We start from the raw sequence: 261063 nt of genomic DNA, 5'->3' as shown, positions 1-261063 counted from the left end.
CAAGTGGAGGAATTTTAAGTGGAATGCAAAACTGGTGATGTCCCCCGGGGGGGGGGGGGTACTGCCATATATGGGCTATATAGGTATGTGCCGCTGTGAAGGGTATGGTTTTCAGGCAGTATACTCTAGGATAGGGTATGTAAATAAGAGCGTTTGGGTCTACAATAGGGTATCATTTTTTAGGAAACTGATCAGTTGGTTGAAGATTTTATCTAGACAAGGAAAACAGCTACTCTGGGATAGGTGGGGACTTGGGGAGTTTACTCTAGTATTCAGCTGACCTAGCTCTGGTAAAGGTTAAGGGTTCCAGGGTCCCAGCGGCACATCCCCACCCAGAAATTCCTAAGGTACCCCCCCCCCCAGGGATGTCCCTGACTCAAGCCTCCCCCTTTCGCTGATTGGATTCTTGATTGCCCCGAGTTGAAATCCACTCGACCAATCTTGCAAATATCCAACTGGATTAACCAACGCCAGTTGCAATTTTCAAAAAATGTTATGTTTTATTTGGATTTAAAACATTTTGACGATAATGAAGGGCCACAAGACTTTGGGCTATAAACAGTGTTTAAAATATAAAGTATTGGTTACCATATATTAGCCCCAAGGCCAAAAGTGTCTAAAATCAATTTTGTAACTGAATACTCTTTTGAAAGCACTCGTTATCACGGAAATTTCCGCTGTATTTCCGTTGAGGTATTTATCCTATTTATCGACACAGTTGCCACACGTGAAAGTCCGACACCCTGTATATTTTCAGTTGTGTGATCTCACTAACCATACTCGACAAGTTCCTGATCGCGATATGCCTCCCTCTAGAGTCCCTCGCGCCCTCTTATCTTGGAATATTTTGGGACATTGGCTGGCAGACAATGGATCAAAATTTCTACTAAATTTCATCGAAATAAGATCTAAAGGTAATTAATGTATCAACTGATGGCTGCTTGGGGTCATTCGGCGTCCCTTCCCTCACCGCTAGATATGATCTACCTCCCTCCACACCAGCCCAGAATTTTTAACCACGGACGTCGCTGTGATTGCGCGTACGTAATTTTTCATGCGTCAGCTATGCGTCCTACTGACACAGTGACGACTAAAATGTTATAATATCTGAAAAGGAGCAACACGATCGAACGTTCCACTCTCGCCGCTGCCTAACCGCTTTTCCGGACACTTTGCTTTATAATTTTACTGATTTTTTAGGAAAGGAGATGAAAAGACGAGGGTGAAAGAGAAGGAGAGTCACTTTCAACTGCCAAAACACGATTGACGGTTGTGGGGCGTACCTTGAAATACTGCTTGTAAGAGCTTCAAGTAGTTATACGAGAACTTTAGCGACCACGACGGCGACGAATGTCAAAAAAGCAAAACATCTCTGCACGTGCCGCATTTCTTTTTTCTGTGTACATTTCTTTGCAGTCAATGCAAGACTACAACGAGAAATTCTGTAATCCAAGGGTTTGCATGGGACGTTTCTTTCTCTATCTGAGTCGAGGTTGACCCTAGAGATCAGCTGCAGAAACTTATCTACTATAAAAAAAATTGTGTGATTTGAAATAATCCTGATAAAATATGAAAGGTTATGCATCTTTGCCTGTATTTTGCCGTCGTCGTCGTTATTAGAGACTAAAAAGAGAGTTTAACCATCACGTTTGCGTCAAACGGCAAATTTGTACCCCGTGACCAAGTTTCTCCTTTGCTTGTCGCCTACTGTTCATTATTTCTGCACATAATTTTGGTAGTTTCATGCAATTTTGTATCCATAATAATTTTCTGAGCTGTTTTTATATGCTCATTTTCTATTTTGAGATGAATTCTCAACTTGAACCTGACGTTTGCGGTTTGCTGCCGTCACGTCCTCAGATCTTAAAGTCCCTATTTCCTGTAGAAAGCGTATTTCCATTCTTTGATGTCAAATAAAACCATCAAGACGTGTATAGTCTTACAGGAAATACACATATCACTTTATTTTAATAACTAGAACACAAACTGATCGGTATATGGACATCCGACATAGGAAGTTATGTTTACCTGAGATTAAATAAATAGCTGTAGAATTAGAAAAGGACGGCCTTTGCCACTCACTTTGACACGTAACCTGCTGTATTTCCGTTGAGGTATTTATCCTATTTTATAATATCGACACAGCTGCCGCCATGCCACACGTGAAAGTCCGAAAGCCTGTTTATTGTAAGTTGTGTGATCTCGTAACCTCCCTCTAGAGTCCCTCGCGCCCTCTTATCTTGGAATATTTTGGGACATTGGCTGGCAGAGAATGGTTCAAAATTTCTACCAAATTTCATCGAAATAAGATCTAAAGGTAATTAATGTATCAACTGATGGCTGATTGGGGTCATCCGGCGTCCCTTCCTTCACCGCTAGATATGATCTACCTCCCTCCACACCTGCCCAGAATTTTTAACCACGGACGTCGCTGTGATTGCGCGTTCGCTTTTCATGCGTCTGCTGACACAGTGGCGACTAAAATTTTATAACAGCTGAAAAGGAGCAACACAATCGAACTTTTCGCTCCCGCCGCTGTCCAACCGCTTTTTCGGAAGCTTTGCTTTACAATTTTATTGATGTTTCAGGAAGGGAGATGAAAAGACGAGGGTGAAAGAGAAGGAGAGTCACTTTCAGCTGCCAAACACGATTGACAGTTGTGGGGCGTACCTTGTAAGAGCTTCAAGTAGTCATAAGAGTACTTTAGCATCCACGACGGCGACGAATGTCAAAAAAGCAAAACAATTAACTCTGCACCTGCCGCACTTCTTTTAGTGTGTACATTTTTTGAAGTCAATGCAAGACTACAACGAGAAGTTCTCTAATCCGACGTTTTGCATGGGACGTTTCTTTGTCTACTTTACCCTAAAGATCAGCTGCAGAAACTTATCTACTATAGGTCGGTACACACTAGGCAACAAGTTGCAGCAACATGTTGCGGCGACACGTTGCAGCGACAAGTCGCTTCGTGTGTACAGGAGAATTTTTGTGAAAATCTTTGTCGCTGCAACAGAATTTGTCGCCGCAACAAGTCGCACAGATTCAGTCTGATTTGATTTTTTGCGACTTGTTGCAGCGACAAAATTCTGTTGCGGAGACAAAGATTTTCACAAAAATTCTCCAGTACACACGAAGCGATTTGTCGCCGCGACGTGTCGCCTCACCTTGTTGCTGCAATTAGTCGCCCGACCTGTGCACACGGAGTGATCTGTCGCCGCGACGTGTTGCAGCAACTTGTCGCCTAGTGTGTACCGGCCTCTATAGAAAAATTGCGTGATTTGAAGTAAAAAGAGCATGCATCTTTGTGTGTTTTCTCAGCCGTCATCGTCGCGGTTATTAGGGACTTAAAAGAGAGGTTAAGCATCTCAGTCACGTTTACGTCGAACGGCAAACCCGATATATACCACGTGACCAAGTTTCCCCTCTGCTTGTCGCCTACTGTTCATTATGTCTGCACTTAAATTAGTAGTTTCACGCAATTTTTGATCCATAAGAATTCTCTGAGCTGTTTTTATCTGCTCATTTTCTATTTTGAGAAATTCTCAACTTGAACCTGACGTTTGGCGTATACGTGAAGCTTAAACTCTCGAAAGATCGGTGACGAGAACGTCAAAAAAAAAGCAATAGGTTTAATACGCAAAACAACAACTTTGCACGTGCATCACGCTTTTTTGTCCATTTCGTTGCCGTTTTTGCACGGCTTCGGCGTGAAAATGCCTAATTTAAAGTTTCATAGAGGACGTAAACAAGCGACGACGAAGTTTTATCTCTCTTGTTCAACTTGGACATTTTTCTTAGGAATTTAACTCCTGGGGGGTTTACCTACATTTGACAAAGTAAGTGGGTAGCAGGGTATATAGGAATAGTCGCGATAAAGATTGAAAGAACGCAAGTTCACTTTTTAAGCGACGTTTTCGCTGCCGTCACGTCCTCAGATCTTAAAGTCCCTATTTCCTGTAGAAAGCGTATTTCCACTCCTTGAGGTCAAAGATGTAAAAAGATTAAAACCATCCACACGTGCATAGTCTTAAGCAAATACACATATCACGTTATTTTTATAACTAGAACACAAACTGATCGGTATGTGGACATCCGACATAGGATGTTATGTTTATCTGAGATTTAATAAATAGCTGTAGAATTAGAAAAGGACGGCCTTTGCCACTCACTTTGACACGTAACCGCACCTGAGGAATTGACTGATTCCCAACGATGTATTGAGTTAGAGAAAGTATAAAGAAATCTTAATTAAAACTAATAAAAATACAGTATTATACTTTTTCTTTGATTCCAATGTAATTCTAGGGTTTTACAACTATACCCACATTTTTTGAAACACCCCTTCTTCGTTTAAATTCCCATTAATGTAAGTTAAAGAGGCTACAAATTATTTGACTTTTTTGGCGCAAGATTACGTGGACGAGTATGACGAGAACAATTATTTAACTAAGGTCGTATTTTCCCTACAAATACCTTGTGTTTGTCTCAAATGGGGATTTTCACTGTCACGCAATCAAAAATGAAATTGCAAACCATTCAATACAGAAAGTCCAGAATCTAGGAAATAAAAGAAGATAAATTTGCAAAAGGCCTCGCCAAGAATCAGGTCTCTGCGATATTTCATATGCGAGATATTTATAAAGCTTTGTATGGTGACGAAGGGACACAACTTATGGCCGCCGGAAACCAACAGAAACATCTGTTTTTGAGTTTTCCTACTAATGCGCGAATTCATCGCTTGAAAAACTCGTAAAGGATTAAAGTGATATTTATTCTGAGACAAGGAATGTTTAAATAGCAAACTCTCCCAAAATTGGTCATGTTTTTAACCCACATATGAGCCTTGCCGGCCGCCAGCTAAATCCCGCGTCACGCAAAAGCGTAGAAATTCAAAAGTCCTCTATCGCAAAACGAAGAACCCTTTCGAACCAAAACTTTGTTTTAATAAAGGTGTCTAGGTGCTGTAATACCTCATGCAACTCAGAAACTCAAAAGAATCGATAGTTTCTTAGGGTGTGTTCGATTGGGAAATCTGGATTTAGATTTTAAAATCCGGATTTCGGATTTGCAATCGAACGTTAAATCCGAAAACGGATTTCAACGCTGAAATATTTGTTTTTGGATTTTCCTTTTTACCGTTCGATTGGGAAATCCGAAAAAGGATTTGAAAAACTGTCCTTAGGAACAGCGGTCTTGCATGCGCTCGCATAATTAGTGAAAAGAAGACCGCTGTTCACGAGAACAGTTTAGCAAATCCTTTTTCGGATTTCCAAATCGAACGACAAAAGAGAAATCCAAAAAATCCGACTTTGGATTTCTTAATTGAAATCCACCTCCGTTTTCGGATTTCGCGTTCGATTGGGAAATCCAGATTTAGATTTTGAAAATCTAAATGCGGATTTCCCAATGGAACGCACCCTTAGTTTGAATTTTGGTGAAGTCTTGTGAAAACCGAGAATTTCCTGTAGACGGCGTACTTCCTTTCCTTGACGTCAGAGTAAAAAGATTAAAACCATCCACACGTGTATGGTCTTACAGGAAATACACATATCACTTTATTTTTATAACTAGAACAAATTATTATTACCCAGCTTACAAAACTTTCGGAAACCTTCCTACCTGATCGGTATGTGTCTCGTTATCTGTCAAAGAACCTTTTTCAAGTTCAATTTTAAGTTTCGTGCATCTACTTCTAGTCTACATCTGGGAAAACATCGCTAAATTTGGTCTGTAAAACAGGTTACCCTTTTTCCCTAATCAGAGGCCAACAGTTGAATGATCGACAGGGTATTATACGGTATCACTTTCGTGTATAAGAGTCGAAAGTATTCTTAAAACCTCAGAGTTTACATACCAAAGTTAAGGGTGTTCTGAGCGCACATTCGTCTGATCACGTTCACGAAGAAGGCATCAGTTTCTCAAAAAGAGGTGGACTAAATTCAAAAACAGAATGCAGCATTCGGGTAACACATACGAAAATCCAGGATTTCAATTGACTACCGTTGACGGAAGTCAGCTGTATATGGACATCGCAGGTTTTGAAGGCAAGGCGGCTAGGTTGACTACACCGAAACCTAAAGGTAGAAGTGTGAGCGCTGAACAGGCTCATCGGGAAAACATCGTCGAAATTCGGCAGCTCGTCATGAATAACGATGGCGGTGTGAACGCTCAAGAAAATCCACTGTACGAAGTAACTCCGATCACTGGACGTCGCCTGAACGTCAACACAGGAAATGATAGTAAAACATCCAGAAGATTAGCCTCGCCACCAAAGACCTCACCGAAACCCAAATCAAGGAGCGCGACCACAGGAGAAATCGAAAAGGAGAAAGTTACACCTGAAAAACTCGTACAGCTTGACACGAATTACGATGTGGGTGTCTATGAAGTTGTAAAAAGCAACAACAATGATATGCCAACGCAACAGATCAAGCAAGTATCAGGGGGAGGGCAACCGGATAAAGTGTACGACTCCATAACGCAGACAACGCAACAGCAAATAGATTCGTTACGTCGCACGTTGCGTCTAATGTCTTTGCTTCTTGTGATAGTTTGTCTGACGGCAGTGGTGAGCTTGGTGTTGATACTGGTCGAGATAAGGAATTCAACATCATCAGGTAGGGTGGGCTTAGATGCAGTACGAAAGGGATTGAAGGGGTGGGGGACGGGTGCTAAAGCAAAATAACTCCACCAGGACTGTCCCGTATTCGAATGCGATGTAGAGAAGCTTAAATCTTTATTTCCAGTGTCAGCCAGCAAAAATTGTCTGAGGTATAAATACCGCCCGTAACCTCACGTTAACTAAATTTATTGTTATATTTTGTCTCAAATTGTTTTGTTGCCTTTAAAAATCCTTCGATTCTACTGCCATGCCAATATCCCCGTCTAACACACATTCACTCTCTTTGCCTATGCTACAAAGCCCGGGAAAGGAAGATCTGGTAAAGTTTGATTTCGAGCATGCTCAGTAGCAGTGAGGCCCGATATACGGGCCTTACTATAACTGCGCATGCTCGTCCTTACTGTTGTGGGGAAACAGACATACTTTGGAAAGGTAAGAAGCGGTGGCGCTGGAGCGAAATAATTTTGACGAACATGAAAAAATTTTCATGTTGAACTTTTTCTTTCATCTAGGTCCATCAGATGGTGGCAAAACCGGTCGCATACAAACTGTGCACTTTCAAGAAATAAAAGAACTGAAAGAAGCGTTGAACTTCACTCGTCGTCAGCTTGACATCGTAAGAAGTGAACTCAAAAGGCAGAACGCGACAATAACCAACATAACGTCGAAGGTATCAGGAACATTCTGAACATGTGGGGTGTCTTGGTCACATCTTAGTGATGATTCACTTGATTCAGCCCAGTAAAAATTCTAAGCAGGGGTCTTTCAGCCCATTCTGGATAAGAGTGAACAGGAGGAATTGCTCTTCTTATTTAGGGGAATCTCGGAAAATTAACACTTGTCAAAAAAAAAAAAACATCTAGAGAAATACTGGAAAGAAATAGACATGGCACCAAGTGGATGATAACCAGTATTATTTCGAATAGCATCTTGTAAAAACAAATAGCATTTTATATTATTTTGTTTATAATATGTATTGTGAATTGACTTCCAACGGTTTACACAGAGCCAGTGCGCCAGTGCCTAGTCTCGATTGTTTTAAGTAAACGGGAGTGTACGTGTACGGGAGCGTTGTATGGAGGGTATTACATGGCCGCGCGAGATACGAAATTTTTCTTCGAGTGTTGAAATGTTTCACGAGTGAGCGTAGTAATGTTCTATTTATTACATAAACACCATTTCGCTTTGATATTTTTTGGCTGCGAAAAGCGCGATTTATCATTTAGCCATAGCAACGGTGATCTTTTCCATGTGAAGATGACATGTTATTTTCACGTGTAAAGATATCATGTTTTCGCGCGCGAAAGCTCACCTGTTATTTAATTGGTGGTTATATAATAAAGCTCATTTCCCACATTTGTTTCACAGGGTTCCGATTGCAGTCGTTGCCTTGGACCACAAGGACCACAAGGGCTTCCAGGCCGCCAAGGACAGAAAGGGCCGCCAGGACACAAAGGGTCGCAGGGTCCTCCAGGGCCCAGGGGACCAATGGGCGTCAACGGGTCTCAAGGCCCACCGGGAGCCCCTGGACGACAAGGACCAATGGGCCCTCCTGGGTACAATGGGACACTAGCAGCTGGGCAACCTGGCCCACCAGGGCCCCTAGGACTTCCAGGTCCACCGGGAAGGCCTGGTGCTGGTAATCTGACTCTTTGTCAGTACCGGAAACAGAAGGGTACATCACATACAGCAGGACTCGGGGTGAAGTCGGAAGTTTCGCTTCGGGAAGATAAACATCCAGTACGTGATAAATCCGTTTTGCAATATTACATTCAGGCAATGTTCACAATTTAACGGATAGCTTTTCTTGCCGACACAAAGAGTTATCCGAACGTTTATACTCATCATAATGAGAGATAACAGCAGTATGGTTTATTCTTTACTGAAGGAAACTTCCAAGTTAGTCTTTTGAGGAAGTACAAAAACATGGTACGTTTTTGCATCAAAAAAATAATCCGATGCTTGGGCCCGGATTTTTTTGTCCGAGTTTTCATTTAATGCAAAAACGTACCATGTTGTTGAAGTAAATTTCTCAAATATAAGCTCTCAGGTACTTAAATAAAAGCTTAAAATGGGAAGTTTTTTGCGTCTTTTGGGGCCTTTGTACGAGTACAAAGCGCACACCGGCCTACCCACGGGAATAAAGGCAAAGGTAGTAGCGAGCCTAATGTTTTGCACTTCAAGGGTATAACACCTTTGACAGGGCCCTAAGCCATATTCGACAACAACTTTGCTCTACCTCTGACGCGAAACAAAGCATTCGCCATTTTGATATTTCTTATCCATAGCAGCTCGAACGCAATTTAATTAGTGAAACTATGGTTGTTTGTACTTTAAACGGCGGTCGTTTATTCGTTCAACATAAGCCTTATTACTGTTGGCCATACCTTTTAAGTTTACAGGCGTTAATTTTGAAGCTACTCTCTGTTCCTCCACTAACTATGATGCATCTTGCCTTTTTAGGGATGGAAAATTATCGCCGCCACGTGTTCAACAGAGGGTGATGCAGAGTACGTTTTCAAAGACCGACAATTTGTGCCAGCAACAAATATACCGGTATACAGATGCGAATGTAAAGGACACAAGACTCATGCTTCAGGGATTATTAAGTGTGTTATACACTACTGGATATGCCCCATTGTCAGCTAAAGACAGCTAGAGCAATTAGCAGTTAATCCGGAAGTACCTTCTGTTTAGGATAGTAACTAAAATAAAAAAAGTACAGGTACCTTCATTGTACATCAACCGAACACAATAATAGGATTCGGGCCTTAAAGTATTCTTTCGCGTTTGAGGCCTCAATTTTTCATTCACTTTCCAATTATTTGGGACAAAAATTATGCGGTTCACAAGTACGAACGCTCTGCCAAATTTTCCCCTCAGGACAAAATTTAAAAAAAAATAGTAGCAATTGACTCGGGTTTCGATAATGTTCGCTTTTATAGCCAGCCAGATTGGGTTTGAGATAACTAATTCTTGATGATAATGCTGGAAACACTGGAAATAATGCTCTCCCCTATTCAACCTATTTCCCAGAATCCTCCTCTTTCTTCTACTCGTGCGAGAAAGAGAGAGGAGCCTGGAAACAGACTGTTTTCTACTTTGTTTGAAGTTCCCTATTTGTCACCAGAAACGGCAGCTGCTGCTTTCTTTCAGGTTCGCACGTGTTTTCCATTTTATTCTGCTGCCGAAAAGCCCTTTAAGTGAAGTTCTGCTACATAAAAAAACAAACCCTTTTGTAATAAAGTTTTTTTCAAGATTAAACTTATTAAATCAGTATTTTGAAGCACTCTTTCGCATAGGTCAAACGTCGACCTTCACATGTGACGAAACTAACTTTAATAAGCGAAATCTCTTCTCTGAGCTGTTTTTATTTGCTCATTTTCTATTTTGAGAAATTCTCAACTTGAACCTGACGCTTGGCGTATACGTGAAGCTTAAACTCTCGAAAGATTGGTGACGAGAACGTCAAAAAAAAGCAATAGGTTTAATACACAAAACAACAACTTTGCACGTGCATCACGTTTTTTGTACATTTCGTTGCCGTTTTTGCACGACTTCGGTCTGAAAATGCCTAATTTAAAGTTTCATAGAGGACGTAAACAAGCGACGACGAAGTTTTATTTCTCTTGCTGAACTTGGACATTTTTCTTAGGAATTTAACTCCTGGGGGTTCACCTACATTTGACAAAGTAAGTGGGTAGGGTAGGAATACTAGTTGCGATAAAGATTGAATGAACGCAAGTTCACTTTTTAAGCGACGTTTTCGCTGCAGTCGCGTCCTCGGATCTTAAAGTCTCTATTGGGGATTTTCACTGTCACACAATTAAAAATGAAATTGCAAACCATTCAATACAGAAAGTCCAGAATCTAGGAAATAAAAGAAGATAAATATGCAAAAGGCTTCGCCAAGAATCAGGTCTGTGCGATATTTCATATGCGAGATATTTATAAAGCTTTGTATGGAGACGAAGGGACACAGACATGGCCGCCGGAAACCAATATGATGATGATGATGATGATGATGATGATGATGAACTTTATTCACGTGTCGATGTATTTAGCTGACGCTAATTGGGGACACAACATAAAGATAAAATAAATAATAAATACTATGATAAATAATAGATAATAAATAATAAATAACATGATAAATATTCTATAATAATATGTACATTAATAAAAAGCTATAGTATAATCCTATTTTGTTATATTCCTAGACTTTCACTCAACTAAACAGGGACTTCCATTGGCTGATTCTTGGTCACGTGGCCTTGACTAAAATCAAATGTATCCCGATCGTGATACATTAAGCAATATACCCCGCTCGGGCTACATTTCAGCACGTGATCAAAGCATGGTGGAAAGTGGCGTGACAAAAGGCGGGAAAAATACTGCCAGGTCCTGCCAGTTTTCTTTTTCGTGAATGAACACAACAACACAAGCACGAAGCCTCAAGGTAAAAAGCAACAATTTTTAAAGTTATCCAAGAAGTTCCCAGAAAAAATCCGCAGCTAGGGGAGGAAAATGATGCAGACAATATAAGGAAGGTACTTTGTAAATCATTCATTCAGTGGTTTTAAGAATTAAATTTGTGTTGTTATAAGTACCGAGTGGACTATTTTGGTTCGCTCCGGTTATTCTTTTGTTGCTGTTCAAGTGAAAGTCTAGAAATATAACAAAACGCTTAATGTCAGGTCCCTCGGGAAACCAGTTAGTTTTGTTTTCCCTCGAGTCCTGATGTTTCCCTCGACTTCGTCTCGGGAAACATCAAGACTCTCGGGAAAACAAAACTAACTGTTTCCCTCGGGATCTGACATTAAGGGTATAATATATTATATATACATTTGCAATATGCTGAAATAAACATCTGTTTTTGAGTTTTCCTACTAATGCACGAATTCATCGCTTGAAAAACTCGTAAAGGATTAAAGTGATATTTATTCTGAGACAAGGAATGTTTGAATAGCAAACTCTCCCAAAATTGGTCATGTTTTTAACCCACATAAGAGCCTTCCCGGCCGCCAGCTAAATGCCGCGTAACGCAAAAGCCCAGAAATTCAAAAGTCCTCTATCGCAAAACGAAGAACCCTTTCGAACCAAAACTTTGTTTCAATAAAGGTGTCTAGGTGCTGTAATACCTCATGAAACTCAGAAACTCAGAAGAATCGATAGTTTCTTGGTTTGAATTTTTGGTGACGTCACGTGAAAACCGAGAATTTCCAGTAGACGGCGTATTTCAGAGAAGAAAGATTAAAACCATCCACACGTGTATAGTCTTACAGGAAATACACATATCACTTTATTTTTATAACTAGAACAAATTGTTATTACCCAGCTTCCAAAACTTTCGGAACCTTCCTACCTGATCGGTATGTGTCTCGTTATCTCTTCGAACCCGTTTCAATTTCAATTTTAAGTTTCGTGCATCTACTTCTAGTCTACATCTGGAAAAAACATCGCTAAATTTGGTCTGTAAAACAGGTTACCCTTTTTCCCTAATCAGAGGCCAACAGTTGAATGACCGACAGGGTATTATACGGTATCACTTTCGTGTATAAGTGTCGAAAGTATTCTTAAAACCTCAGAGTTTACATACCAAAGTTAAGGGTGTTCTGAGCGCACATTCGTCTGATCACGTTCACGAAGAAGGCATCAGTTTCTCAAAAAGAGGTGGACTAAATTCAAAAACAGAATGCAGCATTCGGGTAACACATACGAAAATCCAGGATTTCAATTGACTACCGTTGACGGAAGTCAGCTGTATATGGACATCGCAGGTTTTGAAGGCAAGGCGGCTAGGTTAACTACACCGAAACCTAAAGGTAGAAGTGTTAGCGCTGGACAGGCTCATCGGGAAAACATCGTCGAAATTCGGCAGCTCGTCATGAATAACGATGGCGGTGTGAACGGTCAAGGAACTTTAAATCCACTGTACGAAATAACTCCGATCACTGAACGTCTGAACGTCAACACAGGAAATGATAGTAAAGCATCCAGAAGATTAGCCTCACCACCAAAGACCTCACCGAAACCCAAATCAAGGAGCGCGACCACAGGAGAAATCGAAAAGGAGAAAGTTCCACCTGAAAAACCCGTACAGTTTGACACGAATTACGATGTGGGTGTCTATGAAGTTTTAAAAAGCAACAACAACGATATGCCAGCGCAACAGGTCAAGCAAGTATCAGGGGGAGGGCAACCGGATAAAGTGTACGACTCCATAACGCAGACAACGCAACAGCAAATAGATTCGTTACGTCGCACGTTGCGTCTAATGTCTTTGCTTCTGGTGATAGTTTGTCTGACGGCAGTGGCGAGCTTGGTGTTGATACTGGTCGAGATAAGGAAGCCTAAGCAGCACACGAGTCTCAATCAGCCTACATCATCAGGTAGGGTGGGCTTAGATGCAGTACGAAAGGGTTTAAAGGGGAGGGGGACGGGAGCTAAAGCAAAATAACTCCACCAGAACTGACCCGTATTCGAATGTGATGTAGAGAAGCTTAAATCTTTATTTCCAGTGTCAGCCAGCAAAAATTGTGTGGTATAAATACCGTAACGTAACCTCAACTAAGCTAAATTTATTGCTATATTTTGTCTAAAATTGTTTTGTTGCCTTAACAATCTTTCGATTCTACTGCCATGCCAACATCCCCGTCTAACACACATTCACTCTCTCCGCCTATGCTACAAAGCCCGGGATTGAATTTTCATTAGCCATGCATTTATAAAGCCGTCTGACTAAAAGAAAAGAATGCTCGAGTCTAACTATACTGCTACAGGAGTTACGAAAACAACGCCTACGTGATTTGGTAGTATTTTTTTCATTACTTGAATGATAATTTTATATTTATAATGAAAAACCTAGTAAGCTGTAAACACTTAAAACCATGGAAAAAAATTCTGCATCGCATATCCTTAACCCTTTAACCTCTGAGAGAGATAAACATTCAATTTCTCTTTAAGGTGACACTGCTTAATGAAAGGTAAAAGTCATGAGAAAGAAAGGAATAATCAACAAGTGAAAAAGGTTTTGATTGCTAAACGAATTCTCCTCATAAAACGCATAGGAAATAAAGGAATAATAGTATGGATAATATTTATGACGATATCAAGTTCTAAAGGGTTAGCAGCATAGCTTTTCCTCGGTGCTGAATTTTTGTTGCGAATAGTTTATTTCATGACCCAAATTTTACTGAGATCCTACAAAGGACAGAGATACGAATTTCCCTCTTCTAATTCGGTTCCTTTGAACCCTATGCAAAAACAAAACCCTTCTAAGTCTTAAGACTTAAGTCAGTTAAGTATCCATTTGAAAAGATTTTGTGTGTTTTCTTTTACTTTCTGATTGACTGATTTGTCCCAATGACATTGGATTCCTATTCACCTTTTCAACTAGGACAAACAATAGTGAGCCTCTATGGTTGCCTGCAGACGTTGATTTCGTCGCGCGTTTTCCATCCAATCGTCGGTTTTCAGGAGAAATCGTCGCATTTCAAGAGCAGCTTTGCGTGGCATCGCTATTAGCGAGCTCAGGGTAACCACAACGGAAACGAGAAGATAAGCAAAACAAAAACTCTTTTTGGCAGGTTTCCTTGCCGTCATTGAGCAACTAATGTTGTTGAATTTGATTGAAATGGCGATGCGATCGTCGTGACTTCGACTTCGTCGGAAATATCCACACAGAGGCTCAATAGTGGGATTTAACTGCTTGCTTCAGGCGATAATGCTCTTAACTTAGCAGCATCAACAACAACAGTAACATGACTATAAAGCTTTACAGTTTTGCAAAAGAATTAAGATCAGTCTATGACTGAAATACTCATAATGAAACCAATGAGATGAAACCAACAAATCTTGATAAAAGAAAAAAGTAAAACCATCGGGCAACAATCAAGTGTGATAACAATTGTTAAATAAACGTAGAAACAAATCTTCTGAGAATTCATGCTTTCATCTAGTAGCGATGTACACAAATGTTAATATCACGCCAGCTTCTTCATGACGGAGGGGGATATATTGCTCACATCAGAGAGAGAAGCAAGGTATTCCGACAAGAAAAAAAAAGAAAGTAAAAAAAGAAAATGAAGCCCGCAAAAATGAAAAACAACAGGTAACAATTTTTGTACTTGAGGAAAGTCACCAATGGGTTCATATTCGTACATACAGGGCTACAAGAACAAAAAACGCAGAATTATATAACAAAATATCGAGATCGCCTGGATCACGCGCACAACCACCAAGACTTTCTATCAAGGGAAGGAGCGCTCGCTGTGAGCTGAAAAAGAATACTTTCCGGTGCTGTTGTTTTGTTTTGTCTATGTGGTAAGAAAAACGGAAACAAAAAATGGAACCGGAAGGTGGAGGGAAAGTGAGTTATGGGTCGCTTCATCCATGGTGATACAAATTCGGGAATTTGAAATCTGGGCTTTGAAATCCGGAACTCAGCTCAAGGAATCCGGAATCCCAAAAACAATTAGATTCCGGAATCTAAAGTTATACAAGCCTGTTCTGGGAGTTCAGATTGTGGGACGGGGCAAACTGAACGCCTGGGCTGAACAGGCTAAAATTCCACTCGCAAGGAATCCGGAATCCACGGCGTGGAATCCAGAATCCAACAGTGTCTTGGATTTCCTTCACGGCATGGGGCGATAAGGAGGGCGGTGTAGGCCCGTCATGATAGAAAATATGTAAAATGCAAGAATAGGTTTTTTTCTAGCAGATTACACTTCTCGTCCACAGATCCGCGGTCCCTTTCGCCAGTGCTGCTGGCCAAAAGGATCGCGGCCCTGGAGATGAGAATGAATGTAACGTCACATTTCAGCTTAATCTCATACCCAGATCTCCCACGGCCAAGGGAAAGGAAAATCTGGTAAAGTTCGATTTCGAGCATGCTCAGTAGCAGTGAGGCTCGATGTACGGGCCTTACTATAACTGCGCATGCTCGTCCTTACTGTTGTCGGGAAACAGACATAATACTTTGGAAAGGTAAGAAGCGGTAGCGCTGGAGCGAAATAATTTTGACGAACATGAAAAAATTTTCATGTTGAACTTTTTCTTTCATCTAGGTCCATCAGATGGTGGCAAAACCGGTTGCATACAAACTGTGCACTTTCAAGAAATAAAAGAACTGAAAGAAGCGTTGAACTTCACTCGTCGTCAGCTTGACATCGTCAGAAGTGAAATCAAAAGGCACAACGCGACAATAACCAACATAACGTCAAAGGTATAAGATTAATTAAAATCACAGTCTACTTTTAATGCCGTCCACAATTCTTTAGCGCCCAAAAGCATACAAGACCTGATAGTTCATAGGAAGAACGTTAGCTACAATTTAAGAGGTGACTATATCCTCTCGTTACCCAAGCCAAAGTCTACTACATATGGCTTGAACTCAGTCCCTTATATTGGTCCGAAACTCTGGAATTCAATTCCGAACATGTTTAGAAATATAACGAATTTTAAGTCTTTTTAGAGATCCATTAGCCAAGTTGACCTAATGCAATTTTTATAATTTCGACGCTTTTTTATGAATTTAGCATTTATTTAGATATTAGATATACTTATTAAGATTTTATTGTTATAATTTTAATTATAGAATATTCCATATCTAGTTTTTTAACTCTTAATTTTATTGTGTTTGTGGAATACCTGTAAATTAGCTGGCGTGCTTTCACAGACCCCGATTTCGGCTCCGTCTGTGAAAGCACACCTTTATTGTAGCTAAGTGTATTTTCACAATAAACTCTTCACAAGAAACATCTAGAGAAATACTGAACAGAAATAGACACGGCACCAAGTGGATGATAACCAGTATTATTTCGAATAGCATCTTGTAAAAACAAATAGCGTCATTTTTATATTATTTTGTTTATTGTATGTATAATGAATTGACTTCCAACGGTTTACACAGAGCCAGGGCGCCAGTGCCTAGTCTCGATTGTTTTAAGTAAACGGGAGTGTACGTGTACGGGAGTGTTGTGTAGAGGGTATTACATGGCCGCGCGAGATACAAAATTTTTCTTCGAGTGTTGAAATGTTTCACGAGTGAGCGCAGTAATGTTCTATTTATTACATAAACACCATTTCGCTTTAATATTTTTTGGCTGCGAAAGGCGCGATTTATCATTTAGCCATAGCAACGGTGGTCTTTTCCATGTGAAGATGACATGTTTAATTTCACGTGTAAAGATATCATGTTTTCGTGCGCGAAAGGTCACCTGGTATTTAATTGGTGGTTATATAATAAAGCTCATTTACCACATTTGCTTCACAGGGATCCGATTGCAGTCGTTGCCATGGACCACAAGGACCACGAGGGCTTCCAGGCAGACAAGGACAGAAAGGGCCGCCAGGACACAAAGGACCGCAGGGTCCTCAAGGGCCCAGGGGACCAATGGGCGTCAACGGGTCTCAAGGCCCACCGGGTGCTTCTGGACAACAAGGACCAATGGGCCCTCCTGGGTACAATGGGACACAAGCAGCTGGGCAACTTGGCCCACCAGGGCCCCGAGGATTTCCAGGTCCACCGGGAAGGCCTGGTGCTGGTAATCTGACTCTTTGTCAGTACCGGAAAAAGAAGGGTCCATCACAAACAGCAGGAGACTCGGCGGATTCGGTAGTTACGCTTCGGGAAGATGAACTCAGTCAGGTACGTGATAAATCCGTTTTGCAATATTAGATTTAGGCAATGTTCACAATATAACGGACAGCTTTTCGAGCCGACACAAAAAGTTATCCGAACGTTTATACTCATTATAATGAGAGATAACAGCAGTATGGTTTATTCTTTACTGAAGGAAACTTCCGAGTTAGTCTTTTGAGGAAGTACAAAAACATGGTACGTTTTTGCATCACAAAAAAAAATCCGACGCTTGGGCCCGGATTTTTTCGCCGAGTTTTCATTTAATGTAAAAACGTACCATGTTGTCGAAGGAAATTTCTCAAATATAAGCTCTCAGGTACTTAAATAAAAGCTTAAAATGGGAAGTTTTTTGCGTCTTTTGGGGCCTTTGTACGAGTACAAAGCGCACACCAGTATAGGAGCAACTACTTCTTTGCTTCAATGGTTGTTTAATTAGTGAAACTATGGTTGTTTCTACTTTAAACGGCGGTCATTTATTCGTTCAACATAAGCCTTATTACTGTTGGCGATGCCTTTAAAGTTTACAGGCGTTACTTTTGAAGCTACTTTCTGCTCCTCCACTAACTATGATGCATCTTGCCTTCTTAGGGATGGAAAATTATCGCCGCCACGTGTTCAACAGAGGGTGGTGCAGAGTACGTTTTTAACGACGCGGTGCTTGCGCCAGGAACAAATATACGGGTATACAGTTGCCATTGTAAAGGAGGGACGAAATTATTTGTTACTCAAGGTTCAAGTTCTATGAAGTGTGTTATACACTACTGGATATGCCCCACTGTCAGCTAAAGACAGCTAGAGCAATTAGCAGTTAATCCGGAAGTACCTCCTGTTTAGGATAGTAGGGAGTGGTGTTCTAAGCACCAAATATTGGAGGTATTATATCGTTAGATTCAAGTACCAACACAGACACAGTCAGATTCATCGATAACTGCAATTAGGACTCAACAATACTGAAGATATATTATATATACGGTACATATCTAGGCACATAGTGTTTCTGTGAAAAGCTCCACGGTTTATGAAGTTAAGCAAGAGCTCCAAATAATATTAACAAGTTAAGAATCCTAACTAAAATGAAAAAAGGTACAGGTAGTTTCATTGTTCATCAACCGAACACAATAATAGGATTGGGGCCTTAAAGTATTCTTACGCGTTTGAGGCCTCAATTTTTCATTCACTTTCCAATTATTTGGGACAAAAATTATGGGGTTCACAAGTTCTAACGCTCTGCCAAATTTTCCCGTCACGACAAAATTAAAAAAAAAATAGTAGCAATTGACTCGGGTTTCGATAATGTTCGCTTTTATAGCCAGCCACACTTGGGTTTGAGATTACTAATTCTTGATGATAATGGTAGAAACACTGGAAATAATAGACCTTGCCACGGTTTTCGACGCCATCTTCACGAGTAGGCAAACGTGTGAGAAATAACAGTGTTTTTATGAGAATCTAATGTAGAATAATTCCGTAAAACGGCTGTTCTGAAAAAAATATCAATTGTACACTAAAGCTACAAAGCAAAGGATTGTCCTAAAAAATTTTGGAGGCGTACCTATGCTTAAATTTCTCCAGAGGCTTGCTTTAGATTTTCCATATGATTGTCTGTAATTTTCCCGGGACTTTCCTAGAGACAAATGTATAGGAAATTTAAAAAGTGGTTCTAGGTCTTCTAGTGCATGTAACGCCCTCAAATGTTTTCAGTACAATCCTTAGGAGTGAAGCTTTAGTTTACAAATCATATTGTTTGTAGAACAGCTGTTCTACGGAAATTATTCGAAATTAGATTCTCATACAAACACTGTAATTTCTCACGCATTTGCCTACTCGTCAAGATGGCGTCGAAAACCGTGACAAGAGCTATGCTCTCCCCTATTCAACCTATTTCCCAGAATCCTCCTCTTTCTTCTACTCGTGGTAGAAAGAGAGAGGAGCCTGGAAACAAGGCTGTTTTCTACTTTGTTTGAAGTTCGCTATTTGTGACCCAGAGACGGCAGTTGCTGTTTTTTTTTCAGGTTCGCACGTTAAAATACATAATTAATTTCCTTACTTCATTGTTAGTTTTATTCATAAGCTGTTACTTTCAGACCGTCTTTACCTTGACGAGTACCTAGCTCGGGTATAGAAGTCTAGATTTCTCATGTTATTGTAAATTGCTAACACTTCCAAAATCTACTTTGTGATTAATCGACGTCGCTATACACCATCGATATGGCGCAAATTAATATTTTGCTATAAAGAACGATACTGATAATAGGTATTTTTAACAATTAGTTGACTGAGGGTGAATAAGCAAAATCTATTGTTTTCGCTCGAGTTCGTCCCATGAAAAATTCGACGTTTGTTTTGGCATAGGAGTTAAAATACATAATTAATTTCCTTACTTAATTGTTAGTTTTATTCATAAGCTGTTACTTTCAGACCGTCTTTCCCTTGACGAGTACCTAGCTCGGGTATAGAAGTCTAGATTTCTCATGTTATTGTAAATTGCTAACACTTCCAAAATCTACTTTGTGATTAATCGACGTCGCTATACACCATCGATATGGCGCAAATTAATATTTTGCTATAAAGAACGATACTGATAATGGGTATTTTTAACAATTAGTTGACTGAGGGTGAATAAGCAAAATCTATTGTTTTCGCTCAAGTTCGTCCCATGAAAAATTCGACGTTTGTTTTGGCATAAGAGTTAAAATACATAATTAATTTCCTTACTTAATTGTTAGTTTTATTCATAAGCTGTTAGTTTCAGATCGTCTTTCCCTTTGACAAGTACCTAGCTCGGGTATAGAAGTCTAGATTTCTCATGTTATTGTAAATTGCTAACACTTCCAAAATCTACTTTGTGATTAATCGACGTCGCTATACACCATCGATATGGCGCAAATTAATATTTTGCTATGAAGAACGATACTGATAAGAGGTATTTTTAACAATAAGTTGACTGAAGCTGAGTGTGATGTGAAACAATATGCAGATCGAGGGGATCTGCTGATAATTCTTCCCATCATACGAAAGCCGAATTCAATAATTGTTTTATTATTCAACTTAAATGTGATTAATCGACGTCGCTATACACCATTGTTATGGCGCAAATTAATATTTTGCTATAAAGAACGATACTGATACTAGGCATATTTAACAATTAGTTGACTGAGGCTGAGTATGTTCTGAAGAATTATGCAGATCGCGGGGAGCTGCCGATAATTCTTCACATCATACGAAAGCCGAATTCAGTCATTGATTTATTATTCAATCAAAATATTTTTATGTTCTTAACAAGCTTACCTCCTCGTAGACATTCTTCAAAACTTTGACAGATCTTTTTCTTGCAGATATTGCTCAAAAAGTAGATAACATTTATCGATGTTTAGTTCACCCGCGAAGAAACAGCTAGGCTGCAGCGCCTGAAAACGAGGTTGATCCTTCGTTATTTTTACCTAGAAACGAGGCTTCTTGGGAAAAATACCACTGGATCGATGTTATATTACTAGCATCTTCCTAATGTGATCAACGGTGAGTAGGTTATCAAGAATTAGCCGAGGGATTTAAGCCAGTCAGAAAGGGCAAAATATTTTGAATGAATAATAAAACCTTTTTATTTATAAATGAATATAGAAAAACGATTAAACTTTATTAGTTATTTTCCTTTTAATTTAATTCATAAGCTCACTGTTACTCGCGGTAGATTTTAACTTAGACAAGTACCTACGTTAGGTATGAAAAAATATTCAACTGTCTTTTTTTCATTTCAAAGATGCACTCGTCTTTCAAGTTTCCCTTTATTTTTCGACGTCGCTATAACTTTTGTTTTAGCGCGAATTAATGTAATTCTTCAAAGATAGACTCTCTTTATTAAAGAGTTTGGTCAGTTAATTTCTGTTAGATTCAGACTGTTAGAATTTTCAATTAGACATAATTATGATGATTATAGGAATTTGATCAAAACTTCCTTCCATGTTCACTCTGCGAGAGGAGGTTTCTCTCCTGCATTGCTTTTAGCATTTACGAAGTCGTTTGCTTCGCTTGTCACTAACAATGGAAAAGGTGTCAAACGAGTGCGTAATACATGATTTGTACGTGATCGCTATTTCACAAGGAAGCAAAATCGATTGTTTTATGGTCTAAGGCGATTTTTAGTCTAGATCAAGTCGTAATTAAACGAGAAATATCCAATGAAATCTTACTGTTTTGACGAACAGATATTAAGTTGAAAAAATCATTTAGGAAAGCTGGCTGTAACAGGCTGGTTTACAACTCGCCAAAGAAAACTCAATCTCAAGTTGTTTGGGTTTTTGGAATGTCTAAAATCAGATAACGCACTGTTCAAGAAGCATCGAAGCCTACTAGGGATGAATAAAGGCACCATCTGCAACTGTCAAAGTTGCAGTTTTCCTGCTGCGAGTAGGTCGTGTCAACTATTCTATACGCCGTTTGAAATTGATAAAATGTTCTTCTTTACAACGAAAATCTGATTCAAACGAAAATGTTGCAAGATGTTTTGTAAGATATAATTTTGTTAGGGGAACGACGGTTGCACATGTACACTAAAATAAACACTCAAAATTATCACTACGCCAGGTCATGTTCTAAAGGAGTATGAAATAATTATAACATGCGCTTATCAACTGCTACCTGTCTTGCAATGAGAATCGGTACTTGCTTGATAAAAGCTTAGTTTGAATTTTATGAAAAGGAACACCCCATTACAAGTAAACTGTGCAATTTTGGGGGGTTTTAGCAATGTCTACAAACAAGTAACGTACCATTCAAGAAGCATCAAGACCTACTTCGAATGATTAACGGCACCTTAATTCACGCTTATCACTACCTGTCTTGCAAAGAGCCACAGGGAACCCAGATGTTGATAAAAGCTTATTTTGAATTTCAAAGATTTTTCAAATTCTTTTTCTAGAAAATCATTATGATTGTTTGCAATGAAAAGGAACGTCCATTACAAATCAACTGTGCAAATTTTTTGGGTCTTAGATATGTCTAAAATTTAAAAAACGTACTGTTCAAGAAGCATCAAAGCTTACTACGAATGATTATCGGCACCACTTAAAACTGTCAAAGTTTTCTTTTTCTGCTGCGAGCAGGTCGTGTCATTTAACTGTTCTTACTGTTCGCTGGCCGAAGGTGATAAAATGATGTTCTTTACAACGGCAATCATTCAAACTGAAATGTTGCAAGATTTTTTTTCTAACAACTAATGCTGTTAGGGGATCGACGGTTGTAAATGTACTGTTTTTAAATACTTTATTACAAATATGTAACAAAACAAAAATATTTAACAAACAGGGTAACAACTAACATCAAACAAAATACAATTTATCACAGAAATACAATAAATGTCCTACTATTTATAATAAAACACTCACGAAAAAGAAAAAGGAATTAACGCATATTGTCTACCCTAACATAACAAGGCTGATTATTGCTTGGGTTGCCAGAGAGAGCATTTGCTACTTTACGAATTAAAATAAACTTAGTGTCAAAAAGCAAAAATAAAGAAAAACAAAGCACACATACCGAACAAACAATGATTAACAGTTGATTTGAAATTAAGAGCTGTGTCTTTCTATGTAAAGTCGGCTTTTAAGGAAAACGAGAAAGTCAGACAACGTACTGTTCAAGAAGCATCGAAGCCTACTAGGAATGAATAAAGACACCATCTACAACTGTCAAAGTTGTTTTCCTGCTGCGAGCAGCTCGTGTCATTCAACTATTCTATTGGCTATCTAAAGTTGATAAACTGTTCGTCTTTACAAAGAAAATTATCCAACTGATTGTTGTAAGATGTTTTATAACAACTAATCTTGTTAGGGGAAAGTTGGTTGTACATGTCCACTAAAACAAACATTCAAACTAGGCCAAGTCATGGTCTAAAGGAGTATAAAATAATTATAACATGTGCACATCACTACCTGTCCTCATGAAAGCGAATTGGTACTTACTTGATGAAAGCTTATTCTGAATTTCACCTTTTCGAAGACTTTATAATTTTCTAGGAAATCATTGTAATTGTTTGCAATGAACAGGAACACCACATTACAAATCAACTGTGCAAGTTTGTTGGGTTTTAGGAATGTCTAAGATCAGACATCGTACTGTTAACAAGCATTAAAGCCTACTACGAATGAATAAGGGCACCATCTAAAACTATCAAAGTTGCAGTTTTCCTGCTGCGAGTAGGTTGTGTCATTTAACTCTTCTATTTGCTATCTGAAATTTATAAAATGTTTTCCTTTATAAAGGAAATCATTCAAAGTGAAATGGTGCAAGATGTTTTCAAACAAATAATTTTATTATGGGATCGACGATTGTACATGTACACTAAAACAAACACTCAAAATTATCTCTTGGCCAGGTCATGGTCTATAGGAGTATGAATTAATTATAACATGCGCTAATCACTACCTGTCTTGCAAAGCGAATTGTATAACTTGCTTGACAAAAGCTTATTTTGAATATCTCCTTTTCAAAAAGTTTGAAAGTTGCAGTTTTCCTGCTGCGAGTAGGTTGTGCCATTCAACTCTTCTTTTTGCTATCTGAAATTTATAAAATGTTTTCCTTTACAAAGGAAATCATTCAAAGTAAAATGGTGCAAGATGTTTTCAAACAAATAATTTTATTATGGGATCGACGGTTGTACATGTACACTAAAACAAACACTCAAAATTATCACTTGACCAGGTCATGGTCAAAAGGAGTATGAAATAATTATAACATGCGCTTATCACTACCTGTCTTGCAAAGCGAATTGTAACTTGCTTGACAAAAGCTTATTTTGAATATCTCCTTTTCAAAAACTTTTTTACCTCTTTTTCGGGAAAATCATATATGATGTTTGCAAGGAAAAGAGACACTCTATTACAAAACAATTGTGCAATCAAAGTCCAGGCCCGGGCATGAGATCAATAATTAATTGATTACACAATTAACCTTATATAACGAGCGAGATGCGGATTGCCCAAAGGAATGATCCAGTCGCTTTATCAAGAAGGCAGGGAAGGCAGCATTATGAGTTTCTCGAATGTTCCTGCTCTCTTCTTCTTGCTCTTGTTCATTCTCCGTTCTCCAATTGTCGAAGGCTCCGAGAAAAGCAACTCGGCCGTCTCGTATACCCTTTGCGAAAACTTTACCTGCGGGGAGGACACAGGGCTTTTCATTTTAGAAGTGAGATCAAATTCGACTCCTGACCAAAAGTACACAGTTATTTTTGGACAAGATGGTAACCGTACTAAATTCCTTACTGGAAAGATAGAGCAAAATGATGTCAAGTTTTTGAAATACGAGTCCCGTCATGAAATCTGCTTTCAGTCCCTGGTTGTTGACACGACCATTATCATTGATCAGCCCACCTTCTTGAATGAATCCTGCGATGGTGATGACAACCGACCGTGTAAAGAATGGGCGTCTGAAATCCATCCCGTGCCTGTTTGTCCAGAGGCGCTCACCAAATTGCTGAAAGACAAAGGTGACCTGAGATCCCCGCCAAGTCAAATTCATGGACCAAATGAATTCGAGCCCCCAGTGTATGACACTACTAACGATATGTTCCAAGCCTCTTTTGACATCGCCGAAGGTACCTCCGAATTATTTCGTAAAGTTGTAAAGCACAAATGGAAAGCATTAGACGAAGCCAAGAAGGTCAAGTTCTCGGACATCGGCAAAAAACTTGGCAGTTTCAATAGTTTTATAGGAGCATTTGGACCGATGTTTAGCATTTTTAGCGGTATTACCTCCATCATTACAACATTTTTAACACCAAACCCTTTCGATGAAATGGCCAAGTATTTGCAAATGGAGTTCAAGGAGATCCATCGACGACTTTCGCACATTCAGAATGACATTGCAGATTTGAAACGTGTTGTTGAATCTCAGGGTGTGATGGCTGGAATGGCTGGCAAGCTCGAAGCAATTCGATATTCTCTTCGAGGGTACGAGAGAATGGTGAATAAACTTTCAGAGGACAAAGTGTGTGGGGCGGACAGCCTCTTCAATCGGACCGAAGTAAGACATTTTATGGAACAGTATAAACAAGATAGAGTGGACAACAGTCTCCTAGATCTTTTTGGTGTGGAGTTCGGTGAAGTTCTGGAATCGCCATCACTGCTCAAAGCGTTGATGCGAGCCTACTGTAATACTAACCGGGGAAAAGTTGAACAATTCATGGAAGGGGTCATAGACTACGCAGTTGCTGGTTCTCTGGCTCATTTTGCATACCAAAGTCTCGAGTGTAGCAAGGAAGGAGGACAAGACTGCGATGGCGATGAAAAGGAAAATGAAGAATGGAAACGTAAGCTCTACAGATTCTTGAAGAAGGCAAATGCCCTAAAAGAAGCCGTCAAAGACCCCGGCTATGGCTTCCAGCTGGATATCCAAGAAGACGTAGACAAGTTGATTTACGATGAGGTAGCTAAAAATCCAGTCCAATTAGATCAGTTGTTTGATAAAGTATTTGATTTTATCATGAAGAAGTTGAATGATATAAATGATTGGCCCGAAGCTTGCATTTACAATCTCAATGATAAGGTAGTTATTGTTGATTTGGCCGAATTGAAACACAACGCAACAACATACAAGTCTACCATGAAGCCATGGTACTTAGATTTTTGGGGAACTGGGAATGCGTTGAGGAAATACAGATTTAAAGTTAAACTGGCAAATGACGAATTACATACCAAACAAAAACTGTCAGGAGGAGAGAAGTACTATTGTCTCCGTCCTTATGCGATAAAAAAGGATCCGAGATCTAGAACGACGCATTGGGAAGCTGATTGTGAAGTCCAATTTTATGATAAGCCAGCCTCACATGACTGGATAATCTCTATCCTGTTCAACCCCAATAGTTATAAGATCAAAGCTAAAGACAAAGAGAATGACCAAGTGACTCCGACAGTTTTTGTGAAAAGGCTACCGTTGTATGTTTATTATACAACTGACGAAGTTATTAGAGAAAAACTACGACATAGGGCGTATCTTGAAATAACTAAAGCTAAGTTTTGGAGCCAGTCAGCCGACGCTGCTTTTATTGAACCTAGAATTTTTAAACAACGGAATACCTATGAACCAGCGGGTTAGACCACAAATAATAGCAGAATTTAAGCAATACATTAGTTATCACATCAAAACACAACACACTGAAGAAGTGATTAACCAAGTGCAGTGTTTGAAAACTTGTAGTGCTTTTGTAAGCTAAAGTACGATTTCAGGCAGAGACCATATAGTTTATAGTCTCCAAAAACGTACCTGCCAGTTGAAATATGTTACTTCAAAGAATTCAATAAAAAATGAAAAGGAAAACCTTGTCAATCTTTTTCTTTTGTGTGTGAGCTGTAATAAATATCAAAAATGAAGTTCGCCGGGTAAAACAACCATAAAATTTATTGTTCAAACATTTTCCTTGGTTATAAATTTTTTTTTTCAGGAGCCATTGGACTTTTTGCATAGTGGCCTTGCCATAAGACATGGTTTTCAAAATTTCCGATGTCGTCATTTAGTTTTTATCAGGGCACCATTCAAACAAGCCTCGCTGAACTGGGCACCCCTGAATAAATATTGTTCAAAATAAAATACAATAAATAAATAAATAAATAAATAATTTCCTTCGTAAATTTGTAACTTGAATAAGAATAATAGTAGTGGCTGAGGTACTGTTCATTTCATTCTCTCGTATCAGTATTATTTTTAAAATAGCATGATAAACAGGAAGAATTTAGGCTCCAACGCCGTTCGGAGCACAGCATGGGCAAGAAGATACGAAATCTCTTCATATGGTAAGTTTTCGGTCGTCCCGTAGCAGTCTGTCTTCGGACGTACGGTCCTGCCATCCCCATCGATTCGTTTGCATGTATGTGCGTCAGCACCACAAATATGGATGAACTCTAAATTGTTATTGTCATTTGTTTACCCACGTAGCACTTAGGAATTCTTAAGAACTCTTTTAAATGTGTCCGTGCGTTGCAGATCGAATTGAATTTTGAAGTATTGGGAAAACCGGAGTACCAAAAACAACTGGAAGAACTATAAAGGGAGAGAACCAACAACAAACTCAACCCTCATATGGCGTCGATGCCGGGTCTCGAACCCGGGCCACACTGGTCATAACTGGTGGGAGGCGGCGAGTGCTCACACCACTGCACCAGCCTTGCTCTAAAGCAGAAAAGCTGATATTGAAATGAGAGATCGAAGCTTTCGACCTTTTATACCAATAATATTGGTTAAAAATTGGTCAGGGAACAACTTGAAACAATACCAGACCCAAATGAATCGTATACCTGAGCCCGCGATATGGTAATGTTACTGTTAAGTGGGTCCCCATCTGAAAGCTGACATACTTTTATCATTTAGCAATTTAACTGAGCTCGATATTCTCTATTTTTGAACCACCTATAATACTCTCTGTTTGCCCCTGATTTTGCATAAACTTGTTATCAAATTCTCCTGGCAGGACTGCATATCCTCTAGAGCGTTTGAAAACAATAACTTCTGCAAAGCTGAGGTAAATAGAGTGCCGTTAAAAAGGATTCGAAAATAGTCAATGGAAGATGTATATCATTCTTTATCCTAGCCATGCCATAAAAATACAGCCCGGCCACGCTGCCTCCCTTCAACAACCAATCCGGGTCTGTATGGGTATGGGACTAGCTGCGCTCACGATGGCCTTTCACACTCCCTCTAGAGTCGCCCACTGGAATATTGAAGATGGGAAGGAACAAAAAAGTGTTGTCAAGTGAAAAAAGGAAAGGAAAAATTTACTAAAAAGAGAATTATAGGAAAGAGCTAACGAACAAGCCAGTTTGACAGAAAAAAGGCTTAGGACAAGCTACTCCATAAACGAAAAATATAGAGGAGGAGATAAAACGCTTTGCGATTTTTTTTTCATAGTTAGTTCATTTTTGTTGGCATTTCCAGTAATCTTCAATATCGTAATCCGTTAAATTCTGCTAATTTTCCGCTAAGCGCAACCTCGGATTTGTGTAATTAAGGGTCAGTCGGTCACGAGATATGGAAATACCCCAATACTGTTTATACAACTTTGCATTATCCAGTTTTCACAACAGGAAAACTATAAGACTGAAGTACTTTAAAAAAAGTAATGTCACGAGATTGTGGTTCGCGATGAAAGGAGAGAAAGAAGGAGAGTACAAATTTACAACCTGAAAAATTTGTGTCATCTTGTTTGTTAAATTGTTAATTTTCCTTTCCTTGCTCTTTCCTTCGCTCAGTTGAAAAACATTTCCTCAGGAGTCGCGAGTACCCCTTTTACAACGGAGCACCCGTTCATAACTCATGAAAAGAATTTGTGCCTGTCACCGAGAGCATAGGCATAACTTGACTATTTGCGGTTTTTAACAAGCAAGTCTGGCGACTTTTCCTTAGAGCGGGCTTGCGCTGACATTGATCAATTTCTAAAGCCTTGAGACGAACACCATTTCAACGTTTAAAACCTTAGTTTCAAGTGAAACAGTATCCTTAAAAAAACGGCTAAACAAAAATGAAAATTAAACGTTGTTACAGTGAAACATATGCGATATTATTTTTTTTTAAATTGAACGCATGTTTTTACGGAAATGTCTCTATTTCCGTTGAGGTATCTATTTTCAGAAGCCACCAAGCGAGAGGATGGAAACAGTATCGGTAGTGTAACAGCATTTAACCCTTTAAGCCTTAAGAGTGATCAGTATCAAAATTCACCTAGTGATATCAATGCTTTATAAAACAGATTGTTGATGAGAATTAAGGGCATGATCACACAAGATACAATGAGTTGATACTTCAACAACTTCTCACTACTACTTTTATCGGAAACGTATGGGGCAGTAAATGGGAATTTCAATTTTGATATTAGGGCTTAAAGGGTTAAAACAGATGGCCTAATGGGATCCCAAATTTGGACTGTCGTTTCACCACCTGTAGTAGAATTATGATTTGTTTTCATTCAATAAATGGCGAAATTGCGCAACAATAAAGAAATTGGTCGCACAGGAAGGTAACAACAACAACCACACCTAACATTATAACTTCATTCTTCATTGAAGCAAAAGGGAAAATCATTTTTGTAAAAACTTATGTTTCAAGCAGTTGAAAGCCTCATCTGCATCCACTGTTTATTAGTATGAGCTGAATCGGACTGAGCGCCGCGCTGGATAATAAAACTTGTCATAGTACACGCTATTATTGGTGGTGAATTCGCTACAGTGCAAGCGAAAATGCACGATAGAAAATTGAACGGTTGTTGTGAGAAGCTATTTTTTGGTTACGCAAGACCATATCGTCAAAAAGTAGCCTCTTCTCGCCGAATACAGGTAGTATTGAGTGACAAGCCAAAAAGCGTCCGCAAATGAGGCTAATGTTGCATAGTTCTTTGGAGTTGCGGTCTTCCAAGTGCTGTAATACCTCCGAAGGGCTTTACCATTTTCATTAGTCCCGGTAAGGCCGAGTCAGCTGTTACACTACAAGAACTGCCGTATTTTTGCGTTGGTCGAGAACACGAGCACTCGTCGCTGTTTTCAGCTGTTTTTTATGGCTGCAACTGTCCAACTGGATGCAACTGGATAAAATGGTTATACGCATGTGTATTTCGCGTACGTGTGTCACGTGTTCAGATCAAAAAGCTTTATTCATATATTTACTAATTGGTGTATCTACTTAATTTAATTGACGCGTGCTTGCGCATTTAAGAATCAAATAGGACAATGAAATAAAAAAATAATAATAAATAAATAAATAAATAAATAAATAAATGAATAAAAGAAAAAGAAGACAAGGGAGAAAAAAGTAGGAGTCCCCACCACAGGATATTCGCAACTGGTTAACCAACTAGCGCGATCGACAGGGCTTAAGATGAGTGCAACAACGAGTTTCGTATTTCCAGTGTATTTGATTAAAGTATATATTTCATTCGCAATTTTACGTATTGCATTTACTTTGAGACGTTTTTCTTACTAATATGTAGTGTTAGTAACTCTGTAGACTTGCCCACAAGTTGACCTTTTTCAAGAGACCAAGTCTAACCAAAAGGAGCATTAAGACATTTCTAGGCATTCTACTTTTTTTTTCTTTTTACAGGTATAGTACAAACAACATACAGATCGAAACATACAAACACTACAAAATTTACAACAACTACCTTAATTACAAAAAACAAAAAAAGAAAATAGAATAAATAAATAAAAAGCTACGCTGCACTACACTACAAGGCTTACATAACTTATTCGACTTGAACTTAAAATACAGAGTAATACAGGGAGTATTAGAAAAACGAAGTTTGGATAACAGCTACTGTTGTATTAATGGGAGTAACGGCTTCCATTTTTTATCATGGAAATGGATTTTGTTGTTTCTTTTCGCGATAAAACGTTCGGTTTGAAAAGTTTTTTTAAATTTATCGACTAGCAGACTTACACATAAACAGCCCTTATTTAACTTACAGCGGTAAATAAAATATTTGCTTTCAAGAATGATGTAATTGACTAGAATGCTTATATTATCTGTATCTAAGATCCCAAAAAGGACATTCATGATATCAAACCTAATAGTTATATTAAAAGAATCAAGTACAGACTTTAAATCATTCCAAAACATGCTTACTTTTGTACAATGGAAAAAGAGATGTTCTATGGTCTCCAACTCCTTTTCACAAAAATCGCACAAGGGAGAATCTACTTTTTTGAACTTAAACAGCATCTTGTTCGTGTATAAGATCCTGTTTAATATCTTATATTGGAATTCTCTTAATTTAGTATCCAATGTTGTTTTGAAGGGCAGTAGATATATCTTTTCCCAGTCCAACTGAAATGTGTGTGTGCTGAAAGCTTCGTTATATTTCTTTTGCGCTGTTGGTATACTGGATATCTTAGAAACAAAACTGTCATATAATGACTTTGATTTAAGATTTTGGAAATTGACTTTTTTCCCTTCAATACGTAACTTGAAATCAGTTTGGATTAGATCATGAGTTTTTGAAGAGATAGAGTTTTTATTTGTTTTTAATATTTTGCGCCATTCTTCAGGAAAAGCATTGAAGAGACTGAAAAGTAGAAAATGTTCAACTGGTGAGAGAGTTGAATATAATGGTTCCTTGTTCGACTTGAAACCTCCCCACGTGTCGTAGAGGTCTCCAATTTTTACAATTCCAAGATCAATCAGCCTACTGTTATAGACTGACTTTGATTCAATGCAAATGAACTGGTTGTTCCATATGACCTGATTTGCTATTTCAGAGGATGAGGAGGGGTTGTCTTCATTTAAAAGGGTCCACGCCACAATGCATTCTTTGTAAAATTCTGGAAGAGTTACCGGTAGTTTAGTGTAGTTAAAATTGCAATGAAACAAGAATTTTCCCCCTACTTTCTTAAGATAAAAATCCAGAAAAAACTTCCAGCCAGCGGGGTCAATGGAGAGATATCTCTTAATACAAATTATTCTTTGGGCAGAGATCATTGACTCAATGTTGGGCATTTTCAAGCCTCCTTTATCAATAGGGTTAATAAAAGCTCTGCGCTTTACTTTATCTTTTCCCTTCCAAACAAAGGAATATAGCAAAGTATTTATTTTTTTGATAAACTCTTCTTTATTTGAAATGAGAACAACCCTGTATAAAATCTTTGGTATGGCGAAAGACTTGATCACTTGAATTTTTCCAAGTAGTGTAAGACCTCTCCAGCTCCAGCCCTTCAGCAATCCCCTCAGAGATTTCTCGATTGATTCAAAGTTAAGCTTATAAAACAGTGCGTGATTAAAGGTGAAATGAACCCCTAGGATCTTTATGGCCTTACTTATTTCATTAACACCTAGTTCTGAGCTGTTTACTTCCATATTTCCTAGTAGAAGAATTTCCGTTTTGTCGTGATTGACCTTCAATCCGGAGTATGTACTAAACAGATCGATAGTATCAAGAAGGGTGCGATGCGAAAATTTGTCCCTAACAAATGATGTCATATCATCAGCGAATGTAACTAATTTGATTTCGGAACCACCCACCTCAATACCCTTAATTTGATCGTTATTACGTATGGATAATGCCAATAATTCAAGTACTATTATGAAAAGAGATGGCGAGAGTGGGTCGCCCTGGCGAACACCCCGTTTAACATTGAAAGAGGGGGTGGAAAAACCATTATTAAAAACACAACTTGATATATTATTATAAAACGTCTTGATCCACCCCAAGAAGGATTCTCCAAAGCCAAAGAACTCTAGCGATTTGTGGAGGAAGTTCCAATTTAGAGAATCGAAGGCTTTCTCAAAATCAATTGCGGTCATTATACCTTGGTAGTCTCGCATTTTAGTAAATTCCAACACATCGGTTATCGTACGAGTTGCATCAAAAATTGTTCGTCCTTTTACAAAGGCATTCTGGTCATAATGGATAATATGTGGTAGGACATTTTCTAGCCTTTTAGCGATAGCTTTTGAGCCAATTTTAACATCAACATTTACCAGAGAAATCGGTCTCCAGTTTTTTATCCATCTTCTATCTTTGTCCTTTTTCTCAATTAAAGTTATTACGGCTTGCTTTTGCGAATGCGATAATTCACCATGAAAATACGCATAATTTAATGAGTCCACTAGAAATATTCCGATTTCTGACCAGAAGAACTTGTAAAATTCTATAGTGAGCCCATCGTTTCCAGGAGTTTTATCGTTACTAAAGGTAGACAGAACCTTGAAACATTCGGAATATGTTAATTGACCCTCGCACGTTTCCCGCATTGAGTCGGTTAACTTAGGAGATGAGAGGGTATCTTCCAGAAAAGGACAAATCGAATAGTCAGTTTGTATTCCCGACTTTTCGTCATAAAGCTCAGAATAAAAACTGTGAATTTCGGTCATAATAGTGTCCGGAACAGTAGTCTCTTCTCCATTTGCTCGAATAAGTTTCCGTATGCAGCTTTTTTTCTTATTTCTGTTTTCCAGATTTAGAAAATACTTGTTGTTTCTTTCCCCTTGTTCAAACCATGTAGCGCGGGAACGAATGATTGAGCCTCTTACAATGTAATCATACTCTTGTTCGTATTCTGTTTTGACCGATTCGAGGTTGGCAAGGTTTTCTTGCGTCGGTGATTCTGCTATTTTTTCCTCACATATTTTAAGCCTGTTTTCAATTGTTTGAATTCTATTTCTCCTTTCTTTAGCTTTCAGTTTGCTATACGATATACTTTCCCCGCGAATTTTGTATTTCATCCAGTCCCATTTAATTCTCGAATCATCGCAAAAATTAATTTCGTCTATCCACTTAGGAAAGTTCTCGCGTAAACGCTCAACGAAAAAAGCGTCATCCAAGAGACTGTTATTGAACTTCCAAAAAGATGGGCCACGCTGCTGATCATTTAGACTGTCAATTTCTAAAGTTATTGCATGGTGATCCGTTCTTATAGCTGTCACTATGTCGACTTTAGCTACGTCATCTTGTAATAGGTCACTAATGAGCCAATAATCAAGGCGTCTTTGAATAATTGGGCTTTTTTGTCTCCAAGAAAATTTCTTGCTATTAGGATTACGGATTCTCCAGATGTCAACTAAATCATAATTCAGCATAATGTCCTCCACACACTTAACTGAGTCTTTTAACACAGGGTTTCCACCCGAACAATCTAGGTCTGGGTCCATAGTTACGTTCCAATCCCCTCCTAATATAATTTTGTAGTCAAAATCATTGTATCCCTCATCATAGATAAGCTCAGACAATGTTTGGAAGAACAACGATTGCTTAGTGGTGGTATTGGGAGCGTAAATATTTATCAGAAGGAATGGAACATCTTGAATAGTTGTCTCTAAAATGAGGTACCTCCCATCCTCATCCGATCGAATTGATTTCAATTTGAAGTCAAAGGATTTACGTATAAGGATTGCGACCCCACGACTATGGTTAGAGCCATGAGCAAAGTAAATGTCCCCGGACCACTGCTTTTTCCATTGATTTTCAATCTCTTCAGTGCTGTAAGTTTCCTGCAGAAAGCAGATGTCTGAATTTTGCTTGTATAGCCAGTTGAAAATGGACTTACGTTTTTCAAAAGAACGGATACCCCGAACGTTCAGCGAAAGAGTTTTAAACTTTAAGTTGTTGAAATCCATTGAAATTTGCATACGTGTAGTGAAAAAAAGACAACAACAGTAGCTGTTATTCCCAGAAGGGTCACTGTTACTCGAACAATTAACGCATTCCTGATTTTGTCAAGTGCAAACTGAATAAATATAGAATAACATACATAACAAAACAAAAGAAACGAGATGAAAAACGTAGCCAGTGTAAAGAATTAAACTGTTGAAGCTACGCCTGGACGAGATCAAGTGTTATACTTTTGTTTAAATCGAACTTCAGAAGAGAACTAAGGAATATGCTAATCGATAGCTCCTAATAGAAACGAAAAAAATAAGAAGTGAACTACTTCCTGCGAATTCTAAAAATAAATAACCTGGAACCTATTTATTTATGATTTTACCTCCACACCGTCAATAAAGAGTTTATAGGGTTCCGTTCTACTGAAGGCTGCCCGTTTTCCATCTTTTCTTGCTTGTACCATCTTCGGAATAAGCCTCTTCCTCATATCAATCACCTGCTTAGGTAGATCTGGGCCAATACCGAAATTCGACTGGCTATCGATGTTGCGTCGGCAAGAAAAGAGGTTTTCTCGATCTTTAAAGCGAAGACAGCGTGCTATGATGGCCCTGGGTTTTCTTGTGTTTCGGTCCTTTTTACCGACGCGGTGGACTCTTTGGAACTCAATAGATTGGGCGTTTTCCACATTTAACTCTTTCTCCAAGAAAGCTTTCAAAACGGGTTCAGTATTCTCTTCCCCTTCGATTTCTGGAATGCCGTAGAAACGAAGATTTTCGCGGCGGCTGTACACTTCATAATTTAAGAGTTGGAGACGCAAGTGATCCAACTCCTGTCGTGACTTCTCTTCGTCATCTCGGAGTTTTCTCTTACTGGTTTCCACTTCATCATTCAGGAATTTTACGCTTGTTTTAAGCGTATTTGTTTCTTCGACTGTATTTCGTACGTCTTCCTTTAAGCGGTGGAATTCGCTTTGAAGGTTTGCGACCGTTTGATTTATTCGATCCACAGAGTCCTGTAAAACATTTATTTGTGTGCCGATATTTTCCAGTTGACTTAACTTTGATAATATTAGGTCCACTTTGGAGGCGAAATCTTGTGCCATATTGAGGGCAGATAGAACTACGTCTTCAGAATCGTTCTTCGACTTTGGTGGCGATACAATGGCGGGTGGAGCGTTCGCTTGGTCTTCTTTCACACTCTCTTTCAACCGCTTCGTTTCGGGGGAAATGGTCTCGCTGGTCGGTGAATTACTCCCTCTCGTTTTCCGTTTAAACAGAGATGAAAGTGGCGATGAAAATTCCATAAAAAATATCAGAACGCATGGAAGAGTGCAACAAAAGTTACGGAGCTAACAATCACACGTCCTTACTCAGTCATGCTCAGTCTCAGTCTCCAGTCTTCTACTGATGAACAGTTATGACATTTAAATATTTCTGGCAACAAAAACTATTTGCAATCCAGCTTATCTGGAGATATATGCCTTTGGGTTCCTATAAAAACAAACTACTAGGATCACTCTTTGGTTAGCTTGAAACCTGCCTGGAGATATATATGTTTGTGGAGACCTCATGAAACCGTGCAGCCATTCAGGGAAAGTGTAATTATTGCTTTGTTCTCTAGTTTTAGTCTGCAATAGTTAACGGCAGCGTGATGTTCAGTACTAAAAAAGGATGATTACTTTTTCCTGTCATAAGAACTACAAGAAGTTTAGAGGGCAAATTTAACGAATATAGGGTATCGTTTTCCTTGCTAGGATTTAAAGGGATTTTTAAAACCCGCGAGTATGTATACGATTAATGTTCTTGTCCTGAGCGCACGCACACAGTAAAGTAGACATTCAAGTTCATAAAAGACAAAGTTGTTCACACAATATTTCATTACAAAATGCAACGTCAGGTGAAAACACAAGAACAACCTCGATTCGAGCTGACCACCGCAGATGGAACTCATCTGTATATGAACGCAGGTTCTGAAGGCAATGAGTCCAGTTTAGCTACGCAAAAACCTAAACTTAGGAGCGCGACCGCTGGGGAAGCTCATGGAGAAAAGATTGTTGAGATTCGACAACTCGTAATGAATAGCGATGTTGTGAAGATGCAAGAAAATCCGCAATATGAAAAAACTCCTATTACTGAACATGTGAGCAAGATGAAAGGAAACGGTAGCACTGAATGGTTAACCACAGTAAAGGCCTCAACGAAACCCAAATCAAGGAGAAAGAGCAGTGGGAAAGCCGAGAAAGAAAAGAACCCCAGAGAACTGCCAGAGCAGAAGATTAGTCAGCTCTACGATGGGAGCATCTATGAAGTTATAGCAAATAACAACAATGAGATGCCTGTGAAACAAGCAGCAGGGGGAGACGAACAACCAGACACAGTGTATGACACACTAAACGTCTTAGCGCAGACAATGCAACAGCAAATGGATTTGTTTCGACGTACGATGTGTCAAATGACTTTGCTTCTGGTGATAATTCTTCTCACGGCGGCAGTGAGCCTGTCCTTAATAATTCAGGCAACGACGTCTGAGAAATGGGCGCATCAGACTCCCTCTCCTGCAGGTAGAGTGTTCCCCCTCCCCTCCTCAGTAACAAAACGAGTAATGTGTGAAGGGGGGAAGGGAGGAGTGTTTTGATAATTCTTCTGCAGCGGCAGTGAGCCTGTCCTTGATAATTCAGGCAACGATGTCTGAGAAATGGGCCCATCAGACTCCCTCTCCTGCAGGTAGGGTGTCCCCCCCCTCCTCGGTAAGGAAAGGATGAGTGTGGAGGGAGGGGGAGGGAGGAGTGTTCTGATGAAATCAAGAAACCTCATTTCTTCGTGGTTTAATCTTGTCCGGATTATACAGGTAAATTGCGGAAACGTTGCGTCACAAAATGGGTAAAATTTTCCAAAACATAATTCAGCATCACCAAAATTGCTATAAACTTTCCAAATCACAGCTGAATAGGTCGATATTCTACTTAGATTAAAAGAACTTGCCCCTGTCTTTCATCCAACAAAGACAATCGTCGATGATGTTCTAACTAATGCTCCCATTTTTTCGTTGTTTTTTATGTTTTATTGCCCCGACCTAGCCTCTTCCATTAATCCCACTTCCCGACACACATTCACTCTCTTCTTTCTGGATGTGGTATTGATACACTTGAGAGAAAATTGATGTTGTTCAATATTGGGGCATGAAGGGTTAACGTCGGTCGTTAGATCAAAGAGTTTGACTGGGGTGCGCTTCAGAAGTTAGCAGTTGCGTTCAAGTTTGAGTTGCTGAGTAACGATATAACCTTAAATGTGCCCACTCACAAGTCGGAATTATGACACTGGTTTTGTACACTTGGATGCAATCCTAAGCTATAACCACTCAAAGCCGTAGAAGAAAAAACTCTGCCCAAGCATTCACCCTTCCTCATATCTGTTACAAACTGTCAAAATTCTAACTGTGGCCCTATCAATAACAACAGAAGAAGAATATAATAAGCTTCTGTTTCCTCTTAATGGATTCGGCTCCTTTAAGCACGGGTCTGACGCAAAAAATCCATTGGTAAAAAAAAAAAGGTTAAACGCTTAAGACTTCAATGTTTATTGTTTTGAATGAGCGAAAAGTAGTTAATTAGGCGTCTACGCTTTTAGGCGTGAATAGATGTAAACATTAGTTAAGGCTGGTACATAGAATTGGAGTGATTAAAAGGGCATACGAAAATCTTAACAACGAGAAGTGTAATTTTTTCCCATTTCGTCCAGGACCTTCAGATGGAGGATTGACTAGGTGCCTGGAAACTGTGTACATCCACAAGATAAAAGAACTGACAGACTCGCTCAACATCACTCGTCGTCAACTTGACGACGTCAGAAGTGAAGTCGCTAGGCAGAAAAGTACAATAGCTGAGGTAACGTCACACGTACATCGTAAATCCCCACTAAGCCCCATCATTTTTTGCTAAATTAAACAAGCTTTCCCTCTCAAATGAGCCCCCCCCCCCCCACTCTCCCAAATGTGTTCGAAAGAAATATACCCCCCGATTTACGATATACTGACAAAAAGGTTTGGCAGTTCCAGAGAGGCACCTTAGTGATCGGCAGGCAGCTTATTCAGGGTGAAATGGGTAAAACCGACTTAAAATTAGTGAGGATAAACTAAAACATCATAACTTATCAAAACGCCAGAATGCCTATAGAAGAAAACGAACAGCAATCAACAGAATTGAGATCATATTTTGTGTACTCCACGTTGTTTTAAAATTTCAGTCCATTTTCAAAGAACTTGTTTATTATTTTCAATGACCGTTATAAACTATAGAAATGTTGACAAGTCTATATTTGACTTCTTCGGTTAGAAAATTCTAAAATTCTACAATATCCGTAAGTCAGGATATCCAACGCAATGTTCTCACCCGCTCAACGTATGTAAATCACAGGGATTCAATTGCAGCCGATGTATGGGACCACCCGGGCCTGCTGGCCAACAGGGACCTACAGGACCTCCGGGAGCTGCTGGACTGCAGGGTCGTCGAGGACCAAGGGGCTTCAATGGGTCTCAAGGATCTCAGGGAGCCCCTGGTCCACAAGGACTAATGGGCCCACCTGGATGGAATGGGTCAGAGCTAGCACCACAAGGCCCTCCTGGTCCGCCAGGAAAGCCTGGGGCTGGGAATCTGACTCTTTGTCAGTACAGGTTCAAAAAGGAAACTGCACAAACAGCAGGAGACGCAGCAGATTCTTTGGTTCAGCTCCGAGAAGATGAACATCCGGTACGTAATTCATCCGTTATCCTTTTATTGGAATTATTTTAAGGCTATCCTGGAATTTGATTGAGTCCAGGTAACTAATTAAATAAGTTCGAAGGGAACAAGTACAACAAAGAGAAACCATTAATCGGAATGCATAGGTAACGATCAAAGGGTATAAAGACGCTATTGGTGAAGTAATTAGAACACGTCATTGCCCATGTGTAGCAAAAACTTCACAACATACATCCATAATTCAAAAACATACAATGGCTATCAGGGCAGACAAAGATCTCTGTTATATTTAGATAATTTTGGCTAAAGATTTCGGGCTTGACCGTACGCAACGAATAACATTCAAGCCATCTAGGAACTTCATACCAAAAGAAACGCTTGACAAGCTTTTCAAATCATTCGAAGTTTGCGCACGTAAAACGTAAGACTGCGCCTCAGGGTCAGTTAACAAACCTCTTCCTGGTTACAATGTTTGCCTTACACGTTCATCAGTTTTCGATTGTAGCCAGATGTATGCTCTAACAGCGGATGCGTCATATCTTTTTAGGGATGGAAAATTCTCGCGGCCATATGCTCAACAGAGAGAGGGGCCGAGTACGTTTTTAAGGATGGAATGCTTGTACCGAACACAACCGTACTTATATACAGCTGCCATTGTAAAGGGCAAGCGAGATTCTTTGCTACTGGTCCAAGAAATATGGTGTGCGTTATTCACTACTGGATGTGTCCAATTATAAGCTGAGCCAACGAAGGCAATTTTTAGAGCAAGTTTCTGCTTATATCCCGTTGTTAAACTGAAACTCCCTTTGTCAAACTCTTAGCGATTGGTATTAAATTAAAGGGTTTGACAAACGTCACACGTTAGCGGTTACGTCCGATGTTAAGATTAAAGTAATGATCCGGGAGGGATTCATTCTTATGGTTTTTACAACTGGGATTTTTATACTTTTTATAATGTTTAATGTTTACATAGTTAGTATTTGTGTATTTTCCGTAAGGGCACACTTAATTTGGAGCCTCGCTCTGTTGTGTGTCCCGCACCTTCGTCCTTCGTTTTTGTGTCTTGTTCAAATGTATTTTTTCCTTAGTCTTTTTTAGTATTGTGATCATGGTGAAAGCGATTAAATAAATAAATAGATAGCAATTTCTTTTGTTATGCGGCAACGGTGCTTTCGCCACATAGGAATGTTCTCATTTTTACACTGAGAATGCATAAACCTACATGAAGGCCGTTTACGCAATCAAATGCATTTACACTCCACTTTGAACGGGTGTTTTTTTGTGTTAAAAGATTTTGACCAATCACAAGAGTTGAAAACAATAGCCAAGAAAAGTTTACAATTTTACATGTTCCCCACATAGGATTTCTTTGTTATTCAAACTGAGACCAGATTTTGTTATATGGAAGATAGTTGGAAAGTAAGGATGAATATATGTACCGCTTTATGAAGTTTTGTTAACTTTTGCTGTTTAAGCCAATCAGAAGTAAGTACAGACAATAGAAAAGTTGGCACCTTTTTTGCATTCCAACATGTTCGTTGCCGTTGTTGCTATCGTTCTTATCTGGACCGTTTTTTAACAACAAAGCTTTATTTGCATAAACTATAGAGCATTTTTACATGACGTCACGTCCGCCATATTAGTGTCCAAAAACAATGAAACGGCGGCGATATTGTTGTCCCAAAGCGGTCTTGTGGGAGTTAAAACCTTCTTCTTATGTAAAAACTTTCTCTTGTTCGAATAAATTTGCACAGCTCTTGGCAACGTTTGTTAAAGCGCTCCACAGAGCGTTTTCACATGACGTCACGGCGGCCATATTGATGTTCCAAAACAATGAGACGGCAGCCATGTTGGTGTTCCAAGCCAGTCCTGTGGGAGTTGAATTCTTTTCTTGTGTAAACAATTTCGTTTGCTCTCATAAATTTGCATGGATGCTGGCCACCTGAGTGAAAACGCTCTATAACAAAGTGTTACAGTATTGCAAAAACCAATCTGAATCTTGATTCGTTAATTTATTGCAATAGTGTTAAAGAGAGAGAGAGAGAGAGAGAGAGAGAGAGAGAGAAGCAGTGATATAAAATAAAATTAATCACTGTTTATTTTCGATTATTAATGCACTAGGAGTAATTATTCCAAATACAAGTTTGTTTTTCTCAATTCGAACCATGATAAAATGATTGAAATTAATTGAATGTTTATAAAATAGTCAGGAGAATTCATCAGATGTGATTTTAAAGTTTCACGTGACCTTGGTCGTAGAAACGGGAATGTAGGTTTCACTTTTGTAAAAAAACACACTTCCCATAGATAATAGCATTGGCAATTTAGTAAAAAGTTAGTTTCAACTTCATTTTTGTTACAGTTGAAAAGACTGCATAGGTTTTCATCACGGGGTATATAGTTGTATCTTCCTGTTTCAACCCTAAGTTTGTGACTGTATTTTTTTAGTTTCACAAATGCTTGAGGGGTTCTTTCCTGTAAGATCTAAAAGGTGAGCAGGGGGAATATAATTCTTTATAATGGTAAAATAAAAGTTAAGGCTTTGTGAGTGTTGAACGGTTTGTGGTTCCAATAAGAGATGAACTTTTCTTCTACCTTGCGGCGAAGTGCCAACCATCTGAGCAAGGTAGTAAAGAAAAGATGCTTTCGTCTTTTTTCCTCGTTACACAACTGTCTGACTGGCGAAAATAACTATTTTACTTTTTCTTTTCCCTGGGGCACTCGATACAACTGAGGCATAGTCCATGAACTGAACTTTCCATTCCCATGATTTTACCATCAATGGAAATTTTGACGGTACACCAACAATAGGTGGCTGACTCCAAGGGCAGACAATCTTGCCTTTGGATTGGCTTAATTCCAGGGTGGCCAAAATGGCCGATTGAGATTGTCCACTCTCTTCCCGCAAAGTCTTTTGGCCATAAAACAAATCCCTCTTTGACCAAACTTGTTCGGTTAATTAACCAGCTTGCCCTCAAGCTCGGTGAATAACTGCGCATTGTATCTGGCAACGTTATAGTGACTACGTTTTGCTATGCCTTCAATTTTGATATCCCAGTTAAGCTTACTCCCACCAGACCCTCTGAGGCTGCAGCCAAATATAAGTGCAGCAAGAATCAGCAACTCAAGAGGGGTCTCAAAATAAAGTGGCCCGGGAAAGTGAAAATCACCCCGATGGGGACGTGAAAACAGTGAACCACAGAGAAAGATAATGACAACTGAGTGATTCACGACTTTGGGGAGGGTAGTATGGGAGGCGTAATGGATGTCATGCACTACAAGACGAAAAGAGTAATAAAAAAGCGTTGCAGGAAAAAAAAGGAAGCAGAGCCTTTCTTGTATTGGCAGCTGAAAAACAAGTTCTTTTACCAAGTCGTAAGATGTATCTCACGAACTTGGTGCTGATAATTGTATTTTCAAAGGCTGCAGTGAGCCTTGTTTTGGCCCTAGTAACATTAACTGTGAAAGCACCGATTGTGGGCAGAAGATAATGCTCCTGCTATGGGTAAACCCACCTGGGCGCCAAGTATGTGAAAACATAAAAACACTAATAAATAGACGCTCAGTTTGTTTGAAATGGGCTATATATTGGAAACATAACTTCCGCACAAGTTAAAAGCCACTTATCGTTTCATCGCTGCCAAGCTGCTTAGTTTGCATAAATCGTTATGGTGACGAATTACAAATCCCTCTAAGGAACATTCTCTCTCTTCAACGAAATTCTGGCTAATTCCAAGTTCTGTAAATAAAGTAAATCAAATAACAGATAACAGATTGAAACATGCATTGTTTCCCAGAGAATAAAATAACAAATTTAAGCTACTTTGTCCTTAATTTTTAAGAAGCAATGTCATTTATGGCTGGTTTGCAAGTGACGTCATGGCGCCCATGTTGATGATCAGGAACAAAAGTGTTTCTCTCCTCTGGGAACTAAATTCCGTTTTTATGTAAATTCTTTAAAACAAATTGTTTATTGTACTGGCCACCTCCATGGCCGACTTGTCACGTGGCTGCAAACCGAGAGTTATTAAGGGTGTACTCTCGAATATCAGCTACACAGGTATATGACGCTGTTAAGAGCATGTTATAGCACAGGATAACATAAGTCAACGTATCGTAAACACTAATAGATGCTTGTCCCAAACGCGTTTATTAACAACGGCTAACAAGATCGTCTTTTCGTACCTGGAACAATTATTATCCACTTCGAGGGAGTGGAATCATCACACTCCTGGCCAGCTGTTCTGTGTTGATGATCCCCGGAGGAGCTCTGTTTGAAGATGATCATATGCCCGATAGAGCCACACAACTTTGTTGAACACGCGTGGCTTAGAAGATCTGGATAACAAACCCTTAAGCGATTCACCGTCACGCAAGCACCTCCGTGATCTGAAATTCAACATGTGCAGAAACTAAACAAAGGGCCTGTTTACATGGAGGTGGGGGACCCCAGGTAGGATGGATAACCCGCCTGCATGTCCATATAATCTCTCATGTTAATTTGATTACAATTTACATGATAAGTGGGGTCACCCGCTGCGGGTTACCTCACCCTACCCGGGACTTTTCCTTCGTGAGTCTGTGGGCGAAATGCAAAGTTGTTGCTGGGATTGGGCTGCACGAGTCACAGGAGAGAGGGACTAAAACGTCTGCGTACGACGGCCGGTTGGCGCAAACAAAAGGTTACAAATTTAATTCACAATTGTGGGTTTTGGACTTTATTTTGGGTTAGTCTTAATGGGTCTCTGAGAAAAGGCTCAAGAATGTTTCATTAACTGTAGATGCGTGCTCTCAGGGAAGATTTGATAAAATTGTCTCTTAACCATGTGTCAACGTTCACCATCTTTAGAGAATACGCGTCCTGGTGACGTACCTGACTGAAAGCAAATTCGTATTCTTTCTCCACAGCCTGTCTTGTTCAGTCTAATGATGTTTAATTGCGGTTCAAACGGATTTCCGGATATGATACATCTAAAGGAACAGGAAGTAAACAGTAAATTATGATTAGAAAATAATCAGAAAAATCTACTCGATCCGCACAATCTTCATTTACCCGGACTACTAAATGAGAGGAAACTTACTCACGTTCTGGTTTAGCCTGAGAAAACAGCGACATTTCATGACGCTACCAGCGGTTTCCCCGCGAGATGACGTCTGAGGAACGAGCGCCGAAATTCCATACTGATGACGTGTCTCTACCCAGAAATGGCTAGTGCTTCTGATTGGTCGCGCCGCGTGGGAAATTTTATTCAGCCAATCAGAAGTACTACCCAAACACGTCATCAATATGTAACGTCGCAGCTAAGCAAATTTTTAAAGCGTCTACACGTCTGCGAAGTCCGCTAATGTAAATACGGCCAACGTAGCAGAAACTAGTAGTGCTGTTCTTACTTACCTCTGGAACTCACTTTCACTATCACAGAGAACTTCATCTTTAAAACACAGCATTTTCATGGTCTCTAAACACCAAATTCTAATCCCACCATCTTTTGTGAGAAGCGCCATGTATATATCTGAGCAGAACGAAGAAAATATCAAGGTCACTGAAGCGTTCGTATTTGGAAGCAATTGCTGTAACCGATGAAAAGGGCTGGAAAACAATTGCCGGCAAGTGACGAGTGGTGTTAGACTTACTTCTGATTGGTGGAGAAACGGGTGCAGACTATTTCAGCCAATCACAAGGCGTCAGAATACAGAGCAAAAGAGCACACATTTACTCTCGCCACCTCATTTTAAACATTCAAGATATGAAGAGCTAAACGCAACACTTACCGTTGGAAATACAGCAGCACTTGACTGCCCGCGAAAACAGCAGTGTTCTCCATTCTTCACTTGTCCGATGATACACGTACGCCAGCAGCGGCAAGACAGCTACTACAATGTAGTTTGTGGAATTTAATAATTGAGTACTACTGTCCAATAAAAAGGAGGGGTCGTTTAAACAAGACGCTTGAAATAACTTTGGGTTGATGAACGGTGCTTGTAAGTAACTAAATTCATACTCCTCATTGGCTCTAAAGTGACATTTATTTGCAGGAGATCCTTCAGACGACGGAAATGCTTCCTCGTTTTCACCCTCATCAGCAACTTCCTTTGTCAACAAAGACATGTCTTCTTGAGGGATATTTGAAGCAATGTCACCAACAAGGACGTCCAAAGACATTTCACACAAGGAATCCCCTGTATCGTTTAAACGACTATGTTTGATTTCTCTGAAATCAAATCTCACAAGAGCCTCAGCAGAGTTAAGTTCTATAGTTTTGCAACTGTCGTCGCCCGTTTTTGCGTGCGAGTTAATCTCATCACCATCCTGAGTTTTCATGATGCCATCTCCACTATGACTTAAATTTCGTAACCCAAATTTATCTTGTTTGATCTCACTGTCGAATCCACTATAGTGTATTGGTGGACATAGCTGAGCATTGGATGATTGATCAGCACCAGTATTATTCAACTGTCTTTTGCTAATATCCCTCAGTAAAGAAAGGATATTTCGAGAGGTACGCCTCCACTTCAGTGTGACTCCCCCATCAGCTGAGCGCTCTACAGCTATGGAGCCCTCCAATGACTCTTCTTCTTGTAATAGCTTTCTAGGTTGTTTGGAAGCAGAACCGATCTTTTGAACTGGACCTGGTAGAAAATATAAAAAAACAAACAGATGGTCCGCTCATTAAGAAAAATGTCTTATTTCATGGTAATACCATCCCAAAGTAACAAACTGAAAAAAGACTATTAATGTGTAGTTAGGATCACTGTGTGACCTTTACGGACTAGTTAGTAAAGAGCCTTTTCACATGAAGTTAAGCCTGCCATATTGGTGTCCCAAAGCAAAACAACAGTGGCCATGTTGGTCTTCCAAACAAATCCTGTGGGAATATGTAAACGCTTTCTTTCGTTTCAAATTTGCATAGCTTCTTCTCTCATGTGGAGATTTACAGAGTAATAATAACCAGCACCACGGTAGCTTTTACTTAAATGAAGTCGATAGTAATAAAAACTTACCATTTTCGTCTATCGGCCATGGTACGGCAAAACACTTTTTCGATCTTAGGAAACACAGACTGTAATCACATGAACGTCCCCTGTAATGATGAGATATCATATGTTTCCCGCTTAGCCAAGCCTAAAAGCGGAGTTCCGGTGAAATACTAACTATTAATTTTACTAGAAACAATAACTTTTAATACTTTTAATACTTGAGCACGCGATCCAATGAAAATTGTTAACTCGTCAAAGGAAGTCTAAAAGCCATGATCACAATAGCGTCGAACACCTGATCAAACATACAGACACGTGACACTGGTATGTGGTAATTTTGACCTTGATTAACTTTGAAAAACGGCAGTGTCTTCTTATCTAACACAGTATCACATCTGTGGTGCGAAAGAAAAGAGGGACAGTCATGTTACAACCGAATTTTGTAGAGAGATAGAGACCAGATATTCTTGCCAATGGTCCTGCTACCAATTTTATAAAGGGCCGAGTTGTTCAAAGCAGGGTTAAGATAACACAGGGTTAGTACTAATTTGAATTCAGATTTGAAAGCATAAAAAACATTTCAGTTTCAATTCTTTTTGTCTACAAGTTGATGATTGGAAGCTCTTAAAATAACAGAGAAAATTGACCTAGAAAATACTTTTTGAACACAAGAAAAAGAAATCCGGGTTAAATTTAACCCCGGGTTAAGCGCTAATCGACCTTCGAACAACTTGGCCCTGGATGATACTCAATGTCAACAACAAAATGATAGTAAATTACCTAAAACTTGCCATTCCTTTCACTATACCATCTAGTGGGGTCACGGTGGTAACAGACGTTTGAGTATCAAATGTTGACAAACAAGATTTATCACCCTTACATAGTGTTATTCTGAAAAAGAAAAAGAAAAAATACTTTTGAGGCAAAAGTCGCTTCTCTGGTGCCCAAAGTATGCCAACCTTTTATTAGTTAGTGTTTCTGGTTTATCTAAAAATAAAGTGAGACATTCATTTCCATAAAACATTATTTACACTCTGTTTTCTCCAAAATTGATTATGTCAAAATAAACTGTTAATGGTGTTATCAAGACATTCGTCGACTCTGTTTTCAGAACATGTGAATATGTAAGAAGCAAACATTACCTGATAAACCTGTTATCAGAGGACCAACTCAACAACGATCCTGGCAAATTCCCAGAAACCCTGTCAGACGTTTTGCTATGGTGAAATTCTTCCCATAACAGTCTTTCGCTTTTAAATTTCTGAAATAGGAATGACAAAAAAAAAAAGACATTCGATAATAAGTTTGGCTGATGACCCAACTGGGTTCTCGGCACTTTGAACTAAACTCTGTCCTTGTTAGGTTTAGAGTGGTTTTCGTTTGAGTGTCGTAAAACCAAAACCAAAGTAATTACTCTGGCCAATCACATAGGACACAGACAATACATTGAACCAATCAAAACTCGAAGTAATTACATGTAGTTGACGCAAAGCGCGGGAAAATGCATGCGAGCGCGTCACAATTGGCTTTGGTTTTACTTCTGATTGGATGAAAAGGTGGCGCGAATCTTTTAAGCCAATCGCATCGTGTAGAAAGGGCAAAACCAATTACTTTTCGACACTCATATGAAAACCGCTCTAAACCGGAAAAAGGGCAAAGCTTGATTTGATGTTTCTTATGTTTATTTGGGATGGGAAATACAAAATCACGGGAGTTTTCTCCCGCTAAGACCGCTTTAAAATTAATTACTGTAGGAAATAACTTCTTTAAACTACCCTTAGTTTAAAATGCACGTCCATCTGTGAATAGCCATTGATAAATTAAAAAGTTGAAAAGACCATGATCTCAGCTCCATCATCCGTACCTTTCTGTATGAATGCCACGAACCTTCCCAGCCAGCAACTGCAACCATGCTACTGTCGGGTGAAAACTCCATACTAGTAATACGAACTGTTTTAAGGTGGACATACCAGAACTCTGTTTAGGTCGTAAAAACAAAATGGCCGGTGTCACTTAAAGAAGGTAACATGATTCTCTCACACAAAACAATAAAATTTATATCACCACTGCTTAAGGCTGGTTTTCACTAGCGACGGAGTCGGAGTCGTAATCAGAAGCAACTTTACGATCTTGTGAAAACAGCGTTCTGATTCCACTTACGATCGGTCGTTTACGATCAAGTGAAAACTGGGTCGTCGGAGTCGCAAGCAGAAGCGGAAGAACTAAACCAATCACAAAGCGTGGGAATGTGCATTGTGATTGGTTTATCCTTCCGCTTCTGCTATAGACTCCAACAATCTCGTTTTCACCAGATCATAAGCGGACCTAAGCGACGGAGTCATAAGCGGAGTCGGAAGAAAATGGAAACGTTCTGATTCTTCTGACTCCGATTCCGTCGCACTTATGACTCCACCTACGACTCCGATTTTGAATTTTCACTAGGTCATAAGCGCTCTTGCGACTCCGTTTACGACTTCGACTCCGTCGCTAGTGAAAACCAGCCTTCTGAGAAGAAGAGTGACCTTTCTGATCGGTGTCCAAGCTTGAAACAGTCCAGATACCAAAATGCCCATCCAGTGCGGCCTGCAATTTATAAACAAATAATAAGCAGCTGCAATGAAAAGGGGATCTTAACCATTTAAGTGCCAAGAGTGACAAACATCTATTTTCTCCTAAAATTTTCAATACGCAATCAAGAGAAGAGGTTATGAGAACTGATAAAATGATCAGCACAGGAAAATGCTCTCGTTTTTCAAATTCTCCAAACTAATTCGGTAAGGAAATGTATAGAGATCAGTTGGGAGAATTTCCATGTGAATATTAGGGCTCAAAGGGTCATAACCCACTCAAATCCTTGCTTATTCGGAGATAAACTAATAATAATAATAACAATAATAATAATAAATGTCTTAATCTCGCCCGTTAAAATACATAACAAACGTTACAGAGAGTAAAAGTATACAAATCATGAAAATCGCACAGATCATTCACAATTATTATATAAAACCTGATAAAACATTGGATACCTATATTGTTAAATTGCCAAGCTGTATTGAAACCTTATTCTATTAAAATAGCAGTTCTTAAAACGTTCTGTATTAATCCGTGGTAATTGACTTGTTTGTGATCTTTATTTCTTGGATGACTCTTTGACTATCGGCAAAAGGGCATATAATGGATGGTTAACATTGTTCATAATTTTGGTGAACAACCTGCGGTCACACTTCTCTAAAAGGTCACAGATATTAATTAACTCAGAAGTGCAACGTCGCTTATTGCATCTTTTTAAAAAACATTGTATGGTGTTTAAAATCCGCTACCTGGCTGACTCCATATACTGGAAGTGCGTATGTGATCTGAGAAAGTACTTCTACTGTACTTATGCTCGAGCTCTTTTAAGCTCCTGAAAAAGCGTCAAGGGAGTTGGGGTTAGATGTAAAATGAAACCTACATACCACGGCCAAGTACTGTTCATCGGGGGAAAACTGCACCAATGCAATGGCCAGATCAGAATGCAGCGATGAAGACTCTTCCTGGAAATGAAAGCAAGTTTAAGTTTATGCGACAGAAAAAGAAAGGAATGGGTAAACTACTGAGAAATAGAAATATTTCATACATTCATACATACCACGCTTAGTGGGTCTCCTGTCTTCATTTGATACAGCTCGACTCCGTTTGGCCCTGCCACAGCTAGACTGTACAACTATAAAGTAGATATCCTATATCTTAGGGTCTGTTTACATGGAAGTGGAAGTGGGGGGGGGGGGGGGGGGTGATTGGACCCCAGATAGGTGAGGTAACATGTGGTGGGTCACTCCACCTAACATGTAAATAAACGTGATCAAATTAAAATGAGAGATTTCATGGACAAGCGGGTTACCCCACCTACCTGGGGTCCCACACCTTCATGTAAACAGGCCCTTAGTCCGCGCTTACGGTAGGTATATAACAAGCGTGGTTATTTCACGGATTTTGTGGGTAGCCGCCATCGTGAAAACGGGCAAGGCAATGCCAGTAATGAGCAAATATTATCGACCAAAAGATCTATTAAGAGATTTATTTTTGCTTCTGATAAAATTACGTCAAATTTTGTTCCACCAAGTCCAGCCGCTGTTTCTTTCGCCGGTCATCCATAGGCCAAAAAAACCTGTCAAACCCGGATTACAATACATAAACTTACTGTGTAATAGATAACATGGCATGTTTTTGCTTGTTCTCCTTTTCCTTTACCCCCTTTCTTTATCTTTTTAACTTATCAATAGCCCTGCAATAGGGCTCTCAATTACGTGTTTACAATAGTCTTCTACCGCATGATTAACCAGAGAAGCTGTTTGTGTATACCTGACAAATTGCCCGGTTTGCCGTTAGGAAAGCGTGCTGTTAAGAAAGGGGAGTTACCTTGTTGACGGAGGAGGAATTCTGATACATTATTAAGGAAATATCTTTCGGCATGTAGTACAACGGAATGACGCGAAGGCTGGAAAAGTCCTTTAAAACCTAAAAAAGACAAAAAGAATGAAACTTACAGTTACAAGCGGTAGCAGATGTCCTGTACGGCCCCGGCCTGCATAATGGTGGGGAATCTATGTCATATCTTCCGCCCATCAAGTACAAAGATCCTCAATTTGTTCCTTTAGAGGACCTCGTAATGTAACGTTTAACGAATTAAAATAAAACTGCCAAAAGGTGCGTCTGTTCGACATATTGTAATTTAAGACCCTGTAATACCTAAATGACAGATTTCCCCACCCAATGATATACTTTAACAAGTAAAATTCCTACCCTTTATCAAGCCTGACAAAGGTACCCCTCTATGGCTTTTGGGCGGAACCTCACCTTATAGGTCATCATAGGCAGTAACTTCCCAACGGGGGTAGTAATAGTAAATGATTACATAAGCTTGTACAATTATGCTGAAACAACGAAAAAACAAGCTATGCATATGACTCTGTAGCTGTAAAACCGTTGAAGATGAAACTCAAATTTTACTTAAATGCGCAAGCTTATCTTCTATAAGAGATATGTTCCTCACTTAAAAAAATAGAACCTGGTACATGTACCATTTCCACGACTGTTACCAAAAGAAACTTTATTATCGCATCTAATGAACTTAACTGATCATTTTATGAATACTCTTTTTTTTTAAATTGTTTCATCATTCTTCGAACTGAGAGATAAAAAACTCAGCTACGGAATGACAATCCCTAAAGTATGACTGAATAGTTTAAAATAAGCAAGGATTTACTTCATTTTAATTTTGATTTTAAGTTATCAATAATAAGTTATGAAATCGCTTTTGCAATACTGTATTTGCAATAGTCATGCAAATAAAGCCTCAAAAGCCTGTTGTTGTTGTTGTCGTTGTTGTTGCCTGTACAATAGGCCAAGGCTCTGTCCACACTAATGCGCTTTCATTGGTATGCGTTTTCGTTGTCATCGAAAACGCACCGACCGATTCGCGTCCACGCTACCTTCGACCGTCCACACTAAAACGTTCAAAAATGATAGAGCTGTAAGTTGTGACGTAAGTTGAACTCTATGCGCATGCTACAAACACACGCGCCTGCGATATTTTCGATCATAGTTTCTATTTTGACGCGTTTTCGACCGTTTTCGACCGTCCACACAAAAACGATATGTACGCCTTTCCGTTTTCAAATCGTTGCGTTTTCGATAAAAACGCTCAGCGATTTAGTGAGGACGGGAAGCCTAACCGCATCGAAATGTATGCGAAAACGCAAAACGTCAACGAAATGTAAACGAAAACGCATTAGCGTGGACGGACCTAAATGGACTTAAATGGATTGTACTTCAATTAGTAGGATCGAGTTACGAACATTTTCAATTTGTATAAATTATAACCAATCAAAGCGTTCAATCGCCTAGCTTCTTTTGTTTAATTACAGCAGGACCTACAATACCCCCCGCCCCTCCCCCAAAAAATCTTGGAAACTTTGTTTTTGCTTTCTCTTGGGACGACTGTAATGCCCAGGAGAAGTTGAGAAAAATCGCTTTGCAAAATTTGGGGGATTAACAACGTGCACTTTGAAACTGTTACATTACTTATTTCTTTGTTATTTTTTTACTGAACGCATTAGGAATTTCCGGTGTTTGTGTGGAAGTTCAACTTTGTTGTGATTGGCTAGTCCACAATTGACTTGTCGAAATCAATTTAAAGTGTTCTGTTTTGACTCGAACAAAACGTTTGAACCCTTCACCACTCTACAAGACGAGGAAAGTCATGAAGAAGCTGTGGCTACTTATACCTTTAACGCTGCTCTGCCTGACTTCTTATGTTGCTGCTGAAAAACCTGCCACTAGACCTGTAAACATTGGTCATCGAGGGAGTTCCGGTCGGCTCCCAGAACACACCCTAGAAGCCTACAGGTGAGACTAACAACAAACTCGTCGGCTGGAAGTACAGTAACAACCGAACAACCTTGACGACTGGCGATATCTATAGAAAGCAAAGCGCTTAGGAATTGCAAATTCACCCTGTTGTAGCTTCATTCTAATGAGAAAACGCGTGCTAAAAGATCGCCAGGTTAACTTTAGCCGTTGCTATTTAAAGCGAAAGATTTGATTAGCATGCGCTTGATTATACATGTATTATGTAACGGCTGATATTGGCATTTTTCTCAATATTGTTGTGGCATCAATCATGCGAATAATTTGGAAAATGCTCGATGCATTTAAAGTATAACATTCTAAGGTCATTGAAAAGTTGTAAGGCAATAAAATTAAGACTCCAAATGTTCTGTTTACATGTAAGTGAACAACAGTAACTAACAATACATGTGAAGTATACTGGAATATTTTAAAACTATTGTTCTTTATACAAATATAAAACTTGTTTGTGGAACTTTTGAGAATGAGTAACAACCCAACTCCTTCGAAAGTGATCTACTGTATTTCCAAAAGGATCATGCCAGTTGATTACCTCTGAATATATCGCTCGACCATGTTAACCTATACACATCATGAACATTCGTTCTTTGTTTTTGTTCCAGATTAGAACTGACAGTGTTGATTGATTTGATACAGCGTTCATTTTCCTATAATGACATATTGATCTATTTTTTAAAGTTTAGAAGAGTAAAAACGATTTATCTTTAAACCACATAATTATGATATAAGAAACAGCTAATTCTATGTGATAGCCCTGAGAAACACATCCATAAGGCAAAACAAAAAACAAAAACAAACATTTCAATTTCAGAAAACTATGGACAGGAGGTGTCTCCTGGAATAAGGGGTCCCAAAGAAGAGGTTTCACTTTATCACATCTGCATAAACAGGGTTCATACAAAAAATTGCAACCAATTTTCAAGGACTTTTCAAGGATCAAATTAGATTTTCAAGGACCACCTACTAGGAATATAATTTCACAGATTTGTACAAAAATACACATTCCCAGTCTATTCTAATAAGACTTTAAGGCTTAAACTGTTTGCTTTACCAACTTCTCTACATTGTCAGTTCACTAGTTAATTATTGCATAAAGCATAGAGCACTTTATGTAAATAACCTTTAAATTCTCTGAGCTATGATTTATATTTTGTCTTGGACAACCAAAAAGCATCAAAAAACTCTTTCCAGGCCACTACATTCAAAGTTGAAGAAAATTCAAGGGCTTTTCAAGGACTTGCACAGAAATTTAAGGACTTTTCAGGGAAAAATGGAATTCAAGGACTTTTTAAGACTGTGTGAACCCTGTTAAATGCCCCAGGCCTGAGGCCGAGGAGCAGGGCATTATATGATTTAATGAACTATTCCATTGTTTTACAACCAAAAGGTCAAAATTATTGTGGCCACTGAATTGAACAATAGGCTATTATTCGCAATAATGGTCAACCTCCTGTTGCACCTCAGTGAGTGACCTACTCTTCCATTTCATTGAAAATATTAAACAACCTGTTCAAAACCCATGGAAAGGTGCATTAAATTAAGCTAATGTATGTGGGAATATCTCTCTAAAGGTTTTTTTGCTTTTCCTTTTTTTTCCTAAAGGCTAGCTATCAAGGAAGGGGCCGACTTCATTGAATGTGACGTCTCCATCACCAAGGACCTAAAACTTGTTTGTCGCCATGAGAGCTGGTTGAATGAAACAACGAATATATGGCAAAATCAAACCCTCCGATCAAGAGTGAAGACTTATAATATACCAGCATCTGGTGACATGCCAAACAAGACTGTCACAGATATATTTACAGTTGATCTCACCCTTGAAGAGCTTAAGACAATCCGTGTTAGACAAAAGTACCCTTTCAGAGATCATAGTTTTGATGACATGTACCAGATACCTACACTTGAAGAATACATTCGAGTTGCCAAATCTGCAGACAGAAAGGTTGGAATTTACCCTGAGCTCAAGAGTCCAGAGTGGGTCAATTCTTTGGATATTATCCGCGACGCTAACACCACCTTTGAAGATCTCTTTCTTGAGGTACTGCATAATAATGGATATCGTGAGAAAGATGCCCTGTGTTTTGTCCAGTCATTCAGTGAAGAAAGCATCAGGTCTTTGTCAACAAAAACAAGGTTACCTTTGGTGATGTTATATGATTACAGACCACCAAATGAGCAGGATAAAATGAAAAATCTTTCAAGTATTTGTTCTGGTATTGGTGTATGGAAGAATAATATTATTCCAGTCGATCAAAACAATCTACAAAGTACCACGGATTTTGTCACTAATGCACACAACAACAACTTGAAGGTCCACGCATTCACATTCAGAAATGAAAACAAGTATTTGGCCTGGAATTACAGTCAGGATCCTTACAATGAATATCAAACCTTCTTGAATACCCAGATTGATGGCTATTTCACTGATTTCCCAGGAAGCTTTAAGAGGTTCCTGGATATGACATATACTGAACCTGCTTCTAAGCCTTGTGTTGGTGGAGTTCCTAGTGCCCACAGCTCTGGCAGATTTTATAAGCTTATCCTGTCAATTGCTGCCTTTTTGTTGTGTGTCATGTCCTTTGCATAGACTACACCAGTCTTAGTGTCCAGAGTTCAGGTCTTTAAAGGTTTTTTTTTTTTATTTTTATTTTTTTTATTTCTTTCATCTCCTTAGAGGTGAAAAGTAATTGGTCACTTTCACGCTAGCCAAACAGCATATGCAAAAAGCACTATTCACTTTGCAGTATATAATAGTCAAATTAGTAAAAACTGTGTTGCATTATGCTTTTCTCTGACTTTGCATTTTTTTCACAATCCACAAATAAAAGCTTCTGCACGAAATAGTTACATAATTTTTAGATTTGTAAATATTTTCTTGAAATATGTTGATTCAGTGGAGTGTAAAAAAACACACACACACAGTACACACACAAAAGTACTAGAATTATTCTACAGCACATCACCATTTTAACTTCAGAAAGCAGAAGAACTACCTTAACCCTTTAAGCCCTAAGAGTGATCAGCGTCAAATTTCTCCATGTAATATCACTGCTTTATAAAACAGAGTGGTCATGAGAATTAAGGACATGATCACACAAGATGAATCTAATTGATACTTCAACAAATTCTCCTTACTACTTCTATTAAAAATGTAGAGGGATAACAAATGAGAATTTCAATTTTGATGTTAGGGTTTAAAGGGTTAAGTGCAACTTCATTTAAGTATCTAGCGGGAACATTAAAATAATGCAAATTTGGCAGCCAAAGAATCTACATTCTTGCAACAAGGGCAAATGCTTTACCAGCTTTCGAATGATAAGCTTGTCAAGATAGCTTAGATGAGTTATGATTGTTTTTGGAAGATTCAAAACTAGGAACTTAATGCTTACATGTACAGGAGAACGGAGTTTATATACATGGTTATAAAAAGATGAATCTCTCAAATCAGGGCTTCTGATATTTCGCGGAAAAAAAAGCAAAATTTCGCGGGATTTTCAGGGGCAAATTCGCGGAAAAATCGGCCGATTTCGCGGGATTTTCGCGGGAAAAAAGTCAAAATTCGCAGAAAAATTGGCCCATTTCGCGGGATTTTAGCGGAAAAAGTCAATTTTCGAAGGATTTTCAGGGGCAAATTCTTAGGAAAATCGGCCGATTTCACGGGAAATTTCGGGGGGAAACTTCGCCAAGAAACAATCAGTAAAAAACAGCCGATTTCGCTGGGGTTTTTTTTGGCAAATTTCGCTAAAATCGATCAATTTTGCGTCGATATCACCAGCGTTGGTGAACGTTTTTTTTTAACAGGGATAATCATTTGCTCTTTCAACAACAGTTAGCTCGAGAAATGAGCGAATGTTAAAGCTTTTAACATTATGGTTAGTGCCCAGTTTTTCGCAACGTTCATCTAAAAACGCCTGGTAGTTTTGGGACGTTGTTTACTCGTTGAAGTGACGAAGTTTCAAGCTAAATTTGGACGTTTGGGGTGAATAAAACCGGTCTAATAGCCAAGATAAGTATTAAATACGTTTTGCCGACATGTATTTGGAAATATTTCTGGCGGATTTCGCGGTATTTCGCGTTTTTTGGGGAATTTCGCGGGATTTCGCGGAAATACCTGAATTTCGCGGGTCTGCGACCGCGCGAAATATCAGAAGCCCTGTCAAATAAAAGTAGAAAGTGCAGAGGCATTTTAGGGTAATCTAGCTCATTAACCATAAAGTATACACTACAGCTGTAGGTCTACCTTATTTCCCACCAGCAAGAAACTTTGTCATTGTCACTTAACCTTAGTATTAATCAGGTTCTCTAGCGAGGATTAGGGTGAAGAGAAAGGAAGAAAGCATGAGCAGACAGGAAGGGAGAAACGTAGATCACTTGTTCTTTTTTTGCTCATACTCTTTTTGCCTGTTCACAGGCTAATGGTAATTTTAGAGGAGGACCCCTGATAAAGTTTCCATTAATAAAAAAATATATTAATGGAAACTTTCACACCCGGTGTATAAACAAAATGACCTTTACAGTCACCCATCTCAGGAGCTAATATCAAATATATTTAACTGTTCCAGTGGACTTACTTCAAACAGATAGATCTTGTGTCCAACCACAGCAAAAATTTCATCATCGCTGGACCAGGTATGGCTTTCAAGGTGTTCACCTTTGTCAAACGTGAGCCTTTTTACTGGAGTAACCATGAAATTATTGTCAATGTCTAGGATGTAAAAGCAGAAAGTTTTCTTCATTTCATGTCAACTTTTTAAACAAAACAAACGTAATTTCCCACCCACCACTACATGGTAGCAATGCCAAGCTGGCCAGCCAGCCCAACGTAAATTACCCATAACCCAACTGTATAACAAAATCCTCTGATTTCTATGCTCTATCCCAGACTAATTTGCATGACAAAACTACAAAGACATCTGTGCATTTGGTGGCAGTGGCAAGTCACGATAGGATGAAGAATGTAAACAATGCACCAATTAGGCAATTCACGCCTTTACTACCAGGTAATCAAATGAGGTCATTAGGTGTTTTCTTTGGATTGAGTTTACTATATCCATGTATCTTACTTGGACACATATACCCTATAGCTGCTCCAAAAGTTTATTGGAGTGTGACTTTTCGAGAAAGAGTGAGAAATCAATATTGTCAACTCATGAGAGTGTGAGATAGGTCATCAAATTGTAAAAAAAATGTAAAATTATTTGTTTACCCACGGTGCACTTAGGAGTTCTTAGTTGTTCTCAACTTGTTGAAACGTGTCTGTGCATTCCAGATCAAATTGGATTTTTGAAAGTGTTGGTTTTTAAAGAGAGGTGAAAACTGGAGAACCCAGACAAAAACCTCTCAGAGAAAGAGAGAGAGAGAACCAGCAACAAACTCAACCCACATGGCATCGATGCCAGGATTCGAACCCAAGCCACATTGGTGGGTGGTGAGTGATCTCCCCTGCCCCCTAAGTAGTTTTGACACTCATACAAGATGGCACAGGGTTATCATTAAGAGCCGGAGGCCGGGGATTTTCCCCGGCTACTAAGAGAGTGGCTCCCTGCTACTTTTATTGGAAAATAGAAGAAAAATAGAACCAAAAGAAATCCCTAGCTGTTTGATTCCCCGCCTACTTGTTGTGTTTACCCGGCAACTTGAAATCTTAGAGACAACCCTGATTGCAGCCCATAACGCAAAGCGCGCAATCTCAACGATCCCTACGGAAAACAGGGGACTGTGAACAGTTTATCTGACCACCGCACCACCATTGCTCCTGAAGCTCACAACAAAGTCACAAGACTGTTACTTGTAAGTTTAACATTTTGGGAGAAGGGACAGCTATGAAGTGTATAAAAATCATCTGGAAGGACTAAAAAGAATATATAGAAATTGCATCACCTCAAATGCAACTTCCTTGAGGGAAGCAATGTTACTATTTTTTGTCAAAGGGGGAGGGATTATTCGAGGAAGGCCATTAATCAAGCGATGGCTTTTATTGGAGAAAATATGGTACATTTCAGTGGCGGATCTGGACCTTTAGATAAGGGGAGGGGGCAGTCATCCAGACCCTGAGATGAAAGGGGGGCCGGTTGCAAAAAATGTATTTTTTCGGACCTTCAAGCCAAGCCTTACGTTGATCTTAAAATAAGGGGCGGCCCCGGCAAAGCAAATCCCAGATCAAAAATCTCAGTTGGTGGTTTACAGCTGATATCATGGTGGTCATATTTATTAACAAGAAAAACATTTCTCCGATGGAAATTTTAAAACTCTGCGAAAAGTTTGTACTGTTTTGTCAGCCAAAATGGTCGCCTTATCACGTGTGGTTGCAAACGCGACAATGATGGCCGGACTGCAATCTAAAGGCCTGTGCTTCACTACCCCACAAACATAGAAAACAAATAGCTAATTTATATAATATTCAACTAAACTGCAGTTTAGCGAAAGGACTGTGTCAAGAAACTGCTAACATAACAAACACTTCTTTCTACGATTTTTCTGTTTATCGGCCACCTGAAACTCAATTGCCTCGACCAATCCTCCCAATTTTACCTTTCAGTTGACAAACTTGGACAGCTCCGAAATCGCACAGTGCACTGAAGTATCTTCCACTGTATGAAAATTTGATGCTGTTTTGTAAAGACGGGCTAGGTGACTGTAACATTCTAACGCAGGAGATAGGAAAAACCTCTCCCGCCGCCATTTTGAAAATCCTCCTCTGAGTAGTCTGGGAACGAGCTGTAGACTTGTGCGTAGGAGGGGAGGGCAAGAAAGGGAAGCAGGGGAAGGGTGGGTGAGTAACACTTGAGTTTACTTGATCAATGATTTAGCAGAGACCATCACTTGGAATATGGCTTTTATGTATAGTGAACCTTCACAGAATTTTTCTATTGAGAGTCCTCATTTTTGGGATTGCCACAAAAGCACCTCCTAGTCACTTAAGTGCACTAAATAAATCTCAATTTTTTGAAAAATGATTAAATGACTCTGACACTTTGCCAAAAGAAACCATCAAAACAGTTTAAGACATTTTCACCTTTTTTACCTTTACTGTTTGAAAAAAATTACTAAACAAAACTTTATTTTGTTGTTTTGTTCTGTTTCTTGTTAACACCTATAGATGTATGATTTGACAACAGTCAGCATGAGATGACAAATGACTAGCCTACGAGCAACCTCTCCTATTTGGGCAAGCGATGTGAGCCTTGCAAGAATGCATGAGCGGGGGGCCAAGGCTCCTTTCCTCTGCCCCTCGCCGCTTGGCCGCTCGCTCGTGCGTTTTCTCGAGACTCGCTTCACTTGCCCAAATAGGAGAGCTTGCTCGCAGGCTAACAAATGACCAAATAGCAACAAGACTAGTTACAAATTAGAATTCAGCATCTGTAGTAAACACAAAGTTCTCCCATTTCTCATTCATCACACCATTTCTTTGATACTCTGCAACCCTTCTCTCAAAGAAATTAGCCTTGCCTTCTAAAGATATATTTTCCATAAAAGGAAAGGGATTGTCGGCATTGTAACTCTTTTCAAATCCTAACTCGACTAGAAGGTGGTCAGCCACAAACTCAATGTATTTGCCCATTAGATTGCAGTTGATGCCAAGCAAATGGCAAGGTAGAGCACCTGTCCAGAAATCTTTCTCTATAGCAACGGCTTCGCATATAATCTCATTCACACGGTCTCTGCTTGGCTTTTGTCTCAAATGTGAAAACAGTAGGCAAGCAAAGTCGCAATGAAGGCCTTCATCTCTTGAGATGAGCTCATTAGAAAATGTAAGCCCTGGCAACAAACCCCTTTTCTTAAGCCAAAAAATTGACGCAAATGCTCCTGAGAAGAAAATCCCCTCCACGGCCGCGAAAGCAACAAGTCTTTCTCCAAAAGAGGCATTTCCATTTTTATCCATCCATTTAAAAGCCCACTGCGCTTTTTGCTTGACACAGGGAAAAGTTTCAATGGCATTAAAAAGCTTCTGTTTTTCCTCGGGTTCTCGTATGAAAGTGTCAATCAAAAGACAATACATCTCGGAGTGAATGTTCTCCATTGCAATTTGAAAGCCATAAAAACATCTCGCTTCAGGGATTTGCACTTCTTGATAAAATCTTTCTACTAAGTTTTCGCCAACTATTCCGTCACTGGCAGCAAAGAAAGCCAAAACATGAGAAATAAACTGCTTTTCACGAGAGTTAAGTTTTTCCCAGTCCAACAAGTCATTCTCCAAATCGACTTCTTCCACGGTCCAGAAGGAGGCAACTGATTTCTTGTAAAATTCCCATATGTCGGGAAACTTTAACGGAAAAAGAACGAATCTATTGGGGTTTTCTTGTAGAAGAGGCTCGGTAATTTCTTGTCCTTCTAAGCTTTCATGTGACTCCTTTCCGGACATATTGTTACTCGCTGTAGATTGTAGTGTCTACGAGAGTTACGTAAGCTGAAAGTTGTATGCGAATGCTTGAAGACTCTACATCATTATCTTTGTAATATTTGTAAAATACCAAAGCATCGTGAAAACAAAAACATGTTCATATTAAAATTAACGTTTGATGTCCAATTTAAAATACCGTACACATGTACATCTACGACCGTACGAGGGTTTTCCCAAAAAAAGACATACCAGCAACGTAACCTGGCTTTTTAGTCAGCCGGTCAAAAGGCCAGGCTGTATGGCAAGGCCAGGCCACATAGGAGGGAAACATGGCCGACGAAGCCTATCGAAGAGGCACAATTTGCAAGCTTTCACGCAAGGATTGCAACACTTTACGATCCTCTAATCTCCTGTTCACTGAAGGCATAATCTCTACAAGTGATAGCGACTCCACTTTTGTTAACTCTCCAGGGGAAAGATTTGCGGTAGCGGTAAAAACGTCTTTGGAAGGTTTCGACCCACAGGGAGATCTAATATTGAACGTCCGGTCATCAGATAAAGAAGTTCAACAATCTGGAGGAAATCTAAAGGTCTTCCTTTCGGAGAACGTGCTTAAAAGTCGTGATTTATATGTTGGTAAAACTGTCTGGGTAAAAAAAGTGAATCCAATTCCGTTGCAAAGGGTTGTAGTCGGGGTTTCTTCAGAGGAGACATATTTGAGGGCGCAGTCGTCCGTAGCATCGTTTCTACTTAAAAGTTTGTCATCAGGTCCTATAACAGTAAGGGAAAAGGATATCCTCTATCTTCATAATGAGCAAGTAACTGGCGACAAGGAAGAAGGTTCTGAAGTATTAATACTACAGAATGACCCAGTGTTACAGGGCTGCGTCACATCAGAAACATGTCTCGTCATCACAAAGCTGGAAAAGACTAAAATTCAACCTGCCTCTAAAATCAGCGAAAAAGAGTCTTTGGTATTATTCTCTGATTCTCTTGAAACCTTTCTTGTCTCTGACTTCACTCGCAACCTTATAACCCAAGGTCAACTGTGTGATCATGATCAGCGTAATCAGAAAACAAGTCAGGACGAAACACATCAGTTCAGAGTGAGCGTCTTTAATAGTGATAAAATAAATTATTTAGATTTGTGTCAAGGTGTACCCAGTAGGGTCTATGTGTCAGTGGAAACTTTGATTGACTTGTGTTGGTTCAATGGCAGTTGGGTCAAAATTTACAGGGATTCGACAGATTTACATGTACATGTGAATGATAAGCAAGAGGGACAAGTCTCAGAATCAACGACTATCAGCGGGCAAAAATATTGTGATGAAAGATTTTACACAAAGATCAAGTATCATCTTGTTCAACTTGTGGCTGTTGATGATAAGTCCACTGCAAACATTTCCTCGTTAATAGACAGTGATGAAGTTAAAGATGGAGTTTTGTATATAGCACCATTACTGTACTTTAATTTGTTTGGTAAAATCACACCAAATGTGAGTGATCATCGCCCTGTTTACATTTCTCCAAACTTCAATGCAACAGCTCTTGCCAATGGAGAATCAAATACTGAAAGCACAAGTGGAAAACCACCATTTGCCACAGAAGCTCACATTGCCCTGATACACTCACCTTATTACAAAGTTGGAGAGTCATTTGATGGTGCACTGATGTCATATTTCAAAGTGCCAAGGATCCGAACTGTAGGAGATGTGTTCTTTGTTTATCATGATTGGCAAAGAAACACTGATGCTCAGAAGATGGCTAGTACAGGTGATGATCAGTGGCAGAGGGATCTTGTTGTTTACTTTAAAGTGACACGCCTTGTCTGTGGGAGCAGTGAAGCCAATTCCTGTTTTGTTGATGTTGAGCACACGTCTTTGTATCAAGTAAGTAAATGCATATCATCAATAATTCAACCTTTACAAACAAGAAAGATCATTGCAGGTGCCAAGGAAAGAATTGTTTTGAATTAGGATACTCTGCTTTGTGTATTACTTTCAATTACCACTGCGAGAAGTTTGTATTCATGTTTTTATTTTCCACCTTATTTTTTTGACAGAGAGGTTCTGTGCACAGTTATGTACCATCCTCCTTGACATCATCAATTGGCCAGGGAAAGCTTTCTTATGATTTAAGACCAAGTTACTGGGAGCAAATAGGCCCTGCAGGATTAAGAACTTATACAGATATATTAGAGCATCTTGTGAAGCCCTACTTGCATTCAAGGTAAACAATTTTGTGTACAAAAATATTATCAATGTCTATTGTATATGTTGTGGTTCAATTTTATCCTTGGTTCAAATTTTACTTCCCTTTGTTTTGGGGTATGGTAATGTATGATAATGAGACTGTTTAAAACAAAGGAAAATAAAATTTGAACCAAGGATAAAATTGAACCACATCATATACACTGTATTACAAAACCAACAGCATTACACTCATTATGGATTAAGTCTGAGACATTGGGGAGCTTATGCAACGGTGCTTTTGAGCGGTGCGCGTCAACCGGAAGTGGACTTTTTTTTATTCTTGGGCAATGTTTTTGTCAAAATTTTGGGGCAAATTGTCTGTATTAGAGTAAAGAAACATGGCAAAACAAAATTAATATGGTAACATCAAGGCATATTAAACGACAAAAGGCCTTACTTCCGGTTAAAGTTCTTCACTCAAGAACATCACTGCTTAAGCTCCTTATTATTTCGTAAATGTACCATAATGTTCAAATTACTAGTATGAATCAAAGAGCTAAGTGATTTGTATGAGCTTCACTATTTTTCCATTCATCTGTGGTAAAGAAAAACTACAGCTGTAGTCATTACCTCTTTGTTTTATGACAATGCTATGCATGTCCTTAGATCAAGTAATGTTATCTGTTAATCAAACATGATGAATTAACAAAACGTTTCTTGTTTTGTTATATTTTTCAGTGACAAAAAACCTCTTTTTCCATTTGGGATTCTTCTGTCTGGTCCCCCTGGAGCGGGTAAAAGGACAGTTGCTAGAGCAACAAGCAGAAAGTTAAACATGCATTTCTTGGGAGTCAGTTGCTATGAACTGATTGGAGAGTCAGTAGCTGCCACAGAGGCAAGGTTGAAGAACCTCTTCCAGAAAGGTCTCTATGCTGCCTTTTTTTCCCTTGTTTTGTTTTCTTCTTATTAAAGTCTCCATAATTAGTGCAGTCGTAATGCCAGGGTCACTTGAGCAGGCCATGCAGAAGCCGTGTTATACTACAGTGTACATGTACAGTCTTGTTTGCAGTCTCTAGAAAAGAAAAAACAAAAAGAAAATGAACATGCTTTTATGGGAAAGAACAGGTATAACCATTGGGAATTTTTATAGAATGACAATGTAGTTTTGTAGGTTTAGGATTTTGTTGTTATTTATTTTATTTTATTTTTTTTTTTATGTAAAGCGCTTTTGGACCATTGGGAATTAGCGCTCTATAAACCCTGTATATTATTATTATTATTATTATTATTATTAACACATTCAATAATTAATAATTTTTAGTGATAATAAACTTTGTATAAATTGAGGCTGATCTTTTTTTCCTCCTTCTGTAGCCATTCTAAGTTCTCCCTGTATCATGCTGTTACAAAACATCCATGCTCTTGGAAAAGACAGAGAGGGAAATGAGGATGAACCAAGGATAGCTGCCACTTTGATGAACTGCGTCAACAACCTTAAGGACAACACTGATTGGCCAGTAGTTGTCATAGCAACTTCATCTTTGCCAAATGACATCACTTCTGACATGTATTCTTGTTTCCTTCATGAAGTGAAACTTGAGGCACCCACTGAGAGTGAACGATATGACATGCTGTGTGGATTGGGGGGCATGGCTTGTGTTGGGAATGATGTGTCATTTGAGCAGCTGGCCAAAAGAACAGCAGGATTAGTGCTGGCAGATTTCGTTGCACTCTTTAGTTATGCCTCAAGAGCTGCTACGCAGCGCTTGTTGAATGGGTACAGTACAGCAGAAAACTGTGGCCAGACTTGGTTTCCATGGCAACAGGAGCAAGAGCTTAGTTCAATGGGCATCAAACTTTGCAATCAGGATTTTGAGGATTCGCTGGAAGTTCTCCAGTCTTCAATGTCAGATGCCATTGGAGCTCCCAAGATTCCAAGTGTTAAATGGGAGGATGTTGGAGGCTTAGCTGAAGTGAAGGCTGCAATTTTGGACACAGTCCAGCTACCTCTGCAGCATCCTGAACTGTTTGCTGCTGGGCTAAGGAGATCAGGTAGATATTTTTTTTATTCTTTATTCAAAATATTTTGTGCTTTAAAATCAAGCTAAAAGATGCCTATCTGGATTGATGTTAAGCTCCCCTCTTCATTTGCTTGTTTCTCAGAAAGTTCAGAAAATAAGGGATGTTTAGCGTGGCAGATATTCTCTAAGAAAGTCATCTGTCGAGTTGCATTCTTGTTGCTCTTGCTATGTTTACAGGCAGTAGTTCCGCCTTTTCTTCTCGCAAAATGTGTGAAATGTTCTGCCATTTTGTACACTCTACCAAAACAACTCAACCCTGTCTTAAGGATTCTCAGGTGTCATCTATTTTTTGTGGCATTTATGCTGCCCTATTGACATCATTTTCCACATCTCATGAACGTCTTCCAAATTTGGTCAACACAAGCTGTTTATGAAGAATTTGCCATGGAATTTAAGCCAATCAGAAGTAGAGAAATATTTTGAATGAATAATAATTGGTTTCCTGCGAATATTTAAGGTTGTTGTAGATTTCAGTTGTCTGAGATGACCAAGGAACAGGACTGTCATAGTCTGATCTATTTTTTCACGACTCTGAAAATAGATTGGCTGCTTTACTTGACAAGTGAATTGTTTTTACAGGTGTTTTGTTGTATGGACCACCTGGAACTGGGAAAACTTTGCTGGCCAAAGCAGTTGCTACAGAATGTTCATTGAACTTTCTCAGGTATCCACTCGTTAAAAATTATAGGTCTGCAATGTGTACATTTCCTTGTGTTTTTTTGTTTTGTTTGTTTGTTTGTTTCTTCCTGTGATCGATAGATTATACAGCTGGTAAAGAAAGTTGTACTTATTTCGGGACCCACATATACACTAGGAATTCTGTTTATCTACTGTTTTTTTTTTTTACGCAGCATTTTTCACAAGTGCAGATGCTATTTTGAATTCCTTCAAAATTTTGTCAGAGATTTGCTAATCTTCAAAAGCAACATAGTCCTGCTTGGCTAAGCAAAATGAAGGAGCTTCATTTTGATTAACGTGCATACTCTGTAAGAAATTTATGAAATTGTTTTTTTACGCACGCTTTCCAATTTAAAAGAAGGCGGTAAATGCATTTTTACCTTAACTCCTCATGGTGATTGGTAACTAAAGATTTTTATTACGACACAACGACACTGTTTCATCAAAGATCAAACATAGCAGATATAAGATCAGGAAGTGAAAAAGGATCTTGATTGATAAATAAATTCTGCCCATCAGGTTTATAAGAAATGTACAGTGTATGCAGAAGATTGTGGAGAGTACGCATGCGTATAAGGGTTGAAAGACGTCTTATTCTGTTGTCAGATTTCTGACTGTGATCCTGTGAAGTAAATCTTAAAATAAGATAATGCGGTGCACTATGACTAAATAAAACTTTTAACTAGCACGTTTTGTCGTGTACTGAAGCGTAAAACGCAGTTTTTTTTAATTTTATGTCAGTGTAAAGGGACCAGAGCTTATCAACATGTACGTGGGTCAGAGTGAACAAAACGTCCGTGAAGTGTTCACGCGCGCGCAGAGTGCTCGACCATGTGTGATCTTCTTTGATGAGCTGGACTCGCTAGCCCCTAACAGGGGGAGGAGTGGGGATTCCGGTGGTGTCATGGACAGGTAGAATAAGGAACCCATAACCCGGCCCAAGCGAGTAACTGTCATTTTCTCGTGTAACGCCGTTTTCACCGACCATTTCACATGTATTTTTAAAATGGTTTTGGCGCTAGTCTAGAATATCTTTTATTCCTACAATTCAGTCAGCAAAACGGAGCTCTAAACGTGCTCTTCAAAATAGACCGGTTCGTGAAAACGCAATGACATAGGCCTAGTGAGTGAGTCACCCTCTCCTGGTGACGGGCTCCCGTCAAAACACATTTCTCCAGTTACTTTTTTGATCAGTGATTAAAAGACAGCGGGGTGCGATGTTTTAGTGTGGTATTGAATTCTGCAGTTAAGCCAAGATTGGATACCCAGCCGTGTCTAAATGTTGTGCCCCCTCTTTGTTTGTCCCTTAGAGTTGTGTCCCAGTTGTTAGCGGAGCTGGACGGGCTTCACAAGGCTTGTGACGTGTTTGTCATTGGGGCCACAAACCGACCTGACCTTCTGGACCCAGCACTGTTGAGGCCTGGAAGGTTTGATAAACTCCTTTACCTTGGAGTCAGCGAAGACCGTGAATCACAACTGAACATTCTTAGAGCTCTGACCAGAAAGTAAGTACTTGCTAACGCACCCTGACTTATTTTTGAGGAAAGTGGTGGAGGACTTGGGAAGGCACTCTCTGACAGCAAGAAGAGGCGTTCCCCCCCCCCCCCCCCCCCCCGCTCCGATTTCCCCTAGAAGTGCCACTGTTAGTTAGCTCTTAGCTGTTATTAAAGTACATGCAGGGCGGGTCAATCAGTACAGAAAAACTAGCAAACCTTGGACCCCCTTCGGATTGTTTCCATTAATTTTGTACATAATATATTCATGGGGTTTATTCGTAGAAAAAATACGTTATACCACGCTTAAAAAAGCGAACTTGTTCATTAAATAATCGAAAAGCAATCGATGTGGTAAACATAACAGTAGATCTGATGATACTTCAGATACTTAGACATTCCAACTTCGTGTCAATTTAATCCTGTGCACAATTCAAATTCTCTTGGGTAAACTTGAGGTAAAGGGGAAAGGTTAAATGAGATCCCTCTTGAACCTGCTATCTTTTTCCCGGACAACAGAGCGAGATGTCAATGTATCTGTTGAGAATGTAAAGTTCCCTCGATCTTTTCTGACAGGTTTTGTTTAGATCCTGATTTGCGATTAGAAAAGGTGGCCTCTCTTTGTCCTGCGAACTTGACCGGGGCAGACTTTTATGCCCTGTGTTCAGATGCAATGTTACAGTCTGTCAAAAGAAAGATTGAGATCCTTGAACAAGGTATGATAATAGTATCGATAATTATTAGAATTGTAAACAGCCGTTTACATCTGAGTTTAATCTCCATGTGCGACCGCCTCGCGTAAGCAACCACCTCCCATAAACGACCAACCGTCCAAAACGCTAAACTTTTCCGAGTCAAGGCCTTATCATTGGAACCTCGCGTTAACTGTTACTTCCTGTAAGCGCGCGGGGCCACTTTTCGGGGCTGACGGTTTCATAATTTTTCATTGTTTTTAACCTTTTTTAACGGACCACTTCACGCATGGCGGTCTGATGTTTTGTTTGCTCTGCATACTGTGCTCCTAAGAGTGTACGAAGACCTTAATGAAAACATGTCACTACACATGCAATAAATTATCTACCATCAGGGAGATTTGACCGATATGTACGGATCTCTTCTTGGAAGAGACCCCTGTGGTTCGATTCTTGTAAGCGACCGTCCCCCATAAGCCACTACTAAGTCTTCGTTTTTTGGCTGGTCGCTAACGGGAGGTGAGACTGTATTCTTTACTCGCCTAGGTACCTACCAGAAGGGGTTGACAAACTACTACTTCTCTACAAACCCTGGAGTTATTTTTGAACTGTAATGTCACCCTGAAAAGGGGGCGTTGTTCTGCAGTAGTGTTCACACTGCCGAGGCAATTCAAATTTTACCCTAGACTGATGCGTTGCTGTACCTGTACAGTGTAGCGTGATTCTCAACAGATCGTCGCCGAATGACTTTCGTTGTTTGCCGGATGACTTTCGTTGTTTGCCGAATGACTTTCGTTGTTTGTCGAATGACTTTCGTTGTTTGCCGACTGACTTTCGTTGTTCGCCGAATGACTTTCGTTGTTTGCCGAATGACTGTCGTTGTTTACCGAATGACTGTCGTTGTTTGCCGAAAGTAAACCCAATTTAAGGTGGCTCGACTGGATTTTTTGGGGTTGATACCTCCCAAGTTTGAGCATTAAGTACGTCGGCATGGGTAAAGATATGGAAAAAAGGTTACCACAACTGTATTATATGAAGATGAAAATTTCTTATGATCTGGGTTTTATTGCAATCGGAGTCGCCATGGCAACGTAATGACGCCATTACGTTTTTCATTTATCTTTGTGTTTCTCTGTACCAGGAGTTTTTTGAAGAAATCGCTTAAGGGAGTATGTACCTGCCATAATTGCCTCCATTACGGCAAAGTTTGAAGAAATTCTATGAGAGCGTTTTCGAGATATTTCGAAATGCAGTTTTAAGAATCATCAAAGCAGTGAAATAGCATGCTAGCCGCACAATTCGCTAATATTTTAAGAAAATGATAAGCTTTGGGAACGCGGCTTCATCTCATAGTGGATTGATTCCATTGAAAACTGCATGCAAAAAAGGAGGGGAATTGCTCTGGGCGATCGCGAGTAAGAAGAGTTTTATTAACTTGCATTCAGGTGTTTTTGATACAGTTTTTGGAGGTAATTTGGTCCATGCCTACAAATTTCGCATTTTTCCAAAAACCGCTCGGTAAATTTTTTTATAAATTCGACAATCCCGAGATCAATCGTCAAGAAATGTTCCCTGCAAGTTTCAAGAACATTGAAAACAGGGAAGGCTTTTAAATAGGGACTCAAACATAACCAATTTTCCCCCTCAGATTTTGTGTTTACAAGTGAGCGTCCTCATTATTCACTGGCATTGTTTTCAAGTTTCATATGCACGTGCACAACTAGCAGAAGATATAAATTTGCATACAAAAGAACTCTCGATTACTTTCCGAAGAAATATCCGGTATATGCTAATAATTGGCTTGTCGTCACAGATAGCAGTGAGAGCCGAAACGGTGAACGTCACGGCTCATCGTGTAGGATGCAATACTTAATTATCTTACTCGGGTTATAACATCCTCCAAAAACTGTATCAAAAGCATCTGAATGCAAGAGAAACACAAAGATAAATGAAAAACGTAATGGCGTCATTACGTTGCCATGGCGACTCCGATTGCAATAAAACCCAGATCATAAGAAATTTTCATCTTTATGTAATACAGTTGTGGTAACCTTTTTTCCATATCTTTACTCATGCCGACGTAGTTAAGTCTCAAACTTGGGAGATATCCCCCTAAAAAAATCCAGTCGAGCCACCTTAAGGCTACGTTCACACTATACCGGACAACTCGAGGTAGCGGGGTTGGGGGTTTTCCCTTATATAAGCCATATAGGTATGTGCCACCCTAAGGGGCGTGGTTTTTGCCCCGGGTTCCCCCGGGTATAGACTTCGCCCATTATGGCCTGGAATCTGGTATGGTTTTCGAGAAAATTACGGGAGGGTATGAAAGTATTTATCATCTTTTTTCAGTTTCAAATGAATAAGAAGGAAACAGAGATATGCGAATTCGTAGTGGATTTTAAGAATTCGTTTTTGTTGGCGTCCTACTCTAAGTAATGATGACATAATTTCCTAAAGGACAGGTCTGAAAACGGGTCAGGGTAAGGATTTGGAGAACCAGGCGGCACACCCCCACCAAGAATTCCCAGAAGTGCCCCCCCGCCCCCCCCCCCTCCCCCGGGCCGGATAGTCACGAGTGACTGCTTAAACCAACAATTTGAAATGTTTTTCTGTCCGCTCTTTCATCGCAAAAAACCTAATGTTTACGTTACTTTTTTTTACTGTTTTAACTGTGTCTCACAGTGTTGCTAAAGACTGTCCTTTTTCTGTGTAGGAAATTCGTCTCCCCACGATTGCGGCGAAATACAAGTGACTGAAGCAGATTTTCAGAAAGCGTTAGATGCTCTTGTTCCTTCCGTTTCCCTTCAGGAGCTTAAAAGATACAAAGATCTGCAGAATCAGTTCACAATGGATAATAGTCACAATACCAAGAAATAATCGGAGGTTAGTCATTTTAGCGAGTCCAAACATACGAGACAACACTTCATACATACAAGGGAGCAGTCACAGTCATTGAAAGACTGGGCATCAATTCTTAATACCCTGATCAGTCGAAAAAAAAAACTGACAAAATCGTTTACGCGGGGAATTTTATTGTGGCGCGACAAGAGCAGTGGTTCAAACTCGACTTGTCCATCGCCAAACGTGCAATTAGACTCGATAAGCGCGAACGTTTTCTGTTACGACATCTTTGTTACAATTCATTCTTGATGATGATGTTAGAAACATCGAAACGTCGAATAACGCGTTACTTTTAATTTTTCTTGTTTAATGCTTTAACAAGGAACTGACGATTCGACTTGTCCATCATTTCATGAAAGTGTGATTTAGCTGTTGCAAACGCACGTTGCTTGTAGAATTGAATAGTAAATCGACCATTGCTTTTACCTCTTATTTTAATGAGATGCCTCGCCCTCTGATTGGTCGGACGGTTAACAGCCACTATAACTATTGTCACCTGTCGTCACCTATCTACTATGACTTCCCTCTCCGGAGGTGATTTTGGTTAAACCTTTTGATGCATATCACTGCCAAAAGCAGTTAAAATTAAAATGTAAGAAAAACACCAGATTTAGTTTGTCACACGTTCACTGGTCACAAAACCTGGAAGAAAAGGAAAAATGTTTGCCAGCTGTGTCAATAATGAAAAATATACAAAATGGAGAAGAATTTTGACGCAAAATCTTGTGTAAAATTTTCATATAAAGATACGTTTCGTCTTAAGAACGCTTTTGACTGAAGAAACGTATTGTGTTGGTAAATTTCTTAGCCTCTGGTAGTTTAAGTGAGGATCTCGTGTACAGAATTCAAAGCTAGAATCCATTTGTACAGCATAATAAGCATGCAGTATCACAGCCGAGGTAAAACTGCTCAGTAGCCTGCATTTGAATGGTTATACTTGAAGATTTTTACCACTAAGTTCAAAAAGCTAGAACCGTGATCAAAAGCATGACAGTCGAATACCGCTCAGAGGCGCTCAGTAGCTTTTATGTGAAATGATCTAAACTCCAAGGTTTGCAAACGATGACATGAGCCAAATACAGCTAGGGACTCACATGTTCCTCAAATTCCTCGTGTTTTTCCTAGTTCCCTGCATCTTCTTCTTTTTGTATGACTCAGTGAATGGCCTGTCATATCCTGTCATCTAAGGTTGTTTTTAAATGAACTGTTTTTGCGCTGGGCGGAGAACGGTCAACAGTGCCCACAAGGAGTTTTGAGTGTAGCCCTACATCGCGGTATTTGTGAAAGGTTTTTTGGTCAGACTTTATTGAATCAGGTAACACATTTTACCGGAATAAAAGCTGTACGGAGGACAACGTTTGCGAGCGGTATGAACGGAAATGTTAAACATTTTTCATGGAGGAATAGGCAGGCTATCGCCGCAACTGAAACAAACGTGAGGTTATTAGCCTTTTATCAAAGTGGAGGGTTTGTTTCCTAAACTCATTAAAGTTTGGCGTCAGCTCATGTCCATTTTCAAAGGCAAATTTTAAAATAAGCGGAAATGTGTGTTATCAAGAGAACGTTGATAACAGTTTTTTTTGTGATAAACAAAGGGGCCATTTTTCCCTGAATATTTAACATCACCGTAGTTGTTTTCACAAAACCCAGTCACGGCATAGAGACACATTTGTTGCCAAATCATTGCAGTCGTCAATCTGTCGTTATTCCGTAAATAAAATAAAATAAAACAGGTCCTGGCTGACTTGGCTGTTCGGCACAAACGTCGACTTCGGGTCTTCTATTAATTATTAATCGTTTTCCAGACTATCAGTATTAACTTTAGTTTACGCATACAAATACAATTAGCTTAAAAACCATTTGCTGGTTGATCAATTAACGTAGTAGAAATTGATTATTCATGAAAAGTGTTTGCAGATTCGCATTGTCTGATAAGAACTACAATGTTAAGTAAACACCCTGCATATTAGGAAATGAAAATGGCTTTTTGTATTCAGTACATCACGTAGCCCAGTTTATCTTTTGAATCATAAGCTGGTCGCATTGCTTGTACAGTCAAATCTCGATACTGCGTGGAGCACCCTCGGGGCCCTGTTAATCCGTGATAGAGGGATGTTACTCAAATGGGGGGGGGGGGGGGGGGGGGAGGGAGGGAACGGGGAAAGATCTTCGCCAGAGACGGGAAAATGAAAGATGGGAACAAAATCGAACTTGAAGTTGAACCCTGGCCCAATTAGTAACTTCATTTCCAATTCTCTGCGTTGTTCTAATTTTTTCATTGTCCCGTTCTCCACTCCCCGCTCCCCGTTCCCCGTTCCCCGTTCCTCGTTCCCCTTTCCCCGTCCATTGTTCCCCGTTCTAGTAACATCTGTAATAGAGCGGGGAACGAGATGAATTTCCTTTAGAAAACATTATGTTAGAGAGCTTCATGAATTTATATTTACAACAATTCTGATTGATGCGCAATGGAAGAATCTCAATTCAGGAAAGAGAAAGACATAATATGACCAACAAAGTATAGAATATTTTATACTGTTCAGTGCCTATCGTAACGAGAGTTAGAAGAACAAAAATGTGCTCCAGACCGAAAGAAGTGTCCATAAATTCGCCGGACAGTTGGAAATAACGGGATTTTGTTTCAGTTAAACGCCTGTAAGATTTACAAGGGATTTAACTTGTCCATATTATTGCCATTTGGGTTGTGAACTGTGTGAATTTGGTGCTTGAAAAAAAACCCGTTGTAACCACCTCTTGCGATTACTGAATCCATGAAACGTGCGAGATTTAGCGCACAGAATCATGTCATATAATTTTGAAAAAGTAGGTTTACGTCGGGCATCCTTTGATTAAACTCACGGAACCAAGGAAACGTTTTCAAAATTACAAGCTGCACTGTAAATTTTCTGAGTAAAAGAATATTTTCTATTAATTGTTCCAAAAATTAATGAAGAATTAATTCGGACGTCATTGCAAGTCGAATCACGTAATCACGAGTACTATCATTAAAATAATCTTCAGTTTGTGAGACAACCACTTGAGGTCCTTTTTTCAAAAAAACATCTGAAACAATGAAATGACAAATAGACCGACTTAATTTTGTTAACTACCGTTTGTTTTTTTTGTATTTGAATATCAAATAATACCGTTTTTTAAAAATGAGTAAGCAAAGTTCATCCTTGCCTCTCTCATCCAAACCTTATGTACGTTATTTCCCCATTTAACTTCTTTAAACCCCCGTAGCAAATAGTTTTTGTTTAAAATCCCACTCCTTACGTTAGTGCAGTCTGTTGTTTGTTTAGCGGCAGAAGTTATTAAAATTGTGGTAAAAGCTTTGGTGTGAGGTAGATTATATTTGCTTAAGATCTCGACATTAACATTTAAATTTTCATTTAAAAATGCAGCTCTCATTGTCAGTTAGACATTCAATAACTGACAACGCCCTTGAACTTGAACGAAAAAAGGTTGAATTTTCCTGAGAACGATAATCCTTGACACAAGGGAACTTTCTGATGATGGAAAGTGCGACCAATTCTTCCCTAACGGATCTTGAGGAAGACAGTTTTGAGGTGACAGTCGCAAAAACTGTAATTTGCATGCTCGTTCTCGTTGTGTCTTTAATCGAAAACATTCTGGTACTTGTGGTTTTGAAGAAGGACTTTCGCAAACGTCTAAGGACCGCTAACAGTTATTTTATAGCGAACTTGTCCACGGCAGACGTCCTGTTTGCTGTGCAGAATTTGCCACTCGCGTACAACAATTTTGTCATGGAAGGTCACTGGGTTCTTCAGGGAAACTTGGGCACCATTTTATGCAAGATAGACATGTTCTTTTCTCTAATTTCTATGGTTACAAGCAATCTTACCATCCTCGCAATTGCCCTAGCTCGGTTTTTGGCTGTTTATTCACCTTACAAAAAAATTGTGACTCGAAAAGTTTGCTTTTTCATAATTTTCTTAACGTGGTTTATTTCAACCGTCTTTGCCTCACCCATGATGTATTACGCCACGTTGCATGAATTGCCTGATCATCTAACCCGATGCACGTTGGACTTAGAGGTTCTTAAGCTATGGTACATCATTTTGGCGGGAATTCTCACCACAACGCTAATCACGATGCTTGTATTTTACATCGCTATTGGTTTGAAGCTGTGGCGGCATAGAGCCCTTCCCGGTCAACCAATCCAGGCAACTAAAACAAGAAGAGAAAAGCGAAATCGCGACATTTTTAAAATGTTGGTGACACTAGTGGTTGTGTTCTACGTCTGCTCGGTGCCAGTTATCTTGTTGAGTCTGTCACATTATTTCGGCTTTTACACCGCGTTCAGAAGAAAGCACGTTCTTTTCATTGCAGTGGTTATGCTTTTTATGAATGGAGTCATAAATCCAATAATCTATTACGTTTTTAACGAGAGCTTTCGTGATGGTGTCAAAGTTGTCTTAGCCAAATGCGGTTGTTGTCAAGGTGCTCTATACGCTTTAGAAGTGCCAATGCCCGTGAAAAAGGAAGATGGTGTCGTCTGCGGAACTAGCAGGAGAGCCACAAGAACTTCTACCCAACTGTAAATTGAGCTCTATCGCAATGATGAGTTTGGTTATAATTTTGCGATGGATGAAGTTATTTTGAAGTTAAAGAAAACGGAACATGGTGCAATAAAAGAACATTATAGAAGTATTTATAAAAATTTTGTAATAGGATTAAGAATGGATTAGTATTAGAAAACAAACATGAACGACGAACGACAAACTTGAAGGGCTTAAATTCTCAGAGTACAAGAACTGCGACGCATCCTTTTAAGACCAAGAAAAAAGCGCATCGTTTTCCTTTTTATAACAATAGTAATTCAATGTTTTGCTTTAGTCAGGGGCACCCAACGACTGTTTTTTGGGAAATATCTGTTCGGAGCTCTGTAGAATGCCTACAATTCTCGATACCCCCAAAACAGCTGAAAATCTAGTAGCATCGATTGACTACAAGGTAGGCACTGTAGAGGAAAAACGATGACGAGTTTAGAAACCAATAACAACTTGTGATATTACAAGAGTATAAACAGCCTCCGCTCTGCAATCCGCCTACAAAGTTCCTTTTACTTTCTTTGAAAGAGGATTTTTGCAAGTAGAAAAATCTTGTATGTAAACTAACGAAACTTTGCCCTATTTTGCTCACAGTCTTTCCCGAAAAGATCAATGGCCAATTTTCCAGCATTGTAATATCGTTAGAGAACAGAGCGCGCTTATGCAAAGCAGGAAAAATTACCTTTAATTTAAGGTGACTTGTACAAATTCACTGACACATGAGTGACGTTTTATGAATTTGTTATAATGCGCCCTTTGTCTAACTAATGTTTGTGGACGTTCTATTTTTTTCTCTATTTGTAAATAAAGGTATAGTTAGTCTACTGATTACCTTCGTTGCTGCCCTTATTCATGCCAGCGGGCATAGCGGGCTGCAAGTAAGTAATTACTGAATTAGCCATCATATTGTCATATTATTATCATATTGTGATGTCGCGGTGGCCTCTCCTTTCAACCTGGTGGTTTCTCGAGGTCTCCTCGCCTAACAACATGCTGTATTTTGTAAAATTCATTTTAATATCAAGGCTAATAAATGATGATGATGAATAAGGACGCATTTTTGGCATTTGTTAACAAAAATACCGTAAAATTCCGAAAATAAGCCCCGGGGCTTATATTTTTCAAAGGCCCTTTTTGAGGGGCTTATTTTTGGAGGGGTTTATATTCGTAGGGGCTTATCTACGGAGGGAAATTTTCGTTTCAAAATCGATTGGGCTAGCCGTATAGTTGGAAGTAAATTTACCGTTTTTGCTTTGTTTTACTTTGTATTTGAGAGCAATTTTCCAAATACAAGCCCCCGGGGACTTATATTTAGAGGGGCGATTTAACGGAGGGTTTTTTACGTTACAGGTTTGGGGGGCCTATATTTGGAGGGGCTTATACGTGGAGGGGCTTATTTTCGGAATTTTACGGTACCTAGATGACCGTGACCACTACCCCCGCCGCCCCCCCGCCGCCCCCCCCCCCCCCCACCTTACTAACTATGCCGTGACCACGCAGCACCAAAAGACATAAAAAAAAAGAAATGGAATGTACCCGACACCTCCTGCGAAGAGCCGTATTCACCATAGATATATTAACCATATATGGTTTGGAATTGTTGTTGTTTGTAATTTTAGTTATTTGGAATAGTTGATATACTATTTGTTGTATAAGACTCCAAATAAAAGACATGTATGTATGTATTCTTTCTTTCTCTCGACACCCCCCTCCCCCCCCCCCCCCCCCCCCAATCACCCTCTCTTCTCAAAGAAAAAATGAACAACGCCTGATCGTAGCTTAGGTAGAATCCTGACTATAACCCAATTGTTCGCGTCATGTGTAATTTTTCTGAGAAACGGCGAGCGAGACTCGTGAGTGTGCAGATATTGATTCCTTCCAGTTCCTTGGTGTCTTCCCACTACTTTTTGACTGCATAGTGAATTATCCGATTCAGTGGATAACTAAGGCTATCGACCTTTGAACAACTGGGACCTGAAGTTTTGCAGTCACGAAACTCGATGCCTTTTGATTTGTAAGGCACGTTTCGAAGTGATCGTGATCTTCGTCAAAATATTCCTCTCTAACGACAATTTTATTACTGAACTGTATGCAGCTGAATCCCTTCCAATTAAGCGGCATTTTTAGATTCTCATTACTGTCATACTCAACTATAATTAAGCATAAGGATATTGGGCATAATTGAGGTAAGAGGGGCTATTTTCTACCCACATTACGTGACATTAAAGTTTATTGTCTGATGATTTCGATTTTTAAAGGAAATATTCAGTCCTGACAGAAGCACATATATGCTTCTTGTCCTGATAAAGTCACATATTGCACAACAGTTTCGCGAAAATAATTATAATACTGGACAGAAGAATAATTTCTGATTAGGCTCAATTTTAGCAACTCTCACTCGCAAAAAAGAGCCCGCTTACCGCAAGTTGTTAAACAGAATTGTTTATTTGCATGTATGCTTGCAATACAGCAATACAGGTTTTGTTGTTAGACAAAATATAGACGACTAATAACAACATACCAAAGAGAAAAGCTACTTGAGGTCTCCCAATATTTGCTGTTAGAGCTGAGTTTGCAGTCAGAATTTCGATGCCTGGATACCTCGATACTACGGGTGGCTATGGTTTATACTTTAGAAACAAGAAGGAAATTGAGCCGTCTTAAGGTGGCTCGACTGGATTTTTTAGCGGGGGGGGGGGGGGGGGTTTGTTCAAACTTTGCAAGAATTGAGGCAATTATGGCAGGCACATACTCCCTTAACCGATTTCTTCAAAAAAAACTCTTAGTACAGAGAAACACAAAGATAAATAAAAAACGTAATGGCGTCATAACGTTGCCATAGCGACTCCGATTGTAATAAAACCCAGATCATAAGAAATTTTCATCTTTATATAATATAGTTGTTGTAACCTTTTTTCCATATCTTTACTTTTTTTGATGTAGTTAATGCTCAAACTTGGGAGGTATCCCCGGCCCCAAAAAAAAATCCAGTCGAGCCACCTTATATAGGAACAGGGGAAGAAATGGCCAATGTAGCTGCTGACCGGCGCGTCCCAGTCACGATCCCAGAAACACTTGCGAGACACATTTCGTCTCCAGTTACGCTCGGTGAATAACTGATTTCTGGAATAATCTACCGTCTCTACACTCGAGTTAACAGATGATATAACTGACAGTAGTTATCAGCACGTGTGCTATGTTGTTTATACATTTGTTTAAGTAGTTAATAGGCCTCATTTTCTATTGAATGACAAAAAAGACATATTTGCATGCCAAAGAATGGAAACCAAAAAATTGGTCTGATGGCGTAAAAAGAGTTTCTTCGATATTAGCCGCTGTTGCTCCTAAACTGTCTATAGTAGTTGGCTACCTGTTAAGACGATTTAAAGTGGATCATAAGAGGGTAAAATTAGGCTCTTTTTGTCACATTCCTCACTGCTTACGGTTCTTTAAATGATTTTGAACTCTCTCGGAATAAACAAACTTTTGAGGTGGAATGTTTAACCTTGTTTATTTTACAGGTCAAGAGTCTAATGGATAATTGATTGGTTTTGAAGAATCACTCAATTTCATGCAATAGATGGTATTTTTTACTTCATATACTCACTTTCCCCGTAAAAGGTGTAGAGTTTTAGCTAGTTTCCAATCGAAAGATCCTCGAATCTTCCTCGGAAAACTTTGTACACCTTCCAAAAATCTCCTACTGTCGTCCCAGGAATTTTCAGTTAAGCTCGTATATATTTCTTTTATGTTTTCTAGAAAACACATTTTTTTAGTTGCGTCATTTGCTGTGTTAGGATTAGAAAATCACTTGTAATCGTCACTCTGGTACTCTAAGACTTCTAAAAGCATTGAAATTAGTGGAGGAAACTAGTTTTCATTTTAGCACGTTTTAATTAGGCGGTAAAGAGAGGCGGAGAATGCTTAATTGTCGGGTGTTTCTGATAAAAAAAACGCCTGCCGTGGTTGATTTGGTAATAAAATCGTGGTAAAATCAATTCTCTTTGCATGACCACTCACGATACTATCAAAGATCCCAGTTTCTCAGTAGATCACGTTTTTCCGTTAGTAGATCACGTTTTTCGGTGGCTAAAAAACTCGTGCGAACTACCCAAGAACAGAGAAAGTTAATGAACGTCGGCCGGAAAATTTTCCTTGTTACGTTGCCTGGAGTCAGTGGAAGTGGGTCAGAGCCTTGATTTCTATTCATTTTACAGATGTTAATATTGTTCTTGAACGATCTCTCTTATATTTTCTGTTTCCGAGGGTCAAATACCGTACAAATACTTCTAAACTCACTAAGCTGTTTAAAGCTAAAGTATTTGATGAAATATCCGTAAAGAAAATAAAGCGGTGAGATCGGTATTTCTTTTTATAATGTTTTATGTAATGATTGCGGTTATAGTATAAAACAATAGTGGTTAAATGTGTCCATAAACGTGATCATTTGCTCGTACAAGTTGGAGACATTGGATCAATCGTAGCTGCGTTTAGTTTGAAGTGTGCTCTGTCCAAGGCCAAATTTTTCCCTGGACTTCTAACTTTAATTTGCTGCATTTAGGTGGAATCTAGCACGTGAATAATTCTAACGTAATATCTTTCCCCAAAATAATTCATACTTATCTGTTGATAGAACATGTCGTATTCTCAAATTAGCAATTTATGGTAATTTTTATTAGAGTATTTGTAAATTTTGATAACTGATCTTTAATTCAGGAACCTTCTTTAAACCGCCGCGCGATTTAGGCCTCCTCATAAAAAATTAATTTTATTAAGTAAACTGCTTCGCCTCCAAGCTTTGTCTTTTGAGGCAGCGAAACACTCAAATTTAGTTTTGTCGAATGAGTTGGTAACTAAATTTGTCACCGTAGAGAGATTTAAAGCTGACTAGAACTCTAGCCTTTCGAGAGATCGAATATTTAAGCTGTTGCAAGGCAAGACATTGGGCCCATGGTTAAGAAGCTCTTGTAGGCTTGCCGTATTCATGGGCATTTGATCTTGTTAAGCCACACAAGTGTTTGCGCTCGTATAGGTTAAAACTTCATAAAAGGCCTTGTTGACAGTAATAAATACACTCAAACTATAGGACTGTTCTGGAAAAAGGATTTTAGACAAGCTGTTTCCCGTAAATTTGTTTTCCTTCCTTTCCCTGTGTAAAAAAGGAACATTTGTTTTCCTGCCCAGTTTTAAAAACTTCGTTCCGTGCTTCTGCTGATACTAAGCCATAATTAAGGGAGAATCGAAAAAGGCACTTAGGGCCTTTCAGAGGATCAAGCAGAAATTGAGTGGTTTTTGTCCCAAATGTGGAAGTAAAAATTTTACAGCAAACAAGAAAGGGAAATCTCTGAAACCTTCGTCTCAATGTTTATGAGTTGTTCATACAAAACAAATGTCGTGATCACGCGCTCACATCTTCTCATAAATATAACTCGCGTTTTTTTTTTCTGTAGGAAAGAACTGCAGCCGGTTATTAACCAGAAAGTCCCTTTATCGGATGAGGTTCTTCGACCTTTATTTTCTTCTGGAAACTTCGTTCAACTTATAACAAGCAATAATGATTGACAGTTCACTCTGGGTTTGTGCAAATTTTGCTATCTGAACGGTGAATTTGCCTTTAAAAGTGACAGATTACCATTGTCTGAATTCTAATTTGGGCGCTTGTCGGAATAAATCATAGTAGTTTGCAAAATAAGTGATAGAGGACTTTTTAGGTTTTCGTGTTTTCTTCTTTGCTTTAAAAATAATACAAACATTTATCATGGAAGTTCTCTTGAAACTCAATGCCCTTGATATGATATTAGCCCCAGTCGTATTTTGTGCTAATTAACAAGTTCCCCCCAAAGGGCCAAAAGGAAACATATGGCTTTCTAGAACTTTCTTTCATCGATATTTTCTTTGGGATCAACGTGAATTGAACTGCATCCTCTTGAAAGCCTCTGGTGGTTTTGGTCATGTCTCGTTAAGCGTCTTTAGTGTTCCAACAGCACGTTCGCACTGATATTCCGTCCGGAGTTAAATCCGCAGATTCGCGACATGGCTGAATGTCAAGAACCAAAAAATGGGGTCAAAATCCCTCAAAGTCTATCAGGTTTGCTCTTTATAATTTTATCCATCATCATCATCATCATTTGCAAGTGCCATTTTCAACGCATTTTCAGTTTCGGCCCCTTTTTTTCCGCGCGTTGGTTAAGAAGTGTGTATTTTTTAGAAGTAGTTTTGGTCACTAAAAAATTTTCAAGACTTCTAGTGGTTACCTCCACTCACAAGTATCAAATATACACGAGAAACCACCAACGCAGTCATTCTCGCCCACTCAAGACACGTTTGTTTGTTTTCATTATTTCTTAAACATTTGAGTTGTTGTAAGTTTATCCAGTGCGTGAAAATAGTTTTGAAAAACTGAGCAGCCGACCGCTTATACCCGCTGCAGAAGTTAGGAGAAGTAACGTCTCTAATGTTACAACCTAACTAGCACATAGTCTCTTGCGAAGGCTTTTTCGCGAGATTCAGCTGGATTGGACTTTTGGATATGACCTCCCCGGTGTCTTGTTTCATCTTTAATGGATAAATTTATTTTGATGCAGACTTGGGAAAACGACAAATCTTCGTTTTGCGTCGTCATAATTCCGATAAGGTTAATTTTGTGGTGATTTATTCAGACTGATTGATTCCTCGATATAAAAGCTATCGGTGTTATTTGCCAAACGCGGTCTGATGACAACAAAACGCATTGTTCCTTCTGCAGCGTGAATATACAAAGACAGCATTCCATGAAATATTTTTAGTTAATGAGAACATTAATAGACACACGGTATTAGAACCAGCTTACTTCTATAGGAACCCCTATAAAGTGTTGCGCAGTTTTATTCGAACGGTTACACTCTGAGATTTCATCCTCAAACTGCGAAGTTAGAAGTAAAAGAACAATTTCTAAGGATTGCTCGACAGTTTTTCTTTAAAGAAGAAACATTTCGGAGTGTTTTTACCGGCTAAATAAGAACAATCGCCTTGTAAAACATGTTCCCGAGGCGCAAAATCTCGTGATTCTTACATTTGAATGGTCAGCCTTGATAAATACCAAAGGGCCATGCTTTGAAACATCTTTTTTTGCCGAGACTGCATATTAAGCTGAATTTTTGGATTTTTTTAGTCCATAGCCTCTAGTTAACGCGTTTTTATGTAGCAAAACAGGCTGCTCCACGGGAAAAAAGAGTTTGAATGCAGGAAGAAACTTCAGGATTTCGTCCGCTACAGACTAAAAATACTTGTACCCAACCTGACAACGCCTTTAGAAATACAACTCAAATTTATTTCAATTGTCAACGCGCTAACCTGCAGCGCGGCTTAAATTTTTCACTGTAAATTTGCTATTATTGTTCATGTTTTGTCTATACAGATATGCTGGGCAGCTTCGACGAAGACAGGTAGGCGCCAATTAGAGAAGTTTAGACAGGTTCATAAAGGGTAATTTTCTTCTTGGGAGGTTTTCATTTGTTTTGAAGAGAACTTTCTAGGCCATCACCATTAATAATGCAAGCTTTTTCATACACCTGCTCAAAAGAATTCCACCTTGCGTTTAAGCTCAATACAGTGAAAACTATCATTTTATTGGGCCCATATTACAGCGGGCGTCTTGTATTAAGCATATCCATTTCTCGCTTAGTCGCAAACTTTCTTCCGTATTTTCTGATAAACAAACCTAGTTTCAAGGGACACCTCTATTATGCGGACACCAGCGAAGGTCTTGAAGAAAGAACTAATTAAGGAGAAAGCTTTTTCTGTTTTTCGAATACTGGAACACACGCCTTAAAGTAAATTTTATCTGAGTCAGATAAAGTTTCAAAGGTGCCGTAGAAAAACTTTAAAAAAAGCGTTTAACTATGCTGACATTTTGAGACTCGGTATTTACAGAGTGAATGAGCTTTGCTTTGGTTGCGTAATTTCGAACTACGTAAAGACATTTCAACAATGAATACCCGCACACTGAGAATTCTGTTTAAACCATGTCAAAAGTTAACACGTACTTTACAAATGCCGTCAACGCTTAGAAATATATCTTGGCTGTCTCTTGCCACGATTGTTAACGAACCAACCATTTCATATTTTCCCCTCGTGGGGGGCTGGGGAGGTACGTAGATAGAAGAAGTAAGATAAGAAGCCCTTTTCTAATTCTGGGTTTGAAATTAGCGATGGGAGGACGCTTTGAGATTAGAACACAGTGGTTTTCTTTGACTTTTCATACTCAGTCTTTCAGTTAGTGCAGACTCGTTTTGTTTTTTTCGGAAAATAATTGTCTTCTTTTTATATCAAACAATATGTATCAGTGTCTTTTAGCTTCTTTTACTGACGTAAACCTCGCGGATACGACTCAGAAACTTCCTGTTCTTAAAAGCTCCCCGGTTAAGAATTCGCAATAATTCGCTCAGTGTAAAATGACCTCCAAATCTCATTAAAAATTGCACGAAAAGTCGCCTTCCGTGAGTAAACGGGCCATTACATGGGCCAGAATGACTCGTTCCGCACCCATCAAAGTAGAATGTGTTCCTGTCTACAGTGGAAATAGATTATGACGTTCGGTTTGTAAAGTATGACGGCACAGTTTTCACGTGGAAAATGTCGATGTCTTCAGTGGGCCTCATCAGGTCTACATAAGAACTAAAAGTAGAACTGCTTCAGTGTCATTAATATCATCTCTACTTAGGTTTGTTCCTTTTTCGTTTCATGAAAATTAAAAACTAAGAAGACAATATGGCGGTTCACTACTTTGCGATTGGCGGTACGAAAAAAAAGCCGGCGGTCAAACCGGAAAAACGCTTTAATTATCACGACCATTTTGCTGTGGACGATTCTTAATAACGCAAAGCACTTTAATTAATGTTAAAGGAAATTATAGAAGAAGATATATAGGACACAGCAGTAACCCGCCTTGCAATTCATATTATAGTATTTTGTTTGTTTGTTACATTGCCTCTTTGTTTTAAATATTGACTACAATTGTGCCATGTAATTAAAAGTCTCTAGAAAATTCCTTCTCTTGACACATTTGCATCGGACCAATCATTCCTTTGTCGCAGCTGCAATCTAAAAATTATTCCCATCCACAGCAATTTAAGAATGTGGTTTACACCTTCTATTTCTGCGAGGAATTACATGTACGCCTTTCCAAGGGTTGTGAAGTTTACACCCGTACAAAATAGAAATGTTAAAATGTTGCATTATAACTGATAACATTGAAATAATTGTATTGAATTATTGTGTCGTTTTATGTACTGATTTTCCACGAGTGGGCGGGTGCTTGTAGAATGTTCTACTTATTTTATAAGTTATTTAAAGTAAGGAGAGATTAATTAAGTGTCTGTATAACCAGACTGAAACTTCGCTTATCGTATTGTTTCATCTTTTGTGGCTTTCTGTTGGTTTGTTTTTGTCTCAAAACTCTCCAAGATATTTGTATAAACTTTGCTTTTGTAAAACGTTTGTTTTGGATGACTGTGGCAAACTCTTTCCAAAACTGTGAAATTTCGGCTGGAACGGCCTTTATCCAAAGGTGTTCGGTCCTCATCTGTTCACGAGTGAAAAGGACAATATATGGTAATTAATTTGTTTTAAGCCGGTATTGAGCGGGTTTTTACCTGCAGCTTAAGGAAACGACGCTTATCTGTGATGAATTCAAAAGGATGTTAGCTTGACCCTTGAATGGTAATTGACCCAAGCTATTGTAAATCCTCCCAGAATGATCCTTCAAATTTATAATTATTCTGTAGTCAAGTTTAAGTTTTTGAATATCTCGAGAAAAAGTTTTCGCGTGTTTCAGTTACAATGTTACTTTAATTTATGAAACTCTTTTGATCTTTGTTTTCTCTGAACCTACCGGAAATATTGAACTTTTGTTTGTTCGAGAAGAATCTGCTTATCGGTTGTTTCCAACTATTTAAATCGAAGTTGTGAATATAAATTAACACCGGTCACGGTGTATTCCGTCAAAAGTATCTTCAAAATGTGTCGCTAATTACACTGAGTCATTTTTCCAGAAAGGTCCGGTACAATACCTTAAAAGCTTTGACGTTCGCTGCTTGTAAAAAACTTTCGAGTCACGTGATTGACTGCTTTAAAAGAGCACTTCGAATATAGTCGAATGCTTTTCTGAGGCAATTCACTCGTCGCTTGACTTGCTCTTCGAGTCTGCAGTCTTTCTTGCTCCGATTCACTTCGTTAATATGGCAGGGATTCGATTTTTCATGGATCAACTGGGTCGCAGGTTTGTGACTTTTTTCTCCCTTTCTTGAAATTTTCCTGTAATAATTTGTACCTTCGGATACTAAAACATATAAAATTGAGCGAAATTTAGGAATACGCTTTTCCCATTGTGAATTCACGCCAACAGCATGATGATCGTGCACTGCATGACATGTCAAGTTAATAAATACTGAATAATTTTAATGGGGTTTCGAAACGTTAACATCTTTTTTTAAAAAAAATCTTTAACTAAAGACGATTGTCACAAGAAGAATAATATGCTCGTTTGCCAAGAGTCTCGTCATTAGCCACCTTTCATTGAGGTTCTTTTGTTCACTTTGCCCGCTTTAGTCGAGGTTTCTTCCATTTCGTTTTCCTTCTTCTGCATATGTTTGTACATCTCTCTTGTATTGCTGTTATTCTAGTGTTAATCAACAGTTTAATTTATACACTGTGAAAAGCCATTAAGCCGATGAACTCGAATTTTTTTTCCTTTTTTACCAGCTAATCGCAAAAGTAGCTTCGTAGTCGCTTTGTTGTATTACACCATAGTATATTGCCTCAATAAAAAAATCAAATGAAAGAAATGTGCGATTTGTCTGATAACAAACTCAGAGCTACACCTATACAGTAACACAGTGCAAGGCCAGGTATAGTATTCTGTCGTTTGGGGGCGACATTTCTTTGTTAGAGAATTTTCTCTTGGTTCATTCTGAGTGGATGCTAGATCGCTCCAGAGAATTCATTGGTATACATTTCATCCGGAACAAGCAAACCTGAACGGAAAGAGTCCATTCGTGTCCGTTCGCTTTTCGTCTTTTTCCATTTTTCGGTGTCGATGGGTTCAAACCTCATTTCGTGGTGTATCGTTGAACCGCGGAAGCGAGTCAGGGCGCAAGGTCAATTATATTATCATGTCAGCGGTAAGTAGGGGCACAGACTGACAGAGATAATCCGTTGCTCTTTTAGAAGCAGGCGTTTTGGAATTACATGAAGCAATTGATATCTCGCAATTCTACCTTTTAAAATAAGGTGTCTCTTCTGTGTATTATGTATATTATGTGCGGTTTAATGGGCCTTGTGACATTTCTTCCAATTTATCATCTTTGAGTGTGGAAAGTAGTTCAAGATCAATTGTACCAGGTTTTCTTTTTCTTCTTCTTCTTCAGTGGCCTTATTTCTTCCACGGGTTCCTCTATTATAGAGAAACTAACGCGCCATTTGACCCTCTTCTACGCGCGATTGAGTTAAAAGTGTTTTCTAAGTGTTGCGCGGTTGGGGTACTGGCGGCATTGTTGGTTTGCCTTTATTTATTCTCATGAATCACTATTGTTTGGTAAAAAATCAGATTCCGCCCGTCCACATTTGAATTCGATAAAGCTATCCAGTCAAAACAACACTTAACATTTGACACTGAATCAAACCGCTGCTTTCATAGAGTAACATTTCATGTAATTCTTAAATGTGCATGTATGCCCGAGTATGTATATATGTTATATGTAGAACATTGTCGAGTTTAATGACATTATTTGCATAATTTCGGTGCTTGAAAAGTAGGCTGCAATTAGTGTTGTTCGAAATGAAAGTCCTCTTTATAAGGTCTACAAATATGGGCTTCCTTAAATTGAACTAGTATATTCTTAAGCTATTTTGACCTCAAGAAGGAATTTATAGATTAGTTAAGAATAAGTGAATATAATTTGAGGTGTGTACATTAATTTTTGTGACTTGTAATTTCGTAACAAAGTCGAACAGATAAGACGTCTATTTTTCATTATTGCGCCAATCCGCCCTCCGGCATTTTTCAAAAATCTTGAAAAACAAATGGTAATAGGTTACAACGAATGCTTTTATCGGATTAGACAAATTTATCTGATAGTACAGCAATGTGCGGTTGCTTAACGTAGGATATATTCAGAAGAAAAGTTGTGCAATTTGAGTTGTACAATAGCTTTCAATGGTGGTCGCGTGGGCGGGAGTGGTAATTGAAAGAAAGTATTTTATTATACTCTTCGTGTAACGTAAATTTCTTTCATTCGTTTAACAGTGTGAAAAAGCATCCAAGCTAATCCGGCTTACTACGAGTATTGGATGCCCATCTAAAATAATCAATGACTTTCGAGCAAGTCAAGTTTTTTTGCTGAATCTGTTATCTGAAATATCGAGATTGAAAAAGATGAAAAACTGTAGTGAAAGAAAAACTGCAATAAAATGTAAGAATCATGTTATATAAACACAAAAAGTCGTCTTGTTTGACGGAGAATGATTGATTTTGGGTCAGGTACCCGCGAACTGTGTTCATTCAGCCGCACGAAAAAAAGATTGTCTCCCTTTGTTGTCAGTTCTGGAACATTCGCTATCTCTAGTGTTTGCTGAAATAGAAAACTCGTTTTATTTCTTATGCAAACAGCCTTCAAGCGTCATGTCGAAAACGAGATAACATATTCAGTGAAACCTCATTTTATGAGTCTTTGTTTAGGCGTAGAACTTTCTGGAACACTTCGCGGAGCAGAACATGATCGCCAACGTGGACATCGTTTCTTTGCGGTTCTAAGGTAGACCGGGTGTTTTTTTCTATTGTTGTAGACAGGATAAAGTGAAGTTTATTTAAAAATCTACGAACATTCGTACCAGGATAAATATAAATTATAGCCGGCGTCATTAACCCCACGTTCGCTCGAAGGTAAATTGGTTGAGAAAGATATTGCGTCGTCATTTTGATTTAAGACAAAAGTAATTCTCTTTTACTTCAGTGGAAATACTAGTGATCACGATAGTAAAATTTCAGTTTCTTAGCATTGTGTCAAATTTTCGAAAAATATATTTCGGTTTTATAACTTTGTGATGTCCGCAAATATAGGTCCTGAATGGAGCTCTTGCAGTGACCAGTAATACTATCCGGCTTCCCACGTTAATTTTCGGAGCTATTCGCGATTCGGCGCGCGGTTCACGAGGAACACACCATTATGGAGCAGGACTTAATGGCGAAGCACTTCGACGAACTGAGGAAAAGGTTTGCTTTATTTTTTGGCTTTCATCAAGCAACGTTTACAAGGGATAATAGCATTCACCTCTTTCATTTGCAATCTTATTATTGAAATGATAACTTATTTAGGGTTTTATATCTGTAATCCCCCGTATCATTGTCACACATGCTGACGACAAGAACGGATTCAGTCCAGTTTTACATTTTTAAGTCGAAGCGTTTCATCGCCGACTAGTTTTAAGTAGGTAAATGCATGAAATATACATTGCACTACTTGAAAATCCTATGTATGGTCTTTTGCACTCCGAATTTTGAAAACAAATGATGTATTTAAAATAGTTCTTAAACGTAATAATTTTCGGTTTTTTGTTATCGTGGAGGCGTCATAGCTCGTCATCCAATATTATTTTCTATTTTGATTCTATTTGCTGGAACTGTCAAACACTGAATTGAAGTCTATCTTTACAGTACGATGAAGAAAACTGGCTCTGGGAAGTCGTCCCACGGAAGAGCATTTACATCACAATAACGCCGTATTGGTATAATCTGCATCTTGAATACAGTGTCTTTAATTTAGTTTTTTCTTCCGTTTTATGTTCTTCAGTGAAAGAAAAATATGTTCAGAGATTTATATCAAGAGCAGAGAATACTTTATTGATGATAGTCTTTTTTTTATTGTGAAAACACGGCGTAACGCTATGAGGAAACAAAGTCTGTGACCCGTATCAAATGTTGGACATGATTTTTCTAGCAAACGAGATATTTCAAAATTAATTAAATTGCTCGAATTTTAGGAGAATTTAAAATAGCCCTGTCCGCGCTTTGTTTGCACTTTTGGTAAAGTTCGTACAACAAAACAAACACAAAACCGAAAAGGGCAGCTGGGAAGGCAGATAAGTTCTTTCTAGTTTTCTGCCAATTTCGATAAAAGCGTTGTCTGGCTAGTGCCTAGGCGTCGAATTTCCCGCGCGCGGCCGACGAATTTCAAGCTTGTCTGCGCCATGTAATTCCATACGGGGACTTGACTAAGTTTTCTAGATCATACCCTGTAGATATCTTTTTCTACTTTTATAAACCTAGCGATCAATATCACGTTTTCTCAAGGTTAAGGTTTTCCCCTCGTTTTAAGGTGCAGGTTTTGAGAGCGTTCGTATTTACGCGATTTTCGAGTCTGTTCACTTGTCTAATTTAAATCGGTTTGTGTTGTCACCACCTTTTTGAAGTGAAGCAATGTTTTTTGTTCATCGTCAGGCTAAGTTTTCACTAACAGCTAACAGCTATCATTATGTAGTCAGTCGAGTGTGACTTCTACAAACTTTATGATATAGTTCTTATGGCTCGGCTGTTGTTAAGTTGAAAGCGAATTGTTGACTGTAATGAAGAACGAAGACGATTCCGTGTTGTGAAAAGTGTGAAACAGTACCGCTTAGGTCAGTGTTAAAAGGGAAAAATCAAGTTTAGAATTGTGGCGGAAACATTTAGCCAAGAAAATGTTTTTAATAGTGACAGCTAAGGATTAAAGTGATTTTCATTCTCCCCCAAAAATATAGATTATTGTTCCTTTTAAGGTTTTTAAAAAATTTCTAACGATCGTTCTCCTCGTCATTTCACATGTAATACCCCAGTGGGTAAGTGTTGTTTTTGTCATTGGCCACTCAGCTGGCTCTGTCTGAGTTCTATTCATCCAGTTCAATTTGGCTGAGGTAAAATTGTTTGCTAGAGTAAAGAATCCTGCGTTAGTAATTTGGCCTAAAATAGGTAACATAGTTTCCTGCACAGAGTAAGCACGTATAAGTTTGTTTGAACGAAGCCGGAATTCTCTGCACCATTAAACACAGCAGTCGTTTGACATTTTAACTTTTAAATTGGCTTAACGTTTGGTCATGAAAAGATCCGGTCACTTTTAACTCACCGAGGTAGAGGCCAAAAATTTGGCAAATTATCATAAACAGTATTTCATTTCGAAAAAAATTGAACATCCGAAGAAGCCGACGGGGCTAATGTCGTGCTAGTTTTATGGTAATGGCGAAATGACAATATTTATGCGTTTATTGAGGGAAAAAAGTTCCAGATGTTTCGATTTTTCTTTATTAAAATTTTAGCTGCATCACGCGCTCTGTAGAAACAAGTTGATTTTCCCAAAAAATCGTCTTTTTTCGCCGCCAGACGCGGTTAGCAGAAATGCCGGAAAGTAGTAAGTTTATACATCGAGAATATTTTTTTCTGCTTTTTGCGCTAAGCTTTCATCTTACCGCAGCACAGTCTAAACAGAAGCTGCAATCACGTGTATGAAACTGTAGAAAACGTGTAAATCATGCGTTCTTATGAAATTAAGGACAGCGAAGACGCGCTAAGAGGATAAAAACTAATATCGGTTGTTATAACGTGTATGCAGAAAACGTCTTTTTACTCCGAAAATACCAACTGATTGATATCGGTTTTGCGGTAGATGTCAAGGGATGTTTTAATCTGGAAAAGACTGTGGTATTACAAATTTAAAAATCTTAATGTACAAATTAGTTATCAAAGTGCATAAGTTATTCTTTTGTAGTCATGTGATTAAGGTGCATCTTCGGACGAGTGGGGGGGGGGGGGGGCAGGGAATCTGGCAGAGCCAACCCATGCTAATGTGTACATGGTCGGAAACTCTCAACTGCTTTAATCATGCAGCAGACAAAAACAAGGGATATAAAAAACAGCGTACTGTTTACAGTAGCAAAAAGGGGAACAACACTAGCGTGCAAAAAAATATTAGATAAAACACAAACTACCAACTCTCCCAACTCGGTGTGGCCTGTACCCTACGCATGCGCACAGCCATATCATCCACAGTGATAGCCATGGATAGCTGTTTCGCCCTTATTAGGACTTATCGGCATGGCATAGCCGTCAGACTCCCGTGTTCACGGGTGTGTTTTCGCCCTGAATTTGGTGTTGTTAGAAAATATTACCCATCTTAAACTGAGCATGGGCTAGGCGTTAACTTCGTGGTATGACACTCGCGGGTATAAATTATTTGCCTTTTTGAAGGATAGAAACGTTGTGTAACTATCTTGCCTTCCTTCAAGTCTGCTATATAAACATTCTTGGATGAAATGAGCCACGTATAAGGTTTAGAAAAGTAACCTTAACCGACGGCGGCGACAGCGGAGAAATCGCCGCTTTAAAAGTTAATTCGCGGTCTTTCAATCTTCATCGCGATTATTACAAATCACTTACTTTGTCAAATTTTGGCGATCTCTCCAAGAGTTGAATTTCTAGAACTATATTCAGTTTTAGTAAGAGAAAGAAAGTTTCCTCCAGGCTTGTTTACGTCCTCCATTAAACGTGAAATTAGGCATTTTCACGTCGTATTCGTACAGCGACGACAAAGAAATGTTCAAAAATTGTGCTGCACGTGCGAAGTTGTTGTTTCGCTAGTTAAACCTCTTACTTTTTTGACGGTCTGCTGTTGTAAGGTGTAATGTGTTTTAATTTTCCCTTCCATTTACAGCCTTTCCAGTGACAGCGAACGGATATTAACCAATCTACTCAGCTCGCCGGCGTACTCTTCAGATTTCTTTAAGATGGATGAGGAGAGATCTAGCCAGCCTGTGAGGAGAGTAGGGGAAACAGTGCGTATAGCGTGCTTAGACATCGGCTCTTACCGCCCACAGGACATGGTATGGCAGGTTGAAGACGAGCACGTATTGGTACAAGGAAAGCGCGCCCAGAGGGTTGATAAAGGCGTCGAAGGAGCAAAATTTTCAAGAGCTATTCCTATCCCAGATGGAGTGGACCCGAAGCGAATATCAACAAGATTTAACGACATAGACGGACAATATATCATTGAGGGAGTGAAATTTGAAAAGGAACAACGTACGCCGAAAAGGAAGACTAGTTGTGAGGTTTTTAATGAGGCGAAAATGACGTTGACAATCGATTTAGGAAACTCCAGGGCACAGAAACTGGTTCATAACGATTTGAGTATGAACCACTTGACAGGAAACAGGCGCGTCTTTGACCCTGAAACGGATAAAATTGTAATTTAGGGTTAGTGTTTTAAAGACTGGTTTGCTCATGCCTAAATGGAGGCTAATTGAAATTTTGAGCGCAAAACGCGCCTACACGCTCGTGGTTTGGCGTCTTGCAACTTTTTGTGAGTGAGGGGAAATTCCAGAAGAAAGATAATGGTTTGCCCGAATAGTTAAGGAGAATGATTTTTTTTAGGGGCTTGAACAGCTGAAAATGCGTTAAAGTTTTAAGATGAATTTGATTATCTAATTGTTTGCTAAAGCAAGACTGTTACGTGGGTTGAAAATGTGTCGAAATTAATTTTGTCAGTCTTGAGCTGAAATAGAAAGTATAATGAATTTTGAGCTATGATAGGTCAGGCAATTTCTGAATCGACCCATCAAATCGAATCTGGCAACATTTTGGGTGCAAAAGCAAAGTTTCGATACGAAAGTTAACATATTTTAATTGAAAACAAAACGTGCTTTACCCCGTTTGCATGTTTTTGCGATAAATTTTATTGGTTAATTCAGTTTTTTAGAATTTGTTGGTGACGTGTGACTGATTCCCGATTACATATTTGTATTTGAATGGCTAATTTATTGTATGATTTTATAGAAATTTTGAGGTCAGAACTACACCACTATTTAATTGATATAACGATCATTGCATCTCTTGTTTCAATCGACTATTTTGAGGAGGCGAGTGGACTGAGTCCATGTCGCGTCGAAATGCACTGTGGGACTGTTTGGGGGACGAATTTTGACCCAGCTTCCATTGCAGCCTCGTGAAAGTAAATTACCAAAGCGACAGTATCCATACAATTGTCCCATAATGCAGTTCGGTACAACAGCGACCTAGTCAAGCACAAACTCCAACTGGCCGGTCCAGGGACCAGTTTCTTGAACGTCCCGATAACCAACGGGCCCGCAAAGTTGTTGTTGTTTACGTGCAAGATAGGGGTTTCAATAGTTTGGCATCTAACGTGATAAAACTATCAGTTAGTGAAACAAAATGGAGTAGTTTGCTAACCAGGACCCGCGCTGTTATTCTTTATATTTCGATTTGAATATTTGATTTCGGGCCCGAAAAGTTACCGGGACTTTCGAGAAACATACCCCAAGCTCCTAGAGGAAAAAACGCGCGTACTCCTCTTAGAGGGTTCTCATTAGGATCCTTCAATCCCGTAATCTCGGTGGCCCCCAACAACGACAACAACAACAACGATAACTTTATTTATCAACGGTTAAAAAATCATCAGGCTAAGTGAACTACTACAAAATTGTAACTTATTTAACTAATTGAAATTTTAACTAATTAACGGTAATAAGATTCTTAATCAAAAAAATTGTACCTGCTTTACATGATTGCAGTGATCACTGCAGTCGTGTTTAAAAGCGGAAAGAGTTTGCGCTTGCGGCAGCTCAATGGGTAGAATATTCCACAGCACCGAACCTCTGTAGCTGAAACTGTTTTTAGCATAATTTGTGCGGGGCAGTGGAATAGCTAGCTTGCCCTTAGAATCCCTGACGGAGTAACTAGAGACTTCAAGGAAAACAACGAATTCAAATATTGCAGGGCGAAGCCATTTGGAGACTTATAAACCATAGCTGCAGTTTGAATTTTCTGTTGAGCCTCTAGCTTTTTCCAGGCTAAGGATGTAAAAAGATTGTCAACACTGGCATCATAAGGAGAGAAGGTCATGATACGGGCGGCGCGATTTTGAAGTTTCCGCAGTTTAGTTGCAAGGGATTTGTTGCAATTCCCCCAAACAACGCTACAATATTCAAAATATTGCATGTTGTTCAAAAGGTAGATAACGTTATCTACCGGATAAATCTCTATCCACTGGATAGCGCAAATGGTTTCCCAAATACTTATCCGCTGGACAAATATTTTATGGTTTTTTCGTACCTCCTTCCTATCTTAATAGTTTCTTTGTTTCATAGTTTTATGGTTTTTGTGGTTAACACAACGGACATACTTGCCCACGTATAAATCGACCAAATGAATAGATCTATTATTGCCTGCTTTTAGCTAACACTTTTTGTAAACGCTTTTAGAAAATTAAGCTCAGTGTAGTCAACGTTTTCAACGTATTAAGGTCACTTCCAACGTCTGAACGCTTCGCTTGAATAAACTTTTTTTAAACTCCTAGCGTGGTGAACATTGTTGTGTCAAACAGTTTAAGCGCGTACCGAGTTCTGTTTTAACGTGGGAAGAACGCAAAGTTTTCTGCATGTCCTGTGAGCAATGTTCCGCGCTCACAGCCCCCACCCCCCACCTATCGTGAAAAGTAACGCGCGAGGGGCACGCGAGAGAAGACGCGAAAGCGGGGGTCGGGGGAACCGGCACCTCGCCGTTCTCTCGCGTGTTCTTGTGCGGCTCGCTTCGGCCGCCCAAATAGGAGAGCTTGCTCGCAGGCTAATCTCCCGCTACCGCTTTGAAAAACCGGTTTTTTGAGAAAAAGAAAACGACCGTTCTGCAGTCTTTGGTCAGAAATATTTAACGGTGAACGACCCTTTCAGTAAAAAAAAAAAAAAATTTTGAAACATGAACTGAAAACAAGAAAAAATTAGTCGAATGAAAGGCGTTCATTGATTCCGTGGGGATTTTGGGTGGATTTTCCGGCTGTCTATGCTTCCTTGGTGAGGAGGGATAGCACAGAGAACGAAGAAGAACAATCAAACGATTTGGTAATGTGTAATGAAATGTGCAGACACCCTTCAAGCTTTGGTTTCAACTGAATATATTTGAACACCTTTTTACAGAGAAAGTTCTGTGTACTTGGATAAATGTAACATGAACAATAAACAGACAATAGTTAATGCAGCCTATTAAAGTACTCAATACAATAACGGTCCTGGTACTTATAAATTGTCAATCTTGCACTTTGGTGATTGAAAACTGCTTCTCAAGATAGTGTTAAAACACGTTAACAGAGTAGTTAAACATTCATTAAATACTCTTCAAACAAACTTTTCTTGCATAAAATTATGTTGGCTGAAAGGAAGCTTTGATGCTCTCACCACAATCATTCACTGATCATTGAATGAAGTTTTTTGTTTTATAGGTTTGTAGCCCCAATCTGCAGGTTTTTTTAGTTCCTTTTTTGTTTTGTTTTGTTTTTATTTTGTACCTCAAGGATACTCTTGTAAACTTTTGCAATAGTTGCTTGCCATGTAAAAATGGAACTGAATCCAAAACACTAACATTTTTGTCTTTAGCCAATAAAGTTACAAATTGCTTTGAAATCCCATATCAATAAGTCCTTCAGCTGCAGCCCAGTCAAAAAAGTTTCTCAAAAGTACTGTCAGTAGGAGAACCAGAGTAGCTCACCAAGAATCTCACTTCTTTCCTCAACTTACATGTTGTTCAACTTAGAAAACCCCAGTGAGATTCAAGCTTGTAAAACAAATTTACAGTCTCTTCTATGACTAGTGATTAAACATACTCCTCAACAAACTTGGTCTTCTCAGTAAATTCCTCATGTTGCCCGAAAAACTGCCAGTTAGCCACTTTATCATACAGAAAACTGTAAGTGGCCTAGCTTTTGTACTTATTTTATTAAATGTCTCACTGACGGCGAAATGGTGAATTTTCTGATATCATCAGAGACCAGCCTTGGAATGGTTGCACAGACACATCATCAGTATTTGAACTCTGGTGCAGGGTAAATCCCAGCATTCCAGCCACAAGTGCCGCACTATCTGTGACCAGACCGGTGGAATCTTTGAGGGTGATAGGTACGCTGACTAGTCCCTTAGTCATATCACTGATCCTCAAATTAAACCTTACTTTCATTGGCCCCTCCAAAAATTCTGTTATCCATCCTCTGTAAATGTAACTGCCCTGTATAATCATGCCCGAGCCATTTTCATTCTCATAAGTGACAATGTGGCTCCACCATTTCCTATCTGGTCTTCCTTGATAAGTGTCCAGCAATTTGCTGAACACTGTCTCAACCACATTCCACCACTCTGACCTCAGGCCAAGGTCGTCCTCAATGGGCTCCAGAAGCGTTCGGAGCACCTTTATATTGGATGACAACTTCTTCCAATCGTCTTCACTTCCAAGCATCTCCACCGCCGGAATTCCACAACCAGCTCTCAAGCTGTAATAAAAGTACTCTTTTAGAGAGTACATCAATGTAATCTGAGAAACAATCTTTTGCACTGGAGTTGTGGTGCTGAAATCGGCTGTCATGCCATCTATGAACTCGGGAACCCTGACATTATCTTCAATTTTCTTTGCTATCTCATCAAAGAACCAGCTGTAATCGACTGTGTAAATAGTGGGATCGCTCACTTGCACCTCAATCTCTTTTTTGCCTTCATGATTGACAAACATTTTCCGCACGGACGTTTTCTCTGCGTTGGTCTCTATGGCGCAGGCAACACGTTTGATCACGCTGAACCACCAGTCATCTGGCGAAGTTCTCAGCTTCCAGTGATTATTGTAGGCGGTGAAGACGGCCCCAAAAAGCCCACAGTTTCCAATGGAATAAATTTTCTCTTCTGATCCAACTGCGGCGATTATTTTCGAGGAAGGGCTCCCTTCTTTGGCACGAACAATCTCTTCTTCGCCGAATATCAAGGACGTAAGGTTTGGCGCATTCTCTTTGATCAACTCCTTGGCTTCGTGTTGTTCAAGCCCAGCATCTTCGATCTTCGATGGCACAAGGTTGATTGCAAGCATTACACTATTGACATCCGGTTTACTCAGTTGATCCGTCGGGCTGTGAGACGTTTTGGAGGTTTTCTTCACCTTCTTCTCCATCGCTGCACAACAATTTGCACAACAACCTTTAGCAAAGCGCGGGAAAAGTGCTGGCAATCGTCAAAGTCAAAGAATGCGCCAATCACAATGAAGGGCTTCCCGCGACTTGTAATTACGTCACTTACACCACCGTATTTCAGTTGTTTTTTTTTCTTGTTGTTGTTGTTTTCCCACTTTCTTATCAACTTAGTGTCATGGACTTGTACGTGAGCTTACAAAAAGTTTCCCTCAGTTAAGTTTTTTTCCCACAAAACGATAGTGACTCCAAGCTAGAAGTTGCGTGACAAGATTGTGGCGCGAAATTTCCGCTTGAGCCGATGTTGGCCGATGATATCACTTGGCGCAGCGGTCATCGTTTACTAATACAATTTCGCCAAATACTTTTTCCTCTTTCAATGATTCAAGAGAAAAATAGACTTTTGGGGCTTCTACTTGAACTTCATTGCTATAAAGCATCACCACTGTCTACTAAAAAGATGAACGAAGTCAAAGAAAGAGAAAAAATGTAGCTACGCGTCGACAAGAACCAGTGCACGAGTTTCTTTGCTTTGCTTGCCGTTGCTAGCCATGAAGGCAGCTGGCTGTGAATGGGCTCTTTTGAGCCCGGAAGGGACTTATCATAAGCTTTCCGAACCAAATTTTTTTGTAGGGCGAGAAGATGAGATGGACTTAACACTAAAGGTAGGGTTAAGATGGATTTCTTCTGCAACAATTGACCTAGAATTTTATGTGATAAAGTCGCTGCTGACGCGATGCCTGCAGCGTTGTACAATCGAATCTCGAAGCAATATTGAGCTTATAGTTTTGTGATATGTTTGTGAAATTTCCTTTTTCTTCCTACTTGGAAATACACTGTAGCCAATTTTTGCCCTAACATGGAAAATTCTTCTGGGCGTGCTCCACCCAAAACAGCTGATTTTAATACGTAGCTCCTGCTAAAACTCAGGCAAACCATTTCATCGTCAATGAACAGAATTTCAAATCCCTTTAGAAATCACAACGATGTTGTTAGAGAAGAAAAGTTTCCGCAATATCACAGTCAAGTGTTGGGAATTTTTATCCTCACCCTAAAATAGACAAGATATGGATAGTGTAATTCTGAAAGGCCTTTCTTTTTTGCCCCCTATGGAAATATGGAAAACATGATTCTGGCAGTTCGTTTTTTACACAATAGTTCTCTTCCGAGTTACTCTACGCTTTGTTTCTTTCTACTGTATTAAAAAATCAGTAAGATATACAAATCCTAATGCATTCATTTTATCTGTATATACAGTCAAGGAGTGTGGATAAACAACATGCAGTGATCTCAGTCAATTTGGAGAATGCTGAATACAAATTGCATGATCTTGGAACCTTGAATGGTGTAAGTATGTCAATTCCATGGAATGCTACAGATCCAATAAAATTAGAGGTTCTAGAGAGCTGCGTACTATCCGATTCCCTACCATGTGCAATTCTATTACTAAAGCCGCAGATTGGTATCAATTTGCAAGATGCACAGGGCACCCAGACAGCTTCTGTGTGTAGCAGTTCGTCACCAAAACATTTCCATAACAACACCATGTTCTCCCCTCCCACTCCCCCACCTCCAAATGTTGCCAGGGTGCAAAGAAAGTCGGTTTACGGCTTGCCATTCAGGCAAGTTGTTGCTAGTGCAGCCTATATTCAACGTAGCCCCCCAAAAATTTTGATGAGCAGCATTGATTACAGTTCTTCTGTAATTTGAATTTCCCAAAAAACATCACTTGCCCTTTGGGCAAGTCAAGACCAGGATTCACTGGCCCGATTGCAAAATCCACCAGCCCTGGGCTATCGGACACAACTTTCTTTGCACGCTGTTTGCATAACCTTTGTTTCCAATTTTGTCTTGGGCATTGCATGCACAGCCATCCCTAGAAAAATTGTAGCCATAAAGCTTTAAGCTTATGCAGAATTTGAAGTAAACAAGGTATGTTCTGGATGATACAAATGTGATGATAAAATGCTTCATTTTTTCCCCGCATAGTGTAATGTGGAGGACTAAGTTACAATATCATGCTTGGGATTTTAATAGAAATTTTCTTTGGTTTTCTATTCGTTGTTGCTGTAGTATCATTGTGTTTTTTTTTTTCAGACATTTGTGAACGAAATGAGAATTAGCCAGCAGCCAGTGGACTTAAAACTTAAGGACAATATCCGATTTGGATATGATATCCTTTAAAAAATTGCAGTTAATTTAGATCTTTTATCTCTTTTAATAGCAAGGTAAAACCATAATTAAATGTCTCCAGACTGATTGAATGACAACCCTGTATTCAAGCAAATTCTTGTATATTCTCTATTTTCTTCTCATACATTGAAACCTTCCCATCCCTGGCCCACACCAGACCTTAGTAATTACCATATAAGTTGCTAAGGTTTATGGAATGATAGTGAGTCAGTGATATTGTTACTACAATCATGTGGCAAGAGATACAATTCACTGTGACTTTGAAGATGACTACATGTACTATACAAGGTGTCGAAACGTCAGTCACTGTCAATATCAGTTCATTCAGGACTACACCAAACCAGACAATCACATTCCACGTACTTATGACATGTCTTCTGGGCTCAAACCATTCACTGAATTATGTAGATTTTATTATAAAATTTTAATCATTGCGCCAGGCAATCTTCTGACAGGACCACAAAAATTTGCCTTTCATTATATAATATATTTTATTTTTTACTTTGGGATGTCTACTGACTGCAGTATATCCATGATTCTCAATTGAAATTGTAATGTTTAATAATTTTAAAGAAAATGCTGATTATATAATTTTCCCCCTTAAAATTGAATGCTTCAAGGCATTATATAAATCTCTTCCACTAACATTGTAATTACAAATGCCATCATTTAAATATGTAGGAGAAAAGATGGGAGAAAAATATATTTGCTCCTCAGTGAATACTTTACCTTGAATCTGGCTATTTTCAGTAGTGTTAATGTGAAATGCTGAAAGGACTGCCTTAGAAAAAGAGAACTTTTGGACTGAAATGTATGTTTTCCAATGTTGCTGTGACAAACAAAATATTAAAATGGCTGTCACTTTTGGTTAAAGCATAAAATAAATATTAGCAGGTGGAGTATGTGATTGGTTTTTGTGGGTGTCTGGAATAATAGCAAAATTAGACCCAACAAAAAATTATATGCAAATTTCAATCTTGAGTTCTGGCTGTATTTGTTGCTTTAATGGAGCTTTGTGAATAGATGAATCCTTTGAATTTCCGTCTAGAAAATAATCAAGACATTTTTATGTTGAAGTATGAAGACTGCAAATAATGCAGCAGACATTTGAAGAGGGAAAAATCTACTATGTGTGTTTCTCAGACACCATTTCCAGAAATACTTTTAATTATGATCACAACATGTACATCTGCCCTCAGTCTTGTGGGCCCGTGTTATGCCCAGGCTGTTTCCAGCCAGAGCTTCATCTTCAACGCCAGGTACAAATTTTTTCTCATTTGTATAGCTGATAGTATCATTTTCACTTTCACCTACATGCATACTCCTGTTCTGTAGTTTTTGTGAAGGAACGATATATGTATATATAAAGTTTGACATTTCTTTTCATTGAAAAGATTTTTGTCAAAATGAATAAACATGTGTTAAGCAGTTGAAGAAAAAATTATTTCTGGGTTTTTGCTTACAACATTTTTTCAAGTCCAAAGTTGGTTCAACTTGTCCTTAGTAAGATTTTTTGTTCTTAAAAAAGTAATGTTTTTATTTTGATTTTTAACTGAACTTAATATTTTTATGGTAATTTTTTATTAGTAAAGTACTACATGTGTCAGGTTATCATTTACACATTTAAATGTGCTTAGCAAATGACTGTTTGCAACATTGATTTAAAAGCAAATATCAAAATTTATCTTTCTCTACACAAATTAAACTGAATATATAAAATAATCTTTTTTTTTTCCCTTACTCAAAAGATTTGAATCATGTCCTCGGCACAAAGCCTGAGTTTTGGAAATGGTTGAAAAACTACACTTGTACATGCACATTTTCTGGTACTAACAAAATATATTTAAGCCATAGAAGTAAAATAAAAATGGAACAAATTAACAATGTTTGCTTTAGTTTGCTAATACCAGTACTTCTTGAGTCAGTTATAGTGTAGAATAATTATTTGTTGGAAATCCATATGCATATTGACCAAGCATTACATGTATGTCAAGGTGATTGGATATTCATTAGGTTTCATAAAAATGCAAAAAGGATAAGGCCAATATTCATGATCTCTTCTATATCAGTACTAAAATCTTATTTAAAAATGTCAGTAGTATTACAAAATATTATTTTTGAATTTTTAGTAGAGTTCATTGATAATTTTTATTATTATTGCATTGAAATATACAGCAAGTGATAAAATTACGCCAACGTCCTTTTTTAAATTATTTTTGGGTTTCTATTTTTTACATTGTTTTTTTAAAAAATGAATTTTTGGTTTTGAAACAGCTGCAAAGCATTGTGGGATTTGTTGACACATGTGTTAGGCCCAGGCCCCCCCAGACAGGTGGTATTTTGATTACATAGCAGGTGCCTCCAGTGTAATAACAGCATGCATTACTGGTGACAGAATCAAAGTAAAGCCACAGTATTTAAATTCAGACTAAAACAAGAAGTTAACTCCTTTATGATCATCTATAAGGCCAAGAATTCATGTGACATAATCTATTATGATGTCTAGAATAATGTTCATTGTACAGTAGAAGCCTATAACCCTGGTTGGGCCAGTGATCAAAGTTTATGAGTCAGAAATTGTTAATTAACATAAGAAAAGATTAAATCTCTTTGTTTGCTCCTCAAGCAGTGGATGTCATCTGCTCATGTGGTTTTGTCACAGTTCTAGGATTTTAGCCATGGTGTTACTTTTTCTCTTTAAAATAAGGTTTGGGGATTGGTAGACATTTTACTTTGGCTTTCATTTTGTTGAAGTTTTTTCCAAACAAAGCAGTCATTTCTATATCCTGTTAAATTTCCTTTCAACTTATATTCAAATTTATTTTAAGGGATCAGCTGACATGTAAATTTCATGTATTTGACACTTGATTTTTTTTGTCTTAAAAATCTCTCAAAAATTGCCTTTCTTTTTTAATCCAAAGTTTTAAAAAACGATTTCTATTTCATTGGAACTGGGGTGTTTATTTTTATTTGGTTTGACCATAAGCTTTTTCCTTTCTGATCACAGTTCCCTAAATTGTATTAAATTATAATGAGTCAACTACCAGACTGCACTTGTCATGTAGCTTAAGACTGATCATCACAAAAGAATCGATACTTTGAAATTGAAAGCAGGAATTTTTCCTTGGTGCAATCAGTTGCCAAGGGAAATTTGAAACCCATGAGTTGAGTTTTGGATGTGATGTTGTTTTTCTGTGTGAGAGTATCATGTGAAGAGAAGATCCTCTATGGCCCTAAATGGATTTCAATTGAAGAATCAAGCACACTCTGTGATGTCCTGCGCTGTGCTACAGGAAACAAATACTTGTCAAGAAAACTTAAAGTTGTTGTGGCAAGTGAGAAGTCTTTGAAGGATTTGTCCTTTGTCAAACTCTGCCTTCCAGTGCTAATTTTGGATAGAAGTGACAAGAAGATTGTCAGCTTCCTGTTGAAGCCCAAAGATGCTGTCATCACAGTAAGATTATTTTTTTTGTGTGATGCTTGTATAGATTTGCAATGTATGGCATAACTAACACCTCATCCATACAAGGATTCATCAAACCTATAGTCTTTACAGTTCTATGGATCAATAGAGTTTTTTCAACAATACATCCTGTACATTGCTCAAGTGGCAACTGCCCGATATAGAAGTACTTGCACAGTGATTCTTATGGCCCTCTAAGTCTTATTAGTAAAGCAAGAAATATATATAATATTCTTTGTCAAGAGATATAAAAAAGTAGCTTGTTTGCTTGTGTATTCACGAAATGGAAGATTTGATGTTCAATGCCATCTTGAATTTACATGTTTCATTTACTCTAACACAATAAATTATATACAAATACACATATTAGTTAGGTTTAAAATTCAAAGTAGACTGTATATATTTTTTGTGTTTTCTTTGTATTGGTAATCCATCTAGCCTCATGTAGCAGCCAACCTGGAAAATTATTGTGGTTTATTGTTGTTATATTGACATAACTTTTCAAGAATTTTATTTTACTTGTGCGCTTTTGTAAAAGGATTGTTTTATTTACAGCAGTTCATTCATGATATGAGCTCACTGAAGTGGTACAGCTGTGTTAAAGATCAATGGACCATGTAATCTAATAGTCAAATAGCTTCCATTTTAGATTATAAGATCACAAAATGGTTTAAACTAAAAATAAAACAAGTTTCCTAGTGATAAGGTGCACTTAAATAAATTTGTTTACAGACTATTCACGGCAGTGCACCTTTACATGCATTTTGATCACTATTTTTCATTTTCTTGAACAGTTTTTGGCCAAGAAAATCGAATGCTGTGAAGCGGCTATATAAAATGTGTTTCATGCTTCATAAAATTTAGGATTTCAAGATTACTCTTTGGTAGTTTATAATCTTTTTTTTTTCCAAGCCCTGTAATGTTCTGACAGATCTAAACAATACATTTTTTTATTTTTGTTTGTGTCTGTCTATATAGTTATGTGTGTACAGGGGAGATAATTATAGAAATATTTATGTGCAATTATAGACTCAGCTCTCAGTAAACTTTGTGAAATCAGGTAAACTACTGCAACCTTCCTTCTTGAAGGTATCATGCAGAATGCTTTTTTGTAACAGACTTATTGCATGCCATTTAGTTTCAAGGGTTGGTAGTTAAAACTAACAATAGACAAGAATTTCATATTTTGATGTACATAGTATTGCTGTTTTGGAATTTTTCTTTTATTAAATTTTGTTGTGAGCAGCTTTGAATCTAAAATTCCGTTATCTTCCTTAACTGTCCAAACACTTAAATACTTTTCGAGTGGAGCTTTTGCCTCAGAGAAAAAGGCAATTGGTGTTTGATGATAATAATAACCCAGAAAGACAACAATTTAATGGAGACAATGATCATTCATTGGGAACTGTTTGGGAGTCTTCTTACAGAAGCCAGGTTTACTGTTGCATTGTTATTTTGTTCCTTCATTCAATCTATAGTCCTATCACAAATAAGGTTTGCTTGCTTTCATTCGTAAGCTGGGCTTCTATCCTTTAAAGTGCAATTTGGTATTTTTGTGTTAGGGGAAAAGGATCATATATGTTTCTGGGAAACTGCCCACCTACCCTTCCCCTAAGACAACATTAACACTTACTTCTCACTTAGGGCAAAATGTTGGCTTAAGGGAGGAGTTGGTGGGTGGGTGGTTTCCCAGAAACACATAATGATCCGAGACTACCATGTGGAAGGGGTGGGATAATCTTAAAAAAAAATTGGAGTTAAAATTGAGCTCATGTTAAGGGGACTCTTCTAGATCTGGTTGTGGCTAAAGTTAAAAACAACCTTTCAAAGCTAGAGTTACCATTCTAAAACAGACAGCAAGTGCTGTATGAACTGTCATGAATTAAGATTTACAACTGCAACAAAGACATTGACATTGTATGTCATATCTGATTGGTCCATACCACTAATTTGCACACTGTCCCATTGCATTTTTAATTCTTTCACATACAGCCCTCAGCAATGCCTGCATTGATTCTATACTGAGCACTCGAAATGATACCAAATTTTCAGTTTTTCTCATGTCATAGTCTACCTCCAAGGCACATTGCCTTACAAACTTTGGGTGATCAGGAGAGACGGCTTGCTAGGGGATCTAGAACTACACTAAGAAACAAAATGTTTCATATTGAAAATTTAGAGGAATTGTGTTTAGTTCTAAAGGTGTTATTGGTAGTTGATTATAATATTGCTTTCCTCCTCTCATTTCTCCTATTTCAGCCAGCTGCACCTGAAAGAAAACTTTCCATCCAGTCATCTACTCACTTAACCAATTCAGATGAAGATGACAGCCGAACAGGATCTCCTGATCAGGGAATGCATAACATGTACCATGTGAGTCAGGCAAATACAGTGTTCTATATTGTTCACTGTGCAGTTCTCTTCCCTGCCTGGAGAGACGAACATAATGAAAGATATTTGATTTGTTTGTTTGTTTGTTTATTTTGAAAACAACACAGCGTGTTTTACCAGCTATTCAAAGATGTTCCAATAGAGTTACAGGTTCTAAAAAGTAGAAGCATCAGAAAGGACATCAGAAGTAAAGGCCGCTCTTCCTTTCGTTTTGCTTCTCCTTTTGATTTCACACCCAATTTCTACTCTCTCCTCTCTATCTCACTTTCTTTCCCCCTCCCCCACCTACCTGTTTCCCTCTAAGACACTGGTTGGTGGTCCCTCTGGGTTGAAAAAAAGCTATTACCTGCCACAAGCAACACCCATCTATTGGTGGGTTTTCAAAGACGATGCATATCCCTTTTAATTGAGTTTCAATAGAGTACTAAAGTGATGACGTCATAAAAATGAAATTTCAGAAATTATGAGATTTGTCAGGATATTCTGAAAGAACAATGTCCAAGAGGCGTACTTACCAAAAATGAGCATTTCAGGACAAATTGTCTCTGCAATGTTAGCCGGTTATACTCAGAAAACTCCATACAAACCCTTCTAATTTTTTGGGGGGTCGACCCAAAAAAATTTAGAAGGGTTTGTATATGGAGTTTTCTAAGCATAACTGGGCCACGATCTCAGAGACAATTCGCCCCGAAATGCTCATTTTTGGCAAGTAGGCCTCTTGGACATTGTTCTTTCAGAATATCCTGACAAATCTCATAATTTCTGAAATTTCATTTTTATGACGTCATCACTTTAGTACTCTATAATGAACCCCATAAACAAGTCGGTTTACAACACAGACCTAAGATTAGTTTACATTCAAACCCTGCTTTACCGACACCCACTTCATTTGGACACCTCATTATTTATGGACAGTATTCCTTGTCCTAAGGGAAAGTAAGCCCTCACATTTTCTCTAAATTGAACCAGCTTGATACAGACACTTTCAATGGCCCCCTCAGTGTTTGTATTAATGGGGTGTGACAGTACTTATTCTTACATTATTTTTCCAAAGACTTCACCACTTACATGAACAGAGAAAGCCTCTAATTTCCCATTTTCTTTCTTTCTTACTACATGACAATGTGTCTTATAGTAAACTAGTCTTTGAATATGCATTGACTAAGGCTTAGTAAACGGTTTCCTTGGTTCAACTTGAGGACCTCCCATTCTGTGATTTGGTACTGGTAGAATTGTATTGTTTTTAATATCTTTTTGCTTTTTTCCTAGGGGGTACACTCACCGCACACTCAGTTCCACCCCTACCCCCATTACCCCTACATGACACCAATGTACCACCACCATCCCCCTGTGATGTGTCATTGTCCCTCCTGCACTGGACACAGATCACCTGTCCACTCACCCCACGGGGGAACACCTGGTAACTTTGTTCATCATCAGATGGCACCTCATCCAAGCTGGAGTCATGCTTCACCGACAGCATTTCAAGTCAGGTTAGTTACACTAGTGACACCCTCTAGTTACCCTAATGAAACTCCCCAGTTACCCTAGTGACAAACCCAGTTACCCCACTGACACTCCCCAGTTACACTAGCAACAACCCCAGTTACACTAGTGACACCCCCAAGTTACTCTAGCAAAACCCCCTAGTTACACTAGTGACACCCTCTAGTTATCGCTCGCTCTACTATGGGAACTTCTCGTAGTCTAGATCATAGATGACCTACTGAATGATTATTTTTCTTTTAGATCAAGGCTTCAAAGGCCCATGTCTGGTAAGTCGCTTAGTACAGCTGTACTTGATATACAACGTGGAGGGTTTTTCAACTACGGTCATTCCTCTGACCAGCTGATAATCCAATGAACCATTCAGAAACGGAGGCGAAAAAATGTAGCCGCCGCCAAAAAGCGCGGGAAAACGTCTGCGGTGAGGAACGCTTAAGGAGCGCTAAGGAACGCTCTGATTGGTGGAGCGAAAGTACGTCACACGCAAAAAAACCTGAACCTTTTACAAAGGGGGCCAAAAAATTTAACTCCTGTGATTTAGTTGTGATTGGATTTGCTTACTAAGCGCCTGATATTTTTTCACAGAGTATTCTTCCTTATTTCTTAACGTGCAATAAATTTTATCGGTCGGTAATAATTTTTTTTCTTTCTTTGTACACAGTTCCCGGCGAGAAATTCGAAATGATAGTGAAAGGAAGTCCCCTTTACGGTCAACCACCATGGTGGGGTTGGGGCTCATCCGACGACGAGATTTACAATTATCCCAACACTGCTTCCATTCTCGAGGCCGATACTCAGGCAGGACAAAAAGTTGTGGCGTTGAAGAAGAAAAAATTAACAAAGAAAGACGCGCTTGAAATGGCGCAAAGACGCCACAGCATAGCGACGACTTCGGTTCTATCGGAATCTAAAGCGAGAATTGTGGCTACGAGAACGTCTAAAACGACTTATGAGTCTGCAGAGCAGAACAAGGCGATGAAAAAGCGCGAAGAGTATGTACTATTTCAGAAACAATCTTCATTACCGTATACGGAATATAGCGATCAGTTGTCCCCAGTATTTGAAAACTCTACTAGTCGAGACTGGGAACTGCCTGACTCACAAAGCGAAAAGTCTAGTGTCCTTGAATGCGATTCATCTCAAGAAAATTCTCCGGACGATTGCATCGAAGGACATTCAAGACCGGGATCATCATACGAGATTCCTGTCATACCAGATTATGACGAGATTCCAGAACGACCTGTTAGTCAGAAAAGCGACAAGGAGAAATTGAGATCGCAAGAAGATGTACGGAAAAGTGCTGCGGGGAAGCAGGACGGAGCGGCAAGAAAGAAAGTTACTAGTAAAGTCAAGAAGAGAATTCTTTCTGCTGACGCTCCGACAAAGAATGGAAAAACATCATCGGGTAATTGAATAATTTTTTTAGGTAAAAAATAGGGGAAAATCTGATGTCAAGCTAAGACAAACAGAATTCAAGAAAACGGCCGGTCGAGAGACGGCTTTCGTTTGTATCGTCCCCTGATATACATGGCCTCGGTTGACGTAACCTGCGAGCAAGCTCTCCCGCGGGGGCGCTCTGGCGGCGGGGCAAGAACCCCAGGAGAGCTTGCTCGCAGGCTACTGTTGACTGGGTAGCCCGGTCTTGTCGTCATTTGATAAATGCAGGAGTCCATGAGCGATCGTTACAGTTGATGACAAAAATATTAGTGGTTTCACTGAACGTGCCAAGGGTATAACTGAGGTCCGTTACCTTTATTTTTTAGCTTCTAGAAGAAACTCAAGTGACACAAGCGAGTCCGAATATGAACCCTCTTCTCACCCCTCAAGGCGTTTGGGCGTGGTCACCAGAGGTTATCCCTCTTCTGGTAGAGTGTTTGGTCTGACCGAAGTCAGCCTGCAGAGGGAAGGCGATGGAGGAAGTAGAGAGGTAAGTTGCTTTCAAAATCCTGATTTTAATCACATACAGTCTAACCTCTCCTTACGGACACCTCTATAATACGGGCACTTGTCTATTACGGACAGTTCGTTTGGTCCCAGAAAAGACAAAAATCATACATTCCTTACCTCTATAATACGGACACCTCTGTAAAGCGGACACTTGGCCTGCCCCTTTGGTGTCCGTATTAAAGAGGTTTGACTGTAACTTTTCTGAGATTTTCTGAGATACTGGTCGGTCAGTAGCTGTCAGTAGTCGGTCCCATCCTTACAACCTTTTCTCTGTTCGATGTTTTTCTTTTCAGAGTCTTTCACCAGCTCCTCTGCCTAATTGGGTACAACAGTGGACGAACGACAGCAATAATCCAGGTTAGTGATGTTAATAGTGGAACTTCCCGATCGTTTGACTTGCGTGCAATTTCCGTACTACTAGTCTGCCAGTCAAATTTAAGTGATCTAAATTTAAGTGATCATAATCTCTACACATTCAATAACGTTCATTGTCATCAACACAACAACAAAGTGATGCAGCTTTAACAATCAAGACAATAAAGGACAAAGAAAAATTTTTGCACTGAAAAGGAGTTCATAAAACATCAAGTCGTGCTTGCGCGAACATGTCTCTTTACAACTGACCTGCACAGTTATGTCCCTTGTCACACAGTAATTGTATCACTAATAGGGTTTTTAAAACCACCTTTTAAGTTCTCCAATCTTTGATGTTTGCCGGTAAATTGTTTCCTAAATTGCACCAAGTTTCTTGATTAACCTTGATTGTTTTAGGCAAAGATTACTCACTTTTCCTTCCCTCCGTCCCTCCCCCCTCCCCCTTTCCATCCGTTTATCTTTTTATTTTTTGCTTATCAACACGACCCAGGGGAGTTCGGATTAAAACTTACAAAAGCTATTTTCAGCCTGGTTAATCATTGCTATGTATTACTAGGCGCACTAAAGAAAAAGCTTTCCTCGCGTTAGCAAATTAATTACAATATTGATTTCAGGAAAAGAAAGAACAAGCTAGCAAGTTCAGCGATTTATCTATAAAGTTAACCGTCTCTGCGGCGGTTTCCAGTCTAGTTATTCTCGAAGGAAGGAGCTTTCGGCCCATTCATGGCAACTAGTACTTTCAGGATATGAAAACAAACAAGTCAGTTTAGTTATTTATCCATGAAGTTAATGATCTGCTACGGTGTTAAGTTATTTCATTTAACATGACACATGTCACAAAAAGTCGTATTGTTTTCCGTACAACAGACAACTGTTCGGTTTACCAACCCATCGAGGTACTTGGATCATCTAGTGCGTCTGAAGATTCTACCCATAACAGTTGTATTATGTCTTCTTCGAGCATTCCTGTACCGGTGCAACGAGATGACTCAGGTATGTAAGATACAAGCTTTGAGTAAATACATCGGCTTCTTGCTTGTTCAAGAACTTTGCGTCTAGATGTCAGTTTTCCACTTCCAGGAATAAATCGAATGTGCATCGTCCGGCATTAAAATGTAATCGAACGTAAACTATGAGGCTGAACTTTAAGCTCAAGAGGCGAGTGTACTTTGTTGAAAATTTCGGAATTTACCGACCTTTAGTTGTGTTATGATAGTATTAGTAATACCAGGAGATAACAAGCTTGCAAATCTTTTATAGCAACTGCGACCAGGTATTTTTTCCTTCTTCTCTTTATATAGATTCAGAGATAATATGGTCGCCGAATGAACAGACGTTTTTCTGTCGTGTTACTTCATTTCGGATACCTGAACGATAAATATACGAAATTAATGTACCAAATTAAATTACATGGAATTAATATCAACGAATGGCGTGAATAACAAACTGCCTTCAAATTAATTAACAAAAGTTATCGGTTTTTATCCTAATTGAAAAGCAATTTACTTTAGTACTGTTCACTTTAACGTTGATATAATTGTAAGGAATTCAAACAGTAAAAAAACTTCATCAGCATCCGCCGCATACATACGAACCTCGGCTCAAGGACCTGTAGGATTCGAAAGCGGGTGTGTCGCGCGTGGTGGTCACGGGGTGTCTTTTCGTGGCCCCAATCTTCCACACGCTTTACGCGCGCGTATCCGGGAAGCGGAAGAGTAAACCTGCAGCATATTGAAAGGGGAGGGGGGGGGGGGGTGCTCTCGCCAATTTAGGATCGGTTTGAGCCGCGAAAGCCACTTGTTTGCCTTGGGTGAGAGGACATCGCTCTTGGTAAACCCTGACTTTCTTCCAATAAACTATGCGGCAATTCCTACCAACTGGCGTGTATACCGGCCCTAGGATGCCTAATGATATATTTTCGTATTTCCTGTTGACAGAAAGCAAGTCGAAACTAGCCAAGGTTGCTTCCTCTCCCAGTCTTAGGCCAAGAGCGGGCTCTGCAAAAACGACATCGGTAAGATCACGACCATTAGTGTAAAGTTTTATATTCACTTGAAATCAGACAGATAGGATATACTTGTGAACAAATGGCTATAACTGAACTCTGGTGTTGGTCATGCTTTTTCAGTAACTTTCTTATTGTGCTTGGTTTGTTTTTCAGTCTGGTTTAATGCGAACCCAAAGTCTTTCTCCTTCCTCTCTGTCTTCTTCCCCGAAGACTTCCTTCTCACCCAAAATTTCGCGGAGTAAAACTATGTCGGCAGCCACGACTCGGCGCTCGTACCCTGCAGTGACTGGGGGCGAATCAGACAGGAAAGCAGTGGACAGCGTCCGCAGTATAGGCTTGGAAAGTAGTACATCAGACGATAGCGATGTAGAGTCAAGCGACGCGTCGCTGACAAAACAAGCAAAAGAATCGCGGAGGAAAAGTGATGAATCTGACAGGAAAGGGGTTCAACTGATTCCTGAAAAAGAAGGAAAGCGGCCACTGTCAGCCCCTCGTCCTAACAAAACAGCCATGCTACGCGCACATAACAGCAGGGAAGCGGTTAAGAACAGCGGCGTTAAAACCAAAACCCCACTCACAGCAAAATCCAGGCCTGCGAAAAACTCACCGCCAAACAGCGCCGGAAGCGGAAATAGCGCGGCGGCCAATCAAATAGGCGATTCGCCGCCGGCGTCAAGGGTATGGAGTCCCAGCGTAAGACGGTCGACCAAGTCTTCCTCCGGTGATGAAAACCTGGATGTTGCGGAGACTGTTGTCAAACGTGATGAAGTTGATGTCACACAGAAGGCGGTAGATGACGTGTTTACCTCGGGTCCAGTTCTTCCAGAGTCTCTTCAGATGAAGAGGGATGATCCTGTGAATAAAACCTTTGTCCTTGGTAAGCCTGGCCCGCTCGTTCGGTTTCATTTGAGAAAGGGAGGGGTCGATGTGCAAAGGGAATAGAAAATAGAAAAGAAATAATTCCACCCCCTCCCCCACCCCAACCCCATCGTTGCGTATCGTATATTTTCGCCCGCTCGCATGTTCCACTTGTTTTAAAATCCCTGAGGAAAATATGCAGTTGATCCACGATACAGTCAAACCTTCTTCTTACGGAAACCAGAGGGGCATATCCAACTGTCCGCATTATAAGGGTCCACAGGGAGAGGTTCGATTATATAACAAAACCCTTGACAACGAGTAAAAACGGAATGATATCATTCTTCGCTCGTTTTACTAGTAAGTTTTGTGACAATTGACCCCAATATGTAACGTTCCCTGGCAGTTTGTGGGTGGTTTAGTGAATACGTAAACCAAAGCCAACGCACTGGGAACTAGATGGTAGTAATTTTGTTTGACGTCACTCGGTTTTCAGCATTCTGGCTTATCAATTCCTATTCCAGGCCAATTCCATATTAGGGAACTCATTTCGACAAAGTTATTTTAAACTTCAAGACGGTTAAAAGTGCGCTGGTATCTAAGAGGTCTGTAAAGTTTTCATCGCGCTCTCAAAAAACAACGTATACTAATGTTCCTTTTTTCGCTCTTTAAGACGAAGGCAAAGGTGACTCGCCAATCACGTCTCCAGAAGAATCGTCCATGCAGGATTGGGTCAACGAAGTGTCCAACAGCAAAACCATCACTGAATCCAAAGATGCTCTTGAAGAAAACACAGCGTCTACTACAGCATCAGGCACAGAACCTGAGGAGAAAAAAATTGCGTCCGCAAAAACCCAAGGCGTAAGCCTACGAAGCAAACTCATTCCATTCGCGCCTTTTATCGAGTCGCCACCATACACGCCCCCCGTTGCCGGCCACCCATTTGAACCTCCAAGTGATTCTGCCGATGACATGTCCGGGGGATCGCGTTGTTCAACAGGGGAGGGGAGGTCGATGTCGCCTGATTCAGTTGTGTCTGCGGCACCACCATCCTCTCCCTCCCCTCCCTTAACTCCTAGTTCTGCAGCAAAGGCGATGTTTGATTTCAAAGGAGGAGCAGCATCTTCTCAAAGTCGAAGACAATGGGGTGTCACTGACAAGGTATCTATCTATACGGTCATAGCATTTGTCATAACGGAAATTTGTAATAGAAAGGCTAACGCGCTGTGACACTTATTAGAACCAGGGCCCGGTTTCTCGAAAGATGGTTAACTGTAACCCAGGATTAAGCCAACTTTTAAGGTTTTCTTGTGTAAGGACACTGCAACTCGAGCAAAAAAAGAAACACTGTTGAGCGTTTACTCCGAGATACAGTAATGATAACACAAAATGTTACTCTTAGCTATAGGCAGGAAGGTAAATTACAAAAACAGAACAAAATTTTAATCCTGGATTAGTGCTAATCGGCCTTTCAGGAACCGGGCCCTGGTGGACGCTCCGAGGTTATAGGCCTCGGATATTGGCGTCCGTTGCAAATACAAAGCTGAGCAGACCTCTTTTTTTTTCTTTTTCAGCCTGTCGAAGACCTTATGCTGTCGTCGATACATGCTTTCTCCGTGGAGCTGCGCCTGGCTTCCGAATCAGTGCTATCAAAAGTGAAGTACGTTGTATATAAAGACAAAAATAGGTTACTTTTTGTTGTTTTGCTCCCAACGATGTCGCGGCTGGTGCGTGAGAAATTCACGATGCAAATAGGAACTGGCCGCACGGGAAAAGAAAGCGCGCGCGCAAGGAGAGACTGAGAGGAAACTATCTCTTCCCTCGTCGGTGTCCCTCTCTCGCGCGCGTTTTATCTCGTGCCCCGTATTTCTTATGCGCTTGCCACGCACGCTTCGATAGACGAACGCTCTCGTGTAAACAAAAAATACACTTTTGCAACTAACCCGACTTCGAACACTTTCTTCCCTTAAAGAGTTCAGGTCGCAATACAAAAACAAATTTCCGCGAGGAAACTCGCGGGTACGGAGAATAGCCTAGACTGAGAGCACATGATGGGCTCCTGCCTTGACCAAAGTAGGCGTGGTCTCGATGAAACTATTGCTGACTTAAATGTCAACGGTTCTCTGTCTGTTACTTTGATGCAAATCCTACTAACCTGTCTAAATGTTTGGAGTAAAAGTTGCTTGTTTGATTTTGAATTTATGGTAGGACTTTATATGACGGCAGCGAGGAAGAACTGAACGGTACTGCACGATCAAGCAACAGTTCCGACAGCAAACAGGAATGTCCGAGTGCTATTCCGGATTGGAAGAGCTCACACGCGGTATGTGTTGCGCAAACTGGGGAGAATGTTGGAGAGGGGCGGATATTGGTTGTTTTTAAATCAAAATCCTATTCCTAACTGGGTACTTACTGAGAACAGGAAATAGAACCCAGGACTTCCTAGTCTCCTTCACAGCAGACAGTACTAACTTTGACTCTGCTGATTCAGTGTTTTTACTCTTGTAGGAGATAGCAGGAATATTTCGTAATTTGCGCAAAGTTGAGCTTCGCCTTCGCAGTGAGTATTTAGTGCTTCTACTGTCATCTTGTGCAGAAATTTCACCCTCTTAGTAATTACCCCAAATCCTAAGTCCAAAGATACGTGTTCGTTGCCGAAACGTCGGACTATTTATTAGCGGGGTTGAATATGCTAAGATATCTCACTGATGTCACCGTCGTAGAAAGTAGTAAGTGTAAATGATGGTAATTCCCAACTTCAGAAACTCTAGGGAGAATAAGCACATGCTTTGGATGCAGTGATTTCTGGGATTGTTTAGGTGGACAAACGTTAGTTATGATTGGTCGATGGTATTGAAGGCAACCGTTAACCAATCATAAGTAACGATTGTCCACCCATACGATTCCAGAAATCGTTGCGCCGAAAGCTTGTACTCATTCTCTTTATAGTTTCTGGGGTGAGGAATTTACCTGAACACGGTTTGGCTGATACAGAGTGCAATATGTAACCTGGACAATCAGTAACGTATAACTCGGCCGTAAAAGAGTACATTCAGTGTTCATCCAAACAGGAAAATTTTGTCGTAAACTCGCGAGATTCTCGCGCAGGGAGAATTGCCGCGTACTCTGCGAGTGGGTTTCCGTGTAGAGAGCGAATAACGTGACCGCAAGTGTTTCAACGCGAAATCCGAACAAGGGAGCTGACTATCTGAAAAGTCCGCAGTCTTGCTTAAAATTACTTCAAAAAGTCTCAGTTTATAAAGAGATCGCATGAGATATGTTTTTCTCACCCTCTGAGTGACACTGATTTGTTTTTATTACAGCGATGGAGCAAGCTTTGTCTATTATGTGTGTAGCTGCACAGAAAGAACCTAAAAAGGTAAAATACTTACTCCCTCCCCCGTCCTTGCATTTACTTCCTTCTCCAACCAATACCAGGAAGTCCCCTTACCGGGCCAACCAACCGCCACCCCTCCCTCTCCCCCATCGCGTGTCCCAAAGTGTTCATGGCATAGTCATCGTAACAGAAATGTTGAACCCTTCAGATTCTTGCCGTCTGTCTACTTCGGCGGGTCTGCCATTTCAAGTTGTGTGCGGTGGTGAGACCTCTACGGTTTAGAATTTAACATATTAATGTCAGAATTTCAGTGCTTTTTGATAAAGGCTACAACGAGTTCCTCCTAAATTTTAACCATAAGCCGCTTGTGATATAAATTGTATGGCTCATTTAGATGCTCTGCCGCTCAGTTTAATTAAATCTTGTTCTTCGAATGTTAACCCACTCTACTTTGTTCTTTTCCACAGTCTTTTCAGGAGAGGAAAATATCAATGATAGAAACCTCCAGCCTTGGTAAGTAATCCTGCCACTTCCTGAGAAAACAGCCTACATTTCGCGATGCCAGCATCGGTTCCCAGCGAAATGACGTCAGAGAAACGAGCGCAGAAATTCCATACTGACGTCGCGTCGCTGCCCAGATTTGGGTAGTGCTTCTGATTGGTTGAAGCAAATTTTTAGCCAATCAGACGCACTGCCACTGTCGCGTCATCAGTATGGAATTTCTGCGCAAGTTTCTCAGACTTCATTTCGCGTGGAAGCCAGTACAGGCTATAAGAATCGCTACCAACGCTTAAAAAAATCCAGAGACCTAAATAATTGCAGCGACCATAGAGATTATCACCGATAGCTGTGATAACGATCGCTCGCAGTTGTTTTATTGTAAACGCTGCCATCAGTGAAGTCCGTTTTTTGCAATCCCTAGCGACCATATAGAGCTAAAGTTTATCTCAACAATCGTTATCTCAATGGCAGACTTTGCGATCGTTGATGTTTTCTTTCTGTAGTAACCATTTTCAGCGATAACGATCATAGGGAAACCTGACTTTATGCTACTCTCTCTTTCAGGCTTGGGTCAAAAATGGAGAGAGTTTAAAATCAAAGCTCGGCGGAATTCGTGGGCAGTAGAACACCGAAACCAGTTTCCAGTCCCACCCGCCGAATCTGATGAAGAAGACGAGGACACTTCATGATTACCTAATATCTTTGTTAATATGAAGACACAACTGACCAAACAGCTTTGAATGAATCTGCAATCTGGCGCAAGAAGATCCGAAACTATGGACAAAAAAAGTTCAAGAATTTGCGCTATTTGAAGTTCTATTACCCAGAAACCTTGATCTTTTGGATTTTACATTCAAAGGAATCAGACTATTCACTTTACAAAACAGTACCTCACCAAATGCTGTTCAGTAGATTTCGTTAGACACAAAGATCTTTATTTTCAACTGGGTTGATACAAATGAACGACACAATTTTGAACAGTGCAAACAGCGCGGCATCCCATTGCACATTGACCAATTTGACAAAAAATGTTTAATTGCCTCTATTTACCTCGACGCATCGCGTAAGCAGGAAGTAGTTCTGTTAGTTTTATGTTTCAGAACAAAATTATTTTCGATGAAATACAGTATGAAGTTTTTTATATATATTCTTTGGGGAGGGGGGGGTGGTTAAGAATGGAGGACTGTTTGTCGCAGGATCCAAAATGACGAAGAAAATATGCAACTAATAATAATATTTAAAAACAATTTCAATGTAATTCCTATTTACCATGAAGTTTGCAAAATACCCCTTTATTCCAATTGCCAACTGTTTCTTTAAATCCTGAGCTGCGCCAGGTGTGCAGTACAGATAGAGTTATTGGGGTATACTGCAATTTCGCTCTATTTAATACCAAAAATAAGTGATGTAAATATTGTATGCTTATCGATCGAAGGAGAATAAATTTACTGGAAATCCCCTGAAAAGAACTTGGTTCAGTTTGTCTTTGTTTCATGTCAAAAATCTTTTGCCCTTGTACAGTCAAGAGCGTTTGAGAGCTAGCCTTTCGTCACTGATAGAGCGTAAACGTTCGGACTGCGGTTTGCTGGCGCCAGCAGATTGTGTTCACGAACTTCATAACAGGTGGCACTGAGGAATTTCGCCCCCCGACTAGGAGTTCATCCAGATTCGTTAAATCAGTTTCTCTTCCCAAATGATGAAATGCGTCTCCGATTATGACTTTTTCTGTCTGTTTTGCTGATCAATGCACTCCTTGAAGGCTTTTACATGATCCTGGCACTTTCGCCAATCTTTATGTTCTTGAAAGCAGTCCTATTAAAAGTAGATATTCAATAACTGCGTTTTAGAATCAAGTACGGAACGAAAGAATCTGCATTTTTATGGCTCAAGGTCGTATGAACATGGCGGAGAGTGGAACAAATCAACTTCCTTTCTGGTGATGGAAATGTTTTAAGCAAAGCATAAGCTTTTGAAATTGTCGCGGAATCGAAAGTTTGACGTTTTTTCCCTGCGAAGTTCGGGTAGGAGAGAACCCTGGGAACGAGGCTTACTATTTAGGATGTTTAAAATCACATGGCAGAGTCCTGATTTCCCCTTCTGTGTTATCTTCTGGTTTTTACGGACTTATTAAGTGCTGACCTACCTTGCAAACTTTTGAAACGCGTCCCTGGCCTGTTGGGAGGGCACATAACCCCTAAAAGTATTTTGGGAAGATACCACAACTACCTTCCCTCTCCTCCCCAGCCATCCTCACCCCCTCCCCCACCTCGGTCCTGGTTCTTGACCAACATCGTCTACAATATCTTTTCAGGAAATGAATGATTTTCTAAAACAGACGTCTCTAATTTCCAAAACCTGTTAACTGTGCTTTTTGCAGCACACATATCATGCCTTACAGCTTACAGTATCTGAGTATCGGTCAGTACACAGAGCAGTTCCCGAATGCCGATTTTTCTCTTGGCTTACCAACAATGCGTAATGAAGGTCGGCACATCCTGATTTTTGTATCCTGCTGTCAAACGGATCTTCCTCTTCTTCTTCATCTTCGTCCTCTTCCACTTTATCTTTTTGGGGAGGTTCGTTTTCTCTTTTTCTGTTCCCATGAAAAGATTTTCCGCCATGATGCGACATGACGGCAACAGAGACTATTGGTGTTTCATTACACAAAAAGTATTTTAAAATTAAGATGTTCGCTAGCAAATTGAAACGCAGGCTCAAAAATGAACAAACATGGCGGGTCTGCAATGTTTTGGTTGTGGGCAAGAATTTGGCTTCTTTCGTCGAGAGGTGAGTCTTATATATACTGTATTCAGAGGTACATGATTTTTAGGCAAGACATACTTAAACATTACAGGAACAGAATTATTTCGAATTCTAGTACCTCGTATCCAAACGTCCCAACATTTTAGGTTAACTTCTGTCTTGCCTTAGTACTAAAGACTAAAGATAATAAATGCTAAAAGCTTTAACATAAATTTTCAGCATGGCTGTAAGAAGTGTGGACGATTGTTTTGTTCTGGTTGTACCTCCTATTCCATGGTTCTCCCGGAACGTGGCTCAAAGAAAATGAAAGTTTGTTTTCAGTGCTTCAAAAATGCTACAAGGTGATGTGAGTGAAATTTGTAGGAGTAATAAATATACCTATAATTTCACTGCGTTTTCCGATTTTTTAAGGGTCAGTTAAGTTTGCTAAGTTTTTCTCGCAAATCGTATCATTTTCTCTAGTAATACAAAGAAGGAAGTTCAAAACGCAGATGGGGATAACTTGAATGACTTAAACAAGAATACAGATATACTCAGACCTGGTCAAAGCTCATTTCAGGTAACTAACATCATCATTGTTACTATATAAATTTTTAAAAAAAAAGTTAAGGAGAGCCTGGAGGAATGCCCTATAAAAAAGGGGGTCATTTGAAAATTTTAAACCATATCATTTTTTAACCTATAGCTTACAGCTTCACTTGTAATCATCACCATCATCATCTTTTTCTGTTAGCCAAGATTCTTGAAACACCTTCTTTACACACCTCTCTAACAGTCATCACAGTGTACTGTTTCTGAACCCCAATAACATTCCACTGTCCCTTGATGTGATGCTGGGAAAGGATAGCATAATTTGATAGATTTCACTGAGAGCATTGGCAAAGAAAGTCATGTCCGATAGCCCGGGGCTAGTTGATATTGCTATTGGGCTAGTGACTTTTGTTCTTAACTTGCCCAACAAGTGAACTTTTTTGTGGAAAATTCAAATTAGAGAAAGATAGTAATCAATCCTGCTAATCAAAAAAGGTTTTGCGGCTAGTTGAAATGACTTGTGGGCTAGTACATGCTAGCTACAGCTTGCCCAAATGTCAGGCTGTAAAACTGACTGAGAGGCAGTTTGGTCTCCACCATATTAGGTAGAATATCGTTTCACCTTTGATATGGTAGCAGTGCCCTCCAAAATACACCCTTTCTTGCTTAAGCATGTGGGAGACAGGTAGCAAATTATCATAGAGCTCCTTTACAGTAGCATGCTGTGCAAACATGAAACACTGGTTTCCTCTGATAAACAGTTAGTACAGTGGAAGCCCTTGCAAGTGGACAGTCAGTCAGTCAGTCAGTCTCAGGATGTGAAAAAGGTGTCCATAATTGGAGTGGCCACCCACGGGAATGTGAAAATACAGAGTTTGTATTTGTAGTTGCGAAAAAATTAAAATGAGGCTTTGTGAAAGCCGCCATAAGTATAGCTGTCTGCATATGAAACTGTTCATTAGGAGAGCTTCTACTGTACGCAGTTGTTTAAATGTCTTTACTGTGGCCAATGTTTTTGTCCATTCACTTGACAAAACTGTCATCTTTTTGCACCTCTGTCCTAAGGGGTTTGCATGCTGAAATTGCTTTGTTCATGATTCTCAAATATCTCAATCAGAAACCTGCAACAAGTGGACCACCCAGAACAAATATTCCCATTTCTTCATCTGCAAGTAATGAGAATTTGTCAGTTGATCCAGATGAAGCAATAAGAAAAAGACTTGCAGAGCTAAGGACAGACAGTGCTGCTTCTGAAGGTACTCTCACTAAAGGGCAAAATTGCTGAATTTTGATAGACCTTTGTCTAATATTATTTAAATCCGGTGGACCAATAATTATTAACATTCTACCATGCCTTCAAGTTTGTTTTCAACTGAATTATTAAATGATACTTTATTATAATATTGTCTTTTTTTTTTATTTTGTTTTTTTATGAGGCATTTCTTAACTACACCTTCCAAAATCTCCTTTATAAATTATGTTTTACAGACAATTCTCCTGCATCAAAAGTCACAGATGAAGATATAGGACAAAGGTTTGAGAATCTCACGGGAAGAAAAGCAACATCAATGCAGAATTCAGATGTAATTATCAGCTGTTAAAAAAGGAAGATTGTTAACTTTGTTCGGTACTGATTGTACCATACTTAAAGCTTTTTTTGTTTGTTTGTCTGTAGATCAATGCTCCTAAACCAAAAAAATCTGAAGCAGAGGAGATTGATGACTTAATGAAGCAAATGGTAACAGAAACAAAGCTTGATGAGGATCATGACAAAAACACAACTAGAATTACAGACAAAGAAATTGAAGAAAGACTTGCAAAACTAAAAGACTTGGACCCAAGTGAGGGGAAAATATTTTAGCTTTAATTCTTTTATATTCTACAGACATTGTTAGACAGAACACATTTAGTAAAATTGGCATGTCAGTACCCTTCTTTTGTCTAATCTGTCCTTTTGAGAGTTTTCTGTTTGTTGTTTGAGCTGTTTATTGTGTTTTCAACTGTGGACGTTTTCTTAACATGTTAGGTCTTACAAATCAACCAAAAGGGAGGGAGTTTGACAGTGATGAAGATGATGAAACAGCGAGTCAACGATACCTTAAACAGGTACCTCTTCTTAGAAGTCTGGTCATTAACAAAATGACACTTTAATAATTCCAGATCCTATTTAATTGTGATTTGTTTTTGTGATGCACTTGTTATCTGTACATTAAGGGGTTGTAATCAGCAAATTGTTAAATTTGTAAAAACACACCGGTTGGAACCTTGTAAATGTGGCTGCTGGTCAGGTATTTATAGGGGATATAGTTGGTTGAGGTGAATGATGGCTTTTTTCCTTAACCCTTTAAGCATCAATATCCACAAATAAATTCTCCAAACTGATCTCTATACATTTCCTTTAAGAATTAGTTTGGAGAAATTGGTAAAAGATCAGAGATTTTTCTCTTTGTGATCATTTGATTAATTCTCGTAGATGTTGCACTCGACAATCTGTGGATATTGTTAGGAGAAAATTGATGTTGGTCACTATTGGGACTTAAAGGGTTAATGAACTCCTCATGGGAACCAAACCTAGAGTATTGGCCCCTGCCTTCCTAAGTCATGCCTTCCTAGAGTCATTAATATTTTCCATTCATTCTTTTCAAGACCTGTACCTCTTTAAGATGGGCCAGTAGAGCCAGTTCCTACAGTTTTAGCTTGAGAAAACGGCCAAAATTATGTAACACTACCACTGTTTTCCCCGCGAAAATGATGTCTGAGACCAAACACAGAAATTTCTTACTGATGAAATGTCACTACCCAGATCTGGGTAGTGCCTCTGATTGGTTGTGCCATGTGGAAAATTTGCTTTAGCCAATCAGAAGCACTACCCAGATCTGGGTACTGAATTTCTGCACTCATTTCTCAGACGTCATTTCACGGGGAAACCAGTAGTGGTGTCGCAAATGTCAGCTTTTTTTCTCAGCCTACTGCAGCAGTTTCCATCTCAAAAGGAATTGAATGTACTACATGTAATGATTCAGCTGTGGGTTTGCATGTAGAAAAGTGGTCATCTGTCAGGGTTGTATTATACATTGCTGTCGACCATGAAAATACACAGATCAGGTTAAGCAACTGCTAAATAACAGTGATGTGATTTTTTTTTCTAAAGATTTTAGGAGAAGTAGCATTGGAGTTAAAAACTGATGACATTGGTGAGTGAATAAAGTGACATCTACTGTTGTTGAAGTGGGTATATGCAAGCGGCAATGTGTTCAAGTTTAGAAGAGATCAGCATTCGTTAGAGATCTTCTAGGAGGGGAGGAGGGTTGGAGACATACATCCTCTAAACATTTTGAAAATTTTTCCAAATTATTTTGCCCAGAATTTACTCTCTAGCTCTCAAGCCATCAGTTGTAATTCCAAGATGGTGTTCACAGGACATTCCCAGACAAAGAAGGCTCTCGGGTCAAATCCATGAAAGGGATGGTATAGTGGAGGTTGAATTTCCAAATGTTTTTTCTTTGTCTTACACAATGTTTTTAAGTTATTATTCTTCCTCTCTTTCTCCCTTATTCTTCAGGCATATGTATTATTTTTTGTTTGGTTATGGTTTATCAAGGTTAAAGTAACTAATCATGGCCCAGTTGAGCACCTTTTCAAGGGCTGTTTTTACAAGGGTAAAGGCCTTATAAAAGCAAGGTTATTGAACTTGACAAAATATGTCACAGTTCTCTCTCTATTTTCTTTTAAGCTTGAGCAAACATTCTGTAGTCTTTTGTTGTACTGTTTAAGTTCACAGTTAAAGCAAACTTTTATTTAAACTATCCCATATTTAGGTCTGTTTTAATTTGAAAAAAAAAACCTCATTTTTAACAACATTTTATTTCCATAAACAGGTGAACATACAATAGGCAACTCCAGTAAGTCAAGCAAACCCCAAAAACCAGGAAAATCAAGGGTAGGTATAAGAGTGTAAAATTAATGTTGTGGCTCAATTTTATCCTTGTGTAAATATTCTTTCCCTTTGTTTTGGGGTATGGTAATGTATGATATTAAGTTTGAAACAAAAGAAAATAAAATTTAAACCAAGGATAAAATTTAACCACAACATAGACATACATCTCTCATGACCTCTGGGTACCCTGCATAATTATGCTGGAACTTTAGAAGGAATTTTAGATAGGCACTAGGGAATATTGGATTTTTTTCAAGGTGCTGTAGAGAAATTGAGTTTTTGTTTATTGGCTCAGCATAATGGTAGACTAGCCACTTATTAAAAATAGAATAGATGCTTGGCACTAAATTTTTAACAGTTACATTACTTAAAACTTAAACATTAATAATCATTGATAATTGATAATTTTTGAATAATTATTAATGATTTTTTATTAATGAATATTAATAAATTTTAATCATGTTATTTATGTCAGTTAGGTTCGACTTGTTGGCCTTGCTAACCAATCTTACATCTGTTCATAGCCTACAGATTTCAACTCTGCCAGTACTCCATCAAAGCTTAGCAGTATATTCAGTAAGGATTACGAAGCAAACAGTGATGATGATGATGATGAATTACCTTGGTGCTGTATATGTAATGGAAATGCTGTACTGAGATGCCATGGTTGTGATGATGACTTGTATTGTCGAAGATGCTATAAGTAAGACATATTTGTTTTCTGTATGATTGCTTCTGTGCATACATCAATTTATTCTTTTCCCTTTTATTGATAATTTAAATTTGATTGTTGTTTTCCTTGTAGGGAGGGTCACAGTCGTGAAGATTACGAAGACCATGATATATCAGAGTACAGGCCTCCAAGAAAGAAAAGATGACATTATTAATCATCTATGCATCAATTTTAGAGCTTTAATGCAAAGATGGAATACTTGTTTTGTCTATATCTCTGGTAGTTCCTTCTGATTCCATAATCAAACGATAATTATTTATAATATTTAATTATTAATGTTTTAAGTGGTGACTGGTCTTCAGTTGGAATCAGAAACTTTTGCAAATCATCGGAAATGAGTAAAGACATTTCAGCGGTAACCAATATGCTGCTTTGCTTCCAGTGTTTAAACTACATCTAAGCAGTGATATAAAAAAGGTTCTATTACAGCATTATAATATGACAATAACTTTTTAGGAAAAAATGTGATGAGACAGGCTACTTTTTGGTCTAAGAGAACACAATTAAATTTTCATTAAAAGAAATTAAATTCATCTTTGTTTAATGAAGAAGCCATCCTTACCAACCCATCCTCCTTTTTCCCTATTACAATGCAAATGAAGGCACAGCATTACTTTTTTGCACAACACCTATATTTCAAGTACATTTAAACCTTTTCTTCTGGGTGCCTGGAAAATGATAAAAGTGTCATATTACAAAATTCAGATACTAACGTTTAAATTTTATTATAAACGCACAACTAAGAAAAAGTTGCCAGCATGCACACATGCATACATATATCAGGAACCGCGAAGGGGGTGGGGCTGGGGCTGGGGGGGAACTTAAGCACCCCCCCTCCCCAACACTTTTTCAGATGGTAAAGTAATTTTTTTTTACTTTGGTTATCCAGATCTGTCACTTACCACACAAACAAGGTTTAGTAATCTGAAAATACTGAACACCCACAAACAGAGAACAAACAAACTTTGTCTTGTAGCTGTTGCCAATGAGTTTGTAGCTCTTAATGACAATTAGAAAGGCAACCTTGGCACTTTCAGAAAATCCGACTTAAAAATGTCTGGGTGACACTCTACCGTTGTGTGTGTTGGTTTAGCTTCAAATTCTGTTCATTTAAATTTTGGTCTAATGTGGGGGCCAGGTTGTAACTTGTTGTTTTTATGTGCCGATGTAATAATTACAAATTTATTTTACTATTGGCAGTTTTAGATGCATTTATAGCCATTTCAGAAGACTTAAATTTGAAATTTTCCTGGGGGACATTCATTGCCCCCAGACCCCCTTAGTTTGCTCACACTTATGTGTTCGCATCAACCCTCCCACTTGAAAATCTGCTCCGCGGGCCCTGTATATACAAAATATATGAAGACTGATAAAGGCTGTGCTCTAGCAGTGCCCAGTGGCCCATAGACACCTAGCTTTTGCTAGGTGACTGGAAAATCCTGGTTTTATTCTTAGAAATCACAGACTTCACAAGTTCAGAGCACTGGGCTCCCTTCAATTTTTCTTAGAGCTCAGCCTTGATGACGTTGCTCAGTTTGAGAATAAAATAGTAATCATTTACAGATTACTGAAACACACTAAATATTGGCATTGAGTTGTATACACAAAACAATCCATTTGAAAATTATAGAAAAGCCTTGGCAGCCTTTTGGCTAACTGCATGGCAAGAAACTGTTATCTAGTAACATTACAGTAATAATAATATTATTACTTCTGGTTGTTGGAATCCATGGTCCTTTTTAGTCAGGCAGGGGTATGCCTTACTCTAATCAGAGTTCAAAAACATTCATTTCATGCCTTGATAAGGAAGTCATCTGACTAACTGTACTGTACTAATGTATTTGCAGGTGTCTTCAGTGCTGTTGCGTTTACAATCCAACTTTGCGTTTCAATGCTGTGTCAATAAGCTGCAAAATGCCTTACAACAATTGGTCCAATAATCTAACCAGAGCCTAAACAAACTTGATTTCCGTAGTTTTATTTGCAGAAGTATTAAAGAAAAATGAGCAACTCTCTCTTGGGATTCAGCCGGGGGATTCAGTAACTTCTCAAGTTTTCATTCATTCAATTTGCAATCGGGGTTCAGCTCTTGGCCTTAACTTTCATTTTGTCTCCTTTATTTTCTTCCATATCGGGTGCCATGTACCCAGGAATTGGTGGCGTCTCTGTTGGCCCTTTAAACTGAATTGGAAAGAAATCGTGGTTGACTTTGATCGCCTCGTGATAAAGAAACAACGAGGTTTTCTTCAGTTCTTTTAAAGCTTCTTCGCGACAGCGTTGCAGCTCTTGAATACGCTGCAGTTCTTCCTTATGTTGCTTCATTTTGTATCTTGACCACTGTTTTAACAACAAAGTTCTTCTCTCCTGCTCTTCATACGATAACTTGACTGGTTTTCTTATTCTTGGTGCTTCTAGCAACGCAGGATTTAGCAAGGACTCGTTGTCCATGGGCGGAACAACTTCGGTCGGTTTGCGAAATACCGGCTGATTTTTCTTCTTGTTAACAACGGTTGGGCCCTTTTTCTTCTTAAGACTTGGATTATGTCTTCCCGGCAAAGACTGGCGGATAACTAGGCCGCTAGAACGAACGAAGAATGAGAACATTCTTTTTTGTAAGAAAGCCGCCATGTTGATTTTGTGATACGCGCAGTGTCTCCTGGGAGCATATTTGCATCGGGGGGGTGGGGGGTGGGGGATGGGGGGAGGAGGTGTGTCAACAAAGTTTTTGAAATGTCTTATATTTTTGGTATTTTTAAAACCTGCTAAAATTCCAAGGTGTTTGTACTGTAGTATTTTGCAACAGACAGCAAATGGAAACCAGGGGTGAATTAAATTAATCACTAAAATGGAAAAATGCAATGGTCACATATTTTTTAAAAACAGAACTGTATGCAGGGCTGGCATTACGGCAAAGGGCTGATTTATTTTAGGCCAATATTTCGGTTAACAAAATTAGCCTTCTTCAGGGCCAGAGTTATACCCGGTATAGCCCGGTTAGCCCGAAATGAGAGAAGCAAAGGTCAGTTTTTGTCCACAGCAAAGAACAGGGGTTGGGGCGTTCGTTTTAACGAACCCGGGAGTCCCGAGCGGATATTTCTGAAAGATTCAGGTGTGGCTGAGCCGCATGCTTCCGCGGTTCTACCCCTTTTTTCTGCATTGCAGCCCTGAACAGGTGTTTTCCGGAGATAAAATGAGAAAAAGGCATACTTAATTTCAGAAAGCAAATTCAAATCCTAAGGGCTAACTGATTCTAGAAGCAATTTCTGTCCCCAGGGGTCAGACGAGACCCTTTCCCCTTCCCTGAAAGGGCCATTTTCACGATGCTGAGTTGATGCCATTTGACTTCACCTCGTTTTGCTTTCTTATTTAAATTTATCAATCCCCGTTGAGGTTTTAAAAAAGCAATAGTCCTAATCAGGCTTCTGTCTTAATTTGTATGAGAAAACTATTCTGGTATAGTTTAAAAAATAAATGGACGTCATTATGCGATTTGGGTGGTCAGTTAGCAGTATTCGTCTGTATCCTAGCTGCGCTCTCGCGCGCCCTCAAATTCCCCCTTCTCCTTCCCCTTCCCCTTTCAACGCCGGCCACGCAGGATAAGGCTATCACGGTGCATGCCTCGATATGCTTCAATCTCGTTTCCAGAGATCGAGGCTGCACCTGGAGAATAGTACCCGGGGCGGATAAAGGTTGCAACCTTTATTCGCCCTGATAGGACCATATAATCATCACGTCGTCACATGATAAAAAAACTGGGTTTTCTGCTATAGACAGCATAGCAGGCGGGTTAAGTTTTGAGCTTACGAATCAAAGCATTCTTGCCTTGATTTAAAGAAAATAGCCTACTAAAAAAAAAGAAACTCATGTATTTATCGCATGACCGAACAAAGATCGGCCCAGATGTGTTAAAAATTTCAAAGTCCAGGCCACTATGATTTTGCATGACGCCCTCGTGTTTACTCCTGTTCTCGGATATGACGTCACTTCCGTTATTGCTTTGACCTCCAGAATATTTTCTCACGAAAACGGTGATTGTCAGTTGATTCTGCTTTCTTTACGGTATCGGTTGGCATTTCGCTTTTAAAACAGATCTGATTTCGCTATTTTTGAGTATTTTGATTTACGTCATTGCAAAAGGGAAAATAAGGCCGCTCTCATGACTAGCGTGGATTCGCGTACGGGTCTGTTTCCAAAGAAGGGGTATTTGCCAACTGGAACAGACGAAAACATGTCAAATGGCGACATTGAACCGCAAGTGAGAACTCCGCCGAGAAAACCGAAGCCTTCTTATGAAAATATGGAAGATCGGACTTTTACAGACGATCCTATGGCCAACCATCAATATGAGGAACCCGTTGATATTCGTAGCAGAAATAGAGAGAGACCGATCCCTGGATCCAGCACGACAGGAGACAATCGCAGTAGGCCCAAGAGATCATCAAAGGGCGAAAATGACTTTGCAGATGGGTATCATCGAAGCGTGCTTCCAAATATCTTCAAGATTGTGATTTTTGCCTCATTTTTCTTGGCTTTGGCGGCTTTTCTTCTGGTTGTCTTTATTATGGCTGGGGTGATTACCACTTCAGAGTGTAATGGGTGTCAGAAAAATCTAGTGTCGGGACAAGACCCATCAGATTCGTCTATTGTTGCTAAGCCAGTTGAGGAGCGGTTGCGGGAAGAAATTAAAAAACTCAAATCAAACTTCAGCAAATTAGGCGCAGAGGTGAAAAGGAGGGATGAATCTATATCGAAGCTTCTAAAGGACGATTTCAAGCAAGCTGCCGAGATAGCCGAACTGGAGAGAAAAGCAAGCTATCGGGTGTTCGTCTTCAACGATACGACATTTAACATCAGTAGCTTTCTCGGGCCACAAATTGGCATCAAGGGCGAGAATGGACCTGACGGAATGACAGGAAAGACAGGCCCGGGAAATATGACTTCGTGTCGCTACATCAGCGAAGCGAGTGCCCCGTATACACCTGCTCCGTCGGGCAATGGTCAAAATGTGATCGTAACGGAGCCAATGGGAAAAAGAATAATCGGAGTCACTTGTTCCACGCGCGGAGCGTCTGAGTACAATTTAAAAAGCGTAGTGAACGCCGTTAATAATATGCGGCAGTACGAATGTGAATGCCGAGGAAAATCGAGCGTGTTTCCAGTTGGCGCTGGACAAGGTCTATGTATCATGCATTACTGGATCTGTGATTCGTTTTATTAGATTGAACTGACCAACGCAGCTGTCCGTTTCCCTCAACTGATTATTTATAACTATATAAATGCTGATTTACAATTTATCGCATTCGTAAATATGAAAAGATTTGGTGGTCGATTGATAATGAGTAAAATAAGCGAAAATTCTTCATTTTCGCTTACATAATTACCACAGTTATTAATCATAAAATTAGAACGTGGCTATTTGTTCATTTCCAATTTAGGATGATAAAAACCGGCTTCCGGGACAGGCACTGCTGTAAACATGAGAAAACAGTGTATTCTTATTAGAAATACCCAGCCCGTCTTTATTCATAAACGAGAGAATCTGCAGAGTCGTGTACTCGTATGACGGCTTGCACGAATTTTATCCGCACAGGAAAGACTTCACATATTTAAGAGTGACCGTAGAGTGATCGGACACGTACTACTCATTCCAAAATTCACCCCATGATCGCGAAAATCGTACATACTGAAAACTTTTCTTTTAACGAAACATTTGACAACAAACAGAAGGAGAAATACTATAGTCCTATGCTAACTGTACATAGTAAACATCAAAAGAGTAAAAGACTGGTTTTAGAGCCGGAATATATCAGGTACGAGATGTTCATGAGTCCAGTCCCTTGTCCAAATTTCCACCAAGTGGTGCCGGCTTACAGTGCCTGAACCGGTTCTTTTCATGTCAAATTATTTTTATGTGTAAAAAGCGCCAAGGACAGAAACAGTAATGATTTCTGGCCAATATTTATTGCCATTTCGGTGTTGTTAAAAATGTGTTAATGCTAGCTAGTCAACAACACCCGTCTTGCCATAGTTGTCAAACTTGAAACAATGCCAGTGTTTTGTAATAAAGAACTGTATTTTACTCGAATTGGTACGTTAAACTGAGTTACTTGTGAATTAATTTGATCAATTGTAATGCTAGACTACTCATATCCTCTCTATTTTCTTAACTGGAAATCTGGAAGGTCTGGGAGAGGGGGTGGAGAGGGGGCTGGGTCCCCCGTTCTTTGCCTTGTCGTTCGCGTGCTCAACGAATGAAAATATCGACGTCGCCAACGCGATTTCCTTCAGCCGTTTCTCTTGAACTTCGATCTTTTTGTTCGTCTGTTTAAACAAAGTTATTCACACTCAAGAGAGGATACAATAAGTTTTATCCACACGATTTAGCGTGAGTAACAACGCTAGGAAGAATAAAGCACCAGACTGAGATCATACGAAGTAGTACTGGGCGTAAATACAAAACCCTTCTTTTTAAAAAAATGATTCTCATGACATGTGACTGGTTATTCCGATCCCAACTGTTATGTCATAGTGCTCAAAATAATAAAAAGTAAACAGTATCATTGACGAAAAGGTTTCTTTTCTATCTATAATGGATTACATTGACCTACGCTCATGTGATTTCACGGTGATTTTGCTGAGTAATAGTAAATTAAGGTAAATTCCATGTTTGTTTTTCCTTCCATAAATCAGCATGTTTAATGATCGGACTATTTTTCACTGGTTTGAGGTACGTCTTTTAACCCAGCATCGGTCAGCATTGCCCCCGCGTCCTGGCTTCTAAATACCTTCCGATTATGCAGTTTCTCATGCGAATTCCGACATTTCTGGCCATCAACAAGTTCAGCCGCCCACAATCAAACTTTAACAAACAGTGAAAAAAATGAAAAACAAGAAGAAGAGGCTTGCGATCAGCTGAATATGTGAGGAGGATGTCAACCCAAGTTTCATAAGTAACCAGAGGCAAGAATTACATGCTTCTGAAAGAAAAAGAATCTGCTTATTAAGTCTAAGACAATGTGAAGCAGATCTTTTATTTAGTGTTCAATTACAAACTGGCCACCCAATTTCGTTCTTAAAGCTAAACGTTAAACTGACTATATTGTTTCCGTGATGGTCTCTACCTTTCGTAACAAGCCTTTGCCTTTCCGATAATCCTGATAGTAACTTTACTTTTGTCCCGGGGGGGGACACTTGGGTATTTTTTGGGTGGGTATGTGCCCCCTGGGACTCCAAATTGGCACCCCGTTCTAAAAAAATTTCCCCTAAAATTGATACCCCGTTCTAGAAATGGGCTAATTTTTTATACCCCGTTCTAGAATTCCCCCTAAAACTGATATCCCGTTCTAGAAATGGGCCAATCTTTTATACTCCGTTCTAGGGTGCAACAAGAGTACAACAGTTTGCTTGTTAACGCATTGAACCGTATTTTTAAAAGCAATCTGTCCTTGAATAAAAAAAAGTGAAATGGCTGCTTACAAAACTGGAGCTTTCGTACGTTCGAAATATTATACCCCGTTCTAGAAAACGCCTCTGAAATGGATTCCCCGTTCAAAATCAGGAGCTTCAAAATCACGACCCCGTTGGGCGGCACATACCCGTATAGGTAATGTATGGGAGTACCCCCCCCCCCCGGGACTTTTGTGCCATAAAACGTTATATCACTCCAAGGTCAGAGCCCAAGTTAGCCTTCCCCGCAGGCGTTTTTAGGAGAGCTCGTATTTCTTCCCTTGTGGGGAGGGAAGAAATACGAGCTCCCCTAAAAACGCCTGCGGAGGAGGCTCAGCCTAGGTTACGTCACGGCGATACTGTCAGACGTTTTAGTTTACCAACAAAACTGAACTGGATCACTGCGAAAGGTCGCACTGTTGAAATTAAAATTACTGCTACAGCAGCGTTATTAATAGGAGTTAAAAAGAGGTCGACAAACATGTGACCACCCATAACATGCTGATTCACTGAGAACGCCCAGGAAGAAAAACAAATCGCTAAAGTCCTTAAACAGTGCAAACAGTACAGAGATCAAATAGAGGAAATAACAAGATCCCTCCCTTAATTCATCTTATATATCAAAACCTAATATTAGCCTACAGCATTTCTTGATTTTATCGACTAATCGAACATTTAAACCGAGGAACTTTGATCCCACGTTCCTGTACAAGAAGTTTCCGTCTTTTTACTGTTACTACATCATGAACTTTCTTGAAACGCGAATGGAAATGTAACAAAATGAACGAAATAGAAAAAAAAAACAATCACAAATTACTGTCGGCGAACTTCCTTATTACTCACAGGAAAAATACAGATAAAAAGCTGTCCACACACTAGAGGAAGAAACTATACTTAAAACTGAAGGCAAGGTTGATCAACCAGACATCAGCGACTATTTTCCTCTCCCCAGTCTCCCTACGACACAGAGAGGTTACTACGGAGGAGAGAAATTATCTTTGCATGAACTCTGTATGACTTTCAGTTTTAAAGTGTTTTCAATTCGGAATGTCTTCTTGGGCAGAATGTTTGTTCTTAAAGGAATTGATGAATCAGAGTAGTCATTAGAGAAATCAAATAAAGGTTGCCGTAACACCTTCGAACTTCCGTTTCGATTCTTGCACCTGGCAACGGCGGATGTCTTTGTTTCTTTCGGTTTTCTGTGATAAGGATCAAAAATGAGAATATAGAATTTGCTAGCTTTCCTGTGGCCTGCTTGGACAGCGGCCAAAATTCGCAAAGAAAATTAACCAGACAAACTGATTCATGCTAAATTATATACATAAATTCTATTTTGAGTGAATCTACTAAACAATGGCTTCATTCAAGAGAAAGTGACTAGAAAAGGGTGATTTCTGTTTTAGGTTTCCGTTAATAGTCCTGTGTCAATTCAGAAGGAACCGTCCGATTTAAAACCCACTAAGGCATACGAGCCATTTGAAATAGAGATGGTTTTCAACAAATCCAGAGAGATGAGATAATGAATATATTAATTTCATATATAGAACGCAGAGGGTGTAGAGGGGGTGCACTCGTCTCTTGCTCTACTTCAACACCAATAAACCAGATAGTTTTCTTTTTTTTGCAGAATACCAGTTGTAATAGAAAACCGCAGGTCATCTCAGTGGGGGTGCGCACCCCCTGCACCCCCCCCTTATATCCGCCCCTGAGTAATCCTCTACGTATAGATTTTTGTAACAGCTCATTTGCAGCAATAATAATAATAATGAGTTTATTTATATTTATACAGCCTTATTTCACTAAATGCTCATAACGATTTACAAATCATTATGCAAAATCTCTGCTACGAAATCTATTTACAATGAGTAATCTAGAAACAAAAACTGATTACATATAATTGAGTAATCGGAGCTTAGAAGAGTGCGTTCGATATGTTTGTAAGGCGTACGTACAGGTAATTAGGGTTTGCGTTGACGTACCTCGAACGCAAAAATCCAGGCATAAAGAGTGTTGTTGTTGTTTTTGTTAATGTTGCGGTTGACGTTCATGCATTTTCAAAACTGTGTTGCCCTAAAAATCGTCTCTGCGAATCGTCCCGTGTAACATTACCATAAATTAAGCGGCCAATAAAAGAACAAAATAGAAATAAAGAAAAATCTCATTTTTTATTTCTTAGTGTTTGTCAGTTTTGCACGCAGTACATTCTTACGTAACCCAGATGTGAAGGGCATGGTCATTCACATGATCACATAAGCAGGACCTCCTGTGCCAAGTTGTTAGGGAGCAGTGCTTCCTAGTTATTCCCTGTAAAACGGTACTTTTCTTTCTTTTTGTAGGACGTGCCTTTTTTCAGTTTCCAGCTGAGAAACAGTAATTCAAAACAGTTTTTAAATTCTGTGTTAGAAATAACTCACGTTTCACTTTTGGGTATGGAGGGAGAGAAGCGACGACCGGAAATACGTCTGCTCTTCGCAGGTTAGCTTAAGCCCAGCTTCTTCTACGCTATTAAACAAGCATTATCGACGTCTCCTGTGTACGGCCGAGTAATTATAGTTTTGGCTTATGTCTCTCAGCTAAATCAAACCGCTACATATCACTGGCCTTCAATTTTTTCATCCTCCTCAAAGAGCTCTTAGATCTTAGATCCCCTTATAGCACTGATTTCCTTGCGTCTACTCCAGAATGTTCCCTCAAATTTGATGACTACTTCCCAGCATGAAGCATGCGGGAATACCACGATCAGCTGAGAAAAAAAAAACATCTTTAACCTTCTACATCCAACACTGAGTCGATAACAGTCAATGTAGAAGGAAAGTACAGTTTTTCTTTGGAGTCTAAAGATACTAAAAAATCATAAAGGTCCAGTGTGACTTTTCAAAGGATACCTATTCAGAAATTCTTTCGTATGGCAGTATGTATTTTTTGTATTTTTTGTATTTTATATTACATGAAGGCATGAGCGGAAGCCATTTCGGGGACGTGAGGGTAAAAGATGTACCACAAAGTTGTGAAAAAAAAAAAAAATCCGGCCTTTTAACTATACTGATTCATGAAAACGCCCGGGAAGTGAAACAAATACTTCCCGAAAATTTAATCCGAATTTATCTCAGAATTACCATCACTCTGCAAAATCACATGAGTACTGAAAAATTTTATCAATATTTACATAAAAAAAAAATTTTCTTCGCCATTTGTAGGGTTGCCTTACTTTTTAAAATCATTTCCTTAAAATGGGTTACAAGGGGTTGCACATTTAGAAATGAAGAGAGCATAAGTTAACGGACACTTGGTATTGTAGTTATAAACCTTCATTGCGTGCACTTGACACTGCGGCCACAGTATGAACAGCAAAAGGTGAACCATTTTAGCTGTAGGTGCGCCCTTGCCGAATTTCCGTTAATAGTATTCTACAATGGTGCGATTTGAGCATTAGTCGCGGAAGAGCAAAAGCCGGCACATGTTTGGTATCCGTTGTGTACATTGAAAAATAGAAACTGAAAATAGAATCAAAATAGAATTGCTTTCGTAACTGGGTGCGGGTTGTTTGGTTATTTTTATAGCTTGATCTTGTGTTAGTTAAGCAATTTAGCCTTCCTTATTACGAGAAATCTAAACAAAATAAATTTGATATAAAAACAACTTTTATTTCAGACAGATTACGAAACATGCCGGTATATGATCATTTAACTTGCACACCATCAAATCTCAACACCCCACGCACTCAAATTAGATTAGTTGTGTCTTTCTTTCGCCAGTGAAGCATTGCTTAACGTAGACGGCGCGATGTTATTTTAAAAAATACCTTGCTATGATCTCTGAATTCTTGGAATGTGGTGGCATGTTCCAGAAATCAATGATGCTTTGTGCTTTATAACCGCCGCGTGTTACTCTCGCTCTTCGCATTATTTATTATTATTATTTTAGAGTAACGTACTGATACATTCCTTAGTTTTTCATTAAGGGAATGCTATACCAGGAGATTTCTCTCGTCTTGGCATAACTACGGTCAACAATTTCTCTCTGTCTTTCCCTTTTTGTGAATGTTCAGTGCATTCTTGAAAAGACAACTTTTGCTAGACATCAGCAGATCTTTATTCTCCCCTTACCGTATTTGGCAGTGTGGAAAGCAAAAGAGGGCATAACTGTCTATCACAGAGTAAGATATAAAAGTTCCCTTTTTCTTGGAACCCTATTTATTTTTAAACGATCACGAGATGCAGCCATTGGATTCATTTTTGAATGGGTCTCTGTTTAGGCGCGGTCAAAGTGTAAATAACATAAATCATAAGCAAAGAATGGCCCAGCTCCTTGAAAATGTAACATGATGTTTTTAATGCATAATGAGGAGGCGGTATTAATATCTGAAGAGGGCAAAGACTCTTGGGCGGGGTGGGGGTTTGAATCAGGCAAGATAAAGTTATTTAGGGATTGATAAAAAACGCAGGCGGCTGGAATCTCAATGAGCCTTTCAGGGAGCTGTGTGGTTAGTTAAAATCCCAACATCAGTGGCATAAAAAAGTATGATGAACCATCTTAAATGATGCTGTTTTCATAAAGCATTATTTCTATGCGGTACTTGAAAAAGATAAGACATTTTAAATTGGACTTAATAAACTCCCTTTCCTGTTATACGTCCCACACAATGGAGGAAATTAATAAACAGGAAAAACTCAGTGCGCGATCAAATAATTTTGCGGCGTGATGCTTCAAGCTGCGCAAATATTTGATTAGGAAAAATCGTGTCAATTATTTTCAGAAAGACGCGTAAGCTCAAAAGGAACTCAAAGTTTCCCTTATGATTCAGAGAAAAAAAACACCTGAAATGAACACTGTGCTTGTTAGCTTTTCTCTCTAGCAAAAGTTCTTATTAATCCCATAATGGGTCAAGGTAACCTGGTTGAGACAGGCGGGGTTGATCATTAAACACACCGGCTTAACCTGATGAGAAATTCGTTGATGAATGAGAGAGGGATATCCGGAATTTCACCTTCTTTTCTCACAATTCCTGACAATTCCCTATTTCTTTAGTAGTGAAATAAACTTGGGATACACCCCTAGGCTTTGGGGTTGTTCGCATTCACTTGCAATGTCTGTTGATCTGTAGCTTGGAAATGCCTGAAAAGAGCTTCACTAAAGCGGCCCAAGACCGAAGGAAGGCGTTTCCTAACCAAGCTAAGAGAATTCTAGTTCTAATTCCACTTAGCGGATAGACACCCCATAGACACATCCTAATAATCAACAGCAATCAATTAATGAAGTGGTTTTTCAAGCGACAAGATTGGGCAGATGCTCTGGCTTCTCTGTCATCTTCAACTTTCTTCACCACAGTTTATTTGAACAAAAACCTGTAACTTACATTTACAACCCTATATCATGTATGGACATTTTAATTATGTTGGGCTTTAACTTTAAATATATTTTATCACGCGATCGATTGTCGTGTCGATGTACAACATAAAAGAACCAATATCATGGTTTTTATTATTATAATTAAATTGTTATAAACTATAGATGGTCATGCAAATGCATGTACGCAATCAAATCATTGCCAAGCAATGGTTAGTATGCACTTTGACTTTCCGTCAGAAATTTAATCATCAACGCCTCCGATTAAATGGATAATCATTGAATCAATGGATAACTACAACTATTCGCCTCTAATATTTAAAGAAATTGCTGAATTCCTCCCTAAGGTGATATTCACAATACTATGATAAGTGAGCGAGTATTTTTAACATCGACATTCCTAACGAGTAACGTCAATTGAATTTACAATGGCAGCGACATTCCCGCTTAAAATACTGACAACATGTAACTTGATAAGTAAATAAAGTAATTTCCCACAAGTCCGACATGATACTGGCAAACTTACAACATTGAATTTCGTGGTTTTCCCGGAATTGCGCACGGCATACTATTTTACAACATACAATTAATGTACCCTGGTAATATAAATTACATTAAATTCACTGAACTAAAACGCGTTGTATTCAATACTTTTCACCTCTAAAACCGCACCTTTGATGGCTCAAGGAGAAAGCATTGTCCTATCTTTTGCGTCTGTGGATCGCGTCACTATGGTTTATGTAACTGAGCAGTGCAATGCCTTCGACTAGGCTGTAAATTTTTATAAAAGTCTTACCGAATTTTACTTAACTGAAACTCTTTTGCCTTCTCTGTTTTTGATCGCGTCTTTAAGTGAAAGTATATAATTAATATCTTCCAGTTTCTATGAAATTAATGGGCAGATCCAGTAATGCATGATACACTGAGCGCGACCCTCGCCTGCAGCAAACACAGTTGAAACCCCTCTGCACTCGCAGGCGTAATGTCTTACTTTCTGATCATTCTGCTCAGTTATTAAATTATATTCCGAAGTTCCAATCGTCGAACAAGTAACCCCCATCATTCTGTATCCTTTTGGCTCAGTAACGATCACGTTTTGTCCATTGCCATAACTGTCTGCTGTAAACGAGACACTCGTTTTCTTCACATAGCGACACAATGTCATATTTCCTGAGCCGGTCTTGCCTGGTTTTCCATCTGAACCATCGTCGCCTTTTGGACCTGGTGGCCCAGGAATCCCTGGTGGACCTCGTGGTCCAATGAGCCCGCTGACGTTAAAATCCGTGTTGTTAGAGACGAATACTCGCTGAGTTGCTATTCTTTCCAGCTCTGCGATCTTGTTCGTGTGTTCCAAATCGCGTCTCTGAAGTTGCGAGATCATGTCGTCTTTCCCTCTAACTGCCACACTCAATCTGCTCACGTTTTCTCTCAATTCTTTGATAATTTGCCACAATTCTTGCGTTGATCCAGAAGCTTCGGAATTCGAGGAAGAAGCAGGCACAATTTCCTTCTTGCAATCGTGGCACGAAGGAAGAGATAGCATTCCTAAGGTTATCATAACCACCAATGCCAAAGCTGCCAAACCGACGAAAAACCCAACAAAAGCTAGGATTTTAAAGAGGGTAGAACAACGATCTCTGTGGTATCCATCGGAGGAGTAAGACTCGTCTGTGAAGGTTCTTTTGCGCCCTTTTGTCCCAACAGGTTCATAGGTTTCGTTGATCTTCTTTCTTGGTCTTTTGTTGCTCGATTTGCTCGGTTCGGGGATGGGTCTTCCTCGACTCGTACTGATCTGCGCTTTCAGTCTGACAGGGTCTTCATAATGGTGGGTGTCGTCAGTGATGACTTTTCCGTTCATATTTTCGTAAGATGAGTGATGCCGAAGTGGCATTCTCGCTTGAAATTCTGGATCGTGATCATCGTCCATCGCAAAAACGCTATCAGGAGGCGTAAATGCTCTGTTTGGGAACAGTTCTGATCGAGAATTTACACTGGCCATTACCAATAAGTGCTTACAACGTGTTACAGTCTTGTAACTAAAACTTAAATTACGATGGACAATGTTATACTCAACTGTTGGACTTGTGCACTATGACGAAGCAAAAGGATAATTCAGTGTGAGCGTTCTTCTCGAGAGGATAGATGATGTTTACGGTAATTTGAGATGGGTAAATGCGTAGTGGTTTAACTCATCCGGCCCCACCGAGATGAGGATCGTGAGGTGTAGTATACCTTAGCGGTATGTAATCGACTGATCAGAGACCACGCGGTCGATCGAAGCGTTGTGATATTTATGATTTGTGTGAGTGCTAAGGTCACGCTCTAAAGCTTTCCCATTCATACGCCACAATAGGCCTACAGTACGAGGAATTTAAAGACCGTCCTTTCAATTTCGTCAACAAAACTTCCGGAGTGGTTTTGTTCATTTTCCCGCCATTTTTCATCTTTGCATCTAATTATGGTCAATTATTAAAGTATGCAAATCGTCCCATGCATCCTAAAAAGAGAAATCGAAACTGGCAAATTTCCAGCTAAAGTAGACATGCATAAGGTCACTAATGATCTCTGATCTGTCAGTCGAACCGACCAAAGTCCGGGACCCTTGATGGCGTGACAAACCTCCCTGTAATTACCAACCCTTCGGGCGCATTTTTAAGCACATTGCTACATAAATCGTGTCGTGGAATGTCTCTGCTTTAACGCAGACCATAAACTCCTTCATTTATTTAATACTTGACGTTCATCCAAGCTTGAAAAGTAATTGTAATATCGTACGATTTATGAGCACAAGCATTTGTCGTATACCAATCAAGAAGGATTCACTTAACAATAGGCTGTTAATACGACGGAGCCGAGGGATTCTACACCGGTTATGAAGGACGATTAGAAACCCGCAATCGCTCAGACGGGGGCAAAATGGCAAGAAAATCATTTGGCTTTCAGCATGAGGGAAACACAGAAACAAGAGGAGTGCAAGTTGAGACAAAACAACCAAAATTGACAAAGGCTTCGTCACAAAACACCGCGAGAATACACTCAGCAATTGAAAATGGCAAGCAAACGTTGTTGCCATGCGAGACCCAAGGGCAGAATCTCTTCAAGTTTGAACATAACGGTCGCGATGGACCTCTTTTAGTTTTTGTCCAAGAAGCTTTGCATTCCTTCAACAAGTTTGGACGATACAAGGTGATTGCGGCTTTAAAGCCTGCGGATAGTCTTCGCAATCAGTTGTTCTTTGCAAAAGAAATAACAAAAACAAACAAAGAAGTGTTAACAGAAAGTGGAAATTCACACATTGATGTTAAGCACATTTCTAGCTCAACAGTCACAAAAGAAACACCTGTTCAAATGGATAATAGTGGATTTATCGACAGAAGTGGAAATCTCTATCGTGGGAGCAAAAAGGCAGCGAAGACTCGTCAAACGAACCCGGACTCATTTGAACAGTTGATCGAAAGGTATAAGTCTAGGAGAGTTATGTACAAAGACCTTATGGGAACTCGGGAACACTTTGAAGTGCTGGACAAGCTAGATGGCTTGTACAGGCAACGAAAACAGGAGAGATTAAAGCTTCAGGAACAGTTTAGCAATCTTGGTGCAATAAGAACCGAAATAAATATCTCAACGGGTTTAAGAGACCATGTAAAAGACTTAGAAGATACGAGTAAAGAAGCTAAAGATTCGGTTAAGCTTCCCAGGATTAGAGTGTCCACAGTAGCGGAGATCCACAAGAGAGATTCGCGACGGCAGATCGACAAAAAACGTTTAGTGGTCCCCAAAGAAAAACGTACCGGGACTATGAAGTTAAGTAAATTTGAGGGCCGTACGAGCGACGGACAAGACTCTTCAAGTTACGAAACAATCACGGTTACTTTGCCCAAACTGACCAATCCAAGCTATGGAAAGTCTGTCAAAAAAACTCATTAGCACAGCAATAAGAACGTGCTCATCTAAGTGTTAAATCTGTGATCGAAGTCACAAATCTCTAAGTAAGAACTCAGAAAGAACTTTTAAGTTCTTTTTCCTTCTCGTGCGTGAAATGTTTAAATCTGTTAAACTTAATAAACTCAGTAAAAGATTAGAAGTATGCCTAAGCACAACAAGAACTAAAGTCTTAAAATAGCTTTACAGCTATTCCGGTAATCACTGACAATGAAAACAACTCCCGGATACCATAGTTATTGACTTTTCAAAGGAGATTTAACGATTTGTGTGTCCCTAAAATTCTAGAAGCAACATCAGATCGCTGTATGGGGGTTAGAAGTTCTGCCAAAATCGACAAAGGATTCCTTTATCACTAATCACAGAGAGAACAATAAACAGATTTATTTGTTTATATGGTAATTACGGTATGCTGCAACTAAAACGGCTCCTGCGGCAAATTGCTTGGGTAATATAGAAAAAAAAATGCAATATTCATTTCATAAAACAGAGTAAAAGATGTGAAAAAATCAAAGAAATTTGACGTTAATAAAATATTGATACATAAATGGTACCTTTGTAACCGAGAAAGTTAATTTTATTTTATGAATTATCGAAAGACAGTACCGCAGCCAAATTCTTTTTGTATTTTGCGGAATTACTTAACAAGTGGTCTGGAAAGCAGTCCAAGAACTGTCAGGATGCAAGACCTTTCAAATAACTCCCACTAAATTTGTTCAAAAAGTTTTATACCCTGTGAACACGAACAAGAGAGAACTTTGTTTAACTGCAGAATAAATGTAAAGTGAAAATCAGAATTCAATTAAATCTTGATTTCTCAACCAGCGGAATTTTGCTTGATAAGTGATTCAACGATGTTTTCCTTCCTTGTTCAAATCAAGGAAATTCGCTAATTTAATCTGCAAAACAAAAGACTGAAGTGAATTTTTCGTAAAAAAACAAGCAGATTCTAGATAAAACGGTCTTAGTACAATAAAATGTCGAAAGTCTGCAAATTGTCGCTTCGGTCTGTCGAATTTATACTCACAAATAACCACTTGTCAAGAAATATGTGTTGTTCGTGCACATCCAATTTAATGCGGTTGGATTATAGTTTTAAGTCTGAAAACAGCTGACGAAAAGACCTTGTCTGGCTACCCCAGCGGGGTTTCTAGGTCTTTGCAAAGCTCTCCACTGCTAACAAATGAGCTCATTTCAACGCACTTTGCAACATTTTCTTGATCGTGCTGGTGAGCATGTGAATTTAATTGTCTCCAATTACGTCATACACGTTCTTTCCTCTCGCATTCACGTACTGCCGATTGATTTCTGCGGAAATTTTTTGGTGTTTTTGCCTGTTTCTTAAAACATTTTAAGTGTGAAAAAGTCTTTTCCTGTTTTCCGCATCTGACTACATGTACTTGTGCTAATTTACTCCCAGTAAATCAACTGGAAAAACAACATTTTGTATACAATGTGGCAGCATTTCCTAACTTTAACAGCGAACAACAGACGAACAACCGTCTTCGAGAGACTAAGGTACAAACGAGTTTTTAAAGTTTGGTGTACCTTCGATACCCATTGTCCAAAACTAATAAAGTTATAAAAAATGGTTCCTTTTTTTACTTTTTTTGGCACAAATCCATTTACGACATCGGATCCACGCCTTGGTTCTTGGTTATGGTGGCCAGCAGGCGATAAAGAGACCTCGAGTCCTTCTAGTACTTCCCCTAACACAGCAAAAATCTTACTGTGCAAACTCAGTTCCTGAGCTTCTATGGAAGTATATTCTCTATAAATCTTTAGATTTCTGATGAGGAAGTTTCTTGATTCCTTTCTTTCAATCGAAGAGTTCGATTTTTACAAGAACGTTCCACATAAACACAAAAAGTCGTATACAACACCTCAAAACTCGCAAAGACACAGATTACCGCATTAAGAAAAAAAGCACTGAATTTCTGCACTGACTGGAAATTTTGCACGACTATTTCATCAACATACGAGCACGATAGGCACATTTCGCAATCAATATAAACAAATAAAATTTCCCAATCTGCATCAACATACGGATTATTTTCTCTTTTCAAGCAAAGCTGCATGCAAAGCAGTGGAATCTGAGTACCCGAAAGTTGTCAAATGTCCATTAGCTTTGTGACCACTTGTTAACTTATTTGAGTATAAACCAACCAAATGAAACACGCCACTAAAACCATCGGACATATGCCAGGAGTCTTATAGAGTTGATGAAATGAAAAACAAAATTCATTGAAATGAAAAAAGTCATCAGCCAAACGGCACGAAGCAGAAACACCATTCACAATTCCATAACAATGAAAACCCACAAAGAATGAAGCAATGGAACAAATACAAAGTTTGGTCGATTGCCTTTTTTAAGTCGACGTGAAAATAAGGTTTTTAGTTGTCAACAATAAACGCGGTACAAATTTCGTAAAATATAAACGGGTGCAGAAGGTCAGTGAAGGTCTTATTCACCAACGCAGAAACTTGGGGAACTGGGAACAAGCTATTTTCTTCTTTTGATCACCAGAGTTCACCAGAGAGAGTTTTCCCGACAGTTTTATTCATTCACGTGGTTTTTGAACTGGTTTTTGAGGAAACTATTGACCAATCACCGCCCATGTTGGTAATCTAAAACGATTCGAGAACCTTAAGCGCCAAACCTTGTGGAATGTTAAGAACGTTTTTGTTTTGTGTTAGTTGGGTTTTCATCTGGTGCTTGGAACAATAGTAATGAGCAGCATAGTAATGAGCAGCCAAAATGGTGTGAATGAAAATAAAGTATAGTGTGTACTAATATATATGACATCGAATGCGTAGGCTTCACTTATAGATTTGGCTGGCTATAATGAGGGGTGTTATAGCAGCTTAAGATGTGCTCACAGGTGTATAAAAGGAACCGCTTTCAAAAGATTAAGGACCGTGACGCTTTTACGGTTTTAGACCGTAGAAACGAACGTATTATCAGGCAAGTATCAGCAATTATCGAACCCGGAACTACAACCTGATATCTTTCATACTCCTCTACTGAAATACATTCAGAGGTTAATAACATAACCTAAATTCGAATTGAACAACAAAGTGTCTATGCGGTATTCAACTTCTATCACGTTCTATCTTTAAAAGTTTCAAGAAACGAAAGGAAAAGGCTTTAAAATGCGCGTGACTGTTTAATTCTGCGGTTTGTCATCTTATACATTTGGCGACTGTAAGGTGCCCACTAAAATCACAGCCCGGGGCGGATGCGTCAGTTTAACACGTACACGAACACAAACAAAATACTTATGAATATCTACTTAACAATGCTTATCCAGTCACTAAACAGGGGCACCCAACGACGGTTTCCTCCAAAATATGTTGAAAACACTTTTTAGGCTATCCAGAGTGTTTTTAGATCTCTAGAAATGCATTCTAGGCAGCACTACAAAATTTTTATCTCTTCGGTCATCCTAGGGGATCTTGAGTCTTTTCGAAATTACAAGGGCTTCAGTATAATTTTTCCGAAAATTTTAGGTGCAATTTAACGCTTTACGAAAAAGAAAATTTTTGTGATTCCTCTCTCCATCACATTTTAGAATCTGAAAATTTTAGGTTTTTTTTTTCTACAAAAAATAGCGTAAACTGGTTAGTAAAATATGAAAAATTAAACTTCAGAAAATTGTAGGGAATTTATTAGATAAGCTTCGAAAATTGTACATGAATGGAACGTTCATCTAGAAATTTTTAGCCGTCCTCAAGCAAAAGGAAATTCTAGACAATGTTTGCTTCTCCGAACAGATATTATACAGAAAACAGTCGTTGGGTGCCCCTGACTAAAATTACTAAGAGACATACGCTGTTTTCGTTAAATGAACTGTAAACTGAAAAACAGTATTGTTACGTTTTAGCCAATCACAGCTCAGACGAACTAACAGACGAAATTAGCTTGACTAACTCACAGTGTTGAAGGAGTATCAGAACTAGAGAAATAATATTCTAAATTGGGAATTTTTTTTTTTTTTGCATATTTTTGGAGTAATTTCTTTTACTTCTGTTTCTCTCCCTCCCTCCATTTTTAAAACCAAGCTAACCTGCGATCAGGCGGTCCTTCATCCCTTTTTGTTTGAGAGACGCCTGATCAAAGGTTAAAACAAAGACGGAGTTCCCCTCTGAATAGTTTTTGATGATTTTTTTTTCTGTTTTAATTTCTTCATGATCTCTCTTAATTTTCAAAGTTTCCACTTGTGTCAGGCAGTCATCACTTGTTTCCTCACGCTTACCAATTTGATTTTTAAATTTCAAAACTAAGTTAAAGGTTTGGTTTTTATAGTGCTACTTATGGCCTCTGTTACTAGCTCTGTCAGCAGAACACTAATTTTTTTTACACTGAGGCTTTTAAACGTTCTGACTTAAAATTGCTCCAAAGTTTGGATAATTTTTTGTCAATGGTACTTTCATTTTCACAATGGAATTTTTAATTTCTTTTTTAAATAGAGATTCATCAAATGCTATCCTTGTTTCCTCTTTAAATTCTTTTGAAGCAAACTGGAACTTTCGGCCCACACAAAGCACAGGAAAGATTCATGGGACAAGGGTGTACAATGCACATCCACTATGAAGGGATGGAAAAGACCCAGGCATAGAATACGACATGCACTACGTTAAGGTTTCAATTAAAATATTAAGATATTTTAGCTTTCTATGTGCTAAAACAATTTATGTTCAAGTTTCCTTTCTTTACAAGTTTCCTAATTGACTGGCACAAGCCGAAGTTATATCAACTTATTTTAGTATTTCACTGTTATTACTTCAGTGTACAAATTTTTACAATTTTATTAAGAGGAACTACCAAAAGTTTCCGATTCTTTTTATATGTAGTGTAAAATTAAGTGGCAAATAAAAGATTGAATTTTGGGAGTGAAGAAAACCCTACACTATAGAAAATTAAGACTTGTGAGAAACAGTACTGTAGCGTTAGGTGACTACCCATGGGTACCCCTCTAAGTAAATATTGCACCATATGTCACATGATTTACAATAGTTACTTAGAGGAGTACCCATGGGTAATTGCCTGACTCTACAGTACTATTCAACTTTTCCACAAATGTGCCAACTGAAAGCACATAATTCAGGGTCTGGGAGGGTATTTTCGGGATCCAGGATTTGACCAAAATACGGTGTGGGATTCAAGAAAACTCAAAATATCTTGAGGGGAAAGGGATTTGACTGCTACTTGGAAAGAGGGATACACCGGAATTTGGGCACAGGATGCGGGATTTTCTTGTCTGTTTGTCGGGAATTCGTGATATTGTACATTCTAACAGCTAATGCAAAACAACCAGGCGAGCGTACAGCAGTGTCTACTATCAAAGCAAATTATTTAAACAGTCAAGTAATCAACAGATGAGCAGACAGAAGATCAAAACCCACTGTTTAAACTGGATGCCAGGAAAGTGCACCTGGTACCTTAAAAGTTGCATAAATTCAAAATATCAATTGCAAGGGCCAAGCTACATCTTCCATTAATAAGCTTTTGCTGCAATCAGTCTTTTTCTAACTTACTTATTTTGGAAACTAAAAAATGGGATTTGGGGAAAAGATGAAAAAAGTGTGGGATGTGGGATTTTCATGAAAAGGAGCGGGAATGCGGAATCAGGATCCCACCTACCTAGCCTCCCACGCAGGCGTTTTTAGGGGAGCTCGTTTTTCATCCCTTCCCACAAACGCCTGCCCAACCGAAGAAACATTCCTTTCCCAAGCTTAACCAATCACATTGTACTTTCTAAATTCTGGAAAGTTGACCTTGATTGCAAGGTAATCTGATAATTACTCGATCTGCATTAAACACTGGGAAAGCTTTCTGACCTCCAATAAATGTTAGATTCAGAGCAGCAAAAATAAGATTTAGTCAAACTTTGGAATACTCCATGCACTGCATAATCTTAGCAAAGGAAAGAAAAGAAGGGAAACAGTAAGTCTAGGGTCACGTTCAGTCGTGTTTAGCCTGTCAACACTTTATTGCACAATAATTGTTGATTGGTCACTTACCACGCAAATAAAACAATGGGAAAGGAATGTTGTTTCCGGCTGAGCAGGCATTTGTGGGGAGGGATGAAAAATGAGCTCCCCTAAAAACGCCTGCGTGGGAGGCTACCACCAACCAGACACTGATAATAATTGTATACCCCTACTAATAACCTCCCCCAGAACTGGGGTAAGTTCATGCAGTGGTAATTCTCCTGGATCCAGTCCCTTAAAGAACTTTATACTGACTTGATGTTTTTATTTATTTCATCACTAGCAACCTGAACAATCTATCCTTATGAAGTCTACCTCAATGTCAACAGTCTTTTTGCGATGAAACTTGTAGCTGGCTGCCAAATTAAATCTCAGTTCAGCTAATACTTCCATATTCACTCCCCATTCTGATGCTTTCTTCTTGATGTATTCTCTTGTTGCTGTCTTGTGAAGAGAATACACAGCTGTTCTGGTCATACTGATTGCTTTTTGTAAGAAATTCAGATCAATCCCTAGAGAAGAAGACACTAAAAGTCTTAAACATGACTTTCTCACAAAGAATTAATATCATGGCCTTTGACAGTCACTTTGTCATTTATTGCAACATTTAAACCATGTCTTGCTGGTCTTCACCATTTAATTTTAATCAAATTAAATGGAACATCCTCAAGTTAAACTCAGGGGAGTTAGCTGACTCCAGCCCTTCATTGAGCATGTGATTAAGCTCTCCCAAGGTTTTATGGAATATTGTGAGAAAATAGAGAGCTTGACTTCAGGAATGTTGGCCCCCCTCCCCACCACCCCCACCTGAAATCCAACACCTGTCCATGACCATTATTCTGATGTCTTATTCCCTAGAAGAAGATCCTAAAAACAACCCTTTTGCCAAGGTTACCTTTATTGTTCTTTGTGCCAAACGGTGGATTCATTATAATCGTGTCAAACGCTTTGCTCCATCTGTCACACGGTGAAAATTCTTGTACATCACACTGAATCAACTCGCATGTTCGAAGCTCAAATTCAACGCAGTTTTTTGACGCGATTTCCAAAGCATCGCTGTCTACATCGAAACCAAAAGTCATAGCACTGCCAAGCATACAAGAACCGATGCTTAAAACTCCGCAACCACAGCCTAAATCACCCACAAGCTTGCCTTCGATGTCACCAAAAGTATTGTCGATTGTGTACAACATATGGGCCGCAATGTGCGGTGTTGTGGGGTACTGTTCAAGATCAACCTTTGGATTTTCGAAGACATCAACCTGTTGAAGATATCCCTCTAGTTCTTTAAGTCTCATTCTGTCAAATTTTACTCGAAGACATCTGTCTCTTTCATTGACGCAAATCGGGACTTCTTTTCCGTCAGGCGTTCTTCACCACGATAGCTTAGCTGCCTTTCCTCGGTGCTTAGTAGCCGTGCCGGGTAACATGATGGATGAAGTCGGTGAAACGTCAGATGATAGCTTTAGAGTGAAAGAAAGAACAACTTTTCCTTGTCAAACTGGTTGGGTTACGTTTGACGAACCAGTCAAGGAGTCAAGAGTGATTGAATGTCCCACTGAAGAAAAGCCTTCAGAAGAAAATGGGCGATATCTTTCACTTTTGGGTAAGTTTGATATTGAAGCGTACATGGTCATGATCAGTTCAACAATGTCATTAAAGGATTATTTTTTGGTTATCAAACTTTAAATATAGAAAGCCACATAATTTGTCAACCTCTTGCAAAATATTTGGAATTTTTTATCAGATTCCTTCTGGCACTTGACTTCTTCCCCATAAACAGAAGCACCCTTCCCCTTTGCCACACCCCTCCCCACCCCCCACCTACCGGACTGCAAGCAGTTCATTTTCAATCAGTCGAGTTGAGGCTCTGGCCGTTTTTTTGCTGCTCAATCTGCCCACTTGTGTGACCATTACAGTACTGTCAACTTTCCCGGATAATCCAGGAGACTCCAGATTTTTGACCGTATCTCCCAGTCTCCAGATTAGAGTATGAAATCTCCTGGATAATTGCTGAAGTTTGCTATTTCTTCAGTGGACTCGAGTTTCCGACAATAAAGTGTCAACTATTTTGTGTTGTGTGGGCTATTCAAATGTTGACATCAATCATTTCCTCCGGTATGCCATAATGTCATGTAACAATGCGATTGGTCTCTTGTGGGAAGTAAACAAATCAGGTCGAATAATACAGTGCCAACAACATCTTTTTTGTGCATTTTGTGTTATCGCAAATTCGTGACGATCGGAGTGAAAGAGTATTTTTTCACAAATGACATCATGTGCCATGCATTATGATGTCATCTATCATCCCTCAATATTTGAAGACGCTGGGGGTTGACAGCCCTGCACTATGGGGGGCTGTCAACCCCCGACATCTTCAGATATTGAGAATTGATAGGGAAGGGATGGTAGATGATGTCATGACACACAGCACATGACGTCATTTCTGAAAAAATACTCGTTAACTCCGATCATCACAAATTTGCCATGACATGAAATATGTAAAAAAACGCTGTTGATAACATTGTAACATTTGATCTGATTGGTTTACTTCTCACCAATCACATTATTGCCCAAGCTTATATCACATTATTATTAAACGTCGTATATTATTTATATTAAACGTCTGATATACTGTTAACAATAAAATAGCTCAAACAACACAAAATATTTGAAACTTCATTGCTGGAAAGTCAAGTCTACAGGAAATGGCAAACTTTGACAATTATCCGGGAGGTTTCAGACTCTAATCTGGAGACCGGGAGATATGGTCCAAAATCTGGAGTCTCCCAGATTATCTGGGAGAGTTGACTGAACTGACTATGAGAGACTGTTCGCAGTCTATCACTTTGGTTCCTGACTCATACTAATGGGAAGTGAATTGGTAAAAAATCCAGAGATATGGACTAAAATAGAGTTTACTGCCCTTTTCACAAACATTCGAATTCTGAAGTTCAAAAGCCAACTGAAGATTGCATTTTTCGCTGCTCTCAATCATCTTAACGGACCTCTTAGGAAACAAAACTTTACTTTAAGGGGTTCAAACGGTAATGGTTTGTGATTTGTGATTGGTGGATTTCGATCCGTTTTGTGTGTTTCTGTGTTTCAAGGTTCGTTGCTTGTGATCATAATTATGATTGACGGCAGCGAAAAACGCAATTGTGAAGGCTCCTTTTGAACTTTAGAGTTCGCATGTTTGTGAAAAGTGCAGTAAAATTGGCTGGTAAATTTAAATGAAAACGTTGTCTCTCTACCCACCTTGGAAAACACAATAAAAGTGTTTCTTTATTTCAGAGAAGGAATTACAGAGACTGCAGGAAAAGAAAAGAAAGCCTTTATCCTCAAAAGACATGATAAAGACATTACAAGAAGCCAAGGAAAGTCACATGAAGGAACTCATGGACAACAGTGAACCAACAGGGTCTTTTGTTATAGTTGAGAGTGAAATGAAGGGAAATTCTTGCTGTTTCCCTATGTACAGAGCTTTGTTTCCCAAACAGCCCATAAACAATGAAGAACTTGAATGCTTAGTTGAAGATGATGATCAGCAGAACAGATAACAGAATAATACTCCCTTAGCGCCCATTGGATATTCCTTAAGAAAGTTTTAATAATTTTCTAGTTACTGCATTCAATAACTTGCAATTAACCTGCTCCAGGCTTCAAGATAGTAGGGCAATGGATCAAAAAAAGTGCAAAAAAATGTTTGACAGCCTTTTCGCTGCGTGTGCGCTTTTTTTGCTGCTTGCTTGCTATTTTCTGACCGAAAGCCTGAGGTAGACTGGCTAACTTACAGGAATACAAATGCCTCACCCCTGGGCAGAACTTTGATTCCCTTAATGACAAATGCCCCCCCTCCCCCCTAAAAAAAATGCCTGGCAAATGCCCGGGGTTGATTGGCATGTCTGAAATTGACTGAGCCGCGTGTCACTCTGAATAAGACGTGGGATATCAGTTGGAACTTCAAGACCCAACCCGTGTGCCCACCTGTGAGAGACTAGTGCAGCCAGAGGTATCATGGGAAGGCTAATGAAGGCAGCTGAAACTAAAAGGAAGTCAGGATTACAAACGTTTGAAATATATTATTTTAATGAAAAAAAAGCTCAGATTTGTACAGAAAAGAAGTTAATTTTTGCCTTAAAATGCAACGGCTATCAACTATTCTAAAGTGAAAAGAAACTTAACGCATCAGAAATTTGACAAAATATCGCCTACTTAAGTCTCGTTCGCATCCGTTTTTAGAGTCTTCACGGGGAGGGGTTTTGCGTGACAAGCCTAAAAACGGGTGGGAAGTAGACTATGGCTACTTTCGCTTTTAATTTTCTGGTTTGCTGCCATTTTCAAAATTAAGTCGTTTTAGGTTTAACCAACGTTCTTTAGGATGGAAGAATTGACAAAACTTGAAATGGCGGCTTATTGGAAAACTTAAAGCATAACTAGACGATTTTAGCATCAATTTTTTACTTTGAAAACTTAGCTCTGCTTGCGAAAACAAATTTCAATTTTTCTCGAGCAATTTAAGGACAATTTTTTATAACATATGCTAGAGTCCTTAATAAAGACAACGATTCGTAAACTATGATGGCTGAATGTATATGCAAAAAAATATTTTTTCGGGCAATACAATAATATGAACCCGTTTTTTGTTTACATTGGACGCTATAATACCATTGAGCGACAGATATTCACCTCCAAATTTTACCCTTGAAACTTCACCTCTGACTCCGGTGAAGTCAAAGTTTTGGGTTTTACCAGCCGCGAGAAGAATTGAGTTTTAGGCGTGCTTATGGCTCAGTATTAAAGAGGATCTCGTGAAAACCCCAGACCTTCCTGTGGCCAGAAGCAACAAAACGTCTTTATTAACATACAAAGACATATTTGCCAAAATGACATCGGGACAGCGCAGAACAACTACTATGGTCACTGTACCGATTTACGCTTGGTTTTGTTACCACGGAGAATGTATGATATCCGGGTGGAATGTAATCATACGTTGATCTTAAAAAGTAATGTTCACGTGTAATTTTGAATTTAAATGTCAAAAAAAGAGTAAAGGCCAACGTGGAACTCGGACTTCTCTTCCCCGGTCCTTTCACGGAAATTACTTTATGTCCACGGAGTTTTACAGGGGAGCTGAACTATAATATGGGATCAGAAATCAGCGCTGAGGAAATTAATGATCACCAAAACGGAGACGTGAAAAAAGACGACGATTTGCATGCAAATGTCACCGAAACAGCAAACGAAAATGACAAAGACAGCAAAACGGCGCAAGAAGAAAGACAAACGAACGGCGATGTTCGCAACAGAAAAACTGGCAGGGCGGGAAATAGAACTAAAGCCGAACTGAGGAAATCTATTCTTAAAACTAAACCTCCGAGCAAGAAGGAACAGCACACATCGTTAGCTTCCAAGTGGCTGTCATCTGTCAGTGCAGGTTTAAATGGCAAAAGTAGAACATCGGTGATGGTGAAATTGCTGATTTTCTTTGCAGTTTTGGGGCTTGCGTTCGCCACAAGATTTTTTAACGTTACCCTTCCGGCGCATATCTGGTTGGTATGAAGTCAGTGTGTGTTTTCAGCTTTCCTCCACAAAAACCTAGGTTTTGAGTTCCATTTAACCAATGACGGGTAGGGAAGGGGGAGGTTGGGAGTTTTCGAAACCCCAGAAAAGCAGAAAACAACACTAAATAAATTATAAGTATAGGCTATTTGAAACAAAGTTAGACCGCGAGCGGTTGTCCTTCTTTCCTCAGAGCCAAGCAAGTGAAATTATTGGGGATTGGGGCGGAGAGTTTGCCGCTTGCCCCTCACCCGTTCTCTCGATCTACTGTGACTCAAAAAAAAAAAAGTAAGAAACTGCTCGCAGTCTAAAATAACTTAGGAATGTCACCCGTTTAGTTTGTCTCTATTCTAAGTTTATTTCCCATAAAAACGCTTTTATTACATATACGCTTGGGTACGTGCCCTTTCCATTAACAAAATTTTGCCAAACAGAAATGCGTCTGCGAAAAACTCTGAATCGAGATTTTCCAATCTACCTTTAAAAGTCATTTTCACTAACTTATTGTAATATTTTTATTGTAGCATCAGTGTGTAACACTTTCCCATTTGTAACTATGTCTAACTGAAGCTTTGCATGGCAAGTCAAAGAATCGAAAAGAAAACAATTTGCAAACAGACAATCATAAAGACCATTAAACAGTAAAAAACTGCCCTTCTTCCCCCAAAAAACTTATCATTGGTCTTTATAGTGAAGTATTAACACCTATTAACAGTTTTGAGCTGAACACGGTCAAAATATATATATGAATTTATCATGATATGACCCAAAATCTTGGTTGATTTGAACGGCGGAGGACCCATCAAAGCTGTAATGTAAGTTACCAAGCCAACGGAAGTTGTGACGAACAATTAATATTTTTTGTATGTACAAAGTCTGGAGAATTTTCAGTGATAAGACATTGTACTTCTGAATTAGAAAGACTGGATTCATGTAGATTTATGGTCTAAAATGTCAATTCCGCCGGAACTTCCCTCATTGCATAGTATGGTATGCCTGTGCTAACTGCGATGACACAGGACAAAAATACCGCGCTTGCTCGTCGTTCGAGCGTCTCCTGCCGTCAGTGCACGCGCGAAATCGATGAGATTTTGTAGTTAAAGATCAAGTTGGCTAAAACTCAGCAAATTAGCTGAAAATTGTAATAATGACACCACGGAAAGGAGCTTCATCGAAACAAGACAAACACAGCGACAGTGAATCCGAAATGATATCATCGTGTAGGAAGGCAACCGGCGCTCGATCAAACATGGCGAGACCGTGCGATAAAGGGAATGCGAACCTTTCGAGTCGTTTGACAGCTTTTGGGGGACTCTTGCTGCTAGCATTTGTAACTCGTTATTATGGAATTGTTGAACCAGGTCATATATGGTAAGATGATTTGAACGACGTTAAAATTTCCTAAAAGGTTAACAGTGCATCTCAAACAACAACTCGAGCCAATAAATTTTGCGGTTAATTTTGTTCTTGTTTCGATAATGCATAAAATCTTAGCCAGTCTCTTATAAAAACTTAATTGCGAGGATGGTAGGCAAAAATTTGCTCGCAAATATCCAATAAACAAGAGGCAAATGCGATATTTTTTACAGTTCCATACTTTACTGCTGGTACAAATTTGCATGGTTGTGTAGCAACTGTAATTGACGCTGTTTTGAAAGCTCCGAAGCTAATTGTAGTATTTGCATTTGAGCTGTCATTTGTGATGGTTAACGTCGTGGTTTTACCTGCAAAATGTTTTTATCAGTGGTTAAGTTTTTCTTTTTTTTTTGTCGGCTGTTTTTATTAGTAAACAGCTGAACACACAAGGTGCCAAATTTACCTGCATTTATTTCCTTGCTTACTCAAGCTTTCAGAAGTTCAAGCTTAGGAGTCAGTAACAAAATCTTCAGCTTGTATTTTGTCACTATCGTGCAAACGTGTTTGTTATCCCTCAGATCCTTGGTGTCACTTTTTCCCCTCTGCCCAGAAGTAGCATATAATTTTCTAGTATTTTTATTTTGAGAATTTTTTTCACGCCTTCTAAAACTCACTTCCACCCGCATGTATGCAGTGATGCCTTCAATTTAATGAGGCATGTAAATAATTGTAAAATAAAACCTGAATGGCATTTCAGACTGTTCTAGTACTATGCCTCATTCTTGCTTATAGTCAAAATAATTCTTTGGTCCTTTTCAGTATTTCGCTAGTTGTGTCTCAAGAAAATGAAAAAATAACCTTGAACAAAATGTATTTATAGATAGTGTTTTAGAATGTCTTTCTTTCTCATAAATGATGCATTATTAACTTCGTCAACTTTATAATGAAGTGACAGTATTGGAGCCACAAGGAGCCTCATGAGATGTATCCACTTAACATTTTGACGGCATTTTATAAAAGAACAATGGAATCAATGGGAAAATAATTTTAAATAATTACTGGAACAACAATTATTGTTGTTCCAGTAATTTTTTTCCTTGTGGGTCACATGGTATATTAATATTTTTATGCCTTGGGTTCACCAAATGTCTTATATTTTGGTCTGATGTTATAATGTATCGGCATCAGACTGCAGGCTATTTAGTTTAACAGAGTAAGCACATAGGTACCCCTCTCCCTTTTCCCTACCCCCCCCTTCCTGTTTGATTTCTAAGGCTATGAGTTTTGAGATTGACTATGCCTAATTCAAGAGGTTGCCATCTGCAGGGGAAGGATACAGAGGGGGTGGAAAATCCATCCTCTTGCATATATCCATAATGCCCCTCCCCTCCTCTCCCCTCCTCTCCCCCCCCCCGCCCCCCCCACTTGGGATAGCATCATACTCTCGTCCCAATGGGCATTTTGTCCTGCCCCAAGATCTGCTTACCTTATGAAGTCAATGTGGTAACCATTGTCATGCCAATCTGTCCTGATGTTCTATCTTGGAAAAATAGTGAGCTGTAAACTGTTGACTGATATCAAAAATCTGTTATAATTTCATGTATTTTCAGCTGGGATGAGACACATTTTGGAAAACATGCAAACTTCTATCTTAAAGGAGAGTTCTTTTTTGATGTTCACCCACCATTAGCTAAGGTATGTCTCTGACTTTTAGCAATCCTTTTATTCTTGTTACTATAAAAGACAAGAGCTACTAGTATTTTTAAGAAGGTGCCCATCACCTTGAAATTTCTGTCTCCCGTACAAATCTAGGACACAACATGTCGCATTTTCAGCTATTACAGATTCACCTCTTGTGCCACCACAATTTCAGCCAATCAGAGCAGGGTAGGTTTTCAAGCAATGGAACTTGACGCTAGCAAAGTATCAAGCAAAGTTGAGTTTTAAGAACCCTCAATCTGGAAGACCAACAAGTAGATAAGATTAGGTGCAGCTGTAGTCATTTATGAGCTCAGCGATTTTCAAGGGCAAAGAAGACTTGAAGTACATTAATTTTACACTGTGTTAGCAGCTGTTCAGTACCTCATGGGCTCATGCATGGTTCACAGTCAGTGATTAACACACCTTTTCTGCATTGTAACAGATGTCGATAGCAATGGCAGGATATTTAAGTGGATACAATGGTTCATTTCCATTTGACAAACCAGGCGATCAGTATGGAGACAACCCCTATGTAGGAATGAGATTGGTAAGATATTTCATTTAGCTTTGTCCCCACTCTATTAGTAGTTCTGTTAATAATTCAGATCCACTCACATAGTTATTGTCATCATCATCATCATCGTAGTCATCACTAGCGGTACTACTTATTTTTAGGAATACTACATAAAGTACACTGTGCAATAGGTATAATATTTAGCAATTATTGAATGAGGCTGAGTAGGATATGAAGAATTCTGCAGATCGAGGAGGGTGTTATCCACTGAGGCTGAAGGCGGAGGTGGATAACACCCGCCAAGATCTGCGGAATTCTTCATATCCTGCGATAGCCGTATTATTCATTCAAAATAATTCCAACTTTAAAAACACACTAAAAATGCTTCCCTCAGTCGATGTTAAGTTCACATAGATACTGCATCTCTTTTGGGAAATTTAGCAGATAAAGATCTGCTCAGGTCTGCAAATATACTCCAAATAGCAGATGTTGTCCATCGAGTTGACTTCTCACTGTTCTTACTATGTTTTTAGACAATATTTCGCCGTGAAATGAATACAATGTCCGCCCGACAGTTCCGCCATTTTGTTCAAACAACCAAAAGAACTCAACCTCATCCCCAGGTTTCCTTGGTCAATGGTGCAATATGACGGTTCAATATGACTTCTTTTATTATTGAACTGATGACCTCATTTTGACGTCATCAGTTCAATATGACAGTTCAGCCGCTAGTTATGGTGAATTATGCGTGTGGTTTTACCCAATCAGAAATGGGGAAATATTTTGAATGAATAATAATATCTTTTATTCTGAATTTTATATTTTCTTTTTTCACAACTTAGACCTGAAGAGTGTAAAATTTGGTGTTTCATGTTAACTGACCAGGCCTCTAAAAACAACAACAAAAAAATCAAGACTTCTTTGAGGGAAATTGACCTTATATGATAGTTATGCTACCAACCTTTCAACAGAAAAATGAATATATATTGCTTGATGCCCTAAACTACTGGCCACTTTGATATACTGCTATTTAAGATGATAACAATTTTCACAATATTGTTTGTTAGTTCTGTGCAACATTAGGAGCCTTGTGTGTGCCGCTTGCTTATCTTACTGTGTGGGAACTCACCAAGTCTACAGGGGCTGCTATTCTGGGCACAGCATTTATTGTGTTTGGTAAGTCAGTTGTGATAGGTTTTTTTTTTTTCAATATTAGCTGTTTCACTCATTCTATGAGCTCACTGGTATCATTGTTTTAATTTTCATTTGTTCCCTATGTTTAGATCATGGGTGTATAACTATTTCACAGTACATTCTTCTGGATCCAATTTTAATGTTTTATATCATGCTTGCAACATACTGTTTTACCAAGTTTCAAAACTGCAGAAATGTGTAAGTGTTTAAATGCCAATTTATTATGCTTTTCTGATTAGTAAAAATTCAGCAACTTGTACTTGGATTCTGGTCTTTGGTCCAGTCATTAGAGAATATGCTGGAGAAGTAGCTGACCCTGGATAGTTTCTTGCTGGTCTTTGTTTATTACTTAGTTAGAAGATGACTTGTCCAGATCCTTGTCTTTTGTAATCCTTGTCAAATTCCCTTTTTCTGCATTTTCTTCATTGTTTTGCGTTGTGCAAGGAAACTTTCCCAGGGTGATTGTCATGGTAACAACAATACCAAATATCTGAACTACCCCCTCCCCACCCTACCCCCCCTAACAACATACCCTCCTGACATGGAGTGTTGTGTGTTTTGGCCTTCTTGTGTGGATGCAAATAATCAGATATCGTTTCTTTTAAACAAAGAATTGCATTCTTGAATAGGGTTTGCTGTTCAGAATGTTTAGATGAGAGATACACAAAGAACATTTTCATTTTTTTTCCATTGGGATGAGACTTCATATTTGTTCCTATTTTTAGCTGCTATCTTTCCTATTTCTTTTTCATTTTTCTGACCTCAATCTTTCAATTTTTTTCCGTATAATCAAGTGAGTATGAAAAGTTACTTGCCCAGTAGGGCTGACTGCTTAGTATTGATGATGAGACAGTTCTTTTTTCAAAGCCTTGTAACTCATAAATGTTTTTTTAATCTTCTTTTGTTTTTTGTCTGCTCTCCCCAGTCCTTACAGCTTTGAATGGTGGCTTTGGATGACTGCGTCAGGAGTCTCTTTGTCATGTGCTTTTAGGTAGGAGATGGTATAACTACACATAAGTAAAATTAACATGTACAAAATAACAAAAGCTTTCTAAAAAATTCTTTAAACAAAAGCTTTTGCACAGACAAACTCTGCACCACCACAGATGAGACAGTCAAATTTATTGTTGTATTTAGAAAGCAAATTAAACCGCTGAAGAGGAAATGCAGGCATTGTGGCCTTTTGTTCTACTGTAGGTGGGGGTGGGTGGGGCAATATCATTACCATAGGCATGGTGAAAATGAGAGTCAACAAAAGCTATAACCAGCTCATTTTTTCGTGGTGGTGGATTAAGATGTTTTAAGCCTTTCTTTGTGATGTTTTTGCCTTAAAATGTTGCAAAAACATTGTATGTGATTTCTGTGTGCAATTGGAATGTTATATTTTAGGTTGCTTTACTTGGTTGTTGACATCTGAATTTTATAGATATGGCCTACAACTCATTTGGAATTGTGCTCAAACAATAAAACAGCTAAAACTGTTGCCCTTGTGTTGCTAAAAACTATACTCACTGGCCTTATTTATGCTTAAGCTACTATAGTTCCTTTTGTTCCCATTTTAACCAAGATTTTTATTACAACTTTTTCTTCATCCTTTTAGCTGTAAATGGGTTGGACTCTTTGTGATTCTCTGGGCTGGCATCACAACAGTGTTGAACTTGTGGGATCTGCTAGGAGATCTTTCTTTATCACTTGTAAGTTCTGCTACTTTTGAATACCACTCACCATCATTCCAGTAAATATTATAAATTTTATTCCAGTCAAAATGTAATCATTTAACCCCTAACAGCATGCATGTTGAAGATGGCAGCTTACCTTTCTAAATTTTGTTCAATTTAGCTACCCAGAAAAATGATATAGTCACATGATATACAGCCTCAGTTCTCAATACTTGATTCCTCAAGAATCAGTTATTGAGAATCAAGAAGACTCGCACAACAGAAAACAAAAGATGTACGTGTACATGTAAGCTTGTCTTGAGCTTGTATCGAGCAGGAATCAACAATTATTGGAAATACCACTTTTATAGCCACATTTTCCAGGATTTTCATATTATTGTTGAGTGGGGCCTCCTTGTGATCAGTCATGGACACCATTTGTTATTTCTTTTCTGAAACACTCGTCGCCTGAAGGCAAAGGGAAATCACAGATCAAATTTTTCCATGATCTGCTTAATTAATATTCAGAGTAAAGCTTTCCTTACTGCATATTTTCTATAGTATGTTTTCTTTTTTTCAGTTTGAGATTGGTAAACACTTTATGGCCCGAGTATTGTGTTTGATCATGGTACCAATCATTGTTTATCTCTTCTGGTTTGCCATTCACTTCAAGCTGCTACCAAACACGTAAGGAAAACATTGGATTTGTCTTGTCTTTTTTCAGCTACTTGCACTCTATGTACTATTAACTCAGTATTATTATTATTAATACTGATTCATTGTAAACAATATTATTTAAGTAGTACTGAATGATTATTTGTATAAAACATTGTAAAATTAATTCAGCAGAACCTCTTGTTATGAACAAAGAAAAGCCAAGAAGGATACAATAAAATTTTGGTTTGATTTTTTTGTTTTTCTACAGTGGCCCAGGTGATGGATTTTTCAGCTCAGCATTCCAGTCAACTCTGAGAGGAAATCAGCTCTACAAAAGTGCAGTGCCTGCTGGTTAGTAGATAAAATTCAATGATACTGTTGTTAAAGTCTGTTTGAGTTTGATGAAAATAAAAGATAGAACTTATTTCATCTTTTTGTCTTTTCAGACCTTGCTTTTGGTTCCATCGTGTCTATCAAGAATACACGGGCGGGAGGAGCTTTGTTACACTCTCACTCACATTTGTACCCCAAGGAGCACGGCCCAGAGCAGCAACAGGTGAGATTAGCTGACTTCGAACTTAATGACTTTTTCCAAGCTGCAACTATTTTGGTTACCATGATGAGCAAAAGAATATTAGTGACTTAAATATTTATTTATTGTATAGTATTATTTTATAGTCACCAATTTACCATACAGTGGTCCTGAAAAGTCGTGGAAATTTTTGTCTTTTAAAATCGTGCCATGCGTTTCCTTCCAGGTTACCTGTTACTCTCACAAGGATGACAACAACAAGTGGTTGATAAAGAAAGCTTATGAAGATTATGGTGAGTATTGGATAATGACTCTTAAGCAATTGGTCATATGGAGGCAGTAAGTTTCAGAAATTATAAAAAGCCTAAATTAATTTGATTTAAATGATCTTTTCGTTGTTTAACAATGAACAACCCTGTTTGCAGATGAAAAGCAGCCTTTGGAATTTCTGAAGAATGGTGACTGGATTAGATTGGAACATGTTGCGTAAGTAAATGTGTAAATGAAGTGGTTGTGATGGTTGTGATGTGGAACTTTACGAACATGCTGCTGATGATAGTGTCAATAGAAATGGAGAGGAGGAACAACCTGGTTACCACCTCTTCAAAAACTTGGCTTGTCTCACAAGTTGGACAAACTACTTTTTTGGTTTAACTAACACTAGCCATCGTGTGTGCATGTTTTTGAAGGGGTACAATGTGGCCACAGTGACACTTGATGTAATGTTGAATTGTCCCTTAAGTTTCATAAGCAAACTATTAGGCAACAAACAATGTCTAGTGGCTAGTTTATCAGAAGTCTCTTGGAATGTTTTTCCCATGCTCTCTGAAAGTCACAGGAATGTTAATTCCATGTTCGTGTTAAAGTATTCAGTTTATTGAAAAAAAAAAGCTATAAACAAATTCAAATGTAATTAACTTTGTTTTGTTTTAGTACAAAGAGAAATCTTCACAGTCATGCAGAAAAAGCACCTCTTACAACACACCACAACCAAGTGACAGGCTATGGAGATGTAAGGGGCTTTGAATGTGTGCATCATACATGTACATGAAGTTGTTATAATATAAATAATTAATTGTTGTAGCCGCAAAATAAGGTGAGCATTTATAAATCCTGCAAGCAGCAATGGAGATATGAATGAAGCTGTACATTGTGGAAATAATTTATATCCCTCTTGATCAAGACTAGAGACAAATCTTGCCTTCAAACTTGTAACGGAAAAAAATTCTCACTGTAAAAAAAACTTCTTCTTAAATGTCTTCTCAAAGGTCTCACCTGCAGCTTTCTAATAATTCTTTCTTCATGCGACAAAGACTTATTGATTTCAAATTAGTTATTTATTCAGATCAAAGCTCTATCAATGCAGGTCTCATGGCTCTTGTGCACTTACAGTCGCTCAATCAACAATATAATAATATTATTATTGTAATTGATCTCATAGAATGGGAAAGGAGATGGAAATGATTTTTGGAGAATCGAGATAGTGAGTGGTGCAGGTGATGATGGACGAATCAAAACTGTAAAGACTGTCTTCAGGCTCATCCATGTTACCCTCGGCTGTGCCCTACATGGTAGCACTCAAGTTTTACCTAAATGGTATGTGTTATTGTGTGTAATGTGACTGCAAATTCCCTGGAACTGAACAAAAAAAAATACTTAAAATCCCATTATTTACACCCTTACTCAAAGAGGCTTCTCTGTCAAGGGTAGTTTACACCCTACTACAATTAATTGTCAGCCTGTTTTTAGACTCTAAGTCATGACAGTATTTGGTGAACACAAAAGCCACAGTGATTCTTAAAAGATTTTAGACTTACGTTGATTCTAGGCCAGTTTTTATCTCAGCAACTTCCTTATGATATTATATCTCATATCTTGTGAACTGGTCCATCTGTTATGTCGACAGATGAGGCCAGCAAATTGTAACACGAAACAGTTAACACACCTTGAGAGGAAAAAAAAGAAGAACCCATTTGTTCAGTATGTAACAACCAGCATTAAAGAAAGGACTTTTTTAGTTGTGTCTACCGAGTCTTTATTTAAGCTCTGTGAAACTTTCAGTTGAAACATAATACTGTCACTTTGTCATAGTCAAGGAAAGACCAAGGTTTATGGTTCTGTTATTTTGTACAGGGGATGGGAACAACTGGAAGTTACTTGTAATCCGATTGTACATCACAACCACAACCTTTGGAATGTTGAAGGGCATGAGAATGATCGAGGTAATAACATTTTTAATATCTACCAAGTCTCTACACTATAATTGCACAAAATATTTTTCAGGCAAGGTTGGTTCGAATCAGTCCTTATTTTTAATCAATAATGTATAAACAAAAATTTCATTGTGAAAAAAAGGCTTTTAGAAAGAGATGCCACCCACACTGCTAGAGAAAGGGGTCTGTGCTTCACCCTTCTAATCTTGTTACTTGGATGAGGGGTAACCAGGAAGGTTTTGATACAAAAGGAAAGGACCATACTTTACAATAGTATCTGACTAATACTGGTACACTCCATATGATTTGTCATTTAAAACTGTTATTTGAATGTCCTTTTCTCCTCTTTTGATTTAGTGCCAAAAGATGCTTCTGATTTTTATAAGCCTTCCTTTATTGGTAGCGTGTATGAATCACACATTGTTATGGCCCAGGTATGTTATGTTCATTCATTACAATAGAATGATGTCTTTAAGCTTTTCCATGTAAAGTTATTCACCATGTACGCTGTGCTGATTTAGGAGCAATTCATTTAACCCTTTTTTTGGGGGGATGTTTTTACTTTCAGACCAACTCTGGATTTAAGCCAAAAGAAGGAGAAGTCACTTCACAGCCCTGGCAATGGCCAATTAACTACAGGGTAATGATGGTATTTTTGTTATGTATAAGTTAGTTAATGACTTTAAATTAATAATGGTCATCATTCATTTGTTTATTGACTATTCCTTTAGCCTTTGATCATCTTTTAGTAACATGTCTTGCTCTTTTATTTTTCTTTTTTTTGTTTTCACTCAGGGCCAAGTTTTCTCTGGGGCAGATTATCGTGTTTATCTTCTTGGTAACCCGGTACGTCCACTTTACGTTAAATTTGTTAACTCTAGACATATGTGTCTTGCAAAACCTTGTTAATCTTGGGGTGGGCGGCGTAGGGCCACCTGAGTTATACTTTATTGACTGGAGTTAGGAACTGGGTTCATATAGGTGACAAACTGCAAATACCGGTATCCTGTTTTGTAGACTCTTATTTCTTTCTTTCCTTTTTTCTTTAATGTGTATAGCAAATAAAGCCACGTGATTAACTAACCTACATGTAGCGTGTCAGGAGTAAAATTGGCAATATTCTGATGGGTTTTGGGTGATAAACAATTGAAAGGTGCAGCAAGGTTTACTCATGACATGATGTTTAATCATGATTGTATTTTAGTTTTTTTGCTAATGAGAATTTATTCATTCACAATGCTCAGGTTATTTGGTGGTTTGTACTAGCTGTCATGTGTGTGTTTGGTTTGCTGTATGGTTTTCACGCCGTCAGAACACAGAGAGGATTTATTGACCCACCACAAGAGCAGGGTAAATGATCTTTCATGACTATTAAGTTATCTCTTAGTTTATTGGAAAAGGGCTGTGGTTAGCTGGCGACACTTGTGAATTTTCAAGTACACATTACTTTGAGCTGTCAATATAATTATGGTAACTGAGGAATTTGTTTCCAGTTTACATAATATTATTGATCACCTTATGCCCTGTTTTTATCGGTTTTTTAGTTCACTATATTAACCAGATGATTCTAACTTAAACATTGCAACACCATAGAACTTCTCAAGTTCATACACTTGAACGTTAGAATATTATTATTCCTCATGTTTGATCCGTATAGCAAGAGAACATTTTGAAGTGAGAAACATTTTGAGCCTTGGGTGAAGGATCTATGAATGTTATAACATAATTAATGTGTTATTTTTTTCAGCTCGGAGAAAGAGGATGGAATCTGCATGTGGTTGGCTCTTCCTTGGTTGGGCTTTGCATTACTTTCCATTTTATGCCATGGGACGTGTTTTGTATTTTCACCACTACTTTCCAGCTTATCTCTACAGTGCTATGATGGCAGGTTAGTTTGTGGCCCCACACATGTACAAAATCAGAGATGAATGCAGAAGTCACGAAAACCCCATGTGTTAGGGTAATTATTGATAAACTAGATTGTCATCATGCCAGGGCACTAAGTAAGGGATTGATTTCAATTTGGGCAAGACTCTCTGAAATAAAGTTCTGATTGATGTCATATTTTTTAGGGCTGTCCCTGAAAATTATTTCAAGTTACTTTTTAATAAGATGCACTTTATTAGTCTTATTAGGTGGGGTTTTCAAAGGCTATAAGAGGACCTCTTGGTTCTAATTTCCTTCTGTATCCCTTTAAAGTAGCCAGGGAGTCATGCTCATAATTGCCAGGGGAAATCCTCAGCCCGTGGGCCTTGATGAGAGCCCTGTATTTTGTCTTGTATTGTTCTTTGATCAGTGCATATGGAGTGTCAAGACAGTAGTTACCTTCAATACAATCTATTTGTGTTAGAAGGACAAGGTGAAAGGGCAAGGTTGGGTAGATAACTGCACAAGGTTTTTTTTATAAAGAAGGCATAAACCCTTCACTTTCATACACAACCAGGAGGCCTAATTTTCTAGGGTGTGATACACTGTAAATTGTACCATTTCTTGTACCAGAAATACTGGCGGTGCTCACTTAATTCCAGCTTGCCCTTAGGACAAGCAGCTCTCAAATCTCCCTTGCCCCAGCAACTCTTAATTTACTTTTTTAACAACAAACCACTTGCCTGGGCCCTTGGTCTGCAGACAAGTGATTGGATGAAGAGGTTTGCCTGGCAGGAAATGCTACTTGTCTTGAATGACTGGACAGCAACTTTTTCAAACGCTGACTGTTGGTCACTCACAAGACTTATTTGTGAACAAATTGAAATAATCAGCATCTAGTGACATCTTGTGCCTTACAGAACTCTTGGCAATAATTATAAAAGGGAGTATTTTATTGTTATTCAGTTATCTCTTTTGTTAACTTCCAGGTGTTTTATGTCAGTATTTGTGTAAATCATTTTCCATGATTCCAAAATTGGACAAGTGGAAACAATTGGCGTACCATGGCACTATCTGCTTCATTCTTGCAGGATGTATTATTAGGTGAGAAACATTTTGTTTAATGTTCCTAGTGAATCCAAATATAATCTCCCAATAATACCAACCTTTTTCAGTCATTTTCCAAAGTTCCCTTTTCTGAATGTGTATGAACCCTTAAGGTGACTCGACCCAGTTTTTTGGGGGGGGTACCATCCTACTTTGAGGCTCTCTGGTATCCCCACCTTTTTTATCGTAAGTCTAACACATAGAATGGATAACATATAGATCAATCTACAATATAACATAAAATTTTTGGCGATCGGAGTAAATGTCACGTGGTTATAATGCCACGCCCCTTTGAGGTCTGAGTCGAAAATCTGCTGTTGCCGGCATTTTTTCGCGAAAATCTCTCGGCTACTCATAGTGCGCATTAGTGCCTTGCTCTGAACAGAGTTTCAACAAAATCGCAAAGACCCAATTCGAGAAATTCAACGGTTTCCAAATTTAGGTCATAATTTATGCGAAAACGATAAGCAAACTTTACACGGGTTATATCTAATAAACTATGAGATTCATCTCTTTATTTTGGGCATCGTTATAAGAGATGGGTCCTTGCAAGTCAGCAAAACGCTTTAGGGCCTTGTAAATGCGCGCGATTTCGAGCAAGCAAACATATAGAAATTATAGTTTTCGCTATTTGTTGACGTTTTTCAGCGTTTAAGAGTCCTTCTCACGAAAAAAGCATTTTCTTAAAAATTCGTAGTTTTTTTTCCTTCAAACTTTTTCAGGGCCACAATTGATTAACTAACTACCCGGACTCTGAATTTCATGGTCATTGAAAAACTGTGACATTATCTTCTATAAGCCCAAACTTGAGTAAACATTGAAGATTTTTAGCGTTTTGGCTGAGTTTGTGCTTTGGGAGTTGTCTATTGTTTCTAGTCTGTCATTATACAGCATTCTTGTTCAGCACGCGTTCAATGACCGCGCTTGGCTGACTTCCGAATTCTCACCGAGATTTGATAATTTTGGTACAGTGAGACAGGCCATCGCGTGATACATAGAGGTTTAATTCACAATTTTTAATCAATTCTCGTGCTTCTTGTGCCTTTGCAAAAAAATCAAGAAGTGCTACACACTAAATCTACTTACTATTAAAAAAATATCATTTTTTCATAGGTTTAATGCAAGCCAATAATTAAACCAACTCGTGACGGGAATATCTCAGTGAGCATTCGGAAGTCAGCCAAGCGTTGTCATTGCACGCGTGCTGAACAAGAATGCTGTATAATGACAGACTAGAAACAATAGACAACTCCCAAAGCACAAACTCAGCCAAAACGCTAAAAATCTTCAATGTTTACTCACGTTTGGGCTTATAGAAGATAATGTCACAGTTTTTCAATGACCATGAAATTCAGAGTCCGGGTAGTTAGTTAATCAATTGTGGCCCTGGAAAAATTTGAAGGAAAAAAAACTACGAATTTTTAAGAAAATGCTTTTTTCGTGAGAAAGACTCTTAAACGCTGACAAACGTCAACAAATAGCGAAAACTATAATTTCTATATGTTTGCTTTGCTCGAAATCGCGCGCATTTACAAGGCCCTAAAGCGTTTTGCTGACTTGCAAGGACCCATCTCTTATAACGATGCCCAAAATAAAGAGATGAATCTCATAGTTTATTAGATATAATCCGTGTAAAGTTTGCTTATCATTTTCGCATAATTTATGACCTAAATTTGGAAACTGCTGAATTTCTCGAATTGGGTCTTTGCAATTTTGTTGAAACTCTGTTCAGCCCAAGGCACTAATGCGCACTATGTGTAGCCGAGAGATTTTCACGAAAAAATGCCGGCAACAGCAGATTTTCGACTCAGACCTCAAAGAGGCGTAGCATTATAACCACGTGACATTTACTCCGATTGCCAAAAATTTTATGTTATATTGTAGATTGATCTATATGTTATCCATTTTATGTGTTAGACTTACGATAAAAGTAAAGGTGGGGATACCAGAGAGCTTCAAACTAGGATGGTACCCCCCCAAAAAAACTGGGTCGAGTCACCTTAAGTCTTTTCTCAGCAAGGCACTTATTTAATTGTGTTTTTTGTCATGTAACCAGCAGCTATGTGAATGTTTTTTTCTTTTTGTTTTTGGAGCAAAAGAAGGTATTAACAGAAGGAAAAAAATCCAACTTCAACTTCTCAGGATTGCCTCAGTCGGCAATTTTGTTGGATAGCTGACCAATATGGCTGAAAACTTTTGTCTTAATCTCTTACAAGTAGTCATCTTAAGACTGGCCGACTTACCCAATAACTTACTCCAACTGTACCCCTTTCAGAATTGTTGGCAGATTTATTGACAGTACTAATACCCCCTTATTTTCTCTCATAGTTTTTGGACATTCCGTGGATTGACATATGGTATGTCAGGCCCAATGGCTCACCTACCAGAAGCTACTGCTGCAGTGTACAAGTGGATGGATAGCTGGGAGGTTTAATGTTAACAAATGGATTATTTAGTTAATCTCTCAGTACTGAGTCACGTGGCATTGACAAAATCACACAATTTTACGGGTATACTATTTAAAGTTACATGTAGAATCAATGCCATAGACAACAAACAAACCTTTGCAGCGAACCGACATGGGTAAGATGTTACATCAGTAACAGTGATGGACAATTTTTTAGCTGGAAGGTTTAGAGACCCTTTAAACAGTCCAGGGATATCAACTCAACTAAGCCAATTCATCCAATGCTTTACCTTGAGGAAAATCTTGCATTCACGAAGTATCATTCAGGTACATCTATTACTGAGGAAAATCAGGTAGTAGATTTCAAAATTACAGGAAGTATTCCAGTTATTATCAGACTGAAGGAAAGTCAATAATTGTTACAAATGTTTTGGTCACACTTTAACTGTTCAGTTTTATTGTATTTTATTTTTAGAGAATTCACAGTGCTATAGTTACAGGGAATTGTTCAATAATATGTAACACTTGGGGTAAATTTTTGTTTGTCCAAAGTCTAATGAAATTTACAAAAAATTGATAAACAGCTAGTAATTGTCTTAACCTTGATTTTTTAAACCTTTGTATTTAACACTATGGGATTGTACAAGTTTTGATGAAGAGAACAAAAGACTGAATAGGATGGGACAACATTTTTTTTCTATGTTGGTTACTAGAAAGAGAAAAAAGTTGTTAGGTTTTGTATGTGTCTGAAAATGTGTGATTCCAGAAAATATCCATACCAGTTATACCACGGACGACTTTCATATTTTAACCCCTCCCCCCCTCCCCTTGCCTTCATCGACCCAGCAAGAAATTGAGTGTTATCAGCCGAAGCCGAAGGCTGAGGCTGATAACACTTACCTCGACCTTGATTATTCCGGATATCACAAAAACCTCATCCAATAATAATTGTTTAAAAATAAGCATTTTCAAGGAATACACTTGTTCTAAATTCCAATCATAAGTAACCCCCTGCCTTTGGATTTCCAGTTCAAAGACCCCCCCCCCCCCACCCCCCCTCCCCCCCTTGCCCTCAGAATTCCAAAAAGCTGTCTGTGGTATGGTATGGATATCTTCTGGAATCGCCCAATTATAGCCTGCACAGGTCACAACAACCTCAGAATCAGAGGTACCTTACCAGCCCAAACAAACACTGTCATTGAAATTAGTGTTACAACAGAAGAAGTAAGACTATAACTTGTTCTTACAGTAAGTCTACTTTGATGCAGTTATGAAGAAGCCTTGAGGTTATGTGGGAACTAATAAATTATATTCATGTCAACTAGCTTTAGGTAGAGAATAATAAAAAAAATTAATAAAATTTTTAAACAAATATGAATCTGTCCCTCCATAAAATGCTTTATTGCAGTCATGATTCAATCTCTTCTACTGAAAGGATTCCTTGTGGCTTGTAAGGGTAGGGTAATTTTCCCAGAGTGTTTGGCCTAATGTTGATGCCAAGTTCTGCAAGAATTCTGTCAATCTCCTTCATGTCTTCAGGGTGTACATGAATACAACCACGACTGTCAAATATAATAGCAAAGGAAAAAATAAACTAGGAAGTTCAATATCAGTTAAATCCAACCAGATTTTTGGTTATGCATAATAACCTCACAATGAATTACTCTGTAAGGAAGTTTTCTCCACTGACCACAAACTACAAAAATGTTACCCTTTCTTTCCTCAGAGAGGCCACAGCAAGAGGTTCATTGGAATAGTTACACCTTGTGGTTTTGTCAATAGAGCAGAGGGTTAAGCATTTCATTCTTGTCTTTGGTTTGATTTGCTTACGAAAACACCAAAACAGTCCATGAGATATCATTACACTTTATTTGCTCTTTAAAGGTTATTTCAGTTTTAAGCTTTTTCATCTGCGTACAAAAATTTTTCACGATTTTAATATTTGAATGATTGAAATTGAGTGGTACGCAGTTGCTTCAGTGATACTGAAGAGTGAGACATGGATATGTAGTCAATTTACCCACAAAGACTACGGAATTCTCCATTCCACAAAGAACGTCTAGTGCATGGATGCTACGTATACACTTGTATGACTCAGATTTCAATCAATTTGTTCAACAGACAGTAAGCCTTGAGGAATGTAGGGGTATTTTTTCTTGCCAAAGGGGTTCTTGTGTATGACAACGCCCAGTTGATTGACCAGGATGTCATCAATTTTGTATAAGTCCGTTGGGTGCACATGAATGCAGCCATCACTGTTGAGTAAAATTAAAGTGCATTATTTCAAGTGATTTTTCCGTCAAAAAAATGCTTTTGCAGATTTTGGAGATACCTCCCTTTCAACACACTCCCTCCCTTGGCAATATCCCAGCCCTAATCTTTTATAGCCACAAGGAATATAATGCACGATTTAGAAATAACTATTATGCTTGGTTTGTAAACGAGATACTTACAGCTGCTATAGAAAGAAACTTAATCATAAGTTTATTATCCAACAAGACTGCCCTCTACCATACACACTTACAACAGGATGAAGGCAAGTCCTAAGGGCCACATTGCAATTATCTTGTATAAATAATGGCAGAAGCACACCCTAAAACTACAACAAAAAAACTTCATACAAATGCTGTGCTGTTGCACTTTGTAATAATCCTTCTGCTAATCAGAAAGATGTGACATTGCCATTATTTTCAAAGGATCCTTTTCAAAGGTTAGTTTTCCACTTTCCAACACGCGTTCATTTGCTTAACTGCTGCAGGAATATCTTTAATCTCTAAATCAGAAATCATTCTTGTTTTTGGCACCCTATTCACTTTTTTTGAAGTTTGTGGGAAATCTGGCGGACCTTAGGCCTCGCTTTCAAGCTTACGTCGTAAGTGTGTATTGTGGCAAAATGTTGTGCAACTAATTTTTCATTACTGCTGATTATTACTGACCTATTAGGCATAGGTAATGAGGAATTCCAGTTTTTCCATTCCCCTGTGTGCAGAAGAATGCCACTTCTATAATCACTCAAAAATGTGTCATCTTTGTTTTTGCCAATTGCAGCATTGCCTGTGAATATATACAGTATTTTCAAAAATAGGGGCTGTTAGTAGACATTTGTTAGCCTTTGATGCTACCTGAGAAATTATGCCTTTTGATCCTTGTAGATGATAGGTATAGAGGAAAGCCTTTCAGCTGGTTAAAATAGCACTTTCTGGGTTAGATTGCAGAGGGTTCACAAGAAGATTTCAGGAATATGTTTGACCTCAATATGCCATGTACTACTACATGCAATTGTCACTTCTGCTCAATCAACACTGAAGAGTATTATCTCAAGCTTCCATCTACTCCTTTCTTCAGACAATTTTGCTTCAATAACATTTGTGTTTGTGAATGCTACATTGTGTTGTTTCCTTAGATAAAACACTTTCTTTGTGTTGTCTCTTTTCATCCAGGCATGCTAAATGAGTAACCATAAATACACCACTGTAATCTGCTATTCATCAGCTTCTTTTCCTGGTGTTGAGGGGGTGGGGGAGGCTGGGTGTCAATAGCCTGTGTACAGACCCCCCTTCCCTCAGTAAAAATTTCTTCTCCAATTCTTACTGAGGGAAGGGGGGGGTCTGTACACACATTAGGTGTCAAGGGTGGGGATTCTTAATCCTGATTGCATTCTTAGTCCGTTATCATAATGATAATTTCAGCCTGGCCAGTGACATAAAATGACCTCAGCTATATCTTTTATCTGTAACAAAATTTCCTTACCCTGTAAACCCTTGACTGCCCTTATCACAGGATAGCTGTAAGAAAATAATAGGCATAACATTTTCAAATCAAAAGCACTAAGAAATAAAGAGTTTCTATTATACAGTAGGCTTCTTCTGTTCAAAGTAAATAATGTTGTAGTTATTATAAGCATAGATTTGGAGTTGAAAACAAGTGGTCATCACCAAATTCAGTTTATTTTCAATCAGTCAGGAATATGCTAGACAAAGGACAACTTAATGTGGATGACTGATCTACCTTCAAAATCACTTAATTTAAATCTTTGATTTGTTTTCTATTTAAAAAAGTACTTACGGTCCAAATTTCTCGGGATCTGGTTCTGGACTGTTCAGGTCAAATGTCTAAAAATAATAATGTTATTAAGAAATAACTGTAGGGTTAAAATAATTACATCTCAGCATGTGCCTTGTGCTACATAGTTGAAGAATGAAATAGATTATAAAAAATACATATGTATTGGCAACATAACATACCACTAATCCTGTTGGAGTATTGCCATTTCTTGTGAGCTGATTGAGTGTTTTACCAGTAGAATCCAGGCTCCCATGACAACGTGCTAGAAATCTGTACCTCACCTGGATAATGCAATATCAATATTATTATTGATAATTCAATAATTGTCAGTGATAATTTAATGATTGCCAGTAATAATTCAATGATTGTTAGTGAAAGATTTAGGGGTAGGGTACAGGAGCCTGTCAACAAAGTTTGTATCTTTTTTACCCTTTAAAACTAAAACAGAATGATTGAATGCAAGATTTATCTGCTAGTTTATAAAGGAACAAAGAAACTAGAAAAACACTGCCTTAACCAAAGAGTATGATATTTAATCAAACATTCAAATGAACTAGATAACCTGTGTGCAGAAAGGAATGCTCAAAGTAAATAAAGGACCCCTTTATTAAAAATGCATGAGTTTGCCTCTGATTATGTACTAGTGATGAGTTGGAATGTCTTACCTCATTTTTGTCATCAAACAGAGTAGCTGTAGTTTCTTTTGTGCGATCTTTATACACAGGTACATAAACCTTCAAATCAAATTCATTACATCCCATGATCAGATTACCTGACAAATACTTAACTTCTTAAGGCAAGCCAGGGTGAAAAATGCATCAAAAACATGCATTTCATACATGAAATTACCTTAAATTTATAACCGGCTGGTACAGTGCCATCATCTCGATAACCATCATAAATCAGTTGCCGTAAAACCAAGGAGGCTGTCTGCTCATCAAATATTCCGGGAATGCTATATTGGAAGAAATAATTTAAGAAGTAGATAGAAAATAAACCAGTTAATAAATCATTGGATTTTATCTTCGTAAATTAGAAGAGAAGGCATAATATAGAAAAATTTTATTCAGTACAAATTTTACTTGGTGGCAAAACCACTAGGAGCCACTAGGGGAATGGAAATAAGTCAAACAGTGGGAGAATAGGGAGGAAAGGGAAATTAACTCAAATCATTCCTTGCATGCAGGCTTTGCTAAGACAAATTCCTTTATGGGGCAGTTTTCTCCTGCTTTGTAAATTCCTGACATCTACTCAGGTTCCCAACCTCCCCTTTACATAACATATTGTTACTCCGGCGGGGGGGGGGGGGGGGGGGGGTACTCCCTCATAAGGACTTAATGGGGACGTGCGGCCAGCCAGGGTATGTTTTTCGGGATTTTTGTCTTGAACAGGTTATCGATTTTATCAATTTTTGTCTTAAACAGGGTATCTTTTCCTGGACGATAAACAGCCTGCGTGACTGTTGATCAAGATGTAAATAGTTTTGTGATTGCCAATGGATTAAATAAGGAGTTTCGATATTTATTATTGTCTAACACAGGGTATGGTTTCGGGTTAAATGTCTTAAACAGGGTATCAAAAATCGGAATTCTGTCTTAAACAGGGTTGGAAAATCAGCAATTTTTGTCTTAAACGGGATCAGGGTATGAGGGACTGGGCCAGGCCGCACCTCCCCACCCAAGGATATATCAAGTACCCCCCCCCCCCCCCCCCGCTTCGTGTTGTTACTGTACCTGGGTAGATGATTCCCTTTTTGGTAACTTGCTACAGCATGTGCTGTGTTGTTGTCATAAATGCCAGTTGTGTCAATAGGTTTTACAAATGGAGACCTCAACAGCAGATTTTGTAGAATCACAACATCTTTTCCTGCAAACAATATGTTTCACACACATAATTCAAATTGAACAGACATGTGAACAGAAAAGATGATCAGTTGGTCTAAATAATTAGATTTCTTTGACAATGCATTTACAAACTAATCTCGTTCCCATCTCCCATTGCCACTGTACCTGAGTACTACTACCTCCTCACTCCACGCGTGGACATTATCTTCCCCAAACGGGAAGTGTTCATAGATGGATAGAGAGTACGCCTTCCACGCACGCCTGCCTTTCACGCAAGTTTATGCGATTAGAGGCCTTTCAAAGAGAAATTACCACCATTTACCAACGTCGTGGTAATGGCTGACTGCCGGGAAGAATTTTGATTGCTAACTGTAGTTTATTACAAATGGGACCCAAGAGAGCAGCGCTTAACACTTCGTTCCCCGCTTGATTGTGCCGATCATACACTTTAGCTTGTATATAAATTTCTCCATTTCACAGAAAAATTCGCCCGGAAGGCATGATTGTGCCTATTAATTTTAGTGACTACTTTCAAGTTCGAAAATGAGATGGTTCGTACTTGAATCAAACTTCTAACTGACCGCAGTAAGCTTACCTTCCAAAGGCGGATCTTGCCACGATAAAACTCTGAAAAACGGGGCTGGAAAACCACCAACTTGCAGAGGCATCGAGGCTACACCGTGGAGAAAAAGCAAAATAAACGCTATACGGTCAGGCATGGTTGTTGTATTCAATGATGCTGCAATTAGAGTTTTCCGTTGCCAAAGTAATGAAATATTGAAAAGGACGGAAACTGCGCAATCCTTAAATGTACGTGTGTAAATCACCTTACATCAAAATCATTGTTTGTATCCTGGAACAGCTCTGTTACAGACCTGAAACGAGCAAGTTCTGTCACGCAACTGAATCACGCTTCAACGCGCTGTAAAGATAAACGAAACCCTCCTTGCTATCGTAACATGTTTGGCTACTATTTTTTGTTTTCACTTCCTCACGCATTTCTAACTAGTGGAAAGTAGTGTTTAACTACAGAACACAGGGCAAATTTTCTAGGTATATAGATGGTTTTCAGAGTGACGTCATCAAACTGTTAAGTCAAAACAGCGAGGTTTTACGAATTCTTATTTAGACTAGGTTGAAGATAAACAAAAAATAAATCTTTGTTCAAGTTTCCATTCCCGTAGCATGTTTCATTTCGAAAATACAGCAATACGAACTTCCGAGTTTTCACAGTGTGTGACACCAAAACAGGAATGCTGTCTCGTTGAAAAAAGTCTCTCCTCTTGATTTTCAGCAGTATAACCATTTCAAGTATTACAAGATATGTTTATGCGCACGTAGGCTGGTTCTCGAGTGAAAAGAAAGAGCTTTTATAGAAAAAGTGAACTCCAGATGTTTTGTTGATTTCCGGCGGCCATATTGGTGGACCAAAACGGTACACCAATATGGCGTCTCCATACAAAGCTCTACAAGGGTGCGTGAAACGTTTCGGCAAATAACTCAGAAACCGTGGGCCACAAAGACCTGAGACTTGGACAAATTGTTTATATATTAGTCTTTTGTAACATGTCATTTTCTCGGCTTCTTCCACTGGACGGTTTCCAATTTTTTTTTTTGTTGCGTGACAGTGAAAACGATCTATTCGTTGGGGCGGCTCGGTGGCTCGGTAGTCCCAACTAACGAGCTAATAATACATACTAAAATATATACCTTCTGTCTGTCTTATACTAACATGTCTTATATCTTTCTCGTTCGCTCCGTAGTGCTTAACTACAGAATCTTCTGTTTAAGACCTTAATATTGCCCTGTATTCTGTAGTTGTTCCCAGTTTTATGCAATTGATCAATACTATGAAACAATATCATAAAAAAAACACAACGCAAAACTTGATTCTGCAAAACGAAAACTTGATCTTGATTCTTTGAAACTGAAACAAAACTAGACTATGTGAAACTCAAACTTTATTGAAACTGAAACAAAACTAGATTATGTCAAACTCAAACTTTATTGTTAGAAAAAAATAATAGCGGAGCTTACGCAAGCATCGATGCGAGGAATTTTGGATGTGACGTTAGCCTAGCCCGTACAGAATTTAAGGGAGGGAGGGGGCGACTGTGCAAAGGAGGGGAAAGCACCTTATGTTTGTCTTGGTAAGAAGTGTTGGCCAGTTTAAAGGCAACCTACTCGTGTAAAAATCAGGAAAAAATATTTTTTCACTATTTTTGCCTCCCATTCAACTAACTGTGCTTAGTATAAAAAATTCTAAAACTCAGAGCAAAATTTGAGACAAAAAGCAATATTTTGTCACAATCGCTCAAACTTCATCAGAGTTGTGAATCAAAGTGTCAGGTTGTGTAACAGAAAAGTTACCCTGTCCCAGAGGTTTTGCTAGGGTACAGAAAAGTTGTTGGAATTTTCTTTACTAAATGTTTTCACCAGAGCAAATGGAAAACAAAACTGGTATCTATCTGTAAGCTTGGAACAGGTTATAAACAAAACCACACAACAAATAAGTATGTAAATCTTAAGTCACTCTTCTCATGACTTCATCGCTCACTTTTTTCTCACTTCGAGAGCTCTACTTACACCTTCAGCGCTCTCACTTGGTTGACTTTTGGCAAGTCTAGTTAATTTTCATTTAATTTTCTTCACACAATGCATAAATAATAACAGTATCAGGGTTTAATTTTTCTCTTTAATCTCCTTGCAAAAGGATCAATGAATTAGAATGCAGACAACCTCCATGTGTGACCACTTTTCTAGTCTCCACAGTTGCTCAGGCAAGAGTCACACAATGCTCCCAGCTGGAAGCCTTGGGTCACTCTGGCCTGAGCAGCTGCGAAGGAGACTACCAAAGCGACCACCCACACCAGTTAACCCTGGGGACTGTACAGATGTACAGTATCAGCATTTTAGAACTGGATTGAAAGTTTATTGTACAAAACTCTAGTCTAGAAGCTAGGCTCTTCAAGAGAATGATTTACAATGTTGTTCAAGAAAACGTGTCCTTACAAATTAAATCTAGCTTTCCAACGAACAGTGAAAATCAGCTGACTTTATGCTCTACAAGATGTGTTCCAGGATTCCTTGTCTGATCAAATGTTCACAGTGGGACCTTGGCAGGAAATGCTGAAAAAAAAAGAGGTAACCATGGCATAAGCAGGTTCCTCAAAAATAAACAGGGATCAAAGACGTCATGAACTTCTAAGCTACAATGTTCTTACTCCCAGTATTAACTTTGATATAATAATTGCATCAAATTATTATTATGAAGAGCAAAAGAGATAGACACCATTTCCATCAGCTAGAATTTTTTAATTCTTCTTATTCTCTAAATTTATTATTGTACAATTAATAACTATAGATGATTTCAATAAGTTGAAACCCTTAGGTCAATCAATGAATATTATTATGGGCAAAGTATTAAACACTTCTTACCTCTGGTCATAGAAAAATACAAAATAGGGCATGAATTGGAAAAAAAGGAGAAACTAAAAATGAACTTTTTCAGGTAAGAAAAAATTGATCCAACTTCTTTTAATTTTACTTCTGAGAATGGGTAATCTGAAAGAGTTCTTCAAATGTAATGTGGTCATACTTTTGTGGAAAAGACAGTCCCTTTGCCACTTTGTTGCTTAGACCTCATCAAGAACGAGAATATGTATAAGCAGGTGAGATATATTGTTCTACCAATCACTTACAGGGATGGTTAATGGCTAAGAACTTCACGGAGTTGTATCAACCCTAGAAGGTCACTTAGCACCAGTTTGGTTCTATTATTATTACTTATTATCATTATCATTATCATTATCGTTATTGTTATTGTTATTATTATTATTATTATTATTATTATTTGTGGGATGGGACCCTTTACAGTCACCCACCTGACTGTTCTTTTTCAGTAATATGACAGTTCCATCTTCTGTTTCAAATTCCCCATAGTCTTCCAGACATCGTACCTTTTAAATGTTCATAACAAGTATATTATTACGCGAGGTAACGACCTTGGTTCTTAACTTCAACAACTGGCACTTCATTGAACTACTACTGTGACGCGTGAGCCAGGAATCCATTTAATGTCAAACAAGTGTCTAATGACATATCACAGCACTGCAAAATAGCAGCATAAATCGAAGGCAAACATCTTTATACATACTATGTAAACACTTCTAGCGGCTGTCATTCAGCATACATAATTTCACATTGCAGACAGGAGTAAGTTATAATTGAAGTGTAGGGGTAACTTCAAAACTTCCTTCTCAAGCTTATTTGACATTGTTTCCAGTTAATTTTTCAGCTTAAATTGATTTTGTTTTCTATAAATCAATATGGAAATGACCAATCAATAATATTAAAGAGTCGTAAATAATTTTTATCCATACACTGAAAGTCAACCATACAAGGGGATAACAAACGATTGCACCCAAAGGATAAATTCACAAAGAAATCAATAATATGAGTATGCTGTGAATTGGTAAGCCAAAATATTATATCTAGATGCTTACACAATTATTTTTTTTAAACATACCTCTATGTAAAGTGATTTAGGGGGCTTCATATCCTGTGAAAATGATTTTAATAAATCCAAGTGTTTGTTAACAAGCAGTGATAAAAGTACTAAAGATTTTAACTGTGTTTCAAAGTCACTGTATTAGTGATACATTGAGGCATGGCCTGCATAGCAAGCACCGGTTTTTCTAGGGTGAAAAAGAGAAATAATGAGGACGTATGTGCGCATGAAAATTTATTCAATGAAACCTTTTTTGCAGCAATTTGCATAGTTTTATATTTGACCTGGCAGGAAGCTTCTAGATGCATTTATGGACTGCACAGGAAAAACAAACTCTTTTTTAACACTCCACTGCCTTAAACTAGACAAGCCATGATATATTGTAATTACCTGCGTCAGATCCAGACCAACAGTTCTCATGTACGTTGCAAGGGATTTATTGTATTTTGTAAACCACTGAATCTGTATATCAATACAAAAAGAAACACACGTTAATAATAACACTAGAAAACAACTCTAACAAAACACCCTCTATTTATTCACATGGGTAGAAATGTTGTTTGTTAATGCAAAGAATGGCTGCAAAGAGTTAAGTATGATCTGTCCCAACAGAGTCGATCTTTGACTACCGGTAAGTCCATGAGCATGCAAAGAACCTAAAACTCTACTGGATGTTTCAAAAAATCACACTTCATTGGTGTATAACACACCAACCAAGAATCTTGTACAAAACAGTTAAAACCATATTTTTACTTCTTTTACCTCTTGTTCACATAAATTATACTTGATTTCCTCAGGTAAAACAGTTCCAAACTCCCACCGGAGATTCTTTATCCTTAGCATCCTGTTATAGCTGTCAGAGTTGATTCAAAATAATTAAAACATAATATTATTACCAGAATTTAAGTAACCTGGTAAAAAAAGGGACAAAATGCAATGCCTGAGGTGAACAAAAAAACAGGAGAAATTTTCTCACTTCAAGACAGACATGCTGGAATTATTTTACCACTTTCATTCACACTTTTTAATAGCAAAAGCATAGACAGGTGAGAATAGAAAGGAATATAGCACACTTTGTGTAATGACCTTTAAACTGAGACTAAAAAACCCTACAGACTGAAATATAAACTAAAACATGAACTTCCCATGTTCTCAACTCACATATAGGAGAGTAGGCATCTTTTGTTTCTCTCTAAGCTAGCATGCCTCAAGTGAACCCCAGAAAACAAACCAGTTTCTCCTTCAACCGTCAGTGCTCTTAAAAAAAAAACAATAATTCAGGTATGGTTGTGTTGGAAAAAAGTACAAACTTTTTTGAGTTGAAACTAGCAATCTGAGCCCATGATGTTGCTACCTAAGGCCAAGTCCCTGTTCATCTTGTACATTTACCATTCAAAAGTGTTTTTAATACTCACTGTGGCCCCTGGAAAATCGGTGACAGGGACAGGGTAGGCATTTGGGTGCTTGCAAAATGCAGGTGACCTTAGTCTTATAGGATAAGGGTACAAGTCCCAGTGGCCCTTCTCACCTGCACAGCCACGGAGTAACCCCATCCCCTGCTTGTATTCACTGGGTGCCAGAGGTGTTCCTTCCTTTTCCCTGATAGCTCAAGGCAACACCGCAACAGCAAGGCGCAAAGCCTCAAGAGCAATATTTCAAGAATGGACCTCTGGAGCTAGGGCACCCCTCATACCAACCACACCCCTTTGGATTTTCCTTCAAATTTAAATCACACAAAGCTAGTACAAAGGTAGTCACTGAACTTACACTTCCTTCTGGTTTTGTTCAAACAAAATCTTCATCTCCTCTAAGACCTGCCTGACTAGATCTTCCTTCAAATAAGAATATAAAATGACATGCTTAATAACATCAAGTCAGTAAACTTGATAAGCAATGTGCTCTTCCAGAAAATGGCCATATTCCCTGCATGGAGGAATTTTTGGATTGATTCCCTCCCCCCCAATCCCCCCTTCCCCTTCACACATGCCCCAATGCACAGGAAACTGCAGTTTCGCCACGTACTTTCCTTTAAACATTTTGTCATTTACGACCCCTCTCCCTCACAGGAATTTCCAATGACCCTTCGCTGCGGTGGGAGGTGGGAGGGGGGGGGGGGGGTATGGATATTTTTTGGAGCCACACAATTATTGAGTAATAGTTCAAATTTTAATCCATTAAGATTGTGTATGGTAGCTGATGGGTGAATATGGATATTAAATTACCTTTGAAAATAAATTAAAAGTTGAATCAAGAATAAAATTAAATTGAACCACAACATTTCAAGCTCGCCGCTACAGCACAAATTCCCGCCAAAAATTTTTCATCAAGAGTCAAACAAAATCTTACGTTATAAGGAGGTAAAGTGCCATCCATGGATCTTTTAAGCTCCTTTACAAGATCAAGTGCCTTGTCACCAAACATTTTGTATGAGATATGCGTTAAATTCAGGAGTTGTACGAAGAACTTTAGAGAGAGAATTGTAAGTCGGAGAAGTCCGCCATGTTGTTTCTGTTAGTTCCCAGTTTTTCAGCGGCCAACGTTCGTGACTTCTTACTTGAGGTACATCGTTGAAGAGGGTAGTGGAGTGTGGAACAAGTATTGAAGGGGCGAAGCGTGGATATTGCGGCAAAATGTCTGAAGGCATAAAGCAAAGAACTGGTGCTTCTAAAAGGACGTCAGCTGATCATGTTAATGAGTTAAAAGAATCAAGAGATCGAAGTAAAAGTAAACAGCAAAAAAGGTGCGTTTAAAAAATATTAATTATGGAACAGGTGTGTTCATCAGCTGCTCGAATATAGAGCAACGTCCATTGTCGGTCCTGCAGGTAGAACTTTGTCAACTTTAGGCCTAGCTGTTTCATGTAATAATTATGTTTGTTCTACATAGGAGCTTTTTGTCATCACTGCTGTTGGGAATTTTTTCATTCATTTGGTGAGTGCCATGATCAATATTATTGTTTACGTACAGTAGAGTTGTTTATTCAGAACGCCTTGCAGCTAAGAGCTGCATAACAGGATCGTGCGCACATTACACATAATTAACATTTATCTTATGATAAAAAATCTAAATATTTCACAGATACAAATTCTGACAATCTTTTTGTCTGGTCCTTGGTTTGACTAAAAGGGGCTGGGTGAGAAATCAAAAAAGAGAGTTGGGTTCCAGCATCTTTTCAAAACCATCTGGACAAAGTAAAAAGAGATAGCGAGGGCAAGATAAAAAAAATCAAAACAAACAACAACAACAAAGGGTGAGACCCCCCCAGTCCATGAGCATTACCCCCAAGACCCCCTGAGTAGTTTCCTAAGGAACAAAAGGAAAATAGAACCAAAGGAAATCCCTTTCCATTAAATTCCCTACTTACTAATTGAATATATGACAAGCAGAGAGCCCTCTGTTCATGTACATGTGACGGTTCGCTTTATTGAAATCTGAGCATTGGGGTCTTTTGTACCCAACCACCAACCCCACCTTCCCCCCCCCCTCACTCCTTCCCCCATCAATTAGCAAAAATCTGCAAACATTACTGAAGGTCTATGCCCAGATTTCAATAACAACAAAGGCCACATGACCAGAGGGTGGTCTGTCTATGTATATACTCCTAAACAACCACCCGACTTCCTATTCCTCCCCTCTGTTTTTTCCAGCTCTACTTACTTAAAGCCTGGAGCAGACTAGACTGTGTAGGGGTGGGTAGCCGTTGGTGGTATTTTTCCACAAGGTAGTTACCTTTTGGTTGCTCCAAATGCGATAAACATCTGCCGATAAAGTGCACCTTTTTGCACTAAAAAATTTTTGTTGGAGTCCTCTTAATACAGGTTTAACTGTACTTGTATTTTGCAGGTTGTTGGTGAAGGTTGTGTTTACCGCAATCTCAATGCTTTATCTTGTATGTGTGATATTAATGTATTCCTCACCAGCACTTAGAGAGCATATTATATACCTAAATTCATGTAAGTCACTCAGTGTATAACATATATATGTTATAATATTTTCCTTAGAGTACACCCAGCCATATTGTTAATATTATTGGGTATCCCGTATTTTTTTAGGACAGTCTAAAGTCATGATTCACAAGGTTGCACTGGCAATTTTGATCAATAAATTAAAAGGCAACATCTCAGCAGTATTTTTTTTATCCCTATTCAGTGAGAAATCCATTTGAAAAGTTGTCAGATCCTGTTTCGTTTGGTTTACCTATGAATACTGTCAATTTTTATATTACTGGCTCTGTTGGTAGACTTGGAGCATGGTAAGTTGTGTCTTTTGTTTCATTGTTTGCTTAAATTTGTGTGGGAGTTTAATTTATAATGCTCAAGGATTATCTTATGTCACCAAGCTTTGTCGACAAAAATGTGCAAAATCATTAAAATTACTATCACCAAGCCCCATTGAAATCACCTGTAGCAATTTATCAGTGGCTCATTCTCCTCTAATATTCCTTCAGGGATATTCCTGCTGAACCTGTTTCTAAGATTCAAGATTCTCAGCCTGAGATGCATTCCCACCTAAAGGATGGGAAAACAATAATTCTTTATCTTCATGGTAATGCATACACAAGGTACGTAGGTTGTCAATATTTTTTCAGTGATCAATAAAGTTGAAGCTATTCACTTGATTATTTTATATTTTGTTGTTAATGATTTACATATTTAATAGTTTGATAAATAAAAATAAAGTGTTGATCTTGCATCACATTTCATTTGAACATTCACTAAATGCCCGTGGCAAAGTGTTGACAGGTCATTTAAAAATGCTCTGTCAGCATTGCTGTTGTTTTTTTAACTTATGTTTTGTCCCTTTTTTTGTATGTTAAAAAAATTTCATCCAACATTGTAACGTAGATCTACAGGTTCCGACTTAGAAGAGACACAGAATTATCAAGTAGTGCATTATCATTGTTCTCTGTTGGTTAGTTTGTTATTTGTTTTTTACGATTTTATATTCTGTTTTGTTTTCTCTAGAGCAACAGGTCACAGAATAGGAATTTATAAGGTTTGTATATTCTACCAATAAAATTGTTTAAAGATTTTAACCGTATTTATTTATTATTATGACATGCATGTACATTTACTGTAAAATTATGCTGAAAAACACTGTTTTATATTTCAGCGTTTGATTGCTTTGGGTTATCATGTTATAACTATTGATTATAGAGGTGAGGCTTCTTTTCCAGTATTCCCCAAAATAGTACTTTCTGGTAGGTACTTTTCAGTGATTTTCAATTTTTTAACCAGTTGGAGGTCTCTGCCAATCCATAACTGACCTTCCCCTGTATAATGTTGAAATAATTTCTACAACTATTTAATCTTATTGATTAGTATAGTAATAATTATTATTACTCTACTAATTAATAAGATTAGATAGTTTTTTTAATCAAGGTAAAGGTAGGCTCTGTCCGAAGTTACTTAAAAAGACAAACCAACCAACCTTTTGTTCATCAGAGTTTTTTTAAAAAAAGTTAGTAACTGTATAGCCTGAGAGAGCATCCGGTTTTTTTCGGGCTCAAGTTTCTAGTTTCACCCGCCAAGAAAAACTGGCGCGTGAAACTAGAAACTTGAGCCAAAAAAACTGGATGCTCTCGCAGGCCAGTAACTGTACCAGTAATTTTATATTTCAACCTCAAGATTAGAACACTTTTGTTTTGGCCGAAGTAAAATCTAGGGAGACGGCCTTCTTATGAAAATAATATTAGAATCAATTTGCCTACATATGGTATTAATTTATTGTTAATAGGATTTGGTGACTCTCAAGGGAAACCCTCTGAAAATGGTAATGAACTTTTAATCTGTTTTTTAACACTTACATTGCTAATATCTTCAAATCAAGAAACATAATTGACCTGTTCTACTTATTATAAAATAGTGTTTTCCTAATTTGTGTTATTTTTTCAATTCGTTTCAAACTACAGTATTCTTATGACTTTTACAGCCAACATTTATTGTAAGTGTTTTAGTGAAAACTGAATTTTCTTGCATTGAACCAGTAATTCTAGGTCCCCATTTAACGGTACCTTGCAGTGGAATCTGAAATTTTATATGTTTTTATTTGATATATTTTTGGGTCATGAAAGTTTAAAGGAGAAAAATTATTATTATTTAATATATAGAAGGAATCCATTTTGATAATGACCCTGTTGTTCTTTACCTCATACAGGACTCATACAAGATGGCGTCTCTGCTATGATGTGGATCAGATCACAGAGCCCTGATGCGTCGCTGTACATTTGGGGCCACTCCTTAGGCTCAGGGTGAATAAATACAGTTTGAATATATTTTATTTAGCCTGCGTTGCAGACAGCCTAAATCCCAGATGGGATATCGGGCTCTCTATCTAGGATGTCTCGAGTGACAAGTCTGGCTGCAAAAAGGCTAATTTTTTTTAAAAGAAAAAAATTACAAGGAGTAGATATAAAGTGCTAGTAACTGGCACCACTTTGGAGGACAATTGCCTGGCCTGAATTGCCTTTGATACTAATGCAACTGTGCCCACTTTTGAATCTACTACTTTGCATTTCAGGGTAGCTGGTGGAGTTGCAAAGATACTGTGTGATGAAGGTCTGTATATAAATGCTAACATAAAACCATTCTCTGCCCTTACCAGAGTATGATTGCAATCTCGTTTTCCTGTCATATCCTTATGGTCCATACAAGTTTAATAACTAGCTCTTATTACAAGCAACATATTCTAGTTCCAACACCAACATTGCAAAAAACTTCTAGTTTTACAGGTTTTACTATAACTGCTAAACGTTTTCTCTTTATAAAGGTTTAACAAACATTTTCCCTAAAACAACGAAGGTCTTTCCGTAAAACCCTGATAAATACGTCCTACACTCTTTTTTTATATAAGAATGTTGTTTTTCCGGCCCAGCCTGAATATTCTTATTTTTCTGCCGATTTTAGGCTGAAAATATTCTTGTATTATTCTTAAATTATAGCTTATGACATTTCCGTTTTAGAATATATTGGGGTATCAACTATAGTTAGTGCAGGTTTTTTGCCTTGTTGGCAAGTTTTGCAGTTCAGAGGATGGAATAAGTTGAAAACATATAATTGTATGGTATTTACAGTTTTTGAACACACAAAATTGTACCCTTTTCAAAACCTCAGCTTGGGGTTTATTCTTAAAATATTCTTAAAATTTCGCAAATTTCAGCGTTGATATTCTTATAAAATATATTGAAGAGTCTACTATGTAAAATTTCTTCCAAAGAAGTTTCTTCCGCATAGTAACACCACAGTATTTCTTGCTCGGATTTAAAGAGTATGTTCCCATATTGTTGACTAGGAGTAAAAAGGTTGAGTTATAACTGGTATAGCGCACTATCATAAAAACCGTACGCTCTAGAAGGGAGTGGAGGGCCCTGATCCCGCAATCTCGCTCCTTTCTTACGGGAATCCCGCATTCCGAACCTCTGTCATCGCTATCCCGAATATCGTTTTCTTTCCCAATCCCGTTCTGCGACCAAATTTTGGCGAATCCCGCTTTAAATGTTCGCAGTCAAATCCCGTATCCCGTGAACGTTTCCCGAATCCCGTGCTGTATTTTGCTCAAATCCCAGATCCCGGGAATACCCTTCCAGAACCTGATAAAAATGCTTCCGCTGCTGCTGTACCTTCATATGCTGCAGTTGCTGTAATACTTGCCAACAACCAACTTAAGCTGATACACACTGTATTACTTTTATTTTTCGTGATAGGAGCTCCTCCATCTGGGATCATTCTTGAAGCACCTTTTAATAATGTATGGGAAGGAGCGGTCAAACACCCCATAACAATAGTAAGTTGGGAAATCTCTTGCTTTCTGTTCTACGTACGCCAAAGATACATGTATTTCGGTATCTGACGGCAGACGCGCGCCGGATGTGAAGAAGACTCAAGAAAAAGTCTGAAGAATTTTGTAAACTGCTTTCTATGGCGACAATGTTAACCAAGGTCAACTAATCCAAAGGAAACCCAAAGCCCAAAATGACTTGACTAATGGTGGATTTTCACTGTAGCGTATTTTTAACGCGCATAGATAAAATAAAGGCAATGTATGAAATCCGCGCGCAAACGTAAAATTTGACCGAGGTTCAACTTCCACATTTGCGCGCGACCTTCCACTCATCGCCTCTACTTTATTTACGCGCGTAAAATTTACCTGTGTACGCACGTTAAAATTACGCGACAATGGAAATGCACCTTAACCCTTGCGGATTTTTCAACGCTCCTTGCTGGCCGCCTTGTGTGTCTGGTTTGATTGGCTCAAGGCTTTGCCAATCTCAGTTCAAAATTTTTTGTTTAGGAACTTTTGATAAGCTTGTTTTCATGCCGTCATCGCTCACATCAGCTAACTCGAAAGCTAACACCACTTTCGATAGCTCATGTTTTCTTTGTACTTGCAGCCTTTTAGGTTTCTTCCGTACTTTAATGAGACCGTTCTGGATGAAGTTAAGGAAGTTTTCCGAACGGATAAGAGGTGAATTAATTTTATGACGATAATACAGGCGCGAGTAATGAAGAGTTTTGGATACTTCCTGAGCTGCTAAAAATTTTATTGAACTTTTGATATCTCAAACTGGACATTTCTGTCAAATGGAGAGCGCTAAAAATACCTGGGAGCCTTGGTCTTAATCCAAAATAAGGGGGGAGGGGGACCCCCCCCCCCCCACCACCACCACCACCACCACCACCACCCTAGAACCGTCGCTTTTTGTTACAAGGCTTTTGTAAGCATTGACAATAGATTTTCGGAGAGTTCAGTCGGGACTTACATACCAACGGGGAAACACACGAGCGGAAATTTTTTCTTGAAAGAGACTCTTGAAAAGTCGAAAAATTTTAAGTTTGAGTAACCGGCGATCACGCACTAGTTTAATGTTGCATACAAATTACATGTATTCCTGTGGGAAGGGCGACGTGTTACCCCAACTACGTAGCCAAAACAGGGAGCTATTAAATTCGGTCTGATCACAGGTAATTCTGCAAAGCACCTGGGTTGCAACAGAACGCAGAGCTTTGTTGTGTAGACTTGGAAATCACAATAATGGCCAATATCCAGCCGTGAGCAATTGAGTTTAATTAGCCACTAGACTAAATATTGCTCATGGTAAGCTAAAGATAACTTAGAGTAAAACAAAGCTCAATATTTCTCTTGTAAACCCTGTTATTCCCAAAGAAGATTAATTCAATGTAGGAAATTTTCAAATTTCATTTGGCAAAATCGCAAATAGCAAGACAAATAGCATCTTTTTAGTAAGTATTACTAAAGAAGGTTCTTTTGAATTTTAACAACATGCTGATAGGATATGACCCACGGACTCTTAGGATGAGAAATAAATAAATAATAAAGTATCAGTTGTCACATGGGACTGTTTTTTTCGGGTTTTCCGAAAATGGTGAAAAAAGGGACAGCATTTTTCCGCCTAGAATTTCTTCCCATAAAATTAGCAGGTGTACTTGTTGTTTGACTGCGGTTTGATTTCCGTTACTAATATTCCAGTAATTTGATCTTTAGGCTAGCAGACGTGTACTGTCCAATTCTAATCTTGCACGACCGGGAAGATGAAATTATATCATTTGAACTGGGAAAAAAGGTAGTTCGTAGATAAGGAGCTTTCTAACCAGGGGTTTTGTTGTCGCTTCTTACAATGGTAGCCAAAAGTCCTTAGGAGAGTGATGCAGTGTCCGTAATTATCTCCAATTAGAGTTTAACTTTGGAAAATCAATGCTATTTTTTTTGAAAAGTTAGTGATGCCCATATACAATACATAGTATTAAAACTTATTAAAAATGCTGGGTACAAGTATGAGGAGAAAAGAGAGGGACTGGGCATAGCCAGCCTCAATCACCAGCGCTTGTTTTTTAAGTAATGTTTAATAAACGAGCGGGGGACCCGTCGTTCTTATAGAGTGTTTTCACATGACGTCACGACGGCCATATTGGTGTCCCAAAACAATGAAACGGCGGCCATGTTGGTGACCCAAACCAATCCTCTGGGAGTTGAACTCTTTTCTTATGCAAACGCTTTCTTTTGTTCCAATAAATTTGCATAGATGCTGGCCACGCGAGTGAAAACACTCTATTAGTATTTTTCATATAAAGAATACTAATGAGGATGAAAAAAACAAAGAATACCAATGAAGCAAAATACAATCAGCCCCGCACTCCCCTCAGACTGAAATCAAATGCTGCCCCCAGGTTTTTTAGTTTGACAGTGTTTTACCGGGGTTTAAAACACGATCACGTGACGGATTTTAGCGGACTTGATAGGTTGTTGAGCTCATGAATTATTAATGATTTTTTGAAGGCGAAACAAATTTTCCAAAATGACATCAGGTTCTTTGTTGATGCTGCCAAGAAGTATCTTTGCTGTCTTAAGGAGTAGTCCCTCCGAACAAGCCCAGGAACTCTTATAAAACATTGAGAAACCACTCGCTAAAAGAAGTTTTTTTTTTTTAATTTCAGTTGTACGAAACTGCCAAGAAAACAAGACCAGCTGACGCTGGACCCATTAAATTTATTGAATTTAACGAAAATCTTGGGCACAAGTGGATTTATCTATCTGAGAGAGTTCCAGAAATTTTAAGGTAGGTTTGAATTGAGTTTTAGCTCCAACTGTGATTTATTGTAGCGTCCGCGCATCGGTATGCAATCACGAAGAAGTCTGCAAAAAATGTAGTGTTTCAACGGATTTAAACTCGGTACACGAGCGCGACCAGTGGGTGCTTTATTGATAGAGCTATGAAGTTCACAGCGGTCAAACGAGTGAAATTTGCAAAAGTTAAGCGAAATACTTCAAAGTTAAGGTTGCTACTTTCACTATCGAAAGTTTAGGGTATTACCAACATCCTGTTAGTTTACTTAACGTTTAAAAAGTTTACTAAAAAAGTTCTAAGTGATTGAAAACCGATGCTGACGTTATTATCGGCGCCATTTTCAAACATGATTCTCTTTTAGCACGAAGCGTTTTCAGCGAAAAAAGCTCAAAATTTTGAGAAAAATGGAAAGATAGTTATGTTGACTAACTGATTTATACATCTTTGCCCATTTTTCTCTAACTGGTAAATGAAATCCCAGCAATAAAAAACAAAAATAACGATTTAGACGTTTGACCGCGGTGGTGCTATGAAGTTACAGACGTTGGGAATATGTCATTCATGGGCGTATTTGTTTCAATAAAAGGTTTGAATGAAAGTGATGAATTTGAAATAAATCACGTATGAACGGTTTGTGCGAAAGTTTGATTAAGAAGCGGTCATCGTAGTTGTGTGCGCATTTGAAGAAACAGGATTGTCATTTATATTGGTATTGCGATAGGGTTGGCATCATATCGGAATTTAGCCTTATTCTGAGAGACGTCCGAGGTCGATTTTTAGTGCGGCCGGTTTGCTTCGCTCCCTCCCAAGCTAATCGGAATGAGAACAAATGTTGGAATAATCAGCTGATTAAGATCACACGAATTCGCAAGAATTGTTTGTTAATTCCACTGTGAAATATTTGTTTTTTATTCAGGGATTTTATCAAGTCGAAGTAATTCAAGCTGGTCTTACCTCTTGGCCACTAGGAATGAATTTCAGCCTGCAAGTAAAGGAGTTATCGTACTTTCATACATGAAAAATGAACACCTCAAAGAATCTTCACCGACGAATGCATCGCGGTTATCCTAAACGGCGACAGCGAGGTGAATTCGCGCCCTTTCGAACTTCATCGCGATTGTCTCAACTCACTCAATAGGTCAAATATGACACAATATGCAAGTTCAGGAAGAGGATGTACCTGAGTCTCGGAATTCCAGTCATTAAACAAATTCTTTCAGTCATTAATTCTTCTTCATTTCTGTCGTCGTCTGTATGTTAAACTACATGTAACCCTAACCTTAGCTACGTTGAATACTCACGTATTTAATGCAGAGAAGTAGTGACGTTTTTCGTTCTTTCTTTTTCTGTTTTCATTCTTTATTTTTTTTGGGGTGGGGTGGGGTTAGGATGGGAAGGATTGGGGGCTGAATCCAAATGCAAATTGAAGTTATATGATCGAGAATCCGGTCTACCGAAGAAACGAAGAATCCAGGGTTTTTCTTTTATCTATGCCAACTATACTATGGTTGCACTACTTCATGAACCCCTGCCAACCAAATTTTTCATAAATTTCCTACAAATCTACGAAACGAGAGCCAGTCAGAATGCGTGTGCCGGTATTCAGATCACGTGGTTCGAGTACCGAAGTGCATGACTGGTAAGAGCTAGTGAAACGCCCAACACACGCCATAGGGACTACAAGAAAAGAGAGTTTAAAGGCGGAAAAAGTAAACAGCGCGTGTATATTTACTTTTTAAGCATTGTTTTCAAGACACCGTTGTAGTACTTACAATTTAATGATTTAAATCTAGTTGTTTTGTTCCGTATTGTGATCTAAAAGTTATGTAACATCAAGCGCACAACCCACGAGATATATAACGTGGAAAGGAAGAGCTATATCACAGTTGTCGTCCTTTGAGACACAGTCACTATGAAACGTACTACTCGATCGTCATTTGTAAATATGATCCACTTTATTCAGTGTAACATACATAACGCATCTACGTATAACTTGACCTGAGACTGAACCTTCAGATTTGGGGGTTATCGTTCTTAGCGTGTTCTACCCTGCGAACAGGCCGGCGACTTGCGTTCGGCCCAAACCACTGCTCGCAGGATAAGCATGTTCTTCCATCGTTATTCCAGCATTCTCCATCTTTGCGTCTCCCAGTTTGAATTTGTTCTTGGCAAAGCAGTTCCTAAAATGGACATGAGACAAGTGAATCCTCCGCTAGCCTTCTTGTATTCCATTCTCTACATATCCGTCATGACTGTTATTATTGTCAATCTATTCATCGCCATCCTGAATTCTTCTTTAAAGGCAATAAAAGATAATCAGGAATCTGTATCTGACAAGCTCGTCCTGGCCGATTTCATAGTTGGCTATTTCACCCATGGCTTTGTCAATATTTTTCGCCGAAAACAACATCAACAGCCCCCGCTTTACTGTGAAAACATAACGACTAAAGACGACTGTGCGATTCGTGGAGAACGGCCTCGATGAGATCAACGCTCGAATTTCAACTTTGGCAGACGACCCATATACTGAACACTACCTTCGTTTCTTGAACGTTTGGCTTAGAAACGCTTCAATCAAGAAAACACAAAAAAATCCAAAGATGAAAAATGCTCTCCGTAAAAAGGAAATGTATTCACATAACACAATAAACGACGAAGAGGAAAAGTTAGTTTCCCCAGATAAAACGTTCATCGAAGACGAAGAAGGCGGAAGTGGACCTTCAGAATTACTTTTAAGCAAAGATAAAGCTTTGAAAGATCTCTTACATGAAACGGATTTATAACAGTCTTTTTGCAGTTTTCAAAATGAAATCTCGATAGAAGACATTTCTTTGTCTCCCAAAGCGACAGGGGAGATAATTACTGAGGACGAACAAAATTTATCAGCAACGTCCTCTCAAGTAAATATTACTCGAGAAAAAGTTCTTCGAATGGTTAACACCATAGAATCTTGGCGGGATAATAATGTATTTCTTTGGTGAATGTGATTGACGATACTGTTATCTTAGTTGTCCATTCTTTCAAATATCAACAGCCTTGAACCCTTGATGTCACGTGAACATGACATTACAAAATATAGAAAACTCAAAGACATCTCTTCAGTGACGCTGAATACAACTTCACGATTTTCTGTATGAAAGCCATTATTCTAGATTTTTTATTATTTAAAAAAAAAATTTTTTGTTAACATACAGGCATGAGTTTTAATACCAATCAATTGCTTTTCCTTTTAAAAAGTAGTCGATTTTGTCCAGGCATGTTACTATCATTTTGGGGAGAACTGTTAGGAACAGCACTAGCGAAAACGTATCACACGTCAGACTCCTATTCAACTGTTATTGAGTTTCTCTTGTTATTTACCAAAGTGTATTTGATAATACCTAGAAGCAAGACTCAATCAATAGGATGAATTTTAGATGAAAACGTTGCAAGCAGCTGGTTGCGTGATATCCCACCGAGCAAAATCAATAATGACCAATTTGACATCATAATTGATTGCAAAAAAGAAAACAGACTCGTATGTCTTTTACAAAAAATATCCTTCTGTTCTTCTGTTCCTTCGCTGCAAAGAAACAAAAAAATCGTGAAAAATCAAGAAAGGTAGATCAAAGCTAGGGTTAACATTTTCACAGATCAACGTTTTGAGACTTAACCAGTCTTTTGTTTTGAACTTAGGGCGAATAGTTCAAAGTATTTTTTTGAAAAACGGGTGACATACAGACCATGACGGTAGAGAAGAATCTCATTTGTATATGTGTAAAATGAAAATATATTTAGGTTCAGTAATGGTTTACGTGAAGGTTGCTCCCGTTTTCTATTTATGGAGAACAAAATTGAAGTAATGAAAAAGTTCCTAGGAAGACGTCAAAACCACGGTGGCGTCGTTTTTAATCTCGAAATGTCCCACGCTGTTTTATCCTTTTCATAATTTTCATGGTGATTTTCGATCATAGATGACGGGGTAAAACATATTAAACTTTAAATTATTGAGTTGTGTCGCAAATGTCAACACCCTTTACGTGCAGTGTTTCACTGTCACTAGCCGGGTGATTTGTTGTGCGCATGCCCCAGGAAGAAGCCTTGATATCAAGTAGTGTTAATTAAAAATTATTTTTAGGTGCTAAAAGTTCTATTCTATGTATTTTTATGCTTTCGTGAATTTGTTCCCAAACAAACTCCGTCGTTTATAGACGCCACATGGCCTCTATTCATTGAAAAAGTGGGTCTCTTTTGTTTCTCTCTTGTGCTTTCCGGGTTCCCTCTCAGTCTGCAGAAGACTATCACATTATTTAAATGGCCTCTAGCTGAGTCTGGATCTGAAAAAAAAGAGGTCATTTCTGAAACAGCAGTGCTGCACGCAGAATTAAGTCAATGGCAATCAAAAAGCAATTGAAATGGACAAAAACCATTTTATGGTAATGAAACATTAATTAAAAATTTGTTATACCAAGATGTCACCAAATAGTTTTCACAGTGAGGAACCATTATAATAACCTTTTTCTCTTAAAAAATACCGTGTTTTCTTCGCCGTAATTATCAAGGAAAAAAATTGTTAAACAAAGGTTTAGGTTAACTCGCATACCTCTCCGTCTTTTTCCTCGGGCAAGTTTCATGGCATGATTCAGTTACTTTAACGAACTGGACGTTCAAACCTCATATGCAAAAACAATTTCTAATAAACTTAGAAATTCACTGAAGTTATTTCTTCAGTGGTATAAGTTTCCTTACAAGAGATGATGTAACAACAACTGTCAATCAAGAGGAAAATTGTTGAGATATGAATAAAACATAACGTAAACGTGATGGCTAAATAATTGATATATAAATCATACGTTCACTGTGAATATTGAATGGGAACGTGCCGTGATTGTATAAAGACGGTCTCTGTCCTACCGAGTTCTCACATAGTCTTCTTCGCGAGTTTTGTCGCGGTTTTTTAGCCGATGGTTTGTGCGGTAACTAGTCTTGGTTAGAAGTGTTTAACTTTCTAATATTCCTTTCTGGTCATACGCTGTGGAGATAATTCAAAAGGCGCACTCTTGGAATTATAGAATTAGTCGCGCTGCCAGGTTGGGCAACGAGGTTGGAGAAGTTTTCGATTGCGAAGTATCCGATTGTGGTGCTTTTAGTTCCATGCAAAGGATTCCACGTACGTTGAAAACATCACTTTAGGCGACACTTTTATATCACAAACTGGTAAGATCGATTTGTCTGTATTTAGAAAACTCTGCATTTAGAAATAGTCTTGTGCGTTTCACTTACATAACTTTGTAGTATAATTCTTACACCAGCGTCGTTGGAAAAAAAAAAAAATGAACAGTTATCCGAAACAAAAAATAACAAATGAAGGTAAAAGTTAATTACTTTATTTTTAAAATCATTTTTTTAGATCATAAATTTTACAGCTCTCTATGGAAACGAGACTTCATCACTTGCTTTTCGTTTATTTACTTTGGTCGTTTTAACAATGAACTCACTCTGTTCTCATGTTAATTTTTAGGCTGTTAGACAGAAATAGAGTAAGAAATTTCTTGAGGAATTGTTCAAAGAAGCAACATAGAATTGGGTTTCAACCCAACAGGAAAAAAAGATTTTTCGTTTTACCATTTCCTGACTAGGATTAAACCTTAAACACACCTGAATAAATTTTTTGGCAGATTGCCATTTCAGCCCTAAATTGTAAATATTCTATTTGGCTAAATGATTCTTCAGTTTCCTAGTTGTTGTCATAATATTTTTTTTTTGTGTGCACCGTGACGGATACAAACTCGTTGTTTTGCCCGTTTCAGTCGTCAAATCATCCGCTTGGGTTTTTGCTTCACTGAAGCAAAAAGAATTACTGATATAAAATTAGAACGCTTTAATAATAACAAATTTCCAAAAATGCAGAATTTCTTCCAGGGGGGAGATTTTTTTTGGTGCTTATTTAATTGATTGGCAACATCAAAACCTGCCTAATGAATTTAATATTTTATTTAAAATGACTTGACAAAAAATGTACTCTAATCAAAGTCCTTTCACCGAGTATTTAAAACATTATTTTATTCAGTATGCTTTTGACGTAAGATTCAAATCGGTTGGTCGAAAACCAGAAAGGAAACCTACGTCATTGGTTTAGAGACTTTCGAGAGTGCTTTAGTGAGAAACAAAAACTTGGAAGCAGTTGTATTTTTATGGAAATCAAAAGCGATGCATTCAGCGATTCTTTTGATAGAAATGTCAAAGGTTCGAGACAATAGATATTAGCTTTTTCGCAATGAACAACTTGGTCAAACTCTCAATATCTATAGCATGTTAAAGTTGGAGTTTTACGTAGATTAATTTCATAACGTTATCTGACAATTCCTGTCGCTTTTACTGTCATACGCGCGAAGTAATTGAAAGTTTAATATCTGGCGATACCCACAAAAGTACATTAAAAAGATAAGATAGGAACGTGTGATATTTGATATTTGAACTGATATCATTGTTACTTAGCTTAACTTGCAAGAGCCTGGATCAATAATACTTATTCTGTATTATCACATCGTCGCGTGGCCATTCAATTACCCTTTCAGAAAATCTAGCTTGGAGATAGGTGGAAGATAAACATCGGTTTCTTGCGTTCGACGTAAGGAGAACGCATCTCATAATCTTGGGCGTCTGTGCCAGCGGTAGTCCTTTTCTTCGCTCGTGTACCTTTTCAAAGCTGTATCGAATTTTAAAGTCGTTTTTTCACCTGACACTGAAATGGACGGCATAAAAGCAACCACACAACTAAAAAAGAGTCCTTAGCTTTTGGGTCAGTTTTTGCCATCTGAAAACCTCGTGTCATGAGAAGAAATTTTAATTTCATTGTTTTCTGAGCTCTTTGGGTGATTACAACTCGCTTTCATGGAGAAAAAAAACTCGATGACACATGTTTACTGCAAAATAAACTCAGGCCGAGAACGCACTCAATAAGCTGCGGTCATTTGATGACGCTTTTAAACAAAAAGGGTTTTCGATATTCCACTGTAATATTCGTAGTTTTGGAAAAAACAAATCCTTGCTGCATGATATTCTAAGCACAGTTAAGACAACGCCAGATATCATCGCAATATCAGAGAGTAAAATTAATGAAAATACGAGTGCAAATTTGAATATTCCTGGTTATGCTTTTGTGAACACTAACCCAAAAACGCAGGCAGGAGGTGTTGGTCTGTATTTATCTAATAACTTGGAATTTTCACGAAGGAGTGACTTAGATATCTCGGATGATGGAATAGAGTCATGCTGGATAGAGCTGGCACGTACTACACAAAAAAATATTGTAATAGGCTGTGTCTATAGACACCCTAAAGGAAACCGAGACCTATTTCATAGTATTTTGAAAAAACAATTAGAACAACTTAATACCAAGGGACACGAGGTGTTGGTCCTTGGGGACCTCAACGAGAATCTATTGAAATATAATGAAGATAAACAAACGGTATTATATCTAAGCTGAGACATTATCTAACTCTTCTACAAATGAAACAAATCTACCACAGCTTAATATACCCATATATCTCTTATGCAATATTAGCATGGGGGAGTGCATACAAAACACATATTGATAAGATACAAGTTAAGCAAAACCATTCTGCTAGGCTTATTTTCTTTGCCACCACGTATGGTGAACACACAGAAAGTGCACTTCCCCTACTAAATTTATTAGACGTTCTTACGGTACATAATGTTTATCGATTTCAGATTCTAAAATTCACGTACCTCTGGCATAAAGGCCTCCTGCCAAAGCTGTTCTCAAACTATTTTCAATATGCCAGTAATGTCCACAAATACAATACCAGATATGCATCGAAACAGAATCTTTACGTAAAAAAAGTGCGAACTAATACGGGGAAACAAACAATCGGATATGCTACATGTACCATCTGGGACAAAATTCCCATAACTCTTAAAGAAGTAAACACATACCAATTCCAAAAACAATTGAAACCTTATTTGCTGTCAGAACAACATAGTTAACATAATTTAAGCATATACACTTTCTTTCTTAATACATTGTATTTTAAAACTGCTTCTTTAGAAATAAATTCTATCTCAATTCTCTAAAACTTTAAATTCTGGAGAACTGGCTAGAAAATCTTAGGATTATTTCAGCTCCAGGCCTTATTAAGTACAAATAAATATATATTTTTTTCTCTTTCACGTGAGTATGTAATTAATTAAGTACAAGGTGAATAAAGGTATTGTTGTTGTTGTTGTTTACTCACTAATCGTAATTCAAAATCTGGGCTCGGCTTGTGGCGGTAAGAAACATCTAACACTGAATTCGACGTGTAAGAACATTAACGCATTATTTACATAGTTTGTTACGAGTAGATTATCACAAGATATAAATTGCTACCCTCAATAATAATTATTATTATTATTGGTACCCATTATTATTATTATAATTATTATTATCGTTGCTATCATTAGTATTATCATCGTCGTCATCATTATCGCTGCTACCAAATGTCTCTTAAAAAGTGAATTTGAGCTGCTTCAAACTTTGTCGGGTTTATTCTATCTTGTTCAATCCGTCAAATGTTGGTGAATTTTTCAGGAGTAGAATTCTAACGGACTGTATCCAATTGAGAAAAAGAAAACGTAACTCGTTTTCTGTGTTGGCGTCCTCCACAAACGTGAAATAAGCCATTTTCACGTCGTACGTAGTCGTGCAACGACGGCGAAGAAATGTTCAAAAAAAGTGCGATGCACGAGCAAAGTCGTTGTTTTGCTAACCTAATCCGATTGCTTTTTTGCCGCTCTTGTTGCTGTCGCCGTCTCGTTGCTCAAGCTCCCTGATGATGTGAAATGCCAGCCGCCTCTTCGCCCTATTCCCAAAGGGGGCCTGGGGCCTGGCCGCGCGTTTGGGGGAAGGGATTGGGGCAAAGAGATCGCTGTCGTTTCAAACTATGAGTTAAATTCTCTTAACATGGTTTTGACCGTACCAGTTTACAAATACAGTGGAACCCCCAAAATAACGAACTCCGCTATAAATAAGATTCGGGTTCCAACAGAACGCAATATAACGCACCTCCGTTATAATTGCAACGAAAACATTTCCCAGTTTCTTGGCGCTTTGTTCATAGACTACCAGCAGTCCCCATTTTTCCTCAGGGATAGTAGAGCGAGCGAAACACGAGCGCGCGTGAAAATCACCCACGCGAGAAAAGGGGACACGCGGGACTACTCGTAGTCTACTTTGTTTAGGGGGATACGATGAAACGTGGATAGTCCGACAACGAGATCTCTGGCGATCTTTATTATTTTGTCAGCCTGTTTTGTTTAAATTGGTTATTTAGGAACATTGTTTTTCTTGCCAAAAACCATAAGATAATTTCGACTGACATTAATTGGTAAGCCAGGTTCGATTTATTATCATTTTCAGGGGTATTTTGTAAGTGAACGAAAGCACGCCAATAATGACCCATGAAGGAAATCATTCAGAAAAACCCAATAAAATAACACAACATATTTTATAGAAAATATCTCATAACCAGGATGTTTTTATAGTCAAGATCAATGCCCAAAAACTCATAAAAGAAAATACACTTGTTTTTATTTCTTATTCCTTCACTTCTTTTCAACAACATAATTAATTTTAAACACAGTTTCTTATGAAAAGAGCGTAGGAAAAACACGTTTGTTCAAACAAACGAAAACAAGATATAAGAAAGCCTAAAATACATTTACGTTTCACCTGTTACAGCCTTAGTTCTTATATTATAATGAACGAATGTTCAGCAACCGATTTCGTTTATTCAGCAGTTTCATTTATTGCCATAATGAGCCTAGAGCTCTATATCTTGAGCAATACTTATATTATGTATCCCGCGAAATTTCCGCTTGAATGCGGCTACCTACCTTTCAGGGTGTTTACATTTCACTTGTGACGTTACATTGCAAAAGTAAACTGATATTAAACCAAACTGACGCACTCCTCCTGTCGAGTGGATAAAGGGAGCTGCATACTATTGTTCAGCTTGTGAATGTGCGCTCGCGTCACTGAATTAATACAACAGCGCTTCAATTCACCAAATCATTTACAAAGGCTTTGATCAAAGGATCATTTGTTTTGCGGTAAGTAGAACTGTTAGACTTTCAATAATCCTGAAAACAATGCCAAACCTTAATTCAGAACAAGTTAGTCTCCGCAGAAATCAATGCCTTCTTTCTCCGATCAGGTGACAAGATTTTGTGAAAGCAAAATTCCGCGTTAGTACAAAATTATGTGCAAGTAAGTCCTAGAAAGGCCATCTTTTACAAGCTTAACAACTTCTTATATTAATTTGCCCATGAAAGCTGTCACCATATTTATCTAACTTCATGCACGCGGATTGGACCAACATGTAAAATGCATATCATTTTATAAGCTTATATTATGACTTTTCTTAACCATCCCATTTCTTTAAAATTCTTTTATTAGGTTTTGATGACTGAATTCAGGCCTACAGGATCACGATAGCGCTCTGACATCCTGAAGCAAACTCATTCTATCCTCGTGGAAGTGAAGTCGCGAATATTTTTTGTTTTTCTTGGAGCTTCAAACACCTGCCATCTGCCGAGTCATCTGAGCCGGCGTACAGCCAGACTAAACACTTCGCAATAAACGCTCATCTCCATTCTCACTAATCAGACAAATATATTTTCCATCGTCGATAAACGATTCCCCCTGTCGAAAACTGTCAGAAAGGCCCATTATTTAGCTCACCTTGTTAATATAAAAGCCTGCAGGCCATTAAATATCGGCTCCCTTTTGGGTGGCTAAGTGACAGGTGGACTGTATATATATATATATATCCGAACACGAACAATAGCCATTCGTAACAGCATTGGCTAAAGCAGAAGATATTTTCTCTGCCTTCTGCGACCCAGTTAGAGACAACAGAGAAGTTTTTCATTCAAAACTGATCTTCTTTGTAGTACTATTTCTTCACTACATCACTTGCCATCTTCTACAAGAATCATGAACAGTTCACTGTCGACTGGAAATTCCTCTGATGGCATCCTACCCGAGTTACGTACCTATCGCCACATTGTGCTTATGTCTGCGATCATGTTATCTATCCTCTCGCCTGTAACAGTGATTTCAAATGCTTTGCTCTTGACTGCGATTTACCGTGATCCGCTGAAATGTTTCCGGACGCCCATGACGTACTTCATCGCTGGTCTTGCTGTGGTCGACTTGCTGACTGGAGCAATTGTGGAACCGTTGTTGGCAACATACTACTACGTGGATTTCACGGACTTCAAGACGTCTCCGGGCGGGGCTTATCAATTGCTTCGCCGAATAGCAGGGATTATTTCTACAGTAACAATTACCATGTCGTTTTTTATTGTCCTCGCGTTGTCAGTGTGTCAGTATATCGCAGTGACCTACCCACACCAGTTCAAAGAAATTATATCTAAAAATCGAGTTCTGGGATTCCTCACTGTAAGTTGCGTATATATTATAACATTCTGTATGCTGCAATTCACTGGGATCGACCAATCAACGTATCTGAAGCTAGATCTGATAATACACCCTACTCTCATATCAGTTATATTGGTGATGGTACAAATCATTCTATTCACGTCATTCAACCGACATCTTCAACACAGTAACACATTACGTAAGAAGTCATCTTTGAATCATTCTATACAGAAGAGGGCCTCTTACAAAAAAAGACTCAGCGAGCGCCAATTTACGGTCATGACACTTTACCTAACAGCTATCTTGCTCGCTTCGGCCTCTTTGCACATTATCGTTCTCTATATTCATCTCTTCAAGGAGTCAAAGAGCGAGGTAGAAAACATAAACATTCATATTGGACTCCGTATAAGTGATCTGATGCTGTTCATTAAAGTTGCGGTGGATATTTTTATCTATGCCTGGCGGCTTCCTTCTTACCGAAGAGCTCTTCGAAGCACGTTCTTTGGGAACGCGGCAGTCGCACGGTCGTCTACTTACCGCAAGAGTAGTGAATACGCAACCGCTGGACAAGAAAATGGGCGGCGTGGACCTGGGACTGAAAGTGCAACACTGTGACCTCTGTTAAACAGCAAAACAGTCCGTTTTTACGTAGTCAATAGCACACGTTCGATATATTCTGACATGACTCCGAGGCGTTAGGGACAATATTGCAAATTTTTAACGACTACATCGTCTCGCAATTCCCATAGGAGACTTGAGCACAAAAAACCAAACGAAATATAGAAAAATGGCCAGAAAGCCTTGGAATCATGTTAGAATTTTAATACATCGAACGTAGGCTATTGCGCGCGAACGGTCAAACAGAAGGTCTGGAGCGACGCTGAAAACGCAGAGCGAGAATGGGGAGATGCCCTTTGCGCATGTGACACTCTGACGCTGCGTCTTGAAAACGCGATATTTTTGAGAAAACAAAACCGACTGCTTCGCAGTCTAGACCCTTGTTGTTGATATCTGTTTTGTCATTTGGAAAGTGTCATTCGCTTCGAACCGGCGGAAAGTCAGTGCCAAAAAACAACAGTCTAATGAGAGGGTGATAGTGAATTTGATGTATGCTACAGGGCAAATCGAATGGCTGAAATTGGCCGGTACGTGTTACTGAATTCCTAAGGCAAATGTCAGAGACGTAAGAGCAGACGAGTGCAAACACCACAAACATCGTTGAAATTTAAGGAAAGTGACCCTTTGATGTAACTCGGTATTTGTAGTGCTCTTTCTCTCCAAAAAAGGCCATAAATCCCCAAAACTCTCCTTGTTAGACATTTTCAGTGTACGAATACTTACCATGGTAATGCTCTTAAAGCATTCGTACCAACGATTCCGATGTGAATCTTTATTTAAATCTCGATGTCATGTATTAAACAGATAATGATAATATTTACTACCAGTAAAATCCCTACCCTTTTTATATAAGTCAACCTCGTTACCAGCGCCCTCTCACGTCTCCGAGGCCCATCTTGCTCGCTAGCTAGAGTAGCCAATCAGATTCATCCATATAATAATACCAGATCATGTGATATATTACCAAGCACTCACACAACAGTGCGTTTGGGGGACCTAACAGTACGGAGGCCCATACTCTTCCAAATTTTATTCAGAAGAATTTTCTTTGATCTGGTGATAACTTTTATCCCGTGATAACTTTATCCCGAGACAACATTTTTATCCCGTGATATTTTCTTATCCCGAGATAATATTTTATCCCGAGATAATTTTTTTCTTATCTCGTATCCAGATCTCACTCTGTTTTAGACTGAAAACGAGATTAAATAGTTTCTTATCCCGAGATAAAATATTATCTCGGGATAACATATCATCACGAGGTAAGAAATTATCTCGGGATAAAAAATTATCTCGAGATAAAATCTTGGGATAACATTATTATCTCGGAATAAGAAAATATCAAGGGATAAAAATGTTATCTCAGGATAACATTATCACGGGTTAAAAACTATCACGAGATAAAAAAAGAAGAAGAGTATAAATTTTGGGATGGGACCTATTGGCCACCGTTCTAACCTGTGTAAATCGAGCCGTCCTTAAGGTAACATGTTGAAATAAACAAGTTGAAAAAAATATTTGCACTCATACCAAGAAATTTGACGCATGCAAGAACGTGGTGAAAATAATGTGTAAGATGTTTATATTTAAACACTTTTAATCTATTCTCCGCACATTTTTATACATTTATACTTAGTATAAGGTCGGTACACACTAGGCGACAAGTTGCAGCGACAAATTGCTACGTTTGTACTGGAGAATTTTTGTGAAAATCTTTTTCGCTGCAACAGAATTTTGTCGCCGCAACACAGTGGCAACAAGTCGCACAAATAGGCCATTTGCACTAAGAGGTCATGTGACATCATTTTTATGAAAATGAAAGTTATATGATTTTGCTATCAAAAAACCATTAGTGGGTCATATCTTAAACAAAATAATAGTGACTTAGTTTTTCAAACCTGCACCATTTTTTTAAAATGAGTAAGTTCGTAGCTGGTCACGTGACCAAAATGTGATTTTTAAAACTATGAATTACCTCTTTCCTGAACACAAATTTTGCACTTAAACTTCAAGGAAATTGTTGAAAAGATGATGTGGCAACATTCTCAGCACATCTGAACCTAACTACCAAACGTTTCACAAGATAGAAGCAAAAAGTAGTTTTGGCCAACATGTTGGAGGGCAAGAGTATGCCCTCCAACATGGCAGCCAATAGAAATCATACTACTTTGTTGAGAAATCAAAGTGCTATAAAATATCCCCCTTAAATGCATTTCCTCTCAAATTTCGGGTGTAAGATAATTTTTATGCGCTCTGTCAATTTTTGGCATCAGCAAGATTCCAACTCATTGTTAAAAGGAAGCATTGGTCACGTGACCTCTCAGTGCAAGTAGCCTACTCATTCTGATTTGATTTGTTGCGTCATGCTACAGCGACAAAATTCTGTTGCGGAGACAAAGATTTTTACAAAACCTCTCGAGTACACACGAAGCGATTTGTCGCTGCGACATGTCGCCTCACCGTGTTGCTGCAACTAGTCGCCCGACCTGTACACATGGAGTGATCTGTCGCCGCGACGTGTTGCTGCAATTACCTGTCGCCTAGTGTGTAACGACGTTACTGAGGGAGTAATAACGACTCGAGGTAATCGGATGAAATTCAGGCTAGCTCAATGCTAGCCTGTGTACAGACATCCCTCCTCCCTCAGAAAAAATCGGGGGAAGATTTTTTCTGAGGGGAGGGGGGGGGACGTCTGTACACAGGTTAGCTCAATGCGTGCTGTTTTTCGTTTTTAACTTTTATTGCGGTTTCGCGGTTTTCGTCAGTTTCTATTGCTGTAAATTTGAGTTTTTAATTTCAAGTGTTCCTAAAGAGGTCGACGGGGACGCCACCCTCCCCCCGCCCCTTGCTTTACCTAACGCCTGGCTGGTCCACCGCTAATTGCAAAAACTCAAAAAGAAAGTTTCCGAAGTTGCATTCTATTCCATCCGATTTTTTAAGTTGTAACTGGAAACCGGATGGATTTTGGCCATTGTTCAATTGTTTTCAACATATATATTGTCCTATTGTTCAATTGTTTTCAACATATATCTATTGTCATATTAAAGCTCCTGCTGATGGCTGAATCGCTCAACCAGGTCAATCGTGCGCTTTCTCATTCCTTGTCTCAAATGGTCGGTTTGAGTTTCTCTGTCGGCAACAGCCGATCTTTGGAGGGTTCTCAATAAAGGACAGAATCAGTATATCCACCGAACCTTAATTTGCTAAATTACGACAGAGACCAGTGTTTATGCATACTCATCCAAAGTTTTCTTTCCTGTTTTTTTGTCTGCGTGAACTTCGGAACTGCCCCGCCCCCACTCCCGCCCTCCATCTTGATTGACAAAGTACGTGCCCCTGCGATACGTATTGTGGTTGAAATTGTGGTATTTTTACTTTCCCAGGTAGAGGACGGTCACGTCTTAATTTGAACTCGCATAACAAGCGTTTTTCGTAGTGCATGGTTGTAAAATTAGCTAGATTCGTCCAAAATCTTGTGAAAATCGTTGTCTTTGCAGCGTTTCTGATCCGCTGATCATCGTTACTGCATACTCAGTTCCTCGTTGTGACAGGCGCAAGGCAAAATAAGAATCCTTGGGGAGTTTCGTTCTGCCTCATTCGACGGAGATATTTCACAGGACTTGACCTGCAGTTGACGACTGGTAGGTGAATATTTCTTTTGCTTTTGCAAATTACTGTAGAAGGACCGTTTGATCGCAATGTGCAGCAAATCTATCCCTGTTAGACTTACTCAGTAATATGTAAAGTTTATGTTTTGAAGGCACAATATTAACGCACCACAAAATCACTTACCACGTTCGCTGCGGGATCTCGCTGTTGTGAGCTTTTATGCTTTCTATTTTTGAGCGTGTACTCGAAAATCTGCGCGTCAAGTAGATTTTTTAAATATATTTTGCTATTTATTTCACTGATCCAACGTTGTGCAACGCAAGCATTTTGCAAGGTCGTAAGCCATTCCGAGGCAAGCAAGATTGATTAATCGTAAACTCACCAAGAGAAGAGAAAGGAAAGGGAAGTTTCGCTTGGTTGTTTTCGGTTTTAAGTTGTCAAGCTTAGCTGCAAATTATTTGCACTTGATCATGTTTTCCACAAGGCTAGGTACGTGGACAAGGTGCAAAACCAACTTAGTTAAGCTTCTGTTTAACAATTCAAAGGTCACGGAGGGGAAACACTTCCAAATGACCTTTTGTTGTTTTTAAAATTTCAGTTGTCCTGTCTGAGCAGAAATATGCCTATTTGCATGCTGTTGAACGTGTTGAAATACAGTATATTTTTTGTTTGTGACCCTCTCGGATTAACTTTGTAGATTACTCCATTTCATTTGGTGGGTGTGACCTATATAAAATATGTTATGTCATCGTCAGAACTCGAAAATTGTGGTGCATTTAGCAGACTTTTAATATTGGACTATTACGACCTTGACACTGATCAGATGTGATCAAAACTTCTAGAAAGCGCAATAAGAAAGCGGAAATGTTAAAGATATATTTACAAATGTATTGGTATTGTATGCAGTAAGAAGCTATAAATATAGTTGGAGCTCTCGTTCAGATATTGGACAACGTCTGTCAATAATGTCTAGATAGTGGATGCAACACCCTCTTTTGATTCAGTCTTCTTTGTTTTTTTTCATTTAAGGCTTTTTAAAGTCATGTCTAGTTTTAAACCCGGATTTGTCCTTCTAGTCCTAACTCAGGTGAGTGATTTAAATTTTGAACATGGTAACATTAAATTTTTAAAACCTATATTTTATCTAACAGTTTCACGTTTGAATAGTTTGGCAGAAGATTTATTTATAGTTGATAATACTCACTATCCTTGGAAGAGCCTTTTGAACTGTGCATGGGTAACTTTTCTCATTTAATTTTTTTTTTTCCTCAGGCTACTCTCTTGAGTGCTGGTAAGTATTTTACCATTGTCCATGTTGGTTGTTTAGTTTAGGCCATCCTCTTTTTTTTTTGTCTGTTAAGCATCATCCGACTGACTGAAATTTTTGGCATTTTCAAAAAAAAAAGCAACGACGTAGTTAAACCATTTTTCACATGAAATAATTCTTTTAATATGAAAAATGAGCATAGTAACAGCATAGAGAAACACCGGAACAAAAACAGATTGGTAAGATTGGTGAGTTTTTAGTAAATAACAGCTTCTTTGTTGAGCAAGCTCTGATATATTTTAATTCCAGTGGGCGAGTGGGGGGGGGGGGGGAGTATGATGAGCACCCTCTGGAATGGAAATTCCAGTGGGGTGGGGATCTAAAGCAAAAGTGGGGGGGAGGGGTGGGGGTATGAATATTTTCTGGAACTACACATTCTGCACATGGTCATAATACCTCAGTCACATTTCTCTTTTCTGTGTAACAAATTCCTGCTCTGAGTAGTATTTACCTTATGACTGTATTCTAATATTTTCTAGTAAAAGATGGAGTGTGTCCAAAGGCGGGACCATTTGGTGCCTGTGTGGTGACCTGCGGAGCTGATGAAAATTGTGATGGATCTAAAAAGTGCTGCAGCAACGGCTGCGGTGCTTGGTGTGTGGAGCCAAGTAAGTATCATAAACCTGCCTTTTTTGCAACATTCTGCTGATTATAATTTGTCACTAACTTATTCACATATTACATGGGACAATGCAGCAGCCTTGTTTACTAGTTTTTGTAGGCCATTAAAATTGTTCCGTTTGTTTTGTGAGGGATTACATTATTATACTGCTCTTTAGAATGCTGTTGACAGCCTGTCCTCCGCATCAGACATCTTAAATGTAACTAAAGTTTAAAAACCAGTGTTATTCTAGTTGTCCGTCATTGAATGGTGTCTTCATTAAAGATAGAAAATGACCAAGAAATAGTAGAGATAGACTCAACAAGTTTAAGGGTTGTGTCCTTTTTTGGAGGTCTTATGTTTGGACGAGGAAAACATCTTTGTTTTCTCTTGTTTCTTCAGTGTGCCCACCAGGACAGGAGCATGTGAACTGCCCCGCCCAGCTCTGTAACTATGTTGGGTGCCCTGATCAGCCTCAAGAGAGTTTAAGATGTGTAGTGGAATCCTGTGGGAAGTGTAGTGTAAAGTTTGTCAACAAAACATCTGGAGAAACAGTTGATTGTGGCCCAGGTAAATGTGTTTGAAAGTTTGTCCAAGTCCAGGCTGTGTAAGAGGCGAAAAATGTCCAGAAAGTTTTCTATGTTGAAGAATGATCATGGCTTTTAATTTTCCCTTTGTAATGCTCCTTCGAAACTTAAACCTGGTTTCTGTAAATCAACTATCAATTCTCCCTCACCCCCCTCGTCCCACCTTCTAAGAGGGGAAAACTTATTAAACCCTTTACCTCCATTCCTCAATTAAATCTTCACCATGATTAAAGCAGTCAAACTGTTTGTTAAGTTTTGATATCAGGAAAAATTGCCGCCGGCCATGCATCACATGGTGATTTCTTAATGAATTATAGACCAGAGAGGTTTCAAAGTAGAGGATCAAGGTTAATTACTGCATAAGAAGTTCAACAAGAGTTTTTAGAGAGACGTTTTCCTATTAGTATCATGAAGGTCTGACTGTGTTATTATTTTATATCTCGATCCTTTGTAGTGGAATCATTATGTAAACGGATGCTTGCTGCTACTCAGAAAAGACCTCTTCTCCTTGGTCAGTACAAGCCGTCTTGCGATGCAAATGGTCGTTTCAACAGCATTCAAAATCATGAAGGATATTACTTCTGTGTGGATGAAAGAGGAATTCCTGATTTTTCAACAAAGTCCCGAAATAACAACATAAAATGTTCAGGTAATTTTCTGATGAACTTTCTCCACAATTATGTTCTTGTACTCTGAGTACATTCCAAAGTTTTGAAAGGGATGGTCCACAAAATTAAGATGTGGCAATCGGCTGGAGGAAGGAACACAAAGTTGGAACACAGGTTTCTGTACTGTTCTGACACATCATGTACCGCATTAAACCGGGCAATATCAAAATTGAAGAAGGTACCTCTGAACTGCATTAAGTACATGTACATACAGTACAAAGTGAAAAGAAAATAGAGTGGGGGGGCTTGATGTAATAAAACTTCTACAAGTGTAAGTTACAACTCTTACTGTTGTTTTAGAGTCTTGAAAGATCGCTACACTTGTAAATTACACTTGTAACAGTTTTATTAAGTTGACCCCAGGAAAACAGACCCATTCTGCCAGCACGGGTATCTAAGCAGACTGTGAGTTGCCCTCAGGTAGCACAAGCCCTTTAATAAAACACTGTTGTAAAGTGTCTGTCCCACTTCCACCACCCCTTATTTAGAGGGGTCACTTTCACTTGTTTCAGAATTCTGGAATTATATATGGTAAATTAGCAACCTCTATTGTAATATAAAAACCTTTTTGGCAAGCGTTGTGATAGCAGTAACTTGTTTTGATCTTTTCATTTTACAAGTGTAGATTAGTATTGTAAATAAAATGCTGTTATACTAATGGGATTTTGGATCAATCATCAGAGTTAACACCCTGCCGGAAAAAGAGGCAAGAAGCCCTGAAGCTTCCAGCCATTGGCCGCTTTGTACCCGAGTGTAAAGATGATGGCTCTTTTAAGGAGAAACAATGCCATGCTTCAACTGGACAGTGCTGGTGTGTGGATAAAAATGGACATGAGTTTGAGGGAACTCGAACAAGAGGAGAGCTTGACTGCACCGCTACTGGTAGGAAGAGTGAAGATGTCTGATCCAATCTTGATATCTTGGTTTTGTTTGTCTCTTTCCATGCAGGAATTTAGCTCAAACAATTTTCCTGGGATTTGCAAACAAGGCACCCAGTCTTTGAATTTACTTCTACACCTGTAAACCTTCTGCAGGCGTGTCTGTCTTTTTAGTGATACTGAGCTGTACTAAAAAACGTTTTATGGAGAATTTTAAGGTTTATTTTGCATCACATTTCTCACTTAAACAGTCCTTGGAAAAAGCTATTTTCAGTTCATGTTAATTTCTTTCTTTCCCAATATTTTCTCCACCATTGTCTTTTTTCCTCTCTTTTTCTCCGTATGTGTGATGTAAAAGTAAAGTTTTTGTCTTGTCCTGTCTTGTCAGTTTGCCCAGCCAGCTCAAAACAGCTCCAATGTGATCCATCATTGTGCAGTACTGCTTCTTGCCCTGGCCAAAAAGATGCGAAGTGTAGAGTGAATCCATGCGGCAAATGTGAGGCAGAGTTTGTCAATCAATACGGCCAGAAGGTTAACTGTAAGTAGCCCTTAGAAACAAGTCTTCTGTCGCTTAACACCTTGACTGACTCAAATAACTATCAATAATCAAATCTGCATGTTGTTTCCAATACCAGGCTATTCTAAATGTCAACAACAGCATCTTGAAGCACTTGGTACCCATTCGCTGGATGAGAAACCTGCGCACCCTGTCGTTGGACGCTTTGTTCCACAGTGTGCTGCTGATGGCAGTTATGAGGAAGTACAGTGTTATGGTTCTACAGGATATTGCTGGTGTGTGGATTCCCAGGGTAGCCCTGTTCTTGGAACCATGGTTCGTGGGTTGCCGCATTGTAACAATTCAGCACGTGGAGGTATTCTATTGTGACCTTTCCCAAGAGTGGTGAAAAATATTATTCAAAAGATAATTTCAAAGTTATAATTTTGTAAAATGCTGAAATATTTTAACAAGGTTGAACAGACCTTTCCCGCATTCCTACAAACAAAGGCAGCAATTCAAAAGACAAATGAAATTGTCCACCCGAGCCTCGACCCCAGATTTTTATGTTTGCTTACTGGAGCGGAATGCGGGAAAGGTCTATAAGCTTTAAAAATTCTAATGACAAGTCTTGTTACTCCTCTCTTTTTTTGAAAGTCTGTGGAGGTAAGCCTATGTTCACCTGTCTGCGCAATTTCTGTGAATGGTCCAGCTGCCCTGCCCATCCTGATGCAAAATGCAGAGTTAACCCATGTGGGGGATGCAAAGTAGAGTTTGTCGATAAGGATGGCAAGGTGGTTAACTGTGAAAAAGGTAATATTGATTTATATGAAGATTATGTTATGACAAAATTGCTGTCTTATTTCCTGGGACTGGTGGAATTAACCAACAGGCTAGTGTAATATATAGATTTAGCCAAGGAAAAAAGCAAGGCTCTCATGGTAACTTACTTTCTGATGCAAAATTTTCTGAGCCTGCAATCACTTGAATACCATGACTGGTCAGCAGTGAACTTTAAAAAAAACTTCACCTCAATGAGTTGTACACCTGAGCCTGTGGTACAGTCATGTGACACTGGTCAGCAGATGCTCTATTGACAACTGTCAATTGATCATAACATTGATTTTTATTATTTGTTTATACCTTGGACTTAAAACTATTAAGTAAGACATTTCACATCCGCTAACCAGAAGGGGCGCTCATATAGATGGATGATTTTGTCAGAACCAAAATTTCTTGGATGTATCGAGAACCAAATTTTTTTACCCATGGTGCTCTGCTGCTCATGAGTGAGTTCCGCTATTATATTTTTTTTGGCAGGTAAAAATCTGTTCTCATGTTAAACCAGCTTTCAACCTTGTTTGACTCAGAGATACTTGCATGTTAAAAACTTAAATGTTGTAAAATATAATTATCTTGTTCATGGTAACACAGTGTTAGTAAGTAAAATTAAGCTTACCAGCAGCCTCCAGTTTTAATTGTCGCAGTTGAAGGGTTGTGTCAGGAATAACCCCCAAATAAAATATCTAATGGACTGCTATTAATGCATGTATTCTACGTTAATGTTATGTTATATTGTTGAAGATCTGACAAAGTGTCAGGTGGAGAATGCCAAAGCTTCAACATTGAGCAGAAGCCCTCAACTTCAACCCATCGGCAGGTTTGTGCCCAAGTGTGAGGCTGATGGTAGCTATTCACAGATTCAGTGCTGGTCTTCGACAGGATACTGTTGGTGTGTTAATAAGAGTGGAGATGAGATAGTAGGAACAAGGGTGCGAGGAAGGCCAACCTGTCGTTCTGGAAGGTCAAGTATGTATTGCAAGCTGAGTTATTTTATTTTATAGATTCTCTATTTAGTGCCCTTCTCTGATCTCCAAGAAGCTTCAAGCTTTGTACAAAGGGCCACCCCTCCCACCACCCCCTGAACGTCTCCTCCACTCCCAACCCCCTTAAAATATCCAAAATGACCACAGCTACGAAGATTTATCAATATATACTTCACAGATTGTACCATTATTTGTTAAAAGATAGCTTGCATTTCAGGAGAAAAAAATTTCCATCTTTGACTCTCGGTGAGTCCCACTCTCTTTAGCCACTGTTCTAGATAAATAATGGGTTCCACACGGTGCAAACAAAATCATTTTTACAGCTTGCCATTCGGGCAAGCTGAAGCTAGCATTTACTAGCCCAGACGTCATTTCAACCAGCCCCAAAAAATTTTTGACTAGCAGAATTGATTTCACAGTTCTTCTGTTAAAGTTAAAGCCCGATAGCAAAATCCACTAGCCTCAGGCTATCGGACACTACTTTCTTTGCACGCTGGTTCCAGCCAGCACTCAAGCCAAGTGAATCAGTGACTAGTTTTAAGCGTCAACTTAGGCAACTACTTCTGGACATCCCCTTTATGACTTATTAAATTATTTTTGGTGTTTTTAGCCTTCTGTGTGTGTGTTTTTTAAATTATTTTTGTAGCATTGACTCTGAAAAGACCTGTGGGGATGAGCCAATAAAATATTTATGTTTATGTATAAATTAATGGCTTGATTTTTGTGAAACCACTTTTCTATCCCATGGTTAATGTATGTGAGATTTTGGAGCTTTTGTGCTCCAATCAATATTGTTCCTTTCCTGTTTTAGGCTTAAATCACTACTTCTATAATTTGTTTGTTATTTACTTTGAATAATGTTAATCATTTTACTAACTTTCTACAGCTCGATCAGTTCCCATCAAGGATGGCTTCTGTCCAATCATCAAGGAACCTAGGACATCCTGTCCAAGCTCAAAATGTAATGCTGACGATGATTGTTCTGGCATGCTGAAATGTTGTGATGTTCCAGGATGTGGTAAAACCTGCCAGGAACCTTCTTTTTCAAGTAGGTTTATATCTTAGATTTCTGACTGACATTATTGTGCACCTTCTAGTTTAGCCTGTGACAACAGATTTCCTCCCTTTGCAGTTAAATTACTATGTTAGTTGCTCTACTAAATTTCCATCACTCAGTGTGAAGTGTGGTTGTCACTCACAGGGTTGCCATGGATACCTACATGTAGTGCTTAACTTGATCTAACAGGACTCAATAGCCACCTTTAAGGCACCCTCCTCTAACCTTCTCTAGTGGTAATTACTTTAACTGGATTTGACTTAATTATTTATTTGCCAGTGAAGATCAGTTTTTGTGCCCTACATGTACTAACAAAGTGACTGGACCTTTACTTGTTTGAAGCTGATGAACATATTAATTGTATGAATGTTTTCAGCCTGTATCAATGGAACAAAACCATTCTTGTTGTGTCTGCACATGTGTCAGTTTGCTCGTTGTCCAGCTTACCCACAAGCCACCTGCTTCTCAGATCCATGCAGAATGTGCAAAGTGGAGTTCCGTGATGAGCAAGGAAATGTAGTCAACTGCACCAAAGGTTTGCTATTTAAACTCTGCATCAGAAGCTGCAAATTCTTAAAATGTTTGAGTGCTGTTAGTTGTGGAACTTAAGTTGATTTATCTTTTTGTTGAAAGCATTGCATTTAATGCATGGTTATTTCTAAAAAACGAACCATTTGGTAGGTTAATAATAATTTGTTAGAGCACAGAATGGGATTTTAGTGTGCACCATTGTGGGTATACATTTATGTACTGTGCTGGATCAACACCTCCATTTTATTGAATGGCAGTAGTATTCATTGTATTATGCCTCCCAACCTTGTCTCTTTAAGCCCAAGTATCTGCATCCAAATTCTCAAGACTGATCTCTATACATTTCCTTGAAAAATTAAAATGCTTATTTTGCTTATTCATTGTTAATTGATGTTGTCAGGAGAAAGTTCATGTTGGTCACTCTTTGGCCTTTAAGGGTTATTTTGTGGATGCGGCGTGGCTAAGCAGTTAGAGGGTGGCCCCAAGTTTCAGCGCTGCTCTAACTGCTAGCTGCAGGCATTTTTTCCCCAGTAAATCCTGAGTTCAACTCCTTAGACATACCTGTGAAAAGCCAATTGGTTTGCTGTCTGTGAGTTGGGATTCTTATTTGTCATGATTATTTTTTAAATTTCCCTCTTTGTACTCCCATCAAAAGGTCTGACCCCATGCCAAGCTCGTCAGAAGTTATCAAAAGGCCTCCTTGGTGAGTTTGTTCCAAAGTGCAAGGATGATGGCAGTTATGAACCTTTACAATCACATGAGGGATATTCCTGGTGCGTTGATGAAGATGGAAAGGAAATTAATGGAACAAGGATGCGTTTCAAGCAACCAACTTGTCAACTGCAAGCTTTGAAGAGTGGTAAGCTTGTTTTGATGACCTTTAGAATTTTATGGATTTATAGTTGAAGACTGTGGGCAAAATCCATTCAACCAAAGTTTCTTGTGTGAGGGCAGAAAATTTTATTTTTTTATGTAGCCTGCAGAGAGAAAAATCATATTTTCAAGTACACCATATCGGCGTGCTTCAATCCTTCCACCATGAATACTAGCCCGTATTAAATGGCTTAAATTTATATTTAAGGACAGGGCTAACAGAGATTGGCTTGTCTGTTTTTTCTTTCAACATGCAAGGTGTATAACTCTGCTATTAACTGTTTTTTTGTCCACTTTCAGATCTAACATTGTGTCAGCTACAGAGACTCCAAAGTGGTAAATGAAATAATTATAAGGTTTTTTTGTTAATTAACTGTACAGATTCATAATAATAAAATATTATTTTAGGCATCTCACTACTTCCAGAAAGCCTCTGTTTCTATGATGTTTTCTTTCATAATCTGCAGTTAAATCTGGCTCTTGCCCAAAGCACCAGCCTCCAGCTTGTGTTATAACATGCAAAACTGATGAAGACTGTGAAGGCTCCAAAAAATGCTGCAGTAACGGTTGTGGTGCTTGGTGTGTGGAGCCAAGTAAGCCTTGATATCCACCATTTTGCTCAATCATATGTGAAAATTGTTGATAAAAATTTAAAGCACATGTACTTGTATTAGTACCAGTTAATGGCTTGCCTGGCTTTTGAAACGTTATTAAAACAGAATCCATCAGCAAATTGAGTAACTATAATTTCAGTGGACAAAAACCATGCACCAGAATAATTTTAACAATATCGCATTCTTTTTTACATTTTTTTCAAGGGCTATAGATGTAATTAGATGTCTGTAATAGCACCGAAGAAAAATTCTTCTAAGAGCTCAAGAAAATAAATGTCAAATTTCACAAAATGAAACTTTATTTTCTCGGCTCCCATGAGAAATAGTCTTTGATGTTATTACAGATAACTAATTATATCTATAGCCCTTGAAAAATGTAAAAAATGTTGCAATATTGTTAAATTATTCTGGTACAAGGTTTTTGTCCAATGAAAATTGAAATTACTCAGTTTCCTGATGGATTCCATCTTAAAAATACCCATAAAAGCCACCAGTTCACGACCAGTCTGTTGTTTGCTCCGGGACACCTCTTTAGGCTGTACACCTGGTGTTGGTCCCTTTCTCTGCTGTTTTTTCAGTTGTTTAAATGTAACTTAACTCCCTATAAGATGAACCCCCCTGTACAGGGGCGGATCTAGGGGGAGGGTGCAGGTGGTGCGCACCCCCCCCCCCCCCTGAGATGACCTGCGGTTTTCTAATACAACTGGTATTCTACCAAAAAAAAAAAACTATGTGGTTTATTGGTGTTGAAGTAGAGCAAGAGACGAGTGCACCCCCTTCTAAAAAAAATCCTGGATCCGCCCCTGCTGTAAGGCAGACAGTTGAAGTTAGGTCCCAATTAGTTTCTGTCTGTCTTAAACAGAGCTGACTGTTCTTAACCTTATGCCTTGTGATTGATAAGTGATTACTTAAAGAAATTGTGCATAAGGTGTAGGTTGAGCTGCAAGAAGGAACAAAGGAAGGAAGATCGGGGGTGGGGAAACTTCACAGCAGCTAGGTTCAATTCAAGCACAGTGTAGTAAAATGCATGATCATTACACTTTGAGTACTGATCAGTCTTCTTTGGTGCTTTTACTCATTTGCAAGTCTTGTGTTTACTTTTGTCAGGTCTTGAAATTTTTTAACTCATATTTCAGGTACACCAATGCCTGGTCAGTATATTCCACAGTGCAAGGATGATGGAAGATTTGAGGAAGTGCAGTGTCATCCCTCCACAGGATATTGTTGGTGTGTTGATACTGAAGGCTGGGAGATTGAAGGAACAAAGATCAGAGGAATGCCAAGCTGCAAGAAAAGTACTGAATAAGTTTTGTTAAATTTTATGTGCATGTATATATTCATTTTGGGTGATTATGGCGACACAGCACTGAATGGATATGTTAGAAGTTACAGCAGATATACAGTGTATTTTACAGATGAAGGTCAAATTATTATTTGCAACAAAACTGTTGCAAAAATCAACAGCAAAATGTAAATGAGATAATGGAATCTTTAAAGCATCCGTAAATAAAAAACATCTAAAAAGCAAAAAATACACTGGAGAGCAAAGTCAGAATATATAAATGGCTATAAATACTAAGTGACAATGTTGAAATAATCACCTTATATGCAAAGCCATTACATCAGCTTTATTGGTGATTTAACAAGATTAAGAATCTTGAGATTTAAAGGGTTTTCAATGATTATGCTATTCAGAGAACAGGATAGAGCATTAAAATTTGTGTTTTAACTCCATCAGCATGCCACCCTGTTATGTGCAGAATGTATTGTGAATATGGTTGGGCTAAAGGTCCCGATGGCTGCGACATCTGCAAGTGTGCTGATGCTCCAACCAAACCTGGTTTCTGTCCAGCTGTGGAATCAGGGCAGCTTGGAACTTGCGTCGAGGAATGCAGCAATGACAATGATTGCCATGGAAACAAGAAATGTTGCTCTAATGGGTGTGGTCATGTCTGCACTGCCCCAGAATACAAAGGTACCTACTTCTAATCTCATCTATTTAGTAAAGTTGTGAAGTAGAAAAAAGAGGTGCTTTAATGAAAAAAAATCGCAGGGACAATTTCCTAGTTTACGTAGTTTGTAGTGATTATGATCGTACTTCTTGAAAGTAAACAGATGCCACCTTTTTTAGTCTTATCAAAATCAGTAAAATATTATAATTTTTCATTTTTCAGCCAAGCCAGGTTATTGCCCAGCAGTTGAAACCCATCATGTTGGTATCTGCAAAAGTGAGTGCAGTTCGGATCGTGATTGCAGAGGAGATCAGAAGTGTTGTAGAAATGGCTGCAGTCGTGTCTGTAGTACACCTGCTCAGCAAGGTAAACCCATCTAACAAAAAAATAATAATGAATATTTCACTGTTTTTTTATTTCTTCAATCAGAAAAATTAAAGCTCTTGAACATGTCATGTCTGCTGTCCAACTTACACTTCTGTGTCTTTGATTTGTAAGCCTGTCCACGTGGTGCACCTTTGATGATGTGTCTGATTGATCCTTGTGAAAGAGCCAGCTGCCCTGCCAACCCTAAAGCCAGATGCCGTCCAAACTATTGTGGCCAATGTTCAGCTCAGTTCTTTGATGACAACAACAACCTTGTCAATTGTTCTGCAAGTAAGTTTTAATACAAGAGGGAGATTATCCATTGGTCATTCTTGTTCCCAGAGCTGCGATCCTTTTAATCGTTTTGGTTATGGCAACTATAGCATTTGGCTTTTTGTTCATGGTCACCTGCTCTCCATAACCTTTGCCTATTACTAGTACTACTGCTTCTAAAATGTGAGTCATTAACAAATTTTCACAGGTGTTACCCCATGTCAGAAGGAATATTTGGAAGCAACAGGTGGTCCCCCCGGAATGGTTGGTCAGTTTATCCCCCACTGTCATCGAGATGGTTCCTACTCTCCTTTGCAGTGCCATGCCTCCACTGGCTTCTGTTGGTGCTCAACCACAGATGGCAAGAAAATTCCAAAAACTGAAAGCAGGGTCCAGCCCAACTGTAAGTTTGAGCTGCAAACCTTTATCTTGGGTAATGGGGTGCTGTATGAGTTGTCAAAGACAGTGAAAAAAGAATTACCGTATTTACCCAAATAATTGCCATGGCTCATATCAAATTTTTCATGCCTCAAATGTGGTGCTTACTCAAGCTAGGGTACCACTTATTTGATGGTGGTGTTTATTTGAAAGTTGAACGTGACAAAGAATTGTATTAACTACCAATGGTATTTCTTTCCATATTAAACTAACGGAATTAATGTCTTTTGACTTTGCTTATATCAGGGAGGCAGTGCTTATTAACTATTTTCTCCCACATGCAGTGCTTAATCAGGGGTAGCACTTATTTGAGTAAATACAGTATTTCAAGATCAGGAAGTCTTACTTGAAAGGCGTAGTTTCTGAAAGTTATTGAATTTCCTTTCGAGATGTTACGGGTTTATATAAATTACTACAAATTAAAGAGATGAATTTTCACATGGAGAACATTCTCTAGTTAATCAATTTCTGTCCTCCAGATCCCATGAAAAAAATCTGTATCTTTTGAAATATAGAAAGAGCATAGTTGGTATAAAAATATATTGGGTTACATTTGCATTATATTTCTTCTTAATTTAAAGGTTCAAGATGCAAACAACAGGCCTATGAAGCAACCCACCCCCGTCGCATTGGAGCTTACGTTCCTCAGTGTAATGATGATGGTAGTTATAAACGTATGCAGTGCTGGGGTTCCACAGGACAGTGCTGGTGTGTGACAGCAGATGGAACTGAAGTACCTGGGACTAGAGTAAGAGGACAACCCAAATGCGACACCAATGAAGGTGTGTTGTAGGAGCGTAAAACTATGAGCACTGACCATGAGAGGGAGACTTTGAAAAAAGTCGTTGGTTTGTTGAGCCAAACAAAAACTCTTCTCAAGCACGTTATATACAATTTTTTCACATTTCTTTGCCTTCTCCGCACAGCTACAACCACCTCTTCTTAGCCACAATTTTGAAATTACAATTGTATGTACATGAAATCAGCATAAGAGTTACAATTCCAGATATCTGTCACGAATGTTACTTTTCCTAATATGACCTTATACAGGGAACATGAAAATGCACAGGATGTTAAGTATATGCTTGAAGAAGTTTGCCATGTACCCTTACTGTGACGTGCCGCCCTTACTAGAAGTCTGCTTTGACACTTCTGTTTCCATTTTTTGTTAATTCTCTCCCACCAAGAGAAGCTATGGCCAGAAATACATCTGAGTGTGGAACACGCCAGTTGTTACTGAAGATACTGGGGAGAAGTGCAATAAAATGCGAACAAGTTGGCTGCATCATTGCTTACCAGGATTATCATGTAGCAAATCTTACAAGTAGTTTAAGAGCAGCAGTCTTAAATGTGGCCTGAAATAGTAAATGATGACCCTTTTGTCACTTGGCCAAGCTCCTCGTTAGAAAGCAAACTGTAGGAAATTAATTCTTTTGTCATTTTTTATTATTATTTTTTTAATTATACTCTGTCTTTTAAGCTGTAGTCAGCGCCTTTAGTATTGAATCCACCTGTGACAATGGTAAGAAGTGGCAGTTATGCAAAGATGTTTGTAAGAAGGCTACCTGCACTAAAAACCCTGATGCTAAGTGTGTGTCACCCATGGGAGGCTGTGGAACAGATGCATGTCAACCTAAATTCTATGACAGCTTGGGAAAGCAGGTGCAATGTGAGTATGAAGCTTTGTTTTGCACTTTATAGTGATGAATTTTCGTGAAATAGATATGCATCTTTAAACAACCAGCCACAGAAACCGCGTGAACCGGATATTCTACCAAAAAATCTTCAAATCGATCGATCGTTCTTTGTGTCCTACAGGGTGCATTTCATGAATTATTTTGCGTCTTTGATGTTTTTTATGCATCAGGGATGCAGGACGCAGAGGTAACAAAATCACTGCTCTAACAGCACTATTGTGGGATGTTTGACTGGAGTGAATCCTAGGCTTTGCCATGGTGTTATCATTAGGGAGCAGCTGAGGTCCTCCGTGCCATCATTATTACCTTGAAAGTGTTTTACTGATCTTGCATGTAATTCTTTTTTCTGAGCCACATACACTTGCTTTTTGATGGTGCCTTATACAAGGTCCCTGCCTAACAAAAAAATGCAGTTAAATTTCTTTTCTTTGGCACGTCTCATGCAATGATAGTTAGATAACAAACTTGTATAGAGGTAGTTAAAGTTTGAGTAAGAAATGGCAGTTTTTTCCTCACAGGTATGACAGAATGCCAGCAGAAGGCATATGAAGCTACACGGAAGAGGCTCATTGGTGCGTTCATTCCCAAGTGTAATGAGGATGGAACTTATGCACGAGTGCAGTGCTGGAGATCCACTGGATATTGTTGGTGTGCGTCAGAGGATGGGACAGAGTGGCCTGGAACTAGAATTAGAGGACAACCCAAATGTGATGTCAATGATGGTACATGTTATTAATTATTTATTTTTTATACTTAGGTTCACCGAATCTTGGCAGGGTCACCACCACCACAGTGCATGGTGCCAATTACTGCGGGCCCATAATAGTCCCTCCGCCACCCTCCCCCCCCCCCCCTAGCGAGGCTAGAAGACAAAGGAAACTGAGGTTTAAAAAAATTGAACCTGACATAAAATTCGACCCATTAGTTATCTATTTCATATAAAGACAAAAAGAGATGGGAAAAGTAATTGTGAGCGCTTTCTCTTTTTTTCTGGGCTTAAAATTTTTCTCTCGTTGTGTTTAACCAAAACCCTGGAACAGGCAAGGAATTTTCTAACATGATGTTTTTTCTTCTCTGTTTTGCAGGTCCAGAGCTATTGTAAGTAGAGTTTCATAATTTTGTGGCAACTTAATGTGAAATTGCCACTCAGTGTAAGGTTTTCGTTCTCTGAAGCTCATCTGAGATCTGTTGCTTCCTTTAGGAGCATCCACGCAGGACTCACATTCAACTACAGTTTTGACTTAGTCAGGAATGTCTCACAGGCATTTGAAGAGTGAGTGTATTTACCTACTCTGTGCAAATATAGAAAATCTCTAAATGATTGTCCGCTTAGACTGCGGGCAGTCTCTTATAATTTTTCTTGGCAAAGTTACTACACGCAAAACCTAAGCACGCGAGCGGCGAAGCCGCTTTCCGCGAGAAACGAGGGCGTAATAGTAACGTCGTGGTTTGCAAACGCGCTGGATGAGATAAGAACTAGACGTAGGCGGACTGCAAGCAGTCTATTTTCCGCTTTGAATAAAAGGCTTCCTTTGCAATAAAAGAGAAATAATACAGGCCAAAGAGCGTTTTCGCAAGGTTAACTATGTGGTAGGAGTCTTAATATGCAATAGTGTTCAATTGAAAAAAGGAAAACACCTTTCCCAAAAAACAAGAAAAGAAAAAACCTGAGAAACCTGGGTGTGTTTATCAAGCCTCAAAATAGGTCGCCAAGAAGTTTAAAGACTGAGAGCTGATTTATTGAATAATGGCATACTAAATTAATACCAACAATACACATTCCTCCCCGCTCAAAAACATGTATACTAAGTGCTTGCAGAAATACACTGTGTCATGATATGCGCATTCACAGCGTACTTCAGAAATCATGCACAGCTGTGTTATAGCAAACACCAAATCAATTTCTCCCACTGCTACTTGTACACTACCTCCCAGTGTAGTATTCGATCACTCAGAAATATGTTATGTTCCTTCCACAGATCTTTGAAGAAGCAATTGATTACCATGTTTAAATTGAAGGATAATCAGTTTCAGGGACCTGAGGTGTGTCATTTTCAATCAATCAATCAATCAATCAATCAATCAATCAATCAATCGAATTTTGTTACCTGAGAGCTAATCTCTTAGGATTAGCTGGACAGCAAGACTTAACGACACGTTTTAAACTTCTAAAAAGTTGCTGTCAAGGGATGTATAAGCAGTTTTACTTCTTGTGTATGGGCTGTTATTTTCGGGTTTTACCTTACTCTATGAACAGTCTCTCTTTTTTCTTAGTCCTTCGAACGAACGCGCGAGAAACGAAAATGACCACTCGCGTGACCGTAGGTGGGCGGGAGACGGGAGAAACCTTAGTACCAATGGCTTAGCTCCCCTCACTAAAACTGAAGAAAAAGAGAGACTGCTCGCAGTCTAGTTTTACCCTAACACTAAGAATCTTTGTCTGTCAGGTGCAAGAAGGCAGCATTTTAGTAGGATTCACTGTTGTACCGACGAGTGGTGGACGAGACCTGAACGAATTTGCAGATGACATCACTGCAAAGGTGAGGGCTGTTCAACTACTGAGTATCTAGTCTTATAACAGGTGGTATCAGGTAACTGCGACGATAGCCATAGATGCACAGGGGGTGTAAAAAGAGGATAAATGAAGCAGAATGCAAAACTGTTGTACATTAGAAATTGCGTGCATCTACTGAGGTTAAGAGAGGAAGGCACGAGCAATTCTTTATTGATCTGATTCATCATGCTATGATATTTTACTGTATCCTGTAAAGCAAGTCCAAGCAAAAAGGAACGACTTTCATTTTTTGGACTTACGCACTCTTAGTTACCATCTTGATATTGATTGTGACAATGAATAGAATATTTAGTTCATACTGGAGTACAGTTTGGAGCGTTTTGTCTTCTATGTGCTTTTTCATACAAAGGAGAGCCTATTGAACATTTCAATAAAAAAATCTAAACTCATTAAACTTAAGTTTGTCTCGACGTCGTCTTGAAGCCGGTCGACTCGCTTTATGACTTTGTTGAATTTGTGCAAGCGCAGTATAATTTATCTTCTTTTCCGTTTTTGACAATGAACGTGTTTATCTATTCATGTTTTGTGCAAGAATATTGTGGTTACCGGGCGTTTTAAATGGCACTATCTGATGTCTCTCAACATTCACTCTCAAAATGGGAGGGATTTAAGTGGCTGTTTAACCAGGGATTTAATAATTTTATTTCGTTAGGCTCGCAACCACCAACTAGTGATTCACTTTAGTGGTTTGACGTTAGTGGCTGATCCTGAGGCCATGTTAGCGTCACCTATGTATCTTGAAGATCTAAGGATTGTTAATAAAGAACAACAACATGAGTCAGACAGCAGTGGATTATCAAAGACTGGTGTAGCACTCGTTGCTGTTGTTTGTACCTTAGCTGTAGTAGCCGTTGCATTAGTAGCATATGTGGTGAGTATACACTTACATTTCTTGGTGTGAAGGCGTCCTTGTGGGAACCTTGGTGTCTCAAATCGTCTTGGCTAAATAGCAAAATTTCTGGATCACAACAATTTTTCTTGTCAGAGACCACCATTTGCTTTGTCGAACGATGGAAGACTAAGGGAAAAAAGCGATGGCAAGGTTTGACGCCAGAGCTAATAACCAGTAACCGAGCATGCCTTCTCAAGCTATGTCTAGCTATGATAAAATCTTTGTTATCTCCCTTACTACTTCATTTTTGTGATTATGTTATAGGATCTGGAAAGGGATGTCCTGATCCCGCGATCCCGCAATCCCGCTCCTTTCACGGGAATCCCGCATCCCGAACTTATGTCATCGCTATCCTGAATATCGTTTTCTTTCCAAATCCCGTATCCGTGCCCAAATTTCGGCGAATCCCGCTTTGCGGGTGGCAGTCAAACCCGTACCCATTTAACGTTTCCCGAATCCCGCACTGTCTTTTGGTCAAATTCCGGGATCCTGGTTATACCCTGCATGTTAGATGTCAATTTAATTCCTTTTTTTTTGTTTTCAGTTGATTCAGAAAAAGCGAAAGAACTCCGGTGATGGGGAGAGAGTGAGTAAACATTTACTTTTTTAGTTATTGTTGTTTGGGACGGTTGGGATGATCGATGATCGAGACGATGCTGATACTATTATGGTGACCAGTCTGTCATATAGAATGGTTCCATCTGGGTGACTGCAGTCACCCTAAGCGTCCGGAAAAACTGCATCATTGCTGATTGTCTTGATCGCTGAAACACATTCTGTGATAGACTGCAAAACAGCTTGCCCGAGAAAACAGCCTACATTTGGCGACGCCACCACTTGTTTCCCCGCGAAATGACGTCTGAGAAACGAGCGCAGAAGTTCCATGCTGATGATGAGTCACCACCCAGATCTGGGTAGTGCTTCTGATTGGTCGTGCTGCGAGGGAAACTTGGTTCAACCAATCGACTACCCAGATCTGGGTAGTGACGCGTCATGGTATAAAATTTCTCAGCTAGTCGGTCCACGGATTACAAAACAAACCGTATTTTTGCGTAGGCCAAGAACGCACGAAATGTGAAACGAAAGGTATGAAGGAAAGTTGACAACCGAGAGTAAAACTGTGACAGCTTTGAAAAAAAAAAAAGAAAATGGAAAAACAAGTTACTGTTCATCCTTTGCACAACAGCCCTCACCCCTCAGTGGAGATCGGAGAAGTAGCCCTTCTTCTTCCTCTTGTCCGATTTTTTCTGAAGGGAGGGACGGCTGTACTTAGGCTAGTTACCCTTTGGCAGTCAAATTTTTGCGACGAACTGAGTCGTACTTGAGTTGAACGAGGGGATCCAGATGGTTAAATGAGAATCCGGGCTAAAAGAATAGAGCGATTTTCGTAACACCTTGAAATGAAAACGTGCGAACAAAACAGAAACAACAAACGAACGGAAATAGGGCGATTTGATTGGTTTCTCAAACGGATACAAACGCGCGTGGCATATGATTGGTTAAGCGAACGCTCGGGTAAAAAAATAATTCATGCCCAAGAACTTTCTAGAAATCAACCTATACTTTGCTTTGACTACAACACAATTGGCCAATCGAACAATGCCTTCTCCATATTAGGGTTTTCTTCGGCGGGAAAACGAAGAGGTAATGTTTTGATATTTTCATCCATTGGCTGATAAAACATCTATCTGCATAGGAAGCTAGTTAATCCTACAATGTGTAGTTTTCTGAGTGACTAACTTGTCGCTCCTTTTCCCGTAGCTGTACCTTTTGTCTTAGACCAGAGGTGCTGCTGCCGCACGCTTCTGCTGCTGCTGTCTTCTCCTTATCATCCGCTACTCATCCTTCCCTCTAGGCCGGCATTGTTTTTAAAGATGGAAATGCTGAAGTGAACGTCTCGCTCACGGAAGCCTGACAATGGACTCCACCCTTACCGGATGTGTCGTAATAATGATTTGATATTCAGTGATCTACCTTGCATCGCTCTGCTTTCACTGCAACGCAGTGGAGTTCATAGACTGGTTATGATTGCCGCTCTTTATCAAGATCAAGAACTTGCTGCAAAACTAGGATTGATCACAGCCTCCCTTTATAATGGGATGGCTTACTAAACTATGAGAATATAGTTTATATGTTAGAGACTTTTTAAGAGAATTTTATAAAATTTTGAGAATTATTTGGTTTAGCCAGATCGATATATTTTTTTAGTGAATTTGAATAATGATATTTTCACATTTTTATGATGTGGTTTGTTGTACTTATTGTTTCTGGAGGGGACAGAAAGAGAGAGGCTTCAACTTTCTTCAGCCTGCGAGCAAGCTCTCCTTTTGGGGGAGTCGTGAGAAGTCACGCGAGAGCCGCACGCGAAAGGAGACGCCAGTGCGAGAGGTCCACTCTCTCGCGCGTTCTCTCGCGGCTAACTTCGCTTGCCACTCGAAATAGAGAGCTTGCTCGCGCGCAGGCTAACTTTCTTCAAGTTAGGAGGTAGCGTAGCCGAGTGGTCAGCGCGTCGGACTCGCAATGCGGCACTCCCGGGTTCGAGTTCCGCTCTGTCCTCGGCGACACTTGCCGACCATTAAGGCTTGTTTTTTAAGATTAGCCTGTCGTCGGTTTCAATGTACCCGTCGTCTTGAGCCATTTCGAAAAGCCGAACCCCTCATTTTCAAACATTGGTCAGTCTCATGGCCTCCCACTCATCTCTTGGTGCAACTACCGGCTACAATTTTGGACAAAACTGTTTAAAGGTGGACTGAACCTATTTAATAGTGTTGGTAACCGAGTTTTTCAGCAGGAAAGATTAAACCGACCCTCTGAAAAATGTTGATCTTTAAGAAAATGTTATCGCTCATATAACAACAATAGGGATATCGGCATCATTGCAAGCCTCATTTTTGCCAAAAAATGTTAACTTCGAAATCCTACGAAAAATCGAAACGCACCAAACAAATCTTAACAAAGCAAAATAGAGCATCTACGAAAACTCTCAAGAGTTTTAACGTCGCAGGTCCCCGTTCTGGCGAGAAATAAAGCCGCTAATTCCAGTTGACTTCTAACCACTCATTTTCAGTTGCAATGAAAACCGTTGTGCTTGGTTAATCATTCAAGCTCTTTGGAATGGCTATCACAGTCGCACGCAAGTTTGCCACTTGAGAAGAATGAGGAGAAAAATATGAAAGTGGTAAACGGCCCGTGCGAATGTGATAGCCATTCAAAAGAGCTTGAATAAATTTACCAAGCACAAAGCGTTTTATCTCAGCTGGAAAATGGATGGTAGAAGTACTGGAATTGGTGGCTATATATCTTGTCGAAGCGGGAACCTACGATCCTTAAAATTGGTAAGAAATTTCCGTAGATGTCATATCTTGCTATGTTCGGATTTGTTTTAATAAGAGGGGGGAAAATAACACCCAGCGTGAAGTTGTTAGCGCCAACTGTATTCGCCTCAGGTTTCTGATTACTCGGTTTCGTTTAATAAAGCTTAACGTAAGAAAACCCTTTCAGATAGGAGATAATCTGTCAGCACTCTTCTCTTCCACAATTTGTGCGTCAACTTTCACGTTAACATAGCATTTTATGGTTAAATGTCACCAACATTTTGTTCAGCGCGTTGTATGGTCATTATTGGCTTCATACCTACAGGTTCAAATCTATTGTAGATCGCTCTGAGGCTTGCTTGCAGAAGTTAGGGCAATGTATGTGGTAGGATTTCGAAGTTATTTACTTTTTGTCAAAATGAGGTTTCTTATATATGCCGATATCTTAGACGTTTTTATACCTACAAGAAAATCAATAGCACATTCTTCAAGTGACACCATTTTTCATTCATTAATCATAGAAATCGATTTAATCGTTCCTGCTGAAAAGCGCCATTCAAAAAGGTAATCAACACTGTTTACCTTGGAATAAAAATCGGAATCTAAGTTACCTTGTCACTGCTCCACAATATCACTAAACATTATTTCTTGACTCATGTTTACCTACACAAAATACAAGAATTTTCAAATTTTCAACCAACATTGCAGGCGCCCAGACCATTTTACGAAGATTTACCCTTAAGAAAAATTGAAGATGACCTCAAGCCAAAGTCGACAACGACCTTGAAAAAAAAAATTGTCGAGAAAATAACTTTTTTCGTCCAGGCAGTCAACAGAGGCAGTTGTGACCCCAAGGACGTTGTAGTGTATTCTTGGTACGAAGGTGACAAGTTTTTCCTTGCAAAAAAAGAATTGTCAAGTTTCCTCGTTTAAACAGTCAGCACCCTTACGAGAGAAAATTCGTTGAACGGGGTGAGACATACAAAAGTTTAATCCAGTTTATTTTTATTTCACAAGAGTTGAAAGCGAGGTTCTACAGCTCAAAGGTAAAGTCCTTCAGGCGTGCCTTCATTTTTTCTGTACAAAACGTTTTCCTTGGACTTTCGGAAATCTTCATTGGTGACTTTCATTCTTCTTTCACGCAATGCCATCAGACCTGCCTCAGTACAGATAGCCTAAAATGGTAAAAAAAATAATGTTTACTTACACCATGTCTATTTAAGAGAATGACAAGTAAAACAATGTTATTTAATCCTTAATAACAACGAGAAAGAAAAAAAATCCAATTTCGTTTTCAAGCGCTAACCTGATTAATTTCTAGGTTCTTTTTCATTTACCCAGAAATTCAGAGGAACATCACATTAAGCAAAAGACATTGGGAGGTGGTAGAAGGGTAGCCCATGTACAGAACCCCCCTCCTCTGAGAATCCGATTTTTCCTGAGGGGAGAGGGGGGGGTCTGTACACAGCCTAGTAAACGGGGAAACTAGAGTGTGGAACAATGTGGTGAAAAGGGTGGAAGGAGCGAGTTCTAAACGGGTGGGAAATGGGAGAAATAGGGGGAAATTATGCAACAATGTTTAATATTTCAAAATCAAAGTAGGGGAGAATGCCAAGAAAAAAAGGGGCAGGAGCCAGGAATGCAAAGTGTGAAAGGCCAAAGGTTTGGACCCCCAGATAGCAAAGCCAAGCCAGGAGCCCATAAGTAGGGTTATGGGCTCCTGGCCAGGCATAATAATAAAAAAAGAGAGCATCCAAATGGCACTTGGGGCTAATGGGGGATCAAGGCAGCCACAAATCCCACTAGTGACTCAGGCACTGTTAAAACAAGGTCTGGTTCTTATGATCTGGTTGGCTTACCTTTATGTCTGCACCTGATAGGTCATCTTTAGCCATGACGTACTCTTCAAGATTGACATCTTCAGACAGTGTCATCCGGCCGGTGTGAATTGTGAATATGCGTCGCTTTGTTTTTTCATCAGGAAGTGGGAACTCAATCTTCCTGTCAATGCGCCCTTAAGGATGGTAAAAAGCAAAAGTAAACTGCGATCAAATACCAGTATTACAAACTCCTTTATAACTAACACCTCAGTATGTAACACCCCTTTTTTTGGGAATTCACTGTATGACTCATGTACTTGGATGTTTCAATTTATTCCTCTACTATCACAACCTTTTACTTTAATTTTATTTTTGGACCGTTGGGGAAAAACTATGATTTTGTGTTCGAGTAACTTGACAGGGACCACTAGCAGGGCTCTGCTAGAGAATGGCAGTTGGGGTTCCACGCATATCTTCTGGAATAACAAATGCATCACACAGATTCAAATTGTAATATTTTCTCTTCATCAGATACTATTCTAAGCTGTGCCAAAAACATTATTTGAATTAAAATATACACAAATAAATTATTTTTAAAGGTAAAGACACTGTACCTGGCCGAATGAGTGCGGGGTCTAGAGTCTCAATTCTGTTTGTAGCCATGATAACCTACAAGGGACATGGCACGTTAGTTACAACACTCAACGAAAATTACAGCACTGCATTCAGTTGAATGATGCCTATCTAAATCACACGACACCACCCTGTTTCACATTGTGTTTTTGAACCAATACAAACATTTACAATGTGGTCAAACTACAGGCCATTAAGCACACCGCCAAAAAATTACAATTATGTTAAGTAGAGGAAAGTCCTATCTAAGGTTGTTCCTTCGTGGAGATATAAGCTTTCCAGAACAATTCACAGGATTGACTAAGAAAATAATACAGAAATATTAATATTCAAATCAAACCCTCACCCCAAAAACTAGTTATTACTAAAGCCAATAAAGTTAGGTTTTCAAGATCTTTGTGGCTTCATTTTAATTCTCTCATCTGGCATCTTAAGACTTAGTTGTGCAGTGCGACAAGTTGTGTTAATGCCACTGCAAGATAACAAGTACCTTGACATCACCCTTGGAGTCAAACCCATCTAACTGGTTAAGAAGTTCCAACATGGTGCGCTGAATTTCCCTCTCACCTCCTGAATTGGACTCATACCTGAAAAACAAATTGGTTAATCAAGGTTAGCCATAAAGCATTTAAGTTAAGATGCTTTAAGAGCTCTGGATTTTCTTTTAACAGGATTTGAAGAAAAAACATCCCGTAGCAAAACAAAACAACTTAAGATTATTCTTCGCTTTTCATGTTACCTTTTTGTTCCAACGGCATCAATTTCATCAATGAAAACTATCGATGGTGCATGCTCTTCTGCTACTCTAAACATTTCCCTGACCAACTTTGGACCATCTCCCTAAACACATGAAAACATTGACACACATTAGATCTACTGTTCATAGTGAAGATCTTCTGCAGACAAGACCTTACTACTGCGAGTACATTCAAGGCAATTCACATAGCCTATGTCAGACATAGTGAGTGATTTATTTGGGGCTTCAAATCTGTGGGATGAGGCTTGGCCAGGATAGTTTTTTTAATGAAGAATCATTGCTTTGAAATGTCTCTCTTCATCAGCTGACATAGTGTAACCTCGTTGCCTGGAACAGAACATAAGCTACACAAAGTCATCAATACATTGAGCAGCCATAAACAAAATAATTATTTTTCTTACCAAATATTTTTGTATCAATTCTGATCCAACAACACGAAGAAATGTTGCAGCTGTTTGGTTTGCAACTGCTTTCGCTAACAGAGTTTTTCCTACCAAAAAGTCACAGAACATCCATTAAAAAGCATCTACACAGGTGTGGTCACTGAGAATTTTTGTTCCTTTCTTTTGTTCACAAGTTAGGTTTTTTGTTCAAGACTTTAAGTGCAGTTTTTTGGTTAATTAGACCTCAATATATTTGCACACTGTTGTTTTTACACATGTGTGGCTGTGGAGTTCTAGGTGGGTTTCTTTTCCTCTGTCCATCACCTACCAAGTGTTTTGTCCCTTTAGTCTCAATGAAAGTTGTGCACTTGACTTGTTGTTTTGCTGATCACATCTTTGCTGCACCATGTCATTCAAATGATTCTTACTCATCTCACTAACACTAAAATTATACAGTTAGAATGGAGGTGTGACTGGGTCACTCACCTGTACCGGGTGGACCGTACAGAATCACCCCTTTGGGAGGCTTTATTCCCATCTCTTCGTACAATTCTGGGTGTGTTAGAGGAAGTTCAACAGATTCCTAAGAAGCAACAGAGTAATGGGATTATAATTGAACCCATTGCCTCATTTGCATGTACTCAAGGATGTACTCCTTCTTTTGTTTCAGTTCAACAGAGCTAATATTTTTGATGATGACAACCAGGGCAATTTGGAGCAATTTGTATTTAGAGCCAAGGTGGACACTTAAGTCAGTACTTGGGTCAGTTTTCCGCTTTTGTAAATGTAAAATTACATCAACTGGTTAATTATCTCCCCTACTGTGGAAATACATGATTTTTAAGAAACAGTCATATAACTAAGTGCCAATGAGAAAAGATTTTACCTATACGCGTATGATGCAAATGAATCCACCCGACGATCGGTTGAAGACAGTTAGGATACGGGAAGAGCATGGGATTCTCTGTTCTGTATCACAAGTTTGCTTGAAAACAATGCATTATCTGTTCTGCATTACGTCATAAATGTAACCTTACATTACTACATGTTACATCTATTCGAGATTCATTCTGCCTCAGAACTTTCACACATGGCTTTATTAGGCTACCGCTGTGTTCGCAAGGCTGCTCTGTGGCAATTAAGGTATACCTTGATTTCTTGTATCTGTTGGTCCAGTCCCCCAATGTCAGCATATGATTCCTGAGGAGCCTTTTCAAGTTTCATAACAGTCACCATGGGATCTGTGTCATCAGACAGGACACCAACTACTGCATGCACCTGACAACACAGAACAACTTTATTAATTTTTAACATAGAGTTAGCTTTAAAGACACCTCCATCTCTGGACTAAAGGGAGAATAAGTCCAAGCCATTAAACTGTATTATTACTCTCCTTATGACGTTATGCACCAAAACTGATAAGAAGTATTTTTTCATGAAAAAATGTACCTGAAAGCAAAGGATACAAAACAGAAATTGGGAAAGTAGTAATTTGACTTACCATAGCTAAACTTAAACATGACCCCATAAAAGTGAGCTGAATATCATGCTATTGTAACATCATGTTATTATTGTGGCCAACCTGTGAGCCCTACTAACCTTATCTTCTACAGTAGTGTATTGTCTCAGTATTACCCGTTTTAAGGTAACCATGACTGTCCATAGAGTGGACACCTCTTGTAAGACAGGCAGTGCCAGTGACACACAACAGTGTCAATCTTAGCAAATTAGATCTGGCTGCAGCAACAGTAGCTACATTTATGGTGTGGTTGTTCTCTTATAACAATCTCAAATGGCATTCAAAGGTTATTTCCATCTAAAAGAAAACAAAAACTGATTGCTTGTCAACAAACCTTGTGATTAAGCAGTACAGTGCAGCCAGGCTCAAGCATATCTTTGTCAACAAATGATAAGATGCTGACATAATGTTCCGAGCCAACAGAGGTAGACACAATGGCATGATTATCATCAATTATCTCCTCTAAAGTTCCCACTGACATTGGGGTGCCTCTCAAGTCATCAACCTTTGACCTCTCCTCCTGCAATCAAATGCATACAGCAAACTTACATTAAGATTTTTTGCAGCATACACCCTAACTTACATGCAATCCAGCTTTTAGACTGTGGGAATGAGTTCACACATACATACACAAACTTGCTCCAAAACCCTTCAGATACAATAACATACAGCCACTGTCTCTTAGAAGCTTAAAACTTTAAGCTACCATATAGCATCTCTTAGCTTTCCTACACGTTTTTACCATGATTGCTGAAAAACACTTGCTACAGCTGTCTAAGCAAAAGGCTTAACTCATACCTCATTTTTCTCCTCCTGGGGTTTGAGTCTTTCTTGATTTTGGATAAATTCTTCTTCCAGCAAAAGATAATCTTTTATTCTTTCCAACTTTAGCAGCTTTAATCTACAATTCCTGTGTGGTGTTACTAAACAGATACGAAAGACTGGTTAATAAAATCAAACCTTTTTTACTGGCAATCTCGCTACAACAGTATCCTCTCCAAGATGGCCACTAGTTTGTCTTATTGGGTAGTTTTCTTAAAATGATTCAACACACTATGCAGACACCCATTAATATGGACAACGGACACTTATTTCATGCCCAATCAACAGATTCACACAGAAAGACAACCTTGCTAATGCAGACACTTCATTATCAACTGAATATTTGTGGATGTCAATTTTTGGTATCAAACAAGTTATGCAGCTAAATGAGTGATTTTTGAGTGTTTTCATGCATTTAAACCACAGAATGATGGCTTTGTGAAGACTACAAAATGTTTAATTTGACGATACTAGTGCCCTCTTTTATTTCTTGAGTATTTTGGAGTTTTTTCACTTAAATAATATGAAATGTTTAATAAGGACACCCTGTTATTAAAACAGACACTTTCTAAGGTCCCTTCAGTGCCTGTATTGATCAGGTTTGAATCCCGGGGGGGGGGGGGGGGGCACTTGGGTATTTTTTGGGTGGGTATGTGCCGCCCGGGACTCCAAATTGGCACCCCGTTCTAAAAAAAAATTCCCCTAAAATTGATACCCTGTTCTAGAAATGGGCCCATTTTTTATACCCTGTTCTAGAATTTGCCTTAAAACTGATACCCCGTTCTAGAAATGGGCCAATTTTTTATACTCCGTTCTAGAAAGTTTGTAAATTGAAATAGCCCTGTTTTTTTTTTTTAAATATTTCTTTATTTGTTCGACTTATACATCAAATAAATGCTTCTTCATAATCAGCAACAATTTTAAGCAGAAGATAAAGCCATGATCCACAATTTTTTATACACCGTTCTAGAAAACACCTCTGAAATGGATACCCCGTTCTAAATCGGGAGCTTCAAAATCACGACCCCGTTGGGCGGCACATACCTGTATAGGTAATGTATGGGAGTACCCCCCCAGGGTTTGAATAGGATTTCATTTAGTTTTAGACTCAAAAGGAAGATCTACAAAACACAGTCTCAATAATGATAATATTGATCTATGAGTAATGATTAGCTAGGAGTTAAGAGACAGTAAACAGTTCTTCTTTCCTCACCTTGAGGTAACTTGTTAGCAGCATCAGGACCTTTAGCTTTTTTCTGCTTCTTTCCTACTCTGGTTGGGATTGGGGGTTCATACTTTTTTTTCTTGTCCTAAACAATGATAGATTTTAAACCTTAACACAGTCATATAAATCTCATCTTACAGAAGACAGTATTATCAATTATTTCATTGTCATGTTTATTATTAGGTACAATAACAGGAATCTCTTGCTGATAAATATGGGTACATGTATGAAAAATAAATGTGACTTAGTACATTATTAAGTTAGTCCTTTAATTACCAAAAGACTTGGAACTTTACACCAGGTGACGTTTGAATTGCCAAGAGCTAAACCTGTCCACAGTTTTCTTTGTCCCTCACTTGAATAACATATAAATACATATATACATACACGTCCGTTTACAGGTAGTCATTACGACACCTGAAGGAGGATCATGGAGTTATCCCTACATTAACATCTCTCCTTACAGGTAACCCACTTGGCCCGGGAAAGGTTGGAGTGGTGTGGGTTCTTTTATGTCCCACAAGAACCAGACAAGTAAAAGTGTTGTGAGATAGGACCTACGGTTTATTGTCCTTATCCGAGAAGACTAGAAAGTCTAACTGTTTGCAGATGTCAATACAAAGGCAGCACTTTCTCCTCAGTTATTTAAAGACCCTGAGTGTTGGTCTGGCCGGGGTTTGAACCTGCGACTTCCCGCTCAGCAGACCGGCGCTCTCCCAACTGAGCTAAACAGGTGGCGGCAGCTAAGGCATATATATGCTTCTGGTGCAACCTATAGATGTTCTTAACAGAATTGTCTGACTGGCAATTTTTTACCTTGTCTCCCTTTTTATCTCCTCCAGGTCCTCCACTTCCAGATTGATTCTGACCCTGTCATGAATTCAAAGTTTTAAAAGACTGCTCTTTGATGTTCAAAACTTAATCTAATACTAGAATGAAACAATCTGATCGGCCTAGCTTTGTTCTGACAGTGCTAATAGTTAGTTCACTTCACCATGCCTAAATATTGCCTTCAGCAAAGAAGGGAAATGAAAAAAACGTTGATTTGGTCACGATCAATTTTAAAATGAGACTAAAATAAAGTGTGTAGCATCAAAACGAAAAAGTATTCACGTCACAAACAAAGACAAAGATTGCTAGGACTGCTCGTCCAGTTTGACGGAACACAAAGTCTGCTGCGAGTCGAATTCGTTTTTGTTTTTTTTTATGGACATCGCACATCGTAAACTAGCCTCATCCGAAACTCACGATGAAGATCACCTACAAAGGTGACCGTTATGCTTTAAGGACAAGAAGAAAAGAGAAGGCTTAAGGAAAGTTTATCACAAAAACGCGACATTCACTCACCATTTTGTCCAGTCCTGGTATATAAATACCGCAGGCTTCTACAACACTCAAAGTCATGCGCAAGATTGCGCTGAGTCACCAGAGCCGCGATTCTTTGACCAGCGTAACAAGAAGGAAGTCGGGTAGGTGAACATAGAATGGAATAGAATGTTAATAAATAACCCCCATCCCCGCTACCAAATCTAAGTCTGAGGTGCCTTTTGTTTTCTGTAACCTTTTATTCAATTTTACTTGGCATTTTTAGCCCTTATTACCAGATTCCGCCATATTGGAAAACGAGAAGACCCTGGGGAAGAGGTTGAAGTCATTTCCTCCTTTTGCCTCATGATCACGTGTCTCTGAGCTGCAGTCGACGCTTCCGCCTTTACCAGATATGTTTTAACTTGTTTTCAGACAACCTCACTATTTTCAAGCCCTTTGAAATCAGGTACTGTACTGTTATGACGTGATGCCTTCGCTATAAGCGTTTATGTTCGGACAAGGGTTTTTTATAGGACGTCGAATGACTCTGAAGACTCTGAGGTTTAGTGCTTTGGCAAACAGATCTGGGGGGACATTTTCAGGGCGAGCTGAACTGGTTATTCTCTGAACTGGTTATTCTCGATCGGAGAATGTGTTGTAGCATGTAGTTCTGAGCCAAGCTCAATGGAATTGATTGGCAAGGTTGACGGGAAGAAAAAGCGTCCTGAAAAGCCCGGGCAGAAAAGTATTTGTATAAAAATACGATGATGACTTTATTAGCGGAGCTCTGGTTCCGAAATATTTTTAAATTTGCAAAAAGATACTTTGTGGGGACCAGCAAAGCCTGGGAAAGGAAGTTCCTCTACTGATAGTTATGTCCAATAACGTCTTTTATATTTAACGACTTAAGTTTGTTTGGCTAACGACATGTAAATATATAAAAAGAGCCCAACCTGTAATGCCTCAGATGCAAAAAGGTTTCATTTCAAATACGGAATAAACAAGAATCGCCGAATTAAAGGCGATTTTTTCTGAGGGGAGGGGTCGGCTGTACCCACTCAGGCTACCATAAAACCTTGTCGCCGACCAATGCTTAACATAGAATCTCATGTGAGAGTGAAACATTGTACCCTTTCGTAACAAGAAAAATGAGTACCAGTTTTAAGTTGGGGCTGTATAGTAACTTTTAAATTCCACCATCATGATTAAAACTAAGCAAGTTAGCCATTCTAAGCAGGAAACGATTAGCATTATTTTAACACAACCCTTCCGCAAACTCTGCCACCCAAAATATTGCGTGACAGTATAACGTGACTAATTATTTGACCTAAACGGAAATTGAGAAAAATTATTGTTGTTCTAAAGAGTCATAAAACGCGACAGGGTCAGCTATACTGTTATCAAGCAGTCATGATTTCTCAATTCTGGTTGTAAACGAGACGATGGAAAAGCGCACTACGCAAGCTTGAAACACATCATTTAATGGCAGCCTTCGCTTAACGTGCTTTATCGTTACAAAGTTAATAATTGATAGTGTTCATTTTTCGACGTAGAAAATCCCCAAGAGGGGGGGGGGGAGGTGATACTCCCTTGCATTAACCTTATAGGTATTGCTCGGAAATAGTGTCAAGATTTGGAGAGCCAGACGGCACACCCCCACTACGACTTCCTGGAAATACCCCCCGGGGAGAAAATGGAAGGTATTTTATAAACTGGGCCTGCCCTCAGCAGCCCAGTTAATAATTCAAATGGGGATTTGGCCCCATCTACAAGAACACGGATATTTTTGAAACCGCATATTTTTTGCACGAATCGACCTTCTTTAGCTGTCCACTCGAAACAAGTGAATCCACTCACCTAAACCGCATCATTTTAAACCGCTCGCCAGAGTGGTCTAAGAACCGGTCCACACGAATCCGGGTAAAAACAAATATGCTTTTTCATGAGAGTCAGGTTTTGTGTTGTCCCTGCGGACGGTGTTTTAGACTGTAGCGTGATAAATTTTAACAAAGTGTCTCGGCTGAATCATTCATCCATCATCGGTCTGATCAGTCATGATTTTTTTAATAATTATTTATTTTTAAGAACTGACAGATTTAGATTTCCAAACTTTCCGTGGCAGGGGCGGATCTAGGAGGAGGGTGCAGGGGGTGTGCACCCCCTCCCCCTGAGATGACCTGCGGTTTTCTAATACAGCTGGTATTCTGCAAAAAAAACTATGTGGTTTTTTTGGTGTTGAAGCAGAGTAAGAGACGAGTGCACCCCTTCCTAAAAAAAATCCTGGATCCGCCCCTTCGTGGGTATTAAACTCCCAGCCCCCCCCCCCCCCTCCTCAACCCCCGATACTATGTGGTACCGTAAACTGCCGCTTATAAGCCCATCCGCTTATAAGCCCCCCCCCCCCCCCCCCTTGGTTATAGGCCCACCTACATGCAAACAAAAAAATACATCCTATTATAAGCCCATCCGGATATAAGCCCCAGTTACAGTTTTGATTTTGTTTTGAAATTTAACTGAATTCGATTTATTGCTGCCTTTTTAAGGCTTCAATTGTAAGAGTAATAAATTTAAATCATACGTCGATCAACAGTGCTGTTGCTCATTTCGAAACGTTTTTTTTTTTTCGTCCGCTTATAAGCCCATCCGGATATAAGCCCCCCCCCCCCCCCCGTTTATAAGCCCACCCAAAACCCCTTACGAACTTGTATAAGCCCAGGGCTTATAAGCGGCAGTTTAAGGTATACCTTTTTCAGCCGTCTAACCCTTTAGGTCATGCAAAAAATTTACTTTGTTGTTGTCGAATGCTGGAAGGCTAAAAATCTCTCGCGGTGCGCAGTGCAAAGAACGCTCACAAAGTAACATGGTAACTCAACGGGTGGTCATGACGCTGTGAACGAAACGAACGACTTCAAACGTTCAGCGATGCTAATTACTATTATTCCAATCCCATGCACTTTAATCAACGAAAAAATTCCAGTTCAAGACCTCGCTTTCAATTCCAGTTACTGTAAAAATTACCAAAACAGCTGATATCTTTTCGATGTTAATTCTAATTTTTCTCTTAGTTATGGCATTGCAACCATATCGAGATGAGGAATTAAACTTTTTCAAGTTCACTTCTATTGTTCTGAACGAATTCCCTAAAGTCTTGCGTCAGACCTTCAAAACCATGTGGGACAACACCTACGGACATTGCCCTAGTTTCCAGCTCTGGGATGATTCCACTGCTGTCAGAAATATGTTTGCCGCCACAGAGGGAGGCGGATCCAAGGTACCAACACACCGGCCATATGGTGAATGGGACTGCACTGCACTGTTTCAGGCCACAATTTACGCGCGGTCCTTTGCTTCTCACGGCCAGACACTCAATGACTTGTACTTAAAGCCTCATGGAGTACCACATGGAAGTTTTTATGCATCCGTGGTAAGTCCCACTGGCAAACAGGCAGAAACGTTTGCACTTTCGATTGACCAGCTTCGACTTTTAAGAAACTGGCTTTGTCATTCGTCTAGCTCAGAGATGGAGAAAACTACGTTTGACCAGTACGTGCAATACGCCAAGGACGCTTTCAAAGCGCTTGGTGCCTCTACAGCACTTATTGATGCTGTTGAAAATTTGACCGAGTCGGACTTTCCAACAAACGAAGTTCGAAAATTGGAGAAGGGCGTTAAAGAGGAGACTCGGGCATATATGGCGTTTCTTGAGAGTGTAAATTCAGACATCATGGAGTTAAGGTCACTCTCAGCAGCCATAAAGGAGAAAGTGGAAAGCGATACAGCTACCAAAGACGACGTGGCTTTGTTGGAGCAGAAAATCGATGAGCGAGAGAGGATTCTCGAGGAAGTGAGCTCCGATATCAGCGAGATAAAGCAGAAGGATAAAGAATTCATGGACAAGCTGGAAGAAAAGATCAGTGAGTTGAGAACAGCACACGATGAACGTAATGCTAGCAACACAAATTCAGGTAAACATATCACTGATTCAGGAAACGTTGGTACAATAGGCCATTTCCGAGTTCCCCCGGGCCTCTGTTTCAAAACGAGGGTAGGTGCTCAGCCTTTGATATGAAAATTATTTTTCATTCTCTTGCAAATAAAACTCATTTTCACAGGAAAGGTTGTGCCTAGCCTCATTTTGAAGGTGTGGGTTTTTGGAACTCGGAAGGGGCCTATTGTCTCAGTTCTCATACCATGTAATTAATCACTCATTGTAATGGTTGCACCAGCACCGCTCAACATGACGATTTTACCTTCCTCTTGCTTATGTTAGTGCAAGGGAAAAAAGATGATTCTTCCTTTTAAAAGTCAATATTTCGAAGGCCAGTTACTTTTTCTTCAAATAAAGATAAATGCTAGTCCAAGTTTGGTTTTGTTTGATTATGCCGCTCTATAATTAAGTCTAATAAGTTTGAGCTTAGAGGGCAAGAATGTCATAGGCAGATTTAGAGAGGGATGAGGGGATCGCAACCCCTCCCTTCCGTATGTCTGAAATATTGTTCAATTTCTAAGGAATTCTCTAAAAATCTATCTTCCACAGCCTTAATTTCATTACACAAATCGCTCACCGAGTTCTAACTGGCAGCAAACGTCGTCGACCTTCTCTTCCTGAATTTTCTGGATTCGTCACAAATAACCCAGGCTCTGTGATAGTACCACAGTACGGTTCCAGTAAAATTACAGTGTTTGTATGGGGTAAAAATACCATCCTAAAATTTCTAGGAAACACTAAATAAAGATCAATGAAACTTACTCTGCAGTTAATTGTTGTTGTCCTTATTGCTCCAACGAAGTTTCGTGATAATTTGCAGTAATTTGTTCAAATTCACTCTATATACAATAATAATATACAAGGTAGGAAACACGAGATGCCATTTTCGCCGACATGCTCTCATTCAACACAACTTTTTCCACGAAATTCGAACTCCACCGGAAAATAAACATGCCAGGATCGTAAAACTAGGATAGCAGCAGATATAGAAACCAATGAAGCTTTCCCAGATAGAGAGACGAATCCCACAGACTTTGACAAACTCGAAGGATATAATACAAACAGACCGAGAATATGCTCGCCGAAGCAGTCGGGCCAGATCAACGCGCGGCCAGGATAATGAGGCCAGGGCACTGTACAAAAAAAAAACCATCCCGGGAGTCCTGAGGTGACCTTTCTGGGGACCGATACATCATTCGCCCAAAGCCACCCCACCCTGCTGAAAAAATACTTGATAGAAGGCAATTGTTCTTCCTAGCCGTACCACCCTGGCCTGTTATAAAGATATTATGTCCCTCTCGAACTACATTCAGCGCCTGGCGCTGGTCCTCAGAAAGCCTATCAAACATCAGTAGGGCAAGGTTATAAGGGCAAAGGAAATAACGAAGGAGGATTTACAAAACTTAAAACGAGCAAAACATATAAGTGAATTTTGGCTCTTACCGCGGCATTTGTACAACAAGACCAAATTCAAAGAGACGTGTCATGATGGTTCACATGTTTAACTGATAGAACGTCCGGTTGTATTGACATGAAGTCGGCGTGTTACGGCCGCATTGTTTACTGGTGCACATGCCTTCCACATTCGTCTCAGTCATCGCAATTCATATTCTGTTGGAATTTTCTGTATAATTTTTGAGATTATTTTGTAAGCTTCACCGTTTATTTACGATCGTTTCGGTCGAGAGTTCACAGCAACAGTATCTCAGTCATCATCTACCTCTTGTTCAACCTCGTTTTTAGCCCGCCTTGTAAGTATTTCGCGTTATTATTTCATAGTTTCATTACTGTTATTTGCGTTCCTTCGTAAAAGAAATGGTGCGCCTTGTATCTCGGCAGACTATCCTGGTTTTATTTTATTTTTTTTAGCCATTTACATTCAGGAAGAACAATTGGCTTCTATCAAGTATTTTTTCAGCAGGGTAGGGTGGCTTTGGGCGAATGATGTATCGGTCCCCAGAAAGGTCACCTCAGGACTCCCTGGATGGAATTTTTTGTACAGTGCCCTGGCCTCATTTTCTTGGCCGCGCGTTGATCTGGCCCTGCTGCTTCGGCGAGCATATTATCGGTCTGTTTGGATTATATCCTTCGAGTTTGTCAAAGTCTGTGGGATTCGTCTCTCTATTTGGGAAAGCTTCATTGGTTTCTATATCTGCTGCTATCCTAGTTCTACGATCCTGGCATGTTTATTTTCCGGTGGAGTTCGAATTTCGTGGAAAAAGTTGTGTTGAATGAGAGCATGTCGGCGAAAATGGCATCTCGTGTTTCCTACCTTGTATATTATTATTGTATATAGAGTGAATTTGAATAAATTACTGCAAGTTATCACGAAACTTCGTTGGAGCAATAAGGACAACAACAATTAACTGCAGAGTAAGTTTCATTGATCTTTATTTAGTGTTTCCTAGAAATTTTAGGATGGTATTTTTACCCCATACAAACACTGTAATTTTACTGGAACCGTACTGTGGTACTATCACAGAGCCTGGGTTACCTGTGGATTCGTCTCTTCAAGCAAGTTGCATCTCCTACCCTCTTGTAACATCTTTTCCACCCTGGGAATTGCCTGTTGTCCCACATGATCTTAAATTGCAATATTTCTGGGGATTACTACCAATTAAAAACATGAATTGCATTCGAGCAATATTGTTGAAGTTCCAGAATTCTGTGATTTTCAAATCTGGCTGTTATAATGTGTGTTTTCTTTAATTTAACTTAATTATTGTTGTACAGTTTATACGAAATTACTTTGAAAGGCCAGATTGAATTTATATGTCTATCTTAGTACTTATATGTTTACTCGATTTTTTCGTAACAGATGGCATACCATTGCTTCGACGTCCCTGTCTTCCTCCAAGAGTTCCTTACTTTACTGGTCGCCAGAAGGAGTGTGATGAAATCATCGGTCATTTGTTTTCGGAATCCACCCGAATCGTGTCCATATGTGGGTCACCAGGATTCGGAAAAACATCGGTTGCTGTTGCTGTAGGCCATGAAGTTCAATCTAGGGGTTTGCCGGTCTTCTGGCTTTCATTGCGAGGGCTTCGGTCGAAAGCAGATTTGACTTCAAAGCTTCTCAGCTTTTTCAGACAACCCTCGAAGAATACTTTTTCATCCCAGCATTTATCACGTGATGATGAGCTTTGTCAACTTTTTAGTGAGATATCAGATGACCTCGTTTTCATTTTAGATAATGCCGATGATTTGCTGGAAAGTGGTCTGCCGAAAGTAAACCGGGAAGAGGTGGTAGAATTTCTTGAAGAAATTCTTAGGCGAAACCAAAACGTGAAATTCGCTATAACCACGAGGGAATCTTTTGGATTTCTGAATTTACATCTAGAGTTTCACCAGTCTGTGAGAATAAGACCACTGGAGGAAGCATCCTCTAGATCCCTGGTGCACGAATTACTTCCAGACGCAAGCATCTCTGACTGCAAACGAATTACCCAAATTTGCGGACACGTACCTTTAGCTATTAAGTTGCTGTGTTCTTCCATTTCTGAGGACAGTGCTCAACCAAGCCAGTTTCTAAATGAGCTCTTAGTGTCTTCAACAGAAAGCATCGTCGAAATGTTGGACAGCCCTGGTTATCCAACCAATCACCGACTTCGGTTTCTTTTTAACTCCTCCTTCGAGAGACTATGTAAACAAGAAAAAGAAGCCCTGGTGTCCTTCAGTGTTCTGCCCGAGAATTTTGATACTGAAGTTGCAGCATCAGTTTTGGGGAAAACAGTAAGGCTCACGAAGAATATATTGCAAAGTTTAGAGAGGAAATCCCTTCTTGATTCAAGTCTTGAACGGCGTTCATTCAAAATGCACAAGCTTTTACAGTTATTTGCAAGAGAAAGAGGTAATGATGAAATGAAGGAAATTTTCGATGATTCAAAAAGCCGACTTCACGCATATTACCTGTCTCTCTTTGAAAGACTGAATGAGCAGTTTCTCACTGGACATTCTATGTCGGCATTTGTTGCATTCTATGAAGACAAACAAAACATTGTTCAAAGTTTAGTCGACGGATGCTCATATTCCGAAACTGCTGACCGAGTATTTGATGTGTTGGATAATGCAGAGATCTTTTTAGACTCGATTTTCTGGACTCATTCTAGTGCAACTTGCCCATTTGACTTGATTTACGATTCAGCTTTAAAGGCAGCCAGTCGTTATGGCAACACTGTCTACTACGGGAGATTACTTGTTTCCAAGTCTTTTGGGCAGCTGATGTGGGGTGTGAAAGGAAGGAGTCTGAAACTTCTACGTGAAGTTGATGAGATTAGACAGGCAGCTACTCCATGTACACGTGACGAAAAGGCAAAGTATTTGTGCTACTTTGGCATGTATCATCTTGTCACTAGAGAAATTGAAAGCGGAGTTAAGTGCTTGCAGGAAGCCCTTCCTCTAATGAGCAATAGCCCTGAGCATAGAATTCTCAGACTTGTCATTTTCCAAATTTTCGCTCTTTATTGGCAAGTCGAGAAGAACCGATCACATTCAAGACAATTTTACGGGAAGGCGCTCTTGGAAAGCATGGCAATTGGAGACATACAGCTACTTGTTATTCCTTCATCAGAAATGGAAACCGCAACTGAAACAAAAGGTAGAAAGATACCAAGTAGATGTGCTGACACTTTGCGCAACAAGCCATTGGAATTACAGATAATTTATCATGTATTGCAAGCATCGCAGCATCTTCCTGTTATAGGCACCAACAAATCATTACAAGACATCGTTCTCAAGATACGAGATGACGTTGAAGCAGCACTCCCTTGTGGTGAAACTGGCTTGTTCAGTTTTCACCGTGTCGTTGTTGCTACGTTGCTAAATGTCTTTAGCAAATGTAAAGAGAAGGGAAATCTGCCGGCACACTCACAAACCAGTCGTGAACAGAAACAGCAAGAGGAAAGCGGAAACAGCAAACATGAGACTGCCAAGGAATACTACTCGGCATCTAGTGGTAAAAACTGCAAAGATCCAGATAACGTTAAGAACAAGCAATGCATTCTGGTTAGTTCAGGAGCTCTTCAGTCACGCCAGCGTGCAACAGACATAGCCATCGAACGTTTTGGTGCTGAACACCCGAACACTGCTGACAGTTACCATACATTGGGCATCACTCAACATCTGCTGGGAGACTTTACTTCGGCTCTTCGTTCCTTGCAAAAGGCATTAAATATTCGCCAGGTAGTGTTAGGAAACGATCACTTAGGTACAGCTGATATTTATCGTTCACTTGGGGCCACACATTACCAGTTAGGTGACTTTTCTGCAGCTCTTCAGTGCAGACAGCAGGCCCTGGATATTCGGCGGAAAGATCTCGGAGAGGAACACGCAAGCTTAGTGGAGGGCTACATTGAACTAAGCTGCACACAATTTGCGCTAGGCGATTTTTCCTCAGCGGTTGAGTCTAACAAGCGTGCCCTTGAAGTTTGCATTAAAATGTTTGGAGAAGAAGACCCACGGACACCTTGCATTTTATTGTCCTTGGCGAATACACAACGCCTACTAGGGGATCTAACCACAGCTCTAGAGTATGCAGAGTGTGCGCTGTGTATCTCAGTCAGATTGTTTGGCACAGAAAATGTCATCACAGCTAGTGGCTACTGCTCACTTGGAGACATACACCTTAGTCTGGAAAACCATGCTGTGGCTCGTTATTATTATGAGATAGCGCATAACATAGATGCCAGACTGTTTGGAAACGAACACGTGAACACACTCAGATACACTTACCTCCAGTTGGTACAATTGGTCCAATTTGCATCAATCCATCATCTTAAAGTCAATGCTATTAATTTTATCTTAGTTAGTGACTTAAACGCAGCTCTTCAAGATGCTCTGTCTGCGCTGAGCTTGGACGTAAACCTGTATGGAGAAGAGCACGTATACACAGCTGATAGTTTCTATTTACTTGGCTCGATACAATTTCAATTATTCGACTTCAACTCTTCTCTTTATTGTCACGAACGGGCCTTGGATATTAAACTTAAAGTTTTGGGGGAGGAACATTCAGGAACAGTTATCAGTTTCATGTTCCTCGCGTTAGTCCATTTTGCGTTAGGTAACTTTACCACAGCCAAGGAGTATGCAGAATGTGCACTGAGTATCAGACCCAGATTGTCTGAAGAAGATATAATCGCAAACTTCTTTGAATGCTGCCTTCTAATTTTAGCCATAGAGATAGTAACGGTGGCGTTTGAACAAGTGGATAATGCGCTGAATTGACAAGACACTAGCACAAGCTCACACCTAATGCCCGTTAACCAGGTTTAGCGGACTCATCTCTATTTCGGGAGTGGATGTCGTCTTTAGGTTTGGGGTTGAGACTGGCATTTAAAACAGATAATAACATTACCAGAGACAAATTTAAATGCATTTTATTTTACAATTTCACTGCCATCTGCTTCGTCGCTACATTTTATGGTATAACAATTCCGCTTGATAATGATTAAATGCCTGCTATCAGTATGTTCCACAATGCTGAGCCAATGCGTTTTACTATGATTTAAAAAAATGTAACTGGAAGTACCAGCAAACAACTATAATACCACAATCAAAATTACCATGATTCCCTTGCTTCACGTCCACCACTGATATCACGCCAACACCTTTGGAATACTTTTAGGGGTCTAGAGCAGTTTTCAGTTAAACGTAGTATTTTCCGTATTGCATTGCTTTGCAAAGCAAAGCTTTATCACTGGTAGTCTACACAGCAAGCGTTTCCGCGCAAGTTCTTTGCGCGGAAACGCTTCCTACACTAGTTACGAGATTTGTTTTAAAAAAATGCCGCGCTAACTGATCCACCAATCATGGCCTATCACTATTTGCATCAACTAAATTCATTTGCTTTGAGTTCAGTTTTGTTCATTGATCATGACTGCTGAATATGTTGTGCCGAGGCCGTTACCTAAGTTTTGTTTTACATTTCGTTGAAAACCACTTTATTTTCCAACTATTCCAAAGAATATTTTTAAAGTACAAAAACCGCAAGTAAGAACTTAGCTTTTATTAGATTACCAAGTATTCATATAAGTGACTGTAATAAGAGAAACTGAAGTACTGATCACATGAATTTTGAAGTTCTTTCTCAGAACATAACATACATGTACTTAATTTTAGAAAATCAAGAAAAGAAGCATTTTCAAATTTTAGGCTAAACAGGTTTTTGTATAGTGGAATCTCACTGACAAATTTTACCTTTGATATGCAGATTTTATATAAGGAATAGAATGAATACCACTTAATTATACTAGCTACACTGTTTTTTTTTTCTTCAGAAAGTAACAACCAGTTTGAGAGCCTAAATTTGTGTTAATTGACATTTTTTAAGATTCTGTTTTAATAGGTTAACTTGAGAAAATGTAAGCTATTACTCGCGGGTTCTTGCTGCACCTCGATGACAACTGAATTGCTTTTTCTTGGCAACTGCTTTAGATTAGGAAACAATAGAAAATATAATCATGGAGAAGCATCACATGCATGAATGCAAACTATGAACGAAGCTCAAGTTATGGACAATGCGCAAGTTTCTAGTTAAACAGTAGTAGTCATGCACTAGTGTAAGAATATTAACGTCAATACGGTGGCATAGTCTAAAATGGCAAACGCAATGCACGCTACCTATATACTACACTAAGTAGAACAATAGATCAAAAATAAAGTACTTTGGAAGCCTGGTTAGGAAACCGCACTATCATTATTATACAAATGAAACAAACGATATTCATCACGAGTCACGCTGTAAAACGTCAAACAAAAGCTGAATTTAAACTGCCGCCTTAAAGGGAGGGAACTTGAACAACGGCGACGACAATGAAAACGTTATAAATACAATGGATTTAATCAGCAAAACAACAACTCTACACGTGCATTGGTCCATTTCTTTATCGTCCTCTTAGCCCGCGAGAAACCTCTGCAAAACGTGTACGTAAAATTTCCTTATCAGGTAATGCGACATTTTATAGAGAACGTGGATGCACAACAAAGAAATTTCAATTCCACTTTCGAACGAAGGTGTGGTCCGGGACAATATTTTGATTCCAGAAAATTCGGCTACACTTGACAAATTGAGAAAGGTACAATAGTCGCCATGAAGTTTTAAAAACGGAAAGATACTTAACTAGTACGTTTCACAGTGCTGTCGTCGCCTTGGTTGCCAAGGCCCGGGTAGCCTGCGAACCAAGACGTATTTCTGGACGTCGCTTCACTCCACTCGGATGGAAATAAGCGACGATCGGAAATACGTCTGCGTTCGCAGGCTAAGGCCCGGGTCAATCGTCGAGCTTCACAAGTCCCAAACCTAATGTTAATGAGCAAAATCTATTGTTATTGCTCATTTGCCTTGTAACAAAGTTCGACACAAGTAAAGTTCGACGTTTGATCCGGGAATAAAAATAAGTGCGGCGAAGGCTAACCTCAAACAACAAACGCAAACACAGAAAAGACTCGTTTCATTCATGGGCGAGGAACGGGAACAATTAGCAGGTAACTGCGTCTACGTACTGACGTTGCTCGTGTTTATGCTTGAATAGACTAAGCCTATATGTCCAGAGTCCAGTCTTCCCCTGCTTGTATTTAACCCGACCCTATCCGCGACTCAATAAATATCTCAGATGTAGTCTGTTGCCCACGGTTTTCTTAGCAATTAACACGCATTATCTTAATCAGGCATTATCTGAGAGCCACATAGAGTGCCTCGTACTATTTTACACATATATAATTGTCCCTGACTCATTAAGATGGCTTTCCGCGCACCAAGCGAAAAAATACCAGAATTTTTGCTCTACGTTACATTTTCACCCATAAGACGTCCGTCAAGAGGTCTCGTTTGTGAAATTTTATCGTATAATCGTATAATCGACGTATAATCTTCTCAGTTCACTCCATTAATCAGAGGTTTCCCCCAATTCAATTGTTCCTCAGGGAGCTGTAGAATTGATTCACCGAATTCGTGAGACTTCCTGTCTCAAAGCTGAAAGAAAAGTAAATACTTTGTTATCTTAGAGGTCTTTTTAACTGAGCAAACCAAAACCAATTAATAGACCCTGTGCGCTTTAACAGCGCAAGAAAAACAAAGAATTTAACGTCATTTACAAAAAATAATTTTATTTCTTTTACTAAAGGTCCATTTGCTTTGCTGGACCTCGAGCTAGTTGTTTTTGTACCATGTGCCTATTTAGCTGCAAAGGGCCTAATTCTATGGCCAATCACAACAGTCGTAGATATTCAAATGAACCAATCAGATACCAAAGCTATTTGTGGCTGGCGGAAGGGCGGGAAAACGGGTGAGCAAGAGCGACACAAGACACGATTTTTGGGGGCTGAGCTCCTGATTGGTTGAGGAGGGATTTTTCAGCCAATCGCAGAACATTAAAAAGCGTAGCACTCAAGGGACCACCTTCGACAATCAACAGATCAACAAAGCTAAACTGACCATAAACGAACATAAACTATCTACTCCACAATAAAGGATCGTACACGTAAAGGTCAACAAAAAATATAAGACTTAATTAAGTTTTCAAATGATGAGCTCAATCAAGAATGTCGTAGAGAACAACGAGCAAATACAATCACATCACAGACAAAAATCTAAAAATAGGCCATTGCATTTAAAACCCGTACCCCCCGGTTGAGGACTTACCTTTTCTTCTTACCCCTTAAGATTGGCTAAAATTGCATTCACCCCTGAAGACTTCCTTAAAATATGAGTTTACCCCTGAAGAATTGGGTCATACCCCTGAAGAATATGGGTTTACCCCTGAAGAATTTTGTGAAAATTAAGGCTTCACCCTCAAAGGATTCCATATTTTTTTACTCTACCCCTAAAGAAATCCTCAATTTTTATAACTTACCCCTGGAGAATTCTATGGTTCCTCAACCAGGGGGGTGCGGATGTTAAATGCAATAGCCCAATGAAGCTCGTGTACTTTTGACAGAACAAACGAAAGTCTGCGGGATGTCTATTTCTTCGTCGATTTTGCAATGGTTAAAGGAAAGTAATCCTAGACTTTCAATGAAGACCACGCACAAAGGTAACCTAAATGTCATGACATAGACAAAGGATGAGAGTAAGGGAATCTTACGACAAAAAATAGGCAAAAATCTCACTCACCATCCTTCTTGTAGGATAAAATATCGCAGGCTCGTTAATATTCAAAATCATGCGCACAGTAGCGCTGACACATAGTCGTCCCCAGGATTTTTCGTCCTGCCACCTCTCCAATATGACATAGAAAAAGAAGAAAAGAATGCTGGGCTAATGTAGAACTCAATGTCAAAAAAATATCTTGGTACCGCTCAAGTTCTAGACTGCGAGCAGTCTCTTATTTTTCTTTTTAAGTCAGGGTAGATCGAGAGCACACGTGATGGGCAAGCCGTGAGAAACGAGGCTAAGAATTGGCTAAGAAAATAATTTTTCCTCTCTCCGCCCCGAGACCCAGTCCCTCCTCCTTTTTACCATTACGGCAGGCAGTCGCCGCGCGTGGCCCTGAGCTGCAGAAAGAAGCAAGACCGCTCGAAGCCTCCTCAAGTTCTAATTCATGATCATGTTTTGACGGAAACAGGTTTGCTTCATTTGCGTCTCGGTAGAAACAGCGTCAGTAACCTGCGATCAGGCTTTTTTTTTTTTTTTTTTTTGGCGGGGAAAAAAAAAATCGCCTGATCGCAGGTTACAGCATCAGGGACATCATAAACATCCATTAACTTAATGTAAATTCAAATTTACAAGCGGTGGTGAATCAACAAAAAGAATTTCTGCTCCTGCTCCTGGGTATTACAGTCGTCCCAAGGGAAATTCAAGAAAATGCCTTTTTTTCCGGGAGGCCTGGGCGGGGGTAGGGGGGTGGGAAACAGGGTGTATTATGGGAGTTGTGCAAATATATGGTGAATTACAGTGCAGTAACCACACTAACCTCAGGAGACAAATTTCAATACATTTTATTTTACAATTTTACCGTCATTTGCTTCGTTGCTATATTTTATTGTATGACAATGTCGCTTGATAATGATTAAAACCCTGCTATGTTCAACAAAACTGAGCCAATGCGTTTTACCCTAATAAACAAACCCTGTAACTGGGAGCACCAACATTCATGCACAAGCACCACATGAATGCAAAACTGAACGAAGCTCGAGTTATGGATAATACGCAAGTTAGTAGTGAAATAGCAACACTCATGCACTAGTGTATGAATATTAACCTCAAAATGGTGGCATAAAATGGCAGACGCAATGCACGCTACCTATATACTACACTAAGTAGAACAATAGATCAAAAATAAAGTTCTTTGGAAGCCAGGTTAGGAAACCGCACTATCATTATTATACAAATGAAACAAACAATATTCATCATGAGTCACGTTGTAAAACGCCAAACAGAAGCTGGATTTAAACTGCCGCCATAAAGGGAGGGAACTTGAACAACGGCGACGACAATGAAAACGTTATAAATACAATAGATTCAATCAGCAAAACAACAACTCTACACGTGCATTGGTGCATTTCTTTGTCATCCTCTTAGCCTGCGACAAACCTCTGCAAAAGGTATGCGTAAAATTTCCTAATCAGGTAATGCGACATTTTATAGAGAACGTGGCTGCACAACAAAGAAATTTCAATTCTCCTTTTGAATTAAGGTGCGGTCTTTGATTCCAGAGAATTCGGCTGCACTTGACAAATTGAGAAAGGTACAATAGTCGCCATAAGTTTTAAAAACGGAAAGATACTTAACTAGCACGTTTCACACTGCTGTCGTCGCCGTGGTTGCCAAGGCCCAGCTAGCCTGCGACCCCAGACGTATTTCTGGTCGTCGCTTCACCTCCACTCCACTCGGGTGGAGATAAGCGACGACCCGAAATACGTCTGCGTTCGCAGGCTAAGGCCTGGGTCAACCGTCGAGCTTCACAAGTCCCAAACCTAATGCTAATGAGCAAAATCTATTGTTATTACTCATTTGCCTTATAACAAAGTTTGACACAAGTAAAGTTCGACGTTTGATCCGGGAATAGAAATAAGTACGGCGAAGGCTAAGCTCAAACAACAGACGCAAACACAGAAACAACCCGTTTCATTCATGGGCGAGGAACGGGAACAATTAGCAGGTAACTGCGTCTACGTACTGACGTTGCTCGTGTTTATGCTTGAATAGACTAAGCCTATATGTCCAGAGTCCAGTCTTCCCCTGCTTGTATTTAACCCGACCCTATCCGCGACTCAATAAATATCTCAGATGTAGTCTGTTGCCCACGGTTTTCTTAGCAATTAACACGCATTGTCTTAATCAGGCATTATCTGAGAGCCACAAAGAGTGCCTCATGCTATTTTACACATATAATTGTCCCTGACTCATTAAGATGGCTTTCCGCGCACCAAGCGAAAAAATACCAAAATTTTTGCTCTACGTTACATTTTCACCTATAAGACTTCCGTCCAGAGGTCTCGTTTGTGAAATTTTATCTTTCATATAGTTATCGACGTAGGAGTAGGCAATAATCTTCTCAGTTCACTCCATTAATCAGAGGTTTCCCCCAATTCAATTGTTCCTCAGGAAGCTTTAGAATTGATTCACCGAATTCGTGAGATTTCCTGTCTCAAAGCTGAAAGAAAAGTAAAGACTTTGTTATCTTAGAGCTCTTTTTAACTGAGAAAACTAAAACCAATTAATCGACCCTGTGCGCTTTAACAGCGCGAGAAAAACAAAGAAATTACATAATTTACAAATTTTTTTTTTCTTTTAACGTCCATTTGCTTTGCTGGACCTCGAGTAAGTTGTTTTTGTACAATGTGCCTATTTAGCTGCAAAGGGCCTAATTCTATGGCCAATCACAACAGTCGTAGATATTCAAATGAACCAATCAGATACCAAAGCTATTTGTTGCTGGCGGAAGGGCGGGAAAACGAGCGAGCACGAGCGACACAAGACACAATTTTTAGCTACTTGCAAACTATCAACAACACAGCAGACGTCGATGCTAGTACGCCATATTTGACCGGTTTTAAAAGGTATGTCATTGGTACGGTCCCTGAGTTGTAGCAATTCAATGGTAACCAAAACGATTTAAATATTTCTACAAGATGCAAATAACAGGAAGCTCTACACTAGTTGAAACCTAAGATCCGACGATGGCGACGGTAAAACGTCAAAAAGCAATAAGTTTACAAGTCAAACAACAACTTTGTTGTACATTTGTTTACTGTCACTTTACGACTCCGACGTGAAAATGTCTCATTTCATGAATTAGAAAAAGAAATCTTAGGAATTCAACGGCAGGAGAGTTCGCCTACATTTGAAAAAGTGAGATGGAATACTCGCTATGAAGATTGAAAACAGCGAGACTTCACTTTTAAGCGACTTTTTCGCCACCGTACCATCACCGTCCATACTATCGGATATGGAACGCACAAGTTCACAAACATGCAGTGGTTTCAGTCACACAGACTTACTTTCAATTATTTCTCTTTTTGCTGCATCTAATTCTTGTCTAAATTCAGCCAGTAATTCCTGAAAAAAAATTGGGGAGGATTTACCAGATTTCCACACTTAAAACCAACCATTTAGCCACTTGGTTTGTAAGCAAAATTTGAGATTTTACTTTGGGACAAAATATATAAGTACACAAGTAAAACGAGGTTTACTTATAAACGCGCGTTCTGATTGGTTACACTATGTGGGTACGGATACGAGGAATCACACACTCACACGGCCAGAAAACCGTTTAGTTTGTCTTTTTGTTATTGGCATTATACAGAAGATCAATATTCATAATATTTCGAAAAGATTCATTATGTTCAGACTTTTTCTTAAATGACTATTACAGAATTTACAGTAACATCTCAGCAAAACTAACAAATCAAACAAGTAAAAAAAGAGGATAAAAGGCAAGAAATAGACAAGCTCTAATTAGGGACTCTTACTGTTTTCAGTTCCTCCAACTGATCATTACTTAATGGTGATTCACTCTTGCTTGATTTCCTGCAACAAAACAATGATTTGAAGAAGTTGTTTGAGTGATTTCTCTGCATATGAGGAATGACTCAACAGCAGTGATCTTGTTACTTATCAATCTTTCTTGAGTTTCTGCACTACATCATGTAAGGACAGTATACCTCTCCTTATACTTGTCATACTTACAACATAAGGCACACAAATTGCAGACACAGAAAATAACCTACAGCGTATGCTATACCTATGGAGTAAGAAATTGGTATTGACACCCATGGGACCCTGCTTGCCACGTCCTAAAACAGTGCACTTGCCTAATTGACCTACCAAAGAGTAGAATTGTCATTGTTATGAAACAATTATGTTCTTACCTGACTCCGTTGTTATTACTTGATGGCTTGGCTGGTGTCAGGAAATTGGCTTTGGAATTGCTATTCCCAAATGCAGGAGTTGAAGGTGGATTGCTAGTGCTTATGCGTGGACCTTAAAAAAGACAAAACAACTGTCACCATCAGTTGAAAAAGGGCTCTTTCAGTTCCTCAAACTGACACAATTTCTTGTCTACAAATATGCCCACAAACTAAGAGTTAACAAATACTTACCAGTTCTTTCAGGCTTTTCTTCTTCTTTAATGGGCTAGAGTGAAGAATTACAAGAAAAATCTGTTGAACACAGCTGAATCATCATTATTGTAGCTCACAGGTAAAAACATGAATAAGCAACATTAACTATCAGGACCAAACCACTCTTACCTCTACGTCTCTTCCTTCTTCTTTGGCTTTTCTAAAAAATACACATCAGTGCTTATTGGCTTGAAGTAACTTAAGACTTTTCTCCAAAGATACTTTAGGCTAAGTCAAATCATGAACTACAAAAATAAAACTCTGGCCTTCACAGCGAGGAAGGTAGAGGCACAGCTATGAGCCACGGGAGTCACACAGTGGTAACGTACGCTAGTGTCTGGTAGCAAGTCAAGCCTCTTGGAATATTGCTAATAAGGGTTATAATCAGAGGAGGGTTCAAGGGGGTTAAGACCCCTTGTCCCCTGTAAGACATCTGCTATTAAAACAAGGTAGAAGTCAAATCATGGAACAGACCTTGCCGCTAGTTTCCTTTGCATTTCCGCCATCATGTCCATACCACCTCCCATATTTTTTCCGCCCCCACGACTTGCTGAATTGGCTCTGTCACTTCTGAAGCCTTCATTCTCAGCCTAGAAAGGAATAAATGCTCTTTCAACCTCTTACACCCTTTCACTTTTCATGATATCCATTAAAATATTTTTCTGTACCAAATAATTTTTCTGCAAAGTGAGCAATCTTCAACCCTTTAACCCTCCATGAAGATCAGCTCCAAAATTAATTTCTCCTTAATATTATATTTACACGTACATGATGTATGATTAGTCAACCAGAAAGGTCACAAGAATTTGAGATATGATCACACAAGTTGAATTTCCTACGCACCTTTACAGCATTGCTTCACTGAAGCTATTAATATGTGAGAATACCTCAGAGGAATTCATACGGGTAGGCCTAAAGATGCCTGTTTTGAATACACATCATACACAGGTAAAATAAATTTAAGAAATGGTAAACATGGAGTGTGCAACCATCAGGTTAAGTCAGTTAAGGTTGCACGCAAGAGGTTGACAAAAGAAGTGTAATCGTTTTTGTAAACATTCCCTTACTATTAAGACACAAACCTTGAACTATGATGCTGTCACAAAGAAAGTGACATGTAGAGCTTTGAGCACACACTAGCTTCCGTCCGTATTTTTCCAAGGGCAAAAAGTAATGGGTAATTGATCAATCATGTTCTAAAAACTATTGAGAGCTGCATATGCAAGATCTTTTGTTGTATTTATTATCAAGTGACAAATGAATCCACTCTTATGCGCACAAATGTTGTAAATCTGTTTGACATGAGAACCTGAAAATATTACCTTTGAGGCCTTCTTAAGTTTTGCTGCAGCAATCTGATCAGCCAATGACCCACCTCCCCCACTTTGAACTGCTGGGGGTGGAGGAGGAGCAGGAGGTCCACCTCCTACTGGCAGAGGGGGTGCAGCAGGTGGGGCAGGCGGGGCTGGAGGAGCTGGTGGTGCTGCCGGAACTGGAGGCGCAGGTGGAGCAGGGGGGGCAGCTGTTGGTGAGATCATCAAAGAGTAGCAAGTGTTAAGATCAATATTTAATTAAGACAGAAGCTAGGAAGGTATATTCTTTATTTGTATAGGGAAACTGGAAATTCCAGTCAGCAAATTGAATAGCACACTTTCACATGTAGGTATAAGGATCCAATAATCCTAAGGAAATCAGCCCAATTTTTAAAATGGGATTTATTATAAACAGTTCACGTGATAACTTACTTGACTGGGTGACGACTGGCTGTGGTCCAGGAGAAGTTGACAAGGAAACTGCACTGGGCTAAAAACAAACATTTTGTGAGTCAAACGATACATGAACCTCTATTAGTAGGCACCTGGGGCCCGTTTCTCGAAAAGTCCTGATAATTAACGGGCCTGGTAAGCCATCTCCATTTACATTAAAGGTCGAGGTTTCAATAGTTTTGCATCCAACATGATAAAACTGTCAGTTAATGAAACAAAATGGAGTAGTTTGCTAGCCAGGACCCATGCTCTTATTATTTATATTTCCATTTGAATATTTGATTTCGGGCCCGTAAAGTTACTGGGACTTTCGAGAAATGGGCCCCTGACCTTCGGTCAGTAGCATAAAAAAATTTTGAGACTTAATCTTGTAAATGATAAAAAGTTAAAACTTACACTAGGGCTTTGTCTGTCACGCTGCATGTCATACTGATTGTGGTAGGTCCGCTCTGGTCCAGCAGATGGTACCCTTCCACGGGAATACTGGTCATAAGTATCATACTGTGGCTGGTCCCGGTGATGCGAGGATATCTCTTCCGGTTCATTTCTGCCATTGCTCATATGAGATGATGGTGCATAATGTTGTTGTTGAATAATTGGTTGTGGTTGAGGGGCCATGCCTAAAGTAAGTACAAAAATCAGTTACCAAAATGTCACTGATCACATACCATCAACAATTTGAATACTTGCGAAATCTTATCATTAAGGCAGGAGTTTCACCCCTGCATAAATTTTGATTGCAAGCCAGCTCATGTTTGCAGACCAATTTCTCAACCCTGGTGGAGAATTGAGCCATTACAGCCTTAACTGACTCTTGTTTGAAAAACAATAAAGTGAAATAAACTCAAATTAATGTGAGAAAAGAAAAGAGGTCAGAATGAATAATCATTTTATTGAACTCAGTTTAGTAACTCTCATAGACGACTTCTGAAATCTTTAGAGTTTTTCTAAAAAGATCTGGTCCTCTACAAACACTGTCAATCCTCACACTGTCAGGGTAAAAGTCTCATGCCTTAATTGCCCACCGAAAATTTGTCAGGTATCTGTTTGGGAATAGGCACCTAATAGAGGATGTTTGAAGGCTGAAGAGCTGTGAGATGTGGCTTTGGAGGAAGGCCCATAAACATTTCTTGGTCTGAAAAAGTCTGTAATGAAGTATTGAGGCAATTCAGTGAAGATTGATAGGGCCATCATATTTGTTATCAAAAGAAGACAGAGTATGGCTTGGTCATAACCTACAGCATGGCCATCTTGTCCCATCAGTTGTGAGGGGCGAATAATAACAAAAAGGCCACTGGGAAGACCTCGATAAGGAATGCTGGATTGAGTGAAGGATGGCAGACCTTAGGTAGCGGCCAAGAGACGCACCTTAGATCGAGACTTATGAGGAAGGACCTGCCTGTGGGCAGCACACAGACACTTACATCTATCTGGTATTTTAATTATTAAGCATGTACTACTGTCAAAATTATTTCCTACTCATTCAGAAACTTTTATTTGATACTCTTATAGCAGCTTTCTAGACAGATAAAATATTACAATTATTATAATACTTTTATAATTTTATAACTAACCCCCACTTTTGAGATCTTCCAACGCTGAAAACACAGCTTGGCCAAAAACTAGTGCATCCTCTTTGCTTGGAAAATTCAAACCATAAACTTGTCTTTGGTCTCTCCACTGGTGAAAAGTTGGTGTTGCTTCATTGTATTTTAATCCCTTTGCCAATGCACAGTTTATAACCACCTATAACACAACATAGTACAACTGTAGACCTGGAAATTGTAAGTGGGTGTCCACAAGCAATGCCAGGAAGGCATGGACATAGGTCTGGAAGCAAACCGCCTTGAACATAGGATAAGAGCGCTATAGAAATAAAGTTATTATTAAAGTTATAAAAGTATTATTAACCCTTAACCCAGCAAATGTTGAAAAGTTGAAGCATCTAAATTTCCAAATTGGCCAAAAAACTCTCTCTCTCTCAACTCTTCCTCAACTCTCAATAAAGCCAGCAGCTCTAAAACCAGGATGTAAAAATATCTCTTTTTAATCCTAAAACAGGGTGTCCACAGGACAACCCATCCACACCCTCACCAGGCCAAAAACATCACAAAAATTACACAAATTGTTGTCAGCATTTTTAATACATAAAAAATCTTGATGAATGAAGCCAAATATGACTTCAAGACAGAATTCACACTCTCACAAGTAGTAATTTGTCCCAAAAAAAACTAGTACCATAAACCAGTTGGAAACATACCGCATGATCTTGGACTTTTCTGCCAACTATTCTATATGTGTTGTTGATGGGATGATGGTAAACATGGACTCTGGAGATTCCTGATGAGCCACCCGAATGTTCCCACTCCTTTCTTTCATTGTTGTAGAGCATGACAGATGCCCGTGCCTGGGCGATAGATTGCTCACTGCAGGAAAGAAAACAAAATTTACACTGAAATCAAAGCTATATAAAATAAACCAATAACACACAATTTTCCACAGTATAACAACGACTTATAAATCAAAGAAAGAATGCCAAAAAATGTTGAAAACTCAAGCACAACTACCAGTTTGTGGGCCAACAAGTTGATCATTTTGAAGACTACAGGGCTAGCTCAGTGACACAGGGGTTTCAATAAAAATTGAAGTAGCCAGCGGTTTGAACAGAGTAACCGACTGTATCAAGGGATTGTTGGTCCCCTTTTCTAGGAGGGGGGGGGAGGACCTTAGCACGTTCCGCCCCAGAAAATTTTGAAATTTAAAAAAAAATGTGATTTTCAGCATTCTGGGGACTATATCTGAGGACAAAGGAGCGTGTTTTCATTCAAGAAAATGTAGCTTTCAAGTTACCAGTCACACAATCAATTCCTATGAGCAATGAAAAAATGATGAAAACTAAATTACGTACTTTTGCACATAAACAAATTCTGCGTAAACCTGTAAGAAACGTTTGAAAAAATGACTGAAATATAGCGTTCACATGACTAAAGCATAACGTAAAACCAGTGGGCCTTTCAGAAAACAAATCATAGTTACGTTTTCATTCAGATTTTATGATATATTTTTTGTTTTTAACGTTATTCAATCAAGTTGCTTCTTCTTTCTGTAAAAAAGTAGCCAACCTCTATGAGCAAAGTAGCCGATGTGTTTCATCAGCCGTCAGAGCTTATTAAAACCCCTGGTGACATATCAAGAGTTTTTGAGAAAACTTATCACAGGTGTTTCTTGATGTTGTAGAAACTAATTGTCAAGTAATGTGTTAACATTGTGGTGTGGGTTATTGTTCGGACCCTTTCCAGTCTTTTGCATCAGGTCACCTGGTAACCACACTATCCGTAAGAATGAGGAAATTACCAAACTTGCCATTTAATCCCAGCAGAGTTTAATTTAGTTTATGATAACAAAAATGTTTATGAGAAAGATACAGGATTCATTCTTTTAGTTGTATATGTACCTCCAAAAAGTGAATGTTAGGCATAAACTGTCTGGAAATATTTGCAATGGAATTTATCCAAATCACTGTTTTTAAATTTAACGAAATAACACCCTAAAAGAACAGATTCCTTTGTTCTGAAAACAGTGCATATTTACATAGCAATGAATCCCCAAACTAAACTCAAAGGAAAACAATTCTACTGAACATGTCTAAGCATACAAAATACCTCAGATATTTCTGACTTACAAGAAAACGGAAGAAAAATATTATCTACGCAGATAAGATTCAAAGGGACACACGTCTGATTACCCAATAACACTGAGGCAGATCGTATCTTGGTTTGAAACACCAGAATATATGTGCCAAGGCTACCAGATGGACACGAGAAAGCTATAGTCGACTTCATAGAACTTGAATTTCCAATACTAAATTTTGTTAAAACTCTAAATATATGTCTTCCTGGTTTACCAACACTTTAATAGCTACCATGAGCAATCTTGTTTATGTGAGACTATTGCGACTACAATCCAGCTACTATTGTAAATTAAAAGCCAATATTATTTTCTTTGAAGCAAAACGTAAGAGATTGACTCACTACAAATATATAAATATTTTCAATGCCACAAAAACTCTTTTAGCTATCATACCAGGTGTATATTTAAAGTATAATAGAAGACGTGAGAAACGAACACAATTTATTAAATTCGATCGAACGCTGATCAAGTATTAGGTATACTGATCTCGAGTTTCACCAACAGGGTTGGAATTTTTATTGTTTACAAATACAAGGCCCAGATCCTCTGATCTTACTGCTGTAACTGACTGTAAGGAGGAAACTATCTAAAAACTGCAAAGTTTATAAAATAATCATTACAATTCTTGACGAGAAAGAACACTCCGAAAACGTGGAGGGAATTCTAAAAGCTGAAATTCATTGCTCTATTTTTCGAGGATCGAAACAAAGCTGAGCACGACCATGTCGTTTTCCACAAGAATTTTTGGTGTCAATTTCACCAAATCCAATACCAGAGAGATGTTCATGCCAGTAGAAAAGTTCGATCTATGGAATAATTAGCAGTAAAACCCGCGATAGAAGCTCAGCTGCGTGCCTTTGTTAAACGACGTCTTCATCCTCGCAAAGACATTCGTCCAGATGAGATCGAGTTATTACATTACTTCATCGTGCTAAATGTAATGAAACGAAGCTAATCCCGACAACGTCAGCAAGCATCTTAAGCTACAACTTCAGTACAAACGCATATATGGAATTATTTCTTTGCAGTTTAAAGATAAAATATAGTGCCCGAAGCACTGCAATCTAGCGCTAAATACCATAATACAAGTTTAGGCTTTCCGAAGCGAGAGCGAATGATTGAGGTTTAAAACATGTTCGACATACCAACGCCGAATTGCTTTGAAATAACCATTACTTTTCAACAAAATACCGCAGACTTGACCAATTTTTTAAGCTGAAAGTACCTACGATTGATTGAATAACAAAACAGTGGGAATCAGAAATCAGACTATACAAACACACGGTAGAGTATATCGAGAATGCAATCAATTTTTGTTCGGAATGTTCGGTTATGCATAGACTGTCACATCAAATAACAAGCAGATCAAAGGAATAGAAATTTGCAATCTTACCTCATATCGACTTATAACAATTATCAATAATCGTTCCGAGACAATTATGCAGACAGACGACTCCAATTTCCAAAATCTTGAATGCGAGTTTCAGATCGTAAAGTTGGGAAATTGAAACTCGGATATATTCCCAACTCGCCGCGCCCACAGAGTTCTTTCACCAAACTTATATCGATCTCACTAACTAGGGATGACTCTCCAAGTTCATTGATTAATGAGAAACGATGAAAAGTCAGTCAAAACAAGGCCAACACTCTCCTTTTCTTCATGGACTATCACAACAAGGAAGCGACAGCAGTTTCGCGTTTTTTGTCTCTTACCGGATATGCCCACCTCACGCCGCCGCCATTGCCGCTATGACGTCATCGAGATTCCTCCCAGTCTCCCGCTCGTACGATAGGAAGTGAATCATAAACTCGGAAATTTTCGTTTTCGACACAGTCGCAAACTTTTCCCTAGAAGTTTTGAGAAAATTGCTATAGTTTTCGCCAAAAATTACAATAAGAGTGTTTCATAACTAAAGGGAGGCGAGGGAAGATACCAAAAATGATTTGAAATATCGCTCCCATAATTCGAAGTCATTCAAAAATGCACGTTTTCCTCATATTTTGAATAACTGAAGGCTAGGTGTATGTTAATAAAGCTATTTCCAGTAATGTCGGTTTTCCCTAAGCAGTAATCAATTCGTATTAGATGTTTTCAGCTCCACTCTGACTCGTTAAATAGGAAAAACGTGATAGAAAGGAAAATCTTGCTGCAGACTGTATGTAAATGTATGCTACCAGCAGAGCCTTCGTGGAGACCGTGGGTGAAAATTCTCTTATCCTTAGCCAGTATCAGTTAAGGGCTTATTTCCGGGTCACGATTCGGGTGGGTGTATATTTTTCTTACTACTTATCTTCAGCTCTTTCAAGAAATCAAGAACGTTAGCGAAATGAGGTAAGACGTCATTGAACTGGACATTAGCAAAAGTAGCGAAACAACCGTCGCGAACTGAAACAGTGAACATGTGAGACGAACATGACCAAAATGTCGACTATTGCGCAAAATTTTGTAGGAACAAATAGCCAAAGATAAATCTCATCTACTACTTGTCTTCGCAAAGTTTGCAAAGCATGTTCGTGAATTTCTAGTCAGTAAGTACACTAGATACCCGGGGGGGTGGTACTCCCTTATAAGGGCTAAATGGCGACGTGCGGCCAGCCAGGGTATGTTTATCGGGATTTTTGTCTTGAACAGGGTATCGAATTTATCATTTTTTGTCTTAATCAGCGTATCGATTTATCAATTTTTGTCTTAAACAGGATAAATGTCTTAAACAGGGTATCAAAAATGGGAATTCTGTCTTAAACAGGGTAGGAAAATCAGCGATATTTGTCTTAAACTGGGTCAGGGTATGAGGGGCCGCGCCGCATCTCCCCACCCAGGGATATATCGAGTACCCCCACCCGGGACTAGATATCAGACATTTTTTAAGGGGGTAGATGCAGAGGCACGTGAGGAGGGCGTCAGCAGATGGATGCTGTTTCTCATTACTTTGAGACGGAATCTTAGTATCCGTTGTAGCATCGATCAGAAGTTGTGGTCTGCTTCTAAAATAAAGATGAGTCCAAAGCAAACACATGTCCATCGGTGTATATAAATGCTCAAAATGATCAGGTAAGTGATCTCAGCTGATCTCTATCGATTACCGCATGGGTACTTCTGAGAATTAGCCGGAGGGATCTTGAAATGTAACGGATAAAATAGCCTGCGAAACCGGTGCTTAGGAAGGAATTTGGAACAAAAAACGGAACGCGCGATGAAGGCAGGCTACACAGGCTACGGTTAGAGTTGCACTGTCTATTGTGTGGGGTGTAAAAGAAAACTGCTCCCAGCCTCTCGGCGATGAAAGACTTTCGAAAAAGTCCATCGTCTTATTAGGAATACTCCGTGGGATGAAGGACGACCTCTCGCAACTTCGTCCCTCGCTCGGCCTCTTCCCGGTCAGAAAAGCTCGCTCCACTCGCTTTACAGCTTTTCTCATGTGAAAATCGTGAGGTCAACTTGTGGTAAGTTCAAATCGATGATGGCGATGCCAGCTTTTGCATTGATGGTTAAAATACTAGGGTCATGACTTAGAATAC

The 261063-nt window shown here is 39.0% G+C and overlaps 25 protein-coding genes across 36 annotated transcripts; 14 read left to right on the top strand and 11 right to left on the bottom strand.

Moving 5' to 3' along the window:
* The first annotated feature begins 35975 nt into the window (after positions 1-35975).
* Positions 35976-39124, top strand: LOC140943411 (uncharacterized). The gene is made up of 3 exons (XM_073392492.1): positions 35976-36898; positions 38076-38221; positions 38750-39124. The coding sequence occupies exons 1-3, from the start codon at positions 36223-36225 to the stop codon at positions 39122-39124; spliced, it is 1197 nt and encodes a 398-aa protein (XP_073248593.1). The 5' UTR covers positions 35976-36222.
* A 3572-nt stretch (positions 39125-42696) lies between these two features.
* On the bottom strand, positions 42697-59141 carry LOC140943410 (uncharacterized). Its single transcript, XM_073392491.1, has 15 exons — positions 58991-59141; positions 57031-57164; positions 50450-50548; positions 49680-49754; positions 49507-49584; positions 48574-48634; positions 47916-48028; positions 47194-47312; positions 46832-46942; positions 46076-46155; positions 44846-45703; positions 44469-44586; positions 43947-44044; positions 43259-43462; positions 42697-42812 (listed from the first exon to the last, which is right to left on the bottom strand). The coding sequence occupies exons 1-15, from the start codon at positions 59139-59141 to the stop codon at positions 42697-42699; spliced, it is 2415 nt and encodes an 804-aa protein (XP_073248592.1).
* Positions 52293-55399, top strand: LOC140943202 (uncharacterized). Its single transcript, XM_073392272.1, has 2 exons — positions 52293-52438; positions 54062-55399. Exons 1-2 carry the CDS (start codon positions 52293-52295, stop codon positions 55044-55046), a joined length of 1131 nt encoding a protein of 376 aa, XP_073248373.1. The 3' UTR covers positions 55047-55399.
* Positions 59142-59321: 180 nt separating the features above from the next.
* On the bottom strand, positions 59322-61068 carry LOC140944950 (ribonucleoside-diphosphate reductase subunit M2-like). The gene has a single exon (XM_073394057.1). The coding sequence runs from the start codon at positions 60819-60821 to the stop codon at positions 59805-59807; it is 1017 nt and encodes a 338-aa protein (XP_073250158.1). The 5' UTR covers positions 60822-61068; the 3' UTR covers positions 59322-59804.
* LOC140944951 (peroxisomal ATPase PEX6-like) lies at positions 61027-92246 on the top strand. Its single transcript, XM_073394058.1, has 10 exons — positions 61027-62689; positions 62863-63029; positions 63731-63915; positions 64367-65044; positions 65653-65737; positions 66493-66663; positions 67062-67256; positions 67821-67960; positions 70650-70819; positions 92124-92246. Exons 1-9 carry the CDS (start codon positions 61130-61132, stop codon positions 70811-70813), a joined length of 3345 nt encoding a protein of 1114 aa, XP_073250159.1. The 5' UTR covers positions 61027-61129; the 3' UTR covers positions 70814-70819; positions 92124-92246.
* LOC140943036 (QRFP-like peptide receptor) lies at positions 74293-75838 on the top strand. The gene has a single exon (XM_073392069.1). It carries the CDS (start codon positions 74347-74349, stop codon positions 75397-75399), a length of 1053 nt encoding a protein of 350 aa, XP_073248170.1. The 5' UTR covers positions 74293-74346; the 3' UTR covers positions 75400-75838.
* A 3150-nt stretch (positions 92247-95396) lies between the features above and the next one.
* Positions 95397-97535, bottom strand: LOC140943716 (uncharacterized). The gene has a single exon (XM_073392827.1). The coding sequence runs from the start codon at positions 97400-97402 to the stop codon at positions 96200-96202; it is 1203 nt and encodes a 400-aa protein (XP_073248928.1). The 5' UTR covers positions 97403-97535; the 3' UTR covers positions 95397-96199.
* Positions 97536-97769: 234 nt separating this feature from the next.
* Positions 97770-116793, top strand: LOC140942500 (uncharacterized). 3 transcript variants are annotated; one of them, XM_073391411.1, is made up of 20 exons: positions 97770-98083; positions 98676-98765; positions 99516-99592; positions 104364-104508; positions 105334-105447; positions 106735-106958; positions 107215-107240; positions 107633-108376; positions 108735-108898; positions 109212-109275; positions 110161-110286; positions 111231-111307; positions 111455-112178; positions 112833-113320; positions 113734-113819; positions 114368-114482; positions 114668-114719; positions 115483-115538; positions 115964-116009; positions 116562-116793. In XM_073391411.1, exons 1-20 carry the CDS (start codon positions 97970-97972, stop codon positions 116684-116686), a joined length of 3657 nt encoding a protein of 1218 aa, XP_073247512.1. In that variant the 5' UTR covers positions 97770-97969; the 3' UTR covers positions 116687-116793. The 3 variants fall into 3 exon arrangements, with proteins under 3 accessions (XP_073247512.1, XP_073247514.1, XP_073247513.1); XM_073391413.1 differs by lacking the exons at positions 97770-98083; positions 98676-98765; positions 99516-99592; positions 104364-104508 and adding an exon at positions 99610-100870; XM_073391412.1 differs by lacking the exons at positions 97770-98083; positions 98676-98765; positions 99516-99592; positions 104364-104508 and adding an exon at positions 102522-103065.
* A 148-nt stretch (positions 116794-116941) lies between these two features.
* On the bottom strand, positions 116942-118640 carry LOC140942504 (uncharacterized). Its single transcript, XM_073391417.1, has 2 exons — positions 118464-118640; positions 116942-117809 (listed from the first exon to the last, which is right to left on the bottom strand). Exons 1-2 carry the CDS (start codon positions 118626-118628, stop codon positions 117711-117713), a joined length of 264 nt encoding a protein of 87 aa, XP_073247518.1. The 5' UTR covers positions 118629-118640; the 3' UTR covers positions 116942-117710.
* Positions 118641-118712: 72 nt separating this feature from the next.
* Positions 118713-124369, top strand: LOC140942501 (abscission/NoCut checkpoint regulator-like). Of its 2 annotated transcripts, none has more exons than XM_073391415.1 (11): positions 118713-118784; positions 118980-119101; positions 119223-119319; positions 120409-120547; positions 120780-120874; positions 120967-121132; positions 121318-121373; positions 122443-122485; positions 123170-123231; positions 123753-123931; positions 124034-124369. In XM_073391415.1, the coding sequence occupies exons 1-11, from the start codon at positions 118728-118730 to the stop codon at positions 124104-124106; spliced, it is 1089 nt and encodes a 362-aa protein (XP_073247516.1). In that variant the 5' UTR covers positions 118713-118727; the 3' UTR covers positions 124107-124369. The 2 variants fall into 2 exon arrangements, with proteins under 2 accessions (XP_073247516.1, XP_073247515.1); XM_073391414.1 differs by having other exon boundaries at positions 121318-121397.
* A 116-nt stretch (positions 124370-124485) lies between these two features.
* Positions 124486-126597, bottom strand: LOC140942502 (large ribosomal subunit protein mL40-like). Its single transcript, XM_073391416.1, has one exon. It carries the CDS (start codon positions 126587-126589, stop codon positions 126044-126046), a length of 546 nt encoding a protein of 181 aa, XP_073247517.1. The 5' UTR covers positions 126590-126597; the 3' UTR covers positions 124486-126043.
* Positions 126598-127979: 1382 nt separating this feature from the next.
* On the top strand, positions 127980-129767 carry LOC140943195 (uncharacterized). Its single transcript, XM_073392265.1, has one exon. The coding sequence runs from the start codon at positions 128118-128120 to the stop codon at positions 129177-129179; it is 1062 nt and encodes a 353-aa protein (XP_073248366.1). The 5' UTR covers positions 127980-128117; the 3' UTR covers positions 129180-129767.
* A 6948-nt stretch (positions 129768-136715) lies between these two features.
* Positions 136716-139054, bottom strand: LOC140942841 (uncharacterized). Its single transcript, XM_073391855.1, has one exon. The coding sequence runs from the start codon at positions 138750-138752 to the stop codon at positions 137637-137639; it is 1116 nt and encodes a 371-aa protein (XP_073247956.1). The 5' UTR covers positions 138753-139054; the 3' UTR covers positions 136716-137636.
* Positions 139055-139515: 461 nt separating this feature from the next.
* Positions 139516-140763, top strand: LOC140943533 (uncharacterized). Its single transcript, XM_073392620.1, has one exon. The coding sequence runs from the start codon at positions 139670-139672 to the stop codon at positions 140678-140680; it is 1011 nt and encodes a 336-aa protein (XP_073248721.1). The 5' UTR covers positions 139516-139669; the 3' UTR covers positions 140681-140763.
* A 6179-nt stretch (positions 140764-146942) lies between these two features.
* LOC140943722 (rRNA N(6)-adenosine-methyltransferase METTL5-like) lies at positions 146943-148071 on the bottom strand. The gene is made up of 2 exons (XM_073392834.1): positions 147585-148071; positions 146943-147201 (listed from the first exon to the last, which is right to left on the bottom strand). Exons 1-2 carry the CDS (start codon positions 147985-147987, stop codon positions 146969-146971), a joined length of 636 nt encoding a protein of 211 aa, XP_073248935.1. The 5' UTR covers positions 147988-148071; the 3' UTR covers positions 146943-146968.
* Positions 148072-148115: 44 nt separating this feature from the next.
* Positions 148116-150274, top strand: LOC140944059 (uncharacterized). Its single transcript, XM_073393169.1, has 2 exons — positions 148116-148295; positions 149984-150274. Exons 1-2 carry the CDS (start codon positions 148118-148120, stop codon positions 150247-150249), a joined length of 444 nt encoding a protein of 147 aa, XP_073249270.1. The 5' UTR covers positions 148116-148117; the 3' UTR covers positions 150250-150274.
* A 1451-nt stretch (positions 150275-151725) lies between these two features.
* LOC140942557 (protein O-mannosyl-transferase 2-like) lies at positions 151726-169050 on the top strand. 2 transcript variants are annotated; one of them, XM_073391474.1, is made up of 22 exons: positions 151726-152241; positions 155218-155302; positions 155751-155855; positions 156890-156998; positions 157106-157214; positions 157942-158007; positions 158617-158710; positions 159255-159361; positions 159600-159682; positions 159778-159887; positions 160090-160156; positions 160289-160349; positions 160797-160875; positions 161305-161459; positions 161997-162085; positions 162434-162510; positions 162645-162716; positions 162872-162922; positions 163321-163426; positions 163824-163964; positions 164932-165046; positions 167378-169050. In XM_073391474.1, the coding sequence occupies exons 1-22, from the start codon at positions 151835-151837 to the stop codon at positions 167481-167483; spliced, it is 2394 nt and encodes a 797-aa protein (XP_073247575.1). In that variant the 5' UTR covers positions 151726-151834; the 3' UTR covers positions 167484-169050. The 2 variants fall into 2 exon arrangements, with proteins under 2 accessions (XP_073247575.1, XP_073247576.1); XM_073391475.1 differs by lacking the exon at positions 151726-152241 and adding an exon at positions 153295-153622.
* LOC140942559 (uncharacterized) lies at positions 168865-174240 on the bottom strand. 3 transcript variants are annotated; one of them, XM_073391478.1, is made up of 10 exons: positions 174198-174240; positions 173961-174038; positions 173255-173387; positions 172371-172476; positions 172187-172255; positions 171701-171802; positions 171522-171568; positions 171207-171241; positions 170393-170510; positions 169396-169711 (listed from the first exon to the last, which is right to left on the bottom strand). In XM_073391478.1, the coding sequence occupies exons 2-10, from the start codon at positions 174031-174033 to the stop codon at positions 169558-169560; spliced, it is 837 nt and encodes a 278-aa protein (XP_073247579.1). In that variant the 5' UTR covers positions 174034-174038; positions 174198-174240; the 3' UTR covers positions 169396-169557. The 3 variants fall into 3 exon arrangements, with proteins under 3 accessions (XP_073247578.1, XP_073247579.1, XP_073247577.1); XM_073391477.1 differs by lacking the exons at positions 169396-169711; positions 174198-174240 and adding an exon at positions 168865-169018 and having other exon boundaries at positions 173961-174191; XM_073391476.1 differs by lacking the exon at positions 174198-174240 and having other exon boundaries at positions 173961-174191.
* Positions 174241-176340: 2100 nt separating this feature from the next.
* Positions 176341-180355, bottom strand: LOC140943919 (DNA replication complex GINS protein PSF1-like). Its single transcript, XM_073393029.1, has 8 exons — positions 180222-180355; positions 179643-179707; positions 179037-179132; positions 178638-178728; positions 178266-178337; positions 177894-177926; positions 177250-177324; positions 176341-176494 (listed from the first exon to the last, which is right to left on the bottom strand). Exons 1-8 carry the CDS (start codon positions 180294-180296, stop codon positions 176429-176431), a joined length of 573 nt encoding a protein of 190 aa, XP_073249130.1. The 5' UTR covers positions 180297-180355; the 3' UTR covers positions 176341-176428.
* Positions 180356-180372: 17 nt separating this feature from the next.
* LOC140943917 (lysophosphatidylserine lipase ABHD12-like) lies at positions 180373-189684 on the top strand. The gene is made up of 15 exons (XM_073393028.1): positions 180373-180615; positions 180762-180806; positions 181719-181828; positions 182025-182127; positions 182323-182436; positions 182840-182870; positions 182988-183033; positions 183612-183647; positions 184032-184125; positions 184395-184432; positions 185578-185657; positions 186265-186338; positions 187377-187455; positions 188327-188448; positions 189374-189684. Exons 1-15 carry the CDS (start codon positions 180506-180508, stop codon positions 189393-189395), a joined length of 1104 nt encoding a protein of 367 aa, XP_073249129.1. The 5' UTR covers positions 180373-180505; the 3' UTR covers positions 189396-189684.
* A 9303-nt stretch (positions 189685-198987) lies between these two features.
* LOC140943703 (uncharacterized) lies at positions 198988-201596 on the top strand. The gene has a single exon (XM_073392816.1). It carries the CDS (start codon positions 199436-199438, stop codon positions 200495-200497), a length of 1062 nt encoding a protein of 353 aa, XP_073248917.1. The 5' UTR covers positions 198988-199435; the 3' UTR covers positions 200498-201596.
* Positions 201597-203879: 2283 nt separating this feature from the next.
* Positions 203880-224003, top strand: LOC140943702 (thyroglobulin-like). Of its 3 annotated transcripts, none has more exons than XM_073392813.1 (31): positions 203880-204141; positions 205139-205196; positions 205382-205400; positions 205916-206044; positions 206440-206607; positions 207079-207273; positions 207974-208174; positions 208559-208708; positions 208806-209042; positions 209324-209479; positions 210251-210475; positions 211379-211540; positions 211926-212084; positions 212736-212939; positions 213254-213289; positions 213421-213546; positions 214704-214862; positions 215306-215542; positions 215742-215885; positions 216018-216176; positions 216367-216561; positions 217178-217378; positions 218077-218265; positions 218812-219015; positions 219379-219391; positions 219495-219566; positions 220273-220336; positions 220741-220833; positions 221521-221739; positions 222305-222346; positions 223616-224003. In XM_073392813.1, exons 2-31 carry the CDS (start codon positions 205152-205154, stop codon positions 223673-223675), a joined length of 4263 nt encoding a protein of 1420 aa, XP_073248914.1. In that variant the 5' UTR covers positions 203880-204141; positions 205139-205151; the 3' UTR covers positions 223676-224003. The 3 variants fall into 3 exon arrangements, with proteins under 3 accessions (XP_073248914.1, XP_073248915.1, XP_073248916.1); XM_073392814.1 differs by having other exon boundaries at positions 223522-224003; XM_073392815.1 differs by lacking the exon at positions 213421-213546.
* Positions 224004-226057: 2054 nt separating this feature from the next.
* LOC140943408 (26S proteasome regulatory subunit 4) lies at positions 226058-233637 on the bottom strand. Its single transcript, XM_073392487.1, has 13 exons — positions 233581-233637; positions 233050-233103; positions 232222-232318; positions 230985-231109; positions 230521-230706; positions 229817-229945; positions 229154-229250; positions 228686-228774; positions 228267-228367; positions 228018-228114; positions 227509-227563; positions 226934-227088; positions 226058-226249 (listed from the first exon to the last, which is right to left on the bottom strand). The coding sequence occupies exons 1-13, from the start codon at positions 233635-233637 to the stop codon at positions 226115-226117; spliced, it is 1377 nt and encodes a 458-aa protein (XP_073248588.1). The 3' UTR covers positions 226058-226114.
* Positions 233638-233958: 321 nt separating this feature from the next.
* Positions 233959-245489, top strand: LOC140943449 (uncharacterized). Its single transcript, XM_073392537.1, has 3 exons — positions 233959-234007; positions 236607-237506; positions 240348-245489. The coding sequence occupies exons 2-3, from the start codon at positions 236609-236611 to the stop codon at positions 243749-243751; spliced, it is 4302 nt and encodes a 1433-aa protein (XP_073248638.1). The 5' UTR covers positions 233959-234007; positions 236607-236608; the 3' UTR covers positions 243752-245489.
* A 900-nt stretch (positions 245490-246389) lies between these two features.
* Positions 246390-259358, bottom strand: LOC140942684 (uncharacterized). Of its 4 annotated transcripts, none has more exons than XM_073391642.1 (13): positions 258938-259251; positions 256115-256280; positions 255429-255600; positions 254251-254474; positions 253834-253891; positions 253411-253610; positions 252563-252678; positions 252218-252248; positions 252068-252101; positions 251837-251948; positions 251438-251495; positions 250967-251024; positions 246390-246497 (listed from the first exon to the last, which is right to left on the bottom strand). In XM_073391642.1, exons 1-13 carry the CDS (start codon positions 258940-258942, stop codon positions 246466-246468), a joined length of 1266 nt encoding a protein of 421 aa, XP_073247743.1. In that variant the 5' UTR covers positions 258943-259251; the 3' UTR covers positions 246390-246465. The 4 variants fall into 4 exon arrangements, with proteins under 4 accessions (XP_073247743.1, XP_073247745.1, XP_073247742.1 ...); XM_073391644.1 differs by lacking the exons at positions 246390-246497; positions 258938-259251 and adding exons at positions 248446-250119; positions 259258-259358; XM_073391641.1 differs by lacking the exon at positions 246390-246497 and adding an exon at positions 248446-250119.
* Between the last annotated feature and the right edge of the window lie 1705 nt (positions 259359-261063).

This window comes from Porites lutea, chromosome 7 (assembly GCF_958299795.1).
Source record: "Porites lutea chromosome 7, jaPorLute2.1, whole genome shotgun sequence".
Lineage (NCBI taxonomy): Eukaryota > Metazoa > Cnidaria > Anthozoa > Scleractinia > Poritidae > Porites > Porites lutea.
This window is presented reverse-complemented; position numbering and strand designations above follow the sequence as displayed.

What these genes read in the sequence shown, in the direction of transcription:
- LOC140943411 (XM_073392492.1), top strand. Translation starts at nt 36,223, where the DNA reads ATGCAACGTCAGGTGAAAACACAAGAACAACCTCGATTCGAGCTGACC. An exon ending in TCAGACTCCCTCTCCTGCAG is followed by an intron (nt 36,899 to 38,075) that starts GTAGAGTGTTCC and finishes CATTTCGTCCAG; the next exon opens with GACCTTCAGATGGAGGATTG. An exon ending in AGAAAAGTACAATAGCTGAG is followed by an intron (nt 38,222 to 38,749) that starts GTAACGTCACAC and finishes TGTAAATCACAG; the next exon opens with GGATTCAATTGCAGCCGATG.
- LOC140943202 (XM_073392272.1), top strand. Translation starts at nt 52,293, where the DNA reads ATGAAGAAGCTGTGGCTACTTATACCTTTAACGCTGCTCTGCCTGACT. An exon ending in CACACCCTAGAAGCCTACAG is followed by an intron (nt 52,439 to 54,061) that starts GTGAGACTAACA and finishes TTTTTCCTAAAG; the next exon opens with GCTAGCTATCAAGGAAGGGG.
- LOC140943410 (XM_073392491.1), bottom strand. Translation starts at nt 59,141, where the DNA reads ATGGCGGCGGGAGAGGTTTTTCCTATCTCCTGCGTTAGAATGTTACAG. An exon ending in ATTCCTCCTCCGTCAACAAG is followed by an intron (nt 49,755 to 50,449) that starts GTAACTCCCCTT and finishes TCTACTTTATAG; the next exon opens with TTGTACAGTCTAGCTGTGGC. An exon ending in CAGGAGACCCACTAAGCGTG is followed by an intron (nt 49,585 to 49,679) that starts GTATGTATGAAT and finishes TTTCATTTCCAG; the next exon opens with GAAGAGTCTTCATCGCTGCA.
- LOC140944950 (XM_073394057.1), bottom strand. Translation starts at nt 60,821, where the DNA reads ATGTCCGGAAAGGAGTCACATGAAAGCTTAGAAGGACAAGAAATTACC.
- LOC140944951 (XM_073394058.1), top strand. Translation starts at nt 61,130, where the DNA reads ATGGCCGACGAAGCCTATCGAAGAGGCACAATTTGCAAGCTTTCACGC. An exon ending in TGCTGGGCTAAGGAGATCAG is followed by an intron (nt 65,045 to 65,652) that starts GTAGATATTTTT and finishes TTGTTTTTACAG; the next exon opens with GTGTTTTGTTGTATGGACCA. An exon ending in TCCGGTGGTGTCATGGACAG is followed by an intron (nt 66,664 to 67,061) that starts GTAGAATAAGGA and finishes TTTGTCCCTTAG; the next exon opens with AGTTGTGTCCCAGTTGTTAG.
- LOC140943036 (XM_073392069.1), top strand. Translation starts at nt 74,347, where the DNA reads ATGATGGAAAGTGCGACCAATTCTTCCCTAACGGATCTTGAGGAAGAC.
- LOC140943716 (XM_073392827.1), bottom strand. Translation starts at nt 97,402, where the DNA reads ATGGAGAAGAAGGTGAAGAAAACCTCCAAAACGTCTCACAGCCCGACG.
- LOC140942500 (XM_073391411.1), top strand. Translation starts at nt 97,970, where the DNA reads ATGAAGGCAGCTGGCTGTGAATGGGCTCTTTTGAGCCCGGAAGGGACT. An exon ending in AGATGGACTTAACACTAAAG is followed by an intron (nt 98,084 to 98,675) that starts GTAGGGTTAAGA and finishes CTGTATATACAG; the next exon opens with TCAAGGAGTGTGGATAAACA. An exon ending in GGTGCAACGAGATGACTCAG is followed by an intron (nt 110,287 to 111,230) that starts GTATGTAAGATA and finishes TCCTGTTGACAG; the next exon opens with AAAGCAAGTCGAAACTAGCC.
- LOC140942504 (XM_073391417.1), bottom strand. Translation starts at nt 118,628, where the DNA reads ATGTCGCATCATGGCGGAAAATCTTTTCATGGGAACAGAAAAAGAGAA. An exon ending in ACCTTCATTACGCATTGTTG is followed by an intron (nt 117,810 to 118,463) that starts GTAAGCCAAGAG and finishes TACTTTTAATAG; the next exon opens with GACTGCTTTCAAGAACATAA.
- LOC140942501 (XM_073391414.1), top strand. Translation starts at nt 118,728, where the DNA reads ATGGCGGGTCTGCAATGTTTTGGTTGTGGGCAAGAATTTGGCTTCTTT. An exon ending in TTGGCTTCTTTCGTCGAGAG is followed by an intron (nt 118,785 to 118,979) that starts GTGAGTCTTATA and finishes ATAAATTTTCAG; the next exon opens with CATGGCTGTAAGAAGTGTGG. An exon ending in TATTGTCGAAGATGCTATAA is followed by an intron (nt 123,932 to 124,033) that starts GTAAGACATATT and finishes TTTTCCTTGTAG; the next exon opens with GGAGGGTCACAGTCGTGAAG.
- LOC140942502 (XM_073391416.1), bottom strand. Translation starts at nt 126,589, where the DNA reads ATGGCGGCTTTCTTACAAAAAAGAATGTTCTCATTCTTCGTTCGTTCT.
- LOC140943195 (XM_073392265.1), top strand. Translation starts at nt 128,118, where the DNA reads ATGACTAGCGTGGATTCGCGTACGGGTCTGTTTCCAAAGAAGGGGTAT.
- LOC140942841 (XM_073391855.1), bottom strand. Translation starts at nt 138,752, where the DNA reads ATGGCCAGTGTAAATTCTCGATCAGAACTGTTCCCAAACAGAGCATTT.
- LOC140943533 (XM_073392620.1), top strand. Translation starts at nt 139,670, where the DNA reads ATGGCAAGAAAATCATTTGGCTTTCAGCATGAGGGAAACACAGAAACA.
- LOC140943722 (XM_073392834.1), bottom strand. Translation starts at nt 147,987, where the DNA reads ATGAGACTTAAAGAACTAGAGGGATATCTTCAACAGGTTGATGTCTTC. An exon ending in TGGCACAAAGAACAATAAAG is followed by an intron (nt 147,202 to 147,584) that starts GTAACCTTGGCA and finishes CTTCTTCTCTAG; the next exon opens with GGATTGATCTGAATTTCTTA.
- LOC140944059 (XM_073393169.1), top strand. Translation starts at nt 148,118, where the DNA reads ATGATGGATGAAGTCGGTGAAACGTCAGATGATAGCTTTAGAGTGAAA. An exon ending in GCGATATCTTTCACTTTTGG is followed by an intron (nt 148,296 to 149,983) that starts GTAAGTTTGATA and finishes TCTTTATTTCAG; the next exon opens with AGAAGGAATTACAGAGACTG.
- LOC140942557 (XM_073391474.1), top strand. Translation starts at nt 151,835, where the DNA reads ATGGGATCAGAAATCAGCGCTGAGGAAATTAATGATCACCAAAACGGA. An exon ending in GAAAGCTTATGAAGATTATG is followed by an intron (nt 160,157 to 160,288) that starts GTGAGTATTGGA and finishes CCCTGTTTGCAG; the next exon opens with ATGAAAAGCAGCCTTTGGAA. An exon ending in CTTGCAGGATGTATTATTAG is followed by an intron (nt 165,047 to 167,377) that starts GTGAGAAACATT and finishes TTTCTCTCATAG; the next exon opens with TTTTTGGACATTCCGTGGAT.
- LOC140942559 (XM_073391477.1), bottom strand. Translation starts at nt 174,084, where the DNA reads ATGCCTGACCGTATAGCGTTTATTTTGCTTTTTCTCCACGGTGTAGCC. An exon ending in GCAAGATCCGCCTTTGGAAG is followed by an intron (nt 173,388 to 173,960) that starts GTAAGCTTACTG and finishes TATTGTTTGCAG; the next exon opens with GAAAAGATGTTGTGATTCTA. An exon ending in TGTTTGATGACAAAAATGAG is followed by an intron (nt 171,803 to 172,186) that starts GTAAGACATTCC and finishes TGCATTATCCAG; the next exon opens with GTGAGGTACAGATTTCTAGC.
- LOC140943919 (XM_073393029.1), bottom strand. Translation starts at nt 180,296, where the DNA reads ATGTTTGGTGACAAGGCACTTGATCTTGTAAAGGAGCTTAAAAGATCC. An exon ending in GAACAAAACCAGAAGGAAGT is followed by an intron (nt 179,133 to 179,642) that starts GTAAGTTCAGTG and finishes TTTTTTTTTAAG; the next exon opens with AGCACTGACGGTTGAAGGAG. An exon ending in CTAAATCACTTTACATAGAG is followed by an intron (nt 177,325 to 177,893) that starts GTATGTTTAAAA and finishes AACATTTAAAAG; the next exon opens with GTACGATGTCTGGAAGACTA.
- LOC140943917 (XM_073393028.1), top strand. Translation starts at nt 180,506, where the DNA reads ATGTCTGAAGGCATAAAGCAAAGAACTGGTGCTTCTAAAAGGACGTCA. An exon ending in GGAATTTTTTCATTCATTTG is followed by an intron (nt 180,807 to 181,718) that starts GTGAGTGCCATG and finishes TGTATTTTGCAG; the next exon opens with GTTGTTGGTGAAGGTTGTGT. An exon ending in CATTTGAACTGGGAAAAAAG is followed by an intron (nt 187,456 to 188,326) that starts GTAGTTCGTAGA and finishes TTTTAATTTCAG; the next exon opens with TTGTACGAAACTGCCAAGAA.
- LOC140943703 (XM_073392816.1), top strand. Translation starts at nt 199,436, where the DNA reads ATGAACAGTTCACTGTCGACTGGAAATTCCTCTGATGGCATCCTACCC.
- LOC140943702 (XM_073392813.1), top strand. Translation starts at nt 205,152, where the DNA reads ATGTCTAGTTTTAAACCCGGATTTGTCCTTCTAGTCCTAACTCAG. An exon ending in ATACGGCCAGAAGGTTAACT is followed by an intron (nt 208,709 to 208,805) that starts GTAAGTAGCCCT and finishes TTCCAATACCAG; the next exon opens with GCTATTCTAAATGTCAACAA. An exon ending in GTCTCACAGGCATTTGAAGA is followed by an intron (nt 219,567 to 220,272) that starts GTGAGTGTATTT and finishes TTCCTTCCACAG; the next exon opens with ATCTTTGAAGAAGCAATTGA.
- LOC140943408 (XM_073392487.1), bottom strand. Translation starts at nt 233,637, where the DNA reads ATGACTTTGAGTGTTGTAGAAGCCTGCGGTATTTATATACCAGGACTG. An exon ending in AACAGATACAAGAAATCAAG is followed by an intron (nt 229,251 to 229,816) that starts GTATACCTTAAT and finishes GTTGCTTCTTAG; the next exon opens with GAATCTGTTGAACTTCCTCT. An exon ending in GTACGGTCCACCCGGTACAG is followed by an intron (nt 228,775 to 229,153) that starts GTGAGTGACCCA and finishes ACTTTTTGGTAG; the next exon opens with GAAAAACTCTGTTAGCGAAA.
- LOC140943449 (XM_073392537.1), top strand. Translation starts at nt 236,609, where the DNA reads ATGGCATTGCAACCATATCGAGATGAGGAATTAAACTTTTTCAAGTTC. An exon ending in TGCTAGCAACACAAATTCAG is followed by an intron (nt 237,507 to 240,347) that starts GTAAACATATCA and finishes TTTTCGTAACAG; the next exon opens with ATGGCATACCATTGCTTCGA.
- LOC140942684 (XM_073391642.1), bottom strand. An exon ending in AGAAAAGCCTGAAAGAACTG is followed by an intron (nt 251,949 to 252,067) that starts GTAAGTATTTGT and finishes GTCTTTTTTAAG; the next exon opens with GTCCACGCATAAGCACTAGC. An exon ending in AAAAAGAGAAATAATTGAAA is followed by an intron (nt 246,498 to 250,966) that starts GTAAGTCTGTGT and finishes CTTTTCTTTCAG; the next exon opens with CTTTGAGACAGGAAGTCTCA.